A 235,169-nucleotide genomic window follows, 5' to 3' on the forward strand; every position below is an offset into this window, starting at 1 on the left:
ACGTTTAAACGCGTGTAACCCTGAACGTTTTAAATAATTTAAAGGAGTGTTGTAACAAAATTAATAAATAGTTGATTTTTTTTAAATTAGAATACACTAGTCCATAGATTTCGACTCTTCAACTTCGGTTATAAACATTATTTTGACATATATGCGCACATGACTTTTTGGACTTATAACTTGCTTTGGAACATTTTTTCGGTCCTAAATACAGTTGCTTCTTGGGAGTCTCCTGTTTAAAAAAAATCAAAAGCAAGCTTGAAAAATTGCAGTAAACTAAAGAAAATCACATCAAATATTGTTTACATCTCGTGTTAAACAAAAAAATAATGTTTGCCGGAGAAATGGTCTACAAAAAAGCAGAAAAACAAATCCTTACCTAATCTTACTTTCCCTGTACTCCGCCGCTCAACCCCTCGTTCCCCATTTTCACGCTTGTGTTTTGTCCACCCATCCGACCAGCATGCAGCCGGCGAGATAAACGTACGATTGGCAGCGTCGCTCGTACGATCCGCATCGGGCACTGGGCTGCGGGTGAACGACCGGTCAGGGTGGATGACTCTTGCCATGCGACGACGACGTCGGCGACGTCGACACAAGAACCACAACAGCGTGCGTCCACCCGGCAACCTCGGCCCCACCAACCGACCACCCCTCCCCTCCCTTCCTCCTCTCCCTCTCCTTCGCCTTCGATCTCGTTGTAGCGGGCGCAAATCTTCGATCGGACGCTACGTAGTGCCTACTGCATGCTGAAACCACCATTGCGTTTGTGCATCCCTTACCGCCACCCAGTTAACCCCCCTCCCCAGTGGTTACGTGCATGTGTGTGTGTACGTGTGTATGTTTGTTGGTGCTTTGGTTTATGTTGAACATAGTGCGCAATGCTTCCAGCAGCAACGGAGTGTGTTGCTTGTTTTTTTTTTAGGTTTTTCGCAGCAAAGCGTGCGTGGTTGCCTTTTTTTTATTCTCTTTTTATACCTTCTTTGTTTTTATGCTGTGTTTTTGAAGATTTTTTTTCATTCGTTTGTTCGATTTTGTCATTTCGATCCATCCAACATTTGGGGTGCACTTTTCTGGGGCCTTGATGTGTGTTTGTGTGTGTTTTTTTATGATTTTTTTCTCTGTTGCTCTGCTGCTGCTGTTGTTCGAGTAGCTTTTTAATACTTCTTTACGTGATTTTGTGCCTTTGCTTCACTGGTCGCGCACGCCTTTTCTCCCTTTCGATCCGTTTCGATCCACGCGAATGGGCGCGAATGCGCGCCACCACACCACGGCTCTGGTTAGGCGGCCCGGGTGTGCACGCGCCCGGCTCGAACGCGGCATACACGTTTTTGCTGCGGCTTGTTCGCGGCGCGTTCGCTCTACAGTTGGTGCTGCTGTTTGTTGTTGCTTTTACATTTCTCGTCAATAAACTTATTTACTTTCTTGACGCCATACGCGCTATGTCCCTTTCTTCGCCCCCTCTTTGTTCGCCGTTATCTTGTCACTTTTATTATTTTAATCTTTGTGTCAATATGTTTATTAGAAATGTCGCGTTGGAGCTTATAGAAAAGCTGAACGCTTTTGGGTGTATGTGACATTATTTGATTTGCTAGTGTTCTCTGTGTTTTTCTTGTGTTACTTTTTCCAATAAAACTATTGTACAAATGATCTGTGCCAATTTCACCACCGAACAAAACACATTTCCTATCCTTACTGCTTTCTTTCGCTGCCGCTATGTAGGTTACGCACTTATGCTAATGCGCAGACAAAAACAATAATAGGCCCGCGCTCTTGATGTTGCCTTCATGCGTGCGTGAGGTCTTTCCGTGGTTGGAGCACCAAAAAAAAAAACATTCAGAACCGCCCCATAGAACTACGCGCGCTTTAATGGCTGTACGATCACGCAAAATATGGGTCCATAAAATCGCGGACGCACATTTTTGGCATTTTTGTTTTTTTGTTTGGTTTGTTTTGTTTATCGCCAAACGTTCTGCGTACGCGCTCATTTGCATAATTGTTATGCGTGCTGCCGGGCTGCCGGGATGGCTAACTTTTGGCAAACGTTACGCACCGGGGCTCTGATTAGCGATTCGGGATCGGTTTTTGCAAATGATCCTGTTTTGGGGTGTTTCAAATGGACCATACGATGTGCGAATGCTAATTTGCGGGTTAGAACGAGCAGACACGCAAGGCCAGCAGGTAATAACGATGGAATGGTATGGCATTAGCAAGCACCTTCCCTCAATCCCAGCCGCTCGATAACATAAGCGTTTTAATTGACCTTGTTTTGCAAACACGATCGCCATTATTTAGTAAGCAGTGCTAATTAGCAGCGCCCGGCCAGCAGGAAAGTGAGAGAGAGAATGTAGCAACTTTTAACACGTTATTATTTGTATGCATATGTGTCTAGGTGAAATGTTCAGATGGCAGTGGGAAGGTAAATTTCTTTAACTACTTTCCTTTTTTACTTTAAAACTTTTATTCTAGTCAACAAACTTGCTCTGTTTGCTTTCTTTTCAACAACACACATACTCTCGCTCGAACGGAGCAAACGACGCATAGAAGAGCAGAATAAAAGCTTCATTTAATTTAGCTTTTTGCAAATCACCTCGCCACAATCTGGTCGCTCAAAACCAGTTCAAGCCCTACATAGGGCTCACGCAGTCACTGGAGAGTCCAACAGCAGCATTATAAATTCATCCTAGACACACGCAGCAGGGTCTTATGCTTCTCGTCCCCTCCAGGGCCTCCAACGGCACTAGCAAACCGAACAAAAGGCAGCATAAATCGGGGGGATCGTGAAATGCTCGTTAAACGAAGCGACAATCCACCGGCAGAGGAACGCCCCGGTAAGGAACGGGCTGGGTTCATTGGCCCACCGCAACAACCGCAAACGCCGGTGCCCAAGAGCGTTGGCCTACAATCGATAGAAAAATCTCAATCCTAGCGAGCCCTCCGCGGTTGGCGGTTTGGCGGCAACGGAATTGATGCCGCGTGTGGCGTTGCCATTTGTTTGGTCTGTTCTTTGCATCACGTGAAGCACACGAGAGCGAGATGGCAGATCGAGATGGAGAGAAAGAGAGAAAGTGCAAATACGAGATGGAGTAAAAAGCGTGCCCACACAAGCGTGCTGTGTCTGTGTGATTCTTGTCTTTTTTTTTTGTTCCTTTTCCTAGAGATAGAATTGCGATCTTCTTCACCTTTATGTTTTATTTTCTTCTTCTTCTTCGCTTATTATGTACACACTCACAGCCAGGGAGAGAGCTTTGACAGTCCGCTTTTGTTGGCGTGAAGTAGCTTTTTCAAGTCTCGTTATACCTCGGCCAGCATAACATGGCTGGAGTGGTATGTTTCCTTTATGCTTTGTCCAACCAGCTCACCCCAAAACTCCCACCGTTTTTGTGGCTTTCGTTATTACTTTTTTTCTTCAAGTTTTGCCTAAAGCGTTCGTGCCTGAGACCGTTTCGTCTCTCGTCTTGATTGGCATGATCGCACGACGTTCGTGCGCGCGCGCACCCTCGCGAAATGTTCGATCAGCGTATGAACTTTGACAGCGGCACGGACGGACGTGTGAGTGGGCCAGAGCAGCGACCAGATGCGTGCCAGATGTCATATCTCATCTGAACCCAACTGACCATACGCGATCGATGCTGACCGAAAGCGCGGCAACCGAAACTCGGGTGAGCTCGAGAAGATCGTGGCGTTGGAAGTTTAACACCGAAGGAAGGCATAAAAGCGAGAAAAGAAAGAAGCCTCTCAGCACATCCTTCCGCCCGGACGACGCAGACCTGTTAAAAATCTAATCTGCTGCCACAGCACGATATGACGTGCTGGTGGTTGTTTTGTGTTGTTCTTCTTCTATGCTCGAAATTTCGCGTTCGCTTTGATAGTCCTTCCACACACGCCCCATTCGCACGGTGGCTAGAAGCCGCACGTCAACCTTTCCCCATTGCTGGGTGGGGCGTCCTTTCCTGGCCGCTTTCGTTACAGGTCAATGCCTCCTTTATGCCCTACGGCAGCTTCCAGCAGAACGGGGGCAGATGGGACAGCAAAAGCGTAGTATTTTCTCCTGGTAGAATCTCGCAAGATGGTGGTGAGAGATATGCGAAGGAGGTAGAAAATACGTACCACAAACACGTGTGTAAAGCTAAGCTTTGTTGAAGCGTTGAAGAAATGTGTCGCATAGGAAAGATCGTAACCCTGGATCGCACCTAAATCGGAAACACTAGAACCGTAAAGCATCCCTTTCATCAACCACCGTTTGGATGGTCATTGGCCCGGGAATGGGGTAAACTTTTTCGCTTCGGTGTGCGCATCCCTCCATTTGCGCTGTATCAAGCTGTCCCTTCTTTAACCTGGCGCGGTCCTGTATGCCATGACGTAATGTGCGACAAACGCTTTCGCCGCTCTTCGGTGTCGGTTGGAGTGTGCGCGCGCGCGCGTTCGCTCGCTGTTTTCGCGCAAAACCCGTTACCGCTCTGTCGGGTTTGTTTACGGATAGCGGGCACTTTAAATGTTACTTATTTGCTTTCTTTCGGGGCCACTAAAAATAATTAAAAAAAAAAAAAGCAATCCTACAGGTAGCATAGATACCGTACTATCAGAGTGCGTCTGCTTTTGCTCGGATAGCTAACGGGGCTTAGTGTCCATTGGTGGACAGGTTTATTGCGATTGCGGAACCGGGCAGGGCCGCATTCTTAGGCAGCGGTAGACTAAATAAATCGTTTGTTCAATGTTTGCAGTATTCTTGGAAACGTTTCAGGATTGTTTGGAATCAATAAAATTGTTGTTTTTAGAGTTTTTACGATTTGTGAGGATTTTTCAAAAATATACTGAATAACGTGTAAAATAATCGAAGCAAAGCAATCACGCAAACCCATTGGACTAAGGGAGGCATACACTGTTGTTTAAAAACGACGATCCATCACGCTACTGTCGACCCGTACTCCCATAGATCAGTGGTACACTGCCACTTAGAACACGGTCAACGAACTTGGCTCAAGTGGCCACATGCCCTTTAAAGTGGCGGTTTTTTGTTGTTGCGCTGTGCTGCTGCGGAAAGGCAAGAACAAAAAACGAACGATCTTGATCAAATTGAAGTACCAGAAGCGTACAGTACAGTACGGAGAGAGAGAGTGTGTACATCAATAAAATGCATTCACTCATACCGTCGCATCATTTTTCTTTTTTGCTGATTTCACTGAGCTCGCAATCCTTTTTGCCTTTTTTTTGTTTTTGCAGAATTTTACAAAACATTCCATTATTCAAATTCTTCCTTCGTCGAAATTGTTTGTTGATGTGGTGTTGATTTGTGAAAATTGTTTGACTTCAATTAAGTACGCGTGATTTTATATGTTATTAATGCATATGCAGTTAGGCTGTTTGGCATTCTTGCGGCACATGTACCACTCCCGTGATAGTATACGTGACTGCCGTAGCGTAATACTTTTGTTCTGTTCAAGTACTCCTATTGAGCTTCTCTCCATCTTTCTCTTTTTTCTGTCTCCCTCTCTCTCTTCTGCTCTCTCTCTCTTTCTCATCTATCTCTATCGCAAACCTCAGCACATGCAAATCTCGCTATAAAACCAAACAAAAAAGGAATGAAATCGATAAAGCCGGCACCACACCAAACCGTTATTGTGCAAATGTGCATTCTTGACCTTTTGCGTTATCTAGCGGCTAATGCGTCGTGTGCAGTGCATTTACAAACGCGGGCGGCCGCGGCTGTGGTCGGAAGCCTTGGTAGCAGAAACGCGCCGGCACCACCAACAACAGATTGTATTCTTGGCGCGTACGACTGCCTCTTACACAGACAGCCGGGCAACTGAGGAAGGGAAAAGAACATACACACACACCACAAACAACCAGCGTGGTAGAATGGGTTGCATTTGCAGTGTCAGAAGACATCATCTATCGGGTGCGTTATGGTTAGCAAAAAAAGGGGCAAAGAAATGAATTGACGAATGTGTTGGTGTCTCCCTTTTTCCCACTCTCACTTCTCAATCTTTATCCATCTCCTAGCCATGTTTGTTTGTTTGTTTGGTTTCAGAAAGGAAGCATCGCGACTGCATCATGCCGCCACTCGCTGAGCCCGTACGCAGCAGCGTGCTGCGAGCCAGAAGGCAACAAACAAACCAACCATCAGGACCAGCAGGCACGACCTTCACAACTGGAGCCGCACAGAAATGGTCCATTTTGTGTGTGTGGAAAACGTGTTGTTTTTCTCACCCGCGTGTGGTATGTTGGTTTTTTACACCCGTCCGCATGAGGAAAACATTCCAAGCAGGGGGAAAATTGTGTTGTACGACTGTGGAAATGCGGAAAGCAGGCAAAACATAGACACAACACATTCTAAGTAATGCAATAGTGCAATATTGCATCACCGTAAGGAGTGGTCTATACAAACTAACGAATTATAACGGAAACCATATGATACAGTCTGAATAGTGGATAAAGTTGTAAAGTAGAAAAATAATTGAAGCTCTTAGAACATTGATTTTGCTTAATGATAACGAAAAAGAACCTTGATACAGTAGAGATAACAGAATATAGGATGTCATACCAAAATAATGTTTGAAACTCATTTATCATTACCACCGATCGCGGTGGCAAGCCAAAGGAAAGCACAAAAGGGTCCACAAAACCGATCGAAAGGCAACCAACGTGATCCTCATTGAGCCGGAATGTGACAATGAGAACGCTCCACGCCTGCACGCCTCGGTACACTTGCAAGTACAGCAAAACTAATAAAGAAGTAATTAAACTCTTCGTCAAACAAACATGTTAACATGATGATTGCGAAAGAAAGTCGGTCTGTCTTGTTGGTACAAACGCTTCGTTCCATGAGGCTGCAAGCGGCGTCATCTTGCTTCCTGACCCCCGTGTTCCTTCCCTTCCCTACCAATCGACTGTAGTCGAGAAGGTTGATAAGAGCGTCTGGCAGTAAGATTTGCTCCGTGAAAGCGGCCTTTTGTTGGATGTTTGTTGGTGATCCCTTCCGCGCACCAATTCCATCGTCTTTCTCTCAGCGGAGGCCGCGCGACACCAAAAATACAAATGGACTCCCCCTTCGGTAATCATGCCTGCGAGCAAGGGAAGGGCAGGAGCTGGAGAGGGAATCAGGCCCGTAAAATCATCAAACTGGATCCATCCATTTGTCGGTCTTTCGCGCAGAACAATGCTCCAATCTTTCACTCGCGCCAATGCAAATGAAACAAACTGGGCACCACGCATCTGGCCAAGGCTGTACGCGCCAGCTTAACCCTTTCTTTGTGCGGGAAGCCAAGGGGAGGGGGGAGAGTTTGGGGCATGGGAAAGGTTTGTCACACCCCGGTGGGAAGAAATGGGACGATCGGGCGCGTGCGAGAGGAGAAAGCGCGAGGGACAATTTTGCAAAACAACCACATCTCCACCCGGGGAAGGAGAAAGAGCATATAAGCAGCGATGCAAACACTTCAACATTTCACCCATAGTGAAGGGATGGTGCGTTTCAGCGCTACCCTGGAGGCTGAAGATGGGGACAAGCGGTTGGAAAGGGAAGCGAATGAAAAGAAAACAAAAAAAAAACTTGGCAAACACGCGATCATCGTAAACAGATGAGAAAGCGGACCAAGAGAGCGAGGGGAAACGAGAACACACAAACAGCTATTGACAAAGAGAGAGGGAGAAAGGGAGGGAAAGAAAGAACCAAAAAAAAAATTACGTCCTCATCTTTGGCCAACTGCGACCCAAAACTCCGCACAAGAAGTTGAACCGAAAAGAAGCAGCAAAACGTAAACATCAGCCTCGTCAAAAATGATGCTACTTCTCGCGTACGGTTTTACCGCGGGCGCGGCTACTACGATAATCGGGCGGGAAATGTGGGGCTGGATTGGTGGCCAACACCAAGAAGTGCAAGAAAAGCACCGGGAACGGGCGCGGGGCCAAGGGTAGCAAGGGTAAGAAGCGACGAGGATCGCGCCCGCGCCCGGCAAGGGTTTGCGAAAGGGCTTGCGAAAGCAACGGTACGCAAGGGGGAGGCCGAGTTTGAACAGTGTGCAGTGGGTTTGTGTGCGAGAACGGCAAACAAAACAAAAAAAAAACATAAACCCACCCTACGAGCACTGCTCGGCGCGGCGAAAGAACGGAAGATCGTTCGCCGTAGTACGCCGTGGATGAAGAGGGTGAAGAAATCTCCAAGAACCGTCAACAAACGCACGCACGCTTGTGTATGTGTGTGTGTGTGTGTGTAAATGGGGGAGAAGGGTCCAACCGGGTGCCTCGTATGGGGTTGTGAAGAGAGATAAGAGAAAGAGTGGGAAGAAGAAACAAACGGACGGCAGCGTTTGGATACGCGTTAGGAATGTGTGATGTGCAGGCGGGGAAGGAGCAGAAACAAGCGGATGGGAAGGGCGGGTGAGTAATTGAGACGAAAAGGGTGTCACTCGCGAAAAAAGCATACTCTTGTGTGCGAGTGAGTGTGTGTTTGTGTGTATATAAAGCAGAGAGGGAAAATCAAAACAACGCACCACAAAACCCCCGCAAGATCAACATCAACGCTCATGGGGACTGTTTGATGCTCATGATGATGATGATGATGATAATGATGATGGTGATATTTTCGACGGTGATGATACTGGTTTCGATGACCAAGGACAATAATGGCGATCTTCACGGTGCCATAAATTACTAAACAATGAATCGCGTCTACTGATTGGATTGATTTAACGGAAGTTCTTAAAAAAAGGATTATTAACTTTAAAAAAAGTATAACACAGTCAGATGACAAACAGGTGCCTGATAATTGTAAGAACAGTGTAGTACGAACAATCATTATTGGTGGAAAAATCTTTATAATTATTAAATAAATGCAACTAAAAGAGAAAAAAACTAAATAAATATTTCACCCAAAATAATGCACGGCACTGTCCTACTGTGCGAAAGGGTTTTACGAAAACCCAGACTAAAACACACAAAACATAAACCCCAACAAAAGTGGTGAACCCGAGAAGGGCGAAGGAGCGTCGCGATCAATGTGCACACCTCCCCATTCTCCATTCTGCCGCACGTACTCTGCGTCAAAAACCGTCTTCTATCTCGTGCTCTCTTGCTCGACAATCCCCATCCCCATACACCATCCCTGCTGGGTTCGCGTCTTCTGACCGAGTGCGCCCATTGGGCCATCGCACGGTTGTATTGGTGCGATTTCAAATCCCGACGCGCGCAAGGCAAGCTGCCTTTGTGTAACGGATAAAAATTCAAACTTTCAACCCAAGCGACGCGGACGCTGGTGGTTTTTATGTTTGTTTTTTTTTGCAGTGAGATGCGTTTTGGGGCTTTTGTTTTGATCGACACTGGGGAGCGGGTTTTGAGAGGTTCAAAATAAGGTTAGAGACATTTTAAACGAGTTTACTTCATATGCTTTCAAGCGTTGGTAGTATCATAGTATTCCATTTGCTGCCGACAGTCTCTAGTAACAAAACAGGGTAACGCGTTCCCCGCGTTGACGTGGTCCTCGGAAAAGAGGTCAAACTTGTGTGATTACGCCCTTCCAGCGCAACACACACTGGCCGGGCGACCGCGCTTGGTGGACGCGCTCGTGGAGATGGTGGTGCAGTGCATCCATCTCCCGCCCCATTCGCATTCGCCATCGCGTCTATCCGTTCTGCTTATGTCGGCACCTTTTTTTCCTTTAGCCCGGACAACATTTGATGCGTCACATGTTTGGCGCGCTTACACGACCGTACGCGGCGGCTTTTACGCGTTACGCCGCCGACCTATCTCACACACGGTTGGCAAAAGTGACGCAAAATAGGAAGGTCCATCCGGCGCGCAATGGATGGCCTGTGTTTTATGACCATTGCACCGTTGCAGACTGTGCGGTTGGCTTGCTTTTACATATCCTATTGGGGTTGGTATGTTTTTTTTCTTTTCTATCGTTTGTTGCTCCGTGTCTATCGTTCACAATAAATGTCTTTGATTAAGTACAGTTATGCTCGTTTCTCCGTTGCTGGCGTAGATACGCTGTTTTTGTTACGTCCTTCTATTTGCCGCATCCACAACGTGTGGACTAGTGAGTGTATGGTGAAATTGTGAATTGTCCTTTATGTAACTCAATAGATTATGTGTACGGGAAGTTGATATTAGCATCATTTGTCATGTCTAATACAATTTTAGAAAGATCGTAATATGTTACGAAATCATACAAACATAATAGTATAGCATACAAACATGCAATACAAACATTTGCCAATCAATGTCGCTAGATAATTCCAGCATTTTTAAATGTAGTTAATATAGTGAGAAAATATTATTTCAGGCACACACTTTGGCACAGGTTCATGGCATGTGTAGTTTAAAATCGCTAAATATTTTCATTTGTCAGCTAGAACCTAAGGTCTACAAAATAGCATTAAAATGGTAAGTGAAAAGTTGCAAAATTAATAAATTTCACTAAATAAAACAAAACACTTCGAAAAAGTAACACACTTGCTGCCAAACGAAGTGGTGGAGTGTCGTAAAGAGATAAAGATGTAAGGCATTCCTATTAACACTAATTGCCTCGTGCTCGATATCATTCTAACATGGCTCTCGTTAGGGCGTTGGTAAACATTTGCTAACGAGTCGCTTTGCCCCCTTTTCTTGCTGTGTGTGTGTATGTTGTATGTCTTGGGGTCGGCGGGGTGACATGCAGGTAAATTGTCATTTCCGACAGTACACGCACTAATGGTGGTACCACTGTTATGATTCACACAAGTGAATGGACAATTGCGTTTGCACTAGGTTTGAGATCATCGCAAGAGTTTTTGAAGATGTTTCAAAATTTCAAATTATAACAGGTAGTTAAGAGAGAAACATACTTCAGCACATCGAAGCGTGCTTGATTGTGTTCCATAACTACAAAAAGATAACGAAGACAATAAAACAAGTCTTGAATGAACCTTATCTTTTCACTTTTCTGCCGATATGATAAATGTATGTTTGTAACACGCGCATAGATAAAGCAGGCAACATTACTCTTTGCTCTTGACCTTCAGATGAGGCTATAGTAGTGTTATGATTAATACGAGTTGATGATTTGGGAAACACATCAAGGCCGGGCTACATTGATCGTACTCGCAAGCGTAATTTTGATTTTCACTAGCGCATCTGGCGGCGACTGGTGGAAGCTATTTTTGGTCATCCAGTGAATGGTCATGCCGGATCTCAAAATAAAGTAGTTTTTCCATCGTTTTCCATTGCAAAAATGGATGCAATGCGTGCAAAACATGTGTATCTACGTTTTACAAAACTTTTCTCCTCCGTTTTTAGTAAAAAACATGGAAAAATAACGTATTTTCTGAAGCGGCTCCAAATTGTTTGGCAAAATGCTTCGGTCAGCCGCCGCCAGATGCGCTAGTGAAAATCAAAATTACGCTTGCGAGTACGATCAATGTAGCCCGGCCTTCACACATTTGCTAAACATATTATTCCAAAGCCTATTCCAAAATGAAGGATGCATTAATTCCAAACATTAGTTCTGTATCAGACCATAACCATCAGTTTAGATTGCATTGTGACTAAGAAATTAGTTCATCAAACAAACACACACACACAGACCAAAATATTCGACAATTTGTTGTACCAATAAAGCTCCACTAAAGCTTGCTCTATTTAATCACTATTTCCACACTTTTTATGGGGTTGTAAATTGCCGCAACACAACCCGCGCTGCTACTGGTGTTGGTCTGGAGACCGTTCATCATCAAACGCAGCATAACAAGCAGCCCGGAGGCTCATCAAACCGGAACGAAACATGAGTTTTAGTGGCACGACTTTGAACAAAGTCAGATAAGCCCGGGGCACAATAAACGATGAAGACAAAATCACGCAACGCAGCAGTACCACTGACGCGCGCTTTAAACCCCTTGAAGTGTCTCCTGCCGACGAAAGACTTCTCCACCAATCCATCTAGTTTTTTAATGCTACTTTACCCTTTACCCAGTGGGCGCGGGTAGCGCCCGACAGCCACACAACGGAACGGAACAGGAAAAAAAGAGGCTAAAGATGACCGGTCGGTGATAAAAATTAGATACGCCTGATTCGGTCCGCGCTTCATTGTGGCAGCCGAACCGAGACAGCTACCGGAATCCGCGCGCAGATGTCTGCACGCGTCTGCTGGCTATCGCGACCAAGTCGAGCAGGCGGTCTTCGCCCCGGTTCAGTAGCAGCAGCGCAGCGCGGAAGAAGCGAACCACGAGCACGCAAAACAAATTCGCCAACGAATTACAGCCTCCTGCACCTCCGGAACAAAGATCTCGTTTGACGCGGAGAATGGAGCGAGAGCCGTGAAGTATCTTCGGTTTTTTTTGTCGGTGACTTTCTGCTTCTGCTGTCTTGCTTTATTTATGCTGTCTCCCCCCCACTCGCCGTTTTGTGCGCTCGCGCCAAAATGGAGCAACGGTGAGGAGCCAGCGATGGGTCCTGGCTGGCGATCTTTAAAACTGCGCTTTGCGTACGACGTCTGAAGACGACGATCAAAATCGATGGCAGAAGCGTTAGGCGCGCGCCAACAGTCGTACCATGCGCGTGGGTCATAGTGTGGGGGTTTCGTTTTACCTGCTACCTTTACGGTTGTCACCTCGTATTCCCCCTGTCCCAGAGATGCTGATTTCAGGCTTGTTGGAGGATTGAGGTTTTTTCTTTTCTTTTTAAAAGAAGCTTATGTTGCTTTTATTTATACGACGGAATGGAGCTCGTACCACAATGGTGCTCCATTCTGACCCGTAAAGTGTTTCACGAATGCCAGTCCTGTGGCAAGGATTGGACTATTGCCGTTTGTATGACCTCTTTCCTGTTACGGACAGCGATTTGCTGCCGTTCCTCCAACCCTGGGCCATCTCAATTCGAACGTGTTTCCTTAATGTATGAAACTCTTGACAGTTTGAATGATTAGATTAATATTTAAATTTCACTTCACCTTCGTTGGATCCTTCGTCGAACCGGATCAACCGGTGAGGGGAGGTGGGTGTGATGAGGCGACTTTTTGTTTTTGTCTTGGTGAAGGGAAGAGCTTGCTCAGATCTTGAAAGGGCTCTCGGATGTACGGTCATGGAGTAGCGTACGAAACGATCGTACAGTGTTACTTGGCAAGAGTAAATCGGCCTAAGCGCGAAGAGGTTTTTGTTTCTCTTTCAGTCTTTTCCAGCTTTTCGTGTTGGACGATGATACGCATCCATAGGTGGGATGGCGGAGATCGGCGTGGGCTATGCTTCTGGATTTTTGGCAAAGCTAGCAGAGGACGAGATCAACTGTCCACCCATCATAGGCTCGGTTACGTTCGACAGAGGAACAGACAGAGTGTAGCGTACCCGAGAGGATCATACCATCCTCTGCTGCCTGTTTCGTTTTGGTATGGAAAGAATCTCTTGTATGGTTGTTTGGACGAGTATGCGATGTGTGAAAAGTATTGAAGTTGGTACGTTGGGGTAGCGCTAAGTAGATTTCGAAAAAAATCTGCCTCTTCTACGATATTGAAATAAGTTTTAATTTTTCTTGCTAAACACTCATCGGCGTTGTTTTCTTTGTTCATAAATATGTACCTTTTTATCATCGATCTTGATACCATTCCCATGACAAATTGTGTAACATGGAAGGCTACACGCACACACATTACCAATTATACGGCTCGTTTAGGGCACACGTATAAAGTTTGCAATCGAAACACACCTTCCAATCCCTGCTCACGTTAGTCGATCTGCGCCATACATTAATAGTTAAATTATTCGTATTTTTCCACAAGATTTATGTTACGTTTCACGGCAACTCGACACGGAACCGAGAGTGATCAATTTCCTGTAGCATATTTATTAGGTAGAAAAAAACCAAGGTGAATTAAAACAATCCCTCAGCCAACCTCAGGGTGGGTGGAATTCTCACCATCCGAAAAGGGCAGCTATTACACGCACCGGCAAGCAGAGAGTCTTCGGAGTTGGTAGGTGATCGTATGATTGAAGTTAATAAGTATGTTCATGCTACTGATACGCATCGGTACCATTCGGAGCAGCCCGAGCGGAACGCCAGTGTCGAAATCATCTGTGCCAAGTTAATCGCACGCAAAAGATGAGTCTTGCTATTTTCGAGGCATGTGACGTATGGTGGACTGGTACTTCTTGATCTTGCCGCTGATATTTCGTATTCGTTGCCATTGGAATGTTGACGGAACTGCGATCGTCAATGGTTGGAACGAACACAGAAAAAAAATCCGAAGGTTTATATTCCACATTAACTTTTAAAGGATTTTTTTCCTTAAAAATTATAAAAATGCTTGTGTAACGCTTGAAAGAACTAAAAAATACGTTCCAATCATTTTATTCACGCAAATATTGCTGTTTCTTTTTTATAATCCCTTCTGGATGTTCCTCAATTTATAATAATCTCAATAGGAACTGTCTCTAGGGGATTGCATCTAGTGTCTCATATTACCCGAAGTGTGGCCATAATGAAACAACATTTGCCGTACAAACAAAGGGTATAAACTACCACACATCATTTCGAAGCATAAACTGCTGAGGGACGTGATTCTGCCTACAGTAACCACCTCCGATGTACTCCAGGGCTTTGATCCTACTTACGCAAAAGGGAGGGAAACAAACGGATGCGTGAAAGATATCTCCACAGAAAAGAGTTGCACCCAGCCAGGTCGGACAGATGACACGCACGCCCAGGGATGGACTTGTCGTCCGGACGATCGACCCGATGCGCGATACACGCCTTCACACATTCGCCTGGTGCCTGGCGCGACCCAATCCCTGTTTCGCGCGTGTGTGTGTGTGTGTGTATACAACTTGACAGTGTCGACGCAGCAGGAGCATAAATAACTAATGATACTTTGTTTAGCGAAACACCCAATTAATCATTGGGCTGTCGAGGGTCGTTTCGTCTCGGTGGACGATACAGAGCCAAACCAAGAAAGAAAAGGCTTCACCCAGCTCGAGGGACGAGATCCCGGGGCCCGTCGGCAGCGTCCGTCAGACGTCAGGCGTGAAGGCTTTGCCCATTCTGTCTGCTCGTCGTGGTGTGTTCCCTTTTTTGCGTGTTCATATTATTAGCATTTTGGCGCTGGTGTCCCGTCTGGGCTTCCGATACGCGCTCGTATTTTGCAGGCTCGGCTGCGATCCTGTCGTTGCACGACGTGTGGGCAACCGGTCGCTGCGATCGTGAACAATCGTTTCCAGGAGCCTTTCCGAGATTATTATCTTGCAGCAGCCCAGGATTGACAACAATGTAGCCCGGGACCAGTGGACAGAGATGCTCGTGTGCTCGTGCATGTGTGTGCGTGTGTATACAAATTTGGCGCGAAATATGGGCCCTCAACTAGCGCGTTGGCAAAATAAACGAAATATATGCGACAAGGCTGTACCTTTTTGAAGCAGAGCATAGATTTCCTTTTTCAGGATATTTATGAGTTTGTGAAGTAGTTTGTTTGGTTGTTATTTCCAAAACGTTATTTGGTCTTATGTATCTTCTTTGTGGTGTTTTGGCATGCTTACGATGCCAGATTTTTTGCAAGCTTACCAAGAACTGTATGTCCCTCGTAATGGGATAGCCAACCCTAGTCGCAAAGGGCAAACAGATGGAATTCAACTTCATCTTACCTTTACAATATGTAAAGCTTCTTGCAGTAGACTTTCAATCAATCCCTTAATGACATTTTAGGAGCCTACTCCACAGATGTCCAATAAAAATCTATTTTAATTTAGCCAGCAAAAACGTCATACAAGTAGTATCTAATTTTTTTTTTTTTTTGTTTCAATTTGTTTCCAAAATTTGCTCTTGATGCGATACATCCGCCGTTATTATACCGAACCAATCAAACTAGACGACGCATGATTAATTTTCCTTTCTCTTACACAAGTTTTGCAAATAATTGTCGGCCACACCTTGACCCAAAAAACAAAGCCACAAATTTGCAATTTCTCGCCAACTTTTCTTGTTGGATGCGGGCCTCGATTTTAATATCATGTGCTTCCGTTGCCGCGCTACCGGCACTGGCCGTGGTTAGCTACTGCCCTGCTACCAAAGATGATTACGTAGGTTCTTTACTGCAAACTTCAAACAATAACGTCGGGATAATCGTTGGAACAGCGGAAGACTAACTTACCCACGGTTTCAGCAACCGCGTTCCGGATGATCCATAATCTCGTTGCCAAATTCGCTTCAACAACGTTAAAAACACTCAAATAAATTGAGAAAGTAGCAAAAGAGATTGAAGCAAAAAAAAACAAAACTGCAACGATCATCACCCCATCAAGCCCACAGCACAAAGAGACGACGGCGAACATAAACAAAAGAACATGTAACGTCCCAAAGACGACGAGAAAATCGAATCGATACGATACAACTATCGTAAAAAAATAATCTTACGCTAAGTTTTGCTCTTCAAATTTAGGGCAAGCAACACCGGACCCGAGAAAATCACCCAACACTAACGAAGATAATATGCTGCCAAAGAAAACAAAACAAGGATCGCGAGAGAAAACAAAAAAAACGCATAGAAACAACCACGCCAAAGTTCGTCAAATGCCCTCGGGCGAAACGGATCCAACAAACCAGAATGAAACACAAAAAAAACAAATTGAAGTTTTGCGGTGACCGAACGAGACCCCGGGAAAGGTGAGAAGGTGGTAAGATAATTATTTTTTCCCTCCGAGAAGGAAAAAAGCCTTTCTAAAGTGGCTCCCGGAACGAGACAGTGGCACAGTGGCAGCACGAAAGGCACCATGAAGTGAGGTGGAATGATCTCCTGGAGGATGCAATGTTTGGGCAGATTTTTGAGACACACAATGATACGCGTACGTACAGAGGCCGCGATCGTTGGGGCGTTGATTGCCTGAGGGCTGTGATAATCGAGATGGTGTTCGTGGCTTTGCTTTAGTGTTTTGTTTTTGTAGCCGTTCTGAAGGAGCGTTAGACGGTCCGGGGTAATCATTTTCACGAACGTGGATTATCTCGAAACCTGTTGATCGACTTGCACGGTTAAAATGTGGTTCTCTCCCGGTTGTTACGTCAAAGCGTTTAAACAGTAGGAACGATTTTTGCATCATTTTTAACAGCCTTTGATATATTTGTACTTTCACGCAAAAGATGAAGAATTTAACAGATTGTTTGGAAAAGTTTAGTGTGGATCTTTTAAAACGAAACGACACAAACAATTCAACCATTGACATTTGCCTCCTACCTAACGCCAAACTTCTGGTAGCGTGACTGCACACCGGTTACCAATTTTCTCTGGCCCCATCTGGATATGCTTCTGGTGTTGGCAGTTCTGAGTTGCCTTCATATCCAGGGCCGCTCCACGTCAAGCCAACCGCATCTTACGGCTCGTCGAATCGGATAATACCATGTAATGCCTTGGTGTAAAGTCAATCCCACACTGAACGGTGAAGAGCGGGTTGGCAGAATTAAAGCAGGAAGGAAGGAGGCGGCGATCGAGCCCACGATCATGCCGGCCATGCTACAACCAACACTGTCAGGGTCACTGTACGGATTGTGGCCTTCGACGGGCCCTTTCCTCGTACCAACAATTTTCACAACCCAAAGGGCTACTGCTTTTGGGGACGGGGAATTACAGTCGGGGATGCGGCAGACGCACGTAACTTATGTGTTTCTCCGCTCCGTTCGTCCGGACGACCCTTCCGTGGCCAATTGCATTAGGGAGCGCAAAACCCCTCCCTGCACACAAAGGGAAGCAACCGAATGGGGCAGATAATAGGCCGCGTAACGAACCGACCCATGTTGCGAGCGGCTTCCTCCCGCGGCGAGCGATGTAGCGGACAGTATACAGCGGAAAGTGGAAGTGAGGCGGTACGTTCAAATTAACTTTTTGCTTTTTCCACCGTTTTTCGAACGTTCCGCGATCACCATCTGGAGCCCGAACACTTGTGCCCTTCGAGGGTGCCCTTCTGAGGGTTTCCCGATACGTTTCGATGCGCGTCTTGCCGATGACACAAGACGAGTGCGTCCATCCGTCCCCAGATGCGAGTCGTCTGGACCGGCCGAGATTAAGGCGGTGTTCGGGAAGAGGAGGGGGAGTTTAAAAACCGGTAGCTTAATCAACTTCACCGGCAGGCAGCCGGATCGAGGCAAGCGCTACGAACTTAGCACACAGACGACAGACAGGGAGGTCAAATTTGTGTACAGTTTGTTGTTAATCTCTGAAAGCGCTTTTTTGCGCCAGATTTTCAAACCTTCACCAAGTACCTTGAAGCAAAACGCAAGCGTACCTCTGTTAAGTTGCAAAGGTAAGGAAAGTAATTCTACCCTCACATAATTCAGACGAAAGGAAGGCAACTGAGCGATGGGTAGAGCTGATAGAAGAAATGGGAACATAGTCTGGTATTGATTTCCTTGCTGTTGGTAGTACATTAAACGAAGATTCGTTCTTTATCTTTGCGTGAGTATTCATGGCGTACACAATCAGAGGCTGAAAAGTTTTCACATGGACAAGGGTGTGTATATTTCAGATTTTGGTTATTTGCCCTGAGATGAAATAAGTCTTCAAGATTCTTATTCTTCGTTATTCTAGATTATATTCTGGGTTATTGGACAGCCAAAGCTATTTCCAATGATCGAAGGTTTATACGAAAACAACATTCAATTGATCATCATTATCAAGAAATCAACGTAATCTAAATCAAATTAAAAATACAAAGAATGCACAGAAGTTGCAGGACGAGCCAACCAATATGATAATAGGTAACCTTGTGACAATCTTGCTCACAATGAACGTTAAATGTTATAACAAAGCCATCAGGAAGTATCAAATTGTTCAAAAAGCCTCGTATAAACTTTAAGATCCAAGGTGGTCTTCGTACTTACTTCTCCCTCTTCCCATGACAATGATCTATTTTACGCAGCTTCTCGCGTGACTTCCAATAATTTGGAGACTTCAGCCTCCTATCATTAATCCCATCTCTCTCTCTCGCTCTGTGTAAGCTACTGTTTGAGTGTGTAGCGGGATCGGTTTGGAATTCCACTTGCCGAAAGTCACCTCCATATACGCCTATTAAAAACGCGTCTTCAAACACATTTGTCTTTGCAAAACGCGCGACGTGCGATTAAGTCTTTTAAAACCCTCAACAACAAAGGCATCGCTTCGTCAACAAGACAACTTCAAAATGCACCTCCACCAATCGTTAACACCCGGCCGTACCGGTGAGGACGCATTTCGTGAAGCATTATGCAAATGCTTATTTTTATTGATTTTAAAGCGCATTAGTCTGCCACTCGGCTTCGCCAAACGCAAACGCCTAGCATCCGTCCTGTGCCAAGAACCTGGGGATGAGTTAGGTCGCGGGTACGGTGGACCAAAGGATACGCTTGGTGTACATTTATTATACCCTCACTTTTATGGCTACTGTTCTACCGGCCGAGTGCAACGAATACATTGAGCACGAAACACAGAGCGGCATTTCTTTTTTCGCAGCAATAAACAATACCATTGTGAGCTTGAAATGATACCAAATGGTGGTTTGTTGTGTTTTGTGCATCATCACAACCACACATCGGCATGGAATGCCAATCAAGCACAATTTTGCACCAAGTGTCAAGAGAATAGGAGAGAAATGCAATTGCATCCCGCAAACACGTACGATCAGTTCAAACGATTCGGTTTTACGATGCATTTTGTTGGGGTTTTTTTATGAACAGCTGAATGCAAGTTATAAATCGATTTAATGTATATGCATTAACATCAACAAACCCATTCAAAACATTCGCATAAATTGAAAACGCATCAATAAATTCTGTCACATTGCTACAAACCCTATGAAATGGGGTCATTGTGAACCGAGCAACCCTTTCCTTCTTTGTGTTCAATATCAGCTGGCGGAAGACGGATGGTGCTCCCCAGTTGATGCTCCCCACGGCAATGAGCCAGCTGTAAACGATTGCATTGATTGCAGTCACCAACACTGCATGCCCTTTCTGTGGTTGAAATTCCATCCCACTGGAGCGAACCGTAAGAAAGTAAAGAAGATAGGCGAGAACGATGCATCTTATAAATCTCGCCTGCTCGCGTTTGACGAGTGATTTGTTTATCAATTTCCAGCCCCACCCCGAGTGAAAGTGGAACGCGTTCTGGGAAGGGGATGTTGCACGACGGTGGGTTGCACGGTTGCAAGATGGCGGACGCGGCCACATCCGAGCCCCTTGCGGACGGTCGATTTTTACCGTTTGTTTGCGTTTGAGTTCGCCGTATGGTCTGTCCCACCGAACCTTCCCCAGCCCCAGATGTTGCTAATTGATTGTATACACACGCCCGTCAATCAGTCGGGGCCTTCCGCGCGTCCCACTTCCTCGTGTGTGTGTGTTCGCGGGGCCTATACGCGAGCGATCCATTTCGATTGTTTTGCATACCATTTCAAGAGGCTGGCTAGGGGAGCGAGATTGTCATTGGTATTGTTTTCTAGTGCAAGAAGTCGCCAAATGGAGTGCATTAAGCGATTGGAATGGAACCGTGTGGCCTTGATCGTACGATCGGTGGGACTCGCGTTATGATGGTTTAAGCGAGAAAAAAAGTCCAAAACAGTTTGAAAACTGAGAAACGCGTTCAAGAGAAGACTGGCAACGGGGCAAACACATATCTTTACATTTCTTCTGTTTGCTTTTCATATCAACACAATTTCCCAAATCGACTTCATCTCTGGCTCATCGCTGCCTTTAGCACCGTACCGTACCATGGGGTGAAGAAAACAAGGATGAACAGTTTATGTATTTCGGTAGCTAGCGACGTCTTAATGATCACATTCATTAGCACCGAATGGCCACACGGGGGCTGCTATTGTGGCTCGGCCCAGTCCACCAATCGAACCGAGCTTACCTTCGCCAACCACCCCAGACACATTTAAACCTATCAGCCACCGCTTTTCGGTACTGCCAAGCGTCGGAAATTAAACGCACAAACAAACCCGAAACCCGCAAACGACACAACAAGAACAACTCAACATAACGAACACTTAATCGAGGATTCAAACAAATGTCTACGTTTTTTTTAACCTTTTTTCGTTCAGCTACTGTCTGGACAACCAAATTGCCCAGCTGCGCGTTTGAGCGGGGTGTAGAGCAACAAAAAAGGAGGAAAAAATACGTGTCCATACACACAATTCGGTAGCCGGGACGACTGGCGCAAACATGGCACTAAGCTCCTTCCTAAAAACGGTGGACGGTGTACATTGGGTCGCTGCAAATTCCGGTAGCGTCAATAAATTAGCGGATTTTCAGCAGCTTTCGGGTTTTCGTTTGCTGGTGATTGTTGTGCGTATATCCTGAGCAGAAGAAGAAGCTTTTTTTAATGGGAGGGAGACGTCGGACTAACAGACATTTTTGGTATCTTTTGAATGTGCTCAAGAGGACCTGCTGGGTTGGTATATTTTTTTTTAGTCAGCCATCGTCGCTGGAGTCGCCTGGGCAAGCGAAAGGAACATTTTGAAGGCTTGAAAAATATGTTGTAAAAGAGTTTTTACTTGAAGATCTTGCCACTCTTTGAATGTGTTCAACATCAAAAGGATGAAATCGAAGGGCTAAAGATGTTTGCGATTTGCTCCAACAAAGCAGACACCTAGAAGACGAATCTGCATTGAATCGTAGGCATCGATACGGGCCCTAGCCAAGCGATCAAGGTCAAGCAACTGATCGTTTGAAGCAGAATGGAAGATCTTGTTACAGAGAAACACCCAACACTACTCCTTTATCGTGAGTCTCACAATTTGCGACACGAAGTCGCGCCCAGCAACCTTGAAACTCGCGTGCCACAATCCGTGGGTGGGTTAGAGTTCTGGAACGTCGCCTCCACTCCTCCCAGCGTCGCCAGCCCAGCGAACAGATCGCGCGTTCGTGCGTTTCTCTTATGCAGCTCGAGATCGAGCTAAATATTGAAGGCTATTTTTAGCTGGCAGATCTTACCCATCCTGGACCCATGATGGGGCAAAAATCGTGTACCGGAGCTGCAAAATTCCGCTGAAGCGTGCGAGCCCTTTAGCGAGATGCACTCCTCCACTTGCGATGCTGGATCGCTTGAGTCTCGCGATCTGTTGGGGTGAGCCCCACGAAAAGGGGATGCCAAGTGCAATTACAACGCAGCACCTCGGCGGGAAGAGAGAAAAGGAAAACAAAACAAAGAAAAGAAAAAAAACACATTCCGATCATGAATAATGGAACCATCGTCGTCCTCAGCCCGACCCGACGCACCGATCGCGTCGATCTGTCGCACCAATGGCGTCGGATGTGGAATGCGCGTGAATTATGACGGCGTGAGGCCATCATGCCATAAATTAAGGAATTATTGTCTCGTCCAGCGGGTGGTGATGGTGGTAGTAGTGATATGGTCGGATGGTGAAGAAACTCCACTGCAACGGACATCTGGCGAAGGATGTTGCCGAAAAGGCAGGCAGAGGCATGTGCAAGTGCACATGTCAACAAGCGTATTCATCAATGTGCGATCTGCGAAGCGTGAAAGAAGCTGAGCTTCCGACAGGCTTTTATGTAGATTCGCGCGTAATTTGATACCGTATCGTGGCGGGTAGTTAACGGGGGGTTTACTAATGATACGTTCGATGCTATCAACCGACTGACGAAGACACCAAGGGATTAGAAGCATTAGAGTTGGGATCGGTGTTGAATTTCAACGGTCATAAAAGCGTGCTCCGTCCAATGCGCGTCAAGGATTTCTCCGGTGTTTAAAGTTGTCTTCTGCTTTCGATAATGTTACCCGTTTTTTATTCACCCCATTTAAACTATTTGCAATTATTTTTTTAATTTCCCACAAAAAAACCCTTATACAAGGATGCATGGTACCAGTGCCTCCCAGATAAAGATGTAAAAATGGCAAAGAGCATACATTTTATCGAAAACGATTTATTATGCCGAGTCATAAATGGTGTCCCGAGGAACCAAGTTGACTTACCACATTTTTACTGCACTGCAAAACAGTTCTAAAAATACGCCGCACTCCCCCTGCCGAATCGAATGTTTTGCAGCGGCAGAAAACATGGCTCTGGCCACGATGCAGCAGAAGTAAATCAGCCGAGTGCCTTCCTGGGTTGCTGCCCCCTATTCCCTCCGATCGTACCGGGCTTGATGGACGTGATCTTGGCGGTGATGAACGACGAACGGAACTGGAAGCCAGCTGGAAGATGCTGGTAGTAGAGACAGAAGAGCACGACACGAACGTTACTAGGTGGGAGTGTTGAAGAAGGAATGTTTCGAAGAAGCAAAAAAAAAGTGGTGCAATAAATTAAGTCCCGCGAAGTTACCCTGTTGGTATCCTCGAGGCGAGGAGGAGGGGTTAAGCATACTGCTGTGGGGGTTGTAGAACTGGGGAGCTAATTTTAAACCCGCTGCATGTGTACGTTTCTCGAAGAAGCTATGCAATACGCCAGGCGAATTAGGCAGTGCAATACAGACACGTCTCCCACTCATGAGCAACGTGCCAACTCGTTGGAGGGATAGCCAGTTTTATAGCACACGGCTTAAGGAGTACTGTTTTATTATATTCGAAGTTTTATACGCCAGCCCGTACAAAAAATACATTATTATTACAATGCAATTAATATTTTACTATTGGCGAGCCACCCAAAAATGGTAAACATCTCTAGCCCACGGAGATTTAATCTTCTTCTTGCACTGTGTGCGTTTTATGCCTTTACCTAGGGAGGGTTGCATTCGTTTAATTCGTTCTTTGAAAGTTTTATTGCAGAATGCAGTTCACCTTGAAAATACACTACCACCGCACCCCTAGCCTAGGTACTTCTTTCACTCGCGCTCGCGCTTTTAGCTTCCAATAATCCGGCCCAGACAATCCTTAATGCCAGCCGCTCTCCCCTTTGCGATACGTGCGCGCCCACCCGCGGGCATCCGACTATCGGTGGAATGAAACATAAAATAGCGTGCTTCAGTCTTGCGATTGGGAAGAGTGAACGAAAAAAACAAAACCGCGTCTTCTCCATTCGATTTACGACCGCCGGCGTACAGCGCGCTCCTAGTCACTGTTTAAAGGTTTTAAATTGTTCATTTACCGAGCCGAGCGATTTAATCCGCGCAAAAGAAGGGTAGGCAGTTTCGGGTGTGCGTACACATTTTTTTTTTGCCTGTTGTAATTGTTCCCCAGCAGCTGAGAATCGTTTCGGAACGGGCGGCCCGGTTATTACCAGAGCGCGATGAGAGATGGTGCGTCTTTAACCAGAAAGGCGCACACATGCACGTGGGCAATGGGTTTTAAATTTCAATTTTAACCCGTACACAAACACACAGAGTGGATAAGTTCCATGAGTTGCCACAATTGTTAAGCTTTTGCCCTTTACAGGTTCACCCCCTCTGCCCAGTCCAAGGAAGTGTAGCATCTGTGTGTGCGCGCGCGAGCGGTCCGCGGTCAGTAATCTTTGGCGTGCTTCATCTATGCGCGACCGCGGCGTGAGTTCATCAACCTGCAAGCGTCGTCTGCCAACGGGGTGGGGTGCGCGCGCGCGCTCGCCCTCCCTTGTCGCTGTTTCAGCTGGAACTAATCATGTGTGGAGAAGCTGGAAAGGAAAGAAGAATACGCACCACACCAACGCCCTTCGATCCCTTCTGCACCCAGAACAGAGGGAAAGAAAATGAAAAGAAGGAATAAAAACATACGCACCTTCCGCCCCAAGATGATGAGGCTGCGTAGAAAACTTTGCGCGACCGTGCACGCACAAAACGGGGCGCACAATGGGGTGGAACCGCTCGGTTTGTTGTCCCCCTTTTCGGCTAGGCGAACATAGAACCAAAGAAGAAAACGGAGATGTAAGCTTCGTTTCAGGAGAAGTTTGTTCCCCATTCCTCTACGGTCCTGTTCGTTTCCTCGCTGGCCTACCACCCCAAATGGGGAAAGTAAGCATCCCGGTTTGGCAGAAAAGATGCTATCAAGCGTACGGTGTTAACGATCTCGTTTATGATCGTCGTTACGATTTGTTTCGGATCGTTGAATTTGGAACGATGCGGCTAAAGTGTGCGAAAGAGTGCGGTGGTATTAACGCACGCTGCTAATGGGTGCCTCAGTTAGGTCGGCCGGGACCGCTTCAGCGCGCGGCTGATGACCCCGTGGTGCGAATCAATCCACCAATCAAACGATGGCTATAATTTAGCTCTTGAGCAATTAGGACAATCAGCTTCTTTCAAGCACGCACCGAGATGCAGCGGACATAAAAGCGGAAGGCTACAAATGTGAAACTGCCTGAAGAAGGGCAGAGGAGCAAATTGAAACCAAACCGACGGGTTTACAGTTGTGTTCTTTTTGTAATTTCAACCATCCATCTGCACATTTCCTTTGCATGTTTCTCACTTTCGGTGTTTCATCGAGGGCGCACACCCTTCCGCCCTGTTGAGGATGCACAACAGGACGCGACCAATTCGTGGCTTTGGATAGTGATTTTTGGGCTTTTTTTATTTACATCCACGCTACACACTAGTCACCAACAAACCGGCATCCCGCGGGTCAATGTAACGAGAAAGTAAACCTAACGGATGGGTTGCCAGTACTCCAGCACATCGGCATACTTTTTGCGCTCTAAAAGAGAAGATGCATACAAATTGATTAGTTACAACAAATACAACAGTCCTTCAAGGCAGCAGCATCCTCCTCCACGACAGTGTTACTAACCAGGGGTAGGAAAATCTTCCGGATGCAGCTGAATGTAGTGGCGGAAGGTGGCATCTTTCTCGGCAAAGTGAGCATCACGCCACTTGTCGGCCATGGTGGCCACGGCACCGACGGCTAGGGCGGCTGCGATGTGCTTTTGAATGCCTGCAGAGAAACGGGGGAAAACAGCCAGGATATTAGACTATTTACCCTCACGGTCGGAACGTTACATCACAGGGCGAACTGCGCGAAACACAACACATTACCGCTGAGCGCTGGACGGCCGGTGCCATAGTTGACGTAGCAAGCGCCGATGAATCCGAACACGCTACCCACCAGCGGGGCCCACTTGTCGTGCAGCCAGGATTTCGTGAACGAGCCCGAAAGCAGCTCCTGGGGTGATTTTCCGCCGTACATTTTTGTTTTTCCCCTGAATCGAGATGCGGATTTTCTCCCAACACCGATCGACCAACAACACCTCGTTTGACGCACAGAACGTCAAGCACAGCTGACAGCAGAGTGACCAGAAATACCGATTTATCTGTATTCCTACCCATTTTTTATATGCCTACCGATTCACAGATGACCGCCCTAAAACTACCGATTTTCCATTTATCCTACCGATAATCACAGATATTTGATTTTTCAATCGTTTAAGCTTAATCTGTGGCGCTTGGGATGCTGCTTCAAGGATTGCTATCCTCATTTGTTACTTATCGCGCTGATGCAAGTTTGTTTGCCCGGTAGTTTTTAGTTTTATCCGTTAAAATTTAATGTTCATAATAAGTACAAAATGTCAGTTGTGCGGATTCCGAGAATTGCTCGTCAAAGAAAATCATTTAAATTTGAATTTGAATCTCGCTATCGGCGGTTAAAGATTAAAAAGAAATTGATCGTTAAAATAATTGATTAAATTTAAATGGTTGCGTTCTCAACAGTGCTCCTGCCGAAATCTGCCAATATAATCTGGCCACACTGGCCCGCAGGAAAAAAGCTCGCTCGAAAGGTCAACAACCGTCGCAAAACGTCAAAAACGACCGTCGCCAGCGCCTCCAAATCGTTGCGAGTTTCGCTCGCTGGCGACGTCGGTTTTGATGTTTTGCGACGGTTTTGCGACGATGGCCGCCAAAAAGCTCGCCTTGCCCTGTGGGCAAAGTAACCAGAAATACCGATGTATATATATGTCTAGGGTTTGAAGGAAAAAATCTCAACTTTGTAATCATTGAATTACAAAACTCAGCCAAACAATTAAATCAATCTAAATAATCCAGCGAAAATCAAATGACAGCAGGTACGATAAAATCGTATCCGATGGAGCACTGTAGCGGCTCTAAGCGGTCGCGTGGAGGCCCGAGAAAAAGAACTTGTCACCACTGAGAAAAAAATGTACATCTTAGTCCTTCTTTGGCATAGAATTCCAATTTTCAGATCGACACTTCAGAAAAATCTTCCGCCAAACCGCCAAATTATCTGGCCACACTGGCTGACAGACTGCTATAAAATTGTCATTTGAAATGCTATAAAGACCGTTATTAAAACCAAAAAGGATGTTTGTGAATGTTATGTTGCTTCGTCGTCGTATTTATGAATTAAATTCACATAGGACATGAATTAGGTATGCAATAATTGTTAAATTTCTATAGAAATACAATAAATTAAGTTTTTGCAACAGAATAAGCTATAGTGAAGCGAACTAATGCTGCACATGTACAACTATGCAAAATTCCTATCTGGTTGATCTGCGTTGTTTTGTCTCGCTAACTTTGCCTCTGAACTTGAGGCGATCAAGCACATGATCAACGCGCAACCCTGAAAATTACCAGTCATCAGCACAATCAATTGCTAAGCATTATACCGCACTCCGTTCAAACTTTGTACGTTGGTGCGGTAAAAAATCACTTAAGCCCTAATCTTTTATTTTACGGTAGCTGTTAAAAAAAGTTAGAGATATTCCTTTCCCGAATGACCTTTCTTAACCCATTCGTAATCAGATGTGAGGCTTACAAAATATTCGTCTTTTCCCCCTTGTACCAACAATGTACTTTGAACTGTAGAGGCTCCCAGCACACCCAAATAATCTATTAAAAATGTGTCGTTTTCTTTTTTGAATAGCTTTCTGTCTTATCTACACAACACCCAATAATGCTAGATCACTCCAATGAAGCCACACTGCACACTACCACAAAAAAACTCAAACACGGTGAGGATCGTCTTTGTATCGCCCTTTGTACTCTATGATCCAGCCGGTGCCGTGCTGCCCGTGGAACTGATTCACACCACCATCAAGATGCGCCCGCCGCCCGTCGGTTTGATCCCGCACGACCCCACGTTCTCACATGATCTTTCCGGAACGCGACCGACGCCGAAACGCAGCGCATCCGCGTGTACATTCGTACGGTTGAATTTGTTGCTTATCAATTTAATTAATGGGCGCTTTCTGGAGGCCCGCACTACGATCGCCGGATGATCACCGGCGGGCAACGTTTTCCGACCGTCAGTCGTTACCGGGCGTTTGTGGTCGACGGTTGCACACACTAGCTGGAGACGGTTCCGTTTCGTAATTGGCTTTCTGTCCGTCTGCAGGCACACACGATCACCCGGTGTCCCTCTCGGCGGGGATACAACAATTGGATAAAGTGCGTAGGGAGAAGCATCCGTGCCAGTGTCAGAAGCAGCTGTCAAAGATCGAGCCTCCGACTGGAACGATGGGTTAGTAGGCGGCAGCATCAACACACATCGTGCACGTGCCCGCACCGTGGTGATGGTAGTGCTACGCAGTACGATTTTCTTACTGTCGGTCAAATTCATCGTTTCAGTGCACCGGCAGCTAAAGCGGCAACACTCGGGCCTGCCGCAGATGGAGTCGCTGTCGCGCTTCAGCAGCATCCCGGTGGTGGAAACCGGCATCAAAACGGCCGGCAGTGTGTACGAGCGGGTGAAAGCAAGCAACGGCCTGCTGACGTGGGGCTTCGAGACGGCCGAATCGCTCACGTACGCACTGATCGACTCGCTGCGCCCGGCCACCAAGATGATCCAGGGGCCGCTGCACCAGCTGGACAGCATCATGTGCAAAAGTCTCGATCTGGTCGAGCAGAAGGTACCCTCGATGTATCTTCCGCCCGAGATGGTACGGTTGATGGTGCGGCACGAACGCAGGGAGATCCGCACCGTACTGAAACTTCGCCTCTGCTTCGTTACCTTTTCTTTTGGCAGATGTTTTGGAACACGAAGGAATACATGTCGGACCATTTGATGAAGCCGGTCCTGTCGCGGGCCAATTCGATGAAAAATTTGGGCCACGCAGTGCTGGAATCGCGCGTCTCCAACTATGCCGCTGGCCGGATCGACGGGGCACTCGTCGTTTGTGACAAATACGTCGAGCGGTACCTTCCGACGGAGCCGCAGGATCAGCCAGACTGTAAGTATGCCGCTTGTATGTGAACGCTGCGAGTGTATGCGTGTGTGTGAGTGAATTTGTGTTGGTAGCTTATCAGCCGGTATCGCTGAGGCGGGCACGTTCCTGGCAGCAGCACGGCTATCATGCGATTCCATTGACCTGCATGATCCCAAGCGAACGGATGATAGGACTGCACGCTACCAGCCATTGCATGCTGATTATGTGCCCAAGCGTGCATGATCGGATGGGCCCTGGCCAACAGTACCCTGTGCGTATTGGTCGGTATTTATAGGTTCCGTTTTCTTCATTTCTTTGTTTTCCATCAACATTGTAAATGTTATTTTTTGTTGAAATTTCGTTTCTCATTGCAACAAAACAGTTTTGAATGATTACTGAAGAAACATGCATGTACAATCCGAATGCAACCAAAATTAACCTCCTCCACCTTCCCCGTCCTTGCCATACAGCGTGCGGTGCAGCTCCACCGGCAGACGACTCGAACGAGATGCACGTCGTGAAAACGTTCCACCGTGGCCAGCAGCTGTCCCGCAAGCTGAAGCGCCGGCTCACCTTCCGCACCCGCCAGGAGCTGAGCGCGCTGAAGAAGCAAAGTACCGAGGCGGTCCACGTGGTGGCGTACGCGGCCGAACTGATCGCGACAAACCCACGGGAGGCGTTGCAGAAAGCCGTCGAGCTGTGGCGCTACCTCAGCAAGGATGAACCCGAAAACCAGGCCCGGCCCCGCACGCTCGAGCAGGTGGCCGTACTGTTGACGCGCGAGTCCGCCCGCAAGATGGTGCACCTGATCAACTTTGTCACCGGTGCGGTCACGCGCGTCCCGAAAGCCGTCCGCGCCCAGACGCGCGAGCTGGTGCATCACTTCCTGTTCGCGACCGAGCGGCTGATGAAGACGGTCCATCTGGAGAAGGCAAAGGCGGCGACACTGTCCGAGGCTAGCGGGCTCGTGCACCGCATTCAGCATACCTACGACGATCTGCAGAACCAAACCAACCTGGCACTGGTAAGTGGGAGCGGAACGTAGCCAACGCATCTCATCTCAATGAGCATTTGTCGCTCAAAAACTACTTTTTGTTATGCACAAAATTACGTATCGTGTTCATGTTCTGATTGGTCGGTTCAAAATTTTTCGCCCTCTCATGCCTTCCCGCCCTCAGCATGGTCAGTTGTCGCTGGCTAACATTGATCGGCACGATTTTATCCATTGGCTTTTGTTGAAAGTGGTAAGTGGACGCTGCAAAATTATCTTCCACACGTTCATCTGCTCTGTGTGTAAAATGTCTTTTTTTGAATTGTAACAATTTTTTTAAAACAATGATTCTTTGCGTATGCACCGACTGATAGCACAGTAACATCCTTTTGTCACGCTGCATCTATTTACAGGAACGCTTGGCAGTCTTTCTTTCCGGGCGCTTGGAGGCGGAAAAGATCACCACCAGTGGAAACCCTCGCCGACGCATACAGCCCCGAACAAACAGCAATCCGATGAATTCGAACATTAACGGCGTGTACTAATTTATGTGTGTGTGTGAGTGTGTATTTGTGTATGTTTGTCTATGTGGCAACATAAGTCTGACAAGACTGTGTACTACCAAAACAATCCCCCTTTACCTGGAGTACCTCGATCCAAATGGGAAAGTCAGGGTTGCTCTTTTTCCAGTTAGATTCTAAGTGGATCATTAATATGTAATAATTGTTGTTGTTATAAAAAAAAGAATAAATACAAAGCATGAAAGTTTCAATCTACAAAACACGAATGAAAAAATTGCGTGTGTTTTTTTTTAAATTTAAATAATTCATAAACTATACGTCTTTTATTTTGATCATCTTTATACAGCTTTCTGTCTTACGTTGCTAGAGTTTAAAAACTACCCTCATTCACAACACAGGCAGGAGAGTTTCCTGGTTCCGGTCGCGCCACGCACCGACCAATCTTGCTGTGCCCAGCGCGCGTACCAGACACGCTCTGTTCTGTGTGCCGGTCAGTTCTACGAACGGAGCGAAAAATAATTTACCATTTGCGCTTTCCTTTTTCAGTGTTTAAAATACGAAACGAAACAAGAAACAGGAAGAAAAAAAAACCAGCGACAACACAACAAGCTTACACTATCGCTAACATAACCATCTACGCTGACTGACTCTCTGTGACTACCTGATCAGCGGAGAAGGAGGTTAATAAGGCACATTTGTTGTTTGCCGATCCCGCCTAGATCCGGGATCCGGGCTGGCATTTCCTACTAGAACGGGTTTCGTGTTTGCTTAAAATTTGGCACTAAAATCACTACGACCACCACGATGGGGCAGAAATTATTGGTACCTGGTTGCTCGTACCGTGAACGAAGCTCTCGATCATACCACACCCAACGGACCCGTTTAGTTACACCGCAACATCGCTATCGATCTCGTTTGGCCGTACCGCTGCGTGGAGCTCGGTGTTAAATTATTTAATAACTAAAGGACACAAACACACCCCAGCACACACACACACACACAGACAACACGTACGCGCTGGAAGAAGTCACTATTACTTAAAGTACAAAATCACATTGACATCTCCAGCGCCTGTCCCGGCAATATTGTGCATCCGGTTCAACCGGTGCCAGTTGGGATATGGCTTTGACGGCATCGGGCACAATGTTTTCGCTGTCTGTCTTTCCGTCGATTCAGTTTCGAGCCTAGGGAGGGAAGAAAATCAAAAGAAAGATCACATGAGTAAGTTTCAAGTGCAGAAAAGGTCCATCATTCTTTTGCGTTACTAAGCATAAGCCCGTTTTGTAAGTGAGTGCAGCATAAACGCATAAATATTCATATTGTAGCGGTTGAGAGCGCCAAAAAACCTGTACGGTAGCATGCAAATATTTGAAAGCGTGTGGTAAGGTTGCAGATGTGTTAAACAAACGCATAAGCTCACAAAGCAAGCATCACACGAAAAGCATTAAAAGTGACGATCACATTCGCGCTGCTCGCTAGGGATGCTTTCTAATGCAAATGCAATAATGAGCAACCCGACAAACAACCCCACAGCCCTCTCTGAAGCAGATCTACGACGATGCTCACACAACTCGTTCACAAACCTTTTCTGTTCGCAGTGGATTTATGATGTGAGGTGTTGGGTAGTTGTTGTTTGCTGTTGGTCGGTGATCGGTGTTTTAGCGACACCCTCGCTAGGCATAATGAGATCCTGTGCCCTTGCAGTATGTTCTCCCGAGTGCCTCGGTGTGTGTAGGTGTGTGTGTGAGGGTATGGATGTGTCGTGATCGTAGTGTCTTTTTTGTTGCTGACGAGGGATTGCATTGAGATGCTGGTGGTACTAGAACGGTTGAACGCGCAGTGCTTGTTCGTATATTGGTCCCCGTTTGGTTCCGTTTTACACCTTCCCAACAACCCACTAAACAACCCGCTCGCACCCAACACCAGCACTGCCACCCCTTTTACTGCTGTTGTGAACCGGAATGGTTGTTGGTGTGTTTGGTGCTGGGCGTGGTGGTGGTAGTGGTAGTGATGGTGCCATTAGTGGTAGCTGCAGTGTCACCGTGATCAATGTTAATATTGTCTAGCTCGATGTCGGAACAGTTGTCCGAGTTGGACAGTGCCGAGTCCATCGAGGTGATGGTGTTATTTACTTTTTTGTCACTGAACGTGTCGCCGGGCCGCTTGGGCAGGAGAGGATCTTCCGCCGAAATGCCGTTGTTGTTGTCCGATTCTGCGAATGAAAATGGGGAAAAGAAACGCCCACATAAAGCTCTCATCCTTTTAGGTGCTCAGGACGTCTGTCACCGCGCGCTGCTCACCCTTACCTTTCTGAGCAAGTGCTCGTGCTTCCTCCTCCTGTTTGGCCTTCACCGTTTCCGGCGTCAGTGTGCCATTGTTAACGCTCTCGATCGCCGTTCGCAGCTGGAAGGAATGGGCAAAGGATATTAGAATGCAACGTGTGCCGTGTTTGGAGCAGCCCAATAGCTTACCTCCTTCAGCGCGACCACACCGACCAGACGGCCAACGTTCGTTACGTACGCATGGTTGATGCCAACCATCGAGAACAGCGAGTGAACCTTCAGGATCGACGTGCGCTCGACCAGCTGGAACGGGGCCGGATCGATGTGCAGATTGCCGACATCGATCGGCTTCGCCATCTCCTCCATCTCCCACGCCTTCTGGTCCTCGGGCGACATGTCGATCACGCGCTCCCGCGGCAGCTGCACCTTCTTCGAGATGCCGGGCGTCAGCGGGGCGACCTCCGACCCGACAATGCTGGGCGTACCGATCGACCCAATCTCCGGATCGGGCGTCACGTCCTGCAGCGTGGCCGACTTGCGGAAGATGATGTCGAACGCGGACCGGATGCGGCTCTCCGTGCCCGTGATCGTCGTGTACGGCGTGTGCACGGGGCTGTGCGGGGACAGCGGGCTGAAGCCCTTCAGCGTGAACGAGTTCGTCTTCTTGAGGATCGATTTCTTCGGCTGCGTCGCGCCAAACACGGGCCCGCTCGTGAGCGACGCGTTCGATTCGCGGCGAGCCTGCGGCGGTAGCATCTCGTTGTTCGCCCGCTCGCGCAGCTTCAGTATGTCCGGTGCCGGCACGACCTCGAACCGGGAGGGGCGGCGCGCCTTGGCCGCCTCGGCCGCTTCCCGCTTCTGGCGCTCCTGCTCCTCCCGGGCCTTCTCCTCCGCTTCCTTCATCAGCTTGGCGGCGACCTCGAGGCGCTTCTCGCGCCCAATGTGCTTGTCGATCATTTTGATCAGCTCGTAGCGCTGTACGCTGCCGAGCAGCGTCCGGTTGTCCGGGCTGTCGACGATCGGCAGGCTGCGCAGGCTCTTGTTCGCCTTCAGTATCTCCTTCAGCTGCTGGTACGAGATTCCCTTCCAGATGTAGCGCACGTCGCGCACCATAAAGTCCTCCACGTAGATGTTGTACATGCCGGACCCGGACGGCAGCAGATCGGGCAGGTAGGGTAGCTTCTTGATGAGTATGATGCTGTCGTACATGGACGGTTGGAGCAGGGCGGCGACGGCATTCGAGATGAGGGCCGCTATCATGACCGGCACGATGTGCGTGATTTGGCCGGTCATCTCGAACACGATCACGCCGACGGACACGGTGTGCGTGACGGCGCCGGAGAAAGCGGCCGCCCCGACCACCGAGTAGCCGCCCGGGATGATCGGGGCCAGCATGCCGCCGTACCGGACGCCGTGCGGGAACCACAGATGCATCGCTTCGCCGATGATCCGGCCGAACGCGGCACCGATTTTGAACACTGGTATGAACATACCGGATGGCACGGGAATGGTTGACGCGATGATCGACATGAAGAACTGGAAAGGAGGGATGAGACACACAAAACAGTTTAGCATGTGGAGCTCATTTCGCGCACTCGCGCAGCTTACCGTGTAGAGCAAATAAATAATAAGGTTGGCAAACACGTTCGTCTCCGGGGTGCGCCAGTTCGAGACGACGGCCGCCTGCTCGACCGTGAGCTCGTGCTTGGTCCAGGTAAAGTTGGAGAACAGCTGGTGCACCTGGTCGTGTGTGCTCAGCTCGCCGGCAATATACTTTCCGAAGCCCAGCGGAAATGAGAGCGTGGCCACTATGAGCGCCACAATGCCGGGATACAGGAAACGGCTGGAAGGTTAGTGGTAGAAACAGGTTAGAGCATCAAGACGCATCAGGAATTGCGGACGCAACTACTTACTTCTTCTGGAGAAATTTGTTCATCTTTTTGTTCGATCGCATAAACAGCACGTACTTCCGATGGACCCATACGTACAGTGCGCCACCTAGACCACAAACGAGACTGGCAAACGGGGTAGGAAGCTGTCGTCAGTACATAGTCAGCAGCGCTAACGTTCCCTCAACCCTCAACCCCACACTACTTACCCGATCAGCGCAAACACAAACAGCTCCTGCGGGTCGAACGGAAAGTCCGACGTGAAGTTGGTGGAAAACATGGCCGTCACCGTGTCCGCCTTCTGGAACCAGACGGCCAGCAGCCGGAAGACGGTCGCGCCGCACACCGCGGCAAAGAAGCCGCGCCAGTAGTTGCGTACCGCAAAGTACGTCGTGGTGACCTCGATGCTGAACAGCACGCCCCCGATCGGGGCGGCGAAGCAGGCGCCGACACCGACGGCACAGGCCGCCGCCAGCATCTCCGTGTTGCGCGATTCGTTCTCGTAGATCGATTGGAATGATGTGATGATCTTACTTAGCAGCTGCGACACTATACTAGCTATATGTACAAACGGGCCCTCCTTGCCGAGCGGCATGCCGCTGCCGAGCGTCGCCGTCAGCCCGATCACCTTCGCGACGAGCGTCTTGAACGTGAGGTACTCCTTCAGCGCGACGCCGCGCAGTATCGTCTTCATCTCCGGTATGCCCGAGCCGATGCTCTGCGGTGCGACCAGATGGACGAAGCCGGCCGAAAACAGGATCAGACAGACGGGCAGCGACACCCAGGCGAGGTACTGCAGTACCGGATGGTTCGTGAGATCGCGGTACAGCCACACGCGTGCTGGAGGTTGGGAAGACGGGGGAGCATTCAAGGTTTGCAAATAGTCAATGGAAAAACGGTCGTCTTGTCTAGCCAGCACACTTACAGTTCGTGCACATCGAGATGCCTTTATCCATCACGTAGGATAGCAGGGCCATGATGATGCCGAGCAGCGCCAGGAACACCCAGTCCTCGCCGAGCCGGGCGAACGTGTTGCGCCACAGCCACGATGCCGCCTTGAAGAACTTGTTGTCCCGCACGTCCAACAGTTCCTGCAACGATTTCCATCTAGTTGTTTTATAATTTTTGAAAAGTGGGCCATCACTTTCGTGCTCCAACACCGGTACACCACAAACCACTGGAGCGATAGCGAAGATTGAGAAGGAAGGGAAGGATAAGGAAGGCCAGAGTGACCCTTAGGTGGAGATGTCAGGATGTCGTTGGGAACGGTTCGCAATTACCTTGTTTCTTGCTTTATCATCTTTCTTTCTTCGTCGTTCAAGAAGCCTGAGTCTTCGCGCTTCATCTTTGGCGTATTCTCCTAGATCCTTCGTGTAGCGACCATACATCTGTGTGAGGGGCAAGCAGGAAAGATGAGTTAGTTTAGTTAGATCCTTGCGCGTTTAATGAAATGTTGCAAACGGGCAGCTCATGCAAATTCATATGATACAGTTTTCATAAAAAATTAAAATGTCTTAAGTATGTAAAACTACTGCAACACATGCAACATAACAATAAAGCAATTGAGGTTGTCAAACAAGCGTATCATATCAAGCTGAAATTAAATCGTCCTAAAACTTAAAGAGAAAATGGCTTTTAAAAGATTAATTCAAAATGGCAAAATATGTTGAATGTATAAACACAGACACACAAACCTTCATACGTTTTATCCCAACCCATAATGTCGGCAACGCAAACAACGCAACGAATCAACACACCAAACCTCTGGCCAATTTCATCAGCTTGAAGCAGAATGCGGCACGAGCATACAAAAATATGACTGATGACAGCAAGGGGCCGGTATTTGTTTGTTTCTTTTTTTGCATGGTGCTAACTCTCATTAAACACCAACCATAATTGTTGTCCTAGACAGAGAATGGGAAACAATAGAAGCAAGAGCAAATTTGTTGCAGGCTAAGAATAGCGCCTCCCGACTGTCATGGGATGGCAGACATGTACACACCAATGCTCGTCGTAGGACGCAAAGCATTACGCCGAGACTGAGCCGACGCAGAGTGCCAGAGCATCTTTTGAGGGTGTCGTAATAGTTGTATAGCAATAGGTGCAATCCCATTCTCCCACCTCACAACGGTGCAGAAATGTCACCCAAAAAACTGAGACGGAAGGAACGGAACCAGGACAACGGGTACCTAATCCAACGATAATTAATTGTTACACTGCACTTGAACCCTCCCAGGATTGTCCCAGGTAGCGCCAAGAAGTGAATGGTGAAGTGAGGAGCACGGTCAGATGCAAAGCATCTTAATAGAAGCGAACAGATTGAAGTGTTTTGAGCCTGAAAACAAACCGACTGAAGGAACGATCAGTGCTGATCAGTGACAGATGGTTTGAACTTGTTTGTATTGTTCTTAAGAAAGCTAATTGATCGTTTCTGATCGTTACACTCATTGTGCAATGATTATAAAGACATTAAAAGTGTTTTAAAAGGAAAAAATGAGACATCTTCTTGGATGAATTACATGAACATACTAAACCATAAATCCCAGCCGCCGAAGAACCGTCATGCTGACAGAAAGCTATTTAAAAACAACTCCCAACTACTGCGTGCGTAACGATCGGCAGAAATGAGATATGTTTTGTGTACCAGTGCCAGCCTGTTGGACAGTGGCCGTCAATAAAAGGAAACGTAAAACACACATTAATGCTTTCTACGTGCGAGCATGTTTTGACAGACAATACAACAAACATATGCCGGAAAGCGTTAGAAAGCAACAGCAAAAATGAACATAAAATAGGATTTCCTAGCAGATGATGTTGTGCACGTTTGTCTCGTTTCATTTTCCACCGTCAGGTGTCATAACGGAAATTGAAGGAAGCTGTTGATCTCATTGATCGTAGGATTTCTTGGAGCATTGAACGATTCGGGACGCAATAACATTCAGAAATAAGAAAAAAAAAACAAACATACACACACAATTGAAGCAAAACGAAAGTAAACTGAGGTGATCACATTGAAGAAGCTGGATGTTTGTTGGTTGTAGGAAGAAGGATGCCTGGTTGGGTGGGATGTAAACTTCATCTCTGCAAGTGTTTCTGCGTGTGTTTGTCTGTGTCCTTCCTTGTGTGCCACCGCACTTACGTAGTAGAACTCTTCAATCTCGATGTCGACGATACTACGCCGAATCTCGTCCTTATCGGCCGGATCGAGATCGTCCAGCCCACTGCCAGCGGGACAGTCATCGGGCGACGGTACATCGATCAGCATTGCATTGGACCTACTGCTGGTGTGCATGTTGGTGGTGCTGCTTCTGCTACTGCTACTGCTGGTCGTCGGAAGGCATGCACTGGTTTCACTATTCCTACTACCGTTTTCCACACCGTCCGGCCGAACCGGCATCTCCCCGGGGTCATTCTTTTCCACCACCCGATGCTGGTGTCCAAGCGGCGGTGGAACTATGGCAGCCGTTTTCGCCAGCACTAGCAGTGCGTTCCGCTTGAGCCGCTTGCGGCGACTGTTCAGCCGCTTGCGGTGATATTTCTCGCGCTGGATGTCTAGCGAATCCTTGCGGCGCAGGATAAACTCTGGCTCGAACGAAAAATCCCGCACGTACTCATCTTTGATCGGTATATGCATCGGCGAACGGTGATCGAAGGGAAGCGAAAGGGAAACGGGGTTTGTTTAAGCAACTAGCGAAGTGAGGAAAGATTAAGTAGACAAAATGCTGCCGTTTTGAATTCTGCCGTTCGCTAGCTCGATTAACAAATCCCGTTTTATACGACAAGGTCACATCGCTAGACTACAAACGACGGAACGTTATGGGTTGGGTCATGCCAGGGGCGGCAAAATTTGGCAATCGCAAATGCGCCAATGCATGATTCATCGTTTCGTTTCCTTCCTCCAACGTACCATACCGGGAGCGCTTGCGATGCAGGGTCGTGAAATGATACGCAAACCGTAACAGAGACCCTTCGGGGCAATGTAACGTGGATCGTGTGACAATAGCAACGAAGGGCGTTACGACCCACTTCGCTAGTGAAAAGGTGTGTAATAATAGAGCAAACACAAAAATAGGACCTTAAAAAATAGTACAGTAGCAAACGGACGCACAGTGGCCACTTCCTAGCTGTTGCAAAATCTTGTGAGATCTAAATTTTTTGTATATTTTTTGCAATCTTTTGTAGTATTAATTTCCCCTTCAAAAATGAATGCTTGCGAGACAAAATGCAAACGGGATTTGTTCTCAAATTGAAGAAATAACTATAGAACGCAGTTCTTCTCGCTAAAGTATGCCTATAAGTCACCAAGTTTTGTGCTACTACTCAGTTTTTGCAGTTTTAACCAAATGTCCAACAGCGCGGATCAATCTTTGATTAGAAAATATCTGTGTTTGTCTAAGAATTGTTGCTTTTAGTATGAAATATTCAATTTTTTTAACGAGTAGTAAGTTGTAGTATCGGACAACTTGCATTCATCATACTATTACTTTATAAACATTGAATGCTTTGTGTGAACGTTAAAACTAGGCTTGACTAGGACAAATATTTCAGCTACTTGAGCGACTTGACTATATGACTGTATTAGTATCTAGCACACAGACTAAGATACTAATAAAACATTGTTGTAATAGCGGCTTGGCAATGAAATGTATAATAAAATTGGTGACTTAGAACCGAGACCTACAAGCGGCCACGCCTGTAGTTTGCTAAACAGTATTAATTGCAAGATAATTAAACAACGCTACATCACATACATCTTCTGCAACAGTTAATAAGATACAGTATTAATACACAAGTGTTATGTTCCGCTCTCCATTGAGCACAGTATTAGACACCTAAATACATCGAACGCGCTCTGGCAGGTTAATGATGGGCAGCACACAAAAACAACGGAAGAAAACTAGCTTGCAACTACAATGTACAGGCTCCTTGCTGGAACTTCACCCCCAAAACTACGATCACTGAATGGGTTAGAACGACAACCTACTAGCTACAGTGCCGGGCACACAGGTTTGCTTGCGATAGAAACACACGACGCGATTAGCACACGTGCTGATGAGACACATATTCTAGCTACGGTACGGTAAATCATCGCTAAGCGCAATAAAACGAACGCATCGATCGAACTCACATAATTCCAACTGCAGTCTTCTACAACAGTATGTCTGTGTGTGTATGTGTGTTTGGGTTTTTGTGTTTAGGTGGCAGGCTCTGGTGTGCTGGTGGTGAAAGGGGAAATCGGAGGACACTAAATCACTTTACACTAACCCCGAAAGGATATGTGAGAGAAAGCAACGCACAGCAAGTTTTCCGTCGGGAGCACAACGTTTTACACTTATTGAACGCCCTGTAGCTCTCATCTATAGACTGCTTCACACTGTTTCACACGTGATGCATTGCATTGTTCACCCATGTACATCGGTGCATGAAAGGATACAATTGTCGTCATCGATGATGTACGCCTAGTAGTAGTGGCTAGGTAGTGGTGGTGATGGTGGTACCAAACACTCGGTGCCAAAAACAAAACAAAAATCACACCACGCAGCTGGTGCTAGTGCCAGAGCTGCCAAAATACACCCGAATTCAACCGAGACAATCACAACAACGGTACCATCATCATACCGACACGAGTGAATGTCGTCATCATCGACCGGGACGCCGGGGGGTGGAAATCTAGGGTTCCTAACGATCACAACGACCGTTCGATAGGGAGCAACGGGCTGCTTTCGCTTTCAGATTGTCCACAGTTGGCCGCAGGAAGTAGGAAGAGAGGTTGCTACCGGATCATCGAAAAAACAAAAAAAAGCGCAGTCAGCGTAATGAAGATGTACTTCACCGTTTACCGCTTCATTTTCCTTCTCAAACGGTCTCTGCCACAAACCGCCTCGGTCGCATACTATCTGCTGCGGGGTGGAAAACCTGCCCTCTCTGCACGATGCTCTCATAGTCTGTACAACACACGGTGCGGTTATTGTGTTTTACGGCGGACCATCCGGCAGACCGGTGGGGTTTATTTTTACAAGCGACATACTCTTTTCCTGCTTTGCGTCGCAACATACACCGAGCGATGCCCTACCCCCACCTCCCCACCCCTTCATCCGTGTCCCAGAGACGCGTTACCGTTTGTTCTGGGCTGAACCGACACCGTCTGGCCGTGTACTGTCGTTTCCACAAAAAAACGGTTCACAACCAAATCTTAACGACCTTCAAAGGGGTGTTTTTTTAATGTTTTCTTCAAAAATCAAACTACAACTATGTTGTCTCTTTTTCACATGTACGTTCCCTGCGAACCCTACGCGATCGACGTTTTGCCCATCAAGATCAAGTTCACGTTCACGCAATGTCACGGATCACACACACCTACACACACACACAAGTGGCATGGATGGCAGTGGATTTTTCACTCGGTGCTATTGACCCGTGGACGTGTAAATCACAAGGTGCTTAAGCTTTTTCTTTGCAGCTCTCTGCATGAGGCCACACCATTACCTTCCTGAGGCACCTTCACGATCACAGCGTTACGATCGAGCTCATGGCGGTGCTGCTGCATTTGGCGACCAGTAACGCGTCTGCCTTTTATTATTTGGCGTTATTGCATGCAAAACCGATCACTATCAACACAGCACACTGAACTGCAGCTCCCTGCCACACGGCAGACACTATCTGCGGCACTATGGGGCGATCGAAGCGCGCGCTCGAGCTGTGGCGTATCACACAGACGAAAAACACCCGCAGCCCGCAGAATGGACATTCGCGACCCGACTGACTGACTGGCAAGGGCGGAAAAATGGGTTTGAATTTTCCCGACACACACGGGGCGGGTTGTAGCAACGCGCTCTAAATCACAATACATCTATCTGCTACCATATGCGAATACCACCCATACATGCTGGGCGGGCCCGAACACATAGCTCACACACATCGGTCACGATAGTACCGCACGACCGTGCGAGTGAATGTGTGGTGGTCATTTGGTTGCTTGAGAATGATTTTTTTTTGGGGGGAGGTGGGAGTGAAGGACACGAAACTTTTGCCATTTCCCATTGACCATACCCCGATTCCACTGTTTCTCCCTGCCCGGTGAAGAAAGGGGTACTCGTGAAGAGGTGGAGGGGTTGAAAAATGAAAAATCGTCAAGTTCACCGTCACTCACGTGTGGCGATACAGGGACGGGATGTGTCTCAAAACGGCCACGCTGCCCCATTGTCTGAATCGTTGAGGTGCTTTTCCCGCACTATTCCTCCTCCCTTCCGCCACGATGTAGCTAGAGATTCGGTAGTGCAGCCTAAACGGACGTCACTATTTCTAGTGTGATGAAAAGATGATCTAGCCTGTCAAATAGCATGGACAAAGAAGATCCTACGCAGAGCGGTCATACGGTCAAAAACAATTGCTTATAAAGTTGTTTTCACGTACTCAAAAATTATACTTCCTTTCGTCTAGCAGTATTTTATGCATCTTTGCACCCACACACCATTAAACCCTTAAATCATCGAGTAGATCTTGCCCCGGCTTCCATTCAATTCACCCACGGCGGGGATCGATGAGCGATCGGGAAGTGGGCAGAGTGCCGCTGCCTTTGCACTGCAATTTAATTATCTGTTTTGCTGGCATTATACCCAACTCGCTGCCGTGCGGTTCGCCCGCAACAGTGCAGCTATTAATGGCAACCCCCTGGATGAGATGCGGTGTGACAAGAGGAGGAGGAGGAGCAGCAGCACAGGGAGCACGAAGCGTAATAGTAGCCGCGCCGTTGACGCCCGATCACTAGGGACAGTTTACTACTTCCTGCCATTTTGTAGACCGATTTATGCACCGAAGCGACTCAACCTCCCCGTTGGTGGTCGTGGGGAAAAGCCGGTTCGAATCTATCAATCATCTATTACCACCTGCGCACCTGGTGCAGTATGCCGCTTAGGGTAGCGACAATGGGGGGAATGGGAGGATTTGCGAGCGGGCACCATTACGACTCATCAATTCTCAAACATGCATGCATGCGACTGCATTCGCCGGTGCCAGCTGATCTGCTTTTTTGTTGCCGTTTGTGTGTTTGCTGCCCGGCATTTTGTGTTCCATTCATTCAATGAGGAATGAGAAATGTGGGCAGCGCACGTATGATTTACGATACTGGCAATGGTCAGCGCACACACACACACATGGTGCACAATGTACTAAATGGCAAATGGGATTTTTGCGTACCTTTTCAAAAGCGTCTTCTGAATCGGTTGCGAGGGGTTAAAAATAAACAGATGCTTGGAATTTGTTTTCAAACAACTTCGAAAGCATTACATTTCGTACTTAATTTAGAAACACCGATAAGTTCGTAGCGTGTTGACGTCAGATATTGCTTATTGTATTGCATGTTTGCTGAATCCGGTGCGACTTTTATCTTAATGTTTCATCCACTTTTAGTCATTGCGCTATGACTTTCAGTGGATTCAAACATTGTACTGCATAGCTCCAAAACCTTGGAAACTTCAATAACAAATAGCGTATTTTTGCAGGGAGTTCTACATAATTATTGACAAAATAGAGACAACGTTTGTCAAAAGCTATCATAATTCAGTGGGCGGTGGTATCATGCTCAAGCTGTTGTAACTTGTCCAAAGTGGTTTGTCAAATGAAAAAGTAGTAGTTCTATTTTAGAAGAACGTTCCAAGGCTCTACGAAAAATTTAAATTGGACACCAAGGAGTGGTTCTTGATAAATATTCTATAAAAATACAATAAGAACTTACAGACACTTGCAATATATTGAAAAAGGCATTGGAAATTATCCGAATGGTGAGAAATGGAGTTTTATATAGAAATGAGAAGTTCCTATTCCTGAAACCCTTTCCGATGTAAAGCCTATACATTACTCTTTCGGATAACTGTCTATTCCAGTCGATATAGCGTAATCTGGCATGCCAGCATTGCTACAACTACAATTAAGTGAAAAAAAATATCGATGCAACGAAAACGAACATGGTTCTGTCTTTTTTTTTTCGACTCGAAAATCAAAATTATGTTGTAGTATGAACAATATTCAGCGTGGTTCATCGTCTCTATTAAACGATCTCTTACAATTTTAAAGAACGATTATTTTGTAGAATAACATGCAGACATTGTTGATGATAATTTGATTACTTTTTTCGTACAATAGCACAACATCAACACCAGCAGAACCAGTAATAATCAGCTGAAGCACTTTAGGAAGCTAACCAGTTTTAGTCACGAGACAACCACAAATGTCCCATTATTTTTCTCCCCGATTTTAAACATCATTATCAATACATCAGACATCATTTTCGTGGAAAATTCGTGAATCCACCGCCGCTGAAATTGCCGGTTCTAATTTACGTTTCAATTATCGTACCCGTAAATCCAATCGCTTCTAGACATGACTGATATCTCAAGGACCAAACTATTGCTGCGATGTTTTCATGCACGCAATCCAGCACAGCATGCAGCGTGGATTGGCACGTGCGCATGCAAACAAACCGAAAGCAGATAACTTGCGCTTACGAGCGTGCGTATGTATCCATCCTCGTCCGTTTCGTACGCCTCGTCGCTACTGCTGACCGAGCTGCTGTCCTGATCGACGGTGTCGCTCATGCTGGGCATCGGCATCGGATAGAACGCTTGGGCGCGCCGTTTGCGCGACGATTTCTTCTGCCGCGGCAAGTTATCCATCGAGGCGTTCAGCAGGCGGCGCTCGCGGAACTCTCTGTTTTCCATGCGCAGCCGGGCGATAAAGAGAAAGGTGGAGCCCACATTGCCCCGGTTAATGCGCCATAGTTGCCCTCTTCGAACGGTCAAAATTGTGGTAGTCACCTCCCCACAATAAAAAGTACATGCAAACCAACCCAAAACATTTACCTGAGCACCCGCTCGAAGCTGGCCCACTCCTCGTCCACCAGCTCGACGTTCTCCTCGCCGAACTCCTCGTCGTGAAAGATGCGCTCGGTGTAGTCGGTGCTGTTGGCACGGAGCCGCTCCAGCCCACCGCTACCCGGATGTCCCCGGTGCCCACCGACCCGGTCACGCATCTTTCCCGCCCGATCGGTGCCGGATTTTCGCCACATCGCACCACACTCAACGATCACTAGGTAGAGCCCGACGTAGAGGGATGGGCTTTCCGAACGGAAAGAAAGGATCGCGAATGCGAGTACACAAAAGCTGCAAACGTAGATGACGCAGATCGCAGGCCAGCACTGACGCAGCACGGATCACCACCGAGCGCACAAAGGCAGGAACTTATTTAATTTGATACAATTTAGAGCTCAATTCGTGTTTCTAGCGAACGGTAAGAGCATTATGCGGGAATGTATGCGAAAAGGGAACGGCCGCACCCGATTGGCTTAACGAGAAGACGGGGAGAATTGACCTAACACCAACTGGTGCCGGGAAGTCTGGAGAGCTGTCTTCAAAGCCAGTCTATGCGCGCACGAACTGGGTCAAATCATTCACAGAGATAATGCTTTACAGAAGGAACCGAAATTTGCGCACATTCATCAATACACACACTCTGGAATTTCTGGTTCGTCCTCCCCTAACTCCAATGCTCTCGAAGCGTATGTCACGGATGGGGGCGCGTTCTTCTAATTGCTGTCAGCTTAGGCCTTCCTCCACACAGCGCAGCCTAACACTTTGGGCACCAAAAAGCATCTCTTCTGTCAGTAAGATGCGTCGTTCACTGAACCGGAAGTAGTGTTTGCTTGCGTTGAAAACACACAGACACACACAGACATACACACACAAACACTTCACGGATGGCAGGAGCGTACTGGCAAGCAACCGAATCGCACAAAGATCACCCTAGAACTGTGGAACACCGATCGTTTACCAACTTGTCGGCAATCTGCTCCGGGTCTACCGGGCCTGAGTGTGACTTTCTTCGCAAAGGCGCTTCCGAGATGACCATATTACTGTCCCGGTTGCACTGCTCACCATCACCATCACCGGTTGCGGTGAAATATTTAAATTGATGGATTTTAATTGGAAAATTAGTGCCTCGAGTGCTCCGGAGTGAACACACGAGCGTAGCGGGAAGAAGCGCCAGCCTGGACAGCCAGATGGCCCATGCTGTCTCCGTAGTCACTGTCTCTCTGACATGAGTCAGTTAGCAGCAGAGTGTGAGGTAAGAGGAGAACAGTGTCTTGCCCCAGCGAACCCCCTACCACACCCTTTTCGAGAAGACGTCTGTCCAGCGTCATGTTACGAAACGAGCAAATGGAGAAGAGCAGTAGTAGTTACCTCGACCGTAGCGTACTGGCTGTCCCACAGCAGCGGATGCGGCCGTCTGGTCCGCTCTTTCTTGAGGGTTTCCGTCCGGACCATTGCTGTGCGTTGTAGACCGCAGGTATTCAGTGTCCCCGTGTCCACCGCAACCGTGGGACACTAAACTATACCCGTACCGAACTACTAGACGTGAAAATGATACCGGTAATGTTCTTTTATAGATTCCCGGCGCTGCTTTTACTCCTTAGCAAGAATGCGAAAGCGTGTTCCGCTCTTATCGAAGTTTCAATATTTGGGAGCAAGTGTTTTAATTAAGCGCAGCGCACCACGCCAAACAGTTGGAATGTCCACGCATCTTGCACCTTTTTCCCGTGATTGCGTCATTGGGCCCACTGTTCAATAGACTGCGGGCAAGATAGTGCCGCGTGTGCGCGATCATTACGATCATTAAAAGCTTTTGTCAACAGTAGCATATCTCTTGCGGGTTGCGTTGGTAGTTGGGTGGAGAATTCTGAAGGTTGGAGAAAAACTATCGTATCTTACGGCAATTGGCAAGTGTATTGAGTATTGTAAAACTGCTACAGGCCAACCTGTGACCTTGTAACTGCCTGGAGATGTACTCCAGCTATGGCTATTCTACTTAGAAGCCAACAATGGGACACCAGAACCACCCAAACGATTATTACCATTATCATAATCATGTATGAAACAGCTCCACGAAACGTCAGGCAAATGGAAAATGAGTTTAAAATCAACTTTAGAGCCAAAAACAGGTTTTTTGCACTCCCTAAAAAGGGGAGAGCATTAAAAAAGCATTAAACTATAATAGATAACCAGCTTTGCGATAATCGCTTACAACAGGGTACTATTCAGGGGAAAACTGCTACAAAACAGTAGTCACGCACGTTTTCTAATGATCTTAATAACATTTAATAAACAGGCTAAACTTAAAAACAGATTCACTGACAGCTTCAGTACGATCTGGAGTCGTGCAATGCATCTTTTACTGAGAGCGGTAAAGGACACAACACATCCAAATACAATTGGCATCAGTTCAGCCGCTTGTCGAGTCATCCTCAGGCCGATGCTTGACGGCTGCTGGGCGTGACAGGCACATAAATTTCCCTTTCGTACAGGCGACTGCATCGAGCGGCACCGTCGCTAATGCGGCTTGACCTAGGTCGGGTTCAACACGATTCCGCTGTACCGGTGGGCATATCTTTTGATCGATAGACCCCGGCTCTCGCTCCTCGGGATTCGTTTTGAAGGGTACGTATGTAAGCCAACAGCTCGTGGCAGACAATTGGAAACGAATAAAAACATTTTGGCATAGGTTATATTTGTCTGAGCGATAGGTACAAATTTGGTTTCTCTGTAATTTTGGCAAAGAATATATGCAAAGAGTTGTACCAAAAAGTACCCCATCCGGAGTTGGGGGCCTCCGCGAGCGACAATCAATGTGGTTGTTTCAGGGCAACACATTTTGCCCTTTAATTAATAATGATTTGTTTTACTAATTGAAAGTTACGAAAATAGATAAATACAAAAACAGCCCTTCGCACACAATTCTACCATATGCATTGGTATATCGTTAGCAACAGAGTTGTGGCAACGGCAGCGGCTAATCGAACTACGATAAAGTCTTAATTCCCCAAACCTAAATACATACTGCGGACTGATTGCAAACCACAACCAAGACGCAAGGTGTGCTTCCCGCAGGGAATGTCGATGAACTCATCAAACCACGATGCGATCAGGCGGTCACAAATCCTCCGATCCATTTTTAACCCCACTCCACGGTGCGGTTGGCCAAACAGGGAAGGAAATAGAACGTATCGATTCCCTGCCCATAAGGCAACACGTAACAATGATAGGGCCGTGGCAGTGGCCACAGGGACAGTTTGATAAGCGAAAGAGAATATCATGATACCGGGGGACAAAGGTATTAACGGGTTAATGCTTTTATTGTTTAATTAGAGTAGATTAGTTGCGTTTGTGTGTGTTGTCCACATAATTCTACAGAAGCTTTAAAGGGTTTTTAGAAACACTTTAAAGTATATACTCCAGCAAAGAAATCAAAGGAAACCACTCACTAAGAGATTCTATTTCCTCCGTTTTACGTTGTTTTTTGGGTCGAAACTCATAAGGAACACGCAAAAGACAACAAGCGCATACGCCATCGGATGGACGAACGACGTGGCATTCGGTCTAATGAAAACTCCTTACGCTAACAATCACATGCGCCGGAATGCATGCCACCAGCGTGCACGCTTGGATGCGCTTGCATCATTGAGGTCAACGTCAAGGCCGCTGCAACGGATCTACTGCAAAGGTCTGCCGGAACCGGGTACGGTGCGTAAAACCGGGAGGGAAGAACGTTTGCGTTTACCCACCACCATGCGCAAACAGAGCACATTTCCATTGGCTCCTCCCTCGATTACCTTTTGCCTTCCATTCAGTTTTCATTGATTGCATACAAACCGGTTCCAATCCGTTCGAGTGGGAGGGTAACTGGAGCTGCAGGGTGGACGGACTCTAGTATTTGTGTGTGTGTGTGTGTGTGTGTGTGTGTGTGTGTGTGTGTGTGTAGTTGCTGATGCATCTCAGCCACGCTCAAACCTACGCACCACAGCTGGAACCCGTTATACGCATCGATAGTCGTGTGGCGCGTGCGCCAAAGTCGCCGTGACGGATATGGCGCGAGAATGCAGTCACGTGCACGCGTGCAATGCAAACAAGGCGCGCGTGCACACACACACGCACCCAACACACACACTCCGCATTCCTGGCCGATTAGCATTGTGGCAAGTGGCGCTCTTACCGTATTTTCATTGCTGTCCTCCCCGTCGCCTTTGCCCTGGTAACCGACTTCCTGCAGTAGTGCCGTCGTGTAGCGATTGAACCGACGTGGGTTGTACGGGGGTTTTCCGTCGATTTTCATCGTGCAGCGTGTAAGAAACAGGTAGTGTTGTTCTGGTTGCAGCAAAATACGGGAAAACAGCTACAAAAAAGCCCCCCACACGAATTGAACCGTTCAATGCGTCCCGCGCGCGACACTGACACTGGCCGGCAAACGGTTGTGCAAACGCTCAGGACAAGGTTCGGGTACGTTTGTTTTCTTCTTTTCCAGCGGGAACAACAGGAGGCAAAAAATCCCCACCCGGAAAGATATAAAAGTCTCCGCGCGGTTGGGTCGATAAAATCTGCACTCTCCGGTAAAAGCATTTCGATGCCACGCCGCTGGCCGCTATCGGTGAGATACAGTTTTGATCGAAAACCAGCGTAGCATCAGCGGCAGAAATCAGTTAAGGTGAGCCCTTACCAGCCTCTTATCAATCGGTGTGGAGCTCCACGGTCAGGGACTACGGTGATAGCATTGCAGATTGGAGTGGGCAGGCAAGGGAGGTGCGGTACGATTCGATGAAGTTCATCACCATGGTCCAGTGGCGCTGGAAAGGTCTTTCCCAGTATCGTGCGATGTTTCTGGAGAACTGCTGGTGTCAAGTTTAATGTTGTGTCCGTGAAAAGCAATGGCAAAAGGGAACATTATCTATCGATACGAAGACAGTGGTGTGTGATGGAGTGATCTTTGCCCTTTTTTTTGGGAATAGGTGATTTCGTTCATTAGTAGGTTCGATGGTCTAAAAGATCACCTTATCCGGTTGTAGGGCAACGTTGCGGAATCGCAATGATGTACGTGCTTGGCAGTCCCCACTGTTCTTAACCTTGCCCCAAATTCTTATCCCATTATCAAATCAGGTTCTATTCAGAAGATTTTGATAGTCATTGTGTCAACTTTGGTTTACTTTCCGTATATTCAATTACACAACTTCAAACCCTGTATAAGTAGTGACCGAGTAGATCCCAGCCACTAGATAACTGTCAAAATGTAATACCGTGTGTACTTGAAAAGGTCGCTGTCGTTATCAGTACTGCAGTACTTATCCTAAGCATCTATTCGGATTGTGGATGAATAATCATATCTTTATATCCAACATAATCCCAAATAACCTCTGATCTGATCTTAGTCTTTCTAAGTCTTAGTCTTAGTCTTTCTATGTTTTCCAAGTTTTTCCCTAGGTCTCCAACACTGTACTTGTTTCGATTGTATTCCCGGAATCAGATCGTCAATGTTTCTGTTCTGGTCTGAATTGTTAATTAAATAGGAAACTTGACGCACCGGTTATCGGTTAAATAAACGATGTACGCGTGCCACGTGCCCAAACATGCCGACTATGTTTGGGTTAATCACCGAATGACTGATGCTACCGAATCGTAAAACAATTAAGCGATCACCACTCGCAACAGATAAGATCCGGTTGTTGATGCATTCATCATGCTTGAGCATAGCGTACGACAACAACAACTTCATGTTGGTTTTTATCTAATTTTCGGTGTCGCTGGGCAAAACAAACGATAAACCTTATCGGAATGACGGTGGCCATAATAGACGGGCAAGCGTCAGCTTAGGTAATTATTTGGGTTTGTTTGTATTCCGTCTACAACGAACGCGCCCATATTAAAGGTTCCTGACACTAAATGAGTCTCGAAAGCCTCTATAGGCCGGCATGACCACGTAGGTCGTTATGCCAAAAAGAAGCAAGAAGAAGTTATGATAAAGTAAGGCGTGCATATCGCATAAAACTAACACATCTGCTACTGCATTAACTTGATTTAAATTCATAAAGCGATGTATCTTGTGCATTTTTCCACTTTTTATGCCAATGGCATACAGTTATTGATCAAGGATGAATGCACCTCAGTTCCTCAAGGAAACAGACGATCGTTAAACATTGCAAAGCATACCAACCGTGCAACAAGGTTCGCGAAAATAAAAACGCCCCCTTATGATTAGCCTTTTTTGGCGCTGCATTATCAATTCCTAGCAGCTAGCGGCGTCCCTACTCCAAGCCACGCATACCAGCAACTCTCTCTCTCTCGACCGGGACGTGAAACCTTCGTCATAACGACGAATCTGGATGCTTTGTTTGCGCGGGTGCGCCTTTGCGTTTGTTTGATCATTCTATCCCACTGTCAACAGAGGGTAGTTCAGGGGCGAAGGTTCGTGCTGGTCATCATGGTGGTGGTGCTTTACCCAAACGCACGCCGTATACCATTTAGCGGCGAGTTGGCATGTCGGGATTCTTGCCCGGCACGGTTTATAGATAAAAAAAGCTACTTTCGAAGAGAAATATTAACCCATTCATGCTCGTGCACGTTCAAATACGACGATCGCTTAAGCCTATATGCACAATGTCCCAGTTGTGTGTACTTACCAGCGTGTGCGTGTAGCCGAGACCGGGCTCCTCGTCGTCGCTCTGTAGCTCCGCCATCATCTGCTTTACCGGTGTGATCTTCGTCGGCACAGTAAGGAAGTCCATCTCGCCATTGGCGCTTCCGACGCCCGCCATGCCAAACTTTCGGTTCTTCATCGTTGCGGGATGGCCCGGGAGGGATGATCGGTTGTCAATCTCAAACACAAACTAACTTCACACTGCGTCCTCGGTTAACTGGTACCGGGCATAACACATCAAAACCGTTTTACCGCACAACACTTTTTTATCTTTCCCTCCCGTTTCGGGTAAAATCGGCACATATGTCACGACACTGGAACTACACAAAACACTAGCTTCTAACGTCTCGTATGTTACGCGCGTGAGACAGAGTAAACCTGCAAAAGATTGGAAAAGCAAACGAGAAAATAAATGGTAACGTAAAGGGGATCCAGAGCCAATGTGTCAATCAGATCGGTCAATCGTGAGCCTCACGTGATGCAGCGAACCGCGTTCGGTGACGTGCTCGCCGTCAGATGATAACCTGCAGCTCTCTCGGCTCGTATAGTTGAGTGATAATGAAATGCTCAAGTCTACGCGTTTAGCGATCACATGCCAAATGTGCGATATAGCTTAGTGTACAGCGTTGTACGAATATGTTGTGCATTGTTTGCGACTCTTTTTTTTTCTTGTCTGAGTTGCTTCATGTTCCTATTTTGTGTCGTGAATTCTGTTTTAGATCATTTTTTCGGCAAATATTGACAAATGTTGAACAATCTGCTTCGTGCTATACAAAGGATATTTCATCCAAACATTTTTAGAACAACATTCAAAAAAATGATTCCTTTTTTAAGACTTCATCAAAAATGAGATTTTGAATGTTATCAGTCTGTAATAGATTGTGTTTCTTAAATGGACAACCTTTTCCGAATATTGAAGGCTCTATTTCATGCAAAATTTGAACTTAAGACTATCATATCGTTAAACCATGCCAGATCACAGATCTACATTGCCGACCGAGCATCTAGCTTCCTCTCGAATGGTTGCAAAATCAAGAAAACGCGGGATTTCCTGCAATTTACACCCAAGCGATATGCATTGATTTAAACGATACGAGCAGCTGGCGGGGAATTTGTTTGTATTTCCAACGGACAAGACATTACAACCCATCAGCATGATCTCATCGCGCTCAGAGTGTGACATTACACAGCGCCCGCGAGGAAAAGGTCTCCGGCATTGATTGATTCGGCGGCACAACTGCAATCACTTCGCGCCCCAATTAAATGCATTATTTTGTGTCCCAGCCCGGTCTAGCCCGAGGCAGCTCTATGCACTTTGCCGCTCAACCCTGCACAGAACAATTGCCCACCCATCGCACACACACAGACACCCAGTCGATGGTTGATAAAGCGATGACTGTTGCCTGAAGGCACAACGAAGGACTTTCATTGAGATTTTACTTATGCTAGGCATGAACCGGTAGCCGCGTTAATCCGATAGTGCACCGCACGTCGCTGCGCTAAAGGGTCGAACGTTGGCTGCTGCATTTCCTTGTTGGGGTTGAATGGGGGGTGGGTTTGGGCGCTGGGCAAGGCAAGCAACGCCGCCCCGTATCGTATGCATTCCAGCCTTGGTGTCGTTGGGGGCCGCTCCAGCACACTCCAGCGGCAATCGGGTTTGCTCCGCACAGATAAGATACCGACGCCCGGACCGCACGACTCTCGCTGCTGCTGCTGCTGCTGCTGGTGCTGTCTTCCAGCATGCTCTCAAATGGGCCAGTCTTTGAGCACTTGTAATCTTTACAACTATCAGGCTCTGTTCTGTTCGTGAAAACAATGTACCGAGCCAGGCGCCCGGCTCTTGTCACGGTCAGTCTAGATCGCTCAAGCTTTCCATCACTGCCCGGGGACAGTTTTACGATATTGTCGATGGGAAAGGGTTTTTGGTTTTTTTTCTCTCTCGCGAAGCACTTGTCATTACCGGGACTGGGGCTTTAAACAATCGCTTAGGCAATTGAAGCCTCCGGTTGGTTTCGATTGGCTTTCTGGAACGTTCTCGGGGGGAGTGAAAGCAACCACTGCCCAAAGCGCATCGAAAAATTTACACCTCACTAACCTCAATTCCGATGCCACAAAACAGTAACGAAAACAAGTCTAGCTTAGCCGGCGACTTGCCACCGAAAATGTGCCCCGGATGCGCTTATGAAACTTTCACTCCCGATCGAACCGTCATAGACCGCTGGCCGGTATATACAACTGCAACTAAAGATCACACACACATACACATACACCTCTGTTAAGCGGAAACTCCCAACTCCAGCGTACACGGAAGGAAGAGAACAAACCCGGCCGCCCAACCCGTCCCGAAGCACACACTAATGCCAGTCAGCTGTTCTGCTTGTTGTGCTGTTTGTTGCTGCACGCGCACTCCACACACCAACACTGTTCGACCGACAACGAGCGACTCACTGTGAGCGCTACCCTCAGTGACGGCGACAACCAACCTCGACGACGACGACGACGACGACGGCTACAAAAACCACTACGACGACCACGATGGGCATCTGTTTACATCGTTCCAGTGTCCTTCCCCTCTGCGCCATCCGCGCCTTGCTAAACCTTTGCCGGTTGTGCGATCCGCAGCTGATCAAGCCTGAGCCCTACTACCCTATAGACAGGCGCGCGCGCGCGCACAAACACACACTCACTCACTCACTCTCGTGCAAAGCTGGCAGCCGGAACGACGACGACGATGACATTTGCCGGGTGGAGGGAGGTGACTTGATGGCGGGCGCAGTGTGATTAACACATTTTAACCACACGCCTCAACGACACGCACAACTGCACATAGAGAGAGATGGGACGGGGTGCGAAATCGGTCTGCTGCTGCCAGGTGTTTTTTGGAGGCACACTCTCTTGAGAGGGGGGGAGTGAGAAAGGAGGACAGGTAAGACTAACATTGCTCATTGGATTAATGGAATGTTTAATCGTTTCAGTAACGTGTTTGACACACCTGCGTAGTAAGAAGGGAACCGAAGCCACATGTGTGAGCAAATTGTGTTTACAAGTCAATTAGGTTGACAGAAAAACTGAACCTTTTCAGACATAATTCTCAATATAAGTGGCATTACTTCCAAAATAAAAAAAGGGATTCTATAAATATCAAATCTATTCAATTCAATCTCAAATTAAATGTCTTATCAAAATGTGTGTACCACCATTTGGAGAACCCAATACGCCAGACTCGGAACCGTGAGCCAACAGCCGATTAGACGACGACATCGACGATGAGATTGCCGATAGAATTGCGGCTAGCGTGAGGACAGACGACTTGCATGTACGAGCGTGTGAGTGTGAGTTTGTAGTACCTTCCCAGACTGGGACGCTTATCACTGTAGCTATTCGAGCCACTTCGAGGCTCAAGACGACAACAACAGCCGACAGTAAGTATTGTTGATAGTGACACAGTACGACACCCAGTACCGGCGAAGACTGTCCAATCCAATAGACGACCTATTCGCAGCTCTCCGCCAACAAGAACTCAGCAGTTACCTGAGTGACGAATCGCACAGTGTGAAGGTTTCCCAGACGCGGTCGATTACAGCACAGACACAGACGTTAGCAACAGGGCGTCAAAATTTAAAGCTCATCAGGGAGTGTTGTGGTGCGAAAGCGGTAGTCTAACAATGTTCACTGCACTTTCTGGATTTTTGCACCAGGGCCCGATTCTAGACATTGGTAATACATTCATTAATTCTTGCGGTGGATTGGTCTAAGGCTGTCACAGCCTGGCAAAATTAATTAATAATATAAAAATGGTACGTTACACGTCGCCAATTACCATAAATCATTCCATATCTGCAAGGCAAGGCAAAAATTAGCTTCCGACAAGCTGCTAGCCGGGCTGTGGTTATCCTTGCCCCTCCCCAACGCAATCTTGCTGCAGGCTTTATCAGTGGAGCCTTGTCCTGGTCATCCACCTCCACACCAACCCATCCGCCCCAAGCCCCCGATGGCACACTCCGATGAGGCTCCACTTTCTTTCGATTGATGATGCCTTCGGAAGTTGATGTCATCGGCTAAGAAGCCTTCGATTCGAAAAACAAGATCCACCCACCACAAGACCTAGCCACCATCCGAACCCTCCGAACGCAACCGGCTAGATCCGGATGCTCGAGCCGGTAAGCACCGCAAACCAGTTTGCTCCGGACGTATCGCTGAACCGCTGATTGCTTGTTTTCGAAATGACTTGCGAAAGGGGAAGGACGGGGAGCGGGAGCGGGTCAGAATTATGGGTAAATCCCTCAGGTAGGTCACTTATGTCCCAATCATCCCAAGCGTAACCATGATGAAACAGTAAGACCGGTAAACCGGTAAACAATCCAGCTCTCCTGGTGTGTGTGTGTTTGAGGGATTTTTTTAACTTGCGGATTGAACCTCTTGAATTGACAATTGCAGTGTTGGGGGGATATCACCTTAGCGAAGGTTACGGAAAAGGGTAAGGCGGTACAAAAACAGTCGGTGAGAATCACTTCCCATGCTGCCGGGCTGGAAAACGAGACTGAACATTGATGTGTCAAACTATTTGTCTTGATAAGGCCAAACGAAGTTCGCTAATCATTGGATCGGAGCGGGCGATTAGGCTAGATTATCGCGTTTAGCTTAATTTACGCGTGCCATACTCGATCGATCGGCTCCGATAAGCAACCGCACAGTTGATCGCACAAACGAGATAAAAGCGAAAAATCGTGCAAATCGTTGTCTAGCAATAAAACGGGCTCCCACACGCAACTCGAACGAGCATGCGTTGCGTTGTGCTTCCCACGGTCTAGCCGGGGTTTTGCGAGAATGGAAAACTTTCCTCGCAATTTTCCATTTAGGAAGAATGTTGCAAAACGAAGGCCTTTATAGACAATACAATATTTAAATAAAACTGTCTCGCACGATCTCAGGGCTCTAGACTCTTTCTGGGCTGGCAGAATGCGGAACATAATTACCGCACCCCTGCCATGCCCCCGGGAGCTATCACGTCACGCGCAAATTTGGATGGCGTGCTGGAAACGCCACTGTCGCCCCCGGGGATAGGGAGGAGGTCTATGGTAGGACGGCCGCGATACGATCTTTAAAGCAACTCCGTTGCCCGCCTTCTGTGTGATGCAATTTTGTTCCTTGCAACGAAGACGGCACGTTCGCCGGGGGGGGGGGGGGGTCTCTGAAACTGGACACCTCTTTTTGCGCGCGCGAGCACACACATACACCCTTTGCGCAGCGCGAGCACGTGTTTGCGCCACGGTACGTGGCGGTGCGTGGCGGACGCGGCTGATCGCTTCAAGCGGACTTCCAAACCAAAAGTGACACAAGTTCAGTGTCACACGCGAATTCTTCACACAACACAGCGACACAAACACACACACCACACACACATTAGTGAAAATCGCACTAATAATTACCCGAACCAAGCAAGGGCAGGGGCAAGATGGGACATGGGACCCGGTGCAGGGTAGCAAACACGCGGTGTTTTGCTGCCGCCCTTTTTGCCCCTCCTCCCCCCCCAGGCCGTTTTTCCTCCCTTGTTCTACGCGATCACGATCGTATTACGCTTACAAGTTGGTTCGTTCGTTTCGCCAGCTGATTTTGTGTAGCCGTCACATGGATGTTCGCATCGATGCATTCGGATCTAGCTCGCGCGAGGAGTCTCACTACAGAGAGATAGACAGAGAAGGAAAAAAAAGGCAGTCGATCCGCTATTTTTCGCACCACGCCACGGTGCAACAATTAGCTGCCGCCGGTTACGGGTGCCGCAATGCCGGCTTTGACCGCCTCACCTTTTGAGAGGCATTTTGAGGCGAGTGGTTAATTGTTGAATTTGTTATGATGCGGCTGGAAGACACACGACACGGCGTAAAGAGATACGCAAAGAGCAGAGCAAAAAGGCTAGAATGAAAACGTCCGAAACATCGCCCGGAAGAGCTTCTTCGGAAAGAGGGGAGGGAAAACAAAGAACGACGACGAGAATGTTCTCGAAGCAACAGCACTAGCTAGCAAAGCGAATGCGAATGTCCTAAGAAGCAATAAATAAAGATGTCACTAATTAGCGGCACGATCAGATAAAAAACACGTGTGGAAAATTAACGCAAAACCCTTGCCAAAGTAGGACCCGAAAATTCGCACAAGAACATGGCGGACGGGCGGCGACGAGAGCAACACTAAATCACCACAAGACACTGCACACACTGCGCTGCGAGCAGGTTTTCCTAATATGCAATAAAAACACACAAAACACACCGAGAGAGAGAGAGAGAGAGTGGCGATTACGCACCGGCGCAGGAACCACCGAACGCGATCGATCAGATCGCGCAAAACGAACCGATCGTATCGAAATGCAACCAGCAACTGATGAAACTATCGCACTGATCGTACGCACCACCCCTAACCTAAACCCGTGTTGTTGTTTTTGTTGCTGCTGCTGCTGCCGCTGTTTTTGATTCATGAAGACGTTCGTGCAGAAGAAGAAGGACAGCATAAAAGCAAAAGCCCACACCCCGCACACGAGGCAGTGGTTGCTGACACGGTAGGACAGGTGTGGTGTAGCCTGCGTGGTACAGAAACGAGATCGTGGCGAAGATGCGCGCGAGATGCTCCACTTTGTCCAAGCGTTCCGGTTGGCAAGGTAACAAACACACCGCAAGCTGAATTGACGAAAAACGAGAAGGAAAAGCAACGCCGAAACACACAACACACCCTGGATCTCGCGATCGCGATGGTGAAAAGGAACGAACAAAGCGGCGAAATTGCCAAAATAATGGATCAGAGTAGACATTGCTTCCAAACAACAGAACTACAATGGAAGGATGGCAGGATGCATTTGTAATACAGACAGGAGCATAATATGTTAAATTTAAAAAAATAGCCATGAAAACTATAATTTCACAACGTTGTACAAGGTTTAATAGAAATGTAGGAAGTATTGAAGGAGACATTTCAATTCTCTATAAAGTAGTCACCAGTTTCGATGCGGTCCAGGCCGTGCTACCGCTAATGGGCAAATTGATGGTGAGTTTATTATTTTACCCAGATTAGGAACGATTTTTCTAGTATGAATCGTTTTTTACGGGCATGATCGTTGACGAAAAACCTGATTATGCTTCATTGCAACTAAAAAGCAACATACGCATCGCTACAACCTTATCGCAAATGGAGATTGTAGGTAAGGCTCCTTCAGACTGCTGCTCGTATCTCAAACCCATGTGCGATTCCTTATCACTGTACTGTTTTTCATGTTGTCATGATATAGCATGATCGATTAGCAAAAGCAGCAACCATTTTAGACGACCTCACTGTCCCAAGATGCTGCAGACTTCTACAGACGCACATGCAAAGAGGTATGGCGGTAAATTGAATAAAGAATATAAATATTCATCGTTGGTTTCTTCCAGTCGGAAACGAAAAAGCCGGATCACTTTCAGCAAAGACGAAACTCCCGGATGTAAAAGTGATTACATTCACAAGCGCGCGCGAAAAAAAGCGCGGTTTTCTTTCTTTCCCGAGGTATTGCAGACCGCAACGCGGTATCGGTTTTAAATTGGGTGTCAGTTTATTTACTCCATGCGGTTCTGTCGCTTCGCCTACCACTTCCCCTACCGCCTCTCCTGCCCGGCCCTGCGACGATAATTATTTCGTTGCCCGATGCTCGCAGGCGCCATACTAGAGGGCAAACGGAGGAGCTTTACCCTATTTCCTCCTATTTCTATCCCTCTTTCACGGCGGATCGCGTTCACTATGTATGCGGCGGCGCGCTTGTGGTTTGTAAATTGTAGATTTTATTAATATTAAAAAAAATAATAAAGAATTACACTATAGCCACGGAGCAGAACTTAAAAACTCCTCATGTTTGCTTTTCTGTGTGCTCGTTTAGCGTATGTGTTTGTGTGTTTTTTTTACGGATTCCGTTGATTTGTAGATGCTGCTGCTACTGCCGGCTCCTCTGTGTTACCATATATATAAATTGAGTCGAGTCCTCTTCTCTTGCTGCGCGATCCTACCTCATTAAAGTGTTTTTTTCCTTAATAGCTATTACATTATCCATTCGCCATCTAGTTTTTCTTCAACTTTCGCGACACATGCAGAAGTATTAACATCTTTACCAATACTACCACCACCACCACCACTACCACACACCAACAACGTCCAGGGGGTTAGAATCTTACAGCAACTATTTGGCGCGTGGCTGGCTCATACACACACGCGCAATAGAAATGATTTTAAGTGGCATGAAACACTCAACCCTCAAAGCTGCTCCTCCCAAGCACTGGGGCGCCTGTGGCGAGAGACACTTGAGTTGAATAGAAGTATCAGTAGTCGATTGGTTTTATTTCCTGCTCTCATTATTCGATACTAGCAAAACACAAGGTGACTACAGAGCGAAACAGAACAAGCTGCTAACCCAACACAGGTGCGCGCGCGCGCCCCAGGTCAGTGAATTAAAACAGAAAGTGTAAAAGATTTGTCATTCTACAGTTAAACGATATCATCTTGCCAGGTTGTTCCCTTGCGAGAAGAGAGACACACACACAGACACATACATAAACAAGGTGGTACATAGACGGATTGTAGCAATAAATGTATAGAGTTGTAGGTTAATGTGTAGAATGGAACCGTAATTAGAACCTCCAGCGTCTCATTGCGAAGAGGAGAAAGCGAGCCGTCGATTGGAGGAGCCAATCCACACATAAACACGCACGCACGATTGATGAATGGATGAAAGTGAAGAATATGTAAAGAATCTCATCTTAAACCGGACTTCCTGCCTCCTCGACGATCGTCGTCTTCGTCCCACCGTCGGTCTCATCAGTTAAAGTACTTCTTCGGGAACTGGCCACCGCCCATGCCGCCCAAGTTGCCACCGCCGATGCTGCCACCACCGATGCCGCCACCGCCGCTGCCGAACTGACGCTGGCCGGCAAACAGCTCAATGTACCGCGAGCCCATCTTTTCCTTGTCCTTGCGCATCGCCTTGATCGCTTCCTCCTTCGTCTCGAAGTACGCATCGCCCTCGCCGGACGGGCGCTTGCGGCTGTTCATCTGCACCACACACTTGACCGGCCGGAGCGGCATGAAGAAGTCGTACATGTCCTGCTCGTCGCAGCTGAACGGCATGCCCCGCATGTGCACACAGTACAGATTGGGCTCGTCGCTCGCAAAGTCATTGTTCGCGTAATTGTTCATGGAGCCGTAGCCGCCGCCGCCACCGCTGCTGCCACCGCCGCCGCTGCCACCGCCCGAGCCGTACCCGTAGCTGCTGTTGTTGTACGAACCCATGCTGGAGTTGTTGCCGCCGCCCATGCCGGACGAGTAGCTGCTGTAGCTGTTGGACATTGGGCCGGACGTGCGGTAGGCCGCATTGCCGACGCCACCACCACGGTCCATGCCCATCATGGACTGCATGTCACCGCCGCCCGAGTTTCCGCCCGTGCCGGAACCGTAGCCGCCCCCGCTGTTGTAGCTGCTCACGCCGACTCCAACGCCGCCGCCACCGCTGTTCATGCCCGCGCCGGACGGGCTTCCGCTACGTCCCGAGCCGTAGTTGGTGCCGCCACCTCGCTCTACTTGAACGCGGGAAAGCAGGAAAGCGAAGGGAAAAGGGGGGACAGTTAAACAACATACGCTCACCGCTTGTCCCGCCGACAGGTACGACCGTCGCAAAGGAGATTCGTTCGCCGGGCGTGGAATACGCCCCAATTCAAGATAGGAATTACTTACTTAGCTGATCCTGCAGCAGACGAAGGATGTCGATGTTGCCGAGATTGTTGGACATTCCCGACCCCGTATTGCCATTGTTTCCCGGCGAGTACATCTGTCCCATGTTGTTGGAGCCACTGTTGTACCCGTTGCCACCGTTGCCGTAACCGCCATTGGAACGGTCATTCCAGCCGCCGCTCATATTACCGCCCGAGCCCATCGTATTATCGGAGTAGTCTGCAACGAACCAAGCAGGAAGCAGATGATTTCAGCATCCAACAAAGCTGCTTGCCCTTTTGTCGTGCAGCTGCCACCTTACCTTGCCCATACATCGGATCGGACATCTGCGAGTAGTTGCCACCGCCCGAGTTGCGATCGTTCCGTGCATACGGAGCCATGCGTCGCATGCGCTTTTCCGCGCGCCTCATCTCGCCGGTGTTGCTGCGGAACAGCTCGATGTATCTGTGTCGTCGTGCCGTAACGGTGGAAGGCGATTTTTGAACGGATAGAAACCACGACACATTGTGATGCGGGGTCCGGGGGAAAGGGGAAGGGGTTGATGGGATGGTAAGAGTAAAAGAAACAAAACGATCCAGAATTAGAGCTACAGGAATGGTAACCCGGAGGCTGTGTTTTACTGTTGTTTGCTTTAGTTAATGTACTTTTGGGGTTTTTTGTTTGCTTTTGGGGCTCATTTAGTTCCATACTTCAGATGCTGTCGTCAAGGTGAATTCAATTTGTGGTGGTGGAGTGATGCGCAACAAAACACGCGACAGTTATGCGCGAAAGAGCTGTATTTGTGCGATAAGTTCGATTCGGTGTGTTATTATCATTTACAACAATATCATTTTAGTACATCAACGGGATTCATTCGACAGTTGTGCGGGTGCTGCGTCAGCTAACGGCTAAGAGCTAAGAGAAAACAGGAGTATGCTAAGCATCAACTTCGCACTTTAAATACCGTTTAATAGCAGCTAGGAGGTTTTATGCTGCGAACATATAACATCTTTTTTTTTTAATCTTACGAAAGACACACACACACAAGAAGCTAGTAGTGCAGCTCACTGCTGATATCGAAGAGAAATTGCTTTTGAGAGAAAGCAGCAGAACAAAAAACATTTAATTACGATACAGTTTGCAACGGTTATCCCGACGAATCCCTTCGTCAAATATCATCCAACAATTCCACCGTCAATTGAAACCCACTGTCGACAAGAGGCAGCGTCGTGTGCACCGCCGGAGGCAAGAAGCAGCCGATGGGACTGCAAATGCGCAGCGGGCAACACGGGCCAAGCAATCCAAAACAGTTTTGGTGTGCATCAGCATGACCCCGTGAGAGTAAAGGAAACCCTAAATAGTGCCCAATAGTGTTCTTAAGCGCGCAAACGTAGTCTAATTATTACTTATCGGGTTTTAAATTATCAAAGATAGCAGCAAATTGTATTGAGAGCATTCGTTAAAGTATATCATCTGACAGAGCTAATATCATTAAATGAGTTTCATGATTTTCATCGCTTTTCTACACACTGCAATGGCAATGACAATCGTAGACTAACAACGCTACGTGTGAAACATTCCTGCTTTTGTCGTATTTTGTATGATGAAATTCAAATAAAGGTTTAAAAACTAAAAAGCTAACAAGGCAAAGTTTATCTAAAGTTACTTCTTTTGCGAGGGATGTTGAAAGACAAGACAAACATGTTTGAAACATAATATTCATTTCACATAGCATTCTCGAGAGTTTCTAGACCATTGCTTCATTTTAATTGGCAAATTGTGATTTCCTACCGGCCTGAAAGCCACGCTGCTTCGACGCCATTCCTTGCAATAGTTACGCGAACGTTTTCTGCTTATCTTCAACGGTTTTGTTTTCAATTTTTAATTTATAAAAAAAGAGTGTAACAAGAACGAACCACCCACCTGTTCCCAATCTTCTCTTTGTGCTTGCCCATGGCCGTTTCAGCATCGGCCTCGGTTGCAAACTCTACAATCGCCTCCCCAGATGCCCGTCCCAGGTTGTCCAGTAGCAAAAGTATCCCATTATATCCATTCTTAATCGTCAAGCCTGCGGGAGTGTGGTTAGTTTTTTTCGTTGATTTCGTTTGTTTGTTTTTTTTTTCGGTTCGATTGTTCGTAACATTACGGGGTTTGGTTTTGTGGGTGGGGTGGGGAAAGGATTTTTTTTATGTTTTCGGGATGTTGAAGGGTTTGAGGGGAAAAGGGGATGCGGGTTTTGATGTTCGAATAAATAGAAAGCACGGTGCAAGTACTTAAGGAAAGGTGGGAAGGGGAAAAAATAGGAATCGATTTTACCAACGGTCTTCCGACCTCTACCCTTCGAACGGTGCAGTACCACTTCGCAGACTGACCCACACCCATAAAACCCATCCGCCTCTCCCATGCCCGGCAGTGTTTTGGACAGGCCTGTCCCGTGGTGTACCGTGGAGACAGCAGGCTGCAGATGACTGTGCACACACACACACACACTTGTATGGGACTACGGAGAGAACGGAAGCTCTCCCCACCCGTCCAGTGCGAGCTGCCATTGCGTGGCAACGCAATGCGCGGTGTGCAAACGGGGTAATGTTGGTGGGGGGAGTGGGCGGGTCAGGGGACACATGGGAACTGTCTCGTGCTCGTATACTTACCCTGGAAGAATGCCTTCACATCGTCCTTGGTGCTGGTCCAGGGTAGACCGCGCATCTTCACCACCGGACCACCGCTCTCGCCCTCGTCCATCTCCTGCAGCGCCATCTCGAACTGCTCCTCGGTGGCGTTGAAGAACTCGATGTACCGGTGGCCGATCGTTTGCTTGTTGCGCGAGAACGCTTTGTTGCGGTCCGCCTGGGTCGGCACGCGAATGTACGCCTCGCCGGTTTGCCGCTTGGTCTGCGGGTGAAAGCAGATGTGCACGTGCAGTATGTTGACGCCGTGCAGAAAGCTGCGGATCTCATCCTCGGTGATGCTCCACGGGAGGCCTCGCAGCCGTACGTAGTGCGGTTGGTTGCCGTCGTCTTCCGGCACCGGGCCACCGCCGCCCTGATTCTGGTCGAATGTCGTCATGCTGCTGCTGCCGCCGGCCAGATCACCGTCGCCGTCGCCGCCGCCACTGTAGCTGCTGCTATCCTGTTGCTGTAGATTAGCGATATCCGTCATTGTATTGTGCTGCGTGTGAGGATTGTAAACAGAAAAGATTCAATCGCAAAAAGACGACCCAAACGACGCTTGTCGTACGAATATGGTAGGCACACATAGAGAGAGAGAGTAGGGCCGGCTGTAGCCAAAGCCCAGAAAAACAAATCACCACTAGCGCCACCTGCGGCATCGAAACACACTACGGGTGCGAGAAGGAAACAACACAAGCCGCTATCGCGCGCTCTTTTTCGCCCTTGTTGCTGCGGGTCAGCGAATCGCGTGGACGCCATATTGGCGCTGGAAAAAAATGGGAAATGTATCCGTGACACGGTGCGGCACCAAGAAGCAGTGCAACGCACACACCAGGCCCCGTATTTGGGACCACCGCAAACAGCAATCACCGTATGTTCGATTGCCACTTTCTGGCAGGCGGAATGCCGCGGATCTTTGGGGCAATTGCTCGACAAAACAGCCATCGATACAACCCGCGTTCTTTTTTGCAAGCATCAGCTTAGCCACACCAAAAGGCTGCGACTGGGCGATGGAAAACATACCGTACTGTGCAAGCGTCACACTGAATTCGAACTCTTTCACGCACAACGCGGCGACTGCAGGTTCGGGAAGGGCTTTTTCACGAGTTCACACCGAAACTTTCACAAAATTTCGCACCAAAACGAGCGGAGGCGTAGGTATGTGTGTCGCGCCGTCTTCGAAGGTGTGTGAAGAACTGAACTCAATCCGCATGGCCTGTAAACACTCTTTGATTTGACAGCTTTCGGCCAAGGTTGTTAGCCCGAAAGCAAATCTCTACACACCTTGACCTTGTGAAAAACCCGTGAAAACTCACAAATTAGAACGGTTTACTACACTTTTCCATTTTATTTAACCGAATAGCGATCCTCATTCTAATACGACCAGTTAATCTTTGAATATGTCTTGCAATTTCACGGTTTTGCCACTCTCTTCAGGCACGGGCGTTTGTTTTGTTTGCTCTTGAGGGGCACCGTCGGCTGGCCGCCGGTCCAGTCGCTGCTGGCGCATTTTATCTTCGTGCAGATCGATAGCCGTGGCAAACACTTGCTCCTCGTCCAATGCCCCTTGGGTGGACAAGCTTTGGTACAGCTCAATGAATTGCTGAGTCGGTGTTCGATTGTTGTGGTCCAGCAAGTTCACTGCAAACGTTGCCTTGCCGGATTTGTGAAATTTCCTATGTACGTCAACAAAGAAACTGGGTTGTAGTAGAAAAGGCAGCAAAATGCACACATCTGGCAAGCAAACTTACGCTCTCACTGTATCCTCCTGGTAAAATATTTGTCGAACCGGTACCCTCGGAGCAGGCCGGTCGTAGCGAGGCTCCTCGTGGGGTGGAAAGGCGGTCACAACATCGTACCAAAGAGGTCGCTCATCGAATTTCATAGCACCGGACTTTAGAAGGCCCTGAGTTCTGTAAGAAGTCAGTGCGGTAAGTAGGTCATAGACGCGTTGCGTTTGAATCTTACCTTGTAATAATTGTTCCTATTTTTTCGAGCCTGCTGTTTGCCATGTTAAAATCTTTTTGTACGTAAATGCCGAGAGTCTGGTGCAGCTGGTTGGTGAATTGATGATGTTATGAAACCAAAACATGCCGCAATGTTTGGATGGTTTGACAGCACCACACATCAACTGTGGTAAAGACAGGGCTGCCAAGCAGTTCAGTTGTATGTTAACCGTGTTGTCTACAACCGTCAACTCGTATAAGTTTTGCATTTTTATTTCGCAATAACTTGGGATTAAGAAGTTATAGCCATTTCAAAATTGTAAAGGCCGGGCTACATTGATCGTACTCTCTGGTTTAATTTTGATTTTCACTAGCGCACCTGGCGGCGGCTGACCGAAGCTTTTTTTGGTCATCGAGGGAATGGTCGTGCCGGATCTCAAAATTAAGTTGTTTTTCCATAGTTTTTTGCCACGAAAATGGATGCAATTCGTACAGGACATGTGCATCTACCTTTTACAAAACTTTTCTTGTCTAAATTAGGTTAAAAACATAGAAAAATTACATATTTTCTGAAGCGGCTCCAAATTGTTTGGAAAAATGCTTCGGTCAGCCGCCGCCAGGTACGCTAGTGAAAATCAAAATTACACTAGAGAGTACGATCAATGTAGCCCGGCCTTAATAGGCCTCAGGAAAGAGGAGTTTCGAAGTGTTTGGCAGCGATTTTACAAGCACCTATTCGAATGGGTCGAACAATTTGTATGGAAGAAGTACTTTTTCTGTGTTCAGTCAGACAGATCATACAGTTCTAAAACGCATCCAGGGCAGCTGTGGGCCGCTCCACACTCTATGTGGCAGTTTCAATTGTTGTTTTTATTTACGGTGGGTTTTACATTTCGTCCCGGGATCGTTGTTCTTCAGTACAGTGGTGTCTAAGTTTCTACGTTGATTTGTGGTGGTTTATTAAATATTGATCCCAAGCGCCACAGATTAAGCTTAAACGACTGGAAAATTGAATATCCATAGAAAAAAAATGAAAGCTCCACAGCTTCATTGGTTTGATCAATAGATGGCGTATTACAACTCATCATTATATTGCTATCCTTTTCCTGCAATGTGTTTCGACAAGTTTCAATTTACAGTCGTTGCCACCAAATTTTGGCTCTAAGGCATCAATTTTTGACAGTGCGCATCAATTTTTTACTCTAATGCACCTATTTTTGTCCGTAAGTCATCAATTTTTGACTCTTGTAGGAATCTTGACAATTTTACAAGGTATTTAAGCAGATTTTTAACAATTGTTATTCCACAACTCATAAAAAATACAAAAACTGTGTAAATTGATTGTTTCTTGAGAAAAAATGATGAAATTTTAGAAATTCTAAAGCTTTTGTTTACAGCTGAAAATACATGCACATATTTTTCACTCCATTAAATCTTCTAAATTGGCAAAACAATTGTTTTATTTTAAATTCTATCAATAAAATTATTCACTGCATAACTTAATTTCAATCATTTCAAAACACACAATTTCAGAAATTACATAAAATTTTGTAAATCAAGCGATTGACTCACAGTCAAAAATTGATGCCTTCGAGGCAAAAATTGATGCGCACTGTCAAAAATTGATGCCTTCGAGGCAAAAATCGTGAAACGCTGTCAAAAATTGGTGCCTTCGAGACAAAAATAAGTGAGTTAGAGTCAAAATTTAGCGGCAACGACTGTATCATGACCTATATAGCCTTCTCACTTTCTGAGCAAAAATCTATATGAATGGTCGTGTGGTCAGATACACGGGTATCAACACCAACGACCATTACTCAAATCTCACTTGCTTCAGTACTGGTGGTTTCGGTTGGAGTTTAGTATTTAAACAATCGTATCGCCGTTCTAGTTCTAGCGATGCATAACTTCAATGCGAAAGCATACAACAGTACAGAGGAAATGAGAAAGCTCTCCTCCAAGCGATGAAGCTCAACTGGTTGGGGTACCCCACCAACAGAGAGCGCCACCAGCTTTTTCGCTATTTTTAGAATGCATGAGTCGTTTGCCGTCTGCTAAACGAAGTCTTTCTATATTCCGTTTAGGTAGAGAACTTGAGTCGTTTAGAAGCCGTTTAGTGGTCGTTTAGTGGATTTGTGGCACTTGGGATGTATCTGTAGTTGCTATATTACAGAGGGTAATGTTGAAACCATTTAAAATGCAACAACTTTGTACATAGTTAATGTGATGTTTATTCAATGGACCGAAAAGTACGGTAAGGAAGGTATCCGTCACTTGTTGGGGTAACGTTCGACCGTACTCGTGAGAAGATAGGAGGCCGCAGCATGACGGTGCAAATCGACGAAAACCACAAGACCCGTCGAAACCACAAAGTTAGCCGGATCAATCGTTGTGCGTGTAACATGTCAGGAAACGAATACCATCTTCCTGAAGCACATTCAGAAGCGATTGCGAGTCTTCCTAAATCATCTGGTGGTTCGGAATGTTGAACCGGGTCTGTTCAACATTTATGACCGGTCTGTGGGGCGCTTATAATGAGCTGGAGGCTCTCAGTGTTCCCCGAAAATATATCTACCACTCCAAATGATACAAATATCTACACACAACGAGCTGAGAATGTTTTGAGATGGTTGAAGACATTTGCTAAAAACAAGGCTCTAATATAAAAAAACAACATAGACAAATACTTTGCTGACCATATATTCAGGCAATGCAATGAAGATGTTTTTTGTCGCCTTGGTAGAACACAGTCGGCATCAATTAAAAATACATATTAATTATTATATTATGTTTAGGCTGTTTGTCCTTATCTGCAATCATTTCTATCTTAACACCATTACCCGTTCGTAGGTAAAGATCTTCTAAACCCCTCACGGTTAGGAGAAAAATTCGAATAGCTTTCTGAATGCTTTACCCTAGGTATGAGCTTCTCGGTGACATGAATCTTCTTGTTGAAACAACTCCTCGAATTAGCACCCGCAGCATTCGAACGTTCTCGAGAGCAAGTTTTGGACAGTCGACCTTTACCACCAGCATAATCGTTCATATGTAGCACATGATGATGCGAGACGACTAGTATGCTTGTACCCGCGTGGTTGTGTTGTTTGAGCCACTGTTTTCGGTCAACATTATTGCCCATCATCGTGTGCTCCTCCAATCAACGGCGCGTGCGAGCAGGTCCATTATCTCCCACAGGTCGGTCCAAGACGATCAGTCGCATCGATCGCGCTCGGCGTGAAGGATGTTCGTGTACACGCTCGCTCTGTTCTCGGTGGTGCTCTACCTTGGCCTTCGCTATGTCTACTCGTACTGGGCCCGCCAAGGGTTCCCGCATCTGCGCCCAGAAATACCGTACGGCAATCTGCGTGCGCTGGCCGAAAAACGTGAATCGTTCGGTGTGGCCGTAAACGAGCTGTACGCGCGCAGCACGGAACGGTTGCTTGGTGTGTATCTGTTCTTCCGACCAGCCATCCTCGTGCGCGATGCCCATCTGGCCAAGCGTATCCTGGTGGCCGATTTCCAGCACTTTCACGACCGTGGTGTGTTCTGTGACGAACATCGCGACCCAATGTCGGCCAATCTGTTCGCACTGCCCGGAGCACGCTGGAAGCGGCTGCGGGCGAAGCTCACGCCGACCTTCACGTCCGGCCAGCTGCGCCAGATGATGCCCACGTTTCTGGACGTGAGCGAGAAGTTGCTGGCCGAGCTGGAACCGTTGGCGGCGGAGGGCCGCGTGGTCGATATGCGGGACATTTCGTCGCGCTACGTGCTGGACGTGATCGCGACCGTGTTCTTCGGCTTCGAGACGCACTGTTTGCGCGATCCGAACGATCCGTTCGTGGAGCCGCTGCGCGATCTGAACAATCCAAACAGCTTCGTGAACAACATTCGGTCGGCGGGTGTGTTTGTGTGCCCGGGACTGCTGAAGCTGACCGGGCTGAGCTCGTTGCCGCCGGGGATGCGCCAGTTTGCGACGGAGGTTGTGACGCACCAGATCGAACACCGCGAACGGCATCCGCAGCAACGGCGAAAGGACTTCATTCAGCTGCTGATCGATTTGAGGCGTGAAGCGAACGGACAGGATGCGCTTACGATCGCCCAGTGTGCAGCGAATGTGTTTTTGTTCTATGTGGCCGGTGCTGATACGTCCACCGGTGTGATTTCGTTCACGCTGCACGAACTGACGCACAACGGGGAAGCGTTGGCTAAGGCACGGCAGGAGATCGATCACGTGCTGGAGCGGCACGGTGGTGTCATCAGCTACGAGAGCCTGCAGGAGCTGGCGTACCTGGATCTGTGCGTGAAGGAAACGCTGCGCAAATATCCGGGGCTACCAATTTTAAACCGTGTCTGCACCGAGGACTACCCTGTCCCGGGTGCCGCTGACGTGGTGATACGGGCAGGAACGCAGGTGATCATTCCACTGCTGGGGATTTGCATGGATGAGAAGTATTTCCCCGAGCCCGAGGTGTACATGCCGGAGCGGTTTGACGAGCAGACACCAAACTACGACCCGGACGCGTACTACCCGTTTGGATTGGGACCGCGCAACTGCATCGGTAGGTGAAAGGCCATGCTATGGGCAATGGAAGAAATATTTTTAAAATTTACACTCGTTTTTTTTTGTTTGCAGGACTGCGACAAGGTATAATGCTGTCCAAAATTGGGCTGGTGCTGATGCTGTCTCGTTTCGACTTTGAGGCCACCGTACCGAGAAAGGTGCGGTTCGAGCCGGCAAATGTGACGCTAACCCCGGACGGGGGACTGCCAATGAAGATTACTGTTCGTGGTGATCGCGCAAAAGTACAATTATCTAGGTGAATAAGTAAAGGACATTATTCTAAGCCTAAAAGAACGTTTAGCAGAATAAGCGATCAATACAATGCAATTTAAAATACAACAAAATAAAATAAATTTGCTGAACTGCAACCGTCATCGCTCAAATCACGTGCAGCGTAGCGCCATCTGTTGGAGCGTAGTGATAAATAGATTGTTGATGCACAGTAGTATGTAACAACCTTGGTTTGAGAAAAATAATAATGTAGTTGTCATTTTTCGTAACCGCAACGCTCCCACTGTAGGTTGACAGCTTCGCAAGGGTGTTTGTTTTTGTGGTAGCGTTTAGGAAGAAGTTCATATCAATGCATAGATTCGTGGCTGTTTAATTAATGTGTCTACTTCCCGCCTTGCCACTGTATTGCGATTAGGGAAAACATTCATTCAACATAAATATGTCTTCGTGGGAGGAAATACAAGCGGTCAAAGTGAAGCGCAACAGCTTGCGTGAAAAGTTGGAGAAGCGCAAAAAAGAGAGACAAGACTTGCTGGGAAACAGTAGTCCCGGTGGTCCAGGAGCGGTTGCCGGCTTAATCAAAATCGAATCAGCCACCAACTTGAGCGAGGATAAGGGTAAACTTCTTCTGACTTCAATCAAATCGGATCAAACAGGAAGTGCGGGTAAAGCGGATCTTTGTTGCCATACAGTGTTGCATGTCCCCCACCCAACTCACACACATGCACATGATACATGATACGCAGGGATGCTAGGAGCACTTCCTTTTTTAGAGATTCATGCATGATCACGATAAATGGTTGTTCTTGTACAATTACTGACAAATAGCTAAATGTTGTTTTCTCTTTTTTTTTGTTTACAGATATTGATGCAGAAGTGGAAAAATGTTTGGTGCAGGTGCTTGCGGACAAAAGCTTAATACTGCCCTCCAACTCGGCCCAGATAGCGGAGCTGGTAGAAAAACACGTACAGAAAGCAGTGCTGCGTGACTCCATTGCCTATTACCTGCACAAGCTGGCCGGACAGAAATTAATCAATGTTAAAGAAGTCAGCATCGGTGGAACTGTGGGCTACGAGGTGATTTCAGCGGAGCACATCAACCTGCAAGCGCTGCACGATGACATGGCTATGAACCATGGTCCCGCTGGGCCCGGCAATCGAGACGGACACAAAAGAAAAGCAGATTGTTCCAAAGATCTGCCCGACGGAGGTAGCAAAGTGGCCCGCGGTACCCTGGCGGGAGCAAAGGATGAGGGAAGGAAGGGAAACTCGGTAGATGCTTCGCTTTCCTGTAAAGCGTCCGATATTTTGTCGCTTCTCTCACTCCCATCGACGAGGGAAAAGCAGAGCAAAAAGGTTGGGGAAGAAATTTTGGAACTGCTTTCGAAACCAACAGCCAAAGAACGATCACTGGTAGAAAAGTTCAAATCTCAGGGCGGCGCTCAGGTGATGGAATTCTGCCCGCATGGCACACGCATCGAATGTATGCGCTCTTCGGAAGCGTCTCCCGAGAGCAAAGAGCCAAGCGACAGTAAAAAGGCCCACGAAACGGACGATGAATTCGAAAAGGATAAGGAAACCGCCGTACCAGCGGAAGATGTATCGAACAAAACGGACGCAGTGGGGCCTAATGAGATCAAGCTTGAGCCAGAATCATCGGAAGCTGCGTCTGCCGAACCGCGGCTGGAAGCGGAAGACACTAAAACGAAATATCAATGCAATAAGCTACATTTCAAGAAAATTATCCAAAACCACACGGATGAAACGTTGGGCGACTGTAGCTTCCTGAACACTTGCTTCCATATGGATACGTGCAAGTACGTGCACTACGAGGTGGACACGTATGTGGACCAGACACCGAATACTGTACCAGCCAAGTTTGAGACGACGGACGAACACGTTGCCGGACCAAAGCGCCCCATTGCTGATGCGAGCGCTACTCTGTATCCTCCGCAATGGATTCAGTGCGATTTGCGCTTCCTGGATATGACGGTGCTGGGGAAGTTTGCGGTAGTAATGGCCGATCCACCGTGGGACATTCACATGGAGCTGCCCTACGGTACTATGTCCGATGATGAAATGCGTCAGCTCGGCGTTCCGGCCCTGCAGGACGATGGCCTAATTTTCCTGTGGGTTACTGGGCGAGCGATGGAGCTGGGTCGTGAATGTTTGAAACTATGGGGCTACGAACGAGTGGACGAACTGATCTGGGTAAAAACGAATCAATTGCAACGCATCATACGAACGGGACGCACCGGCCATTGGCTAAACCATGGGAAGGAACATTGCCTGGTCGGCATGAAGGGCAATCCTCCGAATTTGAATCGTGGACTAGACTGCGATGTGATTGTTGCTGAGGTACGGGCCACCAGCCACAAGCCGGACGAAATTTATGGCATCATCGAGCGGCTAAGTCCAGGCACACGAAAGATTGAGCTATTCGGTCGACCGCATAATGTGCAACCGAACTGGTAAGAGTCAGATTCAACCATTCAAATGGTGATGCAAATGGAACTGATGTGTGCGCTTTTTTACTTTCAGGATTACGCTTGGCAACCAGCTGGACGGCATTCGTTTGGTAGATCCTGAGTTGATTAATTCTTTTCAAAAGCGTTACCCGGATGGTAACTGTATGACACCTGGTAAAATTCCTTAACCGGTACGTTTGATTTAACATTAGATCGCTAACAAAACTCCGGTTAAGCCAGTCCCGCGGTGTACTGTTTGTCAACTCGCAAGACTTAACAACATGCCCGTCATGGGCTTAAGCCCCATGTGCGTGCCGCTCATACGAAGCACTGACAATCAACAAGTCACTGATAGCTAAGCCCATTTGTAGTAAAGGCCGGCCTAGAGACCGACAGCGGTTGTTGTGCTAAAGAGGAAGGATAAGGCCTTGTACTTGATATACAACAGCAGTGTATAGCGTCATGGGGACTTGACGATGACTGTTCGTGTGTTTCGCGTTCGCGAGTCGCACGAGATGACGACTGTACCACGGGACCGTCCATTAATGCATTAGATAAGGGCATTATTATAAGCTAAACAGAGCGTTTAGGTGTTAAAGAGATTAATAAAGCACAAAAAATAAAATAATATAAAGTTAGTTTACTGAACTACAACCGACTTTCTTCAAATCACGCATATTGTGGTGCCATCTAATGGGCAATAGCGGTACTAAGAAAAATTGAATTTTTCATTTCGGTTGGATGTTTGATTCGGAACGTTTCCGTCAAGTGTTCACGTTTACGATCATTCTTTATTTGCTTCTTAAAATTATCTTTCGAAAAACAATCTTTCTAACGGAAAACACAGTTTTAACACAAAATGGCACTACCGTACAGCAGATTACCAGACTTTTCCCACTTTCCCAAGCTAACGAGGCTTTTCCTTAACATCATTTCGTTTCGGTAATTCAAATCGACCCGTCCCTTCAGCACATTGAAAACAGTTCCTAATTCTCCTACTTTTGCAACAATACGCTGCTACGATGCTACGATTTCAAATCGCTAGCAGTGCCACGTTCATAACCCGCCCCACTACTCACTGCTAGCACTTGTTACTAGCTGCTAGCTGCTTGTGTGCCAAAAATCGAAGTTCAGAGAACGATTGTTTACTTTTAAAGGTTTTGGTTTTATTGAACTTGTTTTTTTTGCTGTTGCTTCTGTTTTTAATTATTTCCCGCTCTTCCCACTTTGCCTAGTTTCCCAATCGCTCCCTGAGCCTGAGCTCGCTTGCATGGGAGTGTGTGTCCCTATCCCCTTAATTTGCCACTTCCATCTTCCAGCACCCTACAATAATTGAACTAATTCCGGCCGTGTATGGTTGACCACCGGTACCGGGCCGGTAAACGCTCACTCTTGCTAAATATATGTGGTATGTGCGTGTGTGTGTGTGAGTGTGTATTTGTGTACGTTTTGCGATGATTTGATCGCTGGCAAATAGTTGGGGAAAAAGGGGCTTCTTTGCCGAGTTTTATTATATTTTTTCATCTTTTTTATTTGCTCTTTTTTCTCTCTTTTTGTTTGTATTGGTTTTGGTTTAAATTTCTTTACCTTTCATTATTTATATTTAACTAGTTTTAAATGTGTTTTTTCATGGCCGTGTTTATGTGTTTATGTATGGATGCATTTTAATTTTTACCTAACGCACAGTTTTTTCTCAATTTTCCTTTTTTTATGCTTTGTTTTATTCTAGTGTGTTTTAGCGTTGCGTAAAGTAGTTCTTCGTGTATGTTTGAGTCAGTTTGATCTTTAGGTTTGTTTAGATGCTATTTTAACATGTGTTTATTCTGTGGCTGCATGTTTTAAGTGTTCATCACTTGTATCGTAATGTAAAAATATGAACATTACAATGTTCTATTTTTTTCTGTTTCTTACTTTTCTTTCTATACTTTGCATTTTAATAACTGCACAATCTATAGAATAGAAAAGTCTCCTCCATACTGGACAATGCTGTTGACCTTCTCCTTCTTTCTCTCTTTTTCTCTGTATGTGTTGGTTGTTTTGTATGTTTTTGTTTGTTTTTATTTGACGGATTAGGTTGTTTGTTTGTTTTCTTCCACTCCATTCGCGCTGTGTTTAAATGTTCCTTTAAGTATGAGATAGTTTGAACTTTTTGTTTTTTTCACCTTTTTTCATTCTTATTTTCCCCATTATCAACTGTACCTTCTCAACAATGCATAATAAAAGAAGACGGTGAACCATTGAATGTGGACATGCGCCAGGCGCATTGATGGAAGAGAGTACGAATGAAACGTATTTTTGGCCGCTACCAGCGCTTAGCCATTTGCTCATTCGGGTTGTGAAAAGTGGATGAGCTCGAATGTGAAGGAGATTCGGTCGCGAAGCAAGAGGCAACAAGGCAAAGGATGACCAACACGGGGGAAAAAGTGGTAAAGTGTGCAACAACGAGGTAAAGCTTGCGTCTTCGACTTCGGGGCCGGGAATGTGGACGTTACCCGTGTATTTGCTTCGGTCCTGTCATCGCTTTCCGCTCTACACTCACCTTTGATTTGATTTGTTAATTTATTAATTTTTTTTTATTTTACCTTTATAGTACTATTTGGTTTTCACTCTTTTGCACCTGCCTTTCTCCGTTCTACAAACAATTCTCTTGACACTATCTATTTACTTGAAGTTTGTCCTATATATGTGTACGTGTGTTTGTGTGTGTGTGTGTATTGTTATGTTTGTTTGTTTGTTTGTTTGTTTGTTTGTTTGTTTGTTTGTTTGTTTGCTTTGTTTTCATTTACTTATGTTTTTTTTGCGCACTAGAATTTATTCTTCATTCCGATCTTGCAGCTTTGCTTCTGCTTTAACATTGTTTCAACACATTATTGCACCCTATTCTACATTGTGTCACATTCTGTTTTTGTTGCTGTTTTTTCTCTTCTTTTTCCTTCCTTCAATTATACTTTCATTAATTTGTATGCTCTACAAACTTGCAGAACATGTAATTGTACTGCTTCGTTTCCGAATATAGAAATCAAATCTAAACAACCCAACACATCTTTGCCTTCTTTGCCTTCTTCCGTAACCCCCTTGACGGCGGTGTAAGCAAACGGAGCAAACGGTAATCGCATGTAGGTGTGATACTATACCGCGACGCGACGTTAAGACGGTTTTGAGAACGCGATTGAAACACACCGACCACTAGTAGCACAACTATCTCGCGTTGTGCTCTGCCTTTAATCGTTCTTAATAATTTGTTACTTTGTTTTCTTTCTTTTGTTTGTCTAGGTTTGTTTGGTTTACTAAAACAGATATATAAGTAAGGAATAAACGGTATTACACTAGCTGACGACGAGAACGTGTGGAAGTGATCACGCCAAACATAACACGTATCGCGCCTTGCGCTGCCTTTTCTTTGCTTTGATTTTACTAACCTGTTCTCCGGTTGATTTGTTTTGTTTTATTTGTTTTACTTATGCTTGGGCGTATGTATGTATGTATTTGTTTCGAACAGCATAGAAATAGAAACGTGAGAAAAACGGTTCGTAACTGTGCGCGCTAACACTAGCGTCCATAGAACTTGACAATGTGTTTGAGGATCATGAGGATCGTGATCATATGAGGGTGACAAGTGGTGTTAAAAGGTTACTACAGGAGGTGTTGGAATTCACGAGGGCGATTCGCGGTTTCATATATGTATATATAATGCTCTATCTTACAAACGAGTGTTTTTTTTTCTGCCTCCACCTTCTCTGCTTAAGTTTTGGTAGAGGACGAAGAAGGATGTGCTTTGAAAGGTTTTGCAGAAAATATTGTCTATCATTGGATTATGGTAGTAGTAGGGTTAATTTTCCTATACGTGTTTCCTTCCTGCATCTGTATCGTTTTTTTTTCTTGTTCTATTATGAATGATTTTTTTTTTTTTGCTCTGCCCTATATCATATCGAACAATGGGAGGGGTTGTCTTAAGGTTTGAATTATTTGAAATGGTTTCTGCGATCACCACCACTTTCCTCCCCTGCTCTGCTACTTGGCATTAGTTAAAAGGGGGTTTGTTTAAGGAACTAGTGATTTTAACACTGGTAATTGTCTAAAAACAAGTAACTGGGAGTGAAAACAAAACAACGCGAAAATGGTTCAAATGCAACGATCATTCAATTTCTTCCTTAATGAGTAGCTGTTCTAGTACCCTTTTAAAGCTTAAACGAATTCTATTTAGTAATAGTTTAAACAAGGCGTACAATAACTATAAGTAGTAACTGACTTTGTAAACATGTTGTATGAAAATGTGGTGCGGCAATGTGAACCACAGTGAGGGAAGTGGAAAAGTCGGTGCTTCGGTACACGGTACGGTACGGACAATGGTAGAGGTGTATTGCTGCCAAGTGTACGCTCTTCTTAGTAATACAGTATACTGCAGGCTATTGGTATATTGAAGGAGATATATCGGCAATAAACGTGTGTGTAACTGTGTTTAGTATAGTGAAAGAGAGAATGTTTTGCATTTCTTCTCATTGCCACTAACGGTGTTGTTAATAGTTGTAGTAGTGCAAGAAGAGTAAGAAAAAGGATGGAAAATTTACAGTATGCATGTGTTACAGAGTGTGTTTGTTTTTTCCCCTATCGCTGCGCAAAAAAAGTGCCACTTTGGATGAGATAGCTGGATGAAAAATTCAAAAAATAAAAACCACGGGGTTCGTCTTCTGTGCACGCATTGACATCTAGCGTTTGATGGCGGAAGAAAAGGGCTCCACATTGTTTCGCCTTGTTTTGCTACTTTTCTTACACGCTTTGCACACTCATTCACTCGCAGTGTTGATGATGGATTTGCTCTTCATTCCTTTACCGCTTGTCTTGATTAAATATCTCATCAGTCTACAAATATCATTTTCACTACGGGGAAAACTTTTCGGGTGCGGGAAAGGAGTGGGGGTCCTGTTGAAACGGGGGCTTCTTTTTCTTATGCGGAGCGGTTCGATAGTAGAAAGAGAGAATGTTTTAGAAAGATTGCAATACAAACGGTGTTGCTAGAGTGAACACTCCGCCCTTCTTCTTGTCCTTCTCATTCTCCCGTCAGCAACGCGATTTACACTAACAGCAACAGTTTCTGTGACTGCCCGTACTTGTATCAGTAACCCACATACACACACACACGCACACACATACACACACACACACACACACACGCACACAGAGCCTATTGAAATACTCTTAATTTTATTCTTAAGTTTCAGTTGCGTTTTTAGAAAAATATCTGTCTATAAACTTTCATACCTTACATATTCACTACTGTAACGGACGCGCGCGCATTTGTATATAGATGTGTATGTGTGTCTATGTGTGTCTGTAATTCGATTAATGTATGCTTATTTGTTTGGGTTTAACACTTTCTTAACATGTTTGTTGTTGTTTTTTTTGTTTTGTTTTTCTGTTATCTCTCTGTTTCTCTTCTCTGCGTATGTATGTATAATGTAATTTGATTCGTTCATCGTGCTCTTCTGCTTCATCTTGGAGGCTTCTTTTGTTTTTTTCTTCGTTTTCTCAATTTTCTTCACCGCTTTCCTTTATACTTGATGACTTAAATACTTTTGTTTCACAACACTTGTAGCCGCTTCGCTTCGCTTTGTAAATCGTACGCTTGCAGTAAAGGTAAAGGGGAGCTTTACCTCGTTGCTTTTCTTGCACAGTGGAGTGTTTTGCTTGTTGGGGGGCACCTTCTAGGGTGCGTTTTAACACACCATAACACGATGCGGAGACTTTATGGTTATGGTGTGTGGGATAAAATTCGTAGAGTAGCGTTAGACTTGCTTCTAAATGGCTAGTTGCACCACGTCGTACGGGCGCACTGTATTTGTGACTAAACTGTGACACTCTATACGTAATTTGAAAACTGTGCATTCTGTCTGCTGCTGAAGAGAGAGAGAGAGAGAGAATTAACATGAGTATATGGTATTGTTTTCTTTCTTCCTTCTTCCTTTTCTTCGTGATGAATGAAGCGGTTTCATTGATTCGCTTCGTAGGTACTTAATTTTGCGGTGACCCTCGATTGGTTTTTTTTTCTATCATTCTACCACAATTATCCTAATGAAACTGAAACACAAAAGGACTTTATAAACCAGATGAATTAACAACACAAGTTATCAAAACCGTAAGAAAGGTATAGCCCCTATAGCACGTAACATTTTTTTTTTTCTCCTCTATGCCAGCTTTCTCGTTAACCAGCAATTGTTGTGTGTGTGTGTACTCTGTTGTGTATGTGTGAGTGTGTATTTATTCTATCCATTCAACAAGTAACAGCAATAGAATTATCTACCATCACAACGTTACACATAATGCGGCTTTCTAACCATTGCTCGTTTGTTTGCTGGCCAATTTGTCAACCGGTTTTTTGTTTGTTTGTTTCGTTTTGCTTTAATTTTTAACTTTTGCTCTCGGTCGATAACACCGACAGCAAATAGGTTGCATATCGTTCGGCTCTACCAGCGTGTTGTACTATCGATTGCAAACTTAAATCTTCACTCCCTCCGACGACTCATTCACGTCCGGGCGGGTGGTGCTATAATTGCGGATACACACTAAAAACATAAAGAAAACTTAAATTAATAGTAAACATTTGATTTTAAATAACAGTAATAAATAGAAAATAAAACGTTCCTTAAAAATACACAGGAAAACCATAAAAAGAATATAAAAGAGTAATAGATGAACGAAAACGACACAAAAAATACAACATGAAGGAACAACAACACAACAAAACAACAAAACAACAAAACATAACAACGACGAACAAAGAAACCGAATACTATACCATGAACATATCGCACCAAACCACGCAACTAACACCACTCCATTGTGATTAATTTGTCTCGTAATGTTCTGTGTATTTTCGCTTAATTTCATTCTTAAAACCTTCTACCATTGTGGGAGTGACTCCCTTTTCATTTCCTTTCCCTCTTTTTTGTTTTGTTTTGGGTTGTTTCCTCGCTTACTTTCTTCACTTCACTCTGCTTTTGTTGGCGTGCTGTTTGATGTTATACGGTCCACTCGTCACGTTTTGCAAACACCAAAACAGCGCTTTACTGTTCATTCAATCCATTTCAATTTATTAATCTTCTACTTCCGCCCGCGACCTGCCTTCCTTTCTATCTTTATTTTCTAGTTTTTGTTATCTTGCCACGCTGTTTTTTTCCTGTCTGTTTCTTTTTAAACTTTCGCTTACTTTTACCTTCCCGCTTATTTGTTTTAGGGTCTTCCTGTTTTGTTTTGTGTAATGGTTAATCGATAGGGCCCTAAAACCCGTCGTGTTTGCCGCTTTCATTTGCACTATAAATATAGATAAACTTTGAATAAAACATAACACAGTAGTAGATAGTAGTAGATGGGTTACGAGTGTATGCATGCACATATAATGGGGTAGGAAAGGTGTGGGAGACTGTGGGGAAGGTTGTATGCAGTTGTAATATTACGTTTACGTTTATGTGTGCCATGTGTGCCACGCATCACAGGCGTTTGACTGTTTGACCACTACATACAAGGGGTTTTGTAACTAGAAATCTTATGTGTCGATGTGCTGGAGCTGTATCGAATACTACCACCCCAATAAGAAGAAGAAGAAGAAGAAGAACAAAAAAACTGTAAACCCGTCGTAAGGATTCACTACACTAACAATTTGCCTACCCTTCTCCCCCGCCAGGAGCATCATTAGCTTCTTACTGTCAAGCGGCATGGTAACTGAATGAAGAAATGTATCAATGTTTGCGTTTAATAATTATTTTACAACACTATAACAGCTTAACGTGTACGATGTGTAAGTGTGTATATGTAACCCCTTGCCCCTACATTTCCCTCTCGGTACCCGTGTCTTTTCAACGTTCGTTCCGTGCCCACTTTCCCTAGAGTGCACGGGCTGTTGCCCAAATGTAGGACACCATACCATACCACATTCGTTGCACAAACCGTGGTGGCGGGATGTGTGATCAGCAGTTTGCGAATTTAAATAGTGCAAAACAGATGTTACAGATGCAACAGAAACAGGCGTCCTGACACGCACAGGAGATCCACCCAGACACAAGGTAGGGAAAAACACCGCAGGAGAGGCAAATTTGGGTCACACGAGTAAGGATATGGAGCAAGGCTTTTGAGTTGATTTACCAAAGAAAAGACGGCACATTCAGTGGAAGATGGCCCCAAGCACTCAGACTTACAAACACACCGTAAACGTGTGTATCTCGATATAGGTGGCACATAATAGTTCGACATGTCTTAAATCGGTTCTCACACTTTCCTCTTCTCCAGATGTCTCCTTTATAGCAAACTGTTCTCTGTTGCTTTTTTTCTGTTGTTATCCTTCTCGTTGCTTTCTCCTGCTTTGAGCGTTTTCCTACTTTGTGTACGGGCAAAAGAGCACTAGTTTCTGTGCCAATTGGTGATGGTACGTCTTTTTTGTAGGTTGATCTTACGAGAGAGAGAGAGATAATTCTTTCCCTTTCATCACACGGGTTATTTCTAAACGCCTAGCATTTGCTCGTGAAGCGTCATCTAGTTGCTGCCACAAGCAAAGCGGAAACAAATTGAGATAAAACATGCTTATTTGTGTGATGGTTTGTGAAAAAGAAATACACATCTGTAGTAGCGCATACAAACAAATGTAAGATAGATATGAACGATTGCATCGATAAAACAAAGGGGTAAAACCTATTGCACACACGCGCGCGCCCTACATGCGCTGGGAAAACGGTGCGGATCCTCGCTTTTGTTTTGATTAAACGCTCCCTCCCCCTCCTCCTCCCCTCCTGCCCCCTTTGCTGCATGGAAGAACCAATACCCTTTTCCTACGCCCCTTTCCTTTCCTATCTTTCTAAGTTACGTTAACTAAACATTACGGTAACGGTTATAAAGCATGCAAATCGTACACGAGCCGTTGGAAGTGAGAAATAAATTCTTAGGCCTGGATCACCGCTGGGTTTGTGGGTGAAGTAAAGTAACAGGAATCAATGATGCTTTATCCTTGACCAAATGACGGACTCCTGCGTAAAAAAAACACAAGTGTTCCGTGTAGATTGCGACATTTAGGCAAAGTTGCGTATGCGTGTTACGCGATAGATAAAGAATGAAAGCAACGGAAAAAACACGTATGCTACTGTTAAACTTATACTGCTAAGTCACTAGAATAATGTCCCGACTAAACAAAAAAAAAAAAAAAACAATCGATACGCTCAAACCAATCCGTACCACGGCATGCGTGTTCGGATACCATCGCGCTTGTACAGGCTTGTAACTTTCCTTTCCCATTCCCTATATTCCACATGTCCCGACGCTTCCCTTGGAGCGTTCTAATAGCGTTCGCTGCTGCTCTGTTTTTAGAACGAATTAATAAGAACGATATAGATTAATAAAAGTAACTACCAAATTACAAACAAAACCCGCTGTACTAGGAGCTAGTGTCGACACTAGCTGGTTGTTCTGGGTGGGGGAGTTTTATGACTGCGGGTGGCTATGCTCGATCGAGCAAACAATCGAGTGTGAAGCAATTACGGTATGACGATGGGTTGCGAAAGTGTTGATGATGTGGGATGTGGGAGTCTTTACATTTTCTTAAAACTCAGCGAATGGGGAAACGGCCCACTGTATCAGCGGGCCTTTAACAGTGTCTTCGAATCGGGCACACTAGGGAAATAATATAAACGTGTAACAAAAAAAAAAAACAAATAAAGTAACAGAAACAACCCATGCGCGTACTGTATGATGTGTCTCGATGCGCTTGATCGATCGGTGATGCTTATTTATGTTTTTTGGTATTGAATTAACGGCCTACATTCTATTTAAAACAAAAACGTGTATGACTGGCATCGTAAGCGGCGATCAGCAGCAGCAGAGATCGCATAACGAACAAACAAGAGAATCGTTTGAAAAGTGTGATGCAAATGAAGCGCTTTTCGGAGGGCTTTTCCCCCTCCCATCCCGCACGAGCTGGTTGGTACGCTTTGAGCGAAACTTGAACGGAAAGGGAAGGAAGATTGGTTTCCTGTCCGATCGACGCAAACCAAAAAAAAAAAAAAATATATATATATATATAACTTGGAGAGGGGTAACATGTTTAACTACTAATTAAATGGTCCTTCTTACTACTACGGCGGGTGCCTTGCAGTGTGGCGTACCACGCCCTAACCACACATGCATTAAAGTGTTTATCGATCTCTTTGCCCTGCGTCCCGTCCCATCCCGTGATCGCAATCCGATGTGTGATGTTTATGTTTGTGTGTGATGTTATGCTTTGTTTTCGTTTAGTTTTATCCGCTACACGGGAAGTTGCACAGGATTAGGGTGAAACTTTTGTTTTCTAACTTTCCATATTGTGTTTTTTGTTGCTGTCTGTAGCTCATTCCTTCGTTAAAATTTCTTTATACATGTACGACTTCGTGTGTATGTATGTGTGGGGTTTTGTTTTAGACGTTTGCTTATCCCGCGTCCATTCTAGCGCGCAACAAAATTTATCTAGTAAAATAACAATTACACAATAGTTTACCATTCACATTTCCTATAGCTGTAGTTTGTAATAAATTGTGTGTATGTGTGTGTGTTTTGCATTGTGTGAATGTGTATGTTTTTTTTTTGGGTGTTTTCACCCATTTCATATTTACCTAAACGCTTTGTTTTTGTTACCCAGCCTTTCTACTACTACCCCCAATTACGTCTTCAAACGACCGAGGCGTTTCTCTGTTCGCTATCACAACGCGAAATCATTTCAAGTTTACTCTTGTTCTTGATAATTTGTTTTTTTCCAACTGCTACTTCTTCTTCTTCTTCTTTTTACGCCCATTGTACGATTATTACTGTGATTTGTTTTCCCCTTTTACCTTCGCTCACATAATCAATTTGAATATTAACGCTATATATTATCCTTTTTGTTTACTTTGCTGCCCGCACAGCCTTCAATCGGCGGAGCAAACATAGCCGCCCCATCGTAAACGAAACGAAGTGAAGTGGTAGAGCGGGCGGTGGAGTCGCAAAAATTAAAATCTAACAACAAAGTGTACGAATGAAACGATGTACGTGTACAACGAGAAACAACTTTTTTTGCCCTAAAAACGAAACACACACACGCACACGCAGACATTCACTCTTCGCCCGTTCTGAAACTGAATTTAGCGGACGCGTCTCTCTATCTCTCCCCTTCTCGCTCGCTCGAAGAGTGGATTAGTGGTTACACTAACGTTAAACGAAACTCGCTTCTAATATGTCCCTACACTGTAATATGTCTTCCTTTGCTGTATTTGTTTTGTTTTTTTGTTTCCTTCCTGCCTCCCGTGCACCGCACGCACACACATTCTCTCGCTCTCTTCCACGTCCTCCTCTTCCTCTATCACACTTCTCCTATACTCCCAACGGGTTCTGGTGCCCTCGCAGTGGGACGCTCCCAACGCTCCCTCGCAAAACGGGATTCAGATTGAAGGATGCGCTACGTACAGATGAATGTTTGCCTTAAACTCGTCAATCGCGGACTGCAGGCGGCTCTTGGGCGGAGGACTAGCGAACGCGGCTAGGCGGCTGGGCGTGACGGCGGCGGCGGCGGCTGCAGCTACTACTGCTCCCGTTGCCGTCCGGCACCCCTATTGCGTTACGGTGGCGACCGACGCGGCCGACGTTTTGTTGGTGGCCGCCGCATTGGCCGCCGTCTGGCACGCCCGCTTCGTCTCCTCCTGGCTGATGCGCTCCTCTATTAGGTACTGCGCCACGTTGATCGCGTTCTGCTGGCCGGTGATGGTGACGATCCGGTTGCGCGTGCCCGGCGCAAAGATGCCCTTCTTCGAGATCTGAATGTTCGCGCCGGATATGTGCTGAATTTCGACCAAACTGCGCCCGGCCGGTCCTGCACGCCGCGGAAAAGAGAAAAGCGAAAGGCGAGATTAGTATCGGTGCGGTTCAGCGATGTGATTCTCGTGTTGGCTACTGTTCCATTGTTGGATTGGAAGCTTGTTTTGTTGCTTAACGATAAAATGCTCCCCAAAAAAAAAAAACACCGGTTAGTAAGCATTGCAGCTGCACTGTACAGCGTAATGTAGTTAGTGGATGTGGCGATAGACGATAGTTTGTGGCACAAAGGGACACAGAAGGCAGTAAACAACATCACGGCTCGGAAGATGCGACTGTACACAGTTCGGGTTTATCGCTTGCTAAGTAACTTTCTCGAATCACTGTGACATGAGGCCACGTCTTTAGTACCTGGCGCATGCTATATCACGCACTGCACATTTCCAGTCCCAGTGACTCAAGCAAGTATGTCAACCGTCATGAATAAGGTGATAAATGTTAGGACTGAATTTCCCTAGCTCAGTTCAAGGATGAGTTGTGATGTATCAAAATGTCTCGACGGATGAGGTGCATTCTCCAAACCTTCTTAGCTACATAAACACCATTTTGTTGATACAAGAATTTGGGTGTAGGCAATGTTCGGAACAGGCTATCCCATACTACCCATATCATTTCTATGATTTCCTATTCGAAACCATCTCCACCCCAATGAGGATGCAAATGTACAATTGTGATAGATGAATCCTTCAAAGTTCACTACTACAGACATGTTACACGGCCAGGTACAAATGAGTATGTACAGTATCCAACAACATGAGGCTTTTAAAATACCGAATTTTTTCAACCGTTGCAAAGTTTCAACCAAAATACAGAGAGTTCCCCAAAACCCGAATAATGAGAGTGGCGTATCGGATCGTGCGTATTAGTTGGCGATGGAAGCGATTGGTACATTGGTTTCGTAATACACAGTGACACAGTAAAGCCGGATGTCCCAGTCAATCGGTCCAATTGCTTAGCTTCACCTGATCTAAGTTAAAGCCCAGTTATTGTGATTTTAGTTTGCATATTTTTTAAAAACTTAGCATATGAATCATGCGAAAAAAAACAAATGCTAAAGCATATAGAAAACAGATGGAAACCTTATAACCGGTAGATTAAGCAACCCATACAAAGAAAAAGGGAGAGCGAGGGATAGATGAATGGGTAATGAAGATGACTTAACAAAGTACAACAAGTTAAACCAACAGAGGAAGTAAAAGAATAAAAATAATTAAAACCAGGTTGTGTTGTATATACTTGGGCTCGAGGGGATGGGAGTAGGGAGCGTAAAAAGCGGCCAGATTCGGTCCCGATCGATCGTTCGTCGCACAACGTTCTGTGGCGCACAATCACGCTCGCGCACTCTTCTTGCCATATCTCCAGCGCGCTTCACACTGGCGAAGGGTTACAGCACCACAGCCCAGCCGGACTTGAGGAAGGATGGTGATAGTAGTAGTAGTAGTAGTGGTGGTGGTGGTGGTAGTGGTGATGTTGATGCGCCATCATGCCGGGCGCTTTAATGCCGATCATTCATCAAACCACCAATCGGCGCATCACGACGTTCGCGGGTTCGTGTCCTGGTGTTCTGGTGTCTTGTCCGTAGTGAGTCCTTTAAGTGAGCTATTTTTTCCCCGTGTTTAACAGTTCTACCCTACAATGCTTTTGTACTGTGTTGGCAACGATGGGCTTCTAATCTTCTTAGGCGCTAGCAGTGCTATTCTTTCGGGCAATTTAACAAGTGGAGCAATAACACAGAACCGCACGCAACTAAATGTCTACAAACTAGCCTCTAATAAAATGGTGCTCTACACCTACATTACTGGTACCGCTGCGTACCTGCCGAATGGAAGTGACCAGTAGGGGAATGAATATGGCAAATGTTAAAACAAAACAAAAATCTATTCCTAATTACGAGCAATGGCAAGTTAATTAAAAGGAAAAAGGAAAGGATATTCCATTCGTTTGCTTGGCGCTTTGCTGCCCCTACAACAAAACAAACTAGAGTTCAGTGGAAACCGTTGGTCTGCTATATCACATGTACTAACTGTGAACTAAAAGGCACATGTTGCTGTTACGTTTACTCCTTTGGAACGTACGAAATAGTGGAAATGTTTGTGTTGGTTTCGATGAGTAAGATATGCCCATTTTGCGAGCCTAGTCATCATTCTCAAACCTTGCGCTTGCTACTTCTTTTTTGGGCCTGTGTGGGTAAATATAGTATGTAATGTTTGTATGTGTAGGTGTGTGTGTGTGTGTGGGTCTAGGTCCTTGCACTTCGGTTCCTTTGGTGGAACGAGGTCGCTTAATAGTGATGATCGATCACGTTTTCAACCGAGCCCATGGGATATGCGCATTGCAGAAACTGCGTGTATGTCGATTGCAGGTAGGGATTACCTGGAAGAGTAAAGCGTTTATTTTGGGTCAAATCGGTGTCCTTTTTATTGCTGTGACGGTGACGGTAGAAGCTGTATGGAGAGCAGCAGAGTGCTCACTTGAAATTGATTTTTTTTCTGCGTGTTTCGCGTTTCTTCTTCGGTTCATTTGGTTGCGGATGATTTGAAGTTGTTATTGTTATTTGCTGTTTAGCAATACATGATGCGACGTTGAATATGATATCTGAAGTTGTTGTTTGATCGTATTGTTTGTTTTCTTTTTGGCTAGTTTGTAAAGTTATGTGAAGTTCCTTTATGAAAACTATTGATACTGTTTCCAGCGATCGATGAGGCAGAAAAGCTTTGCTAACAAAACTTTGCTACGCTTGTTTGCCCTCCAATTAACGATTTTTACGCTACGGATGAGTGTGGTACGAAGGTGAGCGAAACATGATGAACGCAATGAGACACGGAAATTGCAATCACTTAAAGATTGTACAAAATATTTACATTTGAAAAATCGTAAAAAGCTATCATCAATCAATACTTGATCTCCAACCGTTGAATTGCAAGGGAAGAACGTATATGTTTGACATATTTACATGAACGATTTAACAAGACTTAGGTTTTGCGCACACAATAGTGCTCACCACAAACATAGGCGTGTGGAAACCTTTATTCCATTGTACAAGATTTGTACAAAATAATTTGATTTTGAGCATAAGCATAGCAATCATAAGTGGGAAGTTGTTTCATTTAAGACATTCTCACAATCCCGTTCGCTGCTAATGTATCAACGATATCTTCATGTTGATAGAAAACATAATTGAGCTTATTTGGTTGTTTTTCAGCAGGTTGCTTTTTCGGTGTTAGTCTGTGATGGCTGTTGACTGATTTGTTGTTTTGATTGAAGATGAACGAAGTGACGAATTCGATGACGTTGGTTGGGTTCCAGAAGAATCCGCGACGTACATGGTTTGGTGAAGAGCGCATGATGAAGATAGAGAGAGAGAGTTGGTGTGTGTGTGTGTGTATATGATGAGACAGAGCAGAGTGCAGCAGCGTTAGATCGGCCAGTAAAACAGATCGTTGCGGACACGATCGAAAGAACGGCATCGATGTCACCGAAAAAAGTATAATACATCAGGGGAGTGAAAGAAGAGAACCAGATGCCAAGCAGGATGTGGTAGTGTGTTTTTTAGGAGGATGGAGCATTGGATGCATTAAACGTGATGAATATGATCGGTTAGGTTTGTGCGAGTAGTGTGAAGTATGTGGCGATGCAATGGAATGGAAAAATGCTTTCAGGGTTTTTTGTTGTTGTTGTGATAAATCCAAACATATTGATAAACAATGGATAAATGATAATGGTATATGCATGAGAATGGAACCGACGCTAACGGCGACGCAGTATAAAACACCGTGTAGGCCATGTGTTAATGGTGTAGTCTGTGTGCGTGTACGTGTACTGGTAATCGAAAAACGGAAGGTTTCTTTCGCCTAAATCGCATGGCTGTTCGTGGCCATTTTGATGTCCCACCCCAGAGCAAAAACAATTAAGAAGAAAAAACCACACACACACACACACATCTTGCACACACGCACACATTCTCCTACATGCACACACACACACACCCTTGGGGCCTTTGTTGCCGGAGGAACTTACCGAGGATGGCACCTACGATCACTTCCGGGATTTCGACGTTCTTCTCCTTGCTCGTGGTCATCTCGGCCGGGGTCGGGCTCTTGCTGAGCGAGCCGAGCGTTTGGGCGGCCGCGTTCAGGGCGCTCGGGTTGCCGAGCCCGAACGCATTGTTGTTGATCGAGATCGGGGTCGCCGCCTGCGTGCCCGGATGCCGGAACGGATCGAACGTGGTCGGATCGTAGCGATCGATGGCGGTAGTGCGAGGCGTCGCCGTGCCCGCCCCGTGCAGGTACGAGTCGAGGTTGAGCTGACCGACGGCACCGTACACGCCGGTGGCGGCCGAGGCAGCGGCTGCCGCCGCCGCCGACGACTGTTGCATCTCCGGCATGCCCAGATAGCCGAGCGTGGTCGAGTGCGTACCGTTCTGCAGCCCGACACCGATGCCCAGGACGCCATACTTTGCCAGCACACCGAGCGCGGCATGCACCTCAGCCGTGGCCGTGTCCGAGTAGCCGGACTGTCTCATGGCACTCTGTCATGATCGAAGAAGGCGAAGAAGAGAACAAAATAGAGAGTTAGAAGAGAAGAGGGGGAAACATGTTTCATATTAGTGGCGACTATTAACTTCCGGCTCCAGGATTTATAAACGCATTGTACATATTAAAAACAAAAAAAAAGTGGGAACACACTGAGAAGGGATTCACAAAACAAACAAGCTGTGGTGGTGGGTGGGACAGGGTTATAGTGTGTGCACACGTTGACGCTGTCAGCTTGATGCACCAAAAGCTGTATGTCAGCCAGAGGATGTAAGGAAACGGATACTGCGTTCCGATTCCTTCGCCAGCACGCAAGAAGCCAAGATCTTTGAAGATACCGTGAGATTGGAAAGTTTAGAAGGATATGCGAGGGCGCAACATCCCATGAAGATTATCATGTGGTGCTTGTCGAAACTGAGGCAAATGGTTGAATTCAGAGGTATGTTTCATGATGCCGTAGAATGAGCAAGTTAATGCACACGAAAACAGAGGAAAAAATTGATGGATTCGCCCAGGACAAGAAGAGATTACAGTGACGATTGATGAGGTGCTTCAAAACGTGTGCTCGATCTGCCGATGCGCGGAGAGCAAGGGCCACATGTACATCTATACATTGTTTAATAAACATTTAAGCACGTCCATTTTAGCGCTACTGGTCCCTGTCGATGCATATGCGTAGTGATGCTGCTAGCAACGTGATTAAGTTTGGTTAGATAGGGATAGGGATAAAAAGAGAGTGAGAAAGAGAGACAGAGAGCAGAAGAGAGGTTTGGTGGTGGCACACAAAGGTGAACTGAAGATGAAAACTAAACAAGAGCACACACATTCACAGAAAAGGGAAACTTCCCTCCCTATGCAAGTATAGCAGCAAAAATGCTTCGCCACCCATGGGCACAGGGACAACGCTTCGAGAGGCGCGTGAACAAAATGAAGGGATGGAAAACGAATGGCAGCTGCGCAAAAAAAAAGAATGGTACGCTTAACAGTGGGACGCCGAGGGAGAGATGGGAGGGAAGGAATGAACGCAAAAGGATGTTTATAAACAGGAGCCGCAGAAATAGTAAACACAAACAAAAGACTATACACAAAAAAAAAACGAAAGAGATAAACGAATGAAACGTTTGATTCTACCTTAATATGATCAAGCAATTGTGTGGTAACGGTAGGATTAGTCTGTGGTGATGGTGCACCTAGGTTTAATGACAGATTGAGCCCGGTGCCGTTGACCAGCAAACCGGTGGCCGCCGCATTCGGCAGCGGCCCGCTGATGGCGGAGTTGAGTGAGGCGGTGCTCGAGCTGAAATTGGGATTCTGTGAGGCGGCGAATGGCGAACCAGTGGGGTTGAAGTTGGCCACCGGTCCGTTGATGTCTGCGTATGATACGTTCAAGCAGGTGCCGGATGAGGGATCTTCGACGATCTTGGCCAGGATCATCTTGCATGCAATCCGGTTGTTCTCCTTCTCGCCGATGATCGTGATGCAGCGCTCCTGCAGCGTCAGGTCTTTCGGCTTCTGCGAGATCTGCACGTAGGAGCCGGACTCCTCCTTGATCTGTTTGATGTACGCACCGGCCTTACCGATGATCATGCCCGCGGTCGTGTTCGGCACCAGTATCTTGACCTGCTTGTCGCGCTCCTGGGCCTGCTTCGCGTCCGCCTCGGTGAGCGCTTTGGTAATGTCGGGCTTCTCGCGTATCTTGTCGGTGATAAAATCGAGCACGGCCAGGATGCCCTCGACCGTGCCGCTAATGAGACAGATACGCTCGGTGGTACCTTTTGGAGATGAAGAAAAGTGAGTACAACATGAGAGAGAAAGAATAGAGAGAGAGAGAGAGAGAGAGAGAAGGAGAAAGAGAGAGAGAGAGACAGAGAAAAGTTGATGAGCCTGAATGATGACAGAAGTACTTTTTACAAAATGGTTTGCCCTTTCCGTATCCTGTGTGGAATGCTAAATGTACTGAATTGTGAGAATGGGTAGAGTAGAGGGGACAGTTGGTGAAGGTGTGGAAGTGTTCCTATCAACCGCGTTCAATGTTTGGTGCCTGCTGTCGAACATGATCGTTGAGCATGATGACGAATCAAACCATTAGTTACACAGTATGACAGCATAGCAAAATGCACTAATACGTGACACTTTTCTTTCGTCTGTTGTTTTCAAATAATACCAATTTATCTCTAATTATTTCAAAATTTTCACATTTCACAAGCCGCACATTCAGCATTCAGCGCATTTACTTTCCGACGTCCTGAAAAAAGGTTTCTTGCGAAGGTTTTTTTTCCTTGTGCAACTTAACGATGCGTTGATGCGTGATAAAGTATTCACATATATTTGAAAACAATATTCCATGAATTGGTTGCAGCGGTCGTGATAAGTAAATTGAATAAAAACACATCAATAACACATTACTATTAACACCAAAATGCCAAATGACAAATGCGATAGGAAGGATAATGTAGGCTCTCGGCGGCTTTGCTCAACTTGAATGATGTGCGTATGCGGTTGTGGCAATGTGTCGGCGACGCGCAGAAACGCAAAAGAGTGTAAGTACAGTACACACATAGATTTAATGAATGAAATGGAGCGAAAAACAAACATTGAAATACACTGTTCAATGGGTTTGGCATGGTAGTACAAATATTATTATACGCTTCAATGTACAACAAAACTGGAAACAAAAAAAAACTGTTTGGTAGCTACTAATTAACTGAATGTATCTATCAGAAACATTTCCTTACGACGTCATAGCATGTTATTCAATCGTATTTCCAATACGACAGCATTGCAAAACAACGGAGTAAGAATGAAAGCGCGGACATAGAAGAGAACAAAAAACACGAAAAGGTCGGGAAAAAGTAAGCAGCAGTCGGTAACATAGAGAAAGAAAAGGTGCGAGAGGGTGTGAGAAGGGTAAAGATAGAAAAATAGGGCAGACAGCAGAAGGCATGTGTGTTTGTATGCGATCGGAATACATACCGGGATAGAAGTCGTGCGCCTTGGACATCTTCACCCGGGCACCGGCATCCTTCTGTAGCGAGGCGATCGTTTCGCCGCCCTTGCCGATGATGGCACCGGCCGCGACCGACGGTACCAGCGTCTTGAAGTGATAGTTGTCTCCGCCGCCATTGGTAGCTGTGGTAGTGGTGGCGGTGGTAGTTCCCGTAGCTGCAAAGAAAGCAAGATGACATATAGATTACTAACGGTGTGTGCAATAGTGTAAGGTGAGGGGTACATCAAAGCAAGGAATGTTCACAACTGGTCAAGATATCAAGATGTTGAGACGCGCATTCGCTGTACTTCTATATGTTTGAGTGAGCTCTGTTTCATTGTGGTAGCGTCAGCGTTGTCCATTCTCAAGCTAATGACGTTCGAACACAAGGCACAATAAGATGCAAACATTATGCCACAGACTCTTTGAAGTTTGTTTCACTTTTTTGGTAAAAAAAAATGTTGAGCGCTCCGAAGAATGTTTTTACGCCAGATCTTTCCCCTTTCGCGTCCAAAGCCCCCCCCCCCCTGCGTATGGTAGGTGGGATAGACCCGATTTCTGTTTACGTTTTACTTCCTTCTGCGAATGTCACGGTCGCCCCGATGACCTCAGCCCCAAAGGGGCAAACAGAACGAAATATGCAAATAATATACAGACGGGGAGAAACCTGTCGTACGTGTTCCGTCCTCTTACAGCAAGCTAGTAAGCCAACCCTACCACACACATCGGGAGTGTAGTTTGACATTACGCTTGGAGCAGACAAAAAAAGCCAAACCAAACATTACTTCAAACTAAAACACACACATACAGCGAGCGAGCCATGTTTTAAATATCGCCAATTCCTACTGGGCCAATGGGGTGGGTGTGGGTTTGAATCGAAAAACCGTCTAAGACATAAAAACCCACTCACCCACATTCTTTTCCCGCAAGGTGGAGAAGTGGTGAGAGAGTGCGTGTATTGGCAAAGATTGCGGAATTGTCAATTGCTCGACGCTACTCCGTAGAAGGGGAGTCTCTACGATAAAAAGTACACAAAAAGGTTTCGCTACACAACTCTTACCCACCACCGCTCAATGGCACAATCAGTTGACGGATGGTGAAGCAGTCGGTGGGTGTGTTTTGAACCATGGGCTACACGGTTTCACTTTCGCGACTCTTTTCACTTTCGTTTAGTGGGAAAGAGGGATGGCGAAGAGCGGCAGAGATACGAGATTTTTCATTGATTGATTGCCGTCACGGTGATTGATTTGGAAGATGTTCCCCAATTAAGTTAGCATCGTGCTGGAGCTTTCAAGAAGATGGTAGTATTTTCGTGAATTTACTGAAAATGAACAAACAATGTGCTACATTCTAGAACTGCACAATGCTCTGACTACCCCAGTGCATAAAACTCGCAGTTGCTCCAAATTACTTGAAAAGATTTTCATTGGCTACAAACGCACTGACCGAGGCAGGGGACGAAAAACAAGCACTATCAAACTTCTAGTTCATTTAAAAAACACTGTAGCAGATCGTGCTCTATCAACGAGTTGCTTTAATCTCCATGATTCACCACTCCAGCTCCACTTCCACTGCATGCAGGGCGAGAACATGGAGCGGAGGCTTTAGCGTTAGAGCTGCCTTTTCTCTTCCACTCCTGAACGGTGGGCTTTGCTGGATACTGCTGCTTTTACGCTTCATTTGGTCCTTTTCGCTATGTTATGTGTGTAGATGTTCTTGTATTCTGTTTTGGCACACTAGCACGTGTTTCGGATTTTTATCCAAACTGCAAAATCCCAGTCACGGTGTGCTCACAGCACACTACTAGCGGGCAGGCAGGTCCTCATCATGGCTAGGAGGCAATAAAAGTTAATTGTGTTTTTCCCTAGTGGACGACCTGCTTTTTGCCGCTGTCCGTATGTGTCTGTCGGTGTGTATGTTTGTGTTGCGAAGGTAGAACTCGGTAGAACATAAGCTGTATCCAGTACGTGCAACATTATCTAACACACTCTGGTTCAAACAATCAGGTTCCGGGTGAGACAGATAGCAAAAAAAGAAGACCCGAGCTCCACTAGCAACCCCACGGAAAACTGTTAATGTCACGTACGAAAACTAACGTTATCCTTCCTTCCGGGGCGATTCAAGCAGCGAACTGTTTTGTTGGAGCACTACTCTCTACGGATTTTTGCTTTTCATTTGCGAACAAACGGTGGGTGCGATGCACTGTGCACGTTTAGGATGAAGAGAGAAACTTTTTCCCGCACATTGTGTTGTAGGGCAGTGGTGCTTTAAATGAATAATAATGAAGTTTTCTGAACATGAAACAGATCCTCTGTCCGGAAAGTTTGGCTTGCATCTCGTCGGGAAAAGTTTAGATTCAATTTCTGCTTTCGTGTTCTTCAAAGCGAACTATGTATGCAAGTGTATCTATTTATTTTATAGATTCAGGATGATGATATTTTATATTTATCAGGTATTTTCTAATTTCAATACTAAATCCATTAAGTGCTAGATCCTCTCTCCCAAACGTCGCTATTTATTACACGTGCCTCATCATGCACCCGACGGGAAATTCAATATAATCAGCATAAATAAGGCAAAGCGAATGGAATAACGATACCATTAATCATGAAGTAGTGGAGAATAACGAAAATACATCAACAGCAATCCACTGCACTCGGCTCTACCGGCACCCGCCCCCATCGCTAAGCACCATCTAGTAATGATTGTAATGACCATAATGCTTGCACCAACGTAGCCCAGCCTGATGGAACGCGTACGGTGAAGCATACGATCGGAGGAAGAGGACGGAAAAAGGAAAGAGTACTAAATTACACCCTCCTGTTTCGTTGGGTGACACATCTAAGACCTCGGCTGGTGCGCGAGACCCAACTAATGATAGTTGCTTTTGATGTACCCCTTCTCTTTCTCTCTCTCTCTCAAACGATTGTCTGGCAATGTGAGAAGTTAGATGACGAGGTTGCGACAATCGACGTGCGGCCGGTTTCTCGGTCAGGGTCAGCACGATGACAAGAGCCACCGAGCAGGCCCAAGCCGTTCTAACCTACTAGCCTACTGTCTTGAAACTCGACCCGATGACTAGGTTCGATCGAACGGCCGTCGGTGTTGGCGCAGCTGAATTGAAGGTTGAAGTAAATTAAGTTAAAGCTGCTCAACGGCAACAAGAAAACAGTTCCTCTTTCAATGTGATGATGGGGTTTGTTTTTTTTACTTTTATTATTATTGCAATTGTGTGTTAATTGCTGTATTACGTATAATTTGTGCAATCGATCGTATAAACAATCAAACAATAGTTAGAAGCAAGGTTTATATAGCAAAAAGCACATCTTGTTCGTTTTTTTAAAATAAATCTAACGTTTCAACCACCACCATCAGCGATGGTGCGACATTTTCAGATGCTCCCGCAACAAGTGTCAAAAAGAATCGAGCGTTGTTCTCGCAGTCCTTCGCAACCCGAACCCCAGATATTACTTGGTGTCGGACTTTGATTCGATTCGATAATGAAAACGAACAAAGCGAACTGTTTGTTTCAAGCGCGTTCCGTATTTACATATATGTAATGGGGACAGCAATCGGGGGACGAGCAATACGAGCAGCGAGAGAGAGAGAGAGAGAGAGAGAGAGAGAGAGAGAGAGCGAGAGAGAGAGAGAGAGAGAGAGAGCAGTTTTGGGTAAAGGGCGAGCTTGAGCGGTGTTTTTTATTTCTTATTCTTCTATAGCACTACCTTGTTGCGACACTATTTTTAGTACCGAGCAGCTCGTCGGTCGGGTCGAGAAGGGCATCAGAAGAAGATGGGCAGTAAGATGGGTAGACCGCGGGCGCGCGCGCGCGTGCGATTGTGACCGGTACTAATTGCGTTTGTTTTCTGATATTGCAGCCGTCGTCAGCATGAAGATGCGACGTGACCGAAACGACAACCGGCGCTACATTCCGCCCAAGGCAGCCGCCCAAAACCGGTCAACGAGTCCAAAACGAGCACGAAACAGAGGGCCACAAAACCGAGCTACGAGGCGGGCAAGAATGAAGCAAAAGTAAAAAAAAGCTCCTTCTCGACGCTAATAAAATTTGAATAATAAAAAAACACCCGTAGCCCTCCCCGAATCAAGTCCAAGGTCTCGGTGGATACGGTCGCGACCGTTGATTGCGTCAATGTTCGTTAGTTTGACGCGTGGAGAGCTCGGGAAGGGGAAGGGGGAAAATGCATGGAACAACAAAAAACGTGATGCGGCATGAGCACGGCCAATGCACATTGTCACTGGGCAAAAGTTGTGTTTGCCACGCTATCGTAGACGGTGGTGCTGCACTTTTCGGAACACCGGTAGAAGCCAGCGGAACAGAATGGAAAAAAAACCCGCCGAAAGCTTATCCGTCACGTGTACGTACGTACGATGACTGCTGGTCGTTTGCTTTTCAGTGGAAGGTACAAATGCAGCCTTGCAGCTAACGTCCTCGATTGGGATGGATGCGTTTATAAGCATTGGAGATGCTTCTGGTACTGGGAGGACGTTTTGTTCTGTTTGTGCTCGTTACGGCGGAAGATGCCTGATGGATGCTTTTTGACTACAACCTAAAAACATCTACAAAACTACAACCATTTGTTCAACAATAAGCAACACAAAGTTTTGCAAAAAAACCAATTCAAACCAATTTGTCAAACACTTAGACATTTAAATCAGTCCTACAATAAAGACGCTTCGCGTGAGGGATTTAATTGCAATTTACGTCATAATCTGGGTGAAGCAATAACATTGAAACCACATCGGTCAATTGCTTGCCTTAAACCGCTCTCATAAATCCACCCATTCTGTACAACTCCCAAACTCTCAACAGACGCTCTTCTGGCTTCTGTTTTACGCAATGGAACACTCAATAAACCGTGCCCAACCGTGGGTGCAATGTAAAATGCCATAAAAGTTATGAGCAGATAAAAAACACACATAATCATACCCCCAAGCAAGGTATGCGGTGCATGTTTTTTCCCTTACCCATTTGGATAAACATCACCAGCATCGATATTACCGGGGCTTGGGCGACAAACGATCGCTTGAAAACGGGGAACCAAAACGCGAGGAGAAAAAGCTGTTCGTGCCACCAGAAACGAATTGGAAACGGAGCGTTATCAAATGATGGCTTGAAACTGTTGATCTTCCGTTTCCGCATCAGCACACAGTGGGTGATGGTGAGTTGAAAAGCTCGACAGTAAAAGTTACACACACTCCCTGTCCGCGGTTCGGAAGTTTTCCCAAAGTTCTACTGTGCCCGCCAAACCCCTTTCGCAATCGTTCGGCTGTGTCGCTGAGTGTTCCAGCGATGCTGATAAGCGATCGTGCCACAGGAATGGAAGGGCGGATTCAATGTGAAGGGTAAAAAATAATGTAAGGTGAACACAGCATCAACGCTAAAGTACGCAATAAAATTCATTGCAAGAGTGATTGAGACAGTGGGAGAGAGAGAGAGAGAGAGAGAGAGAAGTGGAGAGATTATTATTCGGTGCCGGTGGTGAGCTCAACCGACCGAATATCCGACGATTATGATTATTATTGAGACCATACGAAAGGGTAACTAGGCACTGCCAACGGGAGTGTGAAACGGTGATAATGGTGATGAAGTTTGGAAAATGATTGCCATTACCGGAGCATCGGGGTGGAGTGTGTGTGATTGTGGCCTTTTGCCGTTGATTTGTAACATTGAGCGACTGGCTGGCTGGCATGTTTGCACTGGCGGCAAAGTGACACATACGCGCGTGTGCGGGTTCGGTTGATTTTCGCTTTATATTGTGTACGTGTGTGTTACAACTTTCTGTCGCTTCTTGCAGATAGGCAGAAACGGAAAAAACTTTTACACCAAATTCTCCGAATCCAATGAAATCAATAGAATAAATGAAAGGCACACTGAACCACCATTATATGCTCGACATCATCTTTCTACCATCACCGATAATGATTGCGACCAAAGTTTCCCTCCTTTACGGGTAAAGTTGTACAAGCTGATGTGTGTACATAACTTCCATTGCCCGAAACGTCTGTCGTTAATGACAGCAAATTAAAAGCATTTTTTCACCGAATACTAAGTTACGGGAACAAAACGCAACTTCAATGCACGGTGTCACTTTGCGAACCATACCAAGTTTAAGTAATAACTACAAGCACGTGACACAATTGTTCATTGGGAAAGTGTTGGTGTTGGAAACATCAACAGCAAAGTTGGTGAAGCAGCTCAACGTACTCAACGACTAAGTGTCTAGCCGGAGCGCCTTTTCAGCTCGGCTCTTTGCTGCAATGCTCATCGTTTGCCGTATGTTTATGTTTCGATTTCTCCCAAAAATGTGCCTATCATTTGCGATCGAACGATCGATATTGCATGCACACGTGAAGCGGTGCACTCGGCACAGTTACACAGGGAACAACAAAACGGAAAATCAATTGCCAGCAATTGAGCTCAATCTGCGGGGTATATGAGAGGGCAGAGAAAATAGGCCGGTTGAAAACAGTGACACACTTAATTTAATAACAGTGCAGTTTCAAACTAGTCATGAAGCAATAGGGAGCAATTTGGTGGTTAGATGTAGAGATAGCTGGAAACATGATTTAGATGCCTACCGGTGAGGCCCACCTCAAAGACATCATTTCTATTCTTGACCAGTCGCCAAACCATAATATTGGAACCAAAAACTCTGCATCAAGAGATCACATGTAATCAGTGAAACCAAATTAAAGTAAAAAGTTCAGTCAACGCATGGCCGCCTCGCTAACCAAATGGCTAGCCATTTCCTACATACTTATGCTTTATTGCAGTGTCATAAAACGTGCCAAACCGCTAAACGCTTCTTGCGTCGAATCTTGCGCCGCACGAGCGCAAATTTCATCGAAAGATTCGCCCGGCCCCTTAATGTTGACACGCCATCAAAAATTAAATGCACATGCAAATTCTGCAGCAAACGGTGCGAAAAATAAGCTCCAAACATTTTTCGACCGTGCCGCGTCGTTTGTGTCTGCGGTGGTCTGTGTTTGCATTGCTTTTTTTGTCTGCGGACAGTTTTCATCTTTTCGACGGCTCAAATCTCCCATCACGACTGACTGGGTGTATCCCGCAGGTGAGGCGGCGATGCTGATGTTTCAACCATGTCGATTCCATTTGCCTGATGGCTTTATCGCGAAAAACTCCACCACTTCGATGCGTGTACAGGGCACGTGAACTCGCAAATGCGAAATGCGGTGCACGAAGATTAAGAAAAAAAGCAACAAAATAAAAACATTGCCAATACCCGAGACACATAACCGAGCCGCGTACACCTTATTTTTTATGCGCTCGTAAATGTTACTGGTTGGGCGCGTTATTATTACTTTTATTGCACGGGCCCAGCGACGGAGTTAGTGAGTGAAATCACGCAGGGCGCCGACGGTGGACATGCAGACGAAGAGGGGAAGAAGCAAGGATGGACCCGAGTCTGCACACACCGAGAGTGCTCCCGACAACGAGGTGAAGAAAAATCTGATTTTATGCTCACCCGGCCATGCTGACGACGGTGGCGGCAATGGCGCTACGCGCGTGAGGTGCGGTTAGAATTGGATGAATGTTTGGGCATAGAAGAGGGAATTATTTTTAGAGCGTACTCGAGGGCAACCAGGGTCCGTGTGGAGCGGTGGAAGCAGCGCTGCGAGAGTGACGATCGTTCTTGTCCTCGTGGTTACGAGTGTCCGGTAATTGTACACATCATGGTGCAGGGATGATGGGGCAAAAGATGGGTTCTGACGGGTCGACCACGAGATGGTGGCGATGGTTTGGTTGTGATTTTTTGTGCTTGATCTGCGATTTTATTCGTGGTATGTAATTACGGTGATAACTGTTACGCATTTTGAAGCGGAGGAAGCAAGCAGATCCTCGCCCGCAAATGGCTTGACCGGTGTATAATCTTAATACTTGTAAATCCCCGTTCGCACGTATTTAAATCCACTTCCAACCATCAAAGCAAAAACTGCAGTTAATTACACTCATCAAGACTCGCTCGGTTGGAAAAATATCGCTTTTATGAGCATCTAACAGGCAGTAAAAGTGCCAAGGGAGAAAACAAAAGGGAAACTCCTATGTACTAGCCCGTTTTCTGCCCCGCTGCTCGCTATGGTACTCGGGCGGTGTGTGAAATTCTAACCCTCCCGCTGAACTTAACACCATTGGAAGCAAATCAAACAAGAAGAGCGTTACATCCTCCATATTAACGCTCGGTTGTTGTTGGTTTTTTTTCTCTCTCCCCAATTCCTGACAGCAACTCTACTTCTCAAGACTCTATCAGGCCATTCTGGCCCATATTGTGTGGGCGAAGGTGTCGGACACTTGACAGGATCGCTTCAGCATTTTGGGGGGGGGGTGAAGAAAAGTTAGATACGGTCGTCTGCACCAGCCGCCTTCCCTCTTGAAACCATAGCTGCTCATACGATCATGAAATGGTGTTGCCGAGGGTAAGTGTTGGTTCGATTGCAACCGTCAGTATCTTCAAGTTTCCAGATGCCCAACGGGTCCAGAAAACGATCAGAAAAAAAAAAGAAACCCTTTCGTTCGTGCGTGTGGTAGGGAAGATCAGAGAGAGGTTTTCATTTTATTCATTTTTTGTTGTTGTTGGCTTTACTTGAGAGTGAGCGGTGAATGAGTTTAAGCATTCGTTTGATGGATGGATGAATTGCACAAGACGAACGGGAAACCACCCATCAAGCCGGCAGATGAAGCTATCATACAGGGGGTGAGTCCATGGGATGTGTGTCATGCTATTAAAGTATCTTAAAATGAGCGTCACTTCTGGCTCATCGTATTGCCTCAGGCCATGCTCGGGCGTGTCGTTTGCCAGCCGATGGATGATAATTGAAATCACATGTTTCTACTATGCTGCCGTTTGAGCAGTTCTTTCCGATGTAAAGTGTGTGCTCCAAAGAGTGGTTGGTTCTGTTTAATTGGTCACAACTGAATGAAGCTCATCTTTGATCAAATTGTAAACGCTTTAGCTGAATGAGAGCTTCTGAAAACAGCAAACATTACTAATTGATTCACCGTACGGAAGAAGCGAAAATGGTACCTCGTTTGTAGGTACGTTTTACCAAAAGTTTAACCTTTTCAGAGCCATCAAAGTGTCGTAGCTGTGCGGATTACCGGGGCGCCGCTTTGCCCCCGGTGACCCATTAGAACACCTTTAGAGGATTAGATGACGCTCTCAGAACACACATATATATAAGGCAAGAGACTAACAAGATGACGTTTTACGAGCCACTTCCGGCGTATCCCAGGTCTCCTAGCGATGTGATGTCGGAAGGACAAATCACAACCGGTTTATTGCACTGACCGGCTCATGACCATTGGTGAACTCTGCTGTTTTTTTTTATGGCGCTTCGCTCGTAGCGCGTAGAGCATATGACACCAGCATAAGATGTGCTTCCCCTTTGGGGGTCAGTTGATGGACCGACGTTTTTGCGAGATTAGAGTGCGTGTCGGACCGGGCACACTTTTTTACTCACTCTACTACACTCATAACATACGGGGGATGGATCGTAAAGATTTCCCGCAAAGGTAAGAGTGCGCGCACAGACGCACAGCTTCCCGGCGCACCCGACCGTAGTTGGTGAGTAGGTGTCACTCGAGGGACCGTACGGGATAGGCCAACACACGACGCCACTCGTCGAAGAAGTTGCCGAGACTAATGATATGAAAATATTTACACATCATCAGACCCGAATGCCACTCCATGGGGAGCTGCCGGCGGTAGTGGTGGATGTGGATCGTCCGGTTGCTTAGCAGCGTTGCTTCCCTGGGAAAAGGTGAGGACGGGTTACTTTCTTCGGGAGAGGAAGGAACCAAAAAAGAACACACAAGCGCGCGCGCAAACACGGATGAAAGTAGTGGGGCGCCTCGGAAACGCAACTTCTACAGAGCGGTGTGTCTTCCCCGTGTGTGTGTTGTGTGTGTGTGTTTGTGTCACACGTCAGGGCAATTCGCTCTAATTAGTCTCCCGGTGGGGTGTAAGTATTATGGTTCAATGATGATGGCTGCATGTTGTTTTCGTTTGATGGATCACCGTGCAGAAAGTACTTCGGGAGATGCTCACGAGAAAATATGGGCTGGGGTTTTTGGTTTCGTTTTGATCGATTATCAACCTTTATTGCGATGAATAATGAGTGCGTTCAAAGAAATTTGATACGAATCCATAAGCATTACGAACCATTGCTGATGTACCTTAGCAGTGTGTATTGATTTACCATTATCCCATTAAAGATATTGATGTAGTCATTAGAGAATTTAGCTTTAGTAAGGTTCAAAGTATTAATTACAAATTTAAATATCCCAGCCGTAAAATAATATCCCAATGTGTGTAAATAATACTACAATAAAAATAAAATGTATGCAAAAAAGTACAACACACTCTCAAAGGAAAAACTGTATTCTTCAAAGCAAACTCCAAACAAACTGATCAAACAGCGAGGCACCTAATATCATGCACGTACAGCGTTTGGTGAAAAATTATTGCCACATAAAAAACCACCATTAAGCCACGCGCAGGTTACAAAGCCAACCAGCGACAGACGGTCCTCCAAAGCAACGAGCCTCTCTCCCGACAGCTGTATTCCGTTTTTGCATGCGAGGAGAAGTAAATTTATCGTCGCTTTCAAAGCCCGACCAACACTACGGGGGCACGGTGTGTACAAATTTCCGGTATCACTGTTGCCTGTTCACTAGCCTGTCCCTAGCGCAAGGACGTCACGTCGACCGATCCAAACCTTTTGGCTCGATTCGCTTGTGTAGCATATTCTCAAGCACTACTTCTCGGTTGAAGTCATCGTCCCCCATCTCACCACACAAGGGGCAGCAGGTAAAAGCGTACGAAGAAAGTACACCTTTTGCTCAGCGAGCTAGAAGCGAGGACGGAAGTTTGCTCTAACGGAAAGCTTCCGACACACAATAGCAGCACAAAATGAAGCCGAACGCCTGTGTAGCCTGGGCAGAAATCCCACACGCTCTCTCGCTGCACCGTTTGCCGTGAACTCACAATCATTGATCCGTTTCCGAGGCTGTGGCTGAGCACTGTTCGGTGCAGGGTTGGTACGGGTTATGTCGGCAGGCATTTTGGTTTTCGCTTTATTCATGATTTACCACCGGCAGCTCCACTTAAAGCACTACTGGTGGGTGTATGGTGGGTGGCCGGATTGTTGCCCGAGCAAAAGATGAAGGCTTAATAGTGCAGGACCTTCTTCTCGACTTGAAAGGACCCGAAAGTGATCCATCCCGTTCAAGTACGACGCCACACCGACACATTCACGGCTGGCAGAACAATTGCACACACACATACAGACACAAAAACGCTTTCTCTAAAATACAGGAAGTGATTAGAAGCTGTACGAGTGGAAGGTTCCGCACAGGATGAGCTGACTGCTGAGATGGGTTTCCTGCAGCATCTGCAAGCCATGCGAAGGTTTTGTACCGTGCTGCCAGGTAAGGCACGACCCGGTTCGTCAGCAGAAAATAGCAGTAAACCACAACAACCACCATCTTCAGCCAGTGCCGATGTGCTAATCTGAACTATGTGGGAGTGGGTGTGTGTGTTTGTACGGTGTGGGATGGGTTATGTGTCTATTTTTAAATCCCTTGTTGGTGTAGACGCCTGATCTCGCTTGTGACTGGCGAGAGAGTTCCTACGTCCAGGAAGTTAAAGATGCAAAGGTTCTGGAAGTGGGAGCTCTTAGTGTTAACACTCCGATCGGTGACAGCCATCGTCAAGCTGTCAGACCTTTGCGAAAGAGAATGGAGCGTCAAGAGAACGCATGGAGGCATTTGTAACCAATGGGGAGGGCGGCGATGCAGGAATTCGATCAAATTGTTTTTCACACTATATCATTCGAGGTGTACGCTTTTCTTTTTCGCTGCAATAGAACGTCTCTGGGGGTTTTCTTGGTGGATTTTGAATGGAGTGTATTTATGTGCTACTTTTCATTCCACAAAGAGAGAGAGAGATAGTAAGAGAAAGAGAGAGAGAGAAAGAGAGAGAGAGTAAGAGAAAGAGAGAGAGAGAGAAAGAGAGAGAGAGATAGATAGAGAGGGGGGAGCTTAAACGTCACCGGAAACAGGATTCAAGCAAGCGGAATTAAATTTCCAATATTCACAACATACTTCCGCACATCCGTGTCAGAAGACTTATAAGAAAAATAGGGAAAAAAGACTGGAACCTTGATATAGGACACTTTCAATTGTAGGAAAGCCCAGAAGGAAACAAAACAACATCCAAAGGAGACAGACAGGAATTAGCGTCTTGTTTTTTGGTGCTGTCAGCGAGCAATGGAATCGACATCAATTTCATCAAACGAAAGCCACCATTTATCGCTAAAGGCAACCATCATAAGAGTCGTAATGCCTTCCAAACGCAGCCTCGAGGTCCGCAAACTGCTCGATGGAGTGGACTATTTTTATCTATTTGTTTGGCAATCGTGTAGCACATTGGCGTTTGATTTGCCCACATAAATCAGCGAACGAACGAAGCGCTCGTGAATGGAAATACCTCACTGAAGCACTTGCCCCCTTGTTTGTGTAAACAAATACAACGCCATTACCGTGGGCAGGGCGGGGGTTTCATCTGCACTGTTCGTGATAAATGGGCACCCGAAGATACTGCAATTTGTTATCGTTTGCGTTTGGGTTCGGAGTGAAAATATGCTCATTAATTTATGCTTCTTGCAGTACCAGCAAGTGGGGCCAGTGTGCGAGAACGCGTTTATTCCCTGTTAAACGCATCGTTAACCTAGTGAGCAAAGGCCAAACCATATCTTTTTGTAAGCAAATTCACACAGTTGTTAAGATGAAACAGACAAGATTTGGTATCTCTATAGTTTATTGCAAATGTGTAAGAGTTAGTCCTTCAAAAGATGTTAGTTTTTGTCGATGCAAAAACGCGTAGTAATATCATAGAAACTGTGAGGTCGAAGAATCGCATCCTGCACGAGAGTGTGTCGCACTAGAACAAACACTGTGATACGATTGGTAAGCAAGAGGAATGCTTTCTATTACCTTAAGCCCAGTAATCCTAATCCTTTGAACAAACCGATTGCACCGAACGAGCGGCTCATGAATGGTTGATGATTCAATTTCATCGTACGAAACACCGAGTCGTAAATATTTGATATGGTTCCAAGAAGATGTGGTTGGATTCTTTCCACAATCTGGCTTTACCGCTGAGTAGGAGTGTACTTACAAAGGAGCTATACTTCTCTTTAAGGAAGGTATTGGTCAATGTCGAAAACAGTTTGGATGATGTCTATTTCTGGTGCCTTTTTCACCAATTGCATCAAGAATTGGCTATGCTTAAGAGTACACAATAAAACAACATTACTGGTACCTCACTTTTCAAAATAACATGGGCAAAATAAAGCAAATAATTGCATTTATAAATCCTAATAATGCTGCGGATGCAACGCAGTTGCGCAAGTTAACGTGATTCAATTATCACTAAACCAGTTGGACTGCCACGTGTGCTGTGCACCTACAGCACAGCAGTGCGCTAGACGTTTGGCTCAAACATGAAACTAATGAGCCGCAACAAAAACCGGACCACACCACAGCAATCGCTGTCAAGGCGGACGGGGACCATGGTGCCACCACACTGCACTGCACCGCACTAACCAGACGTGTTGCAGTAACACGCCGATGAACGACGATATATTGACCATCGGGGACAAGGCCACACGGGGTGGAAAACTCTTGCCGTCGAAGCTTTCCGGCAGTCCGGTGGCAGCTTCTTTCTGCGGCACGACCAAACCGACCCATTCACTGGCCGAATACATCGAGTGTAACCTTCAGAGGGGTTGAGGAGCTACAGCGGGTATGATGCTCAGCTGCTGTTGCAATGTGGTGTGCTGCCTGCCGAGTACTGTTTGCAGTGAAAAGCTTCATTCCTTCGTGTCAGGCATTAAAAACATGCTAACGTCGCATTGGCTCAAACTGGCAGTTACTGCAGCAGGATGGACGGGAAGCAAGCTGTGTTGAGTGTTTGGGTGAGTAGCGCTATCCTTAAGCACGGTAACGGATAACTGTTTGAAGCTTTTTTGGTATGGTGCATGGTAGAGCCGTTTGAAGTTATATTTAACTGTGTTGGCTGTGGTTGGAAATATTTATTTACAAACGTTACAGTACAGTGATTGAAGTATCGTGGAAGCGTCTTTTTCTCAAGAGACTACAGCAAGAAACAATTTAGTTGACTATCCCCCTTCGTTTCGGCACACAAAGTAGGTGAAAGATAAATACCAATTATCGCATCCGTCCCCTAAAATACGCTTGCACGGTGTTTGCTCCGCACTGTTGAATTTTCACCTGCCACCGTATCTAACAACGATTGGGGTAGCTTTAAAAACCACGCATCGGCAATTAGTCGCTGGTCGCACTTCATTGAGCATCGTAAAACGTTCAATGTTTTATTGAAGGGCAAGAAAGCAACAAAAAGACGAAACGCCCTGCATGAAAGTGGTGCGGTATCGCACGGAAACGAGAGCACGAGAGCGAGAGCGTTTTATTTAGTTTTGGGCCGCGAAAATGCGTACCAAGGCCAAGTGGTCTCTGCCACCCTTTGCGGCGTCGCTTTACGGTGCGTGTGCGCGGGCGCGCACTTAACCTTCTCCTCTCCGCGCACCTTCCCGCACCGATCGAACGTGTTACGGGCAACCGGAGCGAGGCAATGCTCGGCGGCACTTTAACGGTTCGCAGCACATACTTGAACTGTTTCGCAGTTCGTTTTACCAAGCATTGGCATGATCGGTGGAATGATGGGCAGGGGTGAATTGGGTGAAATTCTTTTGCCAGTAGTGTTGTTTTTGTTGTTACATTCTAACATTGTTTCTGTGCGCTGACTAACGATCGATGCGCAGGAATGTTGTTAAATTGAGTAAGCTGTCTAGAATATTCTTTTTTTTTTACTTAAAGATAACTTTCATGAGATTTTCAAGATGTCTTAAGCCTAAATCTCAGCCACAAGTGTGATTTTAATTAAATTTATCTCACCTAACCTTGAAATAAAACTATAACCAACCATCGTAGAAGGTGCAGAAGCACTGCAGCTCGATCGTCGCATTGCGCAAACTGTAATTGATAGACAAACACGACACACAGACAAACACGCTCAGTGTGCCGCGGCTGTTCTGTTTGGGCTTCGGTGACATATACGACCGACAAGTCTGGCGACAATGTGAAAAATCAAAACCGGCGCTTGTTAGCCGAGCCGAATTAGGTGCGCACAATGGTTGGTCGACCACAAGCATAAATCACCGCCGCAGCAGACAAACGGAGCCAACTAATCGTCAATTTATGGGGTTGATCTCGACCTTAGGCGTGCCTGTATCGACGGGGCATTAGAGAAGTGGAATTCGTTCCACTTGTTCATGCCGAATTGGGGTTATTAAGGAATAGTACACGAAACACAATTTCACTACAGACAGTGCTAGCAGGCGACAAACTGCCCCGTCCTGTGTGCCGTAGTTCTGGCGCTTCTGCAGGTGCAGTGAGTAAAAATGATCCGGTGCTAATGTATAGGTTGTGTTGTGTGCGGTTCTATTTGCTCAGAGAAATCACGCCTTACACGATGCGAACACTTTCCCAGACCTACAAGTACACAAAAAAAAAAATAAATAGCGACGCTAAACTCCGTCGCTAAAGCAAAACTGTCCCACATGGACACGGCAAACGGGGAAAGGTGATGCTCGCGTTCGCGGTATTGACCATTACAAGCCGAAGGTAGCAGAGCTTCTATTTTTACAACAGTGCGTACGACGAAATTGCTACGTCTCGTTGCCACGGGTGATCGCCGCTCGGCTGTAGGTGAACCGAATTCCAAACGCCCGGGAGAAGAGACTCGCCACCCCAGACAAGGGGGTTCGACAGGAATGGTCGTTTTCTCGGTAATGCTGTTATAATAATTATTTCACTCTCTTTTCTACCTTCCGCCCAGACGAATGCCTTCGTCCGTGCAGCGCTTACGGTAGACGGAAAGGAATTTCACATTGAAGGTGAATTAAAAGGGTGCGTGTTGTTGGGTGTGTTGGGATCTTGGGCGCCCAGTTTAAAGCACCCGAATAAATTGCGAAGCGGGCCAACATGCGTGACAGCGGTGGGACAGCGATGTGACGGTTGTCGAATAAATATCGCTTTATCGCACACTTGTTTGATAACGTTGCGGAGAAGAGATGGTAAGTTAACATTTCTTTGCTGAAAATTGCTGGCAAACAGTGTTTTAAAATTAGAAGTCTGTTTGATTGGTTTACCAGCGTCTTGTGGCGATGTTATGCAACTTCAACAGTCAGAGCCCTTGATTTTGATGATAATTTAATTGTGACCAAGCGTCAACATCCGTAAGCAGCTTGATCACTGCATGAGCACAGCTTGTTTGTTTGGAAAACTAATGATGATTTCGAATGATTAATACGTGCTACGTGTGTCTCACGGGGGGCTAAAATTGCCAAGGCGAATGGAAAAGTGTGTTGATAAACAATAGTACTGTTTGTTTACACGAATTAATTGGCATAACTTCTACGTAACGAAGGCTTCAACAGCTGCTACAGTGAGGTGTTTGTCTTTTATTCTACGCGTCTGATAAAACAAAAACTTCAATATTCCACACCAGTATCAAGTAATTGTTGTCCGATTATTTGACTCTTTAAGCTACTTTTTCCTCGTTTTCAATCGTACCGACAAAGATTCCGATTTTTCTGACACCACGTTGAAAGCAGACCATTTTTCATGTCAAGCGTGCGTAACATCTTCAGCTAGTGAGGTCGAAAAAAAGTACCACTCGCATTAACGCGGCCTGGCGGCTACACACCCGGATCATTATCACATCACAAACATTCGTTCGCGTTTTACGCAAATGAGACTGACCGAGAGGGACGGACAGAGAATGAGCAGCACTCCAAACGAAAGGGAAGCGGCATCATCCAGCCAGCTCCTAGCTCTGTGATGCTGATCTGTGCAGCCATTTCCATAATCTGCGATATTTATGGCCTGGCATAGGCATAGCAAAAGCCAATGGCGAAAGCCTTTGCGAGTGGCCGGTTCTAATGCAGTGCGTGGAAGGTTCGTAGACGCCCTTCGCCCATTGCACCCTCCGCTCGTTGCAGAACAGAAAAGTGAAAATAAAACCTCGGCAGAACCATTCCACCAGAATTCTTAAGAGTAAATGTGGGAGGCGCAGTGCGGTGTTGCTTTTTCCACCACGTGCATCTTGCTCCTTCTTTGCGATCGTCCTACCTTCGAACAGTTCCATTGCGTGGTTCAGTTGTGTGACCGTCCTGCTGGGATCAATGTGCGCATCGGGGGACTTACCTGTGCGGCGGGTGTTGAAAAGAGAAAAAGAAGAAGAAAAGGAAACATTAGACGCGTTTACGTAATCTGCTCGCGGTATTCCGTGTCTGCTCTATTTCTTCTACATCTATGCCACGGTTCGGTTTACAAAAATAGCAGGTGAATGAAAAAGGTAAGGTACGCCCTGCTTGTGTGCTACTGTGTGGTTTGTTCCCCGGGAATGGAATGTGTATCGGATGGGGTGCTGCTTTTATTCTTCCTCTTCTTGCTGCCGCTGGACCACCACACACGCACGGTAGACGCAAAGTCGCGCAAGAGAACGACGAGGGCGGCAAGCAACGTAGCGCGCTGCCTTTCGGTTGGCCGACATTGCCGCGCCCGCGGGGTTGGATAATCTTGAAAAATCTCACCATACCGGGGGGCTGAGCGGAAGAGTCTTGAATGAAATGAACTAGCGAAGGAGCAGGCCAGGAAATGGGCGTTATGCATGGCATGGGAAGGGAAATTAAGGGCAACTTTTCGGCACCATGATCCACGTCCTGGCCCACGGGCGACAAGGTAGTGCCTTCGTAGCAGATTTTCTTCGGCTGATGGTTTTGTTTTTCACATTTTTTGACCATGCTTGCTAGGCGATTCCTTTTTTGTATCTAACTAAACAAAGCTCTGTCCTCCAGAGATGGTCAGTAAGAATGTCATGTAACTCAACGCAAGTGAAAATATAAACGTTCGTTTAAGTATTTTAATCGAACTAGCTAGTCAACTAATGCCACATAATAAAACGATAGATCTGTTAAAATAAAGCTTTAAAGTACTTTAATCCCTTCGGTTTGAATAGGAAAGCGCAGCAAACGACACAGTTTGCATTTTGGTGCGAGAAGAGAACAAAAATAAAACATCTCAGTAAACGAACGTCAAATAAGACGATGAGCAAACCATCAACAATTTTACTGAGCTCTAAGGTCAGTACGCAGCTGCCGTGCCCAATGGAGCTGTTGTTTTTTCTTGCATTATTTTCTCTTTTATTTCGCCTTGGCCAAATTAAATGCATAGTACCAGCGGAATGGCAAAAGCAAAGAAAAATGTTTTCCCTGCCTCGAATGTTCAATGCTTGTCGGTAGCATCATAAACCATTTCCATATTTTATCAACCAAAAGTTTGCCCATCCCAGCAATGTTCCTGTCACGGCAAGCGAATTCCTAAATTGTGTGCAGAAAAATGCTCTTCACGAAACATTGCGCCGACACGGTACACACGGTAAATGGTACGTTCACAATACTGACAATGGAATAATATAAGCAAATCGTATGCGAACGGCTACCGGGCCACAGAATACCCACGGTACGGCGGTGATGATGATGATGACGATGATAATAAAGCCGAGAGGAAGTTTCTAGACATTTATTTTACATAGCGTACATAAGGCGTATGTAAATGAAGATGTAGCAGTATAAAAGGCGGCACCACCGTTTGGGTATGTTTTCACTTTCTGTGCTGTAAAGGAGAAAGCACAAAATCCCCCCCCCCCCCCACAAGATGATGTTAGTGCGTGGGGGAAGGAAAATATATTTCCCAGGAGACTAATAAAGCACTAGGACTTGAAGCTGAAAATGGTTTATGGGTTTGTGCTAAAAAATAAAGCCAAACTAATAATGTAGTTTTATTATGTAAGTTACAAGCAATGAAATAGTTTTGAAAAACATTGTTGTATTTAAATGTATAAAATGAAGCACAGTACAGCAGTATGTGTGTTTTTCGATTCAATCCGCACTGGTTTCACGTGCTATTTCACATCACATGACACAATGCGCTGCATTGTAGCATCAATCATACAGTCCGTAGTTTTAGTTGGCTAAATATCGATCAAACGTTTCCAATCACAAACATTTTTGGTCAACACTAAACAGCAACAAAAAGAAACAGCAAAAGCACAGAAAGTTTGTTGTGAAAACAAGAGTTGCCTATCAAAAACAACAACACCCATAACGTTCAGCTGCAGCCGCCACTAGCGCACGTAACAAAACCATCGCAAACTGAAGTTGTATTTTTTACAGCGGGGAAAGGCAACACAAAAAAAGCGCAGCAACCAATACTCGATTGACACTTGTGTGCAGGCCAGTGTATGATGAAGATCGTTTCCCCCAAGTTCATATACTACCGGGAGGAGTGATGGGTAAATTGATACGACAGGCGACAGCGTTGGTGCCGACGGCGTATCGGCAATTGATATGAATAGCATTTTTATTGGGCCTAGCGGAGTCGCATCTTGTGCCAGCATCCCGGTGATTCGGTTGTGTTTGCAATGAATCGACAGCAGCACCTCCTGAACTGAACCTGTGGTGTACTTTTTGTTCGTGCTAAGCTGTACACAATGTCGTACACATCGCTCAGTGGTGGCCTATTGTTTCGGAAACCTGAACGATCGTGACCAGGCGTCTCCATGGGCTGTCGCATAAAATAAGTGAGTTTTGATTGGCAGGTAATTGAGCATGTGTTTCCATGTAGGCCAAAATGTAAAAATTGTGTTTCGGAACGGCTTTTCTAGAACATTCAACGATGTTTAATACACTTTTAGATTGAATTTTTACCAGGCACCATGCGCCTCCATGATATGAAAGGTGTATCGGAAAATATTACATTGTGCTAACAAATTGAGCGTTATTTACGTTAGATGACACATGCCATACAAGCAAGCTCAATCTGTTGAGCAACAGTGAACCCTCTTCAGCTTGAGAATAAACAAATAGCAGCGTCATTCTCTAGCGAAACAAACTTCAATTATACACGAAAATAAACGAACGCATTCTAACCGTCAAGTTACAATCAATCAGTGAGCGTGAAAGTAAAGTTAAAACTGTCAGTAAAATGACACTTTACGCCACTCGAAGTGTACGAAATAGGGCGTCAAAATCTTTGCTCCTCTGGTTGAATATCATTACCATGATTTCCAAGCAAAAACATAAAAAAAACAAGCGTGAAACAAGAAACGCTAAACTGAAAAAATAATCATTTCAAACAAGTTAGCTACTGGCGTATCGTTTTACCGTCCGGGATTTGCATGATACCCGTACGTTGCTTCATAACGCGTTGCAATAGCGTTGCACGAGCGAGGTGACATCTTCACCAAGAAGTCAGCCGTCGGGCAGGCAAGGTGAAACAAAAACTAGGCCATCGGGTGTTCGATATTCCTTCAGTTGAGCTGATTGAACCATGCTGATAGGCGGTGGTGGGGGTGTTCAGCCAAACCGGTAGTGTGCACCAGACGCGCTAGCCCGGTCGAGAGACAGTGACAGCTAGGCGCACGCAAACACACACATACACTCATACACGCAAAATAACCTATCCCATGTGTGTGGGAATTTTCACCGAATCCGAGATCAACCATGAGGGGGAGGCGGGTGGAGAGGTGTATTTTTGAACTAAGCCTCACGTTGTTACCGCTCGCCACGTGTTTAAAGCGCATGTGCCATCATTTTGTTTGCTATCTGTTTTGCATGGAATAGTTAAAGTTTTTGCACGAAGGCTATGCAGATGTTGACAGTTAGTTTTGTAGAAAAGGTTTGTCGAAGCATACACAAGAATAATTTCTTTTTTAAAGAGAGAACAACTGCGAATGCTCCATAAACTATGTATTAAATTTGACTTCAAATAAGCACCGTTTGTTCTGGAGGCACTAATTATAAGCAATACTTGAAGCAGTCAGTACAAAGTGCTAGGCATACTGTTTACTGCATCGCTTACATAACGGAGCAGGACGATGTGAACCTCTCAAACATGCACTCGTACTCACCATCAAACACACACACACACACAGACACGTAAGCCGGATGTTTATGGCCCTAAGCATGAGCTGTATCTACACCGGGCTTTATAATTCACCAGGAAAAGTATGCCGTGACCTGAGTATCCTGGTCACCGATTTGGAGCAAGTGCCCTAAGGGTGGTACGATGGTAAATGGATTAGCGCAAAGAGGCGCACACTCGTACACGCCCGGCTCGCTCGCTTCCTGCGAGGCACGACACTTGAAGCAAGCCGCTGGCAGCATTGTGGTTAATGAGCAGATCGGACTAAAGGGCCCACCAGCACCAGGGTGAATTCGAGTAGTGCATCGAGCAGCATCGTAAAGGGCCATTAATTATGCTAAAAGGAGTGCAGGATGATTACAATAAGAAAAAAGTATGGCAAAAACAGATAAAGCACACACACGCTGCTCTCGATGGAGTGCAGCTGATGGGAAGGAAGCATAGCCTTTATGTTGCGTAAACCGCACGTGATGGGATGAAACCATTCATCATAATGCATTCAACGGAAATCTATTAGAGCGTGTTCAAAAAATGAAACAGCTCCCTTTTAAAAGAACTGGTATCATTATGGCAAGCACTTTTAAGCTTTAAAACGATTAGTAACAACAGTGCACAGTGTAGTAGTGTTGCTGCCATTTGCTACGGCACTGTGATTCGTGACGAAGATTTGGCGGAAAATGCGTGCAAAATGTATATACAATTTTATAGCAATAAAAAACGACCGATTCAAAAGAACACTTAGAGCACAAACGGTGCATAATAGCGTGAATGGAAATAAAATGAGTTTTTAATGGTAATCGAGACGATGAGTCGGGCGATATTTCATGAAGTAAATGTAAATTTTGGAAGCAAACGAGAAAAACATCATTATCATTGGCATTAAAAGTAACAATATAATGATAGGCATTAGAAGAAAAGTTAGTTAGCTGATTCATTTTGATCCTCCCGTCTTACAAACTACCAAGAGCCATGGGACATTTGAGAAAAACGAAAACAACTTTTTTGTTAAATACTATTTTCTCATATTTAAAAACGAGTATGAAAAGTATTTCCATTTTGGCTTAAGTGTGGTCTTATGGTGTCCTGTTTTCCCCCCAGAAGCATAGTAAGATCTAGTTCTATGTAGTGTTCGTTCTGTTCTGCACCTTTCCCCAGCCTTTCGATGTGAGCTTTGTGAGCGTAATAGTATATACAAGTTGAATAACAGCTGTTATGTTCCTTTTCTCCTTTGAGTACACACTTGATAGAGGATGCAAAGCGTTTGAGCACACAAGTAGATGACAAGCGTATGTTACAGAAGTCATTGCCGGTTTGGTAGTAGATATAGTTTGTAGATGCAATAGTAGTAGTAGCAGTGGTGTTGATAGTAACTCTCCTGTACCGTGAAACCGTGATGATATGTCTGTAATCTGTCACAGTGACAGTGGCAAGTATGCTCCTCCTTTCTGCTTTCAGTACTGGCCGACCCAGCTGTCCAGTCTCCCTGGGTGTGTAAGTGCATGTGTCTTTGTGTAATGCGTTATTTTCTTCCGATGAAGTAGACCATTGCACTCCGTTTCTATCTCCCGATTGCGCAATCTTTCTCTTCGTGAACGATAGTCGTGATAATATGGCGATGATGTGGGTTTACTGTGCGATAGAAGTAAGCCTGTTTGTCTGTTTGTTGTACCTTCGATTGCGGCAGATATTTCATGAAGTTTGATGAGCTTGACATGCATATGGGGGCGAATGTGCGGATGATCTTTCGGAAGGTGATTCCACACACTTGTCTCTAGGTTTGCTGCCCCTTGTGTCTGTCTTTCTAGCACCCGCTGCGACCTGGTTTGGCCCCCCTATCGTTGGTTGTATGTTATGTTAATGTTTGTTTGTTTGAATGTTATTGAGATGATTGTTCGCGGGCGGAAACTAAACAACAAAAATTCACGTACGAACAGAGGATAATAGGGGAAGCAACGATACAACGACACCACTGTGTGCCAGTGGAAGAGGTTCTGGAAGAGTGAAAACTCACCGAAACCTGGCCTCAGTTGTATGTTCTGCTGATGGTGAAGATGATGCTGCTGGTGCTGCTGCTGACTTTGATAAAAGGCCGCTTTGTGCTGCTGCTGCTGTTGCTGATGGTGTCCAGTATGTGCAAAACTGTTGTGGAACTGTGGTACACCAGCACCACCGCCACCATACTGCTGTTGCTGGATGCTCGCCGTTGTGCCATCGGTGGCATCAATCGGGCCGCGTTGCGCAAAGGATGCACCACCACCACGGCCTAGCGCGACGGACGCGGCAAGCATGTGCTGGTGCTGTTGTGCAAGGGAGTTGCTGACCGGTATCTGTTGCTGACCGGTATTTGTGGGCGAGGACGCCACCACTCCTATTGTGCTGCCGTCGACCGGCACTGTTGCACCGGTCGGGGGTGAACGGGTTCTCCCGCCACCGTACTGTTGCTGCTGTTGCTGCTGCTGATTGAGCTGATTGATTCGTGCCATTAGACTGTCGCCATTGCTTAGCAAGCTGTTGGTGCTGCCAGAGTTGCTGGAGCTAGCCGGGCTGCTTCCGTTGGCAGACGGCGACGGTTGGTAGAGGTGCAGCGGCTGCTGCTGCTGATGATGATTGTGGCCATTGTTTCGCTCATCAGTCAGTGCCGAGCTGAGCTCGTCGAAGATGAAGAAGTCACTGCCCGTCGCGTTACTGTGGCCGGGCGAGGTTTCCGCCGACGAGTGGTTGCCACCGGCTTGCGGTTGCCCACTGTCCGGCCGCTGTACCGCCGCATACTGCCGCTGCTGCTGATCGCTGCTCAACATTTGTGCGACTTGGGTTTGGGGCCGGCTAGGTCGGACAATCGGGAAGGCCACACAGACACAGGCCTGTGCAGGTGCAATCACACGCGATTTCGTTACTTTATTTCCGCACTCTTGCAGCACCCGCACAGCCCAAAAGGCCTCGGGTACGACGAATCTAACAACCTCGCACAGCGACACGCAGGGAAGGCACAACCGGTGTGGGGTCGTAACCGTATCACGCTTGTTTGTTAGCTAGTTTGGCTTTGCGGTGGAACTGGAACGACCGCACCAGCACCAACCCCTCCCGAGGCGAGGTTAACGAACGAGCGGCGATGGCGGAATGAGCTTTTTTGCCGTTCTGAAACCAAAGGGCAATCCGTGCCCGGTTTATGTCTGTGTGTATGTGTGTATTGGTGAGGAGTACAAAACTTTCAGCTCACTTTCGGCTTTCGTGATGCAATACGCTCGGCCGGAAAAAAAAAGTAATTGCACTTGCTGGTGTACTGGAACGTTGCCCCCTTTGCGATTGAGGGGAGGAATTTTTGAAACCACAACTTTGTCACATTTCATTTACTGCCATTTCATCATCGCTGCAGCGCGCCCAGGAACACCTTGTTGAGGCCGGGGAAGTTCGCGTATCCTAAAAGCCAATCGATTATTTACGCGTGATGAGGGGAGGGCTTATTAGAGCACGGTAAACATTACTATGGTGAATGGTGAGAAATCATGAAGCGAGACGCATAAAGAAAAAAATGAACGAACAAGCAGGACACAGTCAACAAACTCTTTGGTTTTTTTTTCGCAATATTTAAAATACGAACGCTACAGGTTTTGTTTCTATTTCTTTTGCTTTTCTAGTGTAAAACCTTCTCGAGCCGGGGCTGATTCAGATGGCTGAACGATCGAATGCTAATCGTATGGCAAACCACCACACAACTCATATACATCCCCGTTCGCATGTGTGGGCTAATTAATGCACGATGAATAATTTATGTTTCGTAGCATAGAGTAGAAGGCTCAGCAGCAGGTCTGTTGTGTATGTGTGTGAATGATTTTTGTTTTCTTAAAAAAAGGCGTAATAAACCGAATTTCGTAACAAAATTTGGGAATGCGAAGATCGCATCGGAGACATAGAAATATGAACCGAACCGTTCAATACCGTATCGAATCAACAGGTTTGCTGCGCAGCAATGTTCAGCATTATTTGGGAAACAACATTATTATTAGGTGTGATTTTTCAAAGAATAGCAAAACTGCTGTTTGTGCAACGTAAATAATTGTATTAATGTTTATATTGATAACATTTTTTTTATAAAACGTGAATATCTTGTAGAAGCAGTGAACAAAGATTTGGATTGTAGCTCTGTTAAATCCATTACAAATGAAACTTATCAGAGTGTAAATATGCAAATGAAAGCTACAGTAGAATAGTGCTTTTCAAGCCAAAATGGGGAAGGAATTCACAGCATAGATGAACAGAAAGAAAATTCAGATGACGCCTGAGACTAGGTAATTCTCCGGAACGATTTTCCAAATATAAAAGACATTAAATGCCCACAAATAAATTTAAAACATCACGTACACTCCATTAGGCGCTTGAATCAATGAACCAACGAATGTGACTAAAAATCTTCCCTTTGGCAAAGTTGGAATTGTGACGTGATATCCATGATAACAAATCAAGGTTTAGATTTATATTTGAGGAATGACTTTCATTTTAATAATCTGCTAAAGTAAGCAACATATCGCACTGCATTATAAGCATTTCCAGAATGCAAGACCTTCAGCAGACTTTTCCCATTGTTACTAATAAAGGGATGGAACAATAAAGAGAAACTGACTTCTAAACAAGCACGCGATAACGCATGCACACTCCTGGCGGTATCTGGCTTCGGTTTCAACCTGGCTGCCGAGCACACAAACGCGCACGAAAGGCAGAAATTCCGATCGAAAAAGTTTAATCGCTTTCCATGAGCTTGATTCCTGCGCTGCGCTCTGTTCCACTGACCGGTTCGGGCGATCGGCCACATCGGCCCGAAGAAGCTTCTAAACATTATCGCCGTTCGCTTTCAGCGTCACTCTATCTCGAAAGCCTGCCCCACCGAAATGATGCCTCCCGGGGTCATCCGATCTTCCGCTTACTGTCGCTTCATTATCACTTTATGCTACGGACCGCGGTTGCTTCCCTCCGCCAGTGCCACCGCCAGATGACAAACTCATCTGGCCGATGGAGGACAGCACCAACATCAAGAAGGAAAAAATATATATATCTGTATCGCACCAACCGAAGGTACCACGAAAGGGGAGGAAAAATCACTAACCAAGCGAGAACAGCATCGAATGTGAGTCGAAAAGAGACACCACAAATGTGACAAATGAGAAGCCAAACCATGCTAACGCGTTTTATGTCTTGCTCGGTGCGGCAAACGTGCGGGGAAACCATTGGGGGAGGAAGAAGCATGGTTTGAATATTTAAATATTCAAATAAACCGGCCTCTGCAGATTGCGTTTGCATTTTCGGTGGCATCTTCACGATGGGCCTTGCAATGAGGGAAAGGGGGGAGGGGGGTGGGGTGATCGAAGCAACTGACACCGATCGCGGAGCAACTTTGGCTTATGGATATCCACACACAGGCACACATGATTTTTGTGGGACGAGTCGAGCAAGGCGCGCGACCCAGGCGTGCCTTATGACGGAACATCATGTGTTTGGCTTTTTTTTCTCTTCCCCTGGGGGTAGGCCACTCAAAAAACGATCGAATTTGGGGAACGGGTTTTTGTGTTTGTGTATGTGTGTTTACGCGTTTGTTTGATCGTACGAATTGTCATTAGCACTGTGCGGAGGCCGCTCCAGCGGCAGACGTTTCGGTGATCAGATTTTGTCCGACGCCACACCAAACACTGAATATTTGTTGACAAAACCGACTTACTGCGGTTGCGAAAGCAGATGAAACATTGCCTCATTTTAACAGCAACTGCTCGAAACTATGGCACGAATGTTTTGCGTGGGTCGAAACCTTCTAATCTGAACGAAACCTCACCTCGCAAGTGATAAGTGGTTGCTTTTCTGCATTAAAACAAGTACCAATTCCCGCCCAGTAAACAGGAACTACGCTCCAGAAAGGTATGTAATGCTTGCTTGCCACCGCGCGCTGGACGGAAATGTGATATTAGTTCCGGCACCGGGCAGCGTAATTTGTTAATACCTCCAAAGCGAGCGAGCAATTGTGTGGTCTGCTGGTGAAAAGTTATCATTATTATTTACAGCTCTAGCTCTAGAAACTTTGATGGCAATCGGTACTGCGGACAAACAAGCCTCTGCACGGGGTAATGGAGACAAAAAAAAGAAAAGATACATTTCCCCGTCGCTATCGGCAGTGTGGCGGCACTAGACGTGACGAGGGCTACGAGCTGTGGCGCACACATGTTGGCAAACAAAAACCCCTCGATCGGGGCGAGTCGACAAAACGGGTACCATTCAACATGGCACTTTACCAGTAGTGTGTACTGGAATGGAGAAAATAAGAGTACAAAAAGAAACAAACAACCGCGTGCACATGAAAGAGGGCTGTTTCAAACTGTTTTCGAGGCTGCGGTGCTGTTTTTCTTATCATCGCACTAACGTGGGTCTCAACATACACCACACACAAACGCATGCACGCACACACGCCGCAATAGCACCATTAGTAGCGCCGATTAGAATGAATGTGCAGAGAACCAGTTGCCAGTGTGTGTTACGTTTCGGCTTCCATTCCGGGCTCGGTTGGAACGGTAACGGAAGGGAATAATTGCGTGGCAAACGCATGTTGGATGGTAGTGTCGACTTCCCTCCCCTCATCAATGCTCTTAGGGTAATATGAATGGAAATGATGGTTTTATGTTTTAGACAAAATGGTTGATTTTATGGCATCGAACTCACGTTGAAGGAACATTGTCAGTAGGTGCGCATCCATTGCCTTGCTTTCGTTGTGTTCCGGCGGGTACCCGTAGGGCCACATCGCACGTGTATATATATGTGTGTGTGTGTGTGTGTGTGCGAGTGTGGCTGTGTGAGGAGCTGGCAGGCAACTGATCTCACGGCAGGCAGGTTTAAAGAAATCACTCCCAATTTTCCGATGCCAAACGTAAATGGCGAAACACACAGAACTTTAAGTACTCGCGACTGTTTGGGCGTAAACCCTACACACAAACGATCAAACCAAAAACACTACACATGCACGCCTACAAACACAAGAAAAAAAACACGCGTCAGCTGGTTGTAAAACCGTCTCACATTACGCACGGTGCAGATACGGGAGCCCGTTTTTCTGCCGTTTAGCAAAGGAACTAATCCCGCGGACGTGTCACCAGCTGCACGGCACCCCGCGCGGAGCACGATCGGAATGAGTTCTTCTTTGTGGATACGAGGAAAAAACACCCCTACAATCACACACAAACACACACACACACACGAGTGTGCGAGCGCGCCCCTCAAGAACGTTTGCGCTTCACGATCGCGCAAGTGTGACGCCTTGCTGCTAGATAAACAAACAATGGCTGTGCGGGGCCGTTAGGCTGGGAGGGATGGTTGGGGTTGGGCACAATGATCGTGTAGGCTTTTCGCGCGCGCATCAGCACAAAACGCACACATACACTCACTCGTGTGTCATCGCCGGATCGATCGCTCTCAGCGGGCATGGAAAGCAACCCTGCACCGCGCGTTGACACTTGTTGACGTTGACGATTCGCTTCTGTGCTACTCACAAACACGCACTCTCTTCTCGAATTTGGACAAGTGCTAACTAGAATAAATTTATGTATGTGTGTATGTGTGTGTGTTTCGTTTTTTTCAACGAAATCCAACGAAAAAACCCGGGGACGATGATTTTACACTTGAAACCTGACAGTTGTACTAATGTGACAACAGCCTGACGTGGACAAAATTATGATGTTGAACCGAGTATCAATAGAACCTTCATCAACCCCTGCGCAAACGCTCACACTGACCCACACCGACACATGCACAGGAAAGGGGTTGCCTGTTCTGAGGCTACACTGCGTATACCAGCGTCTGTCACGGTCACACGACGGTCACGAGGAAAGAAGCTACGTTATGAAGTGAGCCAGAGCGAGAAAGATGGAGAGAGAAAGAGGGAGAGAGAGAGTTGCGACCATACACACACATACACTAAGTGAGTCGCGGTTTTAGTCAACAATCCCGCCACATACACACTACGGCAGCAGCAAAGACTCCTTCGCGTACGAGCACCGTCAACCGTTTTTGTCTATTTCTATTCACGACCGATATTGGACTGAAACTGACACGCGTTTGGTGGTGGCGGACGCCCTCATCGCCGATTGTCAGCGTGGTCCAGCGGGTTCGGATCTCTCGTTCACTCCTCATACGAATTCGATCGGTTCATCGGCTTACGCTCCCTCACTCTGTCTCTCTCGCTTTCTCTCTCTTTCTCTCTTTCTCTCTCTTGTGCTCTCGTTTCGGCCTTCCAGCTGCCTAGCCACCTCGAGCCTCAAGCACTCTGAACAATCATAGAACTGGAAAGCGCACGGAGGGTGGAGTTGAGAAAGAGTAGTAGCGATCGTGCGGCGCCACGCACTACTATACTCGCTCTCCCTGTAGCACGCCCCGCATTGTTTTTGTCCGGATCGTTATCGGGTGTCACTTCTCCCGGTTGGTGAGTTTCGGCCACAGTCAACCGTTCAGCTGTGTGTGTTGACTCAAAAGGATGGCAATCTGCCATCACGCTGCCAACCATTGCCAGATTCTTCTGCATCCAATGGAATGATCATCATGGCGACATTTGCTCTTAACGCGCTGGTTAATCTGTGCATTGCGAGCGTGTAAACGAGTCTCCGATAAGCCGAAAGAGAGGAAACAAACAGTGCGGCAGAGAAAGAGAGATAGAAAGAGAAAAAAAAGAGAGATAGGTAGAAGACAGAAAAGGAGAGAGAGACACTTCAAGCAAAACGCGATCGTGCAATCGAAAAGGGGGCCGATCGATACCGAAACCGTTTGGAGGCTGTGTGTGAATACGAATGGGGTGTTTGGGGGATACATTTGAATTGTTTTAATTCGTGGCTGAGTGGCAGTGTATCTAAAACCATATGCAAGATGCATTTTGGCGTTAGTGGGACTCTTTACATGATTATAGTTTCTTTAACTATAGTGGAAGTTCAGTTCTCCAGCAGTTGGAGGAGGTGGACGCGTAGCCATGAATATTAATGGAATATAAAACAGTTAGGAGTGCTACCAAAACTTTACCAAAACTTTAGGTTTCAGTTCCAAAAAGTCTCCAACAACACTGGTTTACGAATGGTTCCACTTTCGCCCGAATCGTGCTTCGTTGAGGTAGTGTTCGGTTACAAAGCAAAGCAGACAGACGATCATCCTTTTGCGTTTAGTATTTTAAAAAGCTCAAATTTGCACTGGCTATCACCGACACGATCGATTGCACAATGTATGGTCGGTGCGAAGCCAATAAATGAACGAATAATTTGCACGAAACAATAGAAAGGATTGACGACGGACCTATGCGTGATTGATTTAACGCCTCATTGGAACCTCAGTCTGCGTGTGTTTTTTGTGCGGCAACATGTCGAAAGCTTTAAACGTTTTCTCTTTTGTGCAGTCATTTAAATGGTTAATTTTCTTATACACTTTTCGTGTACTGTTTCGCACGCTTTGGTTATTACTAATTAAAGACTAGTTGTGGAAAAGCTGTTTTGTTTTAGTGAACAGAGTATAATAATTTCTAACTAATATACTATCTTCCAGTTTCACTGGAAACTGTTGTTAAACCTGCATGCTATGCTGCAACCATCTTGTACGTCTTATTCTAAAGCACTTCTATCTTTCTGCAAATCAGCACGTATCAATCAAACTAGCTCTTCGCCGCCTCTAACGGGGCAAGTAGAATTACCCGCCCAACAGATCATTGCGACCTACAAAACAACAGCCGTCACTGTCCATTCGCCTGCACATCGTTGAAATCGTTGTCGTCGAAGGCTGACAGGTCGACCAGTACCGACAACCACCACCGTCAGCGCTTGGGCTGGAAGGCAAGCAATGCAATTGAGCAATGCTTGAAACGCTGGCCGCACGAGACACAAGCGGGTTGGGTTTGGTTTGCACAATTGCATCGTCGCATCAAGTTGCACCTTTGGACGTGAGCCGCGACCATTCGGCCGAAACACAGTGGAGGAGGTTTATTTCCTCCACCGGTACCACCGATAATTCAAATGCGGGAGAGAGGGAGGAGCAGAAGGAGGTACAAAAAAAAGGCAATAGACAATAGCACAGTTTGCTGCAAAGGCAGAATCTTATTGGTGGCACTAGAATCAAACAGCAGACGGCGTACCACAATCGAAGGCATTTATCAACTGGATATCTTCAAGATTTAAGCGAGCGTTAGGTTGAATGAGATGGATTACATACAAAACCTGCTGGACTGAAAGATTGCTAGCATATTACTCCACCATTGGACAGTAGTAACAATATGGCAAGTTGACGCAAACATTCGTTTTCATTAGATTATGAACAAAAAAACCCCACACCCAACGCTTGGGAAATCCTATCTTTCTCCGTTCTCAACTGGCATGGTAGGAAACCGTATTTATTCGTTCATTTTGAGCGCCCGCTATCAACTGGTCGGGCGATTACCGATCAAGGTTCATAAATGGTCGTATAGAGGATTGATTTATCGAAGGAAAAGAAGCCCGCGTACCACAGATAAGCTGTTTGGGGGTTGAGCTGATTTTGACTGCTTAATACCTTCGTCTACATCACGTTGGGTTCCGCATTCACAAACACATAGACACAAATAAAAACGTATATAAAAAAAGCATGAAACAGCGGCAGTAGGCTAAAAATATGTAACAACAAGCCGATTGATAAGAACGTTATCGCTAGCATACATACGAGGTGTACGAAAAAAATTGCTTTCAAACGGCCATTTACAAACCGCCGTTGCAGCACAAGAAAAACATTTTCTGGCTATCGTTACGTTGGACGAATCTTTTTACGTTGGCAAAAAAGGCTTTCAAATCTTCAGTGTCGTTGGTACATATTGGATGACTGTGGAGCTGTGCACAGCCAGGGAGTGGTGGGGCAAAAACCTGGCGTCCCATTTTTGTTTCTTATCAATCGGTTGTAGAGTGGTTGGATGGAACGTTGCCGCTTCGAAAACAGGCTTAAATGTAATCATCTATTGGGAGACTGACTTTTTTCGTTCGCTCCAGAAGTGTACAACCATATATTTTTTATACATTGCACATTCGTATTCCATGCCATCGTATTGGAAATCCGTTCTTCTTTTCTAGTGATGTAATTGTTTAAAAGGATGCATACGCAAGCCCGTTATCGAGAACGCTTACATGCACAATACCATACATGCTTTTCAATCGATAAGCAAGGCAATAAAATTTAACAAGCCACCCTTTTTCGCTAGATAATCGGCACCATTATGTCACGTCCGGCCAAATGGACGATCAATGCCAATTCGACGGGAGGCCAATGCGCTTCGCCAAACAACATCGAAGCAACCGAATCGATGATCATGTCGTATGTGGGAGGTAGCCCAAGCAGAGGTAAGCTCGCATGTGTTTTGAGAAAAGGGTAAAAACAGCTCAACAAACCACATATCCCCATCCTGACATCTGACATATGGAAGCAAAATCTAGGACAATGACGAAGTTAAGTGACACATCGCATGGTCCGGGGAGGGGTGATAGAGTGGGTACAAGGATGGTAGTGTCATCAGCTTCTGGGGCTGCCCGGAACACGCTCACAATTGGAAACCCGACACGAAAGCGTCACCATCCATAGGTAGTCACAAAAAAAGCGAAAAGCCAGCTAAAAGGTTAAGATATGTGTCAGATTAAACAAGTCGTATCAATGTGTGTGTGTGTGTTGGGAAAGGATCAATATCGGGGAGTAAGAGAAGATGTGTGGTATGCGTCGATATGTATGAGTGTCTATCGAAGCATGTTGGAATACCAGAGCGTACAAAAGAGCGAGAGTGCGCGTGAATGAGCCTAGAGTTACGGCAAGGTGGTAAACAGCTGATAAACGACGCCCCCTCTCGACAAGTTCTTGTTCAATGGAGTCGAATCCGAGGAGCTGCGGAAGCATTCTAACTGCCATCAGACAGATCCGTATTCCAGCTTCGTATTCCCAGTACGTAACGAGAACATGGTGCAAATTTCAACAGTAAACTTGCGCACACAACATTAATGCCCCAGGGAAACAAGCGTACAAGAAATACCTCGTGAGAAATTGGTAATGAGTTACCACGGTTTGAGCAAAACATCAGCAGTGAAGTTGAAGGCTATTTTTGGGGAGCACTCTCTATACCAACACACACACACATACTTTATTTCTGGGAGAGATTCCCGAGAAAACACGTGCTTTGTCGTATGGGAGCGAACTAAGAAGAGAAAATCGTACCCCTGTGTAAAGTACAATATCCTTAAATTGAACACTGCCAGAATTAGAGCGAGTATTGTAGGAGAGACAGAGAGTGAGAACTTTTTAAAGAAAAAATAAAGGAGAGCGTGAGCATCGCTATGCCTGACAAGGACACGTTGGCATACCTTACGTTTTTTTTTCGTTTTGTTCTGTCACAACCTTGTTTTTCTTGATTTTGTTTCTGCGAGAGGTTTCTCGGCAAATGAGAGCGAGTGAAAAAAAAATTGTGCGATGTTTGGCTCTTGTTTCCCCACTCCCTCATGTATGGTTGTGTGTTACCTTCGCCGTTAGTTTATTGACAGCTGTGCAAATGCTCCCAGTGGAGCCCGCCCTAGTATCTCAAGGGAGGAAGACGCCTGAGAGGGAGAGCGGTGGTAGCAGAGATAGCTCTAACTCAAACGTCCTTTTTGCTGCCCTTTGCTCCAGCTGGAGCGTAATCGGCCTAGTTTTGTTTTTTGTTTTTTTTTTTTTGGTTCGTGAGTGTTCTATCTTTTCCAATCCATTCTCTCGAACCAGAGCAGCTCTGAGGGAATGTTGTGGACGAAAACATATTTGCCGCAATGAATGAATGATTACAGCACTGGAACAGATACACACATGCAGAACTAAACAGCGGTACACACTAGCACACACAAATCTTGATGTTCGAAAAGTGGATTGTGTGTAGATTTTCTTGGCTTAACAAGAAAGTGTGTTTCGTTCGCGTTGTTGCAATGATTGTATAATTGGATTTTAGAACCCCAATCTCCCTGCAGAGATGTTTAACTACATTTCAAGCGGAAGCGCCATTCAAGTGGAAACCTTTATCAATCACAAAAACAGTGCGATGAATATGAAAAAAAAAAACAATATCAGAGGGGGAAAAAATAATGTAAACAATCAGCAAACTGTACGGTGCAAAATTAAACAAAAAACACGGAAGTAATGGAAATAAAACAATAATAAATACTGCTTACGTTGATTACCACCACCGTTGATGATGAAGGAATCCAGGTTGAGGCCGCTACCGCAGTACTGCGAGGAACCGTTCCTATCGCCCAAAACTGTTTCCAGCCCACCGACAGCAACGAACCTGCAGCCTTAAAAGCGCCCGCAGTACTGGTGGCGCTCCCGAACCAAAACCGCCGCTTCTTCTTCTTCTTCTTCTTAAGCTTCACCACTGGCGGGTGCGCGCACGTGTATCGGTCAGAAGTGGGAGCCCACACACGCGGTATATACAAGGGATTGCGATTGCGGTGGAATCGATTTTCCCCCGGTGGCGGCGGTGGCAGAGATGAAGTCGCGCGCACCTTTCGTCGCTTTGCGGTAGGCAATCTTGGGCTTTCGTGACCAGCGATACGGCTGGCAGGGACATTCAGCTATCCGGACACTGTGTCGGCCTCGGCCTATAACTGCCGTGCGACGTGTCGCAACCGAACGGACGATATCCCTGTGCACAACACACTGAAATTCACTGCACCGAAACACACACACACTCGGGGATACAAAGAGGGACACACACACACAAACACACTTTACACTGTGGATACAATGAACACGGACTGTTTTTGGAGCCAGAGCAATGGGGAGCTTTATTGGAGGTGGATTAGCTAGAGGGTGAGTTGCACCATCATTAGTAAGAAACCACCACGTACAGGACGAAAGGAGCAAGCAAGCGAGCTCGAGCTCGATCACTCGCGGAGATGACAGTTGAAATCCCCGGGCAACTTGGATCGTTTATCCTGCGATGATGGCACCGAAACGCACGTACACACCAAAACACAAAGCAGTCCTGTCTCCCGCAGTACGCAGTAATGACGTGCGTCCCGTGCCCGTATGTATGTGTGTCTTTGGTTCGTTTTGTGGGATCGTTGGAGGTGCGTGTGGGAATTTGTTTTCCACCACCGTTTCAGCGGACTGGTTTCGCTTTCTGGGCAAGGTGGCGAAATGCAACGTATCCGTTGGCTTCTATTATGACATCGAGTCGTGTTCACCCACTGCTTCCTCGGCCTGCTCTCAAGACGGGCTCTCTTTCGATTGGGTCTTCCGTTTGGCTTCTCCTGGCAGGGTTGCTGTAGCTCGCTATCTCGCTTGCTGTAGGTGTTACAGCATACACACTAGAGCTATTCCCCCTCACTGGATGCCTGGATTACCGATATCTTCCGCACGAACCATCCAGCCACACACTTGCGTACCCACAACCCGCCCTTGCGTTGGAGCACCAACAGCGGCGAGAACTGCGGCAAAAGTACAACACACACCACCACCACTGCGCCACTGAAGGACGTGTTTGGTAGGTTGCGCTGCTTCTTGCTTTAAACTCTCTAGCCTGCTCGTACTCTCACGCGAACACCGTGTATTGTTATGATGGTTCTATAGCATGCGGATGGTAGAGGACGCCCAACTGGAAACTGTTGTAGAACTGTTCATAATGCCCGCACACCCGCAGCTGACAGTACAGTAACAGCAAATGCCTAAGAAGTAATCACTTTTTTGCCGAGGACGTTCGTAAAGAGGGAGGAGGAAATAAAAGAAATTGGAACTTGGGGTAGGGAAATGGTTCCTTTTTGAAGGCTGATATTGACACCACTCCCGAATGCGCCACGTTCAGGGTCTGGACACTAGCTTGAACTACACTGGAGCACACTGTCGATGGGCCACTCATGGACGGGTTTAAACAAAATAATGCAAAGGACACACACACCCGTAAACAGTCAAGCACGCAAACGGCCAATAATGAGAGAAAGAGCGAGCGAACGTTGCGAGAGAGTGGAGTTTGGTAGGCAGCAAAACCTTGCTCACCAATTTGCATCCTCGACCGTGTGTTTCTTCACAAAACTTCGGCACAATTTACTCAACTCAACTACTGTACGCGAACTGTGAACATGCGTGTCTGTCAAAACGTCACACAACTAACTTTTGCAGTGAAGTTGTTCACTTCTCAAACGTCACGCTGCCCGCAGCCAGCTTAACGAAGATGTAATGTAATTGACACAGTGCGCGTGGTGCAAACTCATGCCGTAATTAAACTTTGTCTCAGAAAAAAGGCACACATACACATACGAACCCACACACACACAAACACACGAGCACGCAAAGTGTTAAAGTACACCCACACTCGCGGAGGATGAAATTGACAGCTAGTGCCGCGGTCGACAAACAACCGAAACCGACGGTATGCGAATGTCCCCGCGCTCGAGAGAATGACCGGCTAAGTGCGGAAGGCTCGAGACCGCATTAGGAGGGAAAGCGCACTAGACCCTGGGCATCCGAGTTCTGAGCCGAGCCTGTGCCGGGAGTGTCAGATCTCGCGACTTTCTACCCCTTCCGCTTGTATTTCCCGTATTTCCACCACACACACATACAAACGCGCGCGCCAGCAAAGCACTCAGCACTCATCGGGAATCGAGCTCACAGTACAGAGCTCGTTTGCTGCAGTACGAGCGATAAAAAAAATCGCGCGCGCTGTCAAATGGAGAACTGTGCTGAGGAGGGGTGTAAAAAGGAAATTGACACCCCGGTTTAAGGGGGTGTACACGGTAGTTGCGCAACTGTCCGGTTGGCGCAGTGCTGCGGAGACCATTTACGTGTGAGAGAGATTGCATGTGTGTGTGTGCGAGGGGTGCGAGAAAATCAACCCTCCGAATGAGTTCTCTCATTCGCAGTCCAGGTAGCGTCAGCTGGAAAGAATCGGAGAGCGAAGGCCGCCGCCAGCGCTCCCGAGAAAGCTCCTCCACAAAAGCGCTAGTCGCCGCAGCCGATTGCGACTGTGCGTTTCGCTCCGCAATACTGTGTGCGCTTCTGAATACTGTGAGGTCCCGTCTCTTTCGAGAAAAAAACCCCAACAAATCCGCTCCTGCCGTCAGCTGAGCCCTCGCACAGTCGGCCATTATCAGCTGAAGTTGCTGAATGGGAGCGCTGAGGTGAGATCAAAGTTGCTTGCACGGTGAGAGTGAGATCCATTCCGGCTCCGGGCACACATCGTGGGCTGACCAAGGTTGTTGGGGATGCCGATTTTTGTCGCACTGCGAGAGCGCACACACACATACACACTCTTTCGTGCTGTCCACGTGGTTTGTGGACTGAGCGACCCAGGCGGACACATGCTCTCCATTGACCGACCAAACAGCAGATGGAGAGAGGGAGAGCGTTTGCCTTAGTGTTTATGTAATGGTATGTTATGTGCAGTAGGGTGACATTCCTCGAACGGCACAGCAGTAGCGCAGCAGCGCAAACATGTGCCATGACGTTTTGTTTTTGGAAAGTTGGAGGGAGGAGGAGGAGAGTAGGTTGGGGTGGTAGAAACAGGCTGAAAATGGGAAATTCGTGATGACACCGTGCGCTATATTACACGGGCAACTGATGACACAGTACCGAAAACGATTATTCGAACATCCATCACAGCAGGCAGCAAGCGCTGCTAGTGAGAAATGAATCCTTCGAGTAGATTTGTTTGAAATTTGCGTTCAATTCATACAGCTACACAGTATCTGCTGCTGTAGCTTCTTCCTAGCGCTTCCCATGGAAAAAAATGTTTCTCCCTTCGAGCACCAAGAAGCAAATCTTCATACTGCGGATCAACAGCCGAAACTAGGTCACTGGCACTGGTAAGAACGCCGTCGGCAGTGCCACTCGTTGCAAGTGTGTCGCATTCTTCCGGCCCACTGTCATCGCTATTCCTCGTTTTTTGACAGTTTAGGCGCATCGCCCTCCGCTCCTGACAGCAAGCCTGGGCTGGGAGAGGGCAAGTTGTTTTTACACAACATATCGCAACAATACTTTCAGTGAAGGTGCTGGGACAGAAGCGAACTATTTTAAAAAGCAATCGCTAGAAATGGGTTCTGGATAGCAAAAGTCAATAATCGTATATTTCTGATATACAATTGCAGCAGGGAAAACATTACTTTCAATGCTACTGAGCTCTTTCTCAGAAACAATAAGGTGCAAAACCTTTGCGGCATCGATTATTGTTTCGTGCAGAAAACGTATAACTGTCATTACTGATTGATTACAGTATTGCACCCGTTGCAGCCCCTTCTTCTTTGTTAACAAATTGAAAAATAGCTACCTATTTGGATTCATGCTGCGATACATTAATTCGCATGTTGTGTTGCATTCCACATTCCAGACGAATGTGCATACTCAATCGAATGAAAGCGAACACAACGCAAAACTCGATTGCGGTGAGGATGATTACGTGCACGGGTCCTATTTTGCAAACCATTTAAGGACTATTTTTTATGAATCACATCGAAAGTCACGCAGAAAACATGATAAATTTCATAAATGCATAGAGTTAACTAATTGAATTGGAAGCAGCAAATGGTAGAGTTTTGAGAGAGTTTTTTTGTTTTCTCAATACCCGGTGGTGGTCCGACCTTGCGGTTGTCGTCTTCCACATTGCTTAAGCAGCAAGAAGCTCTTAAGATGCTAAACACTACTAAGCGGCACCCCGTTGCGAGAGCGAAAGAGAGCTCACAAAAAGATGGGCAGTGTAGTATGCGAAACAGATTGGAAGATACACACACACAAGCAGTGAAGATTCCTTAACCTGTTTATTGGGTGGACCGAAGCGATCTCCCAGAGAATTGCGTTGTGGTGTGGAGCGAAGGGAGCGACAAAAAAGCGCTATAAATATGACACAACCATCTCTGCTCGAAAAGGTAAACCAGACGTGTTTGTACGCATAGGCGGTCACCGAAGGCCATGGGGATTGCGGGGGGGGGGGGGGGGGGGGAGAGATGACCAGCATGTGAAAAGCAAAGCTAAACATAACGAGAACCAGCATTTCAAATCCATTGAAAAAATATTCCCCCTCCTTCGCTTCGACGTAACCCTGCTAAGGATTAAAACCTGTCCCGCAGCTAACATTTCACACCGACAAACACACAAGCACAAAAAAAGGACACACGCCAAAAGAGTTTGAGCAAACATAAGCAGGCAAAGTGGCGGAGGAGAACGAGTCGCTGAAAGAAGCAAAAAAAAACACTCACGAAAAGAATTATTTAAATCGAACCGGTTGTGCACGGAAACCGACCACGAAATCGGAATCCGAAGGTTACTCCAAGCTCGGGAATTCCTACTCTCCGTTCCCCACCATTTCCTCCGTTTGTCAAAAAATACCTTTTATACCCACCGAGCGCTTTGTGTGTGGGTGTGTTTGACAACATTTTATGTTGTACAACTTTATTCCTTCCACCCAGCTACATCTTGAGTTGTAGTGATCTCTTTCCCTCTCTTCGCTGACCAACCGAGCGATTGAAGTAGCGCGCAATTCGCGAATCATCGATTAAACGATCAGCCTCTAATCAGGTGTATCTTGCCTGGTGTGGGACTGTGTGGGTTTTAACGGCTGCATGCCATACTACCACGCGCCTACCAAGCCTGACACTGATGGTCATTTGAATGAGCTCGCACGAAAGCTTTTGGCTTGAGCAAAGAAAATAAACGTCAAGGTGGATGCGTTTGGAGGCAGCTTTTATGATGGCTTCCCACGCACCCGAAGCTTATGCTGAGCGAGAGATGGGTCTAAATTGGTAGAAGACAACCCATTAACCACCAAGCGGAAGGGAAATGCGATAAAACATGTCAAGTACTTGCCGGGTAGGTGTATGTAAATTGGGCTGCGTAAACAACACACACGGCACTATTTAGATTGAATGGAATCGAATGGAGTAGTGGCACCCATCAGCTTCATTCATTTAAAAGTCTTCAACGAATTTATAAACCGCTATAATACGTACATTTATCAACTCAACGCTTGTGAGTTTGCACAAGGAAAAGGGGTCAAGGAATAAACTAGCCCATCGGGAACAAATTAAAATAGAATTACATTAAGCGATCGTTCCGGGAGAAACTTGTTTAATCATCTTATTACCCGTTTTTGAACCGGAAAAAACATTCGCGCCTTCCATTCCAATCTCTTGAAAACGTTCCAGATCCTCCCCAAGTAAGGTAACCGTCACTGTAAAAAGCGTCCACAGCATTTATAGCATCCTCCCACTCCAATCGGTCTGCCGGCAAAAGCCACCGGTGCCTGTATCCTTCCATATTCTAATTAGCAAACGAGACCCGAGCGCTTGTGCCAAAAGTGCCAAAGAAGCATGTCTCGTTCAATGTCAAATTAGGTCGTCCAGATTCATGTAGCAACTGTTGTATGGGAGGATATAGGACAGAGCAGCGGGGTAGAAAGAGACAGCCAGGGGTACAGATGCACACGTTAATAAGGATGGGCAGGCTCGACGCAGGATCATGAGACGCGCACGGGAAAAAGGGACGCACACTGGCAGCTAATTAAAATTCATTCAAAATTCTCATTAAACTCCTTTTGCCTTTTGGCAAGCCTTGCGCATACACATTGAAGCCTGAAACACACCATACAGACGCGTAGGTCCTTGCCAATGGTTCGACATACTGTAAGGTTATCTTTCTCTTTTTCCTTTGTCAAAAAAAGAGAAGATCCGGTAGCAATTGAACTGCTGTTATGGGTAAGGGAACAAACAAATCTAAAAAAAAGTCCCTTACGATCGAACCTTGGCCTGGGTGGTTTCGAGGGTTCCGCTCAATTACGGGCGCCGACAAGCGCGACAAAATGGTCGGGTGGCGGGTGGGATCCGGTTCGGGCGTTTATTGGATTTTAATTAGGCCTTGACGCCCAGGCCGTGCCCGGTTGGCGTGAGGTAGGGCGCAACTCTTACCGGGAAACCCTTTTTGCGCTGCCCAGAATTAGGCCGATTGATATGTTCGATTTTTTCACCCTTGCTGTGTGTATGTGTGTGTTGTAGGGTGTTGCGTGATACAAGACGTAACATCCCGCAACATATTGCAATGTTTCAGTTTTTTGTTGTTGCTTGTTGCTGTGCTTCTGTCAGCCTTTTGCTGTCCTTTTTTGGCGTTGTGGAACAGCGGGAACCCATAGTTTGTGCAGTGACCACAGAAGCGGACCACAGAAAACAAAGAAGGATGGTCAATTCTGCATTCTGGTGTGGCCTGCTTCTAATTCCCACGAACACAAAACAGCGGAATAGGGAGGAAGCCGTGCAATGATGGTGATTACAGCTCGTAAAAGACAAAGCTATAAGACGGTGGTATCGGTGTGGAAATAAATTCAATCGATGGAAGAAGAGAACAGCGTGTGTGTGTGCTATTCTTAGTCCAGCACCTGAGAGAGCTTAGTATATAATAGAGGAAGAAGAAAAATTGCCAGAAAGAGAAATGAACGCAAATTGGTAAGTTGTTTAGTTCTCTAAAACCATTAACATTAAACTAACATTGTGATCGTGTTTTAAAGATTTTCACATAACTGGAAACCATTGCTTGTTGCAGTTGACTTCCAAACGAACCACATATCTAGGGTTGTTTGTTGTTTCTTCTCCTGATAGCATTATCGCCTGACCTGTAAACCACACACAATAAGGCAACCATCAAAACCACTGCGTCAGGGGTCCTGTAGAACTGTGCTTATCATCGTGACGTAAACGTATTACGTGGATAAACAGCCATTAACCATGCATGGGTAATGTTTAGCAATGAACAGCCCATTCTCCGATAAGATTCTGGAAACACTTGTATAAGAATAGCATATTTTTAAACCGATTAGTTGTTACGTATCGTTGCCAAAGCGTTGGAAAGGTGTTAACTCTTATCGCAATAATTCATGCCAATTTTATTAACGAAAGCCAACACACTGCTAAGTTGTGCTAAATTCAACACATCAAACATTACCAAGCGATCAGGAAGCGAGCGAATGGAGGCGTTACTGGCATTGCCGTGCGTCTGGTTTTGTTAACATATAACAAAACAAACGAATGGATGATGTTTGGGGGTTGTTTTATCGGTCAATGGTTAGCCTCTTATCATGTGGTGGCACGATTAGGATAACGGGGTAATGATTGAACGTTTTGAAATATAGTGCATTGCTCAAACGGAGCTCTGCATGGCTTGAAATAACGAATGAAAAGAGAATATTGAATAAAGGGCAACTAAAATCTAATCAGCTGGTAATGGATAGCTGCAGCTAAGCCAATGTTTTGATGGAGCTGTTCGTTTTCATTATCAAATATTTGATAATGCTTTTGAAGGCAAAAAATACACAGTACATATGTTTTCCATTATGCTTACATCGTGAAAAAAAAGTTCAACCCATAGATAAGGAAGAAAAAAAGATTGTCGCCCGCCCACTTAAAGTTTTCCCATCACACCCAAACTTGCTTTCGAAAGTGAGATAAAAAGAAAATAGTTCTAACCACAGAGATAAAGAAGGGACGAGTACCAATGAAAAAAAAACATCAAACGAAGCAACACAAAACATAGCATCGTAATCCACTTCATCTACCAGCATCACTATCGCGCAACCATCCATCCCGGTCACATCGAACACGCTGCTGCTGCTGCTGCTGTATCAGCTCGTGGCACGCTAGGGCAAATAATGGAAAGCCACGATACCACACGAAAGTAAGAAAAAAACCCAACAACCACACGACTAGGGGCAAGTGGTAACTATTCGAGCTGCAAGCGATAATGGTTCTCCCACGATACCAGGGCAAGAAACAAAACCAGAGGCCAGATGACAAAGAAAAACTCTTCCCGTCAACGGACGGGGAAAATCATCCACCAGTAAGTGGACTGGAGAGGTCCAGGCTGTTCCTGTTTTCCGCCCCACATGGGTACGCTATTGTCTATACTGCATGTATGTGTGGCTCTTGCTGTATGCGATAGTGTGACTCGGATACAAAGTTTTTCCCCTCCCACCAGGTTTTCCAGCAATATTCGCTTGGCATTATGAAGTGGTCACCGTCAGCAGAAAACGGTTCTGAAAAGCGAGGAGCGAAAGTTGCTGATGGCATCACTTACAAGTGGGAATATTGTATCCGGATGCTTGCTGACGGATCGCTGTCAACTGGTTCGCTGGGTTTTCCGTGTGTCCATGTAGCGAGACGCGAAGGTTTTTATCCCGTGACCCGGGTGCCCAATGCCACTTGTGCCGTAAGTAATCTTATAAAGTGACTTTGATGTTGTTGTTAAATCAAAAACTCAACTTTTTTGACTCAAAAACTGACTTTTACTGGTTTACTATGATGATCTTTATGATCTTGTAAATAGAAGTAGTTTTTGGTAGTAATGAATCCTAAAAAAGCCTTTATTTTTATCGAAAATTATCTTGTTTTTCATCTCACACTCTAACGTGCGTTCGTTTTAGGAGTTCAATAACGCGCCAACGATCGATCTGACGTCAGCCGTAAACAATTTATTCCATCAATTCCATCAACAGCAACAGCAGCAGTAAAGCATAAAGTCATTTCTGTTCGAGCCCAACATTGACCAAATAAACGACCCGCCTTATGTCCCGTGTACCAACAGGCCCAAAAAAAACAAACAATATACGCCTATGCTGAAGCGGGAAATAAATTGTTGTTAATTCAAATCACTTAAAAGTGGAAACATCCGGGCGCTATCAGCACTGCACCATATCCAGCGGCTGATACCACCGATGTAACATTATCGTTTAACGTATCATCCCTTGGTCGACACCCCGCACCCCCCATCCCTCATTCCATCCCACCCAAAAAGCCGTATTCAACAAGTATGCTAAATTGCATTCAATTGAGTCTATCAAGTGCTGCTGTTTCGGGCCGTGCAGTATACGGGCGAACCATTGATGTTAGACACACGCATACACCAGCGCATACATTTGCGGACTGAATCGTTCTCAGACGCGAGATGAATCTCAGAAGCCGAATCTCATCTGTATCTTCCATTTCGCCCAACGATCTATCGGAACGAAGTGCCCAAGTCTATTGCGGCACAATTGGTCCAATTGGATTGTCTCGGCACGGTTCCTTCTCGAGGAGGGGTTTCCCAACCACCATTAGATTCCTTTTTCTGTGGGTTTTGTTTTGAGAGTCTCTCTTCTTTCCCCTGCCAACAAACTCCCCGCAAACGGCATTTAACACTCAATTCGATTGCGCAAAGTGTGTGTGTGTGTGTGTGGTGATGGTAAAGTGTTATGATGCGTAAGATTTGCCACCGAAACGACTCACCGAACTCCCTCCAACTGCTCTGTGATACTGGTCAGGTAAGAGTGAACACATACACACACAGCAGACAGCGGAGCACTTCAGACGATGGGACGGCCAAGTGACGAAAGACACGCCGCGTCGACCTCGACACCACCGCCGACCGACCGACCGACCGACCGACCCAACCAAGTCTACATTGTCATCATCGTCTGCTATTGGCTGGTATTATTGAATCCGTTCGTAGCGGGAACGTACGACGCTCACATGAAATTCTAGGGATGGCAACGCATTTCTTGAGCCCGCTCCTACAACGCCGCGGTGAATAACTGTAGCAACCATCTAGTACGTTAGGAAAATGAGTGTCGGGACGTACGCCGCCGCTACGAACGGATTCAATAATACCAGCCATTGTTTCGAATGTTGCAAGTACGATCGACGAGCCACAGCACAGTGACAGTGGGCATGGAGAAGCTCGGCCTCTCCTTTGGTGTGTGTTTGTTTGCTTAAAAAAGCCCCCCGACAATGCCGGCTTCAAAAATTGTGAACAAGAATCAACGGAAGCACACGCTGAGACGGCCTAAAAAGGAATGGGAAAGGGGGATGACTGCACAGTGCAACCGGTTCGGTGTGCGATTGTGCAAACAGATGTCGTCACATGCAGGATTGCAAACAAACACACACACACGCACACACAAAATCACTGACCACTCGCTCACGGCCACTGTCGATGCATCTCCACGTCAGGTATTTGTTGATCGCGCCGGCTAAAGAGCGTTCAGAGATCGCGCACATTTAGTGCTTTTGGGGCAGCCCATGGGAGCGTGCGGGTTTATTTTATTACTCGTCACGGATGTCATAAAATATTGCACCTTTGCCCCCCGCGATCGTTTGTGAAAGCCAGTACAAAAATAACCCTTGGCTTTCCCATTCGCTGTGCGCCGCGGCAACCGACAAAAAAAACAACCCTCCCCTGGGCGTGCCCTTTTTATGATCTGTAGTTTCACAACATCTAATGGAACGGTGGTTTGCGGTTTTCATTGTTGGGCAGGAAGAGGATTAGAGGGTGAAGAGGAAAAGCATAATCCTAACACGGTGAGCTTCGCCCATTTCACGCAAGCAAAACATTCGTTTCGGTTTTCCGTTTCTACGATGATGTATGATGGCTCGCAAGAATGGCCAACACTTGCCCACAAATAGCAAATTAAAATAGCTTATTCCAAGAGGACATAAATTGAGGCGAAAATGGTTTTTAAATGACCTTTTCGCTTAGAAGGCGACGATGCTTTTGGCTGGGTCTAGGGGACGGTTCGGTTGTTCGGTACGCGACCATAACTCATCCAATCGCTCCAGTGCGCACCCTCTTTCCCAACTGCAATGTAATGCTTGCTTTCTAAGGGTGAAAATTTATGGCACCACCCTGTTTAAAGTGTCACTGTGACGTGATGAGATGCAAATGCTTACCTCACGTTTTCCAGTCTTCTCTTTTTTTTGCAACATTGAGCGAAGCGCAACGATCGTGCCTGGTACCTTATTTACTGTCTTCCCCTCAGCTTAATTCCCCACTCAAAGAAGGGATGACCAAACTTGGTTCAACTGCGGAGTGGCGGTGGCAAAAAAGTAGGTTGAACGGTCACAACTTTCGCTTTCATCTTGACCTTACCAAAACCGTCCCCCGAAAGCGGCGAGCCGAAATGGAGTGAACAGGTTTCGGCGGCTCCACACCACCGCAGTTACAGGAAGGTGAAAACACGGCACAATTTCGAACGTTCCAAATGTGGTAACGAACGCGAGTTTTTGGAGGTAGGAGAGGTCACTTAACACATAACCATCGATGTGGGACAACACCTTGACATTATTGAGCAAGCAGTACATTGATTTCCGGATTTTCTGTTAGCAAGATTTCGTGCTACTGTTGGCTTCAGGGCAGCAATACTTTTACATGTTTTATTGCTAATGTAAATTTGGTCGTAAATTAACATGCTCGAAGGAGAGCGCAAAGTGTTTCCATTGACAAACTCCGAGAAAATGTCCACAAGGCTAATTTACTCATTTTTAGTTTGAGCTAATTTAATCTGTGTTTATTCTTATTTGATTGATTTCCTCCAAAGTAGACAATGTCCAATGAACTATTTTATCACAAATGAAGTGTTTGCATCATTGCTGATGTTACGGGTGTTTCCTCCTGGTCCAACCCGAACATAAACAATGCACGATCACAACTCCACTGTCAATGCCATTCGCCAAGGGGCGCCATTTATAGCGCTCCGAAACCGGTTTCTTTAGCTGCGCTTTTTGAGATTTACGTAAGCGGTTGAAAATAGGCCACCTTGCCATGATGTCACTGACTCTTTTCCTTCCTGCTGCAGTGTGAATGCAGTTTTTTGGCGAATGATAATAATCGTGATGGCGCGATAGCATTGTCTTACGATCAACCATCAATTGTATCTACACACAAACACATCCTCACACACACAGCAACTGGCTTAGTATCACAGCTGATCACAGATGTGTAAACACATAGCCGAAGGTAAAGGGAAACCGATCAGAAGGTAAACAAGATTCCTACTCACGGCCTTGGCGTAAAGTTCGGTCACAACGTGACTGTGTCTACGTCATTGGGGAAGGGAATGTTGTTTATTTCTTGAAATGCGGATTGATTGAATCGTACAGATGTTTCCAATTGAACGGGAGAAAACATTCCGGAAATTCAGATTGAAGCATACAGTTCATGCTCTATCAATAGTAAGCTAATAAATAACGATTAAAGTAACAAAGTTGAGATGATTCTTTGAGAGCGAATGAATTATCATTTGATAGGACAGGTTACACACTATTTCATGCCTACACAAATTTAACCCGTCAATAATAGTCTTGAAGTTGCTTTTAACGAACATCCTTCCGATTGATTAGCGACTTCTTATTTACCTTAAGGGTTTTTTTAGAATCGTCAGATCCACATTGGAGGACCTGACATCTTAAGAGCGAAAGTAAAAGCATAGCTCTCCTACGCACTTTTCCCGACTCCTTCGCTCAACAACATGAACTTTTCCAACGTTGATTGCGGTTAGAAAATGAATCAAACCATTCCTGGTAATGTACGCAGGCCGATGCTGGCGCCCTCGGGCGCAACGACGATGCTTTCAATCGTGACCAACCGCGTTAGCTACACGGGATGAGTGAATTATGGGGATTTAAGAGCTTCAGGCAATGGGCCGAATTTTCCAATTCCAATACAGCGCTTCTGCAACGAAGCACCTGTCCCAAAATCTGAGATCAACGCACAGGCTGGGCACAGCCCGGATGCGTGGTATCATCCATCTTCCTCGGTCCCGGAGGCTGCCACAGAAGGGACTTCAAGACACTTTCCGAATCCGGACGGAAGCACAAATCGACGTTAATTAACGGTAAGCGTTTTAGAGCTAGGCCCCTCGAGGGAGGACCACAAGTGCGATACGAAGAGTGTATGCGACTTTGCGGGAACGAGCAGGCGACAGTGACATTAACGCGTAGCGAGAAAATTCACCACCAGAACCGTCAAGGCCATGAGGGAGCAGCACATGGTGTAAAGGATGTGTGGAGAGTGACACAAAAAAAAGAAAAATGAAAAAGGATGTAATTTTGCCGATGCTGAACAGTTGATCCAATTACCGTTTACATTATACGGGCTGCTTGTCGTGGGTACAGCTTGCAGGCCCGGTGATTAGGATGTTAGAAATATCGTATGTAAGATGTAACCTTCTAGAGACTCGTTAGGGGTAGCAGGTGCAAAATGATCAAGTGAATGTATAAAATAGCAAATAGATTAGCTTTTCCGATACATCCCTTGAAGTATGAATTTGAATAAAAAGCGCAATAACGAACACCGAACTATGAAGCTCTTCAATGATCAGTAAACTCAACCTTCAATGTGTGATTGATGAATACATTGCCGATAAGAGCCCGTTAGCAGAGGAGTGTGCGGTGAGGTGCAACCCTGAGGCCAGAAATTATTAAACACGAACTTTGTGGCGGAAAACACAAGCGTTAAACATAAACAAAAACATACACAACGACACTTACCGATCGTGGTGCCCGCGAATGATTGTGCGATCGGCGGCAGGTCAGAGCCGCTGCTCGACGAAGATGATTTGGCATGAATCGTCCCGTATGAGAGTGTGTAATGATCATGATAATGGATGTCATCTAAAAGGAAAAAAATATGAATGATATAAAAGAAACACAAACCATGGCAATGGGTATAAAATAGATCGCAGCGAGGCAGCAGGCAAAACCATACGCACGCAAGACACACAGCAAGGAGTTTGTATGGGATGTTGTGTAGCGTCAGCGAACCCTCATGCACTTTTGTTAGTTTTGTGTGTAAAAGATGTAATTAGTATGATATTGCTTCGTAACCTTGTATCTAATCAGTAGCTTTGGTACATGAAACAGCGAAACTATTCCCAAGTTGTTCAACATTTGCTGGAATTCACGGATAAGTGACGGCTATTACGAACTTGATCGTCAATTCAAACTTGTCTACATCAAGTGCAAAACATTGGCAGATACGCAGGGCTCTAACTTTACTCCATTAACTTACATCGCATTGCACTGCAGTACGTTGTTAATTTGCAAGTCAAGCAAGAGAAACACAATCGAACGATGGGAGGCTTGCTGCAGTTTGCTCTCTCGGTGCGCTATCGTTTGTCGCGTACCAGTGCGCAACTGCGGCGCAAAACGCTATCCAAAGCAAAGCGGCACGTTTTTAATCGGTTGGACACGAAATTGGATTATTGTAATTATTTTCTCACTCAGGCATTGTTCCATCTTGGGAGGGGAGAGGGTGAGACACGGTCCGAGCTGTCGTCAGCTAACGCTCTCGTAAGGGTAGCAGGTAAAAATAGCAAAGGTGTGCAATTGTAAAAATGCATTAGATCTAACCTTTTATTAAAAGCTACTCTCGATTGATTTAAATTGGTTTTAACCGTCAGATGCTCGGCTACTTATACCAATCAGTTGCATCATCCATTGCCACCAGTGTTGCTATTGTTTGTGTCCGGTCTGTTAACACTGCAAACACGCATAATTATCACGTTGCACCACTAATGGCACACCCCGGCCCCAAAGCCATAGTCAAACGACCTGCGCTTCCCACTTCAATGTGGTTTATTGCTTTGGTTTTTACTCAGCACATCGCCCACCGTTTCTCCTCCTACCCAAAATGGCACCGCCAAGGTGCAAAGTGTACTGCATGTGATAATGAAGCTGCAGATTTAACGCTCCGTTTTGTAACGCAGCAAACCGTGCAAACTGCAAACGGCCAGCCAGAGGAGAAGAAAAGAGCGAGAACAAACGAACGAAAATAAATGAACTCCTCCCGACTGCTTTATCATCGCACTCTGCTTCTCTTCGGCTGTACCCCTAGCAGCATCACAGAAGCAATAAAAAAAGCTCACCCGAAAATAAACGAGTCCATCAGCATGTCCGTCCATTCGTTCGTCCTTGGGTCAGCTTTTCTGACAGGGACGGGGGGTAAGCGCACCAAGCGCGCTTCAAGGGCATCAAACAAAGCGCCAAATCGCACGCCGCTCAGGTGCAGGCTTTTGCTAGGCCAGGGTTGTGCACGGCAAGTGCACGGGAATTTCAACGTCCTTGATTTGTCCTATGCGGGTCTCGTCATCGCGAAAAAAAGTCTGAGTACTGCCCCGCTTTGCTATTTTTGATACCGTACCGTCGATGATGATTAGCTCGCCAAAACATCGTTCCGATCGGAACATCGGAAAACCGATTTGCGATGTATTTTTAATTTCATCTCAATTACGGTTTTCCCACCTAGCCTCGCATCCCGTATTGTTTTGTCTTTCGCTTTTTGATTGGGTTATACATTTTTCCTCAACAGCCAAAATGCTTTTCACATTCTAGCGTTCGATTCCGCCCGACGGGTGTAGCTATTTTGAGACAGAAGTCTTCCCCTTTGGTAGCTTATATTTTGTGGCCATAGACTCCTGATGACGTATGCCGGAAGCATTGGCAGGAAGCACCGATTTATCCGTTCCTGGGTCCGTTTCTGTGGTAGCGTTTGGGACTTGGGAACTGTTAAGACTTTTGCCCTCAACCCTCAAAAGGCGCCCACAGACAGACCGGATGAGCTTATGGAAATTTAATGTCCCACCTTTTTGTAGGAAACGAGGAAACAGGCACAGCAAACACACACACACGCACGCAACAGGAGCCCCCGATTGAAAGGTAGAACGAAATTTGGATAACAAATTGACTTTTTCCAGCGATTTAATCAGCATTCTGATCCACTTCTGTGTACAACGCGTTCCACTGCGAGCTCGATTTAATTGTTTCGTGTTTGTTGCTGCTGTTGCGCTGTGTACCCCAGGACCCCCAGCAAAGCGGGCCAGAATTAGACTTTATAGCCTGAGACCTGGTGTGCACACGCGCGTGTGTTTAACGAGTCCTAACTTGTTTCTGTATCCTTTTTGATACGATCTACGATTTAATTAAATTTTACCCCACCCTTGTTTGCCAACTGACCCAAACCGACATGGAAAAAAGTGGAGCATGACCCACTGGCGAGGAGCAGAATCAAAACACTCACAGACACACCTCCGTGACGTTTAACGATTGTGGATGAAGATTTCACGTGTACACGTGTCCGAGATTGATCCGTGGCACCGATTTAAATCACATCCCACGAGGGAAGACAAGAAGCGGTCTCTGAGGGGAAATGAGTTTGTTAAGCCGGTAAGCCGGCAGGAGAAATGCTACACTTCCAGGCCAACCACACTCGCCATCAACCTCCCACTTATCCTTCAAAAAGATGACGCACTGCGGACACCACAGAGATTGGCCATCTGCCCAAACAATACCACCGAACCAAGTACCAACGCACAGTGGGACGAAGCACTGCGAGGATTGGAGCACTCCAGCGGACACTGAGTGCAGCACACGAATGGAGGACATTTAATTATGTTCTGCCGAGAGCGCTCGTAGACAATCGATCGTGTGTCTGTATGTGAGCGTTGAGAGGCGTGAGTCAAAAAGTTGATGATTTATAAGTTTAAAAATGAGCTGTGTAATGTGAGGCTAGTACCAAAATAGAACCTTCACTAACTCAACCAACAATCAGCTCAAGACTACAAGAAAACGCTAAACAAATGAGCTAGAAATGACGCGAGATAAATAGTTTTCAGCGGAGTTTTCGTTGTAACCACAAAAGGTCTTTTAGTTAGGGAAGGAATTCCGAAAGCAAAACTCATAGTTGAGGCTTTAAGTTAACAAGAAAAATAATAACACAACAAAAGATGAACACAGCTATTTTGCACCCACCCATTTCAAGTTCGCCAGGATTTTCACGACTCCCTAGCCAGCAAAGATCACTTTATCGCTTTGGGGGATGGTTTTTGTTTTCTCTCGTCCCAACGACATTGCTTCCAGGGGACGTTCCATCCAACATCCCGAAGCTGCTGTACGATCGATTGTTTCACAAAAAAAGAATAGAGAAGCCCAAACACCCGACCGGAAGGATTACTGAAGGGTTTACTTTGGCACCATAAATCATTCGCACCCTAAACTTACACCCATGGGCAGCATTGGTCCCCGGGAAAACAAAAGGAAGTAAGCGGGAGGCAAGTTTGCCACCGGCTGGCCCGGTGTTCGATGTCTCCTTTCCGTCATTCACTCGACATACTAACCTCCGCCTTCGGTCATTTCTGGCAGTTCCCTGGTTCCGGATTCGTATCGTATGAATAAACCAAACGCCTAACTGGAACGGAACAAACAGAACTCCTTGCCCAACACCTGACTCGGTTGGACTACACAGTGGACCCCTTTTGGGCCAGAGAATGTTGTGCTGGAGAGTTCCGCTTTTCGGTAGCGTGACACGCTACGATTGATCCACTTTTGCAACGTCAGGGCATCGGCAATAAATAAGGAAAACGTGTCACTGTGCGGGAAGCTGTTGCTGCGGTGCCTTCAACCAGGTCAGCAGTAATTAACTTTGTACAAAAGTATTTATAAAATGTTAACCCCGAAAAAAAAGAAACGAAGGTCTTACCGTACCTGTACGAAAACGTTCAACACGGAAAAGCCATCCAGCGATAATGTGCAGATGAACATTCCCGGTGTGGTGAAACCCGTTTCCCTTTCAAACCCGAACCCGCAGCAAACACAAAACGTGTAACGTGTAACGTATGTGCGCTGCTTGTATTTATTAAATTACGTACTGGCGGTTCCATCCCCAGAAGCGCCGCGGTAGCAGCGGCGAGAGAGGGAGAGAGCAAATGAAAAAAACGAGGCAATCAATTATCCAGCAGTCACGTGGTTGCTACCGAAGCTTCCGTTGCACACAATCAAAAACAGCTCACTCATATCATCGAGCTTGCGTTGCGTCGTTGAGTGCGTAAGGTGGGTGGTGGTGCAGGTGGTGCAGAAGTATCGAAATTGAGCATCGAATAGTAATTGATATTCCATTCCCTGTGTTAGCATCGCGAAATTCGGAAGAAACCCTTCTTCTTTAACCCACCCAATGCGCAATGGAAGGGAACAACTACGCCAGGCGAGAAGCTTTCCATACGGATGCCTGGAAGCGCAGCAACAGCCCCGAACGAAAGGAAACTATAAACAGAACGAGGAGAGAGATATATAGAGAGAAAGAGAGAAAACGGCTCAAAAACGCTCTCACCGTGGAAAGCAAGCTCTCGGCAGTGGTTGGGAAAAAATGCGCGGATTTCAAAAGCTCCCACCGCACAGCAGAGCCATGAGTTTCGCTTTCTCGGTTTCTATTACAAGGTCGCTTGCATTGCGCAGCTGTCAGCACGCTGGCCATCCCTTTTTCCCCGACACACCGAAACTGTTCCTTCGCAAGCATTACTGCCTTGCCTGCTCCGAAAGGGAAAATGCAGAGTATTTTCTTCTCTCATGATAAAGGATAAAACAGCAATGGAAAAAACAGCGTTACCATGGTACTCCTGCCTGTGTGCTAGTGAAGTCGTGCTTTGCTTTTTGGGTGGCTTTTTTGGACGGCTGCAACAAAAAGCTTTAGAGGCAGCAGTGAGAGCTGCATCGCATGTTACCTGGGAGTGCTGGGACGTCTCATCGGAAAGGTATTAGAAAGGTGTTAAGCTGTCGCAATGATTGCTGGCGCGGAAACCCGAGCTTCAAAGGCGTTGGGTTGGAGTAGAAATGAGCAACCAAAGCACAAGAGAGTAGATAACTAGATGCTAGAGAGCCGAAATGAAACCGAACCTAGCGCGTACATGAAAGATCGACTTCCAATTCCGAGTTTAACTATTTAAGGTTTCGAATGCGAAACAATCTCGGGGAAGGAGAAGATGGAGGCAAAGCCAGGATAAATTGAAAAGGATTTATTTTGATCTATCTCCCAAAAAGAAGGATGTGTCGGTGGCGGTGGAAGAGAGCGTGCTAACCGTGCGGTATAATCACCCCTGTCACCCAGCAGCTAGGCACAATCTTGGCGCAATGCCACACTAGAAAATAGAGCAATCGCGAGCACTCGCAACTGGGGGCGGCGTAGCAAAAGGCACAGAACGAGAGGCTTCTTCGAAACGTATCCTACTACCAACATATCTGCGTCTGTGTGTGCGTGTATGTGTGTATTCATGAACGATAAAAAAAGAATCAGCAGCGGGCGAATGTAGGACACGGACTCCTAACGTCCGTTCTGATGCCAGCAGCAAACGGGCGTTCGGGCACGGACAACTCATCCCACCGGAGCATGGAGCAATAGGGGTGACAGAAAGCGGATCGAGAATGGCAATGGTCTCTGTTGATGAAATCAGTGCAGCTGCAAAACTCGTCCTTAATACAACAAATCAAAACAGGGCACAGCAGATTCGCTATATTAAGATCCCGCGTGCTTTTTTTATTCTCTTCACCACCTTCTCTTTCTTTCTCTATCTCTCGTTACTCTCTTTTTTATCTCTCTCCCTCGGTACGCTTGATTGCAAAGAAGCAACACCAGAAGAAACAAAGGGCACACAGAACGTTAACTTGGTATTATTTTTGTTGCTTAACGAGGCAACGAGGCGAGCCGGGATCCTCCCAGGCGCACAACGAAAGGATGTGCTATGGCATACACACACACACATATACACTAAGAGAGAAAAAAAAACAACTTAGTAGTGGGATGGGTCAAAGCGCGACGAGAGCGGACGATAAAACAATAATGTAATCTTTGAAATGAATCCCATCGAAAATGGGTCACCCAGGGAGTTTCTCTAGAAGGAAGAACGGTGCTAATAGGACGATTTGGGGCAAACGAACGCGCCAGCAACGTTCCCGGGTATGAGAACATGTACGTTGAAAGTGGTCATGATGGGACAAACATGCCAACTCACACACAGCCCTTAAAAACCTTGAAGCATTTGTGTGTAGTGATATAAAAGAGGCAAGAATAGTTAGGCCAAACTATTGCTAGAAAATGCGGCGTAAAAAGCCATTCGACAGAATATTGTAAACTAATTAACGCTTTATCGCGTGGTAATTAAAACAAAACAAAAATGAACGGGACATTGCAACCCACATTCCGTAGCTAGAATAAATATCCGGTTAGTACGCTTGTACGCTGGAAGCAATCAATCGTTTCCAGGTCACAAAGACACTTGCGCGTCGCATAGAACGTATGCTTTTGCGGAATTGTTAGAAAAGCACTAAATTGTTGATATATTCCACTACCTCGATGAAGCGTGTGTGGAGGGCAAGGGGGTATTGCGCTCACCACCAGTAAACATATCATCGTACGTTGTTTGTGCTTGCGCAAATGCCAAATTGCGAGAAACAACCCCTCCCCCGTCAAACGCTAGCCGTGGTAATGATTCACACAACTTTTTGCCGGCAAAAAAAACACCGACCCGCATTCGGGGAAACACATTGGATGGCCCAGAGTCGAAAGCAAAATATAATTAACTAACTTTTGAAACCGAAGAAAAAACCCGGCAATAGGCAATTACAGACGCAGGCTGATTGATAACAGAAGCGGAAATGAGCGTAATGCGGCTGTGGGTTTTACACGGGCGAAAGTGGCACCAAAGTGGATCAACAATGACAAAACAGCCGTAGCAGTGGAAATTGTGACAGTTTATCGTTGGTGATTCCTCTAATCGTTCATTGGTATGGTTGTTTAGGACATTGCGGCCATCTCTGAAAGGCTTAAAAAAGTGGACCAAAAATGTGTAACGGCTTTAACAGAGTGAGATGAGCAACTAAGATGTCTAAGCCATCTCAAAATGCTCTATAAAAATGGGGGTTTAGACCTTTTCCTTTTCGCAAAAAGGATCCCAACCTGTTCGTTGCACTTTTGATATTCACTGTCTAGTCTACTCTAGTCATTTCATTCTTCTTTTTCATATTGATTGTGCATACTCTCGTAACAACGGAATAAGAATGCTCTTGATCCTGCTCTGAAACGCACTTGCAAACTCCAGTCCCGTGCCCTATCGATACATCAACCTACATCCATGCCTCTCGGTACGTCCATTTATCGTGTGTGGAACTTAAAAAAAAGCGAGTAATAAAACGCTGCAACTAAGCTGCTAGCTCGTTGCCCTTCTATGCTCCCCTCTCGAATAATAACAGCACAACAACACTCTAATCAAGCTGCCCTAGCAGGGCTACAAACTACAAAGATCCCGCATCCGTATCCGGCAGTTACATTTTATTTCCCGAATGCACCAAATGACTGCACACCTACGAGAGCTAGGGGGGGGCTGGGGGGCTGGGTGGGGAGAAGGAGGGCCCATCGTCGGTTGTTCTCCAGCACCCGACGACAGACACAATGGCATCTCGCGAGCGAACAAATTAGAATGCACCACAACCTGCCTCCGGTAGCCACACACGCTATCGCACCATCGCCGCTAGCCAGTTCCGATGGCGATGGCGTCGCTGCAATCGCATCGACCTGGTCCCATTGTGAAACGGGAGCGTTGCCCGCTTATGTCTGCCGCTGCCCTTGTTTCGACTCCGCCCCCCCCCCACGCTCTGTAGCCTTTTGTTTTGTAATCCAATGGAACGCGCACTACTGCACTTGTGTCAAATGCGTTCATTTCGTTTTCGCAACAAAACAGAAATGGGGGCGGACCACGGACGGGGCAATGTTTGAGGGTAGCAATGATCGAGGCTGATCAGAATGGGGCTGATGGGCTGCAGCGGAGACGAGCCTTTGCATCGGCTTTTGTTCCGCCAACAGCTAGAGTTCTGAGTGTGTTTTTGAGTGAGCAGTGCACCGGCAGAGCATAGTTGCACTTTGATTATTTGCAAACTTAAAAGAGGATGCATTTTTGAGGCAGGAAAAAAGTGCACATAGAACATTCGCTTGTTCGTTTTACTGTACTCGTATCCTGCAGTGATACTGAAGAAGAAATGGTTCATGATGGTTCATTATTACATTTTCAATTTCATTATGACGCTGGTTTGAATCTCAGCGTCAAATTAATCCAATAAAAAGTTTCACAAGTCAATCAAATCCATCATGGCATAACTTTTACGGTGCAATAGTCGTTCATTGCTTGTGCCTCAACATCCTGCCCACAATTCCGACGTTATCGTTTGTGTGTGTGTGAGTGTGTATATGTGTGTTTGGTCTAATATTTGCACTTAATTTACTAATTAAAATGCGTCGAATTTACATGCCAAAAGTTTATCCTGTATCTTTCTCTCTTTCTCTCTATTCGAGGGGTCTATGCAAACAGATTGGGTTGTTAATATTCAACCCCAACATTAAAATTCAGCCATCTCTATGGTTCAGATTCCCTTTTATTCCCCTGGCGAAGCGAGCTTGTTCGACATAGCGGGGTATGGGAAACTAAAATCGATGATTGATTAAACGCTTGAACCTTGGCATGGTACGGTTGCCCTTTTCGATTAGCAGCCGAGCGCAGATGTCTAGCGGGGGAACGGGGTGGAACTAGGCCGCCTGCAATACCGAAAAAAAAGCCCGATGTTTGGCCCTCCAAAAAAAAGCAGGCGAATGATGAATGACGTTTTGCGGTCGTTTGTCAACGCGTCGGATAGGGTGTGTTCTTTTTTTTGCTGGTTTGTTTGTCAGTGTTGCAGGCAAAACAACAGTAAAGTTAGAAAATGCTGAAGGATACTCAGGAACAGTGGAGTTGCGTCGTACACCAATGATTGGGAATCGGGTGGGTAGTAGAAATGTGCACGTCGTGCTCATTTTCTCGAAAAATGTAAAAAGAGGATTTAAAATGAACGGAAAAAGATGAAACAATGCTTTACCTAATCTATCACTTAATGCTAAAAAATGCTTGTTCAGCTCGGTATTCAGAATCATTGACATTACCAACAATTGCTACTGAAGATCGCACTACATCAAGTCTTTCTCATCAATTGCACGAACTGGTTTGTTCCCCAAATCGTTTTGTGTAACCACAGAGAAACATTGTATAAACATTGAAACACACAAACAAGTGCACCCGCTTCGACCCGCGTAAAATGGCTCGGGACAACCCCTCTCGGTCACGTGAAAACCCCCTACTTGGCCAAAGAAAATAATGAATGAATAATCCGAGAGGGAAACTCCGGGATGCCACCACACAACTCAACACTGGAGTAGGTTTCTGCTCTTACTACTTACCGTTGGTGCTGAAGTGTGACCGTTTGGAGGTGCCATCGTCCGTACCGTCGTCCAGGGGCCGTTTGCGCGAGTCGCCCAGTTCCGGGCTCGGACAGGTCGTGTCCATGGCGGCATCGGCTGCCATTATACTGTTGTTGTTGTTGTTGATCAGGTTGAGCACCTTATCGCAAACCACGTTGCCGGAGGCTGCTGCTGCCGCCACTGCCGCTGCTGCTGCTGCCGCCGCCGCCGCGCCTGTTGTCGTACCGTGCTCCACCTTGACCACGTGTTATGCCACCGAGTAGAGGGGGGTGGGGGGGGAGGGTATGTGAGGGAGGTTTTACAGAGATAGTGGGGAGAGGAGGCACTCACACGCAAACACACACGATTGAAAGCAAAGAGTGGCCTTGTTGGGACTTAACTTCTTCCAAAGATATTTGTTGGGACAAGTCCTGCTACACTTCAGCGCACCACACTAACAGAAACGGATGGTCAAATTTATACAAAGAACATACACTGCACTTTGCGTTGGAGCTGCTATGAAACTTAAAACTTTCCGCGGTTTGATTTTCGGTGGCTCTATGAGAGCTTTCTTTTACATTGCACCCCACTGGACAACACTTTGCTCACTGAATTCTCACGTAAACACTTTACATACACACAGGCGCCCTTCTGGTGGGCACGAAAAGTTGGCTATTGCCGCGGCGTAGAAATAACTAAAACCGCAACCGAAAACCACGCTGCTGCGAGCGAAACGCAAAACAAACGCAAACACTAAACATAAAACTCACCAACACAGACGCTGCACACTGCAGCGCAGCCACCAACTGCGAACGGAAGCTCAACTGCACGGCATCGGAAAAGGCGTGGAAAATGCGTGCTGTTGCTGTTCCTTCACGCGTTCTGTCGTCACAGCGCGCACACAAACAGTATCACACACGTTGTGCCACGATCGGAACAGGGCTAGCAGGGGCACTTCACTGTGGAATAAGCGCTGTTGTTTACGTTGTTGCTGCTGCTGCTGTTTTCGAAAAGCGGAGGGTAAAGGGAAGAAAATGATTAAATTCACCGCAGCGAGGGGGTTTGCTTTAAGAGGAGATCCACAGCACCGAAGGGACGCTGCTAAATCAGCCTTATCAACGTGTAAATTGTGTTGTTACTTCACTTTCGTTGTTGTGATCAACTGGGAAGTGAATATTTATAGAAAGAGGAGGAGAGAGAGAGTGAGAAACATCGCAAAAGAATCGATCATCACACACCCATACACACACACACACGTTATCTCATTACACTCCAACCATTCTTATCTCGGCCGCGTGGTTGTTGTGTGAGCTGTTTTCGAACATGGCGTACTGTGCAGACCGAGGGAAACGCAACTGATAACCGAAATCAGGATAGTTGTACAGGGCAAACACGTAGCAACACGATCGGAACGCACAGCCACACAAAACACACACTTCTAACAGTTCTTATCACGAAAGTTCTCATGCACACACACACACACATGGACAGGCCTTGCTTTATCAGCTCCCTGCACAATACAACGAAACAGTCAATCACACCGCACCAATAGGGTGTTTGTGCCCGCTCGGTACAACTTCATGCTGGTACGCCAGTAAACACACATGTGTGTTGGAAGTGACAATGAGCGGGTAGAAATAATCGCACCCCTCGTACATACAGCGATCAGCGCGAGGTAAGGCCACGGTATCGGCCATGATTACTTTCGTTGCTGCAGCAGAACAATCTAACCGCACACAAGGGGTGGCTTTTCTTATCTTCCTCGCGTATATGTACATCCTCGGAGCTCTTTGCATGAAGCTGCCTGGAACGATCAACATCGGGAGTGATCGTACAATATCGTCGATGTAATTTTCGAAGTACTCGTAAAATAAATCTATAAATCTATCTATTAAACAATCGAATGAGACGGTCTGTAAGCGACGAACTCTAGTATTTGTCCATAATATTCGAGTTGTACTTCAAATTGATAATACAATATTTAAGGTCATATTTTAGTGTGTCAGTTTGTTATAAAAACTACACCAAGTGCTGGAAGGGTTTCTGTGGCTAAACGTCTCTCAAACCAATGAATCTCCCAAGAATCCTCCTTTAGTCGCTTTCCTCCGTGGCAATGGGAGGATGAAAAACACCAATATGTTTTCATTTCACCGTGAACATTCAAATTGTTTCTTGCTTTCCTGCTGCTTTTCTTCTAGTGCGGAAACGAAACTATCCACCCATCACTCTCACTAGTGTTTTTTTAAAAGCGCTCTCACTAGCGAGAAAGAAAAGCTCAAAGAAAACCCAACTCATAAGCTGAGAGGGGGTGGGGTTTGTTGTTGATAGTTATGGATTTTTGTAGAACATTTGGATGAATCGTTCTGTGAGATGGTTTGGCAGCGCATTGTCGCACCGTTCGTTGCTCATGGTTCTGAGGAACTGTCAAACGTATGGAGCTTTTACTGCATAGTACCGCGTGCACTGGTGGTTCTTCTTCTTTTCTCAATTACAGTGGAAGTGCAGCACGACTTTCGTTCATCTCCGCAAAGGACTGTGTCACTGATATCACGCGGTTCACACACTAGCCCACTGACTGACACTAGCACACTCACACGCGGCCACATGTGGATTATAATCGCCCCCTTCGCGCCCAGCGTTCCAGCTTTCCCACTGATTCGTTCACCAAATTCTGCTCTTGCCCCTCTCCCACCCGCAGTCACACACAAAAGGGTGTTCACACACAGGTGGTCACAGAAACCAGATTTCTCGCACACAGTCTCACAAGCGCACAACCCACCCGAGCAAGCACGGTAAGGCACACGGCTCTATGAGGGCCGCCCTTTGTGGGAAGATGGGGGAGGGGGTGGAGCACACAATTTTTTTTATCGTTTTCTGATCTCACGTAGTGTCGTCGCTCGCTGTTCTCGAAGTTGCCGTACTGCTGCCGTGTACTGCCACCTACTACACTAACGAACCAGCGAACTCGAACTCGGCTCACGCGCTGCAGCCCGCACCAAACATCACCGTGACCGATGCAAATGGCGGGGGGTGGAGTGGGCGCGAGCGGGCGCTAGATGGGCCCGCTGGCGGGCAAGGGGTATAGGGCAAGGAAAAGCCAAATCCGCGTCGTCCCCAGAGTGTGTGTGTGTGTATGTGTGGTGTGCGGCTAGCGCATACGAGAGCAAGCTCGCGGTGAGATACCGCGACCAGTTCAAATCTCACTCGATTACAGGGTGGCTAGGGAATGTTAAACAGTCATTGAACAATCGAACAGAATCAATTGGAAAACTCCACATTTTCTTTTTCCCATTCAAACAACTTTGTAATCTTTAATCTTGATCTAAATAATCTTCTTTCATAACTGGTAGCGTTAAATTCCCAGGAAATCAGAACAGAAATCATTTACATAGGCCGACTTGAACGAAGCTGTTTTAGATAATGTTTTCTTGGTTTTCTGTGGTTAATTCACCAAAAAATCAGGGTGTTGTTGATTAAATTACAGTCAATTATTTTACACACAATTAGTTTAAAGCATTTTCGCTTTCTCTTCAGTATAAAACATTACATTATTCATTTTCTTTTGCTTCAAACAAGTGCTACAATTATTATCATCAAACTTGTTTAAAATATCAACTGGTAAACCAGACAATAAAATTCCCCTAAATAACAATAAAATATTTCCGCCTCGCAAGATTCAAACACAGAACGGAAAATATAAACCAAAAGAATAAAGAATATTATCCATTAATTAAACCATAGCACTATAGCACAATGTTTTGTTGAATATTTAACCAAAATTTGCTTTGAACATTCATTTAAAATAAAACAACATCCAAAAAATCTAATTAGATACAGCCTATTATTGAAAAAGTGCTTTTCTATCAAGCAATCACCAACCACCCTGTGCTTCAAATTCTCTTACACAAATATTTTCTACTCTAACTCTCTCGCTCTCTCTCGCTCTTTTTTTCTCTCTCTCTTTCTCACTCGCTACTTTTCTCTCGCTCTCACGGCTGGTTTGTTGAATTTTCTCACTCAAGTTTTGTGCGTGCAGGTGGGTTTTTTTTATATGTTGGTCGTGTGTATAATGGTGTGGTGGGTGGTGTTCACTGTGCGTGTGCTACCTGGCCGTTCGCGGACTGGGTAGGTCACTCAACAAACCGCCCCCTGCCACAACTCTCACTGCACCAACCCACCCCCCATCCCCTTGCAACAGTATTATGTGTGCTGTGTACGCGCCCGTGTGTTTGCGACCCGGGCACAATGATTGCGCAAGTCGCAGACCCAAAAGGTAGAGCGCGCGCGAAGATGACGTCACTCGGTTTCAGTGGAGCGAATGCGGGGCCTGCCTGGGGGTGGGGAAGATGGATACAAAACACGCACACACACACATTTACACAGACACAAACGTACACACACGCACACACACTAGCCGTCCTGATCCAGTGTTTCGGTGAGAGATCCAACCTTAGAGGGCATACAAAAAAAAAATAAATAAATACACACACACGCACTGCACGAGCTGCACAGGTCACTTCGATTCATTCACAAGCTGCCACTGCGCTTGTTGGATTGCCCTGTAGTGTGCCGTTCACAATGTGGGTCGACATTTGACGAGCGAATGTGTAACTGCGCCCTGGTGCCCTGCTGCTGGTGGTGGTGTGTGAAGAACGAATACGACGAATGTGACGGTATTTCAAATTTCGATCGATTCACACACGCTCTCGTGCGAAAACCGCGGGCACACTGATAACACACACACACATTCACGCACACAGTACTGCCTTTCCGTAAGGGATGGATGATAAGGCGCGTTTGCACCGTGAATCCGCACGCAACCCCCGTGCTCCACTGTAGAACTACTGTTCGAACGGATTCACTGACACGCCGTGGCTGACACCCTGTTTGCTGCACGAACACATCAAACTTGCCTTGAAGTGTGACTGCTTGCCAGTCGTGTTGCCGTCGGCCGTCTCGCCGTGGTCAAATGCCCAAAAACCTTTTTTCCCCGTGCGCGCTCTGGCTGCTGGCAAACTACAACGTGATGCTGCTGCTGCTGCTGATGTTGACGTTCTGGCTGCCCGCACGCAGCTCAATTTTACTCGATTGGCCTCTCACGGCTGTGTGTGCGTGCTTTGTGCTCTCTCTCGCTATCTCCCGCTCTCGCCTAGCTCCGCCTCTCTGTAGCGCCGTGCGCGCGCGCTCGCTCTCTTTCTGCTTCTCACTCGCTCGCTCGCTCGTTCTCTCTCTCTCTCTCTCTCTCGTCAGCTCGCACGCCTGTGTTCGTTCGTTCTGTGCTCGTGGTGTGCGCACGGCTGTGTTTGCGACCGCGTGCCTGTGTTTGTGTGTGTATGAATGTTTGAATGTGTCACTGAGAGCGGACTGTGGTGGAATGTTGTATGCTAGTGGGGCCCCATCGAGACGGCTAATAGTATTTAAATTATGTCAAGCGAGCTGCGCGACAGTGATTAATGCACAAAAATACAACGAATGGTCACCATTTCTGAATGATTGTAGTAAAATAAACATCCTTTATATTCTGTTGCTGTAATATGTCTTTGTTTCGGTGGGTATGTTTTGTTTAAATTCCCTAAAAAGGACCAACACAACTGCGATTAGCAGTGCACATTGGACGCGGGCCAGGTCAAAACCCATTTTTGTTGATAATTTTGTGAATCAATTGCTCTCACCGTTTAGTGTGGGTCTTTCTCTCTCGTTTGTCTATTTAGCTCCTTCTCTCGCTCCCGATGGCGAAGTGGTTAGAATGGCGAAAGTGTAAAAAATCCTAATTCTAAGACCGATGCGAGTTTAAATCTCGCGGACGCACCTTCTTAAAACCTATTTTATTTCATTTGTAGTAAATGTTCTGTTTACTATTTTATTAAAAATATCGTTCAACTGCTCCTTAAAAAGTGAAGTTTTGCGTTGAAGCAATTGCTTGCTACTCTTCACATAGCATCAGCGATCTTGCGGTCGTGATCGTGATTTCGCTTGTGCTCCACCGGAAGATCGCAACACCATCCACCGGAACATGCGCGGGGCGGGCAGGCGGTCGTGTGTGCAATTACATGGCGTTCACTTTTCATTCACCGTAAAACCTGCACTGCAGCTGCGAAAGCGAAGGTTAACACAACGATGGAGGAGAAGATCCGCAGCAGTCATAGGCAGTGATCGTCTTCCCCTTCTGTCCATACCCGCCCATACACCCGCCGTTAGAAGGTCTTTGCGGGAAGATGCTTTATCTGCGTTGATTACATCCATTGTGTGATCTGTGGCGATGTGGTGTGTGGTGTCATACATTGAAGGGCAAACGAACCGATTCGATCGTGCCCGCTTCCGATCGGTATTACGCGCTTGACCTTAAGGTTGAACCATAAAAGAAGACACAAATATGGCGCATTAGGCGAGCCTGACTGGTTGGAGATATTTTTAAATGATTAAAACGTAAAATATCTGTGACCGTTGAAGATGCACGTCTAGTTTATGACCAGCTTCGTTCATCATCCCTTTCCGTCTCTCTCTCTCCGCATCGCAATTGGACACTGTCTGATAAGCACTGCCTACCGAACAATGGGTTGTTTGGATGGGGGCCCTATCCCACACCATGTGTCCACACCAGGAATTACACCGTGGGCCACTACCGCGTACAGCATTTGACAGGGATTGATCGTTTGTCACCTGATGCGTTGCGTAAGGGTGTACAATTACTCTGGCACCCTTCATTGCAATATTTAGTACATAAACATCTTCCATTAACACTGGTTCCACATCGCAAGCAACACGTTTACTTCAGCTCATAAAAAAGAGCTATTAAAAGCGTCAGCTGTAATTTGTCCCAAACATCCTAACATAACTATTAAGTCATCTTCACAACCGTTTATTATGAAACAGAACCACCATCCACTATCACCGCACAGTCTGGTTTCGACTTTGGATTTTCGATTCAAAGCGATCACGCGGGGCCGAACTGGTCACGGGTGACGGGAGGGAAAAACGTGCTCCAACACGTGGCCCCACACCACATAGATCGTCGAATTGGGTGGTGAATTGGCGAACGAAGACCTTCAGGCCATGATAGACACGGTGCAAAAGAGTACAGTTTCCTTGAAGACGGTAAACAAAACAAAAAAGACCCTACAAGCTAATGGGGTTGATTCAGTGGAACTTAATTCTATTACGAATCGATCGGTTGTGGATTTTTAATGCTTGTCGATGAGCCCTTTTGCCGATGTTATAGAATTTGTGAAGATCCGGCAAAACCCAACAAGGAATGACGAAGCAGGAAATGATTCACAGCACAAAACATTCGGTTGCGACGGGCAGCGTGGTTTTAGGTGTTCTAAAGCGTACATACGAATTATTGTTGACAAAACATTGTTCACTATTTGTAAGCATTTTTGTTGTTTGTATTTTGTTGAATGTTTGTGAGCAAATCCATACTTCAATATTTGTAAGTATTTTTAGACAGCCCAGTGTAACTTAATACCGATTTTAAACAAACCAAAATGCACGGAGACTGACTCACTGAGCAGTAAGTTGAACTCTCCGCTCTACGCTGACTTCCCGGCTTCAGCAGGATTTGAAGCCCTTTCATAATTATGGAAAATCAAAACGCCAGCTTCAGTAGCGGTTTGGGGCGGGAATTGTTCAAATGTTACAGCGTTCCTAAACGAAGCGTTTCCTTTCCATCCGATCGTACGCCAAAGCCCTTACGATGTGAGCGCGATCGTCACAATTGGACAGATTTCGGTCAGTAAGCACGCAGTAACGCTGTCGGACGTAATCATCGTTACACTCCGAGTTTGGTCCACCTCCCCTTGGGGGCATGTAATAAGGGCCATAAAGCGGGCCGTTTCACCCTTTTCCCTTTTGTTTTGGCGACCGGTTGTGTAAAAGGCGGAGACACGATAAAGTGTGTGTGTGTGTGTGATAGCTGTTAGCTAGTATAATGTCGGCTATCTTATCTTCTGGTCGATTTTGCAAGTCAAATGCACACTTTAAACACTGTATTCGACCGTTAAGGTGTCACATTGTCGGGTTGTACCGCCCTGCACTTTGGTTTGTTTCGTCATCTGCGCCACGCTTTCTAAACACACACCAACACGAAACACCAAATTGACACAATGGTGAGTGTCTTTCGTATGATATTTAATATTTCCACCAAAACCATGACCGCTGACCCTACCGCATCGTTCCCTTCTGTCCATTCGGTATCGATACTTAAAAAAGCGGAACACCGGTATGCTCCGATCATCATCATCGTCATCGATTGCAGCCGGCAGCCGGCTGGCTGGCTGGCTGGTGCAGTGGTTCATCCTGTGACCACCCCTTAAGATCTCTCGAACCACACAACTTGACGCACATTCCGTTCGGTTCACCTGGTTCAACCGGGCAGAAAATAAACCATCTTTTTCCCTTCGGCATCGCCGTCTGTTACGATCGAGAGAAAATCTTGCAACACACAGACACATTTTGCTACCCCATCCAAAACCTGTCTTGCTCTTCTCCTTTTGTTGTTGTTCCACTGCCCGGGAAATGGCGGGGGTTTCCCCCCGTGTCCCCAGAGCCCCGCGTGGAAGCATTCGGGACCTCGAGGTTGCTTGCTTTTGGGGGGAGGGCCTCTTACAGGTCGGCGGCTTTAGTTTTCGCGCTCTTGCTCAATACTGTTGCTTAGCCGTAGATGTGCCCGTGTGTGTATGCTTCTTTGCAAAGAAAGCAGCAGCAGCAGGGAAGAAGGGTCGACAAATGTTTGTTGGGGGTTTTTGTTTATTTTTAGCACCCATCGTACCGTGTCATGGTGCTCCCAGCTGATCCCGGCGATGGTGGTCAGCCAGCTTCGGCTAGGCGACCGAATGGCCGCGTGAATCATATGCTCGCACATTGCCACAATGCTGGCGGTGGTCATGGTGCCTCCTCCCCCCTGGGCTGTTCTTTTGTACGAAACAATGTGCGTTTTTTTGTGCGAATGAAGAATCCATCCCTCGCTTTGAGTGGAACGCGAGTGTACAGTTAAATAAAGATACAATGAGATAAATAAATATTTCGCACAATGTAGAAAAGTGTTTTTGATTTGCTATCTCTCCGTGATAGACACACCTTAACCCTCGGGAGCTCGGAAGTTCAATTACTTTGCAAAGCTCCCAAAGCTAATTCTGTCAATCAGAACCGCATCCTTAAGGGAATCGAATTGAACACTGAAGCGTTCAGATCGTGTGCCAAAACTACCCCGCATAGATTATTTAATCATTTACACGTGCTCTCCTTTCGCAACAGTCCGACACCACATGGTCGCTCGATTTTCCTTTGTCCGATTTTATCACAAACGCTTTTATTTTTAATTTCTCAGCTCATTGATGGCACGGTCATGATTTGAAAAAAAATTCCCCCCTCAGCGCAACGACGGCCCAACGACTGGGACGAACAGAATAGAAATCGCTAATAATAATCGTCCCCCCCTGCCAGAAAACCATCAAAAGTACTCTAAAATTCTACGTCCAACTGTACGTGCGAGTAATGGTTATCAGACACGCGGCTCAAAGGGAACCTCTCCCCGGGGAGGCCGCATTTACGCGCCAGGAGTGCCGATTTGATTGCAACCAGTCACGAAACATAATTTGAATTTCATGTCCATTCCGTTCCAATTGGGGGAAGAGGGGGGGGGGGAGAGGGGGGGGGGAGAGGACAGAACTGACCACAGTGTACCCCTAGTGCTGGAGCTGCGGAAGGTCATCCGATATTGGGCTCGGTTTAGTACGATCGATTGGTTTATTTATGCTTTCGCGAGGATATGTTTGGCCCTTCTACCCTTCTTCTAAACGTCCGTTGTAGCAGGCATGCAGCACCCCTCCCCCCCCATCCCCCTCCCCGTCGAAGGGCGAATACAATTTTGTTCCGGAATATCTACACACCGCTGCCCGTCTCCATCTGTCCGTCCAGCCGTTCAGTTTTTGCTAGACAACCCTGCGCCAAAACACGTGCCAACGCTAGTGGCAACATACCGCAGCATGCCCACGGCCTATCTCAAGCCAATATTGGATTGGATATCGGCTCGATGGTGGACCCGATAAACACTCTTTCTGGGTCAGGCTATTGGGGCCGGTCGGTCACGCCACTGCCGCCGCCAACAGCAACAACAGTCGCTTCACCACTTCCGGCCGGGTTTGGTTCTGTGCCTGCCGTGAAGGTATGTAAGGTTCATAAATTTTGCACCATAAACGACCATCAGACAGGGGACAATTGACACCCTCACCTGATCCAGGAGCTGCGTTCTCTTATTAATGCTTCACTTTGGATATTAGCTCGAAATGTATGTTCATCCTGCCCCAGAATTTCTAGTCCATCAGTCGTGCAGAATGAAACGACTTACGATCTTGGTCGTATCATCACGGATGGTTCGCGCCTGGTGCAATCGCCGATCATAAATACGTCGTTCCGTACGCTCCGTACACTGTCTTCGATAAGCCGCACCGCGAAAAAGCCATGACAGAACCATCGCCATCGGGCCACATTAGCCTTTCACCGACCGGTGGAGGGAAGGAGCAAAACCAAAAAAAAAAGGTAAAGCTTACGAAAGTGATAAGAACGGGATTGGCTGGAAATACGGCACCCCGAAATTCATGCCTACGATTAGATAAGCCAGTAACCAGGGGGGGGGTGGGGGGGGGGGGGGTTAGGGACGCTGAGGATGACGGCTGACGGTCAATAGGGCTGGCGTCGATCGACGTGTTCGATTCCTGTACGAAAACCGCATGAAGCAGCTAATCAAACACGCTATCGATTGGTGTGTTTGCTTTTGTGAAGTTTGCTGACGAGCGACGGCATGGCACTGGAGGGCCTTGGTAGAGACGTAGAGAAACGGACGTAGAGGAAGACAGACGGGGAGATAAGAAGATACGGAGTGTTGAAGAGCACTGAAACGCCCATAAACGGAAGTTTATGAAAAGCATGCCATGCAGATGTAGAAGTTAAACCAATAGGAATAAAAGATCCCAAAGCTTGTATGAAGTTTAGGAGTTTTTTTTAATTTGGCTTTATCAAATTGGTCTATAAGCTATTGGTATCTTAGAAAATGTTGTCAGTGCCATCTGATGGCAAAATGGAATCATTTACTTCTAGAACGAGGAATACTAAGCACCTAGCCGTTTTTTGCTTGTTTATAGTTATTTTTAGCAATCGTAAACATCAAATTCAAGCAAATAAACAAAAACATTCTTCCGATCATCGCAAAGGTCACCTGTATACGGTAAAGCAGAAGTACTCGTGTTTTTTTTTTCTCCCTACCCATGTACCTAGGTGTCAATTTGAAGGATTTTGCTGCCCGTGCGTAAGCATCGAAGCAAAACCTCTAAAATCGGGGGGCGCTAAACAAAAACGCCAGAAAACAGGCGCAAACCGCACATTCATCACACGAGCACCCGAGCAGGCGATGTCGAATTATTGTGCTGTCATTGTGTGGCCGTAGCGGCGCAAGAAATGCAACCGAATCCGTGAGGCCTGCAGGAGGAGCTTTCGTTTCCTTCAACTATGCCGAAGTCACGAAGGCCTCAGCGGCGGAAGGCGGAAAACAAATGTCAAGGACATAGTCGGGGTGGGGAGGGAGGAGGGACAAGGAATAGACTGTTTTTTCTCTTCTTTTCATGTGTTTGCATTTGCAACTAGACACCACATCGAGAGTTTCAAATTCTAACGCACTCGCGCAGGTATGGCGACACGTGTACGACCGTCGTCAGACTGGCAACAATCACTCGGATCTTTACACAGCCATCTCTACAGCTTCCAAGTGCATCTGTTTGGGGAGTTAAAAGGCCGTAACAATGCAAAATGGATGCTCAAAATGTAACTGCTCTTAAAACGCAATTTGCACGAGCGGAAATGCAGATGCACTTTGCCATCGCTACTGCCGATCGCGTCCGACGGCGGAAAACAATGGTTCATTGTTAGGCGGATGAGGCAGGAAATTCAACTCCCGGGCACGAGTAGCAAGGTGAGCTCGTGTACTGTTGCGTGCAGTGCGTGATTAGGTTGGAAGACACTAATTACCTACATTGGCTGCTAGTAGATATATTATTTAGACGAAGCTGTTGCTCCTCCATCACGACGATCGAGAGGAAACATGTTTGGGGCCGGATTGCGTTTGACGCACGGCCTCGCGCCGGAGTGTTTGTTGCTTGGAGAGTGAGACCAATGTCAAGGTTAAATGTAGCTTCCCGACCTTACACCTTCAGTTAGCGTTTCTCGACTTCACGAAGCTAAACTTTAAACCAACCGCCCTGGTTCCTATTAATTCTCAAACTCAACCCCCCCTCCAGAGCGAGCAAAGGGGTCAAAGGGCAGCCAGTAGAATATGGGCCCACGTACTGGCGGGTGCGTTTGGGCAGGCAAAGTTTTTGCATTTCAAATTAACTTCGCCCGATGAAGGAACTTGTGTGTGTGTGTGTGTGTTTGCGTTCATTACGGACGCGTAACTTCGCGATCACGGTGCAGCTTGCAGTTGTAGTGTAGCTTTAATGTTCACATCCGTATCGTGTGTGTGTGTGTGCGTGTCGGACGACGGGTTGGTTTGTTGGGGGCAGAAGTGCATCTACCGCACCGGAGAGGCGATGCGGCCGGGACGATTTGATTGTAAGACCGCAACGACCGAACGACCGAACGATGATGATGATGATGACGCTGACGATCACAGCTACAGCGGAATATGATTAACACGGTTGGCCTTGGCAACGAGTTAGGCCCTGCGACGAGCTGTGGCGCATTGACAAACGCGTGGCGCTGGGGGCGGGGGCGTGAAGTTGCGCATGTTATCACTTTTTTTCAGCAGATGCGTTTTAGCTTGATCGTATGGAGAAGGGTGGTTTTTGGTGATGGTCGGGCTTTTTTGTCGCTCATTTCTGCAGCAATTCTGGACAGTATCGAATCGAAGCGAACTTGTCTCCTTGCTGTTGGAGTGTATTCTTCCACCAATCATCTCGCATAGGTGTTAAATGGCGAGTGTCTTGAAACCTAACACTACACACACGCGCGCACGTATATGTTTACAGGCCCGTATGATGTAATATGCAGCGTTCGATGCAAAACGGAAAGACAAACAGTGTATGGAAGATGGTTCACTGTTCAATCTTGGTTAACCTTCGACACGACGCGAGGTAGCGATCGCTAACGTGAGCTACCCGCCAGCAGTGGTCATCTTATGCGGTGTTGTGCTTTTGGTGCCCCCTTCCGACCGGGTGCCTTTGGTGTATTGTATGTGCGAAACCGCGAAACCGAGCAAGAAGAGTCTGTTCAAAACCATATCCCTCCCCCAGCATTTGCTGGCTCTTCCATGTGTTTGTGCCGTTTCGTGACGATCATCCGGTAACACATCTCAATTGATGAAAATTGGTCTATTGCTGCAGTGTACGCTGGCGTGATGGTTTTCGTAGTAGGGTTCTTCCAGAATTTTTGCACTTTGTGTTTGGCTTGCCGTTTTCGTTTCCGCAGAAGCCTGAGCGTTGCGTTTGATCGTAATCAAGAAGTGTTTATTAGCGTTGCACGCCTTCTCGGGAGATGTTGTTAGTGTTAACGTTGGTGTAAATATTATGATTGTAAGCATGAATTGGTTAAAATAATATCACCTTTCAAGATATTTTTTATTTTTTCCACAGTATTTAGAAGTATTTTTTCTGCAAACCGATTATTAGAAATTATTCAAGCATACCTAATAAAAATTGAAAAATAAATCGTTTCATTTTTTATCTGTTTCATAAACCAATTTCATTTTTATTATTAAACAGCTTGTTCTGGGCAAAAATAATGATTTTTGTAACGTATTATTTGAATCGACATGTCAACAGATTTTAACGAAAGCAAACGACAGCGTTCGCCACCCAGTGAACGCAGAGCGCAATCGAGCAATTGGTTATCTCACATGCTCGAGAAACTGCTCGAATTCACTCTGCGGGCTGAATCATTTCTATCGATCTCAATTAAATCTCAATTACTACCATTTAGTTTCGGACTTTATTGCAAGCTTTAACAAAAACAGTACCAGAATTGTTGCTGCTTGCATCAGCATTTTAATGCATGTTTTACAACTTATTTATTGTTTCCGTATTTGAAAGAAGAAAACCACACAGAATATCATTCACTCTCTTTTCTGCTGGGAAGCAGTTTTGTTTTACAACACAAACACTCACACAAACATTTGAAAAAGCCGTATAAAGCAACACATAACCGGAAGCATGGATTAAATTTTCATTTTTGAAGTCAAATTACCATAAAATTCTAACCAAAGTGGCACACACATATTCACGCAAACCAAATGACTTTTACAAAGGTAATGTTGATTTTAAGTCGAAGGAAAGGATATTTAAAACACTTTTTGAATTAACCGGAATATAAATGTAAGAAGAGAAGAAAATATTTTATAGATGCTTCTCATCGGTCTGCAGTTTTAGTGAGATTTTCCTTCTCTACCAAATTCAAACAAAAGTGATTGTTTTATTTGGCAATATGCGTTTTAAATGGTATGTGGCAAATATGATTGCTTAAAGAAAAGAAAACTTTTAAAATATTTTTAATGCCAAGCAAGCAAACTTTACGAAAATTATTCTTCTGTCACTTTAGAAGCGAACACTCAAATACAAGACTGGCATGTTTAGTAGCTGTGTTATTTAGACAGGCAGACGCATTTTCTCACTTTTATCTGCTGTGGTAACTGATTCTGTATAATAAATTCACCACACGCTCTCCATTAATTGTGTCCAGCCAGCTAAAATGCGCATTCGCTTACGACCTTTTGTTCGAATATGATACCTCAACTGGCTTGAGTGAAGTTACTTGTTACATCCTTCTATCGTGTAAATAAAATGTGATTCATCTCTTTGTTTTCGTAGTGGCAAATGGTCGTATTCTCGACGATACGCTTCTAATTTCTCGACTAGATAGATTGTTACGATTTATGGCGATTGGGGACTGATTAAATTCATGTTACATTGATCTGGCAAACACAGTATCCTACACCAGTTTGGCTAGGATATCAGAGGTATTGAGTGAGAGAAGGTGGGATGCGAATAGTTTGTGCTTCTCTGTTAACACGTTACACGTTTTGTGGAGTTTCGCATAATCGTCGTATACACACAAGGGAAAAGGTATCGAGGAATCCCGGGGGAATGCAATGAGTCAATCTTGCGCCAAACCCCCACAGAGGCGTGAGTTACACCGAAAACGATCGACGCCGCTTACTTGGCAGCTTCCGGTGGACAGTCGGGCTGGTTGGATGGGTGAGCCGCTCGGAATGCGGGATGACCCTCGAGCTCGCGATCGATACGCAGAATGATCGGATACGGGCGCAGATCCACGTGGAAACGGCGCGCATTGAACACCTGCGGCACGAGGCAACAGTCGGCCAGGGTGATCTCATCGCCCACACAGAATTTGCCCGCCGACGTGGAGAGCAGCTTCTCGATCGCACGGAATCCGCGCGTTATCCAATGCTGGGCCCATTCCTTCTTCTTCTCCTCACCGACGTGGATCAGCACTATCAGATTCTGCAGTGGCTGAACACCGGATGCAATCACCTACAACGGGACATATTCACGTTTAGTAACACCGGTCGGAGTGAGATGGGAGAAAGGGAAATTATTTACTTACCTCGCAGATTTCCCGCACTTTGGCACGCTTCAGAACATCCTGGGGCATCAGTGGACGCTGAGGGCGCGTTTCTTCCAAATAGTACATAATCGAAACCGATTCAATGAGCGTATGGCCATCTGAAAAAAGGAGCACAATATTCTCGTAAGTAATCGTTGGTATGTGTCCTGATGATCGATCGATCACGAACGATCGGTTGTTGTGTGAAATGAATGATGAATAAATTTTTGGTGCATTTTTGTTAAAGTATATTATGTTTTTTAGACATTTTGAGTCAGTTTGACTTTCATATTAGATATATTCAATTGTTTTGGTTCATATTAGACGCATTCTTCTGTAATTGGGCCATACAAGATAATCATTTGCCAGTTTTGTACTAATATTATGATGGACAATCACTCCTCAATCTTTCTATTCTTACTGTAGCTCCTCCCCATATTTGGTAACAAATACATGACGAGCGATCGCTCCTGATCGATTGATCATCAAAACAGTTTCCATTATGTGAAGTAATGAAATATTTCACGGATCGTTCAAACGATCGTTCCAATAATGCCATACTATTCCAAACGTAACATCAAAGAAGCATCTGTTTGGAGCAATTGCGATAACGGTTACGCACTACAGAAGATACAAAATGACCAATGAAGTCGCCGGCGGTGGTTTTGGCGGCATTTTGTTCATTGAACCCACTGATAGAAGACACATCATAAAGCGCTGGGTATATGGCACGTTTATTGTCCACCGTCACCTGTATAGCTGACCGCTTCAATTCCGCTTCCGATGAATTCAACTACCCTAATATGGCGCATCCGTCGGAACTGCTATAGAACCGAGTGCTAAGAGCAAATCCGCATCAGTTTTACTCCAGAACTTGAGGTGATCGAAGGTGACCACTTGTAAACAGTGTTTGTGTTTTAAGCTACGATACATTCAGTGAAAGTGACATCAACCATCCACCATGTGGCAAAAGTTTGCACTGCTGACGGTGTTGGCATTCTTTGCCTGCCAGCAGGTGAGCAAAACGAGAGTGAACCTACCACTGAAAGATGGTGAAATATTTCATGCTATCGTTGTGCCCTCTTTCTCCTGCTGTACAGCTCGTATGGTCGAAAACGGTCGCAGTGCCGGAGGTGGTCAAAAAGGTGCTGCCCCGTGCCGCCGACAGCGAGGTGCTGATCGAGTTCGACCGGCTCTTTAACCAGCTGCACTACGACGTCGACTACAAGCTGCGTGTGCTGCGCATGAACCAATCGCTCGCGATCAAAAACCTAAACGCCCAGTTCATCTCGCGCTTCGGCATTGTGATCACCCAGATACAGGAGGAGAAGCTGCGCGTGAAGGACGCCATCCTGCAGCACGCGCTCGAGATCGGCAACACGCAGAACCCGTGCATTGTCGAGAAGAACGACGAAGCGCTCCGGCAGGCTACACAATCGGCCGCCGACATTAGCCTGGCGGCCGAGCTGGCCTACGCCGACATGTCGACGGCGTCGCGCGTCTTCTTCTACCCGCAGGTGCAGGCCTTCCAGAACAGCTCGACCGCCCTGCAGAGCACGGTGGTGGAGAAACTGAGCCGCTCGAATGCGGTGACGGATTTGGACATTACGCTCGCAGAGCTGGCGTACTACTACGAGGGCGAGGAGAACAAAATCGAGCGTGTGCTGACCGGCATCGAGCAGGAACTGGCCAACTTCCAGGAGGTCGTGAACAATGTGCGCCGCGACATCTGGGCAATGTCCGATACGATCGCGCGTAACTTTGTGTTCAACATGGGTCTTTTGCTCGAGGATGCACTGCAGTGTTCGTAATTTGGCTTTCCCTAGTCTTCCCGCTTCGGTGCGTTATATTCGCGGGGGGTTGATGATGCCATCTTCCGGTTGAATTTTGAGCCTGGTGTAATAAGATATCGCCCGAATCGAGAACCTAAAAGGGGCAGCGGACAGGGAGGAATGGAGCGTATCGCCTGAGGGTGTGTGGTGCTCAATTATCGAGATATGGCTTCTAATAAACCCGTATTTACTAGGTAAAGTTGTTGTTTTTCCTGATTAAACAAGAGACCGCTGTACTCAACTGTATTCACTAATCTAATCGGAACGATAGCAAAACATTGGTCCTCTCGCTTGCGCCCCTGTGGCACATTTGCTAAGGAGGCAAATAATGGGCAACATATGACGTAAAATTGCTCACTGCCGCAGAAGTTATCCGTACCAAGCTTATCCAGGAGTAGAACTCAAAATTATATAAGAGCCGCCGCTTGGCCGCTGTTTTGATATAGCATATAGCACTCCTTACTACCGTTCGTTTCGCTGCTCGACGTGACAAAAAGATGAAAACGTTTGCTTCCTTCGCCCTGTGCGTCCTTTTTGCTGCCGTGGTAAGTAGTTAAACCAGCTGTCTGAGAGTGACATTTTGCTGAGAAAAAGAAATCCAGTGAAAACAGAGATGTTTTAACGCATCTTTTCCCCCATCATAGTCCGTCACGGCGCAACTGTCGATGCGCGAGCTGGCCGAAATTACCGAAGACTATCGGGTGCGTTTCGACGAGCTGCACGAAGACAAGGACGATTTCATTCGCCTTGCCCGCGTGCTGATTCGGGCCGAGCTGAAGGGCCTGAACGAGGCGACGCTGGTCAATCTCGGCAACGCTCGCAACGATATCGACGATATCCTGGCCGACACGCGCGAAGAGATTGCCAATGCCATTCTCGAACCGAACGCGAACGAACAGTGCCTGCTCGGACTGGTTGACCGGGTGATAGAGGAGGGCCGTCGTGCCGGCGAGGGCATGAGCTCCTGTGCCGCCGACAAGATCCAGATCAAGGAGGGACTGGGCGACGAGTTCCGGGCGCTGACCAACACGCTGCAGCGCATTGCTACCGCTGCGTCCGAGTACACGCTGTACACGTTCGCCATTCACAACTCGTTCACCGATCCGGAGGAGCACGTGGAGTGGCTGGAGGAGAACTTCGCCAACCAGGTCGAGTTCTGGGACAATGTGGCGCGCCCGGAAGCGCAGGAAGATCTGGACAATCTGGAAATCAACCGCCCGGCCCTGGTGGAGGAAAACCGCGTCTGTCTGAGCGCGGTCATTGCAAGCCTCAACACGGCGATGAATACCGTGCGCGGTCAGATTAACAGCTGCTAACTGGGAAGGATACATCGGTACAGCATCTGTTAGAGACTGCAGGCTTTCCCATCGTTTCCGCATTTCCTGCGTAACCGTTGCCGCAATAAACTATTAGCGTTAAATATCCGGTTGCATAGAATATAACCACGAAACACACAAAAAAGAAACATCTATTACATTCGATCATGCATCAAAAGCTCGCACATACATATCACCGAGATAATTCAATTGAGCACCTTATCGGATTGCCGATGGTTTGTTAGCTAATAGATTAATGGACCAATTGCGAACGGAATTTAGATAAGCCAAGGGCATCGAGGTACGATTAACCGGAGCCGGCTTCCCCTTTTAAGGTTTGGGTGTAAGGCCGCCCCACCACCCCAAATGTATTGGTGGGGGGGCTTTATCAAATTGCACGATAGTCGATAATCATCGGATGTGCATGACGAAGGTGAAAAACAATTTTCCTTATCGACGAAACCACACCACCACATCCGAGGAAGCACGGCACTATCTCTCCGTTTCTGATGGTGCTATGGATTACGTTATTCCGCGTAAGCTGTTAACGGTGTTATGTGTCTCGAAGGACGGACGAAGTTACCGGGGAATTGCAGCTTCAAAGGTTTAAGGTTTTCGTTGAACAAATACGTTTAAGATGTTCGTGGAGCGTAACTTTATCGCTTATAAGACCTCCTGTCCCACTATTGAAGATGCTACATTCCACAATATACAATAACATGCCACAAATCAAGCATGAATGAAGGTTTTTTTAAAATTCCCACAGGCGACTTCAGACTGCGCTCATAACACTCGTACACAAAACAACTACGCACATAAACGCCTGAATGTTAGCAATATTCGTTCAATGGTTAGAGAGTACCTAGAGGCAATAGGCATTATGACCGAAACAGTGACGAATTTCAATCAACATACAACCTAACAACAGTGTACCATGTGACAAAAGCAATATCGTGCTCTATCTCTGATTCAATCATTTTACATTTCTTACATATACATACACTCTTTCAAATATCCCAGATACTAATGGGAACAATATTTTAAAAAAACCCAGTCATATTTGAAAGGGAACGTTTCCCACAATGGTAGTATGTATTTGTATGTATTATTTCTTAATAATGAGTGCACTCTTCCCCCGTAGCTTGTTTACAAGCACGATGGGATACGCTCGCGGATCGAGTCCTCGAATGCCTGCTGCCTGTCGTTGATTGCCTGCAGACACTGTGCGCTGTCGGCCACAATCAGCGGGCGGTTGTACTCCATGGCGTCCAGCTCGAACTGCACCAGCGGCAACGCTTCCTCGTTCCAGGCACGGTCCGTTTCCTCGAACGCTTCCTCCAGAAACTCGAGATGACGCTCCGGATCGTTCACCGAGTTTTGGCTCACGAACGTGTACAGCGTCGTTTCGGCGATCGAGTTCGACAGACGCTGCAGCAGATTCAGGAACTCGTAGAACGACTCCGGCAGTGAGTCCTTAGCATCGGTCGTATCGTCCGCACAGCGACTGATTTCCTGGCCCAGCTGTACCTTCTCCTCCACGATTTCGTACACCAGATCCAGCAGGCACTGCTCGTTGTGGTTGCCCTCCACGATCAGCAGACTAATGTCTAGACGCACATCGTCGAAACCGTACTCCACGATGTTGCGCGTTTCGCCCATATCCTGCAGCACCTCTTCGTTCATCGCACGCACCGTAGCCCAAAGCCCGGTACGGGCAAACTGCAGGAACTGATCCTTTTCCTTGTGCAGCTCATCGAACCGGACTCGATACTCCTCAATCGCATCGCGCAGCTCCTGGCTGCGTGGTTTCACAGCCGTTTTCGATGGTGCAGCACTAACGCCACTAACCTACAGATTGGATATTTCGTACATGATCATTACGTGATCGTGGTTCGGTATCTAATCGCTCCCAAAACACGTTGTTTGTCACAACTTGCGCTTTTCTCGCCAGAGAAAGGCCCATGATTCATACCGATCCACACGCGTTGACACGCAGTAGGTTTCGGCAAGCTACTCACCAGCAGGGCGCATGCTGCGATAAGGACAAACGACAAACTCCACGCCATTTTGTTAAATGCTCTACTTCGATCAACCTCTTCTAAACGGGCACTGCACGCGCAACAACTAAATTTACCTAATTGCAGCAGCAGCTCCCGGCTCCGCGCTGTTTATATCAGTAACGGCGGAAGCGAAGGAAGCCGATCGGGCAGTTCGAGTTAATCGGGGCTGAAGCAGGCCATCCGATTAGATTGGGGCAAGGTACACCGTGTTCGTGCGCGATGTACCATGTGCGTTTCTTTCTGGTTTTGTTTTCTTTTGCGTTTGTTTCCAGATGTTAGAGCACCTGAGCGCTGAAGATTGCGGAAACATGGTGCCACAGTCATTCAACAGGTGTGCACAGGTTGCTTGCTACCGCTCTGATAACGCAATTGACCCTCATACACCTTCACGGGATTTATATCCTGCCCTCGTGATGTGACATTCACATGCCGTGGAGATATGAAGAATCTAAAACGCTGAATTCATTCATGACAAACAGAAAAATCCTGAAGCTTGAAATGTGTGGTATGACTTATCCGGCGATAAGAAGCCATTTCAAGAACACAACAGATGCATGGTAGGACGATTTTCTGTATCACTTATCGTAAATAAAGTTTAAGCTTGATATTTACACCTTTTATGAGCATTCAATGCGTCAAAGCTTTCCTCGTATATTCACCTATTTTGCAAACAGATGTCGCTTACCAAGAGCGTCACACAAACTGTTCGTGATCTGAGAAATGAAAAAGCTCTGTCCATTGTAGTTTCTCAGTGTACATGAAATATTTCAACCCCCAATCGTTTTGCCTTGTTTTATAGCGAAATAATCGTACTTCTTATCTATCTAGATTATCCCCTGTGCTAACCTTAGTCCATGTGGATGGTGTAAAATTTAGCAGTTGCATATCTCGCTTCAGCGCAGTACGACGCATTCTCTATTGCTTTTACCTTCTATTCCGATTGAACCATTTATTTTCAAACCACAATGAATCGTTCGAGCTGCAGGCTGGCACTGTGTGCTACATTCCTGCTCTGCGTATCTGTATCCACCACTGCAACCGAACAACTGTCCGCCATTGTGCAGTACCAAGAGTGGTTTAGCGAGTACGCCTCCATACTGGAAGAAACGATGCAGATAAAGCGACAGGGTAACTCAAACGCAACGCTTTACTTCAACAAGGAACTGGTGAAGCTGCTAGCAAATGCTACAATCGAGATGAGATCGATCGACAATACGACCGAGAGTGCAATCCTGAAGGCCGACACAATCGATGAATCATGTCGCCGGCTAGCGCTAGAACAGTTTGCGATTTATAGTGCGAAAGGACAGGCAGATTTGCAGGAATGTGCTGCATATACGGCGGGATTGCTCGACTACTGGACGTATGAACGATTCTACGGTATTGCTAATATCGTCCATCGTGAGGCAACGGAGCTAACACATCGCGTTGGACTCATCCTGGAGCAGTACAACAAGATCACGCAGATGGACAACATACTCGAAGTACTATCGGAAGAATACTACGCTTTTAACAACTTCAACAATCAGTTTCAGAACGCGTTGAATCTAGAGCTGGAACGTTTCAACGCCCCAAACCATCCGTTGCGGACGGCTCTGTTCGACTGTCTTGATATGACCGTTACATTTCATCAACTCTATATGGACTATGTGCTAAGTTATGTGGAAAGTGCCTGCAATACTCAATATTGACCACTCTTTCAGTTTTATATGATAGTAAGCACTGTGAATAAAGATATAAAAGCATTAATCAAATCAAATAATGAATTTAAATCACAAAGTACATTGGGGCAATCCGGGTAACGAATCGTTTGTCTAGGACATTAACATTAAGTATGATTTAGGTAGTACGAACAGGAATAAAGAAGTACTAACAACATAGACTTCACCTAAGCTTGCAGCCTTGGCAGCGGAAAGCTTTTTTAAATGGTAGGTGAATATTCCAGCAGATGTCGCCAGCGTAAATCGATCACGACCACACATTAGTCGATTGCCTTGGAGCCATTATCAGCCATCTTTATTACCATTAACTGACCACAGCTAAGCCTTTCCTCAGTCAGTTGCTCCTCCGATGTACTGCACACAAAACAATGTCGCTCTTGATGAATTCCACATTATTGCACCGACGCCAGCAAACGGAAATCTATCGCTATCACGAAAAGCAGTGGTCAAAATTCAACGTTCAGTAATCGAATTATCGCTTGCTTATCATCCGCTATAACCGGATAGGGATAAAACAGGCTTTATAACATCCGCTCAGTTTGCCGTGCCCAACAAACAATAAGCTTACAAGTAATTAGTCCCTTGCCACGGTAGGAAGTGTGTTACGCTGACGCTGAAAAAAAGCGAGATGAGTCGAAAAACAATAACCTGGACGATTGCTGTCGTGTGTCTGGGGCTTGCCGCCCCGGCGCTCGTACAGTCGGTACCCTCGTTTGTGTTCTACCAGGAGCAGTTCGGTAACTATTCACAGACTGGCGAGATATTGATGCAAACCAAGCGAAGCGGCAACTCCATGGCAACGTCGCAGTTCAACATCGAGCTGGTACGACTGCTCGGTAACGCTACCGTAGAGCTACGGCAGATCGCAAATGCTACGATCGAGACGATCGTGAGTGCTGAGAGCATAGACGACGAGTGTCGCCAGTTTGTGAAAGACTTGCGCGAGGTGCTAACCGTGTTCAGCGAGTTTGACATGCGCTACTGTGCCCAAACGGCGACCGAGCAGCTGAAACCGTGGACGCTGGAGCGCTTCTTCCGCTACGCCGACTACGTGCACAGTGAGCTAACGCAGCTGACCTACCGAGTCGCGCAGGTGCTGGCGACGTACAGCAAGATCAGCGAAATGGACCGAATCGACGATCAGCTGCAGCTGTACTACGAAGACTTCAACTACATCTACAACAGCTACCAGTTCATCCTGAGTGCCGAGTTGGAACGATTCGCTGATGCGGATCATCCGGTGCGCAAGGAGCTGTACGAGTGTCTCGATACCACCGTCGGCTGGTATGAAAGTGACATGGAGTACACGCTCAGCTACATAGCAACCAACTGTCGGGAGTAGTAAAGTTAGGCGAGCTTTCAGATTAATCATAAATAGAGGTAGAAAATAAAAACAGGTGACAGGTAGCAACACCGAAATAAGCAAGCTTGAGAGCGCCATTACGCTTTGATTTAGCAATGTAATGTACGATTTTGAAATAAAATTTATCTCTGGAACTGGAACAGCATCCTTGAGGATATCGTAAGCACTATCTACGATAACAGCACGACAGGAGCCGTACGATTTACAACCACGTAAGCCACTTATCGCCTGCTTATCAAGATGATCCGCCGATTCTGCTGGATCGGTTAGGTATAGGGCACTCGGAATGCGCACGTCAGTTCTCGGACCAGCAAACCGCCGGAGGGGTGTAAAATGTCGTTCGAGCTTTACAACATTGTAGCGTACTGCGTGATACTGCTATTAGGCTGGCAGCGTGTTTCCGCTGTGCCTGCCATCGTCAGCTACCAGGACCGTTTCGCCAATCACTCGAGCGATGGGGAGCAGTTGATGCAGGAAAGGCGACACATTAATTCAGCTGCCACACGCCAGCTCAACACCGATCAGCTACGAATGCTCGCTAACGCGACGGTAACGCTTCGACGAACGAGCAATGAAACGTTACAATCGATCGAGGATGCCGGCATTACGGACAATGCGTGCAGGAACATTGTGCTGGATTTGCAGAACCAGTACACCTGGTACGCGGTGGTCGAGATGAAGCAGTGCGCCTGGTATACGGCCCAGGACATGATACCGTGGACGACGAGCAGGTTCTTCCGGTATGCGGATTACGTAAACGGGCAGCTGACACAACTGACGCACCGGGTCATACGCGTGCTGGCCAGCTATAACTCTCTAGCTCAGATCTACGGCATCGAACAACTGCTGGGGGCGTACTACGAAAACTTTAGCTGGATCTACAACAGCTACCAGATTATACTGGACTACGAGCTTGAGCGTTTCGACGATCCGGAACATCGGCTGCGGATGGAGCTGTACCACTGTCTGGACGACATGTTAATGGCTTACAAGTCCGACATGGAGTTTGTGCTGGATTATGTTAATCTGTACTGTTAATACAACAGCACACGTGCGCGTAATCAACGTCAATAAAGTGTAATAAAAACGAACCAACTGCTAAAGAATGTAACGCTACATCGTATCGTAGTAAATCTTGCAGCGAAGTAAATGAAATATTTCAACCTTATCCATCTGGACGATTCTTCGACTGTTGGCGGTTACTTCCTCCCTGATAACGAAATATTTCATTGACGTCGCATCGGGCGAACACAAAACAAACCGGACCATTATCTCGATCGTCTGGAAGGTTTTGATTTGGCAGTACAATTTGCCTTACAGTTACGTATCGCGTGTCAATTAAGCACGACACAATTCTGTCTTATAGTGCTAATAACGAATCTAGTTCATCCAAAACACTTCATCCAGAATGCATCCAACATGGAATTGGAAATTGTTTTTGTGTGCCATTTTTCTGGTCTTCGTAGCTGCGTCCAGTGCATCCGATAAGGTGGCCGGCATTGTGCAACACCAGGAGTGGTTCAGCGAGTACGCCTCCATACTGGAAATAACGATGCAGATAAAGCGACAGGGCAACTCGAACGCAACGCTCACCTTCAACAAGGAGCTGGTAAAACTGCTCGCCAATGCTACGCTCGAGATGAGATCGATCGACAATACAACCGAGAGTGCAATCCTGCAGGCCGACACGATCGGTCAACCGTGTCGTGTTTTGTTGCTGGAACTGCTCAAGATATTCCGCACGATCGGACAGGCTGAGTTGCAGGCCTGTGCCGCTTACACGATGGGTTTGCTCGACTACTGGACAAAGCAACGATTCTTCAGCTTCGCCAACATTGTCCACCGTGATGCGACGGAACTAACACATCGCGTTGGACTCATCCTGGAGCAGTACAACAAGATCACGCAGATGGACAACATACTTGAAGTGCTGCAGGAAGAGTACTACGCGTTTAACAGTTACAACAGTGCGCTGCAGGAGGTTTTGAATAGGGAGCTGGACCGATTCGCTCGTGCGGACCATCCGGTGCGAGCTACACTGTCCGATTGTCTCGACACGACGGTCACCCTGCACCAGCTCGATATGGATTATGTCCTTGGGTATTTGGACACTGGTTGCATGACATGGAAATAATACCGTCTACACAGTGTGTGATGAAGCATTAAAACGCATCTACAATTGATTATAAGTATAAACGGATTGCCATTTGTACACCATTTACGCGTAAATCAATGACGATAGATAGGACGATAAGGATTTGAACGATACGGCACGGTACAAAAATGTTTGAGGAAATAAAACAGGAACATTTCATACCACAATCGTTGCGTCATTGCCATTGGAGAATCAACCTTCTACATTTACTTTGTGACGCACACGCATTCACTAGCTACAGGGACGACGTTCAGATAATTTCCTCCAGTGCTTGGAAGTTTACAACCAGAGATATAAGATTGGTTTATGTCGGCTTATCTAACACCTTCGGCCCGAATCCGTAATTATTGCGCCATCTTACAGCCGTCGTTTCAGTAGTCGTTTGTCTACGCAAGGATTCGTTTGTAAGGAAAGTGTAAAGAAAAATGCGTTCCACCGCCAATCTGTTTGTGCCCCTCGCCCTGGTGCTTCTGTCCGCCTGGGCCGGTACGGCGCGGGCCAACTTCCTGGTCGACTACAATGGCAACTTTTCCGAGCTAGCGCGCGAGGTCGAGTTTGAGCTGCAGCAGATGCGCGAGTTCAACGGTGAGCTAATCCGGGAGTTTAACCGCGAGCTGCTGCTCGAGTTTGGCAGCATGGTACCGCGCATGCGCCAGGCGAGCCGCGAGCTCGAGCAGTACATCCAAAACCGGGACGACGTCGAGGACGAGTGCCGCGAGTACACGCAGTTTCTGTTCGAGCTGTACCGCATATTCCAGGAGTACGACATACAAGACTGTGCGTACTACGCGTTCGCCGATCTGCAGGCCGATGCGCTGTACCGATTCCTGCCGGTCGAACGGTCGTACGCGAAGGAAAACTTCCGCTCCATCAGCCAAACCGTGATCACGCTCGGACGCACGAACGTGCTCAACGAGGAGGAGGTCGTGGCCGAGCTACAGGAAGAATTGGAATACTTCTCCGTGCTGCGGGACAGCTACCGGACGCTGCTGGAGGAGGAGCTGGCCAAACACGGGGACGATGCGTACATCACGATCAATCGCTTCGAAGATTGCCGCGATGAGGCGTTCTACTGGCAGGACAGCGATACCGAGTACATCAAGAGCTATCTGGACGATAACTGCTACTTGTAAGGTGTCGGCGCGGAGGTCGTAAACGGGCGCTCGCGGTCAGCGAAATTATCGTGCGGACAATAAAACCATAAACCACGGTTGTAGATGACGCCATTCGGTGGTTCGTTTTCATTTGACAAGTTGCTTCCGTTTTTATTTTTCGGTGGGCCCCAGGGGAAAATCCATTCATTTTAGCGATTGCAGTGTGATTAGTTGCGTTCAGTTACGCATCTGCACAAAGAGACGGTCGACCAAAGCACCCGAAGAGAGAGAAAATGCTGACAAAGTGGATAAGTATAGTGTGCGTCTTCGGGACGGCCCTACTTGCGAGGACCACTGTCGATGGCTTTCTGTTGGAGTATCAGGCTGAGTTGGCCAACCTAAGCTCACAAGCGGTACGGGATGTGGCCGCTAGCTGGACTGCCAACAGTGAACTGAACGGGCTGTTCAACCGTAGAATACTGGCACAGATCGGTGACGCTACTGTGCAGATGCGAATCCGTGATGCGTACGTGGCAGAGCTGTTGGAGAACGAGCGGGACAGCTTGAGTGATGTTTGCTGGCAATTTTTGGACCAGTATTACGCCTTCTACCGTTCCATGTGGGGTGTCGATATACGGAACTGTATGCGTGAAGCTCACCAAGACCTGGAGTACGATAGGCTTGATCGATTCCGCCCGCAGGCTTCCTCGGCGCAGCGCATCATGAAAACTGCCACCTACCAGGTCATCCGCACCCTGGGCATGAGTAATATTTTCAACCGTGAGGGCATTCGCGGACAGCTCACCGATGAGCTGGAATCGTATCGGAGCACTTGGGAGTCGTACGAAACTACGCTACGGGAAGAGCTCGAGCGGCATGACGAGACTGTTACCGGTACAATGAGACGGATGGAATTGTGCATCGATCGGGCGCTCGTCTACCAGCAGGTCGATGTTGAGGTGATACAGGAGGAAATCGAAACGAACTGTGAAAGTGGGGCAAAGACGAGCTCAAAATAAAGAAAGACACACACACGGTCGATTGGGACTGATCTGGCACATTGCACTTTGAAACGCAGTAATTAATTAACCGGAATATAATCGATTGTACGGCTTTCAAACCAAATCGTTCTTATCATTGTTGGCATTATGCAGATAAGCAAAAACATTTCCAGATTAAATGCTAATAAAATTAGTCAATAGCTGTTTCTTTTTACACACTTAGGAGCTATCGGTCGTTTGTAATACATTGTGTCTGCATAAGCATGCTCCTGTCCAGTAGAAGTGCGAACGTATCTTTCCCTCTAGTGATGATCCTTCTCACGATCCTACCGAAGTGCTACTCTACTAGCCTGGTGCAATATCAAACCAAGTTCGCAGCACTAGGTCGAAGTATAAACTTTAAAATGGTACAAGTGCGAAAAAACGAACGCACTGCATTCGACGACATCCGATCCGTTGCGTTAGGGCAAATCGGCGCCACGAGCATCGTCGGTCGGTACCGTACCCAAGAAGTGTTAGATTTTATCGAATCGTTCAATGGCGAGCTTTCATCCCGGGAAGCTGTATGCTACGAGGAAGCTCTCGATGCTCAAACGACCTACGCTCGTCTGTTCGGTGATGATATTTCGCAATGTAGTGACTATTTCCACGGTTCGATTTTAGAACTGCGAAACGGGAAGCAATATGTAGCAGCACATTCAACCGCAAATCGACTAGCCAGCGAAACCGTCACGGGAGCGTTACACGTGTTACAAAGTGAAAGTGATCCATCGAAACAGTTACTAGCGTTAAGCCAACGCCTGCTGGAGCTGGAGGCAGCGTGGCTTCATTTACAGTTCGAGTTGGAAACGATTGCCGATTACAATGCGAAAGCCTATACCGATGCGCTCAACAATTTGGAGCTTTGCCTCGCCCAGAGCGTTCTGTTTTTCAACTATACCATCGCTTACGTCAAGAAGGAACTGGAAACGTGTTTCGCAGTAGAACAGTGGCAATAAAAAACGAAACAAAAACACACTTACCGATTTGCAGTGCGGGAACTTGCTCCATTGGGTTCACCTCTCGGTACTCGTTGCAGTGCTGCTCGCCGCCCGACTTGATCAAGCTGATCGGTTTGATATCGTACGGGATTTCCTTCAGGTTCAGCGCGATGCGGACGCGCCAGGAGCAGGAACTGCGCCAGTACGAGTACAGGATGGGCTGCGATTCGGGAAGAATATCTACGTTAGCCATGCTGAGATTTTAAAACACTTCCGTACGCTGGGAACAATCGAAACTGAATGCAACGGCGCTAGCGACTTGTTTATTCAGAACGGAGAAGACTCGACGGAATGTAGCCGGTTTATCGGGAACAGGTTTTTCTTCTATCGTTATTCTAATGATCTGAGTCGCACTGCCCGGAGACAACCACCAGACCCGAAATGCCGCAGTCGATAAAAGCTATCACATGATGTTCCGCCGGTTGCATATCTTCCGGCGGTGGGTTTTGTTTGTTTGTTGATGCGGCGCTGCCGCCACGGTGCTCCAACTTACCTTCGACATCGCCGAGAGCGACATCGAGCCATGGAACTTGGAGTAATTAATTTTGGAGCTGTTGGTAAACGACTGCAGCAGTGGAAACTTGTTAAGGCCTGCAGTAGCCGCGCCTAGCACACTGGAAACGGGGATCAGCGACAAAGGAGCGGACAAGGGAAGGAGCAAATGGAGGGAGAAAAGAAAAACAAAAACCACAAAAAAATCGGGGAATGTAAATAAAAGGTGGAAATGCTGCGGGCCGATAATACTGCTAGTGTTGCACAAATGTATGCTGCCGGGAAACTCACTACTTTTTCGACAAGCACGCAAAAATTGCCGGCATCGTTTGTTTACGCTTTATTGTTCCTGTCAACCGACGGCCATTGGCGTGCACAATGGGAGACGAACGGTACTTACGGTTTGTAACTCTGAGCCGGAAATTACCGAATATTTTATCAAAAAACACTGAAAAAAGTACAGATATCGTTACATGTTTTGGAGCATACTAGAACTATAATAAAAATACAAAATTGCTACATCGCCAGAGTTGTCCAGCGTTGAATGCGAGTGGCATCCAGTGTGCAGCATAATGTCAACAATGATCTGTCAAAAGTTGAAGCTCGTTGTGTAACTAAAGTTGTTTCGATATTTCTCTAGAAACCGGAGCTGCCGAAAAGAAATGATGAAATTAGATTAATCTACAGACAGGAAAAACAACCTTCCTACCTCCGACAAATCCATCGTAAATCCAGCCGCACGTCCGTTGAACAGAAACGCACGCGAAGCGCAAACGAACGAGCGCAACATGGCAAAGTACATTGCACAGATCATTGTGCTCGGTGGCCAAATCATTGGAAAGGCGTTCACGCGGGCCCTCAAGCAGGAGATAGCAGCATCGCAAGAAGCGGCCAAGCGAGCGGGCGGTGGACAGAAGGGACAAAATCGTGCCGCAGCCAACCTGAGAACGGGTAAGCTGGGTGATCTTTAACGCGCGGGATCCGCCATCCCAGCACGCCACTAACACGTGTTTTCGTACCGGCAGGAATGACGCTGGAAGAGGCACAACAAATCCTCAACGTAACGAAGCTCGACCCAGAGGAGGTGCAGAAAAACTACGATCATCTGTTCAGCGTGAACGATAAATCGAAGGGTGGCTCGTTCTACCTACAGTCGAAAGTGTTCCGCGCAAAAGAGCGAATAGATCAGGAGCTGAAGGAGGCCAAGCCACCGGAAGGAGAGAAAACAGACACCGGCACAGGGAAACCTGGTGAAGCGGCACAGTAATCAAACTGGGTTGTCTTTAAGGATTGCTGTTAAAATGATAAGTAAACGTGTTTATTTAGTGCACCTACAAACGGGACAATGATCTTCGGTTATTGTTGCTCTTGTGAGAAATCATCCCACCAAATCGTCAAGATCGTCTTCGGACTCCTCCAGTGATTTTAGCAGCTTGTCATCCTGCACTGCTAGGTCGAGCTTTTGTTGATTGATTTCAGCTGTGCTGCACGTAGCCACATCCAACAGTGGATCTGGCTTCACCATCTTGGCGGTTGTTGTTTCTACACTAAGCTGTGCATCGCGCGATTTGATCTGCAATTCTTCCACCTGTGCAAAGAATCATTTTCACGATTAAATGTATTCCAACGGTCATTTAAGATGTGGTGCATTGTGGCAATCCTTACCACCAGCTGGTTCAGTTCGTGATTGATCTTATCGATCATTGATTGCAGCATTGTTTCGGCCTTCTTCAGCTGTCTTTGTTCTTTTATCAGCGATGAATACTGCGATGAAGAATTTTGCATCTTTTATCGATTGAAATTACGCAGTCCGCTCCTAAATTGTTCGTTCATGCTGGTTTGTTTGTATCAGCTCCCTGCACAACAGCATGGATGGTAAACAAACGGTCAGTTGACAGCCGCAGTGTTGCCAGACTGGCAGAACCGTGAGTGAAATTTAAACAAGCAGGGAAAAGTTCGTTTGCAATTCGAGAAAATATTGATTTAATTAACGATATGAAATTGGAAATTACTGTCAAAATTGGCATCCCTAAACATTCTCAAGGCTTTAAATACGATATTTGAAATGGTAGAACTTGGAACGGTAGCTTGGGAATATGTTTCTCGAAATAAATTGGTAGTCTTCTAATGATTTCACACGGTAATTTACGATTCATACAAAATGTAGTAAGTTTCTAACAACAACACTAACACATACACATTCCAGGATGTTCCGTTGCGCGCTTTTGCCGGATATCTAGATGTCGGAGTTGCACTGCGCCTGTCTGTACATGGACATGGACGCTACGCGGATACAATATTTGACAGCAAGTCTTGGAACAGGACCTTCGGCCAGAGTCGCCCAATCGTCCTGTTTCCCCGCGTGCATATCCTTTTTTTGCGGTGCCGTGAAATGATAAGTTTTGAAATAGCACGAAAACCGCATTCCCCATCGCCAGTAATAAAGTAAACCATGGTTGGCCTAGCAACGGACGATATGGTCGTGCGGACGCAACAGCACCAGCCGTCGCCAAACCGACATTTAGGCGGTGGCCAGAGTGAGTTTCCCGTGTTTATTCCGCCGAGAAAACGGCAAACAGGAAAGAAGACAAACCATGGCAATCATATCGATCACATCGTGAACATACAGGTAAGAGGACATGTGAAATTCAAAAGTACGAATGTGCGTTCGGCAGCTAGAAAAGCGTCCCCGTCGTTTGGGTGGGTCATTTTCTTGTTGCTTTTGTTATTGTCACGAATATCCTTTCTTTGACATGGTGTCGTAGTATTGGTGCGAATGTTTTGACGTGTGCGATTGACTGTACGGCTGTGTGAGTGTGTTTAGAAAGCAGGATGTTTTGTTTTGATGTCCCTTTTGCCGGTTGGAGGGATCTGCTTGGGGGCTCGGTTTGGATATCTGCACACGCACACAACAGTAAATTGTCCTTCCTTGCAGGGTACCCGTAAAGAGTGGGATCTAACACCGGAACGAGAAGACTGTCGAAGAAACAAGCGCTGGAACAGTGAGGAGATCATCGAAATCAGCTCCACCGGCAAAGGGGGCCCGATCGCGAACGGCACCAACGAGGACGAGGACGATCTGAACGAGCTGCAGCACTTTCATCCGCTCAAGGACAGTTCCACCGTAACGCCGAGCAGCATCTCGGAGAGCAGCCTCGACCGGAAGTCGAGCAAGTCGGCCGAACTGCTTACCGGCGGCAGTGGCAAGCGCTCCAAAAAGCGGGTTAACATTCGTACCGATCTGGACGAAATAGGACGACGTCGGTCACCGTCGGCCATCTGCAACTATGAGGATCTGGAGTCGGGTGAGACGAGCGTACTGAACGCCGAGCTCGACCAGCACAGCCTGGAGCGGTACAACACGAACCGCTCGTACGCTTCCTCCACCGATAACTATCTGACGATGACGGGCACGATCAAGCGTGGCCGCAAGAAGGGCCAATCGATCGATGTACAGCTAAACATTTCGCGCGAAGAGCTGGAGCAAATCAGTAAACAGGCGCTGGCCGTACATGGCGAGTCTAGTCGCAGCGAACGAAGCTGCTGCACGCTGCGCACGGGAGTTCACATCCTGCTGCTGTCGCTCGTCTGTCTGCCGTTCGTGACGCTAACGACCGGGATCTACTCCTTCTACATGGGCACCGTCACCTGGTACAACATGTTCACGTACTTCAACGAGGAGCGATCGTACTGCCACAAGCTGCTCATGTCGCCGCTGCTCATTCTGGCCTACCCGCTCGGCATCGTGCTGTGTACGGTGGGGCTCGCGCTGTACGCTGGCATCCGGCAGATCAGTTTCCACTTTCGGGCTTGGCTGAACGAGATCGCCGACATCGAGAAAGGGTTCTACGGTTGGCTGTGCTCGTTTCTGCACCTGTCCGACTGCAGCCCGTACGAGGTGGTCATTCTGACCGACATCTGCCCTGCTAATCCTGCGCCCGGCGGAACGGCAGATCGGTCTACCGATGGGTCGATCCCGACCGGTGTGCGGGTCCATCCGAGCGATGGCCGGCTGCAGGGTGAGTCGACACAAATCAATTCTTCCACCGAGGAGCTTTCGGTTTGAATGGAAGCCGGTATAAGTGGTAAGTCGTAACGGTGTGTTTATGTGTTTAAGCTCTTTCATTTCTCGATAAAGTGTTTGAATGTGCGTAATTTGATAAGCAGCAGCAGTAGCACGTGTTTGCTCTGTAGGGTATTTTTGGATACAAAGGAACAGTTTAAAAAAGACGATACTTTTTTTACAAACCAACAACTAAACACACATCATAAGCATTGTGACTAAAAGTGGTTAAACGGTAGTGTAGTGTACTTGCTCTGCGCACTTTGCTAGTCATTACAGGGCCAAACTTTTCCCATAAAGTACTTTATCTTATGCGCTCGGCTACACTGTCAGGCAGCAAGAAGCAAAATGTTCCCTCACCCTTTAGTCCCAATTCCGTAGTAAAAGGTGCGAGGGACCAAACTCTTCTCACGAGAAAACGAGGGCACGTGTAGCGAAAAACAAAAAGTCCATAAAACCCTAAAAAGTACGTGTTACGACGCTTTTCTCGCCCAACTGCCGAACGAATGTGTTCTATTGCTTCACTAACGAACTATACATATGTTAGGTAGCTTTCTGCGCTAGCTTTCAATTTAGTTGTTAAATGTAAAAGTAAAATCTCGATCAAATTAAAACAAAAAAATCAAAAAAAACAAGAAAACAAAATTAAACCAAAAAAGCCCGAAATGGTTCTTCTAAAATGAAACGGTTTTTTGGTAATTTAAGCAACAAATTTAAAGCGATACCGTATCAAACCGAATACTATGAGACTGTGTAGCTCAAATTGAGGATGCGTATCAAGCTAAAATCAAACCATATTTAATACCAAATGATAAGACTTTACATACACCGGCATAACGGTGCAATACGGCATCTACATATATAGATCGTTGCGTGAATGAGTGCGCTAGCGTATATAAATAATTAAAAAAAAAACGACGTGTTACTCAATGCTAGGGTACATTGAGCGAAAATATGCATTATAATAATGTATTCATATAAGCAATGAAGGTATTCATTATAACAAAAAAAAACAAATCCATCTAAATTTTCTTTTACGACAACACCAGAAACAGAAAGAAGAATGGTTTAGAAGTCAAGTCCAATACCCGGATTGGATGATTTTATATATATTTGCTTGCAAAAAATATGTTGTTCGTAGCTCTCAACATACATCTCTGTAGACACACTGGCTCTGTAATTAACACGCGCGTCTCGTCCACTGGTTTACTCCGAACCTTCCTTCTGAAGACACAACGAATCTCGGTTTTCCCGTTTTCATGGCTTAATTCCTACCTAAGACGTCTCACATCCAGCATACCCCCCATACCACACGCAGCATAAATTATCAAAAAAAAAACGAAAAAAAAACATCCACAGGCATTGGTTTTATATTACAACGGCTCAATTTCGCTACATCATCCTGGCTAGTTCGCTGTTCCATAGTTCCCATTCTTTTCTATCCCTTTTTTGATTGGCAATCACAGTGTGTGTGTGTAGTATGTAGGTGTTATAGCAATATAAATATATGTATATTAGATGCATAGTTAATGAGTCTACCCTTTCCGCCCTCCAGCGTGTATCTTCGCCCTTTTCGGACCCAGACTACTCCCTCTGTTCACCCTGCCCAATCCGTTAAACCTTACGGCGGTGGTAGTGTGGTGGTAGTGGTAGCTCTTATCATTTTTTATTCCTCCCCCCCCCTCCCGTTGCTTACGTTCTTTCCCTCGTTTCGCGCGAACAATAATCGTATTTATGTATAACGTTAACATCATTTTGAACATCCCACCAAGTCTCTTGCAAAACAATGCGCAACGATTGTTTGTGATCGTACAATACCGATACAACGATCCACCGGCCGCCTTATCGCACGTCCGACTGTGGCCGGTCGGGTAGGCAGGAGTAGAAAAGAATGTACGCTGCGCTCGCTTGCACATCCGACGCATCGATGCTGGACACGTTGTAATCGTCGAACTTGAACCATCTGCAGACAAGGGGGACGGTATTAGCAATTTGAAATGCTCGATGAGCGATATAAGCCTTACTTTTGATGTATATTGTTCAGGCAGAATGCCGTGTAGTGGCCGCTCTCCATCGAGCCGTAGTGGTTGGAAACGCCGTACAGATGGTACCGGAACGTGGTGAGCCGCTTGTTCCGGTTCACCTCGGTGCGGGCCAGGTAGCGCGTCATGTTCAGCTCGCTGAGCGGAAACTTGACGAGCGTTTGCTTCTTCCGGTACACCGTCGCCATCGTGTCCGGGTCGGCGTAGAAGCGCTTGAAGTGCACCACCAGTATCGACGGTAGCCGGGAGATGTCCAGCTTTTTGATCGCGTCCTGATTGCTCTTACACTTTGGACAGTGCCAGCCGCGCACTTCCTCGCCGTTGAAGTACATGTCGAGGCAATTCTGTGGCGGACAGACGATGGAATGGAAAGAGACAGAGATTGTGCTTTAGCAATGCTGGGGATGGGGGCAGAGTGCACTGCAAAACTGCTTCTTCCCTTACCTCCAGGTAGCAGATGTTTGAATCTTGCGGCAGCTCCAGGCTGAGATTCGAGAACGATTCGTAGGTGGCACTTTCCTTGTGGCACCGGGTGCACTTGACCGTACTTTTGATCTGCCCGTAGAACAGTTCCGAGATGTAGCTGTCCTTGCCCTTGAAATGCTCTATCCATGCCTTTTCCGACGGGGGCAGCTGATCGAGGCTGGTCGATATCTGTACCGCGGGGCGGGAAGGGAAATGGATGTGTGTGTGTGTGTGTGTTATTAAAACTGGCCCATTTGTTTTCCTTCTCGTTGACCCGTTAACGCGCTTACCTGCATCTGTTTCGTCTGCAGATCGGAATGTAGCCAATCCATGAGGATGGTGAGAAACTCGTGTGAATCCTGCTGCTCGATGCCCCCGAACTGTCGCTCGTACTGTCCAACGACGTACTGGAGGGGGAAAGAGGGGAACAATAAGAAAACGATTAGCTTGCAAAACCTTACTCCCAGCGCGCACGAGAGAGAGAGAGAGAGCCTTTCCTTCGCCCTGTAACAGTACACCGCGCCTAACCAGATTATGATGATGCCGTGTACATACACTGGATAAGCTAGCGATTAATTTAACACGCTAACTTGACAAATCCGCTAACCCTATCAAAGGACGTTTCGTTGTGCCAAAGCAATCAAGTACATCAACGACATTTCATAAAACTGTCCACACTTCTCATCTTCCCGCGAAACGCTCCCTCCTTTCGCGACCGTACATTATGCCGTAAATAATTTATTCTACTCCAAATCCAACCCCACCCGAATACACGAACACGTGCTCGTGTAACCACAGTGGGTAAGCTAATTACTCCCTATTACTACAGGCTTTCTCACGACCCAGCGGCAAGCATTTTTCGTTTGCATCATGCTAAATTAAACAAAACACGAACCACCACCACCTGTCGGCTTACCTAGAAGCTTACCGGTGCCAGCAGCAGAAACTTACCCGCAAATTTTTGCTTGCAATACACTTGTACTGCCCCGTCCACAGTGCCTTGATGACGGCGGCCACCTCTTCCCCAATCTTGCCCTGCGTTTTGTTGTTGCTGCAACATCAAAAAAAGGGACAAGAATTTAAATAAAAGCCAGAAGAAAACAACTACGCAACCGTGCAGCGCCGTTTACCGAGCGCTTACATCATGCGCGAATCGGGGGGGGGGAGGAAATCCTTTCCCGATACCATATGAGTACAAGCAGTAAGTAGGAAGCTGTCAATCATACTCACCGGTTGAGGTGCATCTTGAACGACGGATCGTGGAAGAATTCGTTGAGAAAGTGCGTATTGCTGAGGCACTGCAGTATGCTGTTCATGTAGCAGGTGTTGCCTAAATTCTTCAACCCGGTCAGACCGCGTCCCTGTGAGAGAGAGAGAGAGAGAGAGAGAGAGAGAGAGAGAGAGAGAGAGAGAGAGAGAGAGAGAGAGCGAAAGCGTGTTTTTTAGTATATAATATGATATAAAAGGACGTACAAGACAAATACATGAACCATACAGTATACAGTTGATTTCATTTTTAAGTGCACAGGCACAAAATGCAGTTTAGTGCCGGCACAAAAGGACGCCTGGGGCACGGAGCGCAAGACAACTTGTAATCCGCTCACAAACACACACACACACATACACACGTATGGCGCGCTTTTCTCAACCGAAGGCACGCTCTGTGTTGGTGGTAATTGAATTAAACTATTAGAACAAAAATAATTTCCTTATTCAAAACAAGCAAATTCCTTTTCTGCCTTTCGTTTAAAAGCGAAGCATGTAATTGGCCACACGCTGTGTTGAGTAATAGCGATCGATCGCGGTTTCTTACTTTTGAACGCCAGAACACCAAAGTCGTGCATTTGGCTAGAGACTGCTAGCCCTTTTTCGACCTTTCAGTATATGTCTTATTTCTACAAACTATTTTAACCCCTTTCACTCATCTGCCGACACTAACCTCCTCCACGGAGGCTAAAATAAAGTATCATATGGATAAACGGCAATGAACTTTCCTCTCGATCCGCTAAATCGCCAGCAAGAGAACACTTAAGGAAAGCGCTCAACAACAAACAACAACAAAACAAGAAAAGAATCAATTACTGCCATTAATTTCACTCTTTCCAGTGCTTTCGCCGGGCCCTTCGCTTGCCCATCGAAAGCTTTCCGTGCAACGTTCGATATAGCCAGCGGTTCATTGTTATGGAAATTTCATCCCCACACCTCAACCCCGTTTGTTGTGTGCCAGAGAGCCTTATCGAATAACACACATCTGCAACACACACACACACAAACACACACGCACGACGTCCTGGCGTGTTATCGTGCCGACGGAAAAGACGGGAAAACAGGAAAAAACAAATGCCAGAACACACACGCTTCCCAGGGCAGCCGGCAAAACTTGCATCCTTTGTGGCAACCCATCCCTCCAGGTCCTTGTGTGTGTGTGTGTGTGTGTGTGTGTGTGTGTGTGTGTGTGTGTGTGTGTGTGTGTGTGTGTGTGTGTGTGTGTGTGTGTGTGTGTGTGTGTGTGTGTGTGTGTGTGAGTTCTTGGCTAGTTTATTTTCTTCTTTTTCTGGCTGTTGTTGCTGTTGGTCATCCATCTTTACCAGCCGCACCCGGACAATGGACCAAATGGTGGTTTGGGAAAAGGGGGAAGAGAAAGTGAACCAAAAATATCACATCCCGATCCAATCCATCCACAACCCAGTGGCACAAACAAATGGGGCCAGTGACGCCAGTATAAACCCCCTCCCCCCTCTCCCCATTCCCCATGTCACCAGCAAACATTCGCGATGAAGCCGGTACAGTTCTCTCGGCACACCGCAGAAAATGATTGGAATCGGTAAACGAGTCAAACGCTTCGCCAGCCGCTGTAGGTGGTAGGTGGTACCAACTTCTTCAGCAAGGAGCGTTCCACTATCCATCCAGGTAGGCCGACGCTCGCACACGTCAGTCACCATCGCGGCTGTCGTTTGCATGCTCTGCTTGCTCCCTCACACTATTAAAAATAGTTTACTGAAGAAATTGGTGAATAATTAAAGCGTTCTCCTACTTCCTTCGCGGGAAGGCGCAGCGTCTGTTTTGAAGAATTGCTTCCCGCCGGGCATAACCCTTCGCGTAGTACCGTACAAACGTCATTCGGGGGTGGTTCAACGGCTTCCAAATCCACCCGGAACCGGGTGAAAATGGCAGCCCTTACACAAGCACAACCGTCGCCGCATCGAAGTAGGCACGACCCCGACGACTTCGCCTGTTCATATACTGAAATAGCAAAACACGGGCAGTTACCGGCCAGACCGTTGGGCCTCTAACAGATGGTCATTTTCCGGTCATTATGTAGTTTTCCTTTCTTGTCCTTTTCTATGTGACATTACAATCCCTTTCACTTGGTATGGCTTTATTTCTGCAATGTGCTGTAAATAATTACCGCGCAAAGCGCATTGCAAAACCAACACCGGAACATTTGGAGGAACAGTGCAAAAAGGATGCTTACAAATTATTAATTCCCCCCCCTGCAGCTTACGCACGCACGGCTCACTGACTATGCTAATTAATGCTCACTGGCACTCAGGCAACGAGCGAAAGCCACGGCAGCGAGTGTGGATGTCCTTCACCTCCACGCGGTGGCCTCACCGAAGGACCAGTGGGACGCACTCTGCCCCAAAGCAAGAGCAACTAGACGAGGGAATAAGGGAAGGGTGATAAAAACGAAACTTAATTTTCTCTTCACGTGCCACTGTCACGCTATGGCGCGAAGTTCCGAATTGTTCGCGCGGGTCAGATGATATAGGGTGTGAGTGTGTGATAAAGTTTACCACTCCCGGTTAATTTCTAAGCAATCAACACGAACGAATGAACGAACCGGGGTGGTTTGGAAGAGCCCGCCAACCTCCTTCCCCACACCCAGACAGTACAAAGCTTGAAAGCTCCAACACGGGCAACAGTTATTTGTGTATAAAGAATGTTCATTTAGTAACATTTTTTTGTTTTTTTTTTGTTGTATCAGAATGTGTTATTTCTTAGTTCCTTTGTACCACATTACCTTTTTGTACGGGATGAGCTGATGGTAGTGTGGAAGCTTTATTTTATATCCCGCGACAACGACCATCTTGCCGTCCGGTTTTGAGGAGCTGCCAAACGTTGCTGTTGAACAGTTCGAAAGACTTCTTTTCCCTGTATGAGCGTTTGTGTGTCCTTCTCTTAAGGACTTCTAAAGACACTATGTGTTTCTCTGTGTTTTTTGTAGTGTCCCTGAATCGGACTGGCACAGATAACTGTTCCGAACTTTTCCTTTGTTTCTAACAACACCGTCTAGGAGCGCTTTCGTTGGCCGGTACGGTGCTGTATCTGCTGCTTTGGCACTTGAGGTGTTCGTCGCCGTGAATGGTCTGTCGTTTCGTTGTCGCCCTTCCTGCTGTGCTGCTCTTTCGCTGGAGTGCACCACGTCGTTTTGTGGCTAATTTCAAGCACAAATCCAATGGCAAGCCGGATGCGTTCGGGGAACGCGCTAAACTCAAACAACGATCGACGCCCGCACCAGTTCTCATTGCCGTCGTGCAAGCGTTGCAAACGGATCGCGGCAGATATGCGGAGGTCTGGCAGAGAGGTGTTGTGGCTGACGGTATTTCGTAAAATCGCTCAATCTTTTTACACACTCACACAAGGCACACACGCGCTTAATAGGTTAATTATTCCGTGCTATAATCCTTCCCGATTTTTTTAAGGGGTTTAGCTCGATCGATTGTGATTGGGCTCGATATCACAGACGAGACGTGCAGACGACTACTAACCAATATTTACCCACAGAGCGTCCAATTAGGCAAACGTCAATAGTATTCAACCCGTCGTCGTCATTGCCGTTCTTTTTTCACCTTTTGTTTGTGTAGTTTTAATACATTTAAGCTCGCATACACACACACACACACGCAAACTCCAATCCACTATTGATTTCAGTCGCGCGAGGAGGACCCAAAATCACAAACAAAACACGGGATGCTCTTCACCTTCCCACAGCCTACTACTACTACTACTACCACCTTTCCCAAAGGCGCAAACGGAACCGCAGAGCGTTAATGAAGAAAGCACCAACAACGAAATAGCTTTCGCCACGGGAATGGAGTTTTCCGCGCGAAAGAATTTGATTTCCTTCCACCCGAACCGTCGTCAACCGCAACCGGGAACGGGACGCTCCACTAAAGGGGACAAACAAAGGCTGGCACGGTAACAATATTCAAGAGGAGACACACACACACACACAAGCGCACACGTAGTCAAACGGCGACAAATAGTCAAACGTTGTGGTATTTTGAACTTCCCAAAGTTCGGGCTTCTGTGGGCTAGAGCTGTGCTCTGTGCGCGTTGGCACACGGGACTCGTGGGTACGTTTCACCACCGGTGCCCAGGGACGAACTGTCCTACCTGAAACAGTCACAAACGTTCCGGCATACGCGAACTACTGCTACTTCGATGGAATGTGGCCGCGTAGCTAAGGACTGCCGATTTGACGAGAGCGTCGAGAGGGAGAGAATAGTGACAAGAACGTCTCACGTTTGGATGTCTCTTTTGCACTCTCTCTCTCTCTCTCTCTATTTTCCAACGTCCTGGAACGGTAAACAGCGCTAATTGGCGAGAATCAGCACAGAACACGAACGCACCCGACACATGGCAAAACAAGCCATTGCCATGGCGAGGAGAGAAAAAGAGAGGGCAGGCGACGCCAGTAAAGCCGGTAAACAAGCCGCGCTAAAGCCCGGTGAATGTTACGGCCAAGGGTTTCTACACCGATGTGTGTGAGGGTGCTGGAACGAACAAAATGGATGGAAAATAGACGTAAAACAGGACAGGATGACCTCAAACCACACTGTGGAATGCTGCTCAAAAAAACGAACGTACGGCAGCGCAACGTGTTCTGGACACAAGCTCACCCCATTTCCGGGAGGGGGGAGGTAAAGGTAAAGCCGCCATTTAGCGTTTGCTGTTCCAGTCGATACACGTGGTCAGCGTAAAAAGCGCGTGGCTAATTCCTATACACATTCCACCGCATACCTCCCACCACCACCACCACCACCATCATTCTTGCCTGTCTAGCACAATGATTCGAGGGCTCGTGGGCTTACCGGTAACAGATTTATATGCACCAGTCTACGTGTGTGACACTGCAGACATGTGTGTTTTTGTTGTTGTACATGTACGCGCCACAACTACGCCTGAACTAATTTTCTCGCTTGACGTTGTTTGTGATGCAGTTTAGGTACCGTTTTTTTTCTCGTAATAAACCAATAAACAGCCCTTTCTTGTGTACTCCTATTCCAATATACTGTCAGTTTAGGGTTGTACGCTTCAAAGGAAAGTTTTGAGCCACGTTTTGCGTCAACAACTGGGCGCCTCCATTGACGCGCGAACCGCGGAACACGCAAATATGATATCCTTCGAAAAAGGCTCTAAAAGGGATGGAAACCGTTTTGAAATGCGCTTCCTGGACTGGGGGAAAAATAACGCACCTATAAACGCGACAAAAAGCATATGAGGAAGTTAAGAGGGAAGGTTTCGTGTGCCTTCTCGATGGATCCACCTGGTAGGAGGAGGATGGGATGCTGTCGATTGGGGGGAATGGAGAGGAAGGATGAGAAGCGAAGTGAAATGTCGCATTGAGCCAGTCAACCACCATGGCAATTGCATGACAATTTGCTCGTCTACATCTGCAATGCATCACCAATACCATGCCGTTCGGTTACGCTTTCGGCGCATCACAATTATGCTCTCTATTATTTCCCATCCTTTCCGTGTCAGTGTGTGTTGGCGTCGCCTACGGCCGTGTGGGAAGGAGGGTCAAATATCACCACATTACTACCAAAAGATGGCTATGTATTGGTGGAAAATAACATCCGAAGAGTAGAGACATCCGCTCTGCTAAAAAGGACGGAGGTGGCGTTACGTTCTTGGCGTAAAAGTTTGTTATTGATTTGGTTTAATAGGGAACAGCAGTTGCGGATGAAATGCCACCGCTTTAGGGGAAAGTTGGCATACAATAGGCACTCTGGAGACAACAACAAAAAAAATCGCGTCGTTCTGGTTATTATTAGCATTTCGCTGAAATGTGATACAGAAGACACGCGACGAATACTTCCCAGATGCTTAAGATCCACTTGACAAATGGATGTTGTTTGCTCTCTTGTTCGCGGTAAACACTTCAGCAAGATTAGAATTTAATAATATTTCTTAGATTCGTGCTTTCTTGGAACAGTTGGGTTTAATTTTAGCTTCCTTCGCCATTCGGGAGAAAATGGTCCAACCTTGTGCGTGCATTGAAACGAGCTAAGGTCAAGGACATTTCCAATCAATTACTTTCCTCCCTTACTTAGGAACTTGTAAAACACTGTTTTAGCTGTTGTTACGTCAGTGTCCGTTTTTTTAGCATTTTTGTCCGTTTTCAAATGATAATGAGACGATCCGCTCTTCTTTTCGCGAAACAGTTCTTTTGTAGAAACCGAAAGTTCAAACAGAGACATTCTTTTGTCACCTGTTTCTTGTACTTTCAGCACGTTGCGTGCATGAAACGCCACATATGCGCATACGTCACATCATAATCCACAGCCGCGGTCACGTTCTAAACAACGCTACCGAAGTAACGCAACCAGACACACACACACACACACACACATACACACACACACACACAGCGATAGTAAAAACATTTGGGTTTGGAAATCATACAAACGCAAACCCCTCACCACCATGGTGCCCCGTATGAGGTAAGAAGAAGCCCTCATTCTACTCACCACACTCCCGTACACTGGGGCAAAGTCGCGCTGCACCACGTCCAGATCCCGCGTACGCACGTTGTGATTATGATCCGCCAGCGGTTTCGCGGACCGGTCGAACAGGGGCATCCGGGCGGGCGTCGCATTGCCGGCGTACGGACCGGACCGCTGGTCTTCTTCCGGGTAAGCCCGCTTTACCGGCTCTGGCACGTTGTTCTCCTTAAGATGCCGCTTCTGTTCACGGGCCAGCGCAAGCTTCGTTTCACGCTCGCGCGCCAACCGTTGGCATTTCTCCTCCAGCTCGCGCTGTTCCCGCTCCTTGTCGCGCAGCCTGCGGAAAGGGAAGCACATACGCAAGCGCATAAGTTAACTGTGGCAGGTGGAAAGACGGAAAGGAACACGAAAGGACACTAATTGCGTCAACGTACCGGCGTTCGTACGCTTCCCGCTCGAGTTGCTCCGCCTGCTCGGAGGAAATTTGTTCACCACGTTCCTTCTGCTCCTGCTCCAGCTGCTTGTAACTTTGCTCCTCCTCGAGAATGCGTGCTTTCTCTGCTTCCTAACAAAATAATGAAAAAAGCAAAGAGTTTTGTCAACACAACTACCACCACTAAGATGGAAAGAGATTGATGCGTACGTAATCGCGCTGCCGGTCCTTTAGCTGCATCACTTCGTATAGGAGCGATTCTTGCGTTTCGTCCAGCCCCGGCTCGAGCGGTTGCTGCTGCTCCAGGTTTTTCAGCTCCGTTTCCGTGTTGATAATTTCCAGCGCATTCTGCTTCGATTTGTCTAGTATCTGCTCGTGCTCGACTAGTATGTCTTCCAGCGGTTTTTTGCGCGCCTCGTACAGGGTGACTGCCGCCACCTTGCTGTTACGATCGATCGTTGGCTTAAAGCCGGGCTTGGTGAAACTTTCCTCCTTCATCGGTATATCGCTAATGTTGGGATATTCAATATCGTCTGGAAAGGACATATTTATATTAGGTTTGTTGTTTTGTTTAGTTTTCTAGCTTGCCCCCATACCTATATTATCACCCATGGCGTCCAACACCGTCGGTGGCCGATAGGAGGGATTGGTACAGCTTGCCGGGTAGTGCAGCACGAAGCTTTCGTATCCACCATCCAGTCGAATGATTTTCGTGTCCTCAATGTCCTGATCGTACTGTTTCAGGGGCGAAAAGCGGGTAAACAAACATTAAATATTGGCAACAAGCAATCACATGGCACTACAAAAAGAAACACCATTACATGACAAAGCGTGTAGTTCAAGATGTACAGCGGTGTATCCTTCACCGGTACGCCGGACGTGTTCCAGTCCATCAGTACGACCTGCTCCTTCACCATCCGGTTCGACCAGAGCGTGCGCGATTCCGGCGGCAGGGCGTGATTTATCTTGCCCGCCGTCATACCCGCCACGAGCAGATGCTCCGGCACGTTCACGAGATAGGCGTACCGCAGGTGCGACGCTTCGTAGTCCTTCGCCGGACGGCAGTCCATGATCAGCATGCTGACCCGGCTATCGTTTATCATGGCGTGCAGTTCCGTCGCGGTGACGGATTGCTTTTGCCCGGAAGCGATCGGCACAACCATCGGCGCCTCCTTTCCCACCACCGGTTGCCTTCCGTTGCTGGCCCGCTCCAGTTCTACCGCCCGGGACAGGGTCGCGGATCCACCCCGCTGTCGGGCACGCTCCTCGTACCGGGCCTCCAGACTGTTTTTTAGCTTGCTCAACTTCTCGAAGATGCGATTAAAGTCGGACTGCGTGCCCAGCAGCCGCGTAATCGCTTCCTTCTTGCGCGCATAGTCCTTGTTCTTCCGTATGACCTGCACCAGGTTGATCAGCTTCATGTAGCCCACGTACGCCAGCTCCTCGTCCCGCTTGATGTAGTTTTCGTCGCACTGCTCCATCAGCTTCCGGGCCGACCGGCAGATAATATCGATCTCCCGGTCCTTTATGTCGGGCGGTAGCTTCATGTACAGCTTCTCCAAATCGTCGAACCGCTCGCCCAAGTACAGCTGCTTCGGATGGTTCATGATGGTTGCCGATTTAGCATAATTTTCTTACACCAGCGTGAATCATCGATTACCGTTGCGGGTGTTGTGGGTGGTTTTGTCGACTGGCGGATAGTTACAGCGTATTACAACAATAAATTTATCTTCCGAAAGTGAAACTTTTCACGGATTTCACCCAAAACTGATAACACACAGGTGCCGTGTTTTTGTTCGCATCACGCAAACTTTTTTTGTCGAGGACCGGAGCTGTCAAAATGCTAATAACGTCAGGGGGACATCTACTCGAGCTGGTTGTACAAAATAAAGCATAAAAATGAGATGAAAAGGATTAAACAATTGCAGTTAAATTAAAATAACACCGCAGAAAGATGCAATTAAATTAAGAATTCATTGTTTCCCAAAGAATTTGTATTGGATGAGAACAATGAGTGTATGCTACCGTTCGCAGCTGCATATCAATCCAACCCTGAGTGAAATGTCACAACCCCAGTTCAGCCCTGTCACGATCCGTCATCAACGTGCAGTTATTTACTGTTTACCAAAATATAATTTTCCGTCTACGGAGCGATGAGTGACGAAAAGATCCACTGAATTGCTGTGTCCATTCTCGAATTTTACCAAAGGAGTCAGCAGACGAAGTAATAAGAAACTCATCGACAGCGACACACATAGCGCAAGCATGAAGTACGCTACGTCACCTACGCCATCCCGGAGCAACAGCTCGCTGCTGGGGATGTCTTCCAGAACGGCATCGCCACTGCCCGCACCGGCCAACTATCGCGATTGCATGAGCGCCACAACGAAAAGCTACAAATACCTGAGGCGTTTCATCAAATTCGATCAAATGGACTTTGAGTATGCAATGTGGCAGATGGTGTACCTATTCATCGCACCGAAGAAAGTCTATCGCAACTTCAACTACCGCAAACGTGAGCAATTTCACTGCGCCGTTTTGGGCCGTTTGGGATCCACTTCTAATCGGTTATTGTTTCCCTCTTGCAGAAACCAAATCACAATTTGCTCGAGATGATCCAGCCTTCCTGGTGTTGCTAGTGGGTTGCCTTTGTGGTATGTTGTTATCAACGGGAGGAAGCTTTCCATTTCGTACTAACCACTGTCCCATTGTCCGCTTTCAGTCACGTCAATTGGGTTCGCATGGGTGTTAAGCTTAGGGTTTCTGCAGACGATCCTGTTCACACTGTACGTCGTGTTTGTTGACTGCATATTCTGCGGCATGATCGTGGCCACGCTGCTTTGGGTGATTGCGAATCGCTACTTTCGCGATCGAAACAGCGACTTCGACATGGAGTGGGGCTACGCGTTCGATGTGCATTTGAATGCGTTCTTCCCGCCCCTGATACTGCTGCATTTCATACAGCTGTTCTTCTACCATCCGCTAATTAGCAGGGACTGGTTCATATCAACGTTCATCGGCAACACCATTTGGCTGTTGGCGCTCGGATACTACATCTATATCACTTTCCTGGGATATAATGGTACGTGTGTAAGGGTGAGGATGGTTAGGCGGCTACTAACATCATTTCGTTATACTTTCAGTTGTCCCGTCGCTGAAAAATACGCGAATAATTCTCGTAACACTACCGCTTCTGTGTTTGTTCTACGTCGTGACGTTAATTATAGGATGGAATTTGAGTGTGTCCCTGATGTACTACTATCACTATCGAGTGTTGTAAACAATAAAGTTCCATACTTACAAGGCTGTTGCGCATTACGATATTATAAGAAGCGTGTGGCGACGATTGTTGGTTGGTGGTAGTGATCACTGTTAAGAGAAGGGTTAAGCAAGAGAAATAATTCAATTATAATACAGTAGATTGTACCATAGCCATACTTAGGTATCCTACAGTAGATATATTAAGCGTAATACAATAGAAATATGTGCATATTCTGAAAACATTTCACGGTTCAACGGTTCAACATTACAACGGTTAGCGTTTACGGAGACAGTTTCTGTAAATTGTTTTTAGGTTATACGACACTTTATTTAATCTACCTTTTTTCAGCAAAAGTGACTAGAAGACTGTGTGTCTAAGATCCATAACTAACAGAACATTGAAACAAAAAAAAACTCAATAAAACCATAATATTTGAATACATGCTCCACATTCGATCGCATCTGTCAAATTTGCTTTATGACACGTGATATGGCCTAACCCGACCTTCTATCCCTACTGTCAAGCACCAGCTGTCAGCGAAAGGACACAAACGAAAGCGCGAGCGAAACAGAAAGCCATCCCTTTCACCGTGCGCACGAAAGGGAACACCATTACAACGCACCCCGAATCGGGCAGACAAAAAAAAGGAATTCGCCATTTTAAAAAGTCTATCACTTGCTGCTGCTGGTACTACTGCTGCTGCTGCTGCTCCGATTGCTCCCTGCAGTATCGGATACGGAAAGTGTCGGACGAAGGTGGAGTGTGTGTGTGAGTGGGGGTAAAGCAGAACGAACCACAGAATTGCATCGTCCAATTTTCCGCTGTGCTGGTTTCCGAGCGCCTGTTCCGCAACATGGTGTAACTGAGAAAGATCGTCGTTCCTGTGCTCTTGCGACCCCGCCGTACACACAGCCCACCCCCCGGATGCGGGTGTGCGTGAGTGAGTGGGAGAGGATGCTGGAGCAAGTGCAGACATTCGCCTAGAATTGAGAAAGTTTGCATCGTGGGTGAGGTGGGGAGTGGGGCCCGCCAGGGGTGGCGTTAGTGTAGTGCAGGAAGTGAAAATCGAAATAACAGAACCCCGCCGCCGCCGCCGCTTTGCTAGAAACTTGCTTGTGTGTGAAAGGGGCAAAGAGGGAGTGCTTTCTTCTGCTACGGTAAAAGAACCTGTTCTGCGTGTGTGTATGTGTGTGGAGTTGTGTGCGGCTTGTTGATGCAATTGTGTTACACCAAACTCACAACCCCCCCCCCCCCACCCCACCCCAAACGTTCACGGAAATGCAAACCACAGCCAGGGAGGTAAAAGGAATGGTTTTGTTGCATTTCGACACCTTTACACCTTTTACCTACCCCTCCGGTAAGGTGGTCCCTGCAGTGCTACAAAAAGCGGTTCGGCGGTAGAAAAGAAAACAACAACAAAGCAACTCAACTCTATTACCTCACATCCGGAAGAGACCTAGAAGGACCTTGCTACACAGGAATACGGAGCGGTCGAAGCGCTTTGTAGCGACTCAGTGACCGATGGCTTAAATCTTTAAAAAGTAAAAGCATTACTAAGACAACGGGTGAAGAACCTTACCGCAGGGGCCTACTGTGTGAGTTGCGAATCTCGGCAAACGCATTGATACGTGTGTGTGTGTGTGTGTGTGTGTGTGTGTGTGTGTGTGTGTGTGTGTGTGTGTGTGTGTGTGTGTGTGCGTGTGTGACTCATTTTAGAAAAGAAAGCCGCAGCAAAAAGGAGTTCACATAATGAAACCCACGCGAAGAGCAGAGTGGAATCGAAAAAAAAATGAAGCAAGAGGAAGAGAAGCCAGTGACTTTCCCTCCGAAGAAGTCCGCCCGTTCTTCGTAGCGGCGGTCCCTGTGCGGGGGGTGAAAATTGAATTTTTGCCAGTGTGGTTGGGCATCAAGTTGGGCAAGTAGTAGCAGGCAAGATGTGTTGCCGTGTTGCTTGTCGATGGACGTGTTTGTGCATGCTCTACCCGTAGTAACTGCAATGCTCCATTGGAACCATTAGGAAGTAGCAAAATTTTCCTTCGTTTTCCTACTCCTAGGGGTGGTTTTGGCGAATTGAACGTACGCCCGTGTGTGTATGTGTGTGTGTGTGTGTGTGGGAGCGTGCATACAAGCGCGTGCGTCCTCGCGGCTGTGTGCGTGTTGGAAGCGTACACAGAATTGTCAAATCTTCCGTCTTTTGACAGAGATTTGTTGGTGTTTTGTTTCCCTCTGGCATGTCTTCTGCCGCGGTGGGGTTGTGTAGTAAAACAGTGCATAATCAACACTAACAACAGCGCGCTTCGACTGTTGCCTCCCCCCGGGCGGGGATGATGGGTGGCGCGACATGGCGGGTGTTACCTTGCCGGGACGGGAAACTTTCTCCAACCCCAAAACGGGCGGGCAGAACGGTGGTGTGTCCGGTCAGGGTTACACGAGTAAGCAGTTTGTTTTGTTGTGTCTCGGTGCGGAGTTTAGAAGAAAACTGTGCAACGGTGCAACGGTATGATGCATTTCCTGTTTTCAGAATGCAAGGTGGGAGGGGGGAAAAAGGGGTGAAACGGCGGCAAAGTAACGGAGCTGCATCTAGTAGAAGATGGACAATCTAGTGACCGTAGCCATTCAGTTTGGGTTGGTGCGTGGAGCAAGTGTATCGTGCTTTCGGAAGGGTTCACTTCCACGTTCAAGCTCTATGGTCATTGTAATTGATGTTATCTATCTCTTGAGCAGGCAAAAAGCAGAATTAAAAAATTGTATGTTTGCACAGCAGGAAGTGATTACATGTGCAAGTGCAATCCTCCAAGTGTGAACTAAACGCTTCCGTTAGTGATTAAAAAACAAAACAAAAAAGCAGCTACAGGAACATCTCCACCCGGGTAGACGGCACCGTCACGGTTCAGCAAAGTGGATACTAAAAGCAACCTGGGTCTTTCCCAGGATTTTGAAAGGATGGTGGGGCTGACGGGTGGATCGCATCTCTATGCGGCCGGCATACCGGCGGCCGCACAGGAAAGTACGTACTGTGCTCCCATTCGCATACACATTCTGCCGTGCCTAATGAAAACCCCGCTCTCCGCTCCTTTCTTTCAGTCGTCCGCGACATGGCAGCGATGCCAACGGCTGCCCCGACCAGTGCGGACGCCTGCCTGAGCATCGTCCACTCGCTGATGTGCCACCGGCAGGGAGGCGAGAGCGAAGGCTTCTCCAAGCGCGCAATCGAGTCGCTGGTGAAGAAGCTGAAGGAGAAGCGGGACGAGCTGGATTCGCTCATCACGGCCATCACGACGAACGGCGCACATCCGAGCAAGTGCGTCACGATACAACGCACGCTCGATGGTCGCTTGCAGGTGAGTTACGAAGGGTAGGCCACGAAGGGTATGCTCTCTCTCTCTGGCATTACAACCGCGTGCTGTTTTGATGTATTGTTGCAGGTCGCCGGACGCAAAGGATTCCCACACGTCATCTACGCCCGCATCTGGCGTTGGCCCGATCTGCACAAGAACGAGCTCAAGCACGTCAAGTTCTGCCAGTTTGCGTTCGATCTGAAGTGTGACTCGGTGTGCGTTAATCCGTACCACTACGAGCGTGTCGTGTCGCCCGGAATCGGTAGGGTTTGCACAGCTGCTGGCGAGTGATTCGTACACCGTGCAGAGTGCGCTCATTGATGTGCTTTGTTGTTGATTTTGTAGATCTATCGGGGCTCACGCTGCAGTCCGGTCCGAGCCGGCTCATCAAGGACGAGTACACACCGGGCTCGGTCGTCGGGGGCGGTATGGACATCGATGGCAATGAAATCGGCACCATACAGCACCATCCCTCGATGGTGGCGAGTGGTGCATACGGCACCATGTCAATGCATCCGCAAGTGCCCGGTAAGCAGAGGAGTCTTCCTCCCGATTGGAGGCAGTCGTTTTAGTTCCCGATTAAGTTGATTTATTTATTCGTTTTGTTTTTGTTTCTTTTTTGTTTTGCTTTTTTTCTCTTCTGTTCTGTAACGCATCAACCGACCCACTCCGTTGTTGTTTGCGGTCCATTCCAAAGACCCATCACAGTTGGGCAGCTTGTATGGAGCTAGCAGCGGTCCACGGCCGATACCGAAGCTAGAGTCCGCCGACCCGTCCCGAAATAGTGGCCCGAGCAGCTGGATGAGCGGTGCCGGCAGCGTCGGTGGGCCTTCGTCCGCTGCGGCTGCCATGCTGTCGGCCTCGTCCGGCGGCCAGCAGCAGCACGCTCGTTTGTCTTCTTCATTACCGCTTTGTAAGCGCTTTTGTTTTACTTTATCTTTACTTACAAAGCTAGGATCTAGGTGATCTAGGTACATGTACAGATAACTAATTGTTTTTTTTTAAATAATTTTAGCATCCGTCATCGGTGGTCCGCCCGGGATGGTGAACAATGGTTTGCGAGCGCCACCGAGCTCACAGCAACAGCCACAGCAGCAACCGTCACAGCAGCCACAGCCTTCATCACAGTCCAACGCCCAGCTGACGAACGGTGGCAGCAACGGTCTGCTGGGCAGCTCCAGCCAAGCGGGCGGAAGCGGCGGCTCCAGTGGCGGCGGATTGCTCGGTACGGACGGGTCGCAGTACTACGCCAGTGCGGCCGACCCGTCGATGGGAAACGATCCACAAACGGGTATGGGCGGTCCGGCCAGCATGTCCGGATCGCTTTCGGCCACCTCGCCCGTCTCACCCCATCTGCAGCAGAACGGATACGTATCCGCTAGCAACGGCCAGTCGGCACAGGCCGGTGGTCCCGCCGGTGGGCAAGCGCAACCGAGCCAATCGGCCGCCCAACAGTACCAGCCACAACAGCAGCAGCAGCAACAACAACAACAACAGCCACAGTCGCAACAACAACAGCAGCAGCAACAACAACAGCAGCAGAGCGGCTCTGCGACCTGGTCCGGTTCGAATACGCTGAACTACACGCAATCGATACAGCCACCGGCACACGCTAGCGGCTCGCACCAGCAGCAAGCGTCGCAACAGCAGTCACAGTACTGGCCCCACGGTTCCGGCGGTTCGTCCAGCGCCGTTGTGGCGCCGTCTGGTGCCAGTGTCGGCAACGCGACCGGCGGACAGCTGGCCGGTGAGTTGCCCGGTCAGCAGCGGCTGCTGTCGCGCCAGCCCGCACCCGAGTACTGGTGCTCGGTGGCCTACTTTGAGCTGGACACCCAGGTGGGTGAAATGTTTAAAGTGCCCTCTAACCGCCCGAACGTCACCATCGATGGGTATGTGGATCCGTCCGGTGGCAATCGCTTCTGTCTCGGTGCGCTTAGCAATGTGCACCGAACGGAACAGAGCGAAAAGGCAAGGTAAGCATGGGAAGGGGAGGTGAGGAGGCACTGAATAGCATTGACTAACACTGTTCGCGTGTTTGCAGGCTACATATTGGGAAAGGTGTACAGCTGGATCTGCGCGGCGAAGGGGACGTCTGGCTGCGGTGTCTCAGTGACCATTCAGTATTCGTACAGAGCTACTACCTCGACCGGGAGGCGGGCCGAACGCCAGGCGATGCCGTACACAAAATCTATCCCGGAGCGTGCATAAAGGTCGGTTGACGCTATCCAACGCAATTGATCGATGGCGGTATTTGCTTCTACCGAACGTGTCTAATATACTGTTTCTTTACATTTCTCTTCTCTTTCTCTTATGCAACAGGTATTTGACTTGCGACAGTGTCATTTGCAGATGCAATCCCTCGCCAACTGTGCCCAGAAAGCGGCCCAGATGCAGGCCGCTGTTGTGGCAGGCGTATCAGCCGTTGGAGCTCCTAGAAGTATGCATACTACGAGTGATAGCGTACAAATATAGATAGGCAAGGTTCTACTAATCACTCTTTCCCTGCTCGGCTTTAGGTCTTTCCGCGGCGGCTGGCATCGGGGTGGACGATTTGCGACGCCTCTGCATCTTGCGATTGTCGTTCGTGAAGGGTTGGGGCCCCGACTATCCCCGACAGTCGATCAAAGAAACGCCCTGCTGGGTCGAGGTGCATCTGCACCGGGCCCTGCAGCTGCTGGACGAGGTGCTGCATCAGATGCCGATCGATGGGCCGCGAGCAATCGAGTAAAACCAACCGAGCGCGCAACAGATCGGTTTGCGGGGTCAGCGACGGACAGGACATTGCTACACATTGCTGTCCCCAAGGGAGGAAAAAAAAACAACAAATGCCCTAGGCGTTATGGCGCAGGTAAGAGGTAAAGGTAAGATCCTAGTACCCCTTTAATGTGACACCAGCGACAGGAATGATACCACCCTCGAGATACATACGATGGCAAATCGTAGAAGGGAAGGAACGTGCGTGCGTGGCTGAACCGTTGAAGGTACAATAGACTATGTAAATATAGGTGCGGACCTAGTTTTGGGTTTGCAGGAGGGCGACCGATGGGTGACGACGGCAATGCGTGGGTGGTTTCGTAGTGTGTACAAGTGTGATTCTAATATGACAAAGATTTAGTTTGATAAGATATAGCATGCGCGACATGCGAAATGCGTGTGCACTTCCGTGTGCACACCGGTACAGGAGGTGACACTCGACTAGCGGATAGAGTAGAACGACTACAATACCTTAGGGCGCGTGAAGGTGATGCAGCGTTATTGAAACCCCTTCTCATGTATACTAATGTTTGGTAAAGTTGAAAACAGCTGAAATGATGATATATGTATGATACAGTCAACTCGAACGAAGCGCAAATGCAAAACTATCTGGAGAAGTTTTCCATCGATTCGTAAATAGCAACACACAACAGAGTGTAGCAAACTGGTGGATGTGCAACTCCGGCATAATGACACCTGGTATGCTCCTGCTAATAGGAGCGCCCAGAAAGGAAAACAAAATGGAAATCCTAAAGACGCATAAGGTAGATTGCACGTTGCCTCGAAATGCCGATAAAAGTAACACAGTATGTTTAAACAGCAGAACACACTGCCTCCGACCGATGGCGCGTGAGCTGATGATAGGTAACAAGCAAGAAAAAACAGGAAACACAACTTTGCAAACAAAACAATGTAACAATTGCATCAAGCACTAACGTTAAATGAGCGATATTTACTATCTGACAGAAACGAAAAGCATAATGTAGAAGGCGAAAGGACAAAACTAAAACACTACAAACGGAAACAACCTACAAAAATGTTCTACCTCTAATTGAAGAAGAAGAAAAAAAGTATGTAAAACAAACATTGAGCTCCTGTTGGTGGACAATGCTATCCAGATTGATTGAATTTATTGCTACCTGTCTGAGGTCAAAGGTTGAATTATAGATGGGATGTTGACAGAAAGGGGCTTTCACGGAGCGTTCCTGTGGCACCGTGTTCTAGCTCCATTCTTCTTAATTATGCTACGTTAAACAAAAAAGAGTGAAGAAGATTGTGGGATATGAATAAATTCGTAAACTAGTTTTCGGCGAACAAAAAACCGATTCTTTGTGCAAGGTTTTCATTTTAAACGATTTGCACAAAAAGTTGTTTGTTTTGTGTGTTTTACATACGTTCGCCGTAGTGATTGTTACAGGCAGAGCCTACAGCCGAATGTTCTGCCATTTCAATGAGAGAATTGTAAACATGACCCAACCAGCTAAGAAGCAGCCCGGAATGAGGCGATCTCATTATGCAGCTCAATATGTCTTTTTTGTGCCATCTATCTTCTGTTTTGCATGTTGCCTCTTTTTCAGTAGTTTGTTGAAGTTATGAACTAGTTTAACTAGTTCTGTTTTATTATATGTTGCTACAAACATGCTTTCACTTTTCTGTTGAACGATCGTATGTTTTTTTTTATATATATATTGTCCTTCAAAATTGAAAAAAAGGTCCGGTCAACGAACTGCTTTCGTTTGTGAATGCTAAATCGATTGGTGCATTGGGAAGCATGATAAAATGAAAGAAGGAAGGGAAAGGTGATGAGAATAGAAGGCTAACGTGTCGAGCCAATGGATATGTTAAACGAAACAAAAGTAGAAATAACATCGTTACGATCGTTCGGAAGCCCCTAAGTGCAATGAATCCAACTTTAAGAAAGGAAGAAAAATGGTAATAAAATCAAACGTTGCTAAAAATGTAACTATTATGGTGAAGTTGACATACAGAACAACAAAACAGAAAACACACGTGCCCTTGACAAGTGGTAGTCAAAAATACACAACAAACACATAAAGATTCTTCTTTGCATAGCGAGCATCAATTAGTTTACAAACGATAATGGCCTGGATGGCAAACGGAATAGTTTCCATATTTTTTTTTTTTCAAAGGATCACATTTTCTTCAAAAGATATACCCAGCTACTACATGCATGGTGAGAGCACCGCTAGCCCACTAACATGAAAACTACTTGTGCCTTTATCTGTTTGCCGTTTTGCCGATCTAGTTCTGCAGTGGTAGTCGAAGAAATGTTTACAGCATTTTCATGGAATAGTTCTTTTACAAGTGTTATTGTTTTGTTGCAAGCCACAATTGTTGGCCGCTATAATTGTAACACGATTGTAATACACGTTTAGTTTGTCACGTTAGAGTGAATATTTTGTGTCGCTTTTGTTCGGCTGTGATGGCTTTTGTTTTGACGAGGTTATTAGTTTCTTATTTTGAAGCTATTTCTGCTCACGATCAAATGGTTTTAACTGAAGACGTCTTGTTTGATACAAGTTTTACGCAACTATGATCGAAGAATCTACACGCTAAACGCCTACCCAAACAGAAGGAGCTCAATTCGAAAGAGAGAAGTAGCGACGTGACCTGGCACAAAATGTAGCGGAAAAGCAGAAACGCAGAGTAAAAAAAAAACAAACCAACCCGATGCATCGATCATCATAAAACATAAACGACGATAAGCCGATTTAGAAGAAAAAGGAAAGTCACAAAAAGATTGCAGATTGACGATTGAGGAATGATTGAGTATAAGAAACAAACTATATACTTTATAGATTTATCCCTATTACGAAGTGTAAATGAGTTGCATCATTTTATGAATAAAAAGCAGATCCACTATTTTTAAGTAAATACAAAACACACACACACACATAGAGCACGCTTCCAAAAAGCGCTAACAGGTGTGCTTATTATTTCAGCGCCAGTGAAACAATCCGAAACTACTTACCGGATAATGAAACGAAATGAATTTACCAACTGAACCGTCTGATGAAATGAAAACTGTTTTATTGGATCATTCTCTATCGATCACTTATCCATGCACTTAATAAGTATTTACAAAATGACGAAGAGCAAACTCGTTTGCGAATCGAAGAATGGTTCAAAGAATGGTACACGACTAAAAAGACTGTAGCGCTACAATAGTGCCTGTCGCTGTGGCTTTCCCAGTACAAACCTGTCCCATCAGGCGAGCTTGCTAGAGTTGCACCACCATTCCGCGTTATAACTAGTGATGGGTGAAGTTGGCAAAAACCGACCGATAATTTAGGAATCGACTCCGGAAGATAGGTCTGTCCAGCTTTATCCGGAGTCGTTCTGAATCGTCCGGAATCGCCCGGAGTCGTCCTGAGTCATTTGGAGTCATCCGGAGTCATTCAGAGTCGGCCGGAGTCGTTGGGAGTAGGAGTCGTTGGGAGTAGGAGTCGTTGAGAGTCGGATTCGTTGGGAGTCGGAGTCGTTGGGAGTCGTCGGAGTCGTCTGGAATCGGTTGGAGCCGAAGTCGTCGGATTGTACGAACGGACGATAGGAGTCGAAAAACAAAAAAAAAAACAACGAAATGATACGCCTGATCACAAGCACATGGCTCCTGTTCACTCCGACCGACTCCGATTCCGGTCGACTCTGGACGACTTCGAATAACTACGACTCTGGTCGACTCTGGCCGACTCCGTACGTTTTCGATGACTCCGGACGACTCCGGGCGACGCCGACTCCGAACGACTCCGAACGACTCCGGACGACTCCAGACGATTCCGAATCCGGGTGGAACTAGTGGTTCGGATTTTGCCGGAGTTGGAATCAGACTAGCAATAGCCGGAGTCCGATCGGAGTCGTGGGTGCGCTCCAAAGAGCACCTCACTAGTTATAACCGCCGCACTTGCACTTAATCCGCTATTTCTAATGCTAAGTGAGCGCGCTGCATGCAGTCTGGACTGCATTCGGCTGCTTTATCTTTACGCCTATATTGGACGAGACTAGACATGTTTCCCTACTTAATTTTACTACTTGGACGTAACGGACACTGGGGGCTTGAGAGATATAGAGACAAGGCTTATTTTAAAACCCACTGACTCACAAAAAAAAGACTGATAACTTCTTCGGTCCCCGAAAACCTTGAAGATCCTGCTCGGGAACTTCCTAAAGAAATCCATGCTCGTTGAGGAACTCGTCACTAATCTCCTGTTCGTTGATGTTGATCAGATTGCCGAAATCGCTCTCGTCGAAGTGGCCCATGTCGGGCAGATAGTACGGTATCGTTTCCACGACCACGTTCGGGCCGGCCTGGACCTGCTGGACGTTGCTGAAGAATGGCACAATGATATCATCGTTCGCTGGCTGCGGTATCTCGTTGTCGGAGAAGATCTGCAGGTAAGTGGTCGTATTAGGCATTGATCCATTAATACTATTAATAGTACCTCAACGGCACTGCCGCTTACCTCATCCACGTTGAGATTGCTGAAAATGCTGGCCCCAGTTTCGCCATTGATGATGGAATCGAAATTGATCGTACAACCGTCCACCATGGCGCTGGCCCGCATCAGTTGTTCCTCGTTGACCGGTAGCTCCGCGACCGGCTGCAGGGTAGACAGGTGTGTTTCGCCGGACAGTTGCAGTGCACCGGATAGGGTGGGTGCTACTGCTGGCAACACAGTGGTATCGATCGTCGACTTGCTGTAGTTGTCGATAATGTCGATCATCACGTTCTGTACCTGTAAGGGACCGGATGTTGGTAGTTGCTGCTGCTGCTGCTCTAAACAGTTGTTATTGTTGCTGTCTAGTGTGGTTAGCTGTTGTTCCCGGTGCGGTGCAAGCGAGTCACCCAGCGAAACGCACTCGTTCGTGGACGCCTGTGATGAGCTGGTGGTGGTAGTTGCGATCGTTTCCGGCGCAGTATCGCTTACCGACACCGTTGGATACTTGGGAAGATTGTTGTTAACCGTTTGCTCGTTGTTGTTATTATTAGTAGTGCCAGCAGAGTCCGATGGTCCGTTCGACGATCCCTTAGAATCGAACCGTGCCGACGCCAGCGTTCGCCGATTGCACTGTACGCCATTGCTGCCGGCTGCTTTGTTCCGTTGCCGAACGCGCACCCGGCGCCGTTCGCTTTTTGACACATCCATCGACAGCTCCCAGTAGCCTCCCTTGCCCTTCTCGTCTTTGGCCCGTTGTACTTTGGTGAAGAAAAAACTCAACGACAAATTGTGCCGGATAGAGTTCTGATGCAATGGCGGGGGTTGGGAGTGGAGGGGGAGGGGGGAAAGAATGCAGCAAAATAAACAAATCAAAAACCCGTCGCAGGAACGCATCGCGAGCACCTTTGAGCGATACTTACATTCCAGTTTTTGTGCACCTTGTAGTAGGCAAACTTTTCCTGAATCCATTTGCATATCTGCTTGAGCGTCATGCGGCCCTCCTCCAGCATGGCCATGGCGATGATTTGTGCATAGTTGAAGGGTGGTTTTTCCAGCGAGCTCGCCAGTGACGTGTACTGCTCTTTGCGCTTGTCGTACGTCTCCCGGCTCCTGGTGAATGGCGAAAGCAGTTGCGGACGGATATAGAATATGGTGCCCAAGATATGGGTCGTACCCTTACCATGGTGTCGCCAACTGGGCTACACTGAGACTCTCTCTCACACACACACTTACCTTCGTACTTGGGCGATAAATTTGTTAAACCGTGCCGTTGGCAAATCCGTCAGCGGTGCGTCCGACGGCGTCAGGTTGGTGATGTTCTTCAGCTCCGTCAGCCAGGACAGATTGGTCAGCTCCGGCTCGGAATCGTCATCGTCGTCCTCCTCCCCTTCGCGCGCTTCCTCTAGCGTTCCGGTTTCCATCTCCTCGTACTCCAGCTCGTCACCCTCGATGATGTCTTCTGCGGCCGTAGCGAGCAGCGACCCGGTTCCATTGGCATCTCCAGTTGCTGATGATACACCCGGTACTCCGGCCGTTTCCACACTGCCAAAGCTCTGGTCCAGTTCCGAGCTGGCAGGAGTGTCGAGCGCTACGGAGATGGGCGAACTGACGCAAGGCAGGTGCGAAAATCCGGCCTGGTTCGTGGGACCCGGCGAAGATGTCACGTCCGCATCGATCGATGCGCTGCTGTTCAGGTCGTCCACCGATTGTTCCGACGTGGCCGAACCGGCGGTGGAGGCGGCCGGTGTCAGCGGGAGCGTTACATTGTGAGCGTTTAGCACGTAATCGTAGGCTGCAAATGGGAAATTGATTCGTAAGAAGGGGTGGGCTTAGGAGCTAAGAGAGGTGCGTGGAAGGACTCCGTCAGCTATTGTGGCTATTGAAAAGGGCAATTATTCAGCAATCAGTTAGACGCATTTGCTATTGTATGTCATTTTGGAAATTTTCTTGTACAAGAATGTCGTTCTTATGGTGGATTGACTAGAAGAGAATGGACTTATGGATATTGTGCAGCTTATATTGGATATTGACATTGGAAGAATTGCGATGCGTTTTAAGTTCTATACTCCTTCTTATTTCGTTTTAGAAGGTTTGAGCATTCTACATGATCATCAGAAACACGGATCTTATCAAGACAAGGTTTTTAGAAGGTTTGAGCATTCTACGTGATCACCAGAAATACGGATCTTCAAGACTATTTCCTCAGTCCTTGTATCAAACGAGAAGGCTGGGAACAGATTCACTTTTGACCTTGTAGATACCGGCGAACCATTCAATTAGACCAGCCGCCTTCTCCGACAATTACAAAAATGGATTAAACACCGCTTCAAGTCGCACTTACAGCTCATATCATTGTTGTAGATGATGATGGTGCCCGGGATTTTGAGCAAATTGTTCAAAAGGTCGTCATCCTCCAGTTGCGTCATGGTGCGATGGCGTATACCCGAGAGAAGACGGAACCCCGCCTTCTCTAACGATGCTTGCGTTTGCACCAATCTCAATCTTTGTACACCGCGAAGAAGAGGTACTGGTAGATGCTATAAAGAACCAAACTGCCCGAGCAAATATACTGTTGCTGCTGCTTCACTACCTTTATCCTAGGGATAGGAGAAATTGCGCACTGCGTACATGGTCCGGGGTTATTAATCCATCCTTGGAGTCTCCGGAAACAAATGCCATGATTTTCTAACGACGGTTTTATGCTATTCCATACATACACACGCACACGCACACACACTTTTGGTTCAGATACGTTGGGGAATGGGTTTTCACGCTTCACTTTTACCGTCACTCTGCAGGATGATGGCGTAAGCGCTCCAGAACCCAATCGAGGCCGCCGTTATTAATTATTCACACAATCGAGCACAACGCTTTCCCGGAGTGCAATTTTCTTCACTTTTTACACTCCAACACACACACAGATATTCCTTGTGATAAACCACCAATATCACTAGTTTCCTGGTCACAACACTTCACAATTTGATGTTTAACAAGTCATCGGTAATTCGAACTTCGATAGCGCTGCATGGAAATTCTTGCGCTCGAGTGGGATCGATGACAAATTTTCAAACGGTGAAAAGAACACACAGAGCACTTAACGTCACTCACTCACGCCACGCCATGCGTCCAGTGTCGCCGTAACGATTTGATCGTTGGACACCGTTCATCGATTACTGCTGAAAGCGCTTGAATCCAGAGAACCTAGAGGACCCGTGTATCTTGTCGCCATTTTCACGACATCTCATTTGCCAACCATTCGAAGGCAAAATTGTTTCGACGCAGGCAGGACGCTTTCACAACCCCCCACGGAAAAGGGAAAGGAGTCCGTGGAATGGGGGGGGGGGGGGGGGGGGGCTAAGGGTCATAGATTTTCTACCACTTTTTTTCACTGGCGCTGCTTTGTGCGCGCGCGCCTTTAACTGCTAACGGACACGTAGCACCGTTGTGCTGGCAGCCACTTCGGACACGACGACCGACTGGACAAAGGGTTTCGCCTGGGTCCCGTGTGGTCAGCCAGTGGTTAGGGCCAGTTAGGGCAATCACTGTTCGTCCCGTTCTTGCCTGCAGGTTCAGGCGGTCGCGGTGGGGGTTCGTCGCTTTCTCCCAAGTTGACCGTCCCGTGCGATGTCCGAGACGCGCGGTACGTTCTGTCCTGCTGGATCGTGTACACTAGCTGCTCTCTAGCATCTCCACTCTCTGACGGCCCAGAGGGTCCGATGTGTGCGTACACTTTTTCTTTGGTGTGTCTATTTGCGAGTGTGTGTGTGGTTTTGGAATGAAACCGTCCATGGCTCGATTGCTGGTCCCCGGTTCGGCAGATGTCCTTTTTCGTTGTTTCGATGAAATGTATGGCAGAGGTCGTCCCGCTCTAATGCCCGCTCCTGATCGGACATAATTTCTGTTCCCCGTTGGCGTTGGTTCATTGCATCATGTGTGCATGTGTGTATGTGTGGTGGTGGTGGGGGTCTCTTTAAAAACACACACACACACACATGCGGACACAGTCCTGTGGCTATGCGTTCGTGCATATGTTTAAAATTGTTTAACGGTTGAGCAAAGACCGCTGTAACCTATGGGTAGCCTGTATAGAGGAGAATGGAAGGTGATGGAAAAGAACGGAAGTGTATCCGTGCACTGGGACATCGGTAGCAGGACGCCCTGCGCGGTATGTTCCAGCTTCTAGCCATTATTCCCTTTTCTCTTCCCCTTTCTAGTCCCCCCGTTTGGGTCCGTTCCATTGACTGAGTTTTTCCAGCGAGCCAACGGTAATGAATAAAAAATGAACACACAAGGACCTCATCCGGACCTGCTTGCGAAAGGGACAAGAAGAGGGAACTGAATTTTACATACAAATAAGAGCAAGAGAGTGAGAAAGCGGGACAAAGAAGAAACAAGGGGTCCCAAAAAACAGACTAAAACGGCACGGGAACGCAAGCAAACGGAACGGATTTTGTGAGTGAGTGTGTGTATGTGTGTGTGTGTTTGTGTGAGGTCCTTTATATAGTACTACATCCGGTCGGGTGTTTTTGCGGGTGCTCTATGCAAGGAAAGCAGGACACTATGACGTCATTATGTGTAGTCCCCGCAGCTCTAGCCATTGTAGTGCGTGTATCGGTCATTCCTCTGGCCGACGACCGTCTGCCTGAGTACCCGACGAGGCAAGCAAAAGACATAAAAAAGGCCGTCATTAGCATTGGGCTTCTTAGCGGGCCTCCTGTAGTAATGGGAGCAAACTTTGACCTCAGCACGTGTGCGAATGGTTCAGCCTTGGCAAGCCTAGCGCTGGTTGGAATTCACCTCCGTAGACGTCTCTGCACCGAAACGTTAGCAATCGTTGACATATGTCCTGCGAAGCATTTGTTTCATGTTGGCCCACGCGTCGCTTGTGCTGTAGCAGGTGCAGTGAAGCGTATCGAGCGAAAGGTGGCACAGTGTGTGCAGCATTACGGGAAGGGCTGGATGTTCCCGTTTGCAATTGATCGACGTGCCAGATGATGGGTAACTATTGAGCAACTGCGTCATCATTGCTGGAACAACGGTTACACTGTTACAGCGTTAAACCGATGTAGATGGGATATTTATGGGGTTGTCGTTGGTTTTAATAATTTATGTGTTTCTATTCACTAACCTTGCAACATATCCTGTCATTTGGTTTATTATAGAAAGGTGCCTTACTTGTGCATTCATACTTTATCAATTAAAGTGATTATTTTCTAAGCCTAAACAGATTGTTGAGGTTGAACTTTGAATCAAATTCCTATAACAGATGCATAGATAGTACGCCACAAAACGGATCTAAATTGGTAGCCTAATGTTCGGAAGAATTAAGCCCCCGTCGCCATTGAATTCTCAGAGCCATTTTATCTAAACCTGATTTTTATTGCTTTCTCCCACCTTCAACGAAACGTCCCATCATCATCAGCCACCTTCAGAGCGGACAATAATTGACACCACCAATAAATGTCTGCATCTACGGCACTTCACACGTACTTTGTCCCTTGTCGTCGTTACAAACAAATGCTGTTTTACCCCCATGGGGTGGAAAGTGTTTTATTTCTCTCCCGACGGGCCACCCCACAGCAAACCGAACCTTGCAAGAGGGACCCTCCGCACAAAGGTCTAACAACAAACTGGTCTCGAACAAAACTGCAGGTGTTGCATGGGAAATTCGTGTGTTCGTCCTTGCACGCAATCTAGATGCGCTTATCTACTGCGCTGCGACCCACGCCATACGCAATCCACGATCAGTACGGCAGCCGCACGGCTTGGGGTGTGTGATTGCGAGTCATCGTACGTACGTGAGGGAGGAATAGTTTCTGGATTGTTTTTCCCTTTTTTGTGAGGGGAGAAATTATTTGCTTTCATTTCATCCCCTCATAACGAAAGGGGACACAGTACGCGGAAACGACGTTGCCTGCTACCTGCTGGAGGGTGTCCTTCGTTGACGGTACGACAGCATGAGGGGTTTTGTCTAAGGTGTCTCACTCCTCCTGGCCATGCCTGCTCCATCATTGGTAGCGGTTAATCTGTGCCACAGTAGCTCGAGCAGTAGGCACACCGTCCCGAGGCCAAGTCCCACGGCGAGCAGAAAGAACGCACCGACCAGGTGCGACGGTTGCAGCGGTATCGGGCCCGGGTTGCCGAAATGACGCGACGTCGAGATGGCGTGCTGGACCTTATTATCGGCAAACTTGGTCACCACCTTTCCGGATGCAAAACGGGAGAAGATGAATTAGTGTTTGAAGAGTGGTGTGCTTAGAGAAGGACTCCCGTGAAGGAATGGGGCCCACGGGAAGTTTGTCGTCCATGTTCGAAGGGTAATACTTGGCCCAAAACTCGGGCGCCTCGTGAATGGGGGTTGACCTAACGTCTGTGGCTGTCAGTATACATGCGCATTAGGGAGCGATGGTGACAGCAGCTGTCCCTGTCCGGCACGACGATAAAGGCTTACTTGACCACACACCAAGTAACACCTCCTCCCAGCAATTGATGGTTGTGTATGTGTCGTTAGCCCTACCGGGTACATAAGAACCTCTCCGACCCATGGCTGCTTACCTCCAGTTCCCAGTAGCGTTGAATTCCGCTCTGGAAAATGCGCAACGTCAGCTCGTCCAGCTCGTCCATCAGCGGCCAGGTTTTGGTGGCCATCGCCACACAGTTCTCCCAGTAGATGTCCTCCAGCATGATCTCGAAGTTGCTGGACACCACGTCGGTGATGTAGTCCCCGACGGCATAGTGTCCGTACGGCAGCCGCTCGATGCTGTACGCCAGGTTGCGCTGCTTCGCGTGCTCGTGCAGCACATCCTTCGGGTAGGTGACAAAGCTCTCCAGCAGCTTCACTATCGTGGGCTGTTGGGTGCGGAGTGTGGAAAGTGTGTCGAGAATCAACCTCGGTGGAATTAATGCCTAATCAGGACACTGACCTGCGTTGCGAGCTGGATAGAAAAGATCCACGCGTCGTGTGTCGAGCCCCAGCGTAGATTGCGATCCGCCAGATCCTGCACGGTATCGATGGATTTCTCAAACCGTGGCACCGTCATCACACTGGCCAGCCCACCACTGTACGCGTTGCCGATCATGAGGCCGACGAACAGGATCGACCCGATCAGAATCATCTGCGAGCAGTAGGGATTGCGGGTGGTGCGTATTAACACGGACTGCAGTATGAAGATGGAGATGATCGCCATTATGGACTCGCAGGCGTCTACTCGATGTACCTATTGGAGGTGGCAGTGGAGCAAGCGTGTGAGAGAGGATGGAGCGGATCACTTGTGACTTCAAAACATCGCACACATATCGTACCTTGTTGGGGTTGAACTTTTGCGTCACGAAGCTGACCACCATCTCGCACACGGTGGACACCGCGATGGTTCCCAGTACGGCTAGCCACATCTCGGTCGAGAAGGGTAACAGTGCTGTCATCCAGGAGGATAGGGGCAGCGGTTTTGGTGCGATGCAGGTAACGCCCGTACGGGAGATCGGCTTGGAGAGGGCAAGATACAGCGACTCGTGATACCAGGAGTACAGTGCACCGACTCCAATGTCAGCCCTGCGTTCCACTACAGCCCCAATAATGCCATCCCCAGTACGGTTGTCGAAGATTTGGCCCCACTCGCCCGCCTCGTCTAGCGAGATCTCCAGGCTGCAGTTCAGCTTGGCACAAAACTCAACAAACAACCGTGCCTCCGTTCCGTCGATGAAGAGCGTCCGGTTGTGTTGATAGAAGGCGTTTGCATCGTTGGAATCGTCCACCGCACTCCACAGCGTGTACGGTTCGTAGTTAAAGATGGCCAACCGTACGTAGCGGCCCCACAGGTTGGTGCGCTTGTTCGGGAACAGCTCGACCGTACGATGCAATACGCCCGGCACGGATGTGTCGTGACTTGCCAGAGGTATCCACTCTTCGTACCCGTAACTAGTCGTCAGAAGATCGACACGCTTTCCATCCGACTGGGGGTGTACTAGCAGCCAATCCATCACATCACGAAACGCACCATGCTCGAAAACGGTTCGTCGCCACTGCACGTCTGCGTCATCGGTTAGGATGATGACACGCTTGTGCGGGTAGCGAACGGTGGCACGATCATGCACGTAGCGAAACGCATCCAAAAAGTCGATCGCTGTCGATTGGGCCACAATGAAGGTCTGCAGAGGAGCGATAGAGGAGAGGGGGGTAGAGTCAATTGCAATGTCCGGCTGGTGGATGTGAACTTATCCAGAGTGTGTCATTAGCTCCGGATCGGATTATTACAATTCCGTGTGCGAGATGGTATCGGCTCTCGAGGCTTATCACGGAAATACGAATGTCAGGGCCAATGAATCATGCTCGTTGTGCACGCGAATGAATAGACGAAACACAGAGCTAATGCTGTGGTCTTGAAAACAAACAAACTAATTTGAACTATTACTGTTACTCTTCTTGGATAGGATCTTGGATTTGATGTCGTCCGAATGAAAATTCTCAGCTGGTACATAGCAAAGATGAACAACTCTCAAGCTAATTCTAGATTCATTCACTTACTTGGCATCCATTTTCGATAGCGTCCAGCAGCACGTCGAGCTCGTCGTTGCGGGAAAGCGCAACTACCATCACCGGATGAGGGAACTGTTCGGTAGCGGCCGTCCAATGGCCGGAGCTGCCTGTGCGCACCACGATACAGGTGCAGAAAAAGCTTACCAAATGCTGTAGAACTACAAGATGGGACTCCATTAAGGGTATCGCTCCTCCGCATTGTACCGTTAAAAACATGGAACTTACAGATCCATTTCAACAGCCGATTCAACTCAAAGTGAAACAGCTCGCCTTGCGTCAGCTCCGAAAGCTCCACACTGTAGTTCATAGTTTTTTTTGGGAGGTTTTTCCACAAAACTTGCCCGTACTTCTGGTTGTCGCTTTTTTGACTTCCACTTGTGCGGTATCTGCATTTATACCATTGCTACTTAAGGTAGCCACATTAAATATACATTACCGAGGGCTCATGTTGGTTCGCACTGTTGGTCCGACTCTGTTTACAGGCAAACAGCTTCAATTGAAATTCCCGCTTTAAAATTATTAAACTACCTCAGCGCTTTGCTCCAATCAGCATTATCGGCAAACAATTTCAACGGCAACAGTTGTTAAACTGTTGACTCAATTACAAATTTCTCAATTACGGTTGATTGCAATCCAAACTACATGGTTTGGAAGATAGTACGCGCTAGCCTTCCCTCAAGATAGTGATACACTTCATGTATCGATTTGACTTGCCCCTACACTCGATGCTAATACGATGCTAGCTACTGTTGACCTGAGAGCATGAAGAAATGCCATCTGCTCCAGCCCGTAATCGACTCGTAATGTACACCTGTCCCGATATCGCACATGCAAAGCAACCGCCACCGAGTCGCTTTATCGTTTCCAATCTTTCGTTTCCAACAGGCGTACTAAACACGTGGACCCTCCGCTGTTGGTCGCCGCGTGTGTCTGTATGGTAGGAAGGCAGCGTGGCGCGCGTCATCGTGGCCGTTCGGATAATTCGTACGGAAATCGGACACGCCAGATACGCGGGGTAATGTTTATAATTAACTGATGCGTGAATTGTCGCTATAAGAAGAGTAGAGCGGGGGAAAAAACAGGGGCAAGCACACATACAAGCATCCACCGCAGCAGCCAAGCCAAAACAGCGACACCGAAGATTGAATCTTTGCGCTTCCCATGTATAAAAGAATCCCACCGAACGCTGACCGGTGAATAGTTTGTGCTTGTGACTCTAAAAGTAAAGTGTACGATGAAGCTGTCCAGCGCGGTCCTGTACTTTGCCCTGCTTGCTACGGCAATGGTCTGTCGGGTGCAGGTAAGTGAAGCGTTCTCCGTCTCCCCCGAATTACCGAAGAGCGTTCCCAGTCTCACAATTTCGTTGCCGGCTGTAGGCGGGCAGTGCGGAGGAGCTCGAGCAGGCGAAGGAAATGTTGCGCGGTTTGGCGGCGGAGTGCAAAACGAAGGAGGGCGCCACCGACGAGGATGTGGAGGGTTTCGTCAACGATAAGATGCCCGAGTCGCGCACGCAGAAATGTTTGGCCGGCTGCATGCAGGAACAGTTCGGCGTCTCGAACGGGAAAGCGTTCCAGGAGGACGGTTTCATCGAGATCGCCAAGATGCTGATGAAGGGCGACGAGACCAAGATTGAGCTGGCGAAGGAGATTGCGGCCGACTGTAAGGCGGTGGCGAACGACGACCGGTGCGAGCTGGCGGTGGAAATTATGAACTGTTTGAAGGAGTCGGCCGAAAAGCACGGCATTGAGCTGAAACACTGAGCGAGCAAGGGATAGCAGTGTGTTGCAACACAATTCACCAGCACGAAAACGAACAACGAACAAAAAAAGCGACCGACAACAACGCAACAAGTGCGAACTTTAGTAGCATTACCCACCGAAGAATAAATAAGAAAGGGATACGATGACTGTGAGGAGAGCGTTTTTTACTTGATTAAACCAGAACATTGTTGCGTACTGTGTTAATCGGATCGTTTAGTCAGGTTGCTTTATTGCGCGGCAACAGCCTTGTACTGGATGGTTTTTAGTCAAACTTGTAATTCTGCATCACCTCGTTAAAGATAGGCTTACAGTCGATCTTCGCGTTGAGCCGCGCGCACAGCAAAAACACACCGGAAAGCTTCCGGTGCAGCGAGTAGATCTCTTCCGGCGGCGGGCAGAGCCGATGCGCAATCATTACCGGCACCAGGGCGGCAATCTTCTTCGTCGTGCTCTGCCGACCGAACTCGAACTCGCCCGGCACGCTGAACACTTCGCCGAGGATGAGCACGGCGTCGACGTGGGCCTTCTCCATGGCGGGCGTTTCGTAGCCGGTCAGGAAGCCCATCTTGCGCGACAGCTCCAGTATCTGCTGGCGATCGTTTTTCGTCGCCGCAATAATGACCTACAGAAGGCGAACGAACGAACGAAGGGGTTTGGGGTTAAGAGAAACATTGCTGTGAGCGGTGCTTCTGTGTGCCTACTTACCCTTAAGTAATCGTCCATGAATGCCTTCTGGTAGAAGCGTGTCGCGCCGAAATCGATCAGCATCATCTGCTTCGTCGACGCGTCGTACAGGAAGTTGGACCAGTTCGGGTCCGTTTGCATGCACCGGAAGGTGAACAGCTCGTTTAGGCAGAGCTTCATCACGCAGTACGCAATGTGATCACGATGTTCTTGGCTGGGAGGAAAACGGAAGACCCATTAATCGTAAACCTGTGTAAGTTATCCCTTTTACAAACTTACCTCATGTCGAAGCACCGATCCATCGGTACGCCCGGTACAAGCTCCGTCGTCAGTACATTCTTCGACGTCAGCTCCTTTACCACGCGCGGCACCCGGTACTCCGGCATGTGGCGTATCATTTCCGCGAACCGCTCCGTGTACTCGGCCTCGCGCGTGTAATCCACCTCCCAGGCCAGCTCGCGCTTGGCCACCGCGACCACGTTGTCGATGAACACGCCGGCCGGAAACACGTCCCACACCTTCAGCATCGAGACGAGATTGTCGATGTCGCTTTCGATGCTTTTCGCCACCCCCGGGTACTGGATCTTGATGGCCACCTCCATGCCACCGTCCTTCAGTACGCCCCGATGCACCTGGCCGATCGAGGCGGCCGCAAACGGTTTCTGGTCGAAGCTCTGCAGCTTGGAGCGCCAATCGGGGCCGAGCTCGCTGACGAGCTGCCGCTCCACCTGCCAGTCCGGCATGTAATCGGCCGCCTGCCGGACACGCTCGAACGCTTTCACCAGCTGCGGTGATACGATGTTCGAATCCTGAATGCTCAGAATCTGGCCCAGCTTCAGGGCGGCGCCCCGCACCTTGCACAGCGTGTCGACGATGCGTTCCGCGTTGGTCGGACTGAACAGGGCCTGCTTCACGTCCAGCGTCCCGCCAATACCGAGGGCACCCTTCGCTAGCTCGTTCACCGTGCCCAGACCGAGTCCGGCAAACAGGCCACCGAACGAGGCGAGTCGTGCGACGCGTGACGAAGGGACTTTGCGCTGCTTAGCCACCGTGCTGAGCTGAGGTAGTTCGATCGGTTGTGCTGGATTTACCGGCGGTACGACTGGCGGTGGTACCGTCGCCGACGGGTTCTTATCGTAGGAGGAAACAAAATGCAACATTTTCTCTATCTGCTGCTCGTCGCGCGTAAAAGCTTTCGTTTCACGAGCCGGCTCCTTGAGGCGGGCTGCCGGCTCCGGAGGTAGAATGGTTTGTGATGGTGCTGCTGTGTGTGATTCTGCTGCCATCGCTGGGCTTTCTGTTGCAACGATCGGTTCCACATGCTTTGCGGTGGATCGTTTCCCGTTGTCTAAGCCTAGCTTTATCTCGCGAGTTTTGCTATGCTCGGACAGTATCGATTCCAGCTCCTTCAGGGTAATCTTGGAAATGTCCAGGCTGGCTATATCTCCCGAGGGTTCCGACCCGGGTGGGGCAACGGTTCCAGCGGACGGAATACGCTGGTTCAGAAATGCATCCGGCGAAAGTGGACCCACTTTCGGTATAGCCGCTGCGGTCAGCTGCCGGAGGCCTTCCGCCACAACCGCCGTCCGCTCGATCGTTTCGCGCAGCTTGCCACCAACCTTTTCTAGCTCCTGGGTTGGATTGTTCAGCACCTGCTTTACCGACTGCTCGCCGGTCGCTAGCTGCTGCTCCAGCACCTCCCGCACACTCGAATTGGCCCACAGATGTTTGGCGTACTCGGATTGCGATTTGCCAACGGCATCGGCTACTATCTTGAGCCCCCGCAGAATACCGACGGCGTCTTGTGCGCGGGACATTGTGTATGTGAGGGTGAGGGTAAGATAAGAAGCACTTTTAGACTAGTATAAGTTACACCAACTTTTGCACTTAACAAAACTTAATTGTTGTAAAGATTCGGTAAAACAGCGCTCGATAGTTTCTTATTTCACAACATGATACTGACGATTAGATAATAAACATGCTCTCCGGTTGAAGCAAAAAAAAAACACGAAGATGCTTCGAGAACTGTCAAATCGAGCGACCGTAAACATTGCCCAAGTAGCAGTCAGAGTGACTAGAAATACCGATTTATCGGTATTCCTACCGATTTTTGATATGCCTACCGATTCAAAGATCACCACCCTAAAACTACCAATTATTCCTTCATCCTACCGAAAATCACAGGTTTTCTCATAATACTGACCGAAAAGTCATAAAACCATTCCCCAAATGATTTAATGCAGTAAACTCCATATGAAACATCCCAAGCGCCACAGATTAAGCTTAAACGACTGGAAAATTGAATATCCATAGAAAAAAATGAAAGCTCCACAGCTTCATTGGTTTGATCAATAGATGGCGTATTACAACTCATCATTATATTGCTATCCTTTTCTTGCAATGTGTTTCGACCAGTTTCATCTTATCATGACCCAAATAGCCTTATAACTTTCCGAGCAAAAATCTACATGAATGGTCGTGTGGTCAGATACGTGGGTATCAACACCAACGGCCATTACTCAAATCTCACTTTCTTCAGTGCTGGTGGTTTCCGTTGGAGTTTACTATTTAAACAAGCGTATCGCCGTTCTAGTTCTAGCGATGCATAACTTCAATGCGAAACCATACAACAGTACAGCAATTATCCGCAGTATGCGATACTCGATGTACGCGAATTCGCAGTACGCGATTCATCTACATTTGACAGCTCCATGTGTTTTTTGCAAATATTTTTATTTTTTGAAATTTTTAATGCTATTTTCAAATTTCTTTAATGTTCTTAATGCATTTTGCATTAAATTTGTGCAAAAGATACATGTTTTATAACAAAAAACTTTTATGCAAAACTCTGTGGCGATATATTTCAACCCTCGAACCGGTAGTGTAAACCATTTTTCCATAGGAATCCGCTATACGCGAAAACTCGAGATACGCTATTGCACTCGGTCCCGTACGATAGCGTATATCGGATACCCAAGCGCCACAGATTAAGCTTAAACGACTGGAAAATTGAATATACATAGAAAAAAAATGAAAGCTCCACAGCTTCATTGGTTTGATCAATAGATGGCGTATTAAAACTGATTATTATATTGCTATCCTTTTCTTGCAATGTGTTTCGACAAGTTTCATCTAATCATGACCTATATAGCCTTCTAACTTTCCGAGCAAAAATCTATATGAATGGTCGTGTGGTAAGATACGTGGGTATTAACACCAACGACCATTACTCAAATCTCACTTGCTTCAGTACTGGTGGTTTCGGTTGGAGTTTAGTATTTAAACAATCGTATCGCCGTTCTAGTTCTAGCGATGCATAACTTCAATGCGAAACCATACAACAGTACAGAGGAAATGAGAAAGCTCTCCTCCAAGCGATGAAGCTCAACTGGTTGGGGTACCCCACCAACAGAGAGCGCCACCAGCTTTTTTTGCTATTTTTAGAATGCATGAGTCGTTTGCCGTCTGCTAAACGAAGTCTTTCTATATTCCGTTTAGGTAGAGAACTTGAGTCGTTTAGAACCCGTTTAGTGGTCGTTTAGTGGATTTGTGGCACTTGGGTAATGACTGTATAGAGGAAATGAGAAAGCTCTCCTCCAAGCGATGAAGCTCCACTGGTTGGGGTATCCCACCAACAGAGAGCGCCACCAGCTTTTTTTGCTATTTTTAGAATGCATGAGTCGTTTGCCGTCTGCTAAACGAAGTCTTTCTATATTCCGTTTAGGTAGAGAACTTGAGTCGTTTAGAAGCCGTTTAGTGGTCGTTTAGTGGATTTGTGGCACTTGGGATGGAAATCACTAGTGATCAGAACCAGAAGTTCAACACTAACAACTAGGGCCCGTGTCTGTACTTCATGAGATGCGTTCAAAATTTACAAAATACAAATTGAAATTCCTACCGAAAACCGCCGAAAAAATCTGGCCACACTGGTAGCAGCGCGCAGCGGTTCGAATGACAGGTTTGCAGCGCTAGTGGCGGGAACTAGCGAAACTACAGCTTTTTAAACGTTGCTGTCGGTAGACGGTTTGCGAAATGGCATTGATCACGTTTTTGATGCTACTTCTATTTTTTATTAGTTTTGATGATTGAACAATTAATCTCTTAATTATCATAGTGAAAGTATCACATAAAAAACATGTTGCTACATGTGGTGAAAGATATATTCGTGGTATTGATATTCAAATTGCATCAATTTCTAGTACATCATTTGTGTATTGGAATTACAAAATGACACACTATCAAATCCTCTCTGCTCCAAAACCAATCCAAATCAAATCGATGTAACCGATGGGCGCACAACTATTAAATTGCGTCCCGTGTGATCTTGACGTAGCGTATAAATTGGGTCACGCGATGATATAGGTGGCGAATGCATGGATTGAATAATTTCGCCAAACAGACGAATTCGCCTTCTCTCCCCCCAAAAATGGCGAGCGAAACTAATCAATTTTTTAGGGTACATATAGGCATTGGAAATGAAGGCTGGATATGCTTGCGCACGTGTTGCATGCGTATTCCTTGTGCTCTGCAGGGCAAGATGAAAGTGTCCAGAGCCTTTCACGTTACGTCACGCGTGTGCGCTTGCAAGTGGTGGATGGAAGGAGTCCTAACGCCTAGCTTGGAGGTGGATTGAATAAACTAACAAAAAATCAATGGCTGTTTTCTTAGCCTCGTGCGTTGCCATCACCCAAATCGTTCCGATTGATCGCGGCTCATCGCTTTACGACGCACAATAATCACTAACACGCCGTATTTTGGAGCCACTTTTCTCCACCTAGCTCCGTCAATCCAATACTTTCTCTGTCGCGCATCGGGCAGGCATTTTCCGGCGCGTCTCCATTGATGCGCAACCTCCTAGGAAGTGGGATGGGTTGCAGTTGTGTTAACTGCACTGGAGTCGAGGCGTTTCTTGCAACTGTTTGAAAGCGGATTGCTGCATTTGAAAGCGTTGGTGAGCGAATGGTGTTATCGTTGTCTGAAAAGAATGGAGCGCAGGACATGCTTCTAACAATCCAAAAACCTTCAGAATGGATAAACATGTTTGAAGCAATGGATGGTGCACGCACCCAGAAATGGGAGTGTCTGCCATTCTTATCCGCCGGACCTTGGCGTAATCAGACAATTCGTAGTGATGGAGCATGAGTTAATCTGCTGCTGCTGTGGTGGCCAGCGGGGTCATGATGAACTGTTTTTTTTTGTGATGGTTTCCTTCAACCCCATGAAAACCCATATATTCTGGGTGGGACAATGTCAAACCACCGTCCACCGGGTAACCTTGAGAGGGGTTTGCGGTGCCTGGGTAAATGCCGATGGCCCATGAGTGGGTTTATGGGCTGCCACTGTTGCTCTTGTTTGTTTGCAAATTAGGTATCGCTCGGTGGTTCCGTTTTCTCAACGTTTGTATCGCTGGGCATGGAGTGGACTAGTTTATTAACGCCTCGGGTGCCATTAAGTTCGAGCGTGTAGTCAAGCGAACAGCTTGTACTTGGCGTGATTGACCAGTGTAACCAAATTCTCCAGGACAGGATGTTAGTTTGAATTTTTTTGCTGTTTTATTCTCATGGATAAGTCAGACACTGAAGAATTTTAGTAAAGATGTTGAGACCCAATGTAAGACCCAATCAAAATGTATTTAAATCTTGTTATTAGAAGCCATCAGGAGGAATAAATTTGAAGTATCAAAAAATATTTGTGTGAAATGTGGCGTAAAATCCTAGAGCAATTTAAAATTGCAGCCAGTTAAAGTGACCTTCTCCCCTGTTTACCCCAACATGTGCCTATTGTTTTAGTAGACGCGTCAAAACTGTCGTAACAACGCATTGCCATTATGCCTACCCAGATCGGACGGGGATGATAAATCATCCTTCCTTCTTTTTTGGTCGTACACTTTCTGCTGTCCCACGTGCGGCTGGACCAATGCGTGAGTCGGTTACAAGTTATGCTTGTTTGGTTTTGGAAACGGGAGCCGCCTGAACCTCACGTAGAGATGAATGGATGAAAAGAGGACAGGATTTAAAACAACACAAAACATACGTACAGAAATATGCCAGTTTTGTAATCCATTTCGGTTTAGGATCTATTTGTCAAAAAGAAAAAGGGAACGGACGAAAGTTGGTCCAAAGAAGATGGGCAATGGTTCGGGTTTGTCATCGGTTTGTTCTATGCTGTTGGTTCGAAGCAAGATTGCCTAACTATAAATCATAACAAAAGATGGATGTGAGGAATTGCTTCAATGTTGTAATCAAAAAGTGACAGAGCATTTTCAATTATAACGAGAGCAAAAGAGGAGATCAACGAGCAAGTGTTCCGCTGCAATACATTGTCCCACTATTCATTATTCGCATATGCTGTTGTACAAATGGCACAAACACTAGAAACAAAAGCAACACTCATTCTTTTACCGATGTTAGACCGGTGTCATTGATCAATCTCCTCGATCTCTCTCTCTCCCTCTCGCTGGCTGTTGAGCGAAGGAAGAAAGAAACGATCCGCATGATGGTGATGCATAATAGTGAAACGGCCCATTCCACGCTTCGACCCATTTCACTTTGAGTGACCACCAGTTTGCCGCAATTATTACGCAACCGCTCCAATTGACTGATTGCAGCGCGTTGCATACCGCAAAGGGAATGCTGGGGCGATGCTTTCCCGAGATGATCTGGGTGCACCCGTTTTCGGAGCGGAGCTTGACGCCCAGCAGGCCACAGACCAGGTGACCAGCCGGTGCTTTCATTAATCTCTATTAAAACACTGCCGTTTTACCCTTCTTTTTTTCGTGGTTGTTGTTTTATGCGCTGCGAGCGAAAGTAGCTGGAGGCGATTCTGTTGCTTCCTTGATCGTGCGATAGATCGGGCGAGCAGTGAAGGAGCGCGCCGAGAACACTCTGCCCCCTGCCAAGCGTTTCCGTGTTTTTGGGGGGGCGGTAGCAGGCAGAAGGAACTGCAGCGAAACATTGTTGTTAACCTGCCACACAAGGCAGTTGTTCGTTGCACAACGTTTGATCTTGATGATGACGATCATACCGGGCATCACCACTGCTGCTTCACATTCTAACATTCACCGATCACCGGTCTCTTTCTCCGTCTCGTCGTCTCCTCAACACTACTCTCCTTCCCCTGCTGAAGACGTGAGACGGAGGGTGGAGATGGAGAGAATGATTGATCTGCGATCGAACCGGCGGTAATTGGTGAACTGGGGGTCATTTCGACTTCTCGGTTCTTTGCGATTTTTTTGGCTCGAGAGCTCGAGTTTTCGTTCGCCGCGCAACCGCGGTGAAGGTGAACAGAGACCGGTGGGTTGAAGAGTTTTTCCTTTCTTCTTTTACCCTTCCGCCTTGATGTTTAAGCTCAAAGAAAAAAAAAACACACACACACATACACACAAATTCAAACAATCGCACCCTGAACGCATTGCCAAGATCTTCCCCAAAGAGCATCACGAGCATTTTCACTACCGGAACCGAAGTGCGAGAGTTTCCTTCGCTAATAGGGTACGAGGTGATTTCAGCGCAACCATTTGTACAACCATTTTGTCCACCTAAACCGTCCGGCGATCGCACATGATCGCGATGATCGCGATGATGGTGATGATGATCGGCGGGGCAATTGGTTTGGACCGTATGGTTTTTTGGGTTTTTAATGTTGGAGCCTTTCGACGCCGAGGGAGGGTATGTTTTGGGTGTCTCAATTGAGCTTAAGCAGCTCGTTAGCCCGGGCCTGTGGCACACTTCCGCCGCTGGTGGAAATTGGCTGCAAGGAAAATGGCTGTTGCAAAATTTATAGATCCCTCCCCCCGCCTCCCAATTGACAGGGCGATCTTGATCAGTAAAATGTCCATCACTTGGTTGAGCGTTCGTTCATGAATTGTTTGACATGTGTTGTTGTGTTTCGCTGGCCATTAAGAGGCAAGCAATCCTAGCAAGATTGATCGCTTTTGTATACGTGTATGTGTGTGTGTGTTGAAAGCAAAGATCTGGTGGAGTGAGCTGTTTCATTATTTACGGTCAGAGTTTCATGTTGCCCAATGAGTGATATTGATTAGCAATGCTGCTTTTTTGTCATCTTTTGAAACGTGTCCTGGTAGTACACTTATGCCATTAATGAAAACTGTTTTATCTGACACGATTTACATAAGTTCTGCTTAATATCCTGGTCACGGCACCAAATGTTTTATTACAAATTTTTGTCCTTTCATATATTTCGCTCTTCAAATTTGATATCAAAATACTTATTTGGAACACAAATAATCATAAAATGAAAGTGTTTCACTATTACGTAGCATCCTGAACCTCCAATTCTTGAATAAACTTCCCCATTTCATTCGTCAAAAGCGGTCCAGCAACGGTGAACCATTAAAACTTGCACGCAAAACGATCAACGAATTCATAATTCAAATGATCGAATCAAAAGACAACATCGAAACAGTACAAAAAAAACCCCGAAAAAAACAACAACCACAACCCTCCTGGCCCAGGAAAACGTGCACAGATTTTTACACACGCGAAGATCGGGCCCATATCGGTGGCACGTTGGCAGTTCATATTTTACCATTCCCTGTATCATGCTCACTTATTGCCAGCCAGAGCAGCCCCCAAGAGGTTTATGTCTCACCTCGTTTTGTGCTTTCTTCTGCGTTGCGTTGGCTTTCCTTCCCGCCTGCAATTGCGTACCCGGGCCCGGGTAAATAGCGACATAAATCAGCGATTGATTGGAGCAATCGAGAGCGGGGGGCGGTTTATGTCGTTTCGGCCGGGCTTTTTTATCGTTGCCTTCTGTGCCCGGATCGTACTCATCCGTCCGTGGATGCGCTTTTCCCTTCGCTTTGTGGAGGAGTGCGTTGGATGCCGAAAGAAAAAAACAAAGGTTCGAGCCCTGTGCGTTCGACCCCAGCACCAGAGGGTTTCAAAGGTTTCACTTTTTTCACCCATACTGCTTTTTTTGATTTTCTAGTCGTAAACATTCGCGTTGGTATAGATTCGCCATAAGAAGATCTTCCTTGTTTGTGGTGCTCGGGAAGATACGAATCTGCAAAAACGACCACATCACAATAAAGCCCACTCGGACGATCTTTAATTAGAACAAATTGTGGGAACTCGCGTCAAAGCGACGGACCATGACGCCTGTTTTTAGGGGAATCTACGTAGTAAACAATACTACTTGCGATCATGTAATCTTCTGTGAGTGGGCTAGAAGTGTAATTTTACTAAAACAGCACGATCAGGCTGGAACCTTCTCTTCTTCGCTTCTGTTGCATTCAGGCATTAAGTAAGGCCCCAAAAAGCACTTTCTCCAGCAGAGCATTGGCACGTGGCCGGAAATGCAATTTAAAAGTGTTCTTCTTTTTCCTTAACCCTAGGGTTTTCCCCCCGACATGTACAACCTGTGACGTCCAGTGTAATTGAGGCCCGATATCAGAATGGAAGTGGCCTAAGGAATCAGCTCGGGGAATCTCGATCACGTGCTACACATTCCGCCGTTGTGGTTATGCGGTTGGGCGGAGTGGGGCACAAAAGGGCTTAGATAAGGTGCAAACGCTTCAGTCCAGTGTCCCTTTCAATCTCGCTTTTGTCCCTACCGATGGACAGTGTGTCCTCCCCATTCCCACCCTTAACCCATTCACCTGTTACCCTCCCAACACCCCCTTTGAAATGTGCTCTGTTGGGTGGACGCTGTTTTGAAGATCATCGGTGCCCCGCAGAATCGCCAACCGCGACCGTCCGACGCCAAATACAATAGGCGCGAGCGGGGGAGGGGGAGAAAAAAGAGACACGACACACGATCACAATGAGCGTGTTTGGACGGTTGGGAGGTGGTATATAAGCAGGTGAATTTCGGCAGCCTTTGAAGCATTCCTTTGCGGTCGGTGATTGAAAGCAGATCGGTCATCGCGAGCGAGCAGCAGGCGACGAACCTTTCACATTTACCAGCCAAACAAAACAAAAAAAACCCTCACGTGTGATAAGGAGCGTATTGGGAGGAGGAGATAAGAAGCGTTTGTGCGTGTGTGTGTGTCGTGTTAAATGTGTGATTGTTTTACCGTGATAGAAAGTGCAATTTGGGCAAAGTTTTAAGCCTCCCGGAGAGCGGTGTTTGAAGCGGCGCGTAACGCGATAAAATGGTTAGTGAGGCTGCAATTAAAGCGGAATGGGATTATCGATTGAAAGTTTGTGCGTGTATGATCATGTGTGTGTGCGGGAGAAGAGCGCACTGAACCGAAAGAAGGAAGTGATTCATTAGAGTGAAATTGTCACAACAAGACTGTCCTCCCTCGCGTACCCCTGCTCGATCGCGTGTCCAACGAGTGAAACCGAAAACGAACGTGTACATGAGGATGATTGCAATTGGAACATTTGAAATTCGATCCTGATATCTTTTGTGGTGTTTAATTTGGCTTATTTTTTAGATTTTACTTTTCGTAACATTAACAATAATTAATCAGATTCTTTTGTTCAACTTTCCTCGAAATGTCCATGAAGCACAGTCGTTAGAAATTGTCTCAAGTTAGAGATGAGCTAGACACTCATTAACCTTGCCGTAGTGACGTTCAATCAGCTCGCTTAGGCCATCATTTCAAGAGCTAAGGACATAAACCCGTCCCCGACTGACAAGCGACGAACCTTGCTTTTCTCTCGATGCTGTCTTTATGTCGCCTCCCCTTTAATTTCCATAACAATAACGCACCCGAACTTGCACCAGTTTTCAAAATAAAACGAGTTTCCCATCCACTCCCATTTCCAGGCCGTTAAACTGGTAGCCTCGCTGCTGCTGCTGCTCGCGGTAGCCGTCCTTGCCAGCAAAGATGCCAGCGGCAAACCGGTCGACGGTGTGGCCAGCACGCCCAGCAAGCCGCCGCCGCCTCCACAGCTCCACCCATCCGGGCCGTCCAAGCCGCCGACCACCGTAACGAAGAAAGCATCCTCGCACGGTAAGCGCGAGGTGGCCAGCGCCTACGGACTGCCGCACTACCAGCCGTCCCACCATCGCTACTCGTTCGCTGGCCATGCGCAGCCGCTCGGCGAGTTTTACGCACCTCCGGCCACCAGCCACGGCTCGTACAGCTACAGCATCCCGCAGCATTCGCCCTTCCCGCCCATGCACGGTTCGTTCGGTGGCCACAAGCTTTACCTCGGTCCGGCGCCATCCCTCACCACCAGCTACAAGTACACGCCGGCCTCTTCGCACGCGTTCTTCGCACCGGCAGTCGGGCAGGGCCACCAGTTCGCCGGTGGGTTCGGCGGTCCCGAACCGACCCACTTCAAGTACGGCAGCAGCTTCGGCTCGAAAGAGCTATCCGATCTGCTGAAACAGCTGCACTCGGTCGGGCAGCTCACGATCAAGGCCATCCCGGCGAGTTACGCGTACGGATCACCGTTCCCCGAGCATGACGCTGGCCACCCTAGCCCCTCGGTCGTGCTCGATAGCAGCGCTTTCCATCTGAAACCGATGCCACTGAAGTTTCACCCGGAGGTGGCCAGCTTCGCCCATGGCGTGAGCCTTCCGCAAGCGGCCGCCCTTACGGCACCGGCCGGTCCAACGTCGACGTCTTCCACGTACGGCCACTTGGCACACTCGCTCGGGCACGAACCGTCGTACGCGAGCGGTGTGAAGGGGCTGCGCCATTACTCCAGCAGCCCGAACGTCCCCGCCAACGATCTGTACTCGGGCAACAAGTACATCTCCACGCTGAATCTACACCAGCCCACGACGGCCACGATGGTGTCGCCCCTGCACACCTCCGTCCACTCTACGGTCGGAGGCGGAGGCGCCGGTAGCGGCAGTGCGCACCAGAAGCCCTTCAAACCGTCCACCTACCTTGGCTCGACGCACGAAACCATCTCGGCGCCCTCCACCTCGCACACCGGCGCGTATCTGGCGCCCTCGCTGCAGTACCTGCCCCCGGTCAGCAAAGGGGCACCGTTCCCGCCCAAGCTCAGCTACGACTCGCCGGCCAAGCATGGCTACCTGCCACCAGCTCCCCCGTCCACCAACGCGTACCTTCCCCCGCCACCAAAACCGGCCCACGGATATCTGCCACCCGTGCCGAGCTCGAACTACCTTCCACTCTCTGCATCTTCTGCACCGTCCGGATCGCACGAAGACACCGGCCGGAAGCCGTCAGGACACCAGCAGCACCATCATCACATCCACCACGGCAGCGAACAGTCGAGCGAAAGTCTCGAGTACAGTGGAGCGACCGCCGCCGTCCCTACGCCAACGGCCGTGACAGCGTCGCACCACTGGAAGCACTAGTCGGCCTCAGCGTCCAGTCAGTCCTGCACCAGCTGCAATGCGTCCAGGTTTCTGTACAGCATTTCCCCATCCGTTTTTTTCCGACACCATTCCACTTTAGCGTGTTGTAAATGAGCAAATGGCGCAAAAAAGGCAGCAAAACAACGTGGAGGAGGATGGGGAAAATGTAGCGATCAACAAACGGTAACGATCGCATATACATATCAAAAGCCTTAAACAGATCGTTGGTGTGATGTAAAGGAGGAGGTTCGTTTGCAACCGTTGCGAACGAACGGCTGATGAATGCGCCACTGCAGCACGGAGAGGGCGCTGCAAAGTCGAGATTGTTAGATTGTAACGATAACTTATAACTGTTAAATATATTTAAAGAAGATGCGATGCGTCGCCACCATCAGTCTGCGCAGTGCAGTGCCACTCGCCCGCGTCACGCCGTGGACCACGGGCATTAGTGGCCAGCACTTGCAGCGATCTGGGAGCGACTTAAGTGAAATAAAACGTGACTAAAATCATACACCTTTTTTGTTTCTTCGCTTATATTAACGAGATGCGTTATTTTGCTTGCTTAGCGCGAACGAAAGTGACACTCGCGTGTGGTGCGTAAGCCCCCCTTCAGCGCGCTCGCGCAATGTAGATTGGTTCATCCGAACGGCATCCAAGTGGGAGGAGTGGTGGAGAGTGGATTAGTTTCAATCAATTTGTTCAGCATGATCCGGTAACACTGGATGGATGAATGTGGAGCTAATTTTTACGCTAATTAAACACTAATCGACACCGTTCGTTTGAGACAGAGGGATTGATCAATGGAAGATTGTTCAATGATTACCAAACACTAGGGGGAGTGTTTAGGAGTGAAATTTACTGCCGTGAGGGTGGATTTGTGGGGAGATTTCAAGAGCTCGACTGCAAAGCCTGAGGGTCAAAAGGAACTGCGAACCAACCAGTGAACTGGAACAAAAAAAGAGAAAATACCATTCCATTGAGAGGTTAGAAAGTGAACACCTCAGAATCAAATATTCATGAACGACTTTTCCTTTATTTTCCAACAAAGTGCAGCAATAGGAGCAGAAGAAGCGCAGACCAGACTAAAAGGAATTGCAATTCTCCGTGATCGATGAGCATCGAAAGTAATGCACAGACAAATGGGCAAAAGAATGATCCAAGAAGTCGGTGCCGTGACCAGGATGCAGCTGCTGCTGCTGCTGCCTATAGCAACCGTGCGTCCTTGAAGATGAAGCGTCGGTCGTGGGTTAAGGCTGCATTCCACAAGAAGAGAGTTTTGCAAGAGGATTGCATTGAAAATGGCTAGTGCAGGTTAAAGCTTCTTTTTTGGAGTGTGTATGAGCGTGAGTCTTATAATAAGCTGTCGAAATTCGTAATGTACACTTTGCGCACGCGTTGCGGAAGATGGCAAAGCGTTTGAAAGGTTTTTTTTTTGCATAAGCCGCAAGATGTTCGTGGGTCAGATGAAGAACACTTGGAAGAATGTTTTAATCCACGTGACCTAAGGTAACACCGGAACAAGCAGTAGAAGGGACGACATTAATCTGCGAAAAAATGGGGCGTAGTATACCGAAACAATGCCCCAACGCAACCTTGAACTTGCCCGACAATACAATTCCAGGGTGGGCTTTTCTCATGGAATATAAATGAACCCGCAAACAAGAAAACATCCCACCATGCCGAGAGTTTATCAGCGTTCCAACATCACACGAGTGGATCTGATGAAGATGAACAAGGAAACACACTCCGAAACTGATCATTTGGGGAGTTTTTTCAACGTCAAGAAGCTACAGCGGGGCAAGGTCGAATGGAAGGCATCATAGCCGCAGGTCGCGTTGATGGTGCCTCGATTTTTTGTTTTTCTCTCTCTCCTCATCTCACGGTTGCTGGTAAGAGCTGGTGAAACGTACCCAAAGCGTGTAACGTACCCAAATTGCATCATCGCAATCGAAGTTTTTGGCAAGCAGCATTTCACATCCGAGCGAGTGTATGTCGAGCCATTTGCTCATATGCTCAAGAGTGCCGGTCTTTGTGCCGGCGTGGTGATTGCTCTAATTACGCAGCACGTGGCACACCTCTCACTGTGCACTAAAAAATAGCATGGTGAAAGAAAGGTGACTTGTGTGTGTGGAAAGCTTTTAAAATTCAAAGCGGCTTGTAAATTAGCTTCCCAACATCGGCATTACTGCACTAACAAGACGCACTAGGATTTGTTGATCTGCATGAAACGATCGTACACAAAACTCAACATTGATCTACCAACAAAACCCTTCCGTCTGGCTGTCAGCTTACCTATCTAAGCTACGGGAGAGAAGAAATCAAAAAGCAAGCTCCAACCTGATCTGAGGAGGTCTACATCTCCGTTGGTACAATAACCGGGATTAGCGAAGATGATTACAATCCCTTTCCTTCCCAAGCCCAAGCCGGAGACGGTACTACGGAGCCACACGGTGAAAGATTATGTTAGCGGGCAAGCGTAATGTAATTACTGTCGTTATTAGCTCGAACAGCGAAAAAAAAACATACCGACACCGATCGACAAACGCCCGTCGTCACCATATATCCAACAAGCGCGGCGCGATGATCGCGCGAGCCCCGGAACTGGGGCGGAAAAGCGCCCGCAAACGAGAGCGAAAGCAAAACATGCGCTTACACACGCGGGAAAAAAGGTGGTAACACGGCATATCTGTGTTGCTGCACGGGCAGCATTCGATTCACTACCGGGAGGAAACGGCGTTGGACGAATCTGCACGATCGTCGCCAGGCGTGATCGAGCTGTAGCAGCAGCAGCAGCAGCAGCAGCAGCAGCGTGGTGTGTGATGCAATCAGATAATTCCCATTTTTGACAAATTCGTAGCAAGAGGCCACACTGCAAACCGGTCACCGGTGTGACCGACACATGCAGGGTGCAGGGTGCTCTTGCCATACCATTCATTCATCCGCTCGCTATGCACTATAAGTGTGTGTTTTTGCACTGTTTTTCTTCCAACTCGTGTCGATCCGTACTGTACCCACTGGAGCAGATCAACACGGGCAAGGTGGAATTGTAGTGTTTCCCTTTTTGGACTTTTCCCTTCTTCGACGGCACGCTGGCAAATAGGGCGAAAGGTGTAGTGCTTGGTGGACGGAAGGGTTTTGCGTTTGGTCGAGTTTGTTTATTTTTTCTTTTGCCTTCGCAACGCCGTTCGATACAGCACGCACAATCATCGCTCCACAAGGCTTGTGACCAAAAGACGACCCCATGTGTGACACTCGAACAACCACGAGCTTGGCTTGGTGTCTTGTTTACCCTACTTTAGGAGCCGTACCGGAAGCACTGTTTGTGGAACTGTATTCGCAAAGAGTGGGATTGCAAAATCGTACCACAACACGTGGTTCCTCCGCAATGGCGTAATAGGCGCTGCGTGGACGAGAATGCGGAACCTGGAAGTTGTCTGTCTTGTAGGTTTCGGTAGGTTTGGTTGCGAATCATTCAGATATTTGTCAACGATGATGATGATGAAATGTACTTAATTATGATTTCATGTACTCCGAAAAAAAGGAATAAAATTTTAACGACTTTATGCGCGTGTTGCTGAGCGGTTGGTTGTCTCACGCTTCAAATTCTGTCCCTGT

The 235,169-nt window shown here is 47.0% G+C and overlaps 23 protein-coding genes and 1 long non-coding RNA gene across 80 annotated transcripts; 12 read left to right on the forward strand and 12 right to left on the reverse strand.

The window, feature by feature from the left end:
- Positions 1-25,370: 25,370 nt before the first annotated feature.
- On the reverse strand, positions 25,371-26,110 carry LOC120952087 (NADH dehydrogenase [ubiquinone] 1 subunit C2). The gene is made up of 3 exons (XM_040371205.2): positions 25,867-26,110; positions 25,622-25,765; positions 25,371-25,528 (listed from the first exon to the last, which is right to left on the reverse strand). Exons 1-3 carry the CDS (start codon positions 26,015-26,017, stop codon positions 25,479-25,481), a joined length of 345 nt encoding a protein of 114 aa, XP_040227139.1. The 5' UTR covers positions 26,018-26,110; the 3' UTR covers positions 25,371-25,478.
- Positions 26,111-27,908: 1,798 nt separating this feature from the next.
- On the forward strand, positions 27,909-31,099 carry LOC120951437 (lipid storage droplets surface-binding protein 1). Of its 2 annotated transcripts, XM_040370178.2 has the most exons (6): positions 27,909-28,309; positions 28,417-28,727; positions 28,814-29,018; positions 29,465-30,018; positions 30,173-30,238; positions 30,399-31,099. In XM_040370178.2, the coding sequence occupies exons 1-6, from the start codon at positions 28,306-28,308 to the stop codon at positions 30,528-30,530; spliced, it is 1,272 nt and encodes a 423-aa protein (XP_040226112.2). In that variant the 5' UTR covers positions 27,909-28,305; the 3' UTR covers positions 30,531-31,099. The 2 variants fall into 2 exon arrangements, with proteins under 2 accessions (XP_040226112.2, XP_049462980.1); XM_049607023.1 differs by lacking the exon at positions 30,173-30,238 and having other exon boundaries at positions 27,912-28,309.
- On the reverse strand, positions 30,788-53,651 carry LOC120951434 (chloride channel protein 2). Of its 23 annotated transcripts, none has more exons than XM_040370157.2 (11): positions 53,514-53,651; positions 51,173-51,567; positions 35,958-36,065; positions 35,603-35,768; positions 34,887-35,517; positions 34,702-34,803; positions 34,397-34,631; positions 32,978-34,324; positions 32,813-32,909; positions 32,090-32,718; positions 30,788-31,690 (listed from the first exon to the last, which is right to left on the reverse strand). In XM_040370157.2, exons 2-10 carry the CDS (start codon positions 51,326-51,328, stop codon positions 32,447-32,449), a joined length of 3,114 nt encoding a protein of 1,037 aa, XP_040226091.1. In that variant the 5' UTR covers positions 51,329-51,567; positions 53,514-53,651; the 3' UTR covers positions 30,788-31,690; positions 32,090-32,446. The 23 variants fall into 23 exon arrangements, with proteins under 23 accessions (XP_040226091.1, XP_040226090.1, XP_049462976.1 ...); XM_040370156.2 differs by having other exon boundaries at positions 53,494-53,651; XM_049607019.1 differs by having other exon boundaries at positions 53,458-53,651.
- Positions 53,652-57,488: 3,837 nt separating this feature from the next.
- LOC120951439 (uncharacterized) lies at positions 57,489-59,395 on the forward strand. The gene is made up of 3 exons (XR_005751190.2): positions 57,489-58,375; positions 58,463-58,550; positions 58,605-59,395. It is a non-coding gene; the product is annotated as an uncharacterized LOC120951439 (long non-coding RNA).
- LOC120951436 (heterogeneous nuclear ribonucleoprotein F) lies at positions 58,740-64,785 on the reverse strand. Of its 3 annotated transcripts, none has more exons than XM_040370174.2 (6): positions 64,596-64,785; positions 63,555-64,038; positions 62,827-62,971; positions 61,226-61,368; positions 60,928-61,143; positions 58,740-60,773 (listed from the first exon to the last, which is right to left on the reverse strand). In XM_040370174.2, the coding sequence occupies exons 2-6, from the start codon at positions 63,967-63,969 to the stop codon at positions 60,016-60,018; spliced, it is 1,677 nt and encodes a 558-aa protein (XP_040226108.2). In that variant the 5' UTR covers positions 63,970-64,038; positions 64,596-64,785; the 3' UTR covers positions 58,740-60,015. The 3 variants fall into 3 exon arrangements, with proteins under 3 accessions (XP_040226108.2, XP_040226107.2, XP_040226106.2); XM_040370173.2 differs by having other exon boundaries at positions 58,740-60,770; positions 63,555-64,071; XM_040370172.2 differs by having other exon boundaries at positions 63,555-64,071.
- Positions 64,786-64,891: 106 nt separating this feature from the next.
- Positions 64,892-65,681, reverse strand: LOC120951438 (probable 28S ribosomal protein S23, mitochondrial). Its single transcript, XM_040370179.1, has 3 exons — positions 65,541-65,681; positions 65,324-65,485; positions 64,892-65,248 (listed from the first exon to the last, which is right to left on the reverse strand). Exons 1-3 carry the CDS (start codon positions 65,582-65,584, stop codon positions 64,960-64,962), a joined length of 495 nt encoding a protein of 164 aa, XP_040226113.1. The 5' UTR covers positions 65,585-65,681; the 3' UTR covers positions 64,892-64,959.
- A 2,608-nt stretch (positions 65,682-68,289) lies between these two features.
- On the forward strand, positions 68,290-70,375 carry LOC120949722 (probable cytochrome P450 6d5). The gene is made up of 2 exons (XM_040367203.2): positions 68,290-70,077; positions 70,152-70,375. The coding sequence occupies exons 1-2, from the start codon at positions 68,760-68,762 to the stop codon at positions 70,337-70,339; spliced, it is 1,506 nt and encodes a 501-aa protein (XP_040223137.2). The 5' UTR covers positions 68,290-68,759; the 3' UTR covers positions 70,340-70,375.
- Positions 70,376-70,600: 225 nt separating this feature from the next.
- Positions 70,601-73,426, forward strand: LOC120951301 (N6-adenosine-methyltransferase MT-A70-like protein). 2 transcript variants are annotated; one of them, XM_040369932.2, is made up of 3 exons: positions 70,601-70,975; positions 71,173-72,781; positions 72,852-73,426. In XM_040369932.2, exons 1-3 carry the CDS (start codon positions 70,750-70,752, stop codon positions 72,964-72,966), a joined length of 1,950 nt encoding a protein of 649 aa, XP_040225866.2. In that variant the 5' UTR covers positions 70,601-70,749; the 3' UTR covers positions 72,967-73,426. The 2 variants fall into 2 exon arrangements, with proteins under 2 accessions (XP_040225866.2, XP_040225867.2); XM_040369933.2 differs by having other exon boundaries at positions 70,601-70,927.
- A 6,193-nt stretch (positions 73,427-79,619) lies between these two features.
- LOC120949698 (RNA-binding protein Pasilla) lies at positions 79,620-154,977 on the reverse strand. 23 transcript variants are annotated; one of them, XM_049606769.1, is made up of 8 exons: positions 154,592-154,977; positions 150,096-151,095; positions 140,561-140,683; positions 109,410-109,484; positions 92,140-92,328; positions 90,298-90,938; positions 88,652-89,162; positions 79,620-84,632 (listed from the first exon to the last, which is right to left on the reverse strand). In XM_049606769.1, the coding sequence occupies exons 2-8, from the start codon at positions 150,217-150,219 to the stop codon at positions 84,373-84,375; spliced, it is 1,923 nt and encodes a 640-aa protein (XP_049462726.1). In that variant the 5' UTR covers positions 150,220-151,095; positions 154,592-154,977; the 3' UTR covers positions 79,620-84,372. The 23 variants fall into 23 exon arrangements, 22 of the variants coding, with proteins under 22 accessions (XP_049462726.1, XP_049462725.1, XP_040223084.1 ...); XM_049606768.1 differs by having other exon boundaries at positions 154,584-154,977; XM_040367150.2 differs by lacking the exon at positions 154,592-154,977 and adding an exon at positions 152,980-153,078.
- Positions 154,978-164,105: 9,128 nt separating this feature from the next.
- Positions 164,106-180,167, reverse strand: LOC120951081 (probable maleylacetoacetate isomerase 2). The gene is made up of 5 exons (XM_040369599.2): positions 180,070-180,167; positions 179,780-179,900; positions 179,269-179,446; positions 165,705-165,823; positions 164,106-165,631 (listed from the first exon to the last, which is right to left on the reverse strand). Exons 1-5 carry the CDS (start codon positions 180,102-180,104, stop codon positions 165,293-165,295), a joined length of 792 nt encoding a protein of 263 aa, XP_040225533.1. The 5' UTR covers positions 180,105-180,167; the 3' UTR covers positions 164,106-165,292.
- Positions 166,541-167,735, forward strand: LOC120951082 (uncharacterized). The gene is made up of 2 exons (XM_040369600.2): positions 166,541-166,719; positions 166,805-167,735. Exons 1-2 carry the CDS (start codon positions 166,666-166,668, stop codon positions 167,513-167,515), a joined length of 765 nt encoding a protein of 254 aa, XP_040225534.2. The 5' UTR covers positions 166,541-166,665; the 3' UTR covers positions 167,516-167,735.
- LOC120951084 (uncharacterized) lies at positions 167,918-169,015 on the forward strand. The gene is made up of 2 exons (XM_040369603.2): positions 167,918-168,081; positions 168,181-169,015. The coding sequence occupies exons 1-2, from the start codon at positions 168,034-168,036 to the stop codon at positions 168,850-168,852; spliced, it is 720 nt and encodes a 239-aa protein (XP_040225537.2). The 5' UTR covers positions 167,918-168,033; the 3' UTR covers positions 168,853-169,015.
- On the reverse strand, positions 169,911-170,989 carry LOC120951083 (uncharacterized). Its single transcript, XM_040369601.2, has 2 exons — positions 170,871-170,989; positions 169,911-170,700 (listed from the first exon to the last, which is right to left on the reverse strand). Exons 1-2 carry the CDS (start codon positions 170,916-170,918, stop codon positions 169,999-170,001), a joined length of 750 nt encoding a protein of 249 aa, XP_040225535.2. The 5' UTR covers positions 170,919-170,989; the 3' UTR covers positions 169,911-169,998.
- Positions 180,168-180,354: 187 nt separating the features above from the next.
- LOC120951085 (mitochondrial import inner membrane translocase subunit Tim16) lies at positions 180,355-181,116 on the forward strand. The gene is made up of 2 exons (XM_040369604.2): positions 180,355-180,729; positions 180,804-181,116. Exons 1-2 carry the CDS (start codon positions 180,567-180,569, stop codon positions 181,043-181,045), a joined length of 405 nt encoding a protein of 134 aa, XP_040225538.2. The 5' UTR covers positions 180,355-180,566; the 3' UTR covers positions 181,046-181,116.
- Positions 181,069-181,660, reverse strand: LOC120951086 (uncharacterized). Its single transcript, XM_040369605.2, has 2 exons — positions 181,444-181,660; positions 181,069-181,366 (listed from the first exon to the last, which is right to left on the reverse strand). Exons 1-2 carry the CDS (start codon positions 181,561-181,563, stop codon positions 181,157-181,159), a joined length of 330 nt encoding a protein of 109 aa, XP_040225539.2. The 5' UTR covers positions 181,564-181,660; the 3' UTR covers positions 181,069-181,156.
- Positions 181,661-181,717: 57 nt separating this feature from the next.
- Positions 181,718-184,824, forward strand: LOC120951079 (transmembrane protein 169). The gene is made up of 2 exons (XM_040369598.2): positions 181,718-182,407; positions 182,714-184,824. The coding sequence occupies exons 1-2, from the start codon at positions 182,231-182,233 to the stop codon at positions 183,842-183,844; spliced, it is 1,308 nt and encodes a 435-aa protein (XP_040225532.1). The 5' UTR covers positions 181,718-182,230; the 3' UTR covers positions 183,845-184,824.
- Positions 184,825-185,193: 369 nt separating this feature from the next.
- LOC120951077 (ubiquitin carboxyl-terminal hydrolase 8) lies at positions 185,194-196,355 on the reverse strand. 2 transcript variants are annotated; one of them, XM_040369589.2, is made up of 11 exons: positions 195,339-196,355; positions 195,114-195,252; positions 194,728-195,050; positions 194,519-194,649; positions 194,109-194,421; positions 187,579-187,709; positions 187,300-187,399; positions 186,639-186,755; positions 186,328-186,537; positions 185,866-186,227; positions 185,194-185,804 (listed from the first exon to the last, which is right to left on the reverse strand). In XM_040369589.2, the coding sequence occupies exons 1-11, from the start codon at positions 196,122-196,124 to the stop codon at positions 185,684-185,686; spliced, it is 2,733 nt and encodes a 910-aa protein (XP_040225523.1). In that variant the 5' UTR covers positions 196,125-196,355; the 3' UTR covers positions 185,194-185,683. The 2 variants fall into 2 exon arrangements, with proteins under 2 accessions (XP_040225523.1, XP_040225525.1); XM_040369591.2 differs by lacking the exons at positions 194,109-194,421; positions 194,519-194,649; positions 194,728-195,050; positions 195,114-195,252; positions 195,339-196,355 and adding an exon at positions 190,373-194,094.
- A 238-nt stretch (positions 196,356-196,593) lies between these two features.
- On the forward strand, positions 196,594-197,821 carry LOC125906697 (protein unc-50 homolog). Its single transcript, XM_049606655.1, has 4 exons — positions 196,594-197,032; positions 197,106-197,171; positions 197,240-197,599; positions 197,661-197,821. Exons 1-4 carry the CDS (start codon positions 196,783-196,785, stop codon positions 197,795-197,797), a joined length of 813 nt encoding a protein of 270 aa, XP_049462612.1. The 5' UTR covers positions 196,594-196,782; the 3' UTR covers positions 197,798-197,821.
- Positions 197,822-197,914: 93 nt separating this feature from the next.
- LOC120951078 (mothers against decapentaplegic homolog 4) lies at positions 197,915-206,785 on the forward strand. Of its 8 annotated transcripts, none has more exons than XM_040369592.2 (10): positions 197,915-198,786; positions 200,504-200,786; positions 200,864-201,120; positions 201,205-201,379; positions 201,463-201,645; positions 201,815-202,030; positions 202,133-203,090; positions 203,159-203,327; positions 203,437-203,554; positions 203,634-206,785. In XM_040369592.2, the coding sequence occupies exons 2-10, from the start codon at positions 200,723-200,725 to the stop codon at positions 203,843-203,845; spliced, it is 2,352 nt and encodes a 783-aa protein (XP_040225526.1). In that variant the 5' UTR covers positions 197,915-198,786; positions 200,504-200,722; the 3' UTR covers positions 203,846-206,785. The 8 variants fall into 8 exon arrangements, with proteins under 8 accessions (XP_040225526.1, XP_040225527.1, XP_049462609.1 ...); XM_040369593.2 differs by having other exon boundaries at positions 197,915-198,719; XM_049606652.1 differs by having other exon boundaries at positions 197,915-198,557.
- A 115-nt stretch (positions 206,786-206,900) lies between these two features.
- LOC120952545 (forkhead box C1-A) lies at positions 206,901-211,667 on the reverse strand. Its single transcript, XM_040371934.2, has 5 exons — positions 210,670-211,667; positions 209,562-210,120; positions 209,249-209,438; positions 208,353-209,132; positions 206,901-208,278 (listed from the first exon to the last, which is right to left on the reverse strand). The coding sequence occupies exons 1-5, from the start codon at positions 210,752-210,754 to the stop codon at positions 208,054-208,056; spliced, it is 1,839 nt and encodes a 612-aa protein (XP_040227868.2). The 5' UTR covers positions 210,755-211,667; the 3' UTR covers positions 206,901-208,053.
- A 1,842-nt stretch (positions 211,668-213,509) lies between these two features.
- Positions 213,510-217,704, reverse strand: LOC120950163 (probable glutamate receptor). The gene is made up of 6 exons (XM_040367974.2): positions 217,087-217,704; positions 216,850-217,019; positions 215,631-216,473; positions 215,252-215,545; positions 214,884-215,177; positions 213,510-214,530 (listed from the first exon to the last, which is right to left on the reverse strand). The coding sequence occupies exons 1-6, from the start codon at positions 217,166-217,168 to the stop codon at positions 214,300-214,302; spliced, it is 1,914 nt and encodes a 637-aa protein (XP_040223908.2). The 5' UTR covers positions 217,169-217,704; the 3' UTR covers positions 213,510-214,299.
- A 347-nt stretch (positions 217,705-218,051) lies between these two features.
- LOC120950164 (general odorant-binding protein 19d-like) lies at positions 218,052-218,773 on the forward strand. Its single transcript, XM_040367976.2, has 2 exons — positions 218,052-218,161; positions 218,238-218,773. Exons 1-2 carry the CDS (start codon positions 218,096-218,098, stop codon positions 218,619-218,621), a joined length of 450 nt encoding a protein of 149 aa, XP_040223910.1. The 5' UTR covers positions 218,052-218,095; the 3' UTR covers positions 218,622-218,773.
- A 41-nt stretch (positions 218,774-218,814) lies between these two features.
- Positions 218,815-221,319, reverse strand: LOC120950162 (atypical kinase COQ8B, mitochondrial). Its single transcript, XM_040367973.2, has 3 exons — positions 219,585-221,319; positions 219,327-219,519; positions 218,815-219,243 (listed from the first exon to the last, which is right to left on the reverse strand). Exons 1-3 carry the CDS (start codon positions 221,120-221,122, stop codon positions 218,884-218,886), a joined length of 2,091 nt encoding a protein of 696 aa, XP_040223907.2. The 5' UTR covers positions 221,123-221,319; the 3' UTR covers positions 218,815-218,883.
- Positions 221,320-229,136: 7,817 nt separating this feature from the next.
- On the forward strand, positions 229,137-232,065 carry LOC120952390 (uncharacterized). The gene is made up of 2 exons (XM_040371690.2): positions 229,137-229,422; positions 230,043-232,065. Exons 1-2 carry the CDS (start codon positions 229,420-229,422, stop codon positions 231,552-231,554), a joined length of 1,515 nt encoding a protein of 504 aa, XP_040227624.2. The 5' UTR covers positions 229,137-229,419; the 3' UTR covers positions 231,555-232,065.
- The last annotated feature ends 3,104 nt before the right edge of the window (positions 232,066-235,169 follow it).

The sequence above is a fragment of the Anopheles coluzzii genome, chromosome 2 (assembly GCF_943734685.1).
Source record: "Anopheles coluzzii chromosome 2, AcolN3, whole genome shotgun sequence".
In the NCBI taxonomy this organism is placed as follows: Eukaryota; Metazoa; Arthropoda; class Insecta; order Diptera; family Culicidae; genus Anopheles; species Anopheles coluzzii.

Excerpts from the sequence above, each read along its gene's own strand:
- LOC120952087 (XM_040371205.2), bottom strand. The coding sequence starts at position 26,017 with ATGTACGGCGGAAAATCACCCCAGGAGCTGCTTTCGGGCTCGTTCACG. Across the intron at positions 25,766-25,866 it reads CGGCCGTCCAGCGCTCAGCG|GCATTCAAAAGCACATCGCA; the intron begins GTAATGTGTTGT and ends GTTTCTCTGCAG. Across the intron at positions 25,529-25,621 it reads GGAAGATTTTCCTACCCCTG|AGCGCAAAAAGTATGCCGAT; the intron begins GTTAGTAACACT and ends CTTCTCTTTTAG.
- LOC120951437 (XM_040370178.2), top strand. Across the intron at positions 29,019-29,464 it reads GCCGCAGGATCAGCCAGACT|CGTGCGGTGCAGCTCCACCG; the intron begins GTAAGTATGCCG and ends CTTGCCATACAG. Across the intron at positions 30,239-30,398 it reads ATTGGCTTTTGTTGAAAGTG|GAACGCTTGGCAGTCTTTCT; the intron begins GTAAGTGGACGC and ends ATCTATTTACAG.
- LOC120951434 (XM_049607018.1), bottom strand. The coding sequence starts at position 41,224 with ATGCAGCAGCACCGCCATGAGCTCGATCGTAACGCTGTGATCGTGAAG. Across the intron at positions 35,518-35,602 it reads CATCTCGATGTGCACGAACT|CACGCGTGTGGCTGTACCGC; the intron begins GTAAGTGTGCTG and ends CCCAACCTCCAG. Across the intron at positions 34,325-34,396 it reads TTATTTATTTGCTCTACACG|TTCTTCATGTCGATCATCGC; the intron begins GTAAGCTGCGCG and ends CCTCCTTTCCAG.
- LOC120951436 (XM_040370172.2), bottom strand. The coding sequence starts at position 64,062 with ATGACGGATATCGCTAATCTACAGCAACAGGATAGCAGCAGCTACAGT. Across the intron at positions 61,369-62,826 it reads AAAGAGAAGATTGGGAACAG|ATACATCGAGCTGTTCCGCA; the intron begins GTGGGTGGTTCG and ends ACGACGACACAG. Across the intron at positions 60,774-60,927 it reads TCTGCTGCAGGATCAGCTAA|TAGAGCGAGGTGGCGGCACC; the intron begins GTAAGTAATTCC and ends CCCGCGTTCAAG.
- LOC120951438 (XM_040370179.1), bottom strand. The coding sequence starts at position 65,584 with ATGGCAAACAGCAGGCTCGAAAAAATAGGAACAATTATTACAAG. Across the intron at positions 65,486-65,540 it reads ATAGGAACAATTATTACAAG|AACTCAGGGCCTTCTAAAGT; the intron begins GTAAGATTCAAA and ends GACTTCTTACAG. Across the intron at positions 65,249-65,323 it reads CAGGAGGATACAGTGAGAGC|GAAATTTCACAAATCCGGCA; the intron begins GTAAGTTTGCTT and ends TGACGTACATAG.
- LOC120949722 (XM_040367203.2), top strand. The coding sequence starts at position 68,760 with ATGTTCGTGTACACGCTCGCTCTGTTCTCGGTGGTGCTCTACCTTGGC. Across the intron at positions 70,078-70,151 it reads GGGACCGCGCAACTGCATCG|GACTGCGACAAGGTATAATG; the intron begins GTAGGTGAAAGG and ends TTTTGTTTGCAG.
- LOC120951301 (XM_040369932.2), top strand. The coding sequence starts at position 70,750 with ATGTCTTCGTGGGAGGAAATACAAGCGGTCAAAGTGAAGCGCAACAGC. Across the intron at positions 70,976-71,172 it reads GGATCAAACAGGAAGTGCGG|ATATTGATGCAGAAGTGGAA; the intron begins GTAAAGCGGATC and ends TTTTGTTTACAG. Across the intron at positions 72,782-72,851 it reads CATAATGTGCAACCGAACTG|GATTACGCTTGGCAACCAGC; the intron begins GTAAGAGTCAGA and ends TTTTACTTTCAG.
- LOC120949698 (XM_040367144.2), bottom strand. The coding sequence starts at position 116,062 with ATGTTGAGCAGCGATCAGCAGCAGCGGCAGTATGCGGCGGTACAGCGG. Across the intron at positions 89,163-90,297 it reads AATTGCTTGATCATATTAAG|AGTGCCATGAGACAGTCCGG; the intron begins GTAGAATCAAAC and ends CGATCATGACAG. Across the intron at positions 84,633-88,651 it reads GATCGTAGGTGCCATCCTCG|GACCGGCCGGGCGCAGTTTG; the intron begins GTAAGTTCCTCC and ends CGCGGCGTGCAG.
- LOC120951082 (XM_040369600.2), top strand. The coding sequence starts at position 166,666 with ATGTGGCAAAAGTTTGCACTGCTGACGGTGTTGGCATTCTTTGCCTGC. Across the intron at positions 166,720-166,804 it reads CATTCTTTGCCTGCCAGCAG|CTCGTATGGTCGAAAACGGT; the intron begins GTGAGCAAAACG and ends CCTGCTGTACAG.
- LOC120951084 (XM_040369603.2), top strand. The coding sequence starts at position 168,034 with ATGAAAACGTTTGCTTCCTTCGCCCTGTGCGTCCTTTTTGCTGCCGTG. Across the intron at positions 168,082-168,180 it reads GCGTCCTTTTTGCTGCCGTG|TCCGTCACGGCGCAACTGTC; the intron begins GTAAGTAGTTAA and ends CCCCCATCATAG.
- LOC120951083 (XM_040369601.2), bottom strand. The coding sequence starts at position 170,918 with ATGGCGTGGAGTTTGTCGTTTGTCCTTATCGCAGCATGCGCCCTGCTG. Across the intron at positions 170,701-170,870 it reads TCGCAGCATGCGCCCTGCTG|GTTAGTGGCGTTAGTGCTGC; the intron begins GTGAGTAGCTTG and ends TCCAATCTGTAG.
- LOC120951081 (XM_040369599.2), bottom strand. The coding sequence starts at position 180,104 with ATGCCGGCAATTTTTGCGTGCTTGTCGAAAAAGTA. Across the intron at positions 179,901-180,069 it reads GCGTGCTTGTCGAAAAAGTA|TGTGCTAGGCGCGGCTACTG; the intron begins GTGAGTTTCCCG and ends CCCCGTTTCCAG. Across the intron at positions 179,447-179,779 it reads CGCTCTCGGCGATGTCGAAG|CCCATCCTGTACTCGTACTG; the intron begins GTAAGTTGGAGC and ends CCCGAATCGCAG.
- LOC120951085 (XM_040369604.2), top strand. The coding sequence starts at position 180,567 with ATGGCAAAGTACATTGCACAGATCATTGTGCTCGGTGGCCAAATCATT. Across the intron at positions 180,730-180,803 it reads CGCAGCCAACCTGAGAACGG|GAATGACGCTGGAAGAGGCA; the intron begins GTAAGCTGGGTG and ends TCGTACCGGCAG.
- LOC120951086 (XM_040369605.2), bottom strand. The coding sequence starts at position 181,563 with ATGCAAAATTCTTCATCGCAGTATTCATCGCTGATAAAAGAACAAAGA. Across the intron at positions 181,367-181,443 it reads ACGAACTGAACCAGCTGGTG|GTGGAAGAATTGCAGATCAA; the intron begins GTAAGGATTGCC and ends TTCTTTGCACAG.
- LOC120951079 (XM_040369598.2), top strand. The coding sequence starts at position 182,231 with ATGGTTGGCCTAGCAACGGACGATATGGTCGTGCGGACGCAACAGCAC. Across the intron at positions 182,408-182,713 it reads ATCACATCGTGAACATACAG|GGTACCCGTAAAGAGTGGGA; the intron begins GTAAGAGGACAT and ends CCTTCCTTGCAG.
- LOC120951077 (XM_040369589.2), bottom strand. The coding sequence starts at position 196,124 with ATGAACCATCCGAAGCAGCTGTACTTGGGCGAGCGGTTCGACGATTTG. Across the intron at positions 195,051-195,113 it reads CGCCATGGGTGATAATATAG|ACGATATTGAATATCCCAAC; the intron begins GTATGGGGGCAA and ends TGTCCTTTCCAG. Across the intron at positions 185,805-185,865 it reads CTGAACAATATACATCAAAA|ATGGTTCAAGTTCGACGATT; the intron begins GTAAGGCTTATA and ends CCTTGTCTGCAG.
- LOC125906697 (XM_049606655.1), top strand. The coding sequence starts at position 196,783 with ATGAAGTACGCTACGTCACCTACGCCATCCCGGAGCAACAGCTCGCTG. Across the intron at positions 197,033-197,105 it reads CAACTTCAACTACCGCAAAC|AAACCAAATCACAATTTGCT; the intron begins GTGAGCAATTTC and ends TCCCTCTTGCAG. Across the intron at positions 197,600-197,660 it reads CACTTTCCTGGGATATAATG|TTGTCCCGTCGCTGAAAAAT; the intron begins GTACGTGTGTAA and ends TTATACTTTCAG.
- LOC120951078 (XM_040369592.2), top strand. The coding sequence starts at position 200,723 with ATGGTGGGGCTGACGGGTGGATCGCATCTCTATGCGGCCGGCATACCG. Across the intron at positions 201,121-201,204 it reads CGCTCGATGGTCGCTTGCAG|GTCGCCGGACGCAAAGGATT; the intron begins GTGAGTTACGAA and ends GTATTGTTGCAG. Across the intron at positions 203,091-203,158 it reads GAACAGAGCGAAAAGGCAAG|GCTACATATTGGGAAAGGTG; the intron begins GTAAGCATGGGA and ends GCGTGTTTGCAG.
- LOC120952545 (XM_040371934.2), bottom strand. The coding sequence starts at position 210,754 with ATGACGCAACTGGAGGATGACGACCTTTTGAACAATTTGCTCAAAATC. Across the intron at positions 210,121-210,669 it reads CTACAACAATGATATGAGCT|CCTACGATTACGTGCTAAAC; the intron begins GTAAGTGCGACT and ends TCCCATTTGCAG. Across the intron at positions 208,279-208,352 it reads GCAATCTCAACGTGGATGAG|ATCTTCTCCGACAACGAGAT; the intron begins GTAAGCGGCAGT and ends ACTTACCTGCAG.
- LOC120950163 (XM_040367974.2), bottom strand. The coding sequence starts at position 217,168 with ATGAACTACAGTGTGGAGCTTTCGGAGCTGACGCAAGGCGAGCTGTTT. Across the intron at positions 217,020-217,086 it reads TCGGCTGTTGAAATGGATCT|TTCTACAGCATTTGGTAAGC; the intron begins GTAAGTTCCATG and ends CCCATCTTGTAG. Across the intron at positions 216,474-216,849 it reads CTATCGAAAATGGATGCCAA|ACCTTCATTGTGGCCCAATC; the intron begins GTAAGTGAATGA and ends GCTCCTCTGCAG.
- LOC120950164 (XM_040367976.2), top strand. The coding sequence starts at position 218,096 with ATGAAGCTGTCCAGCGCGGTCCTGTACTTTGCCCTGCTTGCTACGGCA. Across the intron at positions 218,162-218,237 it reads CAATGGTCTGTCGGGTGCAG|GCGGGCAGTGCGGAGGAGCT; the intron begins GTAAGTGAAGCG and ends TGCCGGCTGTAG.
- LOC120950162 (XM_040367973.2), bottom strand. The coding sequence starts at position 221,122 with ATGTCCCGCGCACAAGACGCCGTCGGTATTCTGCGGGGGCTCAAGATA. Across the intron at positions 219,520-219,584 it reads GATCGGTGCTTCGACATGAG|CCAAGAACATCGTGATCACA; the intron begins GTAAGTTTGTAA and ends TTTTCCTCCCAG. Across the intron at positions 219,244-219,326 it reads TCATGGACGATTACTTAAGG|GTCATTATTGCGGCGACGAA; the intron begins GTAAGTAGGCAC and ends CGCCTTCTGTAG.